General features: G+C 45.1%; 1 protein-coding gene and 1 non-coding gene across 3 annotated transcripts; one reads left to right on the top strand and one right to left on the bottom strand.

The window, feature by feature from the left end:
* Positions 1-27,586: 27,586 nt before the first annotated feature.
* Positions 27,587-186,347, top strand: LOC110495135 (alpha-1,6-mannosylglycoprotein 6-beta-N-acetylglucosaminyltransferase B-like). 2 transcript variants are annotated; one of them, XM_036949664.1, is made up of 18 exons: positions 27,587-28,233; positions 34,517-34,629; positions 81,095-81,245; positions 85,992-86,101; positions 89,919-89,995; positions 91,722-91,907; positions 94,002-94,166; positions 107,592-107,761; positions 143,705-143,836; positions 160,777-160,910; positions 162,596-162,726; positions 169,101-169,106; positions 176,996-177,151; positions 177,614-177,760; positions 177,936-178,052; positions 180,381-180,455; positions 183,608-183,894; positions 185,229-186,347. In XM_036949664.1, exons 1-18 carry the CDS (start codon positions 28,166-28,168, stop codon positions 185,425-185,427), a joined length of 2,424 nt encoding a protein of 807 aa, XP_036805559.1. In that variant the 5' UTR covers positions 27,587-28,165; the 3' UTR covers positions 185,428-186,347. The 2 variants fall into 2 exon arrangements, with proteins under 2 accessions (XP_036805559.1, XP_036805558.1); XM_036949663.1 differs by having other exon boundaries at positions 176,993-177,151.
* On the bottom strand, positions 182,550-182,623 carry trnaa-ugc. The gene has a single exon. It is a non-coding gene; the product is annotated as a tRNA-Ala (tRNA).
* Positions 186,348-252,212: the final 65,865 nt, after the last annotated feature.

Genomic DNA, 252,212 nt, shown 5'->3' with positions numbered 1-252,212 from the left:
GCACATTGGCACAGCGTGAGAGCCTGCCAGCCATGACTGGCACAGCTAGCGGTAAAGCCAGCCATTATGCCCGTGCAGGGCAACTCAACTTCACCACACGTCAGAACCCACCGCTCTCACCAAGGTGAATTCATTAAAGGTAAACTGCCCCTTAAAACCAACTCCTCTGTATTTAAACTGCCCATGGGGCTTAGATATGAGTAGGAAACGCTAATTATAGTGTCAAATTTGACTACCAGTGTAAATAGGATAATTTGGGTCTCAGTCTCTTTCAAAATAGAGTTTAGTCAGACTTCAGACATACTTGAGGGTTTGGTTTGGATTACAATTATGACAACATTCATGGCCATTTTTGACCCGTTAAGACGTTATTGCACCGCGTTTTCTGTGACTGGGCGAGTTCGCTTTGCATGGCTTGGTGCCCCGGGTGGGCGGAGCTCTCTCTTTAGGAGGACCAATGGAATGGTCGAACATGAGCAAACCCTGCCCACCCCGTGGCACCGGGTTCACACAAAACGAATTTGCCCACTGGAACCTCTTCCCCAGACAACATGTGGTTAGAACTTGCCTTTGCTCGGGAAATAGCTACTCTAGTGATAATGGGCTTCCATAAAGTTGTTCAACAAACTTCGGGAGATGGCCAGGATATGGATTACATCCAACTAGTTTCTATTTGGGTTGTCAACTGTCAAACCTGAGACTAGTGTGTTGGTAAGTAGCTAAGTTTTGTTTTTAGCTATCTAGCTGCATTTCATTATTTGATAGCCTTTACCGGCAGGTAGCCTAGTGGTTAGAGCGTTGGGCCAGTAACCAAAAGGTTGCCAGATCAAATCCCAGAGCTGGCAAGGTAAAAATATGTAGTTCTGCCCCTGAACAAGGCAGTTAACCCACTGTTTTATTTATAGCTAGCTAGCTGCATGTCATTATTTGGTAGGTTATACAGGCAGGTATGGCAGGTAGCCTAGTGGTTAGAGCGTTGGACTAGTAACCAAAAGTTGTCAGATCAAAAGGCCCGAGCTGACAAGGTCAAAATCTGTCGTTCTGCCCCTGAACTAGGCCGCTCACCCACTGTTCCTAGGCTGTCGTTGTAAATAAGAATTTGTTCTGAACTGACTTGCTGCTATGATACTCTGCAACTAGCTAAGTACATAGCCTCTCCCTAACCTTCAATGTGAGAGGAAGATTTGCATAGCAAACATTATGAGTGTTACTTATACACTCCCATTAATCTATACCGTTATTTGCATGCTTTGCTTAAGTTTAATAACATTCCCATCCATCCATTTTGTAAATGTTACTACATTTCAGCAAGTGTGTGTTTACTGTATATTCATTTGAAGTCGTCATGTTTGAGTTTGACTTCGAGCTCCAAGCTTGCCAAGGTGACACCCAAAATAAAATGGACTTGGCTTCGATTCGCCACATCTCATCTGCTTGGATACCCCCTCCCACTAGGCTGATCATGACGACCAACCCAAACGCCTGCCAAATGATTGGCGGCCAGCCCGCCAAGCGCTTGGAGACCGAAATGTAAGAAATGCCCTTCCAATGGTGTCACCCTGACAACCTGTTTAAGGCTATTTCCTGACATGTCGATTAAAAGTCACTTATTATTTCTGCTATTTATGCCACTCGCCTTTTAAAGACCCACTCCTCAATGGGTAGGCCTATATACTATTCATTTAAATCAGGGGTGTCAAACTCATTCCACGGTGGGCCGAGTGTTTGCAGGTTTTGGGTTTTTCCTTTCAATTCAGACCTAGACAGCCAGGTGAGGGGAGTTCCTTACTAATTAGTGACCTTAATTCATCAATCAAGTACAAGGGCGGCGCAAAAGCCCACAGAGACTTTACCCTCCATGGAATGAGTTTAACATCATTTAAGTGATCAAAACCATCTGGAAACATCAGAGAGAGTGGGCCTTTAATACAGGCTTTGATTCAGCCAGACTCACAGAGACCCCGCTGCTTTAAAGGATGTTAAATGGGACTGTTGTTGGTCTTCTTCTAGGGTCGTGTGTCTCACTTGTTCTTCTTTCCGATTCACCTACCGCTGTGCTGCTTTGGCATGAGATCACACATTCCCAGTGTGAGCGAGCTCGGGATCAGGGAACACCGCTGACTCATTCCCGCTAACTTTCCCAGATGCAACTCCATGACATTCTGTTATTTCGAGTTTCCCCCTGGTTTTTCCCCGTCTGTGTTGTTACAGACAATTAGGGGGGGACATAAGTATTCAGCTGGCATGGCGGCAACGGTGTGGCAGCCTGTGCATGTCATAGCCAATCACGTTCAAAGTGACAAACTGGTGGTGACACCTCGGCGTGACTAAATAAATGATGGAGTGTGGAGCTGAGGGAGAAGAGGGCTGGGTGTTTCTATCATCTTTATGGGCGCTTTACAGGCTACACTCCCCCCTCTCTCTGACTCTCCCCCTTCTCTCAGACACTCCCCCCCCCTCTCTGACACTCCCCCCTCTCTCTGACTCTCCCCCCTCCCTCTGACTCTCCCCCCTCTCTCTGACTCACCCCCTTCTCTCTGACTCCCCCCCTCTCTGACTCTCCCCCCTCTCTGACTCTCCTCCCTCTCTCTGACTCTCCCCCCTCCCTCTGACTCTCCCCCCTATCTCTGACTCTCCCCTTTCTCTCAGAAACTCTCCCCCTCTCTGACTCTCCCCCCTCTCTCTGACTCTCCCCCTCAGACACTCTCCCCCCTCTCTCTGACTCTCCTCTCTGCCTCTCCCCCCTCTCTCTCTGACTCTCCCCCTCTCTGACTCTCCCCCCTCTCTGACCCTCCCTCAGAATCTCCCCCCTCGCTCTCTCTGACTCTCCCACCTCTTTCTCTGACTCCCCAGTCTCTCTCTGACTCTCGCCTGAGTCTCCCCCCTCTCTCTCTGACTCTCCCCCTCTGACTCTCCCCCTCACTCTCTGACTCTCCCCCTCTCTCTCTGACTCTCCCTCCTCTCTCTGCCCTCGCTCTCTCTAACTCTTCCCCCCTCTCTCTCTCTCTCTCTCTCGCTCTCTGATTCTCCCTCCTCTCTCTGACTCTCCCCCTCTCTCTCTGACTCTCCCTCTCTCTCTCTGACTCTCCCTCCTCTCTCCACCCTCGCTCTCTCTAACTCTTCCCCCCTCTCTCTCTCTCTCTCTCTCTCTCTCGCTCTCTGATTCTCCCTCCTCTCTCTGACTCTCCCCCTCTCTCTTTCTCTGACTCTCCCCCTCTCTCTCTCTGACTCTCCCCCTCTCTCTCTCTGACTCTCCCCCCTCTCTCTCTGACTCTCCCTCTCTCTCTCTGACTCTCTCCACTCTCTCTGACTTCCCCCTCTCTCTTTCTCTCTCTCCCTCTCTGACTTCCCCCTCTCTCTTTCTCTCCCTCTTTCTCTGACTCTCCTCCCTCTCTCTCTCTCCGACTCTCCCCTCTCTATCTCCGACTCTCCCCCCTCTCACTCGCTCTAAAACCCACCCATTACTCTGTCATGGAGTATATCTATATATTTCACCACCCTGCTTGTTTCCGCTTGAATGTGACACATTAAGTAATTTTCCCACCACTACATCATGAATGTGAATTCTAACCGGAGAGAGCTGTTTGTGGCTATAGAGATTCATGAGTGTCCTTCTGACTGTGTGGCTAAGGAGCCAGGATAAAATTGTCCCATTTATGCACTGTAGTATAAACAAACAGAGGTGTGACTCCGAGAGAGAGTGTCCAGGATGAGCCACAACACAATCACACTCACATTTAGTGCACCAGTTGTGATGGGCCCTGGTCAAAAGTAGTGCCCTATATAGGGAACAGGGTGCCATTTGGGACGCAGGCTAGATCTCCCCAATGATGATTCATGGGTTTAATCTAGTCTGCCCCACACCCTCCCACCAACAATGCCGGAGCTTAACACATCACTGCCTCCGCAGGACCCACCACCATTTGTCCTATTTAGGACACCGTCATCCCCGCTGATATTCCGAGACAATTCAGGCGCAGTGTCTCGCTCTGCCGGCAGGCAACCATCCTCACGTTGGGCGCCAAGCCACCATCTAAGAGAGAGAGAGCATAACATTGGACGCTACCAACTCCAATGACTTTTAAAACAGGTTGAATAGTGTAGTTTTAAAGTGTATTGTCATTCAACAACTTATATCATCACAAATTAAAGAGAAGTAGAAAATTACTTTGAAGTAAATCTGACCTGGAAGTAAACAGCATCTCTCTCTACAAGACATTGCAGTGTAAAGAGTAGTATTCCATTGTCCCTCTTTGACCTTAAGTCCATCACCGGCCTCAATAAACCTCAATTGATTTTGATGTGGCTTTTTATTGCTACATAACTTGAAAACCAGATAGCATCAGTCCTCCTATTCCCATTTCCACCTTCGGGCTGGCTATGGGTTGTCCAATCCCAGATCCTTTGTGCTGTATTGCCCATAGAAATATAATCTCTAGAACGGGCCCATTCAAGTAAATTATGCTGTAATGCGGTGGGCTCGCAGCCATTGTGAGTGTACCAGTCAAATTGCCAGGGTTAGTGCTTCCAAGCCCCTTCTATAGATTCTATTTCTATGGTATTGCCAACTCCTATGGTAGCACAAACAGATTACCAGGCTAGAGCTATGCTAAATAAGCTATTTAACATGTCTTAAATATTACTTTAATGTCCCAGCAGGGAACGAAGAAAAATTCAAAGGGGGCATGAGGATACAGTTTTGCAGGAAGAAGAGCAGAGGAAGGCCCCAGAGTTTTCCAAGCTGGAGTTTTGAAGCCGAAAGATAAGGATGTTTGTGCCCAGCGTGAAATAGCAGGAATCCTCTCAATGTGAGGTAAAAGGCTCATTTTCAGCTCAGATTGCTCTGGCTCCAAACGCTGCTACTCCCCGCCTCTCATCTCTCTATTCATATGCCTCTTTCTCGGCTTCTTTCTCTACCTCTCTCTCTCCCTCCTTATCCCTCGCCTCTTCTGCCCTTTGATAATTGCACAGAGCCCCCATGCAACAGCAGGCAAGACTTTTATTAGGTGTGGCACGGTGTCAGGGAATGGCCACAGCCTCCGAACAGGGATGGACAGAGTACTGGCACTCAGTGGAATACTCACCAAAAACCAACATGCACTTCAGACACCAAACAAAAACTCCCTTGCTTTCCTTAAGTAATGAAACTCTTTGGTTGAAACGGGAAATCCCCCTGCTTCCACCCAGCGGGCCTCACTGCAGCGTAGCCCGGCATTAATCTCATTATGACTCTGACTGTGAGTGGGATTGGATTGGAAGGGAGCCGGAGCTCTGAATAAACAGTGGGATGCGAGAGGCTGTCCTCCTGATGATGCCACTCCTCCTTCTCGACTAGAGCCTCAGGCTGCCTGGCTGGCCCACTGTTGGACTGCAATGAATGAGCAGTTTCAGAGGAAGATTGGATTTGAGATCTGTGTGTACGACCACTGTTAGAAAAGGGCTGTCTGCGTATGTATCTGTGGGAGAGTGTGAAGGTCAGTTAGTTCGTTTTTTTCTGTGTATGTCTTTAGATCACATTGTGTATTAGATATATTTGGTCTTTCCAAGGGGACTTTCCCTCTATGTGTTTCCCTTCTGACCCTCTGTTACGCTGTGGGCCTGCGGACCCATCAGTCACAGTCTCATCCTGGGGCCTGAGTGGCACCTCTGGTCCCTTCTCCCCTCAGCCCTCGAGTCAACACACTGACTGCACCATCGCTGTATCTTGTCTAATGCAGCAGTTTGTGTGTGTGTGTGTGTAAGTGTGTGTGTGTGTGTGTGTGTTCATAAAAACAGTGTTGGAAATGTCGAAAAACATACCATTTGAAGATCCATGGTTTTATTAAAGATTCCTTGAAGCAATATTTTTCAACAGATGGAGATTGTGGTATATTATACTGTATATAATTACAGGCCGAGGTGGTGTCAACTTTAACTGTGCTGTGCCACTGTTACAGAGGCCTTCACTGGTAGGATCTTTAGCTTGCTTTCATATGGACGAAATACTGGAACGAGTGGCTCAGTGAAAACTAGTGGCATAGTAAGTAGGTGTGTGTTATTATCAGGGTCAAAGAACGTCAGCTCTCCAGCTGCACTCTGATCATCCGGGGGTCCTGAACCACTGTGAGACCAGGCTTACCGTCATACTCATTTGGGGACATTACTACGTATACACCACAAGTATGCAAAACACCCCAGATGTCATCCCATACATCATGATTACTGACAAAGTCGGGGGCCACACCTAGAAACCAAAAGTGACTGTCCCCAACCTCCACGTCCCAGCTGTTTGTCGCTGAGTTGAAACCCCCAGAACCCCTAACGCATACATAGCCAAACCTCTCTGGGTTGTCAGGAAGCTGCAGTGTTCTATCACCAACTCTCACACGGGTCAGATCCTCAAACAGGATAAGATGGGGGTGGGCAGTGTTGGTGTCCAGAATCACAGGAGTTGAACAGAGACAACACGGTTTTAATATGTCATTTAGCAGACACTTTTATCCAAAGCAACTTAGTCAAGCGCGCATGTACATATGGGTGGTCCAGGGAATCAAACCCCCAATCCTAGCGTTGCAAGCGCCATGCTCTACCAACTGAGCCATACGGGCCCATTTGAAATATTTAACATAAAATCAGACCCACAGTCTTATCAGAGATCATAAATGTATTTTTTCTGTAAGAAATTACTCACTGTATTGAACAATCCCCTGCATCTTCTCCCAGACTTTGCAGGACAGATTGCCCAAGTGTTTGGCCACGTCTATCAGCGCTCCTAAGACTAGCTGTGGAGCCGGCAGTGTGCACTGGGCTCTGTAAGAACATTAGTGCTGCTGTGGGGTCGGGTTCAGAACCCCCAGAGAAGAGAGAGACAGTCACAGGAGGGAGATCACTTACCTTTTCACTGTGGCCTGGTAGGTCTGCAGAGGAATGGAAAAACAGTCTACGTTTTTAACTAAATTAATGTAAGATGATGCATGATCAGATATGATGATATAATGCAATTTTACCATACACCTGTAACGCAAAATGCGTAGTTTTTAAAGTTCAGTGTACAAAAAAAACTTTACCTGTAAGAATGAGATGTCGTCAGCTCTCAGTTTGTTCTCTATGGCTGTGATAGTGTCTGAAAGAGAAGACATATCTTTGACCATCTCCTTAATCCTCTTCTTCACCTTCCAACTCTTTTCCACCTCTTCCTTTTTCAGGGCAGCTATCCTGGCCGCCTCTTCATCTCGTAGGAACTGGTGAAGCTTCTCAAACGCTTTCTTAATCTGCTTCTCTGTGTGCTGGGCCTGGGTCTGGAGACACAATCTAATTACATCTCTGAAAATATGACCTCTGTCATTTTAACTTTCAACATCCTGTAAAATGTCAACATCACCTCAGATAACACTCTGGGGAGGTGGAGGATAACGTTTTTTATTGCCCAGAATGAGAGGAGAATGGAGAGAAAAAGGACTGGAATATGTCTGGAGAAGCAGCACGGAGAAGCCTCACTTGGTATTTAGGCCATGTTGGTGCAACAGTTGAAGATGGATGGACGATGGGTTTTTTTTTGGTCCCATCATCCTCATCATCATTTGCACCATCTGCTACACCATCTTAGTTAAAACCTGCTAAGGCTAAAGAAGAGAGCAAGAGTGTGGAGGCGCGCTACACTGCTCCCTGCCAATGACCTTTTTGATGTTGAATGTTGCTAAGAGACGGAACTGAAAGGGAACGTTGACCGAGATTGAAAAGTGTCTTGTTACTTGAAGTTGACCTTTGCATATTGTCTAAGTTTGGGGGGGGGGTTCTGGTTTGACATGTTAGAACCACAGTCCATTGTTTTAAAATGTGTGATGGATGTTTGGTTGGTGTCATATCCACATTCAATTACTTTAAATTTAGTGGAGACAATGGAGTGTGGTTAGTGTTATATTCACAATCAATCACTTCGAAAATAGTCATGAGTTTGGCTTGCACCGAAGGGTTTTTTCATAAGAGGCGGCCCAATTCGATTAGAAAAGGGGATAAGGGGCCTCCTGGATGGCGCTGTGGTTAAGGGCGCTGTACTGCAGCGCCAGCTGTGCCACCAGAGACTCTGGGTTTGCGCCCAGGCTCTGTCGTAACCGGCCGCGACCGGGAGGTCTGTGGGGTGACGCACAATTGGCCTAGCGTGGTCCGGGTTAGGGAGGGTTTGGCTGGTAGGGATATGCTTGTCTCATCGCGCACCAGCGACTCCTGTGGCGGGCCAGGCGCAGTGCACACTAACCAAGGTTGTCAGGTGCACAGTGTTTCCTCCGACACATTGGTGCGGCTGGCTTCCGGGTTGGATGCGTGCTGTGTTAAGAAGCAGTGCGGCTTGGTTGGGTTGTGTATCGGAGGACGCATGACTTTCAACGTCTCTCCCGAGCCCGACGGGAGTTGTAGCGATGAGACAAGATAATAGCTACTAACAATTGGAGACCACGAAATTGGGGAGAAAAGGGGGTAAAAAAAAAAAGTTTTTAAAAGAGAAGGGGATAGGATAACAGAGAGCATTCTTCTTCTTCTTTTGGATAATGAAGATCTGCTAGACTTGTGAGCAGTAGAGCCTGGTGGGAGGAGCTATAGGAGGACGAGCTCATTGTAATGGCTGGAATGGCATGAAAGGTATGAAGTCAAACGTGGTTTCCACGTTTGATGATACCATTCCATTTATTCCGTTCCAACCATTACAAATTAGCTTGTCCTATTATAGCTCCTCCCACCAGCCTCTACTGCTTGTGAGTATTCTTAGGGAGTTTTACTTAAAAGCTACAGATCTAGTTATGCATGTCTGTCTTTACTAAAGGTGTTTCATGCCAATACTGTGTGTTGGTGAACTGCAGTTAGCACAAGATTAATTGTTATTACAGATTACGAGAAGGAAACACTGTATTTTATATTGTACTAATGATTGACTATTGACTGAAAGGATGTATTTGTATTACTTTGATACTTACAAATAAAGTATTATGTGTTATAAGGAAAATCTTAATGCCTTCTATGCTCGCTTCGAGGCAAACAACACTGAACCATGCATGAGCGCACCAGCTGTTCCAGATGACTGTGTGATCACGCTCTCCGTAGCCGATGTGAGTAAGACCTTTAAACAGGTCAACATTCACAAGGCCACAGGGCCAGGCGGATTACCAGGATCCATACACAGAGCATGTCTTCACTGACATTTTCAACCTCTCCCTGAACAAGTCTGTAATATCTAACATGTTTCAAGCAGACCACCATAGTCGCTGTACCCAAGAATGCCAAGGTAACCTGCCTAAATGACGACAGCCTCATAGCACTCACGTCTGTAGCCATGAAGTGTTTGAATGATTGGACATGGCTCACATCAACACCATAATCCCAGAAACCCTAGACCCACTGCAATTTGCATACAGAACCATAGATGACGCAATCTCTCTTGCACTCCACACTGCCCTTTCCCACCTGGACAAAATAAACACCTGCGTGAGAATGCTGTTTGCTGACTACACCTCAGCGTTCAACACCATAGTTGTGTTTTATTGTGTTACTTTTTTTGTTTTATTTTATTCCGTTTTTAAAATATTTAATTATTTTTATTATATATATATTTTTAAACTGCATTGTTGGGTAAGGGTTTGTAAGTAAGAATTTCATGGTAAGGTCTACAACGGTTGTATTTGGAGCATGTGATAAATACAATTTGATTTGATATGAAAAGCCATCTCCTCTCAGCCCACAAAACAAATAAACAAAAAATCCTCTAGCATTAGCCCTGGCTCGAGGGGAAGTAATGTAGTTGTTAAAGAGTGAGTGGGAAAATTTGGAATGGAAATTCCATAGTTCCCGCCAGGGTAGCACATTTTGGGGAATATTCTGAGGTAGACTTTTCGTGGGAATTAACGGGAATATAGACAGAAGGACTATTCATTCCGTATCGAGGAAGTTTAGCGTTACACCGTGATTGAAATGTAAAGGCATTAGCAGACACTCTTAAATAACCTTTACATTTATTTTGCGCAATCTGTAACGCTTCAGCGACACAGATTGAATAGAGCCCTAAATCCGTAGTTTAAGAAATTCACAGTTCCAAATATCAAAATGTTGGGCAGACTTTTAAAATGACCACATGCTGCTCACCTTACGATCTTCTGCATCTTCATCTATGGGGATGCAGATATGACCTTTGTGATTCCTTGAATCACGACACACCAAACAGATAGCGTGTTCATCCTTCAGACAGAAGAGCTTGAGTTTCTCACCATGCAGACTGCAGAGCACCTCAGACCCTGCTGAAGATCTCTGACTCCTTTCCTTTAAGAAGGCCTCACACAGGTACTTTAGAGACGGGTTATTAGGAGGCTCCAGACCTTGAGGATCTTCTCCTGCAGACTGGACTCTCTTGGGATCCGCTCTTTTCCCAGAATTTCTGCAGACAGGCTTTACAGAAGCTGTGGCTACACGACATGACAACAGGATCTCTGAAGATGTCACAGCACACAGGACAGGATAAATCCTCAATGGGGAGAGAGAATTTGCAAGCCATTTTCACACTTGCCTCGCTCCTCTGGAAGGGTTTAGTGTTTCACTTTGGAAGACCCACCCTGTTTGTTAAAAGAGCTATACAGTTTAGTGGAATGTCCTTATCTTCTTCAGTATCTGCTCTGAGATGTTGACATCAAAGGTCATGTGTTGTGAACCTTGTTCTGTGTTGAACCACAGGTAAATAAAGACTTCTTAGCTGTTGACTTCAGGATTACAGTTGCACTGCTGTCTGTCTGCTACACCTGATGGTGTGTTGGTTTGTTTGTCAAAGCGTTGCAACAATGTTACTAATCAAATCAAATGTATTTATATAGCCCTTCGTACATCAGCTGATATCTCAAAGTGCTGTACAGACACCCAGCCTAAAACCCCAAACAGCAAGCAATGCAGGTGTAGAAGCACGGTGGCTAGGAAAAACTCCCTAGAAAGGCCAAAACCTAGGAAGAAACCTAGAGAGGAACCAGGCTATGAGGGGTGGCCAGTCCTCTTCTGGCTGTGCCGGGTGGAGATTATAACAGAAATGGCCAAGACGTTAAAATGTTCATAAATGACCAGCATGGTCAAATAATAATAATCACAGTAGTTGTCGAGGGTGCAGCAAGTCAGCACCTCAGGAGTAAATGTCAGTTGGCTTTTCATTGCCGATCATTAAGAGTATCTCTACCGCTCCTGCTGTCTCTAGAGAGTTGAAAACAGCAGATCTGGGACAGGTAGCACGTCTGGTGAACAGGTTAGGGTTCCATAGCCGCAGGCAGAACAGTTGAAACTGGAGCAGCAGCATGGCCAGGTGGACTGGGGACAGCAAGGAGTCATCATGCCAGGTAGTCCTGAGGCATAGTCCTAGGGCTCAGGTCCTCTGAGAGAGAGAGAGAGAAAGAAAGAGAGAATTAGGGAGAGCATACTTAAATTCACACAGGACACCGGATAAGACAGGAGAAGTACTCCAGATATAACAGACTTACCCTAGCTCCCCGACACATAAACTACTGCTAATTCATGCAATCAATTACAGGAGTGGTCCTGAAAGATTACAACCACGACCTAGAGTGATAACACCAGCAATCGACACTTTACAAACTAAGCACGCTGAAAATAAACAAGACTTCTGCAAACAGTTGCACACACTGTCAACTGCTGCACCAACCGAGAGCTCCCACACAAAGCCGGAAGAGCAATCTTTATTTTCTCCTTCCTGACTGCTGATGTGCTCTGAGATTCTTGTTATTAATAACAAAATACATTTGTTATTAAGTGTATGAGGGAAGAGTGGAGCAAATGAGCCAGTACCTGAGAAAGATTTAGATTTTATCTGTGTGTGTGTGTGTTTGTTTGAGTGAGGTAAACAAAGAGTTTTGACTTGCAGTGGAGGCTCCTCAGAGGAGGAAGGGGAGGACCATCCTCCTCAGTGAATTTCATAAACATAAAATATTGAAACATTTGAAATGTTTCATTTTTAGAATAAACTGTACTAAATATATTCACATCACCAATTAATTGATTAAGACACATTGTTTTGCAATGAAGGTCTACAGTAGCCTCAACAGCACTCTGTAGGGTAGCAACATGGTGTAGTCAGAGGCCAGCTAGCTTCCGTCCTCCTGTGGGTACATTGACTTCAATAAAAAAAACCTAGGAGGCTCATGGTTCTCACCCCCTTCCATAGACTTAAACACTAATAATGACAACTTCCAGAGGACGTCCTCCAATCTATCAGAGCTCTTGCAGCACGAAATTAATCTAGTACTGAAAGCATAAGCTACAGTGCATACTGCAGTGCATAACATGTGGAGAGTAGTTGACTCAAAGAGAAAGATAACAGTTTTAAACAAATTGCTTTCTTCAAAAATGAAGGAGAAGCAAGAGAGAGAAAGAGAGAAAAGTCATGTTTTTTTCACTTTCACTTACTCATGTTCACTTCTTTAGCCAGCAAATGCAGCTAGCGCAAACAGAGGAATGCTATGTTAGCTAGCTGGCTATGCCTATCCAACACAACACTGGAATTATTCAAGTCAAGGTAGGCTTTTACTAATTTATTGCCACCGGGGCCCATCGGTGTACTGCTGAACTGCTAACTGACTGTACACTATACTGCATGATTATAGCGGGTTTAATAACATGTTAGTTATATTAGCTATGTTTACTAGCACTTTACTTTACCTATATGGTGACTACGATTTAGGCTCTGTGTAGCGGTTATGATATGGTTTGGCTTGGAAAGGTTTTTTCGCCTGGTCACATACAGCTTATGTGTTGTGGATTGCAGTCCACAATCGAAAGGAAAAGGAGAATACAACATGGCTACTATGAAAGTCAACCGTGTTTACATGTGATCAGGGGTGTGTTAATTCCACCAATTCTGTTAATTCGTTTCTTAAACGGAAACAAACGGAGTGAAACAGGTATTAACTTACACTACTGTTCAAAAGTTTGGGGTCACTTAGAAATGTCCTTGTTTTTGAAAGAAAAGCACATTTTATGTCAATTAAAATAACATCAAATTGATCAGAAATACAGTGTAGACATTGTTCATTTTGTAAATGAATATTGTAGCTGGAAACGGCTGATTTGTAAAGGAATATCTACATAGGCGTACAGAGGCCCAATATCAGCAACCATCCCTCCTGCGTTCCAATGGCACGTTATGTTAGCTAATCCAAGTTTATCATTTTTAGAGTAGTACACAGCGTTGTACGAGATCTTCAGTTTCTTGGCAATTTCTCACATGGAATAGCCCTTTTATTTCTCAGAACAAGAATAGACTGACGAGTTTCAGAAGAAAGTTATTTGTCTCTGGCCATTTTGAGCCTGTAATCAAACCCACAAATGCTCATATGTAAGGGGTGCGTAACTGGTGGCAGGGAAGTCAGATGCAGGAGAGCAGAACTGGGTAATAACAGGAGAAGTTTAATTATCAAAACCAACGGCATCCAGAAATACAAAATATGGGTACAAAACCCGTCTTGCACCAGTCAGAAATGTGCACAAGCAACAAACAATTTCACACAAAGACATAGGAGGGGGGGGGGGGGGGGGGCGGGGCAGAGGATTAAATACATGACAAGTAATGAGGGAAATGTAAACCAGGTGTGTGGGAAACCAAGACAAAACAAATGGAAAATGAAAGGTGGATCGGCGATGGCTAGAAGACCGGTGACGTCGACCGCCGAATGCCGCCTGAACAAGGACAGGAACCGACTTCGGCGGAAGTCGTGACATCATGCTCCAGGTACTCAACTAGTCTAAAGAAGGCCCGCTTCATTGCTTCTTTAATCAGAACCATAGTTTTCAGCTGTTCTAACATAATTGCAAAAGGGTTTTCTAATAATCAATTAGCCTTTTAAAATGATAAACTTGGATTAGCTAACACAACGTGCCATTAGAACACAGGAGGGATGTTTGATGATAATGGGTCTCTGTACGCCTATGTAGATATTTCATTAAACAACTTGCCATTTTCATCTACAATAGTCATTTACAAATGTAATAATGTCTACACTGTATTTCTGATCAATTTTATGTTATTTTAAATGGACAAAAAATGTGCTTTTCTTTCAAAAATAAGGACTAAGTGTCTAAGTGACCCCAAACTTTTGAACGGTAGTATACCTGAATTTGTCCAATAGAATCTCTTGTTTGCAACTGTTGGACTAATGATTACACCATAGATCAGCTAGATGCAGGCAAGGGTGCGCAAGGCGGTATTGAATGTGTCACTGTCTGTCACCTAAAAATATTCTCGACCTGTGTGCACCTACGTTGTAAACTTTTATTCATAGTCTAGGTTGTAGCAATCTCATGATGGGTATAGGGAACATTTGAGTATCATGTAGTAGCCTAAGCTTATCAATGTTACATTGAGCTGGGTGAATGGAATATGAATGACAGTCATTCAATATGCTGTAATATAAATAAGGCCATGCTCACAAAAAAAAAGTTGTCCTCCCTAATCTTAAGCAGCACCGACCGCCACTGGTGTCAATGGTGTGTGTGCTGTAGTTAGAGAGGTGGGCAATCATCACACTCATGTTACAATCACAGCAGGAGGTGTTGAAACAGGCCTACCTCAGTGTCATATCCCAGCCTTTGTATTATTCCAACCCTCACCTGCGGAGTGAAATCTGAATTACAGAGGAAATTAGCTTTGGCTGGTTAATTTCAGAGGAGATGTATAGGTGTCATCCTGTCTTTCCCTGCAATCTGTGTCAGACACAGCATGGAGACGACAGGACACCTGAAAGTGTGTGTGTGTGTGTGTGTCACGCCCTGGCCATAGAGAGGCTTTTTATTCTCCCACTAGGGTGGGCGTTCTATGTTCTTTTTTCTATGTATTTGTATTTCTTTGTTTTTGGCCGGGTATGGTTCTCAATCAGGGACAGATGTCTGTCGTTGTCTCTGATTGAGAACCATACTTAGGTAGCTCTTGCCCACACGGGTTTTGTGGGTAGTTATTTTCTGTTTAGTGTGTTTTGCACCTGACGGAGCTGTTTCGGTTGTTTCTTTTGTTCCTTGTTGTATTTAGTGTTCAGTTTATTAAAATAATGATGAACACTTACCACGCTGCATCTTGGTCCTCACCTTCTTCATACGACCACTGTTACTGTGTTTGTGTGTGTGTGTGTGTGTGTGTGTGTGTCATTGTAGCAGTAGGCTACTCCTTTGTATAAAACTGAGATTGAGATGTGTATTTGTATTTATTATGGATCCCCATTAGCTGCTGTCAAGGCAGCAGCTACTCTTCCAGGGGTCTGGCTAAATTAAAGCAGTTATACAACTTTTAAAAACATAACAATACATTCATAACAGATTTCACAACACACTAAGTGGGTGCCCTCAGGCCCCTACTCCACTACAGTACCACATATCTACAACACAAAATCTATATGCATGTGTGTGTATGCATGTGTCTGGGCCTATGTTTGTGTTGCTTCACAGTCCCCGCTGTTCCATAAGGTGTATTTTTATCTGTTTTTTTTATTCTACTGCTTGCATCTGAACCCTTTCCTCTGGATCATGGCAGATAGCTAACCGCAACCCGGGTTGACTACACCTGGCTAAGGTTTCCATCCCGGAGCAAGCACCAACTAGCCTGGGGCTAGCCCATGCTAGACCCATCTCCCGGCTAGAGCTCCAGGGCTACTCCTGAAGCCCACTTCTCGGTTACAATATCCGGACCCCTTCTACTGCCGGTACGGGGCACGGAACCCCGCCGATCCTTCACAACTGGAATACCGACATTATCTGCCCGAGGATCCCAACAGGCCCCTCAGGCGTGATGTCCCCTGAGGCCTGCTAGCTATCTATAGCATATTGGACTGTTAGCTGACCCACCGGCCAGTTTCTTGGACCACTATACCTATTTTGCCAATTGAACTTCGACCCCTCTGCTACTTGGAACCCTACTAATTCCACGACTGGTCTATCGACGTCACCGCACTAGGAGGCAAAAACAGACATATTCCCCCATCGCGACGTCCCTCTAAGGCCCTTATGCTAGCTTTCTAGCCCCGGCCTGCTAACTGCTAGCTTGCTAGCCCCGGCCTGCTAACTGTCTGAATCGCCGTGTCCCCAGCCATCCCAACCACTCACTGGACCCATACGATCACTAGGCTACGCATGCCTCTCCCTAATATCAATATGCCTTGTCCATTACTGTCCTGGTTAGTTATTTCACTGTAGAGCCTGTAGCCCTGCTCAATATGCCTTAACCAACCATGTTGTTCCACCTCCCACATGTGCGATGACATCACCTGGTTTAAACGTCTCTAGAGACTATATCTCTCTCTTCATTACTCAATGCCTAGGTTTACCTCCAATGTACTCTCTTCCTACCATACCTTTGTCTGTACATTCTGCCTTGAATCTATGCTATCGTGCCCAGAAACCTGCTCCCTTTACTCCCTGTTCCAAACGTGCTTGACGGCCAAAAATAGACACACTGGCTTTACTCAAAAAAGTAAGGGGCCTAGACAGCTGCCCTGGGGAATTCCTGATTCTACCCAGATTATGTTGGAGAGGCTTCCATTAAAGAACACCCTCTGTATTCTGTTAGACAGGTAGCTCTTTATCCACAATATAGCAGGGGGTGTGAAGCCATAACACATACGTTTTTCAAAAGCCGCACTGACTTCTAACAAAATAGCCCCCACAATCTTTTTATCATCAATTTCATCATCAATTTCTCTCAGCCAATCATCAGTCATTTGTGTGCTGTTCTTGTTGAATGCCCTTCCCTATTAGCGTGCTGAAAGTCTGTTGTCAATTTGCTTACTGTAAAAAAGTGTTGTATCTGGTCAAGCACAATTTTTTCCAAAACTTTACTAAGGGTTGGTAACAGGCTGAATGGTCGGCTATTTGAGCCAGTAAAAGGGGCTTTACTATACTTAGGTAGCGGAATGACTTTTGCTTCCCTCCAGGCCTGAGGGCACACTTTCTAGTAGGCTTAAATTGAAGATATGGCAAATAGGAGTGGCAATATCGTCCGCTATTGTTGTCAGACCCCGGTGGCTTGTCATTGTTGATAGATAAGAATTTTTTCACCTCTTCCTCACTCACTTTATGGAAATCAAAATTACAATTCTTGTCTTTCAAATATTGGTCAGATATACTTGGATGTGTAGTGTCAGCGTTTGTTGCTGGCATGTCATGCCTAAATTTGCTAATCTTGCCATTTAAAAAATCATTAAAGTAGTTGGAAATATCAGTCGGTGTTGTGATGAATGAGACATCTGATTCAACGAATGATGGAGCTGAGTTTGTCTTTTTTCCCAAAATTCCATTTAAGGTTCTCCAAAGTGTTTTACTATCATTCTTTGTCATTTTTTGTTTCATAGTGTAGTTTCTTCATCTTTTTATTCAGTTTAGACACATGATTTCTCAATTTGCAGTACGTTTTCCAATCGGTTGTGCAGCCAGACTTATTTGCCATTCCTTTCGCCTCATCCCTCTCAACCATACAATTGCTCAATTCCTCATCAAGCCACAGGGATTTAACAGTTTTACAGTCATTTTCTTAATGGGTGCATGCTTATTAGTAACTGGGATAAGCAATTTCATAAATGTGTCAAGTGCAACATCTGTTTGCTACTCATTACACACCATGGACAACCAAATATTCTTTACACCAACAACATAGGAATCACTACAAAACTTATTGTATGACCGCTTATACACTATATAAGGCTCAGCCTTTGGAACTTTGGTTTTCCTATTTATGGCTACTATATTGTGATCACTACATCCGATGGGTCTGGATACTGCTTTCAAGCACATTTCTGCAGCGTTGGTAAAGGTGTGACCAATACATGTTGATGATTTCATTCCTGTGCTGTTTGTAACTACCCTGGTAGTTGATAACCTGAACCAGGTTGCAGGCACTGGTTACAATTTGAAGATTTTTCCTGAGTGTGCAGCTTGATGAAAGCCAGTCAATATTTACATCACAGAGAAAATATACCTCTCTGTTTATATCACATACATTATCAAGCATTTCACACATGTTATCCAGATACTGACTGTTAGCACTTGGTGGTCTATAGCGTCTTCCCACAATAATGGGCTTTAGGTGAAGCAGATGAACCTGTAGCCATATTACTTCGACAGTATTTAACATGAGATCCTTTTAAAAAAGGATGTGGTTCTGAATATAAACAGCAACATCTCCACGAGTGGCATTTCAATATTTTCTGAAAATGTTATAACCTTGTATTGCTGCCACTGTATCATCAAAAGCATTGTCTAAGTGTATTTCAGAGATAGTAAAAATATGAATGTCATTTGTAACTAGCAAATTAATCATTTCATGAACCTTGACTCTTAAGCTACATACAGTTGAAGTCAGAAGTTTACATACACCTTAGCCAAATACATTTCAACTAAGTCCTGTCTTAGGTCAGTTAGGATCACCACTTTATTTTAAGAATGAGAAATGTCAGAATAATAGTAGAGAGAATTATTTATTTAAGCTTCATTTCTTTCATCACATTCCCAGTGGGTCTGAAGATCACATACACTCAATTCGTATTAGGTAGCATTGCCTTTAAATTGTTTGACTTGGGTCAAACGTTTTGAGTAGCCTTCCACAAGCTTCCCACAATCAGTTGGGTGAATTTTGGCCCATTCCTCCTGACAGAGCTGGTGTAACTGAGTCAGGTTCGTTGGCCTCCTTGCTTGCGCACGCTTTTTCAGTTCTGACCACAAATGTTCAATAGGATTGAGGTCAGGGCTTTGTGATGGCCACTCTAATATCTTGACTTTGTTGTCCTTAAGCCATTTTGCCACAACTTTGGAAGTATGCTTGGAGTCATTGTCCATTTGGAAGACCCATTTGTGACCACGCTTTAACTTCCTGACTGATGTCTGGAGATGGTGCTTCAATATATCCACATAATTTTCCTGCCTCATGATGCCATCTATTTTTTGAAGTGCAAAGCACCCCCACAACATGATGCTGCCACCCCCGTGCTACACGGTTGGGATGGTGTTCTTCTGCTTGCAAGCCTCCCCCTTTTTCCTCCAAACATAACGATGGTCATTATGACCAAACAGTTCTATTTTTCTTTCATCGGACCAGAGGACATTTCTCCAAAAAGTATGATCTTTGACCCCATGTGCAGTTAAAAACTGCTTTTTTCTGGCGGTTTTGGAGCAGTGGCTTCTTCCTTGCTGAGTGGCCTTTCAGGTTATGTCAATATAGGACTTGTTTTACTGTGGATATAGATACGTTTGTACATGTTTCCTCCAGCATCTTCACAAGGTCATTTGCTGTTGTTCTGGGATTGATTTGCACTTTTTGCACAAAAGTACTTTCATCTCTAGGAGACAGAAAGAGTCTCCTTCCTGAGCGGTTTGACGGCTGCGTGGTCCCATGGTGTTTATACTTGCGTGCTATTGTTTGTACAGATGAACGTGGTACCTTCAGGCATTTGGAAATTGCTCCCAAGGATGAACCAGACGTGGAGATCTACAAGTTTTTTTCTGAGGTTTTGGCTGATTTCTTTTGTTTTTCCCATGGTGTCAAGCAAAGAGCCACTGAGTTTGAAGGTAGGCCTTGAAATACATCCACAGGTGCACCTCCAATTGACTCAAGTGATGTCAATTAGCCCATCAGAAACTTCTGAAGCCATGACATAATTTTCTGGAATTTTCCAAGCTGTTTAAAGGCACAGTCAACTTAGTGTATGTAAACTTCTGACCCACTGCAATTGTAACACAGTGAATTATAAGTGAAATAATCTGTCTGTAAACAATTGTTGGAAAAATGACTTGTGTCATGCACAAAGTAGATTTGCCAAAACTATAGTTTATTAACAAGAAATTTAAGCACTTTTGCTATTTTGAGCACTTTTCTGTAATGCTTGCTTGTTTTCATTGCTTTACTGGGAAGCTTATCAGAAGTAGATATACTCATGTTATTTATGTTAGTGCAGGGTGAGCTGCACACAGTGGACTTCGTACTAGGGCACACTGCCACAGTGCTAACAGCATGAATCTGGTTCATAGGCACATTTGCTGCATACAATTGTACAACTGTAAGATCAGCCGAGGCATTCCGGGAAGTTAGTTGGACATAAATTAGGTTACTTCCAATGGGGCTACCAATGCCCCTGGTGTAATGTACATTTGCTAAAGCATTATGATGATTCAGAGACACAATTGTAGGGATTAACCGAGCTGGACTTGGGTCATTGATAAGTCATTGTCTCAACGCAGCCTCATAACACTGTTTTATCTTTTTTATCTCACCTTTATTTAACCAGAAGTGAAATACAGTGGGGCAAGAAAGTATTTAGTCAGCCACCAATTGTGCAAGTTCTCCCACTTAAAAAGATGAGAGAGGCCTGTATTTTTCATCATAGGTACACTTCAACTATGACAGACAAAATGAGAAAAAAAAATCCAGAAAATCACATTGTGATTCTAGATCATAAGTTGAAAATAAATTCATTAAAAATCCTACAATGTGATTTTCTGGATTTTTTTTTCTCATTTTGTCTGTCATAGTTGAAGTATACCTATGATGAAAATTACAGGCCTCTTTCATCTTTTTCAGTGGGAGAACTTGCACAATTGGTGGCTGGTGCGGGTGCTACGGGTGGGTGTTGCTATGGTGACCAGTGAGCTGACATAAGGCGGGGCTTTACCTAGCAAAGACTTATTGATGACCTGGAGCCATCACAGAGCCAGATGGCACTGTGATAGACTACATCCAATTTGTTGAGTAGAGTGTTGGAGGCTATTTTGTAAATGACACCGCTGAAGTCAAAGATAGGTAGGATAGTCAGTTTTACGAGGGTACGTTTGGCAGCATGAGTGAAGGAGGCTTTGTTGCGAAATAGGAAGCTGATTCTAGATTTAATTTTGGATTGGAGATGCTTAATGTGAGTCTGGAAGGAGAGTGTAGTCTAACCAGACACCAAGGTATTTGTAGTTTCCAGAGTAGCGATGCAATTCGGGTGGGCGGGTGCGGGCAGCAATCGGTTGAAGAGCATGCATTTAGTTTTACTAGCATTTAAAAGCAGTTGCAGGCCCCGGAAGGAGTGTTGTATGGCATTGAAGCTCGTTTGGAGGCGGGTTGCAGGAAAGTATATTCAGTTTGTAGATGGAAAGTGAGACTAAGTGAGATTAAGATATATACGGGGAAAAAACGAAGAAACTAGTTGAGGTAAGGTCATGGGACAAGACAAACACACTTCCGACTGCTACACCATCTTGGATTGCCAATAAATAAAGTGAAAGGATCCGGGAACCCAAATTATTTGGGTAGAGATGAGAGGGACATGTTAGCAATTTTATTACACCTGTGATTGAGAACACCTCCTGAATGCTCATGTATACACACACAAACACACACACACACACACAAAATCAAACCTCCAAGACACCGGGTTAAATGTGGAAGACACATTTCAGTTGAATGCATTCATTTGATACAACTGACTAGGTATTCCCCTTTCCCACTGATTTCCCTCATTCATTACAAATAGATCAATGTCCGTTATAGTTACGTCTGCTCTCTACACGTCTCTTCTTCACTTCTCCATCGATTCTCTTCATCCCTCCATTTGTCTGTATCGCTCCCCCTCTTTTTATATCCGTTAGTCCAAAGAAAGAGATTGCTAATTGGAACAAAAAGCTGTTGGAATGAGAAACGATAGAATGGTCAGATAGGAGGGAAACAGAGTTTGCATCCCAAATAGCACCCTGTTCACTCTTTAGTGCACTACTTCTGACCAGAGCCCTATCGGTCCTAGTCAAAATAGTGCACTGTATAGGGAATAAGATGTAATTTAAGACGCAGCCAGAATGATTAACGATTATTCATTAGCTACTTTTTTTCAATTACAGTTCAGTCTTAATGAATTGTTTTTGTTTGTTTATCTCGACTCCCAGACACCCAATTAGCCAGTCTTTATTAGGGGAGCAAGGAGAAGAGGGAGGACGAGGGAAATTAAACTGATAATTTAAATAGGCTTCCTTTTGCTATACCTATGTAACCTTTACTCCATCACAAAGTACTGGATAGGTAACAGTGCTCACCTGCTAGACAGGTAGCCTAGTGGTTAGGGCGTTGGGCCACTAACTGAAAGGTTGCTAGATCAAATCTTCTGAGCTGACAAAGTATAAATATATTGTTCTGCCCCTGAACAAGGCAGTTAACCCACTGTTCCTAAGCTGTCATTGTAAATAAGAACTTGTTCTTAACTGACTTACCTAGTTACATTTTAAAAATATATATATATAATAATATTGCTTTCATCCTCTGTTCAAATTAGTGCGGTTAAAAACATAACAGGTCTCACTAATTCACAATAGTGAGGATTCCTAAGCTGGGTTGAGTTTAGGTTTGGCTTGGCATTGAGCCCAGAATCAAAGTTTACTTGAAGTTCTCCATGTGTCAACTAGCTAGATCCCAAGCCGAACATGGACATATAGATCATGTGTGTACTCTGTCTACAAATGCTATACTAGATTACAATCTGCTTCTCATAACTCCACTCTCCTGTATGGTTTATATTTACAGGACTAACATACCACGGAAAAAGACTTTCAGCAGTGAAAGCACATTCCTAGCTGAAGAGTTCCTCAAGGTGCCATTGTGAATTAAATTAGATCTGTAACATTGGCAGTAGAGTATGTGATCATTGTGCATGATTCAAAACAGAGTATCCCCAGCCAACAACATCAACCTTACCTCAACTGTCAACTTCGGCTGGCAAAACAACGGATTTAAAATTACGTTCTGCATGGCCTGTGTTCTTGCTCTTTGTTCAAATCAAACCAAACGAGAAGCGAGGAAGCCTTTGACACAAATCAATTCGCTCTCCCTTTTCACCACACAAACAGCTTCTCCTTTTCAACACAGGGTTATCAGCCCTGTCCAGAAGCCTACAATCTAGCCATCTGCAAGTTAGTGATTTGTTTCCCTTGGTAATAGAACACAGACGACTTGTGTCATCAGAAATCAGGGGCCTCAATTTTGATCTGAAGTATGACTTACGTAGAAAATAAGTAGTTATTTATAAAACCTTACTTTGACGTGAAATGATCTTATCTCTACGCAAAGTCTACACTTGACATGATTGATTTTCCTGCTGGTTATGTAGGGTTATTGCAGTTTGGGACACATATACAGTGGGGAGAACAAGTATTTGATACACTGCCGATTTTGCAGGTTTTCCTACTTACATAGCATGTAGAGGTCTGTACTTTTTTATCATAGGTACACTTCAACTGTGAGAGACGGAATCCAGAAAATCACATTGTATGATTTTTAAGTAATTCATTTGCATTTTATTGCATGACATAAGTATTTGATCACCTACCAACCAGTAAGAATTCCGGCTCTCACAGACCTGTTAGTTTTTCTTTGAGAATCCCTCCTGTTCTCCACTCAATACCTGTATTAACTGCACCTGTTTGAACTCATTACCTGTATAAAAGGCACCTGTCCACACACTCAATCAAACAGACTCCAACCTCTCCACAATGGCCAAGACCAGAGAGCTGTGTAAGGACATCAGGAATACAATTGTAGACCTGCACAAGGTTGGGATGGGCTACAGGACAATAGGCAAGCAGCTTGGTGAAAAGGCAACAACTTTTGGTGCAATTATAAGAAAATGGAAGAAGTTCAAGATGACGGTCAATCACCCTCGGTCTGGGGCTCCATGCAAGATCTCACTTCGTGGGGCATCAATGATCATGAGGAAGGTGAGGGATCAGCCCAGAACTACACAGCAGGACCTGGTCAATGACCTGAAGAGAGCTGGGACCACAGTCTCAAAGAAAACCATTAGTAACACACTACGCCATCATGGATAAAAATCCTGCAACGCACGCAAGGTCCCCCTGCTCAAGCCAGCGCATGTCCAGGCCCGTCTGAAGTTTGCCAATGACCATCTGGATGATCCAGAGGAGGAATGGGAGAAGGTCATGTGGTCTGATGAGACGAAAATAGAGCTTTTTGGTCTAAACTCCACTCGCCGTGTTTGGAGGAAGAAGAAGGATGAGTACAACCCCAAGAACACCATCCCAACTGTGAAGCATGGAGGAGGAAACATCATTCTTTGGGGATGCTTTTCTGCTAAGGGGACAGGACGACTACACCGTATTGAGGGGAGAATGGATGGGGCCATGTATCACGAGATCTTGGCCAACAACCTTCCCTCAGTAAGAGCATTGAAGATGGGTCGTGGCTGGGTCTTCCAGCATGACAGCGACCCGAAACACACAGCCAGGGCAACTAAGGAGTGGCTCCGTAAGAAGCATCTCAAGGTCCTGGAGTTGCCTAGCCAGTCTCCAGACCTGAACCCAATAGAAAATATTTGGAGGGAGCTGAAAGTCCGTATTGCCCAGCGACAGCCCCAAAACCTGAACGATCTGGAGAAGGTCTGTATGCAGGAGTGGGCCAAAATCCCTGCTGCAGTGTGTGCAAACCTGGTCAAGAACTACAGGAAACGTATGATCTCTGTAATTGCAAACAATGGTTTCTGTACCAAATATTAAGTTCTGCTTTTCTGATGTATCAAATACTTATGTCATGCAATAAAATGCTAATTAATTACTTAAAAATCATACAATGTGATTTTCTGGATTTTTGTTTTAGATTCCGTATCTCACAGTTGAAGTGTACCTATGATAAAAATTACAGACCTCTACATGCTTTGTAAGTAGGAAAACCTGCAAAATCGGCAGAGTACCAAATACTTGTTCTCCTCACTGTACGTCCAAGCCTGTAGTGAACTTTGCGGCAGCTTTATGAACAATTTGTTAAGAATGATCCATTAAAGGTGTGAGGAATTAATTGCCAGACGCTAGGTGTTTTGAATTAAAAACAGGGTGGATGTTCTATAAATAGTGTGTCAAATTAGAAAAAAGTAACCATGGCTGTTCTTGCGTTATTGGAAGACATTGAAAACCGTGCTTATGGAAGGGAGAGAGTTTTCAAAGACCGGAATTACTTTTTTGCGCATGATGATCCATGGCTTGTAAATCGCTATTGTCTCCCAAGAAATGTTCTGTTAGATTTGTACGTGGGTATATCACAGCCATCATTCAGCCGCATCCTGCCACATGTGATCGAGGTGATTCCACACGTATTGTCCACGAGATACATTAGTTTCCCATTTTCAGCCGACGAACAGACGCGCGAGAAAGCCGAGTTTGTCAACTCTTTTAATTTCCCAGGGGTCATAAGTGCAGTTAACTGCACACATATTGCCTTACGCGTACCGTCTGTAGATGAACATATAAATGTTAACAGGAATAATTTCCATTCATTGAATGTTCAAATAATTAGTGATGCCTGTATGCGACTACTCAATGTATGCTCCAAGTGGCCAGGGTCTACGCACCACTCGTTCGTTCTGTGCCACCTCAGAGTAGGCCTGCGTCTAGAAGCTGGTGAGAGTGGAGGCGGGTGGCTTCTCGGTGAGTTATTAAAAAAATATGTATAAGAGCCCATTAACCGTGCCAAATAATGTAACACAACGATTAGGTGGTCGCAGAACAACAGAGGAAATACGCTACAATTTGGCGCACGGCAGAACAAGGTCGGTTGTAGAGCGCACCATCGGACTGCTGAAGAGCAGGTGCCGTCAATTTTAAGGTCATTTGAGATTTATAGATCACAGGTGCGTAAATGACAAATGGGCTTCTTAAAACCTGCGTAAGCAAGTGTCTTTTAAGAATCCAACGTAAGCACACTATCGGAAATGATCTTACGACTAAGTTCAAGTATAAATCTAATTTTTTTTTAAATATAAATGAGGCCCCTGGTAATTTCTCTAGCTTTAAAAAAAAGAAGTTAAAAGGCTTCTTTGCTCTGTTACTGATGCTGGCACCATACTCCCTCCTGTCTCTGTCTACTGTTACAGTGTATTGGTATGGAATATGGATGACACCAGTTATGCTGATTTCAATGTTATACATCCCTCAAGCATAACACTCTGACAAGGACCAGGGATTTATACACTCTTGCACAGTCTGCAGCTATAATGATGGTTGCCATTGTGCGTTGAGTACCAGAATGACAGCAGGTACTGAACATTGGGTTGGATCCACTATGGTGCAGAACTGTACACGGAGCAGGTTTAGCCATAACACTACGTGCCTCAGTAAACCGCCAATGGCGTTAAGGGTTATTTGCGCCCACTGTGAGGAGTGGAGCCCCATGCCACTGCAGAGCAAATGAGTATGTCTGTGACAGAATGATCTTTAGACTGCATTGATCTCTTTTCTCGTGTGTGTGTGTGTGTGTGTGTGTGTGTGTGTGTGTGTGTGTGTGTGTGTGTGTGTGTGTGTGTGTGTGTGTGTGTGTGTGTGTGTGTGTGTGTGTGTGTGTGCAAACATCCACAAGTAGTTGCATGGGACATGGAAAGGATATAGTAGAATTATATTTTGTCATCCATTTGTGACAGGCTGGAAGCAACACATGGTCCGCATTTCGGTAGAGAGTGTAAAATCATCATAACAGGTATCCCTAATTCACAATAGTGTTTTTGTCCACAACAGACTGAGGATAGACCAAGACAGAGTCCCTGAACCAGTGATCATGTACCTTAATTTGGAGGGCCAATGTGCTGCCTGTCAGTCAAAATGACACATCAGTGTCTCTCTCTCATGCATGACTGGGCTGGAGATTTCTATTTTCTGTCATCTGCATTTGGGCCCCTACAGATCTGCTCTCACTGACTCGCTCTGTGTTGATTTCTGCTCCACTGCACCAGTGATTCAGAGAGCTGGAAAGTGTGAAGGGACTTGTGATGTGTCTGAATATGATTTTCTCTCCTTTTTGGTGTTGTTTTTTTATACCCCGGCCCATTCCAGGCCCACAGGGAATGTGCCGAGTAGTCTTATAGCTTATTGTGTGTCAGATTCAATTCTGATGATAGTTTCACGTTCAGCTGTATGAGCAGCTCAACGATTTACTGTTTCTTCCCTAGATGAAATGCCACAAATTCAGTGTCCGTTTACAAGTTTATAGTTAATCAAACCACCAACTTCTTACCTTAATAGAGGACAACTCAGTGTATTCTGGATGCATATATAAACACTATACCAATGAAGCAACATTGCAGTATAATTTAAGGGAATGTCGTTATTATGAAGCGAATCTATGTTCGCCGTTCAAGTGACCGCTGGGTGTCACTGTTGCATCCGAATCGACGTAGAGTTTGGTCGCTGTCCATGGTCCTGAAATAGACAGCTATAACGGAGGGTTAACATCTCCGCCGCTGGATGGGCTATCAGCGTGGCATTTATTTGAAGAGACATTGGAATATGAGTAGTTTACACAAATATTTGTTTGAAAGAGCTACCGGACAAATAGTTTTACAATATGCAATATTATAAAATTACCAATGCAAGGCATGGTAACGAAATTTTCTGTTTTTGCACAATAATTATCTAAGTCAGCAAAACTTTAATATAATATTAATATAATGATATAAATGTCACTGGTGGCACAAGGTGTCTTGAACAAAAACCGTAGATGGCGCTATAACGAATCGTGTGCTTAAGGTAGCACCCTAACTATCAAACGCACCTCAATTTCTCAACCCTCCCGAACCAGACACCCAAAAGCACTCGCGTGGAAAGGAGGTTGAGTAAAGCCCTCAAAGGATACGGGAGGACAAACGCTCTAAGGCGCATTAGTTCATTGCTTTCTTCGGAGAGGAAAGGCACCCAATAGACTTCGTTCTCTGAGTGTACATATTGGGAACAGGGATTTTGGAGACCAAGTTGCACTGATTCGGTCTAAATTTTCTTCCACATCTGCTTTGAGGAATGCTGCCCTAATACGCGGCAGACCATATCGTTCCAGTTACCCGGACAATCTGCAGCGACTAAAATCGGGATTTTTTTTTTAAATTTGCAAAGTGACATAATGCAATCTAAAACGTAGGATTAAAAACACAGACTTCGCTCAGATTTCAAGAAGTCAGAACTCTCGTTTAAGATACTGTTCGCGGATTCAATTAAACGAAAACTTATGGATAAAATCTCACATCTGACTATTTTCTGGGAGTTGAACCCCTAAAACGTTGAATCCCTAAAACGCAGGCGGCGTGCAGCAGTTTCAGCACCTAGTTGAGGCCCAGGTTGCGAGGTTAACGATGTCGGGGGTCGCTTGTTTGGTTGCGTGTTTTGGGAAATGATTACTGGCAACATCGACGGTAAAATAATGGTTAGAAGATGGCTTGTGACGTTCAAACCTTTCAGGTAAGAGACAAATAATGTGTAGCCTAATATTTCCACTCTAGGCTTTGGTATTCATTTATTACAAATGAAGATATTGTCATGGAATAGCACATTTCTTTTTAAAAGCCCAACTTATTGTTATTTAACTTAAAGGTTATTTGTCATTTAACCTAATCAATGACGAGAATTAATGTATTGAATCACCAGCATGTCTATAGGCTACACCTAATCCCTGACCATAATTCTATTACAATAAACGGATACATTGGCAGCAGTACGTGTGCCTGCATGGGTGTTTTCATCCACCATCCTGCATGCGCGTGAGTGTGTTTGGTAATCTGTTGACGGAGTCTCCCGACAACACCAGCTGTTTTTTTCCCTCCTCTAACAGAGAAACGAGATTAAATTAGAGATGACATTCCCGTGTTCACAGCTGTATCCGTATGTCAACGGGAAGCACGTAAAGCGCATTATCAACCTAGCGAGCTAACGAGCTTGGTTTGCTTCATTAGCATGGCACCATATTCCCAAATGGCACCATATTCCCAAATGGCACCATATTCCCTATATAGTGGACTACTTTTGACCAGGACCTACACACAATACCCCATAATGTCAAAATTGAGTCATGTTTTTCGATACACCTAGTCCACCACTACAAAGATACAAGGGTCTTTCCTAACTCAGTTGCTGGAGAGAGGGAATACACCATTCAGGGATTTCACCATGAGGCCAATGGTGACTTTAAAACCGTTAGAGTTTATGGCTGTGATAGGAGAAAACTGAGGACAGATCAACAACATTGTAGTTACTCCACAATACTAACCTTTAACTCAGTGAAAATAATGCATCCTGTTTACAACGGGGCTCTGAAGTAATACAGCATAACATTTGTCAATGCAATTGACATTACTGAGTACCACTCTCCATATTTTCAAGCAGAGTGGTGGCTGCATCATGTTATGTGTATGCTTGTAGTGGTTAAGGACTGGGGCGTTTCTCAGAATAAAAAATAAACGGAATGGAGTTAAGCACAGGTCAAATCCTAGAGGAAAACCTGCTTCAGTCTGCTTTCCACCAGACACTGGGAGATTAATACATTTTTCAACAGGACAATAACCTAAAACACAAGGCCAAATCTATACTGAAATGCTTAAAAAGAAGGTTCCTTAGTGACCGAGTTACAGTTTAGACTTAAATCTACTTCAAATCTATGGCAAAACCTGAAAATGGTTGTTTAGAAATGATCAACAACCAATTTGGCAGAGCTTGAAGAATAAAAAAAAAAAATAATGGGCTAATGTTGCACAATCCAGGTGTAGAAAGCTCTTAGAGACTTACCCATAAAGACTCACAGCTGTAATCACTGCCAAAGATGCTTCTACAAAGTATTGACTGGGGGGTGTGAAAATTTATGTAAATGAGCCATTTCTGTATTTAATTTGCACAAATTAGCAAAAATGTCTAAAAATATGTTTTGCACTTTGTCATTATGGAGTATTGTGTGTAGATGGGTGAACAGATGATATTTAATCAATTTTGAATTCACAAGAAAATGTGGAATAAGTCTGAAGGTACTTATAAGGCACTTATACTTTCTGAAGGCACTGTACTGTAGATATGAAGGGGGTATTTTATACACGTTAACCATTGGAATAGCAAGTCAGTCTGTCACGGTCTGCCATCCTTAGTGGCAGACCGTGGTGCATCCGGATTTTTTCCATTGTCTCGGCCTGTCCCCCAAGGGGTTAACATTGATATAAATTCTCCATTCTGTAAAAATGTTTATATTTTTTATAAACCCTTATCATTTTCTCTGGTTCAAAGGCTTTGACCTCAAATCCTAGTGTGCAGATTTGAGGTTCAATCAGGCTGCATTTAGATTACACTACGATCAGAGCCGACTGCAGGCAATCACATTTTCAACATTTTGATGCTATATTTCTAATTATATAAAATATATGCAACACATTTTCCACCAACAGGTTTTTGTGTCAATGCAACACGCAACCAATGAAACAACGTATATTGACTTTGGGCACTTCAATATCACTTCAACACCAGAAATAAGTAGACTGTCAATCTAGACAAACAGAAAGCACATCCCTCCTTACTCAGTATCGAAGGCTTGGCTTGACAATCTCCGAATGTAGTTAAACTTTTTAGTGTTTTTTAACAGATGTCTCTTTCCATTCCTTAATTGGCCACTGCACAGTTTGGATTAATATATATATATATATATATATATATAAAATGTCATTTAAAAAATACATATATAGACAAAGATTTTACATATATATTCTTTGTATAAAGATAAGCATTATATTGTTAGATTCTAGGAGTAACTCTGGTAGGCCTGAAACAGTCTTCCTCACCTCAAGTTCAACCGTCATAGTCAGTTGGAGCGCCGTGGCACACTGCCTTCATATCATAGGCCTGCAGTAGCTAAAGCTTAATAATAGCCACACCATACCTTCACAAGGTTTGCTTTCTAAACTTTATTAGGGTAATAACAAGAGTAAGTAAAGCCATTGCTTATATGGAAAATGCGAGCAGAAGAGGGAATGTAAACTAGGGAAAAAAATAAACTACCCTCAAAAGACCAATTAGTGGTAAAAATGTCAGAATTGGTCTGCCTCTGTGAACTAGCCTACATTCAAAACAAATCATTAAAAAAATCATTATACAGAGGGCAATCCTAATTGTCCCATTAACATCAGTAACAATGAACGTAAGCGGAAGACTGCAGAAAAAAACAGCCTACCAAATTATTAGAAAACTGTCTGCTGAGCACCAAACAACCCAACCGCCGGTTCACTTCAATCAACCTGGGGGCGAGATCTGATAAGCGTAGGTACGTGCTGCAAGCCAATTAGGAGATAGCGGATCTGTGCGTCTGATCCAATTACCCGACCCAAGCATTTACTTTAAGCGTTTTAATTAGAGAGGAGTCCGGCAGGCCCTGTGTCTAATCCTCCTTTATTATCACCTCTCTATCACCCTCAGGTCCTCTATCACTCTCAGGTCCTCTATCACCCTCAGGTCCTCTATCACCCTCAGGTCCTCTATCACCCTCAGGTCCTCTATCACCCTCATGTCCTCTATCACCCTCAGGTCCTCTATCACTCTCAGGTCCTCTATCACCCTCAGGACCTCTATCACCCTCAGGTCCTCTATCACCCTCAGGTCCTCTATCACCCTCAGGTCCTCTATCACCCTCAGGTCCTCTATCACCCTCAGGTCCTCTATCACCCTCAGGTCCTCTATCACCCTCAGGTCCTCTATCACTCTCAGGTCCTCTATCACCCTCAGGTCCTCTATCACCCTCAGGTCCTCTATCACCCTCAGGCCCTCTATCACCCTCAGGCCCTCTATCACCCCAGGCCCTCTATCACCCCAGGCCCTCTATCACCCTCAGGTCCTCTATCACCCTCAGGTCCTCTATCACCCTCAGGTCCTCTATCACCCTCAGGCCCTCTATCACCCTCAGGTCCTCTATCACCCTCATGGAGGGGCTTTGAAATAGGGATAAACAATAAGGGAGGAAAGATGGAATCGATCGCCCTGAGACGGGACTGGGGCGCAGTGCTTTGACAGACATGCACTCCGAAGCACACATCATTGAAAAGAACACTGCATCACCATGCAGAAGCATTAGGGACAACGTACACGTGCCCATGGCAAAGCATACTTATGCATACACACATACACATTACACACACACACACACACATACACATTACACACACACACACACACACACACACACACACACACTCCATATGGCCTTGTTCAGGATTATAGAGCCCAAAGAAGCCCAAAGGTCACAGGGAGAAGTTTGGGAAATGAGGGATTAGAAAGAGAAGTTGACTTGAGCCCTTTGCTTTTTCCATTTAATCAGCTCCTGTTCCCTCTGAGTTTGACTGCGTCCACATAGTATTACATTGCTGTCCTTGTCCCCTTATTTCCCTTAGTTTACTCACTGACCTGAACAAAATGGATTGGTAGAAGCAGCATGGTCGGAGTGATTTGGTACGAAATACATCAAACACATGGTTTCCGTGGTTTCCAGCTGCTTGCTGCCATTCCATTTGTTCCGCTACTCATTATTATGAGCCGTTCTCCCCTCAGCCTCCACTGTTAACTGCTGTACCTGCCTATGGTCAGTGGCCCAAAGGAAAGGGAACAGAAAATTAAGTCATTCAACAGTACTAGGACGCACCCCACAACTCTATGACTTTCTCAAATAGCTTTGTGACCAGATGGTCATAGCCAGGTAAAAAATCCCAATCCCAGTTAGGGCTACTGGACGAGAATCCAAGATACACCCTGCTGTAATCCAACCTTCCTCCACCCCCCCACCCCCCTCGCCAGATAAAAAAATATGTTATAGGATTCAAATCTGTTACAGGATTCGTCTCTCCGCTCCCCCAGACAGCGATTGAATCATCCAGACGTACTCACACAGTATGCTGGAGCAGATGGATGTGATATTTCAATATTCCACAATGTTCCATTTCCCGGGGAAAAATACATATCTACAGTCAATAATGAATGTCTCCATGCTGTTTGTTCTAGGCTGATATTTTTATGGTTTCCCTACCTCAGCTTCTTATTCTGTCATTATGCTCTGTCTAAATCAGGGGTTCCTAAACCTTTTCGCTCAGCCCCCCTCCCACTTCCACCATTGGGGAACATCCCGAGCCCCCCCCCCCCCCCCGTGGGTGCACACCACGTCTATTTGTGTAGGCACAAGCACTGTTCATGACACAAACTGATACCCCTCTTGTTGGCGGAGAGAACATTCTGCAGGTTTTAAAGCTTATTTTCTGCAATTCTACACATTTTGTTCACGGGGCGAAGAGAAAAGATGTCGTTTTTAACGCTCACTTTCTATATGTCTCGCCATGTCTAATGTGTATTCATGTGATATTTGAGTGACTCGAAAAATGACAAACAAATCTATGGGCTAAAAAACATTAGCTGACATGGGCTGGTTGATCTGGACAATTCCGACAAGTTATAAATATCTCTCTAAAGGGATGCAATGACTGATATGACAAGAGGACGACTGATGATGCAATGACTGACATGACAAGAGGACGACTGATGATGCAATGACTGACATGACAAGAGGACGACTGATGATGCAATGACTGACATGCCAAGAGGACGACTGATGATGCAATGACTGACATGCCAAGAGGACGACTGATGATGCAATACTCCATTTCAAAATGGTACCTTTCACGTTCCACAATCACAACTTTCAAGAGTAAGTTGAAAGCCGGACTGAGCCCCCCCCCCCCGTTCTTTATCACTCTCGACAGCATCGTTCTACATTCAATATCTTGCAATTATCCCAGTATGTTAAATCTGAACTCACATGACATTGCTTTTTACTGTTCATGGAGTGTCAAAACTTTCACGGAATCCAGCGTTCTAGCAAACTCCACTCGCTCCGCTTCAGAGTCAAGCTACAGCATGAATTATTCAATCATTTGTCTCGCTATTGTGAGTTCTAGCTTTCCTCTGCTGGCACAGTAACAAAGGCATACAGTATGTGGCTAGCACTGCATCATTTGCTACTGTACGTACTATAACGGTCCAATGCTCTTGCTCCGAGAATGCATAAGTGTAGAGGCATACTGTATCTGACTGTGTAGACATGCACAAGTAGTGGTGGGTAGAGGCGGTTGTTTATCTACTGTAGCGTACTCTGCATACAGGGATGTCTAGGTAGAATGAAGCGTGGGCAACGTATACTCCTCTCCTCCCCTACTCACTGTCATAGTCCGTTACAGAATGTGCCAGCCAGCCGGCATCGTTCGTTTAGCCCCGTGGGGAATGAAGGAGGAAGCCTCCTCTTTATCTCTGGTGTGCGTGACACAATACATCAATTATCGGAATTTTGGAAGGAGCTGCTTGTCCCTAATTGGGGAACCTGAGGATGCCTGGATGGGGGTGCCAGTTAGCAGGGGGAGGGAGACGGGAACTAAAATGTTCCCTGACGTTTTGACTTTCATTTCCTCAGCTGGGTCGGTCTAATTGCCTGTGTTTCCTAATGTATGTTCTTTACTGTGCTGCTGTCCTTGATCTGCTTTCTGACTGTTCCTTTCTTCTCTTCCTCCCTTCGTCCTATCTCTTCATACTTCTCTCTTCTCGTCAACAATCTTTCACTTTCCTCCCTCCCGCACTCTTTCATCACTTCTCTCCCACTCTCTCTCCTTCTCCTCCCTCTTCTCGTCCATGCGTTCTCTCTCCTCTCCCTCTCTCTTGTCTTCCCTCCCACCCCTCCATCCAGGATATTTGTGGTGGGGATCGGCTTCTTCAGCCTGTGTTTTCTAATGACCTCCCTGGGGGGCCAGTTCTCAGCCAAGAGGCTTGGGGACTCCCCCTTCACCATCCGGACAGAAGGTAGAGAAAACACTATTTGTGTGAGTGTGTGTGTGTCGCTGGCCCTATCTAAGTGGAGCTGTGGAGTTTGTCTATTAGTGGTTGTCTAGTCAGAGGGAGCTGTGGGGTTTGTCTATTAGGGGTTGTCTAGTCAGAGGGAGCTGTGGGGTTTGTCTATTAGGGGTTGTCTAGTCAGAGGGAGCTGTGGGGTTTGTATATTAGGGGTTGTCTAGTCAGAGGGAGCTGTGGGGTTTGTCTATTAGGGGTTGTCTAGTCAGAGGGAGCTGTGGGGTTTGTCTATTAGGGGTTGTCTAGTCAGAGGGAGCTGTGGGGTTTGTCTATTAGGGGTTGTCTAGTCAGTGGGAGCTGTGGGGTTTGTCTATTGAGGGTTGTCTAGTCAGTGGGAGCTGTGGGGTTTGTCTATTAGGGGTTGTCTAGTCAGAGGGAGCTGTGGGGTTTGTCTATTAGGGGTTGTCTAGTCAGAGGGAGCTGCAGGGTTTGTCTATTGAGGGTTGTCTAGTCAGAGGGAGCTGTGGGGTTTGTCTATTAGGGGTTGTCTAGTCAGAGGGAGTTGTGGGGTTTGTCTATTAGGGGTTGTCTAGTCAGAGGGAGCTGTGGGGTTTGTCTATTGAGGGTTGTCTAGTCAGAGGGAGCTGTGGGGTTTGTCTATTAGGGGTTGTCTAGTCAGAGGGAGTTGTGGGGTTTGTCTATTAGGGGTTGTCTAGTCAGAGGGAGCTGTGGGCTTTGTCTATTGAGGGTTGTCTAGTCAGAGGGAGCTGTGGGGTTTGTCTATTGAGGGTTGTCTAGTCAGAGGGAGCTGTGGGGTTTGTCTATTGAGGGTTGTCTAGTCAGAGGCAGCTGTGGGGTTTGTCTATTGAGGGTTGTCTAGTCAGAGGGACTTGTGGGGTTTGTATATTAGGGGTTGTCTAGTCAGAGGGAGCTGTGGGGTTTGTATATTAGGGGTTGTCTAGGCAGAGGGAGTTGTGGGGTTTGTATATTAGGGGTTGTCTAGTCAGAGGGAGCTGTGGGGTTTGTCTATTAGGGGTTGTCTAGTCAGTGGGAGCTGTGGGATTTGTCTATTGAGGGTTGTCTAGTCAGAGGGAGCTGTGGGGTTTGTCTATTGAGGGTTGTCTAGTCAGAGGGAGCTGTGGGGTTTGTCTATTGAGGGTTGTCTAGTCAGAGGGAGTTGTGGGGTTTGTATATTAGGGGTTGTCTAGTCAGAGGGAGCTGTGGGGTTTGTATATTAGGGGTTGTCTAGTCAGAGGGAGTTGTGGGGTTTGTATATTAGGGGTTGTCTAGTCAGAGGGAGCTGTGGGGTTTGTCTATTAGGGGTTGTCTAGTCAGTGGGAGCTGTGGGGTTTGTCTATTGAGGGTTGTCTAGTCAGAGGGAGCTGTGGGGTTTGTCTATTGAGGGTTGTCTAGTCAGAGGGAGCTGTGGGGTTTGTCTATTGAGGGTTGTCTAGTCAGTGGGAGCTGTGGGGTTTGTCTATTGAGAGTTGTCTAGTCAGAGGGAGTTGTGAGGTTTGTATATTAGGGGTTGTCTAGTCAGAGGGAGCTGTGGGGTTTGTCTATTGAGGGTTGTCTAGTCAGTGGGAGCTGTGGGGTTTGTCTATTGAGGGTTGTCTAGTCAGAGGGAGCTGTGGGGTTTGTATATTAGGGGTTGTCTAGTCAGAGGGAGCTGTGGGGTTTGTCTATTGAGGGTTGTCTAGTCAGAGGGAGCTGTGGGGTTTGTCTATTAGGGGTTGTCTAGTCAGTGGGAGCTGTGGGGTTTGTCTATTGAGGGTTGTCTAGTCAGAGGGAGCTGTGGGGTTTGTCTATTGAGGGTTGTCTAGTCAGAGGGAGCTGTGGGGTTTGTATATTAGGGGTTGTCTAGTCAGTGGGAGCTGTGGGGTTTGTCTATTAGGGGTTGTCTAGTCAGAGGGAGCTGTGGGGTTTGTCTATTGAGGGTTGTCTAGTCAGAGGGAGCTGTGGGGTTTGTATATTAGGGGTTGTCTAGTCAGTGGGAGCTGTGGGGTTTGTCTATTAGGGGTTGTCTAGTCAGAGGGAGCTGTGGGGTTTGTCTATTGAGGGTTGTCTAGTCAGAGGGAGCTGTGGGGTTTGTATATTAGGGGTTGTCTAGTCAGTGGGAGCTGTGGGGTTTGTCTATTGAGGGTTGTCTAGTCAGTGGGAGCTGTGGGGTTTGTCTATTGAGGGTTGTCTAGTCAGAGGGAGCTGTGGGGTTTGTCTATTAGGGGTTGTCTAGTCAGAGGGAGCTGTGGGGTTTGTCTATTGAGGGTTGTCTAGTCAGAGGGAGCTGTGGGGTTTGTATATTAGGGGTTGTCTAGTCAGTGGGAGCTGTGGGGTTTGTCTATTAGGGGTTGTCTAGTCAGAGGGAGCTGTGGGGTTTGTCTATTGAGGGTTGTCTAGTCAGAGGGAGCTGTGGGGTTTGTCTATTAGGGGTTGTCTAGTCAGAGGGTGCTGTGGGGTTTGTCTATTGAGGGTTGTCTAGTCAGTGGGAGCTGTGGGGTTTGTCTATTGAGGGTTGTCTAGTCAGAGGGAGCTGTGGGGTTTGTCTATTGAGGGTTGTCTAGTCAGAGGGAGCTGTGGGGTTTGTCTATTAGGGGTTGTCTAGTCAGAGGGAGCTGTGGGGTTTGTCTATTGAGGGTTGTCTAGTCAGAGGGAGCTGTGGGGTTTGTCTATTGAGGGTTGTCTAGTCAGAGGGAACTGTGGGGTTTGTCTATTAGGGGTTGTCTAGTCAGAGGGAGCTGTGGGGTTTGTCTATTAGGGGTTGTCTAGTCAGAGGGAGCTGTGGGGTTTGTCTATTGAGGGTTGTCTAGTCAGAGGGAGCTGTGGGGTTTGTCTATTAGGGGTTGTCTAGTCAGAGGGATCTGTGGGGTTTGTCTATTAGGGGTTGTCTAGTCAGAGGGAGTTGTGGGGTTTGTCTATTAGGGGTTGTCTAGTCAGAGGGAGCTGTGGGGTTTGTCTATTAGGGGTTGTCTAGTCAGAGGGAGCTGTGGGGTTTGTCTATTAGGGGTTGTCTAGTCAGAGGGAGCTGTGGGGTTTGTATATTAGGGGTTGTCTAGTCAGAGGGAGCTGTGGGGTTTGTCTATTGAGGGTTATCTAGTCAGAGGGAGCTGTGGGGTTTGTCTATTGAGGGTTGTCTAGTCAGAGGGAGCTGTGGGGTTTGTCTATTGAGGGTTGTCTAGTCAGAGGGAGCTGTGGGGTTTGTCTATTGAGGGTTGTCTAGTCAGAGGGAGCTGTGGGGTTTGTATATTAGGGGTTGTCTAGTCAGTGGGAGCTGTGGGGTTTGTCTATTAGGGGTTGTCTAGTCAGTGGGAGCTGTGGGGTTTGTCTATTGAGGGTTGTCTAGTCAGAGGGAGCTGTGGGGTTTGTCTATTGAGGGTTGTCTAGTCAGAGGGAACTGTGGGGTTTGTCTATTAGGGGTTGTCTAGTCAGAGGGAGCTGTGGGGTTTGTCTATTAGGGGTTGTCTAGTCAGAGGGAGCTGTGGGGTTTGTCTATTGAGGGTTGTCTAGTCAGAGGGAGCTGTGGGGTTTGTCTATTAGGGGTTGTCTAGTCAGAGGGATCTGTGGGGTTTGTCTATTAGGGGTTGTCTAGTCAGAGGGAGTTGTGGGGTTTGTCTATTAGGGGTTGTCTAGTCAGAGGGAGCTGTGGGGTTTGTCTATTAGGGGTTGTCTAGTCAGAGGGAGCTGTGGGGTTTGTCTATTAGGGGTTGTCTAGTCAGTGGGAGCTGTGGGGTTTGTCTATTGAGGGTTGTCTAGTCAGAGGGAGCTGTGGGGTTTGTATATTAGGGGTTGTCTAGTCAGAGGGAGCTGTGGGGTTTGTCTATTGAGGGTTGTCTAGTCAGAGGGAGCTGTGGGGTTTGTCTATTGAGGGTTGTCTAGTCAGAGGGAGCTGTGGGGTTTGTCTATTGAGGGTTGTCTAGTCAGAGGGAGCTATGGGGTTTGTCTATTGAGGGTTGTCTAGTCAGAGGGAGCTGTGGGGTTTGTATATTAGGGGTTGTCTAGTCAGTGGGAGCTGTGGGGTTTGTCTATTAGGGGTTGTCTAGTCAGTGGGAGCTGTGGGGTTTGTCTATTGAGGGTTGTCTAGTCAGAGGGAGCTGTGGGATTTGTCTATTGAGGGTTGTCTAGTCAGAGGGAGCTGTGGGGTTTGTCTATTGAGGGTTGTCTAGTCAGAGGGAGCTGTGGGGTTTGTCTATTATGGGTTGTCTAGTCAGAGGGAGCTGTGGGGTTTGTCTATTAGGGGTTGTCTAGTCAGAGGGAGCTGTGGGGTTTGTCTATTGAGGGTTGTCTAGTCAGAGGGAGCTGTGGGGTTTGTCTATTGAGGGTTGTCTAGTCAGAGGGAGCTGTGGGGTTTGTCTATTGAGGGTTGTCTAGTCAGAGGGAGCTGTGGGATTTGTCTATTGAGGGTTGTCTAGTCAGAGGGAGCTGTGGGGTTTGTCTATTAGGGGTTGTCTAGTCAGAAGGAGCTGTGGGGTTTGTCTATTAGGGGTTGTCTAGTCAGAGGGAGCTGTGGGGTTTGTCTATTAGGGGTTGTCTAGTCAGAAGGAGCTGTGGGTTTTGTCTATTAGGGGTTGTCTAGTCAGAGGGAGCTGTGGGGTTTGTCTATTGAGGGTTGTCTAGTCAGAGGGAGCTGTGGGGTTTGTCTATTAGGGGTTGTCTAGTCAGAAGGAGCTGTGGGGTTTGTCTATTGAGGGTTGTCTAGTCAGAGGGAGCTGTGGGGTTTGTCTATTAGGGGTTGTCTAGTCAGTGGGAGCTGTGGGGTTTGTCTATTAGGGGTTGTCTAGTCAGAAGGAGCTGTGGGGTTTGTCTATTAGGGGTTGTCTAGTCAGAGGGAGCTGTGGGGTTTGTCTATTGAGGGTTGTCTAGTCAGAGGGAGCTGTGGGATTTGTCTATTGAGGGTTGTCTAGTCAGAGGGAGCTGTGGGGTTTGTCTATTAGGGGTTGTCTAGTCAGAGGGAGCTGTGGGGTTTGTCTATTGAGGGTTGTCTAGTCAGAGGGAGCTGTGGGGTTTGTCTATTAGGGGTTGTCTAGTCAGTGGGAGCTGTGGGGTTTGTCTATTAGGGGTTGTCTAGTCAGTGGGAGCTGTGGGGTTTGTATATTAGGGGTTGTCTAGTCAGAGGGACCTGTGGGGTTTGTCTATTAGGGGTTGTCTAGTCAGAGGGAGCTGTGGGGTTTGTCTATTAGGGGTTGTCTAGTCAGAGGGAGCTGTGGGGTTTGTCTATTGAGGGTTGTCTAGTCAGAGGGAGCTGTGGGGTTTGTCTATTAGGGGTTGTCTAGTCAGAGGGAGCTGTGGGGTTTGTCTATTAGGGGTTGTCTAGTCAGTGGGAGCTGTGGGGTTTGTCTATTGAGGGTTGTCTAGTCAGTGGGAGCTGTCGGGTTTGTCTATTGAGGGTTGTCTAGTCAGTGGGAGCTGTGGAGTTTGTCTATTGAGGGTTGTCTAGTCAGAGGGAGCTGTGGGGTTTGTATATTAGGGGTTGTCTAGTCAGAGGGAGCTGTGGGGTTTGTCTATTAGGGGTTGTCTAGTCAGAGGGAGCTGTGGGGTTTGTATATTAGGGGTTGTCTAGTCAGAGGGAGCTGTGGGGTTTGTATATTAGGGGTTGTCTAGTCAGAGGGAGCTGTGGGGTTTGTCTATTGAGGGTTGTCTAGTCAGACGGAGCTGTGTGGTTTGTCTATTGAGGGTTGTCTAGTCAGAGGGAGCTGTGGGGTTTGTCTATTGAGGGTTGTCTAGTCAGAGGGAGCTGTGGGGTTTGTCTATTGAGGGTTGTCTAGTCAGAGGGAGCTGTGGGGTTTGTATATTAGGGGTTGTCTAGTCAGTGGGAGCTGTGGGGTTTGTCTATTAGGGGTTGTCTAGTCAGTGGGAGCTGTGGGGTTTGTCTATTGAGGGTTGTCTAGTCAGAGGGAGCTGTGGGGTTTGTCTATTGAGGGTTGTCTAGTTAGAGGGAACTGTGGGGTTTGTCTATTAGGGGTTGTCTAGTCAGAGGGAGCTGTGGGGTTTGTCTATTAGGGGTTGTCTAGTCAGAGGGAGCTGTGGGGTTTGTCTATTGAGGGTTGTCTAGTCAGAGGGAGCTGTGGGGTTTGTCTATTAGGGGTTGTCTAGTCAGAGGGATCTGTGGGGTTTGTCTATTAGGGGTTGTCTAGTCAGAGGGAGTTGTGGGGTTTGTCTATTAGGGGTTGTCTAGTCAGAGGGAGCTGTGGGGTTTGTCTATTAGGGGTTGTCTAGTCAGAGGGAGCTGTGGGGTTTGTCTATTAGGGGTTGTCTAGTCAGTGGGAGCTGTGGGGTTTGTCTATTGAGGGTTGTCTAGTCAGAGGGAGCTGTGGGGTTTGTATATTAGGGGTTGTCTAGTCAGAGGGAGCTGTGGGGTTTGTCTATTGAGGGTTGTCTAGTCAGAGGGAGCTGTGGGGTTTGTCTATTGAGGGTTGTCTAGTCAGAGGGAGCTGTGGGGTTTGTCTATTGAGGGTTGTCTAGTCAGAGGGAGCTATGGGGTTTGTCTATTGAGGGTTGTCTAGTCAGAGGGAGCTGTGGGGTTTGTATATTAGGGGTTGTCTAGTCAGTGGGAGCTGTGGGGTTTGTCTATTAGGGGTTGTCTAGTCAGTGGGAGCTGTGGGGTTTGTCTATTGAGGGTTGTCTAGTCAGAGGGAGCTGTGGGATTTGTCTATTGAGGGTTGTCTAGTCAGAGGGAGCTGTGGGGTTTGTCTATTGAGGGTTGTCTAGTCAGAGGGAGCTGTGGGGTTTGTCTATTATGGGTTGTCTAGTCAGAGGGAGCTGTGGGGTTTGTCTATTAGGGGTTGTCTAGTCAGAGGGAGCTGTGGGGTTTGTATATTGAGGGTTGTCTAGTCAGAGGGAGCTGTGGGGTTTGTCTATTGAGGGTTGTCTAGTCAGAGGGAGCTGTGGGGTTTGTCTATTGAGGGTTGTCTAGTCAGAGGGAGCTGTGGGATTTGTCTATTGAGGGTTGTCTAGTCAGAGGGAGCTGTGGGGTTTGTCTATTAGGGGTTGTCTAGTCAGAAGGAGCTGTGGGGTTTGTCTATTAGGGGTTGTCTAGTCAGAGGGAGCTGTGGGGTTTGTCTATTAGGGGTTGTCTAGTCAGAAGGAGCTGTGGGTTTTGTCTATTAGGGGTTGTCTAGTCAGAGGGAGCTGTGGGGTTTGTCTATTGAGGGTTGTCTAGTCAGAGGGAGCTGTGGGGTTTGTCTATTAGGGGTTGTCTAGTCAGAAGGAGCTGTGGGGTTTGTCTATTGAGGGTTGTCTAGTCAGAGGGAGCTGTGGGGTTTGTCTATTAGGGGTTGTCTAGTCAGTGGGAGCTGTGGGGTTTGTCTATTAGGGGTTGTCTAGTCAGAAGGAGCTGTGGGGTTTGTCTATTAGGGGTTGTCTAGTCAGAGGGAGCTGTGGGGTTTGTCTATTGAGGGTTGTCTAGTCAGAGGGAGCTGTGGGATTTGTCTATTGAGGGTTGTCTAGTCAGAGGGAGCTGTGGGGTTTGTCTATTAGGGGTTGTCTAGTCAGAGGGAGCTGTGGGGTTTGTCTATTGAGGGTTGTCTAGTCAGAGGGAGCTGTGGGGTTTGTCTATTAGGGGTTGTCTAGTCAGTGGGAGCTGTGGGGTTTGTCTATTAGGGGTTGTCTAGTCAGTGGGAGCTGTGGGGTTTGTATATTAGGGGTTGTCTAGTCAGAGGGACCTGTGGGGTTTGTCTATTAGGGGTTGTCTAGTCAGAGGGAGCTGTGGGGTTTGTCTATTAGGGGTTGTCTAGTCAGAGGGAGCTGTGGGGTTTGTCTATTGAGGGTTGTCTAGTCAGAGGGAGCTGTGGGGTTTGTCTATTAGGGGTTGTCTAGTCAGAGGGAGCTGTGGGGTTTGTCTATTAGGGGTTGTCTAGTCAGTGGGAGCTGTGGGGTTTGTCTATTGAGGGTTGTCTAGTCAGTGGGAGCTGTCGGGTTTGTCTATTGAGGGTTGTCTAGTCAGTGGGAGCTGTGGAGTTTGTCTATTGAGGGTTGTCTAGTCAGAGGGAGCTGTGGGGTTTGTATATTAGGGGTTGTCTAGTCAGAGGGAGCTGTGGGGTTTGTCTATTAGGGGTTGTCTAGTCAGAGGGAGCTGTGGGGTTTGTATATTAGGGGTTGTCTAGTCAGAGGGAGCTGTGGGGTTTGTCTATTGAGGGTTGTCTAGTCAGTGGGAGCTGTGGGGTTTGTCTATTGAGGGTTGTCTAGTCAGTGGGAGCTGTGGGGTTTGTCTATTAGGGGTTGTCTAGTCAGAGGGAGCTGTGGGGTTTGTCTATTGAGGGTTGTCTAGTCAGAGGGAGCTGTGGGATTTGTCTATTGAGGGTTGTCTAGTCAGAGGGAGCTGTGGGATTTGTGTATTGAGGGTTGTCTAGTCAGAGGGAGCTGTGGGGTTTGTCTATTGAGGGTTGTCTAGTCAGAGGGAGCTGTGGGGTTTGTCTATTAGGGGTTGTCTAGTCAGAGGGAGCTGTGGGGTTTGTCTATTAGGGGTTGTCTAGTCAGAGGGAGCTGTGGGGTTTGTCTATTGAGGGTTGTCTAGTCAGAGGGAGCTGTGGGGTTTGTCTATTAGGGGTTGTCTAGTCAGAGGGAGCTGTGGGGTTTGTCTATTGAGGGTTGTCTAGTCAGTGGGAGCTGTGGGGTTTGTCTATTGAGGGTTGTCTAGTCAGTGGGAGCTGTGGGGTTTGTCTATTAGGGGTTGTCTAGTCAGTGGGAGCTGTGGGGTTTGTCTATTAGGGGTTGTCTAGTCAGAGGGAGCTGTGGGGTTTGTCTATTAGGGGTTGTCTAGTCAGAGGGAGCTGTGGGGTTTGTCTATTAGGGGTTGTCTAGTCAGAGGGAGCTGTGGGGTTTGTCTATTGAGGGTTGTCTAGTCAGAGGGAGCTGTGGGGTTTGTCTATTGAGGGTTGTCTAGTCAGAGGGAGCTGTGGGTGTGGTGTTACTGTAGGTCACACAGAAACACCATTACTCCTACCCTGTGGCACTGCACACAAAAGAAACATATCCCTGTATGAGTGCAGTGCGGTGTACTGCATCACTTCTAAGCGAGCATTGGTCTGCATACACTCTGCAGCATCGAAGGAAGACTCACTCACATCAGCACTTGTCGTATGTGCAGTAACCCTGGCGATTCATCAGGGGTCTGGTAAGTGTCTTCTGAAGGCTGTTGTGAGGGGCTGAGGCTCTGAAAGCTGCATACTGCCGCTTAATATCTCACCACAGAAATCTCATTATCACATTGACCGACTGCAGATGTCACATGACCTTGACTGAGGACTGCAGGCCAATGACGGGACGGGAAAGAGCTGTGCCACCGTCTCCTACTCTACGAGGTGTGAACTGTGAAGTCAGGGATGGGTCCTCTCTGGCGAGCAGCTGTCCCGCCACTGCCTGAGTAAAAAACAAGAGGCGATTTAGGTCCTTTAGCCGAGGATGAACAACTCATAAGGGAGGATAATCTGATGTAAAGCCCTTCTAACTCTGAGAGAGGATGTTGTAGTGTTGAGGTGTGTGTGTGTGTGTGTGTGTGTGTGTGTGTGTGTGTGTGTGTGTGTGTGTGTGTGTGTGTGTGTGTGTGTGTGTGTGTGTGTGTGTGTGAGAGTGAGAGCACACTTGATTAATTAACCACTCATGCGCTTTTGCCTGGAGAGACATCTGGACTGAGCTCATTAAGCGCTGCCGAGTGTCCAACCTAGAAGTTTACCACAGGAGTTTGTGTGTGTGGGTGTCAGATGAATTGGCAGAAAATGAATGGGGCGACAGCAGCAATGTGGGACAAGATGGAGAAGAGAGAGATGGGAGAGCTGGTTCCATCTGCTCTCTCTAAGTCAGCCCTGGAAACAAGTGGCCCTTTCATTCTGACGACGAGCACCACTTGCAGAACCACTGGTCTAGCTAAGACACGGACACACACACACACACACACACACACACACACACACACACAAAGACCTCAAAGCTTATTTTGACTGAGCACACTTCCACCCTAACCTCTGGTGTTCTAGAGAATAGCGCCTTCTTACCGCTCTTCCTGAGGGGATTCAAGGCGAAAGAAAAGTGCTAGTCCAATACATCGGAGCTTCCAAATCTTTCTACAAAAATACTATTACAGAGTGTGACTAGCATTAGTCTGTCACCTTGAATCCCCTCAGGAAGAGCGGTAACAAGGCGCTATTCTCTAGAACACCAGAGGTGAGGGTGGAAGTGTGCTCAGTCCAAAATAAGCTTTTGTGTTCACATAGTACATAGTACACATAGTACAGTACCTCGAGTATATCCTCATATATGCTGATAGTCCATTGTTGTACACAGATACTTACCCACTCAAACGACAGGAGAGCTTTGTTACCAGCGCAGCACTGATGTCACATGTTCTCAATGTGGGGGTATATAAGTAGAATTCCTATTCCCTTGTTACACCGACAGAGTCTCCTCTTCTCCTCTCGCTTCCATGGATTATCAGCTTTCACTTGCCTTGCCTCACTGGGCTCTGCTGAAATCCGCTCTCTCTCCAGCCCCGCATGCTAGACGCACTGAGTCAACCAGCCCCGCGTGTTACAGATGCACTGAGTCAACCCGCCCTGCGTGTTAGACGCACTGAGTCAACCCGCCCTGCGTGTTAGACGCACTGAGTCAACAAGCCCTGCGTGTTACAGACAGAGAAAATAATCAAGTGAATGAGGAAACGAGAGAATGGAGGTGGGATAGAGAATGGAGGTGGGATAGAGAATGGAGGTGGGATAGAGAATGGAGGTGGGATAGAGAATGGAGGAGGGATAGAGAATGGAGGAGGGATAGAGAATGGTGGAGGGATAGAAAATGGAGGAGGGATAGAGAACGGAGGAGGGATAGAGAACGGAGGTGGGATAGAGAATGGAGGAGGGATAGAGAATGGAGGTGGGATAGAGAATGGAGGTGGGATAGAGAATGGAGGTGGGATAGAGAATGGAGGTGGGATACAGAACGGATGAGGGATAGAGAACGGAGGAGGGATAGAGAATGGAGGAGGGATAGAGAACGGATGAGGGATAGAGAACGGAGGTGGGATAGAGAATGGATGAGGGATAGAGAATGGAGGTGGGATAGAGAATGGAGGTGGGATAGAGAACGGAGGAGGGATAGAGAACGGAGGAGGGATAGAGAACGGAGGAGGGATAGAGAACGGAGGAGGGATAGAGAATGGAGGAGGGATAGAGAATGGAGGAATTACTGTAGACTGTTAGAGGGATGAATTGAGAGGAAGTAGGAGGTATAACAGAGATCTGCATTTAAAATGAATTTCTGCATAAAGAAAACAAAGTAATTAGACGCAAATGACAGAGGGAGAGGAGGAAGAATAAGAAAGAGGAATATTTCATGAATATAAGTAAGATACTGTTTGGAGACGACTGGATCAAAGGCAGTTCCCCATAAAACCCATTTCAGCCCTGCAGTTTACAGTGATAACAAGGCGACAGTCTCTTATGCCCCAAACCGCCATGTTTCACTTTCAGTACTATATTTGTCTAAGAGCTAGCTCACTCAGTGTTTATTGTCTCCCTAGTGGGACAAAGAGCTACAGCCCTCCTCCCTGAGTTCCTGTTTGCATCCCAAATTGCACCCTATTCCCTATTTAGTGCACTACTTTTGTCCAGGGCATATGCGGCTCTGGTCAAAAGTAGTGGGCTATATAGGGAATAGGGTGCCGTCTGGGAGGCAGACTCTGTCTCGACAGATTAATGTAATAGCTCCCTACGTGGCTAAGGAGATGGAGCGGGTCCCAGTACCAGCCAGAACCAGAGCTGTTTAACTAAAGAGTCTACTGTGTGCTATCATTACAATAACTAAAGAGTCATTGTAATGACGGCACATAGTGTCGTTGTTATGATAGGGCTCACAGCAATTGACTTGTCTTGTGGGACAAGGGGATGACACATTGTGTACCTGACCAATAGATGGGGAGATTGCTGTTAATGGAGAAGTGAAAAGGTGCTGCATTAACATGTGAAGACTGTGGTCCATTAGCAGTAACCATTATCATTGGTCATCCACACTGCACAAAGAGAGAGTCGAAGGCCGAGAAAGTGGTGCTGTACCTTTTGAGAATGCAGTTGTGATGAAGGCAGGTATAGAAGCTCTAGCCTTTCATCAGGAACTACAGTCATCGTTAGTACACTAGAAACGTGAGGCCATTTGAAAGCCACCCTCTTCTCTTGGCGAGGTGGTGATTGGCACGCAACGTTTGCCCCCGATTCCCCCTCGCCCTCCGTGCTCTCTACATTTTTCGTACATGTTGTTTATCAGTGCGAGCGCCTATCCCCCCCCCCCCCTCCCCCCTAAGCGCCTTTCCTCATCAGCGTGTGTCGAGCAAATCTCGCATGACAATCTCGTGCTATAGCCTCCGCAGGAAGTACAATCACACGGGGAGAGCAGCAGCATCGGCAGCACTTCCTGCTTTGCCTCAGGCCAGTTTAGCTGGCATGGAGTGTATGCAGGTGAATTGTAATAAAGTAGATTGGATGGAGACTCTGGAGGCATTTGGTTGAATACTAATTATATTTGTAATGTGCAGATCCACGGGCAACATAGTATGTGTCTGATTGCACCGTGTAATATAGATCATGGAGATAGCCTAGAGTTTTCCAGACTCTGCAGATGTCTGCATCCTGTGAACTGTTACTCACCGGTTCGGTGGACATTTGTGATGTAGCCTCAGGAAAGTCATTGCGCTCTGCCAAGAGCAAAGTGTTCCGCACTTCACTTGAACACTTCTGCCTCGACATGTACACCAAGCCCTCGCCGCATAACTACAGTAAACCTATTGCCTCCCTTTGCAATCACCAGCTTGCCAACATTTGCCCCCCATTTGCCCGGTTTCCCTGAAACCGCAGCCCATCCACAGTGCCAGAAGGTGCATCTTAAGGGGGAAAAATATGTCCTCGCTCAACAGGCCTATACTCCTGTGGCATAAGCACTATTCCCCTCTCGCGCTTAATGAGGAATTTCCATGCAAAACCTTCTCTCATATTCGTTCCGTACCAGCAAGGTGACTGCAACGCCATAGCCGCCTCAATTACCTTGTCAACTGCACAAAGCACATCCAGCTTTGGCCATAGGTTGCTAGCTCATCGCTTCTCCCCCTAAGCCGGTTATTCCCCCCTCCCCCCAGTCCTGACACCCCGTAGTATTCACTACAGGGCTTACCACTGATACATTAGTAGTCTTCAGATTTCTCTGATGGCTGTCGGTGGGAAGCTACCGACACTACACTGTATCGTGTTTTTGAGAAAAGTAGGGAAAAAACATCCATTCTTGGTTGTCGTTACTGGCCCGGGCTGATAAAGTCCAGGAGCTTACCTACCGAGGCATAACTCAGATTAGTTGTTCACCCCTCTCCTCTTCTTCTCTCGTTCCCTCTGAGATGAATACATTAATCAATTGCCTGGAGTGAGACTGAATACTAATTGTGAGACGAACAGCTACAGCTGCTAGCACTGCTGAGGTATTCATTATTACTTTTTCCCCTTTGTTATCTTTCACTGTGCTGTCGGTGTCGAAGATTGTTCACCGCGGGCCCTCGCAGCCGGAAGAATGCTCCCTGCCTTTGTTTGAAAGAGACAGTAATGATCGCTCTGAGGCAAGAGGAATTCATTTATTTGACACAGATATTTTGTACTTTTTAAAATGTAAAATTTATTTATCTAGGCAAGCCAGTTAAGAACACATTCTTATTTACAATGACGGCCTACTGGGGAACAGTAGGGTTAACTACCTTGTTCATGGGCAGAACAAAAGTTTTTTACTTTGTCGGCTTGGGGATTTGATCCTGCAAACTTTCGGATACTGGCCCAACGCTCTAACCAGGCCCCGCTATCTTAAAAGTGGCATAGCCGGCTCCCAAACAAAGGAGGCTCTAAGTTTCAGGGGTTAGAATGCTCCCCCTTAGCGAGAGGCAGTGTCAAACGCAACCCTCTCATTTAGCCTCTGCCACCACTCACTGTTTTGCCGAACTCTCCATTGAAATGGACAATCAGGCTACTCACAACTGATAATCATGATAATCAGTGATTTCAAGTTTGTATTCATACTTTTTTTTAACAAGCCGCATCATAGCCAAAAAGATAATATCCCTGCGTTTCTCACTGTGCCTAACACATGGATGGGCATTCAAAAAATGCCATTGCCGGTGCCGACAGTGTAAACTACACTATTTTAGTTTTGCGGGGGAGGAGAGCGGCAATGTTTGGGGTCTAGGGTGGTAGAACAGCCAGGACCGGGCCTGGGCCTAGTTACTGGGAAACATCTAAGCAGCTCTCATATACAGTAGCAGATAGTAAGATGCTAACTCTAAGATGTAAGTGCCTGATATACAGCACGCACAATGCGTAGACTTAGTATCCAGGAGACAATCCAAGCAGCGCTCATATACAGTAGTAGATAGGAGGATGCTAACGCTGCAATGCTAGGGACTGGCAGACATACTAATTGTTAGTGCCTGCTACACAGTATGCTAAGATGTTAGTGCATGATATACAGTATGCTAAGATGTTAGCGCATGATATACAGTATGCTAAGATGTTAGCACATGATATACAGTATGCTAAGATGTTAGCACATGATATACAGTATGCTAAGATGTTAGCACATGATATACAGTATGCTAAGATGTTAGCGCCTGATATATTCACAGTATGTAGGCTTAGTCTCTGGGAGACTAGCAAGCAGTGCTCATTCATACAGTAGTACACTGCTGGAAGGCTTCGCCCAGTACTCTCCAGTGCTATTTCAGGAAGCTGGCGCTAAGGAGGACAGGATATGACATGGGTGCCCCTCAGGGAAGCACTGGGAGAGAAAGGACATGATCCAGGCAACGACTACTGGAGCTGTGACTCCTCTATCTCTTCTCTCCCTGCCCTCATTTCCCATGTCATATTTAATGCACCATATTCAAGCTGGAAGAAGATTTACACCTCTCTCTCCCTCTCTCTCTCGCCTTCAGCGTCCTTCCACCTCCACATCTCGCACTCAATCACCTCTCTGCTGTCTCTTCCCTTTCCATCCTTCATACCTCTTTCTTAATCTCTTTCACATCTCTCTATCTCGCTCCCCCTCTCATTTCATAGAAACTCATCCCTCAGTATACACACTGTCAGAGTTATGTCACTGGATGGACAGTCAAGGATGTTGAATTTAGTGGAGCGAATGGGAAAAAAACTAGAGAAGAGGGTAGGCTCCAGCGCTCCAGTTCTCTCTCTCTCTCTGTCTGTCTGTCTGTCTGTCTGTCTGTCTGTCTGTCTGTCTGTCTGTCTGTCTGTCTGTCTGTCTCTGTTAATTTGCGTTGAGTCTTTTATCACCCTGGAGGATGTACAGACAACCAAAGCCAGCCCTGACAGCTGATTCCAACGTGAAAAGAAATTCAAAAGAACAACAGAAAAACAGAGCTGTGAATAGAAGGAAAGATGAGTCTCTCTGAGCCTCGCGGAGCAGTTAGACAGGTTGACTTGAGTGTGAGATGTGTTTCAAGGCCCCAGTTGTAGCGTTTGCCAGCAGAGACTGTCACTGAGCTCCTGTGAAGCTTTTCTCTCAATTGTTGGGAATTGAGCGAGCACAAACACACACCCTCCATTTATCTCTCTCTCTGTCTCTCTCTTGCTCTCTCTCTCTCTCTCTCTCTCTCTCTCTCTCTCACACACACACACACACCCCAGCTGCCAACAATCGGCGCTGCCACCTCTCATCGCAGGCACCGCCAATATTAGCTGTCATGTTTTGCATTTCTCACGGCGGCGTGATAACGCCTTAATGCGCCTCGCTGTTGCCTCCAGTGTTTACAACGTCTCACTGTGATGGAGTTGTCACTCACAACCATAACAGCCCCCTAATGCCGAGCTCTTATCATCTCCTAGCCTCCACAACACACCACATCTCCCCTCTGGAACATGATTAACATCAGCAAGACAACAGAGCTGATCATGGATGAACATGGACATGGTCCACCCACACAGTTGTGAAGGGGGCACGACAGCGCCTCTTCCCCCTAGGAGGTTGAAAATATTTGGCATGGGCCCTCAGATCCTCAAAAGATCTACTGGCTGCATCACCGCTTGGTACGGCAACTGCAAGGCACCCGATCACAAGGTACTACCTAGAGGGTGGTGAGTATGGCCCAGCACATCACTGGAGCCGAGCTCCCTGCCATCCAGGACCTGTATACCAGGCGGTGTCAGAGGAAGGCCCTGAAAATGTTCAGACTCCAGCCACCCAAGTCATAGACTCTGTTACCGCACGGCAAGCGGTACCAGTGCACCAAGTCTGGAACTAACAGAACCCTGAACAACTTATACCCTCAAGCTAAAAGACTGATAAACAAGACTGCTAAATATCTAATCAAATGGCTACCCAGACTACCTGCATTGACCCTTTTTTACTCTCTGGCACTGACACTGTGCACACACACTGGATTCTACCCACACACTCACACATACTTATACTGACACCCCAACACACACACACACACACACACACACACACACACACACACACACACACACACACACACACACACACACACACACAACACGCGCACAAATGCATACTGATGCAACACACACACTTTCACACTCCCCACATAGCTGCTGCTACTGTCTATTATCTATCCTGTTGCCTAGTCACTTTAAACCTACCTATATGTACATATCTACCTCAATTACCTCGTACCCCCGGTACTCCCTGTAGTCATGTTATACAGGGAGCCTCGCTATTGCTGTTTTAATGCTGCTCTTTAATTATTTGTTACTTTTTTTAGTTTTTTTCAGGTATTTAAAAAAAACTGTATTGCTGGTTAAGGGCTTGTAAGTAAGCATTTCACTGTAAGGTGTTGTATTCGGCGCATGTGACAAATAAAATTAGATTTGTTATTACCTGGTACTTCCTGTATTTAGCCATTTTTACTCTTCACTGTGTATTTATTTATTCCTCGGGTCACTATTTCCATTTTAAAAAAAAAATCTATATCTTTAATTCTGCATTGTTGGAAAATGACCCATAAGTAAGCATTTCCCTTTTAGTCTACACCTGTTGTTTTACGAATGTAAGGGATTTCCTCCTCTTCTTCCGAAGAGGAGAGGCGAGAAGGATCGGAGGACCAATATGCGGCGTGGTAAGTGTCCATGGTTCTTTTAATAAGAAATACTACACATGAACACCTGAATACAAAAAACAATAAACGTGGAACGAACGAAACCCAAAACAGTACTGTGTGGTGAAAAACACAGACACGGAAACAAACACCCACAAACAAACAGTGAAACCCAGGCTACCTAAGTATGATTCTCAATCAGAGACAACTAATGACACCTGCCTCTGATTGAGAACCATACCAGGCCGAAACCTACAAATCCCCAAATCATAGAAAAAAAAACATAAACTGCCCACCCCAACTCACGCCCTGACCATACTAAATAAATACAAAACAAAGGAAATAAAGGTCAGAACGTGACAGCGAAGCAGATGACAAATAACATTTGATTTGATTTAATGATCAGTAATTGCCAGGTCCACTTTCATTGATGCTTCAAGAGGAGTCCTCTCTTCTTATGGGCAGTGTGAGTTTCGGAATGAGCAATGGGAATGCCTGAAATGAGAGCCATATGGTCTTGTCTTTTGTTGGCCCTTGTGTAATTAATGAGAGAGATCAACATTAAGAATTGATCCCCCCCTTCATTTTGGGTTTAGGACTTTAAGTTTAAGAGTGTTTTGACACAGACATATTTTGACTTCACACTACCAACGTGCTATGCTGTACAAACAATTTTCTGATACGGAACAGCATGAAATAACATAATCATGAACATAATAGCACTGTTGCTGTAGAATACATACACACACACACAGAAACACACACACACACAGTAGAGTAAAAAGTCCTTATTGTGCCATGGTCACATCGCATATCAATCAAAATGGTCTGCAAGGTAAGAATCTGTGATAATGCGAAGTTATTGGAAAAATACATTCTTATTGGTTCATCCAATGCTGTGTCTCTATGTTGACTACATTGTGGGCCTTAGAGCACAAGTCTTGGGTTTGGACGTGGGAGCCTTCACATACTTTAAAGTGGCCCTCTTACTCTAAAAGGTCCCATTAGGACAAAACATGAGGTTTCAAAACATGCCACGGTATAACATCCATCCATAGGATATGGTGTCCATATTAGGACAAAGTGAGGTTGTCCTAACATGGACACCGTACATAACAATCATTTACACTGAGCACACCAAACATTAAGAACCCCTTTCTAATATTGAGTTGCACCTCCCCCCTAGAGGCATCACTACATACCCTGGTTCGATTCCATGCTGTATCACAAGTCCCATAGGGCGGCGCACAATTGGCCCAGTGTCTTCCGGGTTAGAGTTTGGCTGGTGTAGGCCATCAATAAGAATTTGTTCTTAACTGACTTGATTTGTTAAATAAAGGTTAAATCAAATCAAAATGTTGGCTGTATGTCCTTTGGGTGGTGGACCATTCTTAATACACACGGGAAACTGTTGAGCGTGAAAAACACAGCAGCATTGCAGTTCTTGACCTAAACCGGCATGCCTGTGTAGCGGATGTGAAACGGCTAGCTTAGTTAGTGGTGGTGCGCGCTAAATAGCGTTTCAATCGGTGACATCACTTGCTCTGAGACCTTGAAGTAGTAGTTCCCCTTGCTCTGCAAGGGCCGCGGCTTTTGTGGAGTGATGGGTAACGATGCTTCGTGGGTGACTGTTGTTGATGTGTGCAGAGGGTCCCTGGTTCGCGCCCGGGTATGGGCGAGGGGACGGTCTAAAGTTATACTGTTACATCTGGCACCTACAGTACTACCATACCCTGATCAAAAATCATTACATGTTGTGTCTTTCCCAGTCACCCCCTGAATGGCACCCACACACACAATCCATGCCTCAATTATCTCAAGGCTTAAAAATCGTTCTTTAACCTGTCTCCTCCCCTTCATCTACACTGATTGAAGTGGATTTAACAAGAGACATCAATAAGGGATCATAGCTTTCACCTGGTCAGTCTGTCATGGAAAGAGCAGGTGTTCTTTAATGTTTTGTACACTCAGTGTATATGGCTGTGCAATGTAACTATGCAGATTAAAGACACAGAACACATTCGCGTAACTGCTGCTGTAAACCATGTTCCTAATCCCTTATGAAAGAAACATGTTGACTGTATTTAAATGGAAACCATTTGTTTGGACAGCAGCTCAGATTGTTTTTTCACCACTGTCTAAATATCTAAGTGTTTTCTGATGATGATGGTGTAGTACAGATTATAGAGAGATATAGAGTAGCCAGGTTAGCTTACATTTATTTATTTTTTTTACATTTGAGTCATTTAGCAGATGCTCTTATCCAGAGCGACTTACCGTAGTGAGTGCATACTTTTTCATACTTTTTCATACATTTGCATACTTGTTTCATACTCAGGGCAATGTTAGAGCTACAGTACTTAGTGCATGTTTCATATACACATTATTTACTGTGGTGATCTCCAGGGTGTATCCCAAGTGGCACCCTATTCCCTATATAGAGCCCTATGGGCCCCAGTCAAAAGTGGTGCACTATATAGGGAATAGAGTTCCATTTGAGACACGGCCGAGGCCTGGTTCAGTAGAACTCGTTCGTCATCTGATGGATTGTGTTGGGTTGGCTTCTTTATTCTTCCCTCTGACTGATTTGTTTAATGTTCCTAATGGGAGTCAATGGAGTTGTTCACATCAGCAGCAGTCTGTGGCTCAGAGGAGTCAATGGAGTTGTTCACATCAGCAGTAGTCTGTGGCTCAGAGGAGTCAATGGAGTTGTTCACATCAGCAGCAGTCTGTGGCTCAGAGGAGTCAATGAAGTCGTTCACATCAGCAGTAGTCTCAGTGGCTTGGTGGAGTAGGAGTTGGAGGAGACTGAGGTGGTTGGTTGAACTTTCTCATGTTGAATCTGTTCAACTCTAGATACAAACAGTATGTTTTATTTCACCTTTATTTAACCAGGTAGGCTAGTTGAGAACAAGTTCTCATTTGCAACTGCGACCTGGCCAAGATAAAGCAAAGCAGTTCGACATGGAATAAACAAACATACAATCAATAATACAGTAGAAAAATCTATATACAGCATGTGCAAATGAGGTAGGATAAAAGAGGTAAGGCAATAAATAGACTATGGAGGCAAATTAATTACAATATAATTAAACACTGGAATGGAAGGATGTGCAGAAGATGAATGTGCAAGTTGAGATACTGGGGTGGAAAGGAGCAAAATAAATAAATACAGTATGGGGATGAGGTAGATTGGATGGGCTATTTACAGATGAGCTATGTACAGGTGCAGTGATCTGTGAGCTGCTCTGACAGCTGGTGCTTAAAGCTAGTGAGGGAGGTAAGAGTCTCCAGCTTCAGAGATTTTTGCGGTTCGTTCCAGTCATTGGCAGCAGAGAACTGGAAGGAGAGGCGGCCAAAGGAAGAATTGGCTTTGGGGGTGACCAGTGAGATATACCTGCTGGAGCACGTGCAACGGGTGGGTGCTGCTATGGTGACCAGTGAGCTGAGATAATGCGGGGCTTTACCTAGCAGAGACTTGTAGATAACCTGGAGCCAGTGGGTTTGGCGACGAGTATGAAGCGAGGGCCAGCCAATGAGAGCATACAAGTCACAGTGGTGGGTAGTATATGGGGCTTTGGTGTGTGGTGGCATTTTTCTGCTTTACCAAATGAGCAGCGTTACAAACTACACACCAGTCAGAGTTATACTTAAATTACATCTTTAATAATAAGAGCTTTGCAATAGCCTTTTTTGACTTTCAATGATGCGCTCTCTAATGAACCATTGAAAAGTACCAACAGAAAAGTACAAAGATCTTTTATAGCCAAGATACACCCCTCTCAACTTACACTGATGAACCACAGATCTTAGGAACAGTTCACAAAGGTTAAGATTTGTATGAAAGATGTCTATAAAACATAGCAGACAGTTACTGCTGTGTCAACAGTTATCATTGTAAAGACCAGTGTCTGGCCCCCTCACTCCAAAAGGGAACCGTCTCTCCCTAATACGGCATAGAACAGAACCATTAGCTCATGTTATCTGGAATGCTCTTTAGGCTTTATTACCCAAAGACATCTTAAATCTCCTCTGTCAGTGCTATCTCATAGAGGCCCATCCTCAGTGGAACACACACACACTACTATTATTATAGATGTAATATTATTACAATATATGTAATATTGATGTAATATGATTATAATGTAATACAAGCATTATAACATAATCTTGCAATTTTCCACAACAGGTGACAAAACAGATGGCACTGTGATAGACTGCATCCAATTTGTTGAGTAGAGTGTTGGAGGCTATTTTGTAAATGACATCGCCGAAGTCGAGGATCAGTAGGATGGTCAGTTTTACGAGGGTATGTTTGGCAGCATGAGTGAAGGATGCTTTGTTGCAAAATAAGAAGCCGATTCTAGATTTAATTTTGGATTGGAGATGTTTGATGTGAGTCTGGAAGGAGAGTTTACAGTCTAACCAGACACCTAGGTATTTGTAGTTGTCCACATATTCTAAGTCAGAATCGGAGTAGTGATGCTGGATGGGCGGGCAGGTGCGGGCAGCGATCGGTTGAAGAGCATGCATTTACTTTTACTTGCATTTAAGAGCAGTTGGAGGCCACGGAAGGAGAATTGTATGGCATTGAAGCTCATCTGTAGGTTAGTTGTCCAACGAAGGGCCAGAGGTATACAGAATGGTGTTGCCTGCGTAGAGGTGAATCAAAGAATCACCAGCAGCGAGAGCGACATCATTGATGTATACAGAGAAGAGAGTCGGCCCAAGAATTGAACCCTGTGGCACCCCCATAGAGACTTCCAGAGGTCCGGACAACAGGCCCTCCGATTTGACATACTGAACTCCACCTGAGAAGTAGTTGGTGAACCAAGCGAGGCATTCATTTGAGAAACCAAGGCTGTTGAGTCTGCCAATAAGAATGTTGTGATTGACAGAGTCGAAAGCCTTAGCCAGGTCGATGAAGACGGCTGCACAGTAATGTCTCTTATCGATGGCGGTTATGATATCGTTTAGGACCTTGAGCGAGGCTGAGGTGCACCCATGACCAGCTCTGAAACCAGATTGCAAAGCGGAGAAGGTACGGTGAGATTTGAAATGGTCGGTAATCTGTTGACTTTGCTTTCAAAGACCTTAGAAAGACAGGGTAGAATAGATATAGGTCTGTAGCAGTTTGGGTCTAGAGCGTCTCCCCCTTTGAAGAGGGGGATAACCGCGGCAGCTTTCCAATCTATGGGAATATCAGACGATTATGAAAAAGAGGTTGAACCGGGTAGTAATAGGGGTTGCAATAATTTCGGCAGATTATTTTATAAAGAGAGGGTCTAGCCCGGCTGATTTGTAGGGGTCCAGATTTTGCAGCTCTTTCAGAACATCAGCTATCTAGATTTGGGTGAAGGAGAAGTGGGGGAGATTTGGCCGAGTTCCTGTGAGGAGAGCTGGGCTGTTGAACGGGGTAGGGGTAGCCAGGTGTAAAGCATAGCCGGCCGTAGAAAAATGCTACTTGAAATTCTCAATTATTGTGGATTTATCGGTAGTGATAGCATAAATTCAATGCATAATGCACAGACAAAGGTATGGTAGGATGTGAGTACATTGGAGGTAAACCTAGGCATTGAGTAATGATGAGCGAGATATAGTCTCTAGAGACGTTTAAACCAGGTGATGTGATGCACATGTGGGAGGTGGAACAACATGATTGGTTAAGGCATATTGAGCAGGGCTAAAGGCTCTACAGTGAAATATGACAGTAATCACTAACCAGGACAGTTTGGGACAAGGCATATTGACATTATGGAGAGGCATGCGTAGCCAAGTTATCGTATGGTGAGTGGTTGGGCTGGCTGGGGACACGGTGATTCAGACAGTTAGCATGCCGGGGCTAGCAAGCTAGCAGTTTGCAGGCGGGGGCTAGCAAGCTAGTATAAGGGCCTTAGAGGGACGTCATGATGGGGGAAAGTCTGTTTTTGCCTCCTCGTGCGGTGAAGTCAATAGACCAGTCGTTAAATTAGTATGGTTCCAAGAAGCAGAGGGATCTAAGTCCAATTGGCAAAATGGGTATAGTGGTCCAAGAAACTGGCCGATGGATCAGCTAACAGTCCAATATGCTATAGATAGCTAGCAGGCCACGGTTAGCAGAATGGGCCTTCCGGGGATGTCGCGCCTGAGGGGCCTGTTGGTATCCTCGGGCAGATTATGTTGGTATTCCAGTAGTGAAGGATCGGCGGGGTCAGTGCCCCGTACCAGCAGTAGAAGAGGTCTGGATATTGTAGCTGAGGAGTGGGCTTCAGGAGTAGCCCAGGATCTCTAGCCGGGAGATGGGTCTAGCATGGGCTGGCTCCAGGTTGGTTGGTGCTTGCTCCGGGATGTAAACCTTAGCCAGGAGTAGTCAACCTGGGTTGCGGTTAGCTAGCTGCCATGATCCAGATTAAAAGGTTCAGAGTTTGCGGTAGGAATCCTGTGATATGGAGAGAAAAATTGGTCCGGTATGCACTGGTTTGAAATGCGTTGTACGAACTGGCGAGAGCTTTCCGAGCTAAAGGTTAGCTAATGACCGCTAGCAGTGGTTAGCTGACTGATAGCTGATAGCTGGTAGCTAGTTAGCTAGCTTCTGTTGAGGTATTCCAGTTCGGAGGTAAATAGAAATACTTTAGAAAAAATAACAGATCCACGCCACATTGGGTGAGGCAGGTTGCAGGAGAGTATTTTGAAGTTGAGGAAAAATATTTTTTTTAAATGCGAAGAAAAATATATAAAAAATATATATACACACGAGACAAGACAAAGACGTCTGACTGCTACGCCATCTTGATTACCCGTGTAAACACACACACACACACACACACACACACACACACACACACACACACACACACACACACACACACACACACGTACACAAACACACTCTTTCTCTTCACCTCACAGCATTGGGCACTAGGAACAGCTGAACCCCGACACACCACAGCACAGACACATGGGACCTTACAGTTTTTTACAATCACTTTGGCACTATTTTCAGAACCTTGTGGTCATTTTTCAAAACTCTAGACACAAAACTCAGAACGGTCATCACGTGTAACGCAGGCTGTCCAATGTTCAAAACATTGCATTGGGCCTTCATATCTTCAAAGAAACCTTGCACTTGCAGAATCATTGGTTCAAATAACTCATTTATCATGAAATACCATAGGAACATTCATTTAGATCACCCACACAAGATACAGATAGTTTCACTGTATAGTTGTTCGTACAATCATTAAATATTGTAGTACAAAATATGTTATACATGTTTCATTATGGTACTACACGTAAATACATCACTGTAAAGGGACTATTAGAGACAATACTACAGACACAGTGGAATCATTGAACAAAACCTGAAATGTATTGATGAAATGAAATAAAATCACAACATAGGTTTCTTTGAATCAAAGCAAAAATAATTAGCTACAAAAAAAGAAAAAAACTACAGTAAAACGTCAATTGTTCCTCACCTGGTTTACTGTAAAAAGCTACAACAAAGGATTGATTACTGTACTTCTATATTTCCATCAAAACTGTCTTGTGGATTTGGCCACAGGTTCTCATCCACATCACAATGGATTTACATTAGCCAAACATCTTGGGAAGAATCTTCGGGCGAATCCAGGCCTGACACTGGTCTGCCGTGATGTCATTGCATGCATCATCCATGGCCTGGAGAAGGGCGGCTTGTTCGTGAGGGCGCCTATCACATACCGTCCACCTCCATGTGGAGATAAAATCCTCAATCGGGTTAAGGAAAGGAGAGTATGAGGGTAAGTAAAGGGTGGTAAATTGTGGTTGGGCCTGAAACCATGCTTGCACCATTTGAGCATGGTGGAAGCTGACATTATCCCACACAATGACATAGGTCACGCCATAAGCTCTACAGACCTGATTTAGCTCACCAAGGAAGGTTACAAGGAGAGCTTGATAGTTAGATCATTGTAATGAAATGAATAGACAGTCATCTCAGATGTAATGTGTGAATTGCATTTTGAAATGGTAATACTTTGATGTTAAGTTGTGCCGTTTTGAACAGGTGATTTTAGTTCAATGAACAAATGATCTTAGCTTCATGTGTATTGCATCCAAGCAATTGGAAAAAGTGTTAAGAGTTTTGAAACATGTGCATTTTGATCATCGGCTGTGAGTTTTGTGCCTTGAGCTTTGAAAAAATGACATTAAGGTTCTGAAATTGATGCCAAAGTGATTGTAAAAAAAAATGTATGATCCTTGCCTCCAGCTCCCAACACTGTTACATTACATGAGATGATGAATTAATTAGAACTCCGTCAGCTGTCACTCTAAAATACTTAACTACACATCATGAGTAGGCCTACTTATGTTCTATGTAGATAATTGAATTTCTGAGTACTGATGTGTGTTTCAGATCCATATTGAAATGCGTCCTGCTGCGAATCCCTTTTCCCCTTGTCTAGATAAGCAGTTCTGCTCAGGCGACGTATGCATTATGAAATCCTTTGCATTATTCAAAATATAAATATTTGTCATATTTATAAGTATTTGTCAGGCTTAGGCTTTGAACAAATACATTTTCCCATATCCATTTTCAAAGGTTATTTCAGTTGGAATATTCATGATGACTCCAAACAGAAGGAAGCCTGGTAACGCTCGAAAGATCCGCCACAAGTTGAACAGACAGTTGGTGCTGCCAATAACTAGGCCTATGTCAGTGGAGGCTGGTAGCTTGAACAACTGAGGAGGATGGGAGACCCACGGTATAGGCGCGGACCACACGGAGACCACAAAGTGTGTTTCAGAAATCGTCAAAGACAAATTATTTTAACCCAAAGCATTTAATCAAGACATTTATTATACAATATTATGGGGAATGGGAATGAGAGGGCTACTTACACAGTGTTGGAAAAAGATGACAGCAGTGATTGAATGAGGGCATGAGGCATAAGTTGAGATGTTCAGAGGCGTGTCCAATGCAGGACAGGATTTTACTGGGAAGACGAAACAATAACACAAGACACTATACAGTTAGACAAAAGAGCTGAGAATGAGTTAGTCCAAGCAAGGAATATAATCTTTGATCTGTAATAATGTGATTTGTGTATGTGATTGACTCTACATACAGTAATGAGAGAAAATTGATAGGGGTACTCACAGTGCTTGGAGGGGAAACATTCAATGTGCCAGTAGATGAGCGGGCACATGAGACGTCATGGCTTTAGTTCATGTCAGGAGAAAGTTGACAATGGTAGTGGAGTGGACTTAGCTGTAAATACAAATAGCAGATACATTCCATTACAGTTGCTCCATCGTAGTTTCTCTTTGAAGTTTAAACTCAGACATCTCAAAATGCATACAGTCTAAACACAGACTGCGCATCTCGCCCACTTGACACATCAAAGTAGCCCAGAAACGTTCCTGAATAAAGGCCTGATCATCCTCATTCCTGACGATAACTAGACAGGTGGACTGGTGACACCATAGGTCCCAGCGCGGTGGGGCGATTTTTACCTCCTGGGGCCTGGAGTTTTTCCTTATATGTTAACCTAACTGCGAAAACTCTGGATCCTATAAGGTATGACAGTGATTAATCAGTTGTAAAAAGGTTTTATATGGGCTATGATGGGACCATTTATTCCTAATCAAGTCACATGGTTTAAAAATAATAATAATTAAACTCCTGGCACGGGTGAGACGAACCCTTTCAAACTGCAGCTACCTTATATTTGTTCATATACATTATATTTAGACTAGATTAGGAGGGGGATTTCCTCGACCCAGACACAGACAACAACTGATAGACAACAGAACTCACAGGGCTGAGCTTGTTTTACGCAATGTTTGCATCATGCAGGCCTATGCAACTGTAGGCCATATTTAAAAAAATGACTCTCATCTGCCATCACTATGTCGATTGATTCAGTCCAGGTAATCATTTTGGATGAAAAACGTATAGGCAGCCTAGCCAGCCCAATTTTGAATATAATCTCAATTTGATCACGTTCACATTTTCTCCTGACACACAAATGGACTATAAATACATAACGTTACCAATTAGTTCACCCTGACCAGATGGACAGGGATCATAGGCTGTATGCAGCTGCTCTTATTAGTAGCCTGCAGTTGATCAGACGGAAAGGTCGTCTCGTTTTCATCCCATACAGCATGTCATATTTCTAATATTTAGGTGTAGCCTAGGCTGCGGCAACATCTATGTCATGAGTGTGTCTGTCAGGAGTAATTACATGTTATCATCTTTGCTAAATAAATACCGCTAAAGAAAGCCTACTTGCGCACACGGGAAAAAATGTGCTGCGTCAACCTCTCCCTTTAAAATAACATTTATGTTTATGACGCGATGGAAGCTATCAAATCATTCGGAATTGTTTTTAACATCCCAGAAAAGATGTTCAGCTTGTAAAGAATCTTAACATGCCTGTTAACCTGTTAACCATCTACACATTTGATACCAGTTGGTAATGAACGCTCTCACCTTTTCATCCTTCTTCATGAAACTGATGACAGGCCCTAGTTTTTAATTCTCACATTTTCCGTGTACCCAAAAGAATGAAAGGGGTTCTTCAACAAAAAGTCCACAACATGTTCGGCAGCGTTGGCCATTCTACCATTCTGGCGGAGAAAAATGCAGTCTCACGCTGGTAGCTAGCTAGCTACTGAAGTTAGCAAGGCACATTTAAATAAATTGCACTAACTAGACACAAAAATAAAGTTCTAAACCCAAGAAAACAATGTATAATATACAGTTGACGTCGGGAAGTTTACATACACTTTTCAACCACTCCGCAAATTTCTTGTTAACAAACTATAGTTTTGGCAAGTCGGTTAGGACATCTACTTTGTGCATGACACAAGCCACTTTTCCAACAAATGTTTACAGACAGATTATTTCACTTATAATTCACTGTATCACAATTCCAGTAGAACAGAAGTTTACAAACACCAAGTTGACTGTGCCTTAAACAGCTTGGATTCCAGAAAAGGATGTCATGGCTTTAGAAGCTTCTGATAGGCTAATTTACATAATTTGAGTCAATTGGAGGTGCACTTATGGATGTATTTCAAGGCCTACCTTCAAACTCAGTGCCTCTTTGCTTGACATCATGGGAAAATCAAAAGAAATCAGCCAAGACCTTAGAAGAAAATTGTAGATCTCCACAAGTCTGGTTCATCCTTGGGAGCAATTTCCAAACGACTGAAGGTACCACGTTCATCTGTACAAACAATAGTACGCAAGTATAAAACCCATGGGACCACACAGCCGTCAAACTGCTCAGGAAGGAGACGCATTCTGACTCCTAGAGATGAACGTACTTTGGTGCGAAAAGTGCAAATCAATCCCAGAACAACAGCAAAGGACCTTGTGAAGATGCTGGAGGAAACATGTACAAAAGTATCTATATCCACAGTAAAACGAGTCCCATATCAACATAACCTGAAAGGGCACTCAGCAAGGAAGAAGCCACTGCTCCAAAACCACCATAAAAAAGCCAGACTACAGTTTGCAACTGCCCATGTGGACAAAGATCGTACTTTACGGAGAAATGTCCTCTGTTCTGATGAAACAAAAATAAAACTGTTTGGCCATAATGACCATTGTTATCTTTGGAGGAAAAAGATGGATGCTTGCAAGCCGAAGAACACCATCCCAACCGTGAAGCACGGGGGTGGCAGCATCATGTTGTGGGGGTGCTTTGTGCAGGAAGGACTGGTGCACTTCACAAAATAGATGGCATCATGAGGCAGGAAAATTATGTGGATATATTGAAGCAACATCTCAGGACATCAGTTAAAGATTGGTCGCAAATGGGTTTTCCAAATGGACAATGACCATACTTCCAAAGTTGTGGCAAAATGGCTTAAGGACAACAAAGTCAAGGTATTGGAGTGGCCATCACAAAGCCCTGACCTCAATCCTATAGAAAATGTGTGGGCAGAACTGAGAAAGCGTGTGCAAGCAAGGTGGTCTACAAACCTGAATCAGTTACACCAGCTCTGTCAGGAGGAATGGGCCAAAATTCACCCAACTGGTTGTGGGAAGCTTGTGGAAGGCTACCCGAAATGTTTGAAACAAGTTAAACAATTAAGGAAATAAGGAAATGCCCAACATTTAATCGAAGTAGAAACATGGACAAGTTATTCCAGACTTGGCCTCCAGAGTGGCGCAGCAGTCTAAGGCAATGCATCACAGTACTTGAGGCGTCGCTACAGACTTGGCTGCGATCTCAGGCTGTGTCGCAGCCGGGCCGTGACCCATGAGGCGGTGCACATTTGGCCCAGCATCGTCTGGGTTAGGGGAAGGTTTGGCTGGCCGGGATGTCCTTGTCTCATCGCGCTCTAGCGACTCCTGTGGCAGGCTGAGCGCATACATGGTCGCCAGTTGTACGGTGTTTCCTCCGACACATTGGTGCAGCTAGCTTCCGGGTTAAGCGAGCAGTGTGTCAAGAAGCAGTGCAGTGTGCGCTTACTATGTGACTGTGTGTGCACAAGAGATGGTACGAATGCATGTACGTGTAAGTATGTGCATGCATTTGCATGTGTGCAAGCGTGATTGAATAAAATACAAAATCGACTCCTTTATCTGTGATGAAATCTTCTGGTGATGAAATCTTCTGACTCGCTTGTGCTGTCATCACGGGTAAGCTATTTGATCAAAGGGACCGATAGAGTGAATGCACAACCCATCACTACATCCTAAGAACGAATACGACATGTATCATCAGCCAGTCCCATCTCAGGTAATGTGATTAAGCAAGTGCCGCCTGCTACTGCGGTTCCTCTGCCCCGGACGCGAGCTCATTGGAGCCGACATGGCTGTGAGATTAGACTGGGTGAGAGCCGGCCCTGACTGCCCCAAAGGGACCTCATACAGATTACCCTCAGTGTGTTAGAGAGGCGAGGAGACGGGAGTAGATATCAAATGTGTCTTACTCCAGCTAAACACACTATCTAGCACTGTCATGGTAAGGCATGTCTTGTAATGACAATCATATACACTGTTTATCACAGGGGGTTGGTGACACCTTAATTAGGGAGGACGGGCCCATGGTATTTGCTGGAGTGGAATATGTGGAATGGTGGAATGGTATGTGTTTGATTCCATCCCATTAGCTCCATCCCAGACATTATTATGAGGCGTCCTCCCCTCAGCAGCCTCCATTGCTGTGTATAGCTAGCTGTATTTCTGGCCATTGTAAGGCCTGTCCTTGTAGTTACTCAATGGTACGCACGGCTTGCTTTTCTCACATAGTTGATTCTGCCTCTTTTGTTGTATACTGCAGCTAACCAGGCTAACATTTTGTTTTTGAAATGTTTATTCCAAGTTGAACTGATTTTCATGGTTGTACAGTACAGTGACTCCCAGCCATTTGCAGTTGCAACTTGCCATTCTTACACAATGATCTGCACATTCAGTTCACATTGTTACTGTGTACGGAGGAGAATGCTGTGCTGTTGAAGGCAAAGTATCACATGCACTGTGGAAGTATTCTGTTTAGTAGCAACTGCTGTGTTTATTGACATTTTTTAACAATGCCTCCCACTGTGACTTCATGCTAGGAACAAAACATCAACTACTTTAATATTCTGGTGGTTATAGCAAAGGCGGTGAAGTTTGGTGGCTCGGGAATTGTACTTCTCGGTTCGAGCTCAGCAAAGATCTCCACTTCACCCGGTAGCAATCTGGTTGGCAGTCTGCTAGCACACAGTACTGTTGTATATGAATAAGTGTGAATGTCTAACTCCCTGCATTTTCACCAGTTCAGGCGTCCATTTTGGCTCATCACGTTTATTTATCCACCGTGACCCCTTGTGGTTTCACCAATTTGGGTGAACATTTTATAGCCCCCCACGACCACCTGGTGTTTCACCGCGATCTCCTGCGGTTTCACCACACCAGGTGTCCATTTTGGCTCAGCGTAGGTATCTTGCCCCATGTGTCCCCGCTGCTGTTTCACCAGTTGCTCGCTTCAGTACCTGAATGTCAGGAGTAAATAACAGGATGAATGAATGGTGCCAGGCCAATGAAGTGGGCCATCAACCATCATGCACCTGGCTCTGCCTTTTAGTGCAGACTGGGGGCGGGCAGCTGCTAATATATCTGCTGAGGGCTGAGTGAGTGAGAGAATAAGTGAGAGAGAGAGAGAGAGAGAACAAGAGAGGCTATTAGATAAGAAAGGTAGAGAGAACAGAAAGAGAGCGAGAAAGGGTGAGAGATGGAGATGGGGAGAGAGAGGGAAGGCAGAGAGAAAGCAGGAGGGAAAACAGAGGAGAAGGAAAAAGAGAGAGGAGAAAGAAATGGAGAAGGCAGAAAGAGCGAGAGAGCATTGAGAGACGAGAAGTCTGGTTGAGTAGCTATTCTCCACTCTCCAAGCCTCTCTCTACTGGTTTTTCTCTCCAAAGAGAGATGAGATTATGTTTTTGTTTTCTATTTCACAGCCCACAGTGTCATTAGCAGTAAGCTCTACATCTCTCGATTGACAATCCGAGCAATTTTCCTATTCCTGCTTGCTAAAGCCTATTTCAATAAATATGTTTATACAGAATGCAAGAGAGGAATGTAGTCTACAGAGCAGATAATTCCACCAAAGCAAAGCAAAATATCCAGTCAGAAAATATGGTCTTTCTCTCTCTCATAGAAAAATCAAATGACAAGTTTAATAACCTTTAAGCTTATGAAGAAGAAATGATCTGAGCAGGATAGGAAAAACCCTGACCCTCCATGCAAGGTTAAAAAACTAATGAACAACATTATCTTTTGTCATAATTTGTCCAGTTGTACCATGTGATTTCGTATTATAGCCCAACGGTGGTTTTAGCTGGTTTTAGCCGAGGCGGGGATGAGGGGGTTGGCCATGTTACCATTATATGTCACAGTGTTTTATGAGTACTACTTCCCCATCTCTACTTTGTCTCTCTTACTTTCTCCCTTTATCTCTCCATCTATCTCTCCAACTGCTCTCTCAAGGTAGGGTAAACCCCCGGTCACTCTCCATCCCCTCTCTCACTTTCTATCCTCTCTGTCACTCTCCATCCCCTCTCTCACTTTCTATCCTCTCTGTCACTCTCCATCCCCTCTGTCACTTTCTATCCTCTCTGTCACTCTCCATCCCCTCTCTCACTTTCTATCCTCTCTGTCACTCTCCATCCCCTCTCTCACTTTCTATCCTCTCTGTCACTCTCCATCCCCTCTGTCACTTTCTATCCTCTCTGTCACTCTCCATCCCCTCTCTCACTTTCTATCCTCTCTATCACTCTCCATCCCCTCTGTCACTTTCTATCCTCTCTGTCACTCTCCATCCCCTCTCTCACTTTCTATCCTCTCTGTCACTCTCCATCCCCTCTCTCACTTTCTATCCTCTCTGTCACTCTCCATCCCCTCTGTCACTTTCTATCCTCTCTGTCACTCTCCATCCCCTCTCTCACTTTCTATCCTCTCTGTCTCTCTCCATCCCCTCTGTCACTTTCTATCCTCTCTGTCACTCTCCATCCCCTCTCTCACTTTCTATCCTCTCTGTCACTCTCCATCCTCTCGCTCTCACTCTCCATCCCCTCTCTCACTTTCTATCCTCTCTCTCACTCTCCATCCCCTCGCTCTCACTCTCCATCCCCTCTCTCACTTTCTATCCTCTCTGTCACTCTCCATCCTCTCGCTCTCACTCTCCATCCCCTCTCTCACTTTCTATCCTCTCTCGCACTCTCCATCCCCTCGCTCTCACTCTCCATCCCCTCTCTCTTTCTATCCTCTCTCTCACTCTCCATCCCCCCTCTCTCTCTCACTCTCCATCCCCTCTCTCACTTTCTATCCTCTCTCTCACTCTCCATCCCCTCGCTCTCACTCTCCATCCCACCTCTCTCACTCATCATCTTCTCTCTCACTCCCCATCCCTTCTCTCTCACTCTCCATCCCCCCTCTCTCACTCTCCATCTTCTCTCTCTCACTCTCCATCCCCTCTCTCACTTTCTATCCTCTCTCTCACTCTCCATCCCCTCGCTCTCTCTCTCCATCCCCCTCTCTCTCTCACTCTCCATCCCCCCTCTCTCACTCTCCATCCCCCCTCTCTCTCTCACTCTCCATCCCCCCTCTCTCTCTCACTCTCCATCCCCTCTCTCTCACTCTCCATCCCCTCTCTCTCACTCTCCATCCCCCCCTCTCTCTCTCCATCCCCCCTCTCTCTCTCACTCTCCATCCCCTCTCTCTCACTCTCCATCCCCTCTCTCACTTTCTATCCTCTCTCTCACTCTCCATCCCCTCGCTCTCACTCTCCATCCCCCCTCTCTCACTCTCCATCCCCCTCTCTCACTCTCCATCCTCCCTCTCTCTCTCACTCTCCATCCTCCCTCTCTCTCTCACTCTCCATCCTCCCTCTCTCTCTCTCTCCATCCCCTCTCTCTCACTCTCCATCCCCTCTCTCTCTCTCTCTCACTCTCCATCCCCTCTCTCTACTTTCCTCCAATACTCTCCCCGTCTCTCTCCCAGGGCAACGTAGTGCCCTGTCACATTAACACACAGTGACGTCCAGGGTCCTGCCTCGTAGTGGAAAGTGGCCCCCTGAGGCCCTATGTCTCAGTTGTCCACAAAGCCACTAAGCCCAGTGAATAAATGGCAGTCGGCCAAGCTAATGCAGGCTGAGGAACAGACATGTTTACATAAGGGAGTCACCAAGACAAGTGGAGGCGCCGTACTTGACTATGGGCATTAGGGACTTATTGTAAGGATATACATGTGTGTGCTGTTGGTCCTGTTTGGCTCAGCTGGTAGAGCATGGCACTTGCAACCCCAAGGTTGTAGGTTCGATTCTCACGGGGGGGCCAGTACAAGTAAGTGCTAAAATGTACGCACTCACTACTATAAGTTGCTAAATTACTCAAGTGTTAAACCTTTCCCCAGTACATGCACAAGGATATGTTTCAGGGGACAGTACACTGTCAGCCCACCGGGGACACTGACAGTGTGTGTGTCTGAATGTAAAGACATTGACAGAGGTAGCTGCACCTCGTGCCAGGCTCTCATACCTGCAGCCCGAGCTTGACTTACAGCAGCCTTAGTCATTCTGCTCACACAGTGTGTAGCTGGGATTGGCGCTCTAGCTTTAGGTTGTCCTTGTCATTGACAGCATAGAAAGTCATGTTGACATTGAATGTCACTCACAATGCTTCTACTGCTACATTACCCTTCCCAGGGACTGCAGATGCAAATAACAGGTTGCTTTGTGTATTTCACGGTCCTTTAAAATAGATGAAAAGATCAAATATATACTCTTCTTGATCTTGCTGTACCTATTATTCCCCCTTTTCCATTAACATCCATTCAGTGCATGCCAAACCCATTACCCTTTCATATCTTTTTATGCCATTTGGTCCCTATTCACACATTGTTTTTTTTATCTGTGCCCATTTCTGGCCCTAATTGGGCTTTTTCCCAAGCGCTGACTGGCTGTTGTATGAGGAGGAGTGGGCTTCAAGGCTCCACTCAGTTTCAGAGTCTGACATCATGCACAACAGCATACAAGACACGGTGCAGAAATTACCCTACTGCTGGTGAAAGACATAGGATGAAAGAGAGAGAGGGGAAGGGAGTGTGTGTGTGTGTGTGTGTGTGTGTGTGTGTCTGTGTGTGTGTGTGTGTGTGTGTGTGTGTGTGTGTGTGTGTGTGTGTGTGTGTGTGTGAGAAAAACAGAGAGAGAAAAGGAGAGAGAGGGAGAGAGTGCTGATCCAAACTGAGCAGCGCAACTTCAGAGAAGCAGAAATCAAAGAATGGGTTCTGAGAGGATTTGCTAAAGAAATGGGGGAAAGGGGGGGGGGGTGAAGAGAGGAGGAGGGAGGAAGAGGAAGGGTGGAGAAGCTTTAATTACAGCTGTGTAGTGGAGCCAGACAGATACAGCTAGTACCCTACACATACACTCGCTCTCTGTCCTCTTTCTCTCTCGGCCCTTCTTCTCTGGCGTGCACTTTGAAAGAGAGACAGACACAAAGGGGAAGTGACAGAAGTTGTCTGCTCTAATAGACTGAGAGCTCGCTTATCTCCCTCCATCTTTCCCTCTCTATTCCCCCCCCCCCCAGCATTGAGTTTTTAAGACTTTGTTGTCTCGCAAATAGTGAGTATCCCCAAACGAAAACCGTCAGGGCGGTATGGGCGTTTCAGAGAAACTGAAAGAGGGAAACTGAGAAAGCAATTGTCGTTTTTTGTAAACTTGTCTCACACTAACAGTTGCGTGTCTTCAGCCTTTGTATATCTCACAGGTATACTATACGCCTGGCGAACGAGGCTAGGTTTGTTCTTTGAGAACATTTTCATGCATTACTGCTTGTTCTCATGTCGTCGTCACTACACTCTTAGGGGAACCCTTTTGGTTCCAAGTGAAACCTTTTTTGGGTCCAGGTAGCCGAAGAGTCCTTTAAGGTTCTAGTATACTGCTGCTTAGAGTATACTGTATATCCACTTACTCTTTTACCCCACTATGACATTATTTATGGGGCCTCGGTGCTTTACTGTTTTGTGCAACTCTACAATTACTGCTACTTCCTGTTTCAATGCTTATTTACCTTATTCGGATTGGCTCAAAGCCCGATCCAGTGTGGTATGAAAACCTGCAACCCATGAGAAAGATGGCTTCCTGTCCACATTTTTGCAATCAATCCTTTTTTTTCTCACTCCGTCAACTAATGAGTAGAAATCCCCCATGATAGCTATGATAATTAAACTGCATCTAATTACATCTAATTCAATTCCAGTTTGGAAATGGAGATGAGACGGAGAGGAGATTGCAGGCTTTACCCACTCGTCAAACACTGGTTCAATATACATTGTTTCCACATAATATTCACTTTAAAGTATATCTGATGATGTTGACTACACGTCGGAAACTAATGAATTTGCAGAAAGTCATCAACGTGAGGGCATTCAGCCTTTTTTTCAGCCAACTTTTTAAAAAACAATGTTTTGTTAATTTTACTTTGAATTCATCTTAGTTGAAAACTTACCATGTAAATCAACACTAGACGTTGAACTGACGTCTGTTGCCAGCTGGTAGGCACACTTCTAGGATCAGAGCATTCTCAGCAAATCCTGACCTTAATACCTGTTAGTGCTGGAACATCCAAAACTGACCTTAGATCAGTGCTTTGCTGTAAACGGCATGGAGATTATAATATATAACATTGTGTTCACTCTGCTGCACAGACTCTAGCAAACAGACTACCAGGGCTCAACTCTATAGAGAGGAACAGGGAGGGGAGAGGAGAGCTGGCGAGGAGGGGAGAGAGGAGAGGTGGTGAGGAGGGGAGAGAGGAGAGGTGGCGAGGAGGGGAGAGAGGAGAGGTGGAGGGGAGGGAGAGAGGAGAGGTGGCGAGGAGGGGAGGGAGAGAGGAGAGGTGGCGAGGAGGGGAGGGAGAGAGGTGGATCCCATACGTCCAAAATAGATGTACCAGGCTGCGAAGATTTGCTGGAAACACACACACACACACACACACACTGGCAAACCTACCTACTGGGAGTACATGAGTGTATGATGAGTGTGAATGCATTTGTCCATATGCCTGTCTGTGTCTGTGTTAGAACGTATACATGTGGTACATTCAGGGATGTGTGTTGCTCTGCTCCAGTTCATCTCCCTGTAAGTGTCAACTATGTCATCTCTAGTCAAGCCTGACATGTACTTCACCCCATGAATATGCAAACAGCCTGTGGCCAATCTCACTAACACCTCACCCTGTTGCCTGCTCCCTAACTGCACACCTCACACCTCGATCTGAGACACTGCTGGGTGAGTCACATTGGGAGCCTGGCTACGATTGTACACACACACACACACACACACACACACACACACACACACACACACACACACACACACACACAGCAAACTAGTACAGGAGGAACTACAGTACAGTATATTCCACTATATTCTATTTACTGTGTATCTTTTTTTCATGCCAGCGGGGGAGACAGAGAGACTTCACAATGAACAACTCCTGGTGCACAGTATGTGTTATAGGATGACGTGGACACAGAGTCAGGGTTTCTGTTGTGCTTGCTAGTGTATATTAAAGGTCTATGGGTGTTTATAGTCTATCCAAGAAAAAGCAACCTGACCCACTGGCAACCGATCTGCACAACACAACTGAAATTACCAGCATTTACAGCTCATGGTTTACAATCCACCACCACATCAGGCGATGCCTCCATTGTCCTCCCATAGAGGCTTTTCACAGTGTTCACAACACGGCACAAAGATGATGTTGCGTTTAACAGCCCACTGAGTGCTGAAGGGTCCTTTGGCTCTGACACAACATGAAAAGAAACAGAGAGGGAGTGCTTTTTAGCATCCCACTGAAGTGAAGGAGAGGAAAGGGGTAGAGAGGAGAGGGGGGAGGGGTGGAGAGGAGAGGGGTAGAGAGGAGAGGGGTAGAGAGGAGAGGGGTGGAGAGGAGAGGGGTAGAGAGGAGAGGGGTAGAGAGGAGAGGGATGGAGAGGAGAGGGGTGGAGAGGAGAGGGGTAGAGAGGAGAGGGGTGGAGAGGAGAAGGGTGGAGAGGAGAGGGGTGGAGAGGGGATGTTTAGAGAGGAGAGGGGTAGAGAGGAGAGGGGTGGAGAAAAGAGGGGTAGAGAGGAGAGGGGTGGAGAGAAGAGGAGAGGGGTAGAGAGGAGAGGGGTGGAGAGGAGAGGGGTGGAGAGGAGAGGGGTAGAGAGGAGAGGGGTAGAGAGGAGAGGGGTAGAGCGGAGAGGGGTAGAGCGGAGAGGGGTAGAGAGGAGAGGGGTAGAGAGGAGAGGGGTGGAGAGGAGAGGGGTGGAGAGGAGAAGGGTGGAGATGAGAGGGGTAGAGAGGAGAGAAGTGGAGAGGAGAGGGTGGAGAGGAGAGGGGTGGAGAGGAGAGGGGTGGAGAGGAGAGGGGTAGAGAGGGGTGGAGAGGAGAGGGGTGGAGAGGAGAGGGGTGGAGAGGAGAGGGGTAGAGAGGAGAGGGGTAGAGAGGAGAGGGGTAGAGAGGAGGGGGTGGAGAGGAGAGGGGTGGAGAGGGGTGCTAGTGTGAAGTAAACAGTGTGTCTGTCCATCAAGAGAGGAACACACACAGAGAAGTAAGGACAGTTTGTAGCAGGGACCATGTCCTCCCATTAAGGGTGTGTTGTTGAACAGTGGCACTGGGTCGTTGTGCCCTGAGATGTGTGGGTGTTGGTGTGTGTGTGCGTGTGTGTGTGTTCAACTTTCACAGATTGGCCTCCCACTGAAATATGTCCCTTTTAACCCTCTAACATGTGAACAGTCCAACTACACACCCCTCAAGTCACAACGTCACAGTCGTACTGTTATTGACACACACACACACACACACACACACACACACACACACACACACACACACACACACACACACACACACACACACACACACACACACACACACACACACACACACACACACACACACACACTCTGTTCAGTAGCCCTGTTAGAGACACTAACAGGAATATTCCTTTCAAGCCTCACCCACTCTCAGACCTGGGGTGAAATACGATGTGTGGTGACACTATATACTCAAGATGGTGGTTGAAGCTGGGGAGAGTAATGGTGCTACAGGGATGTACGCCATGCCACCCCATGCTAAGTGGAGAACCCCAATACACTGTGACATAGTACCAGCCAAGAGAAGGAACAGACAGACGGTCCTGTTAGCTCACCCGCTACTGAATCTTCAAATCTGATCGATTTGACTGAATCTGACATTTATTTTCAACTCAGGTTTACGTTTAAGAAGAATGTAGGGTTATTCATAAGACGAGGGCAACAATCGATTAAGAAGACGTTTTGAAGAATGTATTCGAGAAAGTATTGATTCACACAGTGCACAGTCAATTAGACTCCTAATATAAACAGAATTGAAATAGTTGCTATTCATACTGTTTCACTTGGTTTTGTTCATCTTCTCCTGGAGAGAAAGGACATACATTTAGTGTGGTAACAGTACTGTTTGCTTTATGGATAAACAACTGTTTCTATCCTATGTTAACTCACATACATAATAATTAGGTGGGTGCTTATGTTTGTCATATTTCACACGTGAATTGGAAATGACATTTTTGCATGTCCCACTCCCCCTGAGACACCCTCAGAGAGTGGGGTCAGAGCCAAGGCTCAGCCATTATTGACAGGAGACCCTGGAGCAATTAGGGTTAATTGCCTTGCTCAAGGACACATCGACAGATTTTTCACCTAGTCGGCTCGGGGATTTGAACCAGTGACCTTTCACTTACTGGCCCAATGCTCTTCTGTTATTTGATCTTCAAGGAGGGCAGACGGGTGTACTTTAATGAACCCCTTTAAGCTCTCAGAGCCTTGTTCATCCTCTTTCTTGTTGTAGCACTAAGGCTAAGACACTGATTTTCTACAGGTACCTTTCAGCGCATGTCAATATCCCTCGCAAACAAGGAAGCTCCGTATGAAACACTAGGGTCCCCCTGGGAGAGCTCATGCTAATACTGTGTTCACTGAGGATCAGCACAGAGACAAAGCTATGGTTGACTGGCTCAATAGAGCTATAGGAAGTAGACTATAACAAGTAGATGGGCCTGTAGCTGGCTCAATAGAAATGTATTTATAAAGCCCTTTTTACATCAGCAGATGTCACAAAATGCTATACAGAAACCCAGCCTAAAACCCTAAACAGCAATCAATGCAGATGTAGAAGCACAGTGGCTAGGAAAAACTCCCTAGAAAGGCAGGAATCTAGGAAGAAACCTAGAGAGGAACCAGGCTCTGAGGGGTGGCCAGTCCTCTTTTGGCTGTGCCGGGTGGAGATTATAAGAGTACATGGCCATTAAGGCCAGGTTTCTTCAAAGGGTTCTCCTATGGGTACAGCCAAAGAACCCTTTAAGGTTCTAGATAGCACTTTTTATTCTAAGATTGTAGAGTTATAACAACTACACCGACATGAGGCTATAACTCTAAGAGCTACAGTACGTGGAGTGGACTGACCTGTAGCTGACTCTGAGGGAATTGCCTGATTGTGGATGTCTCGCCGGGGATGCAGCAAGTACAGTGGATTGACTTGTAACTGACCCTACAGCATGTTGATGACCTATAGTTGACTGTTGAGCTAATGTATTCAGACTCCCTAGTGGAATGCTCATGTTAATGATTTGACCTCTAATATGTGAGGTAATTACCAGCGGGCTGCGTGGTCACATTGTGCCTTTGGGCGATTCCACGCGAGCACATTTTTTTTTTTAGGACTCAGATTGTTCTGGCAATTCTCACATAGAAACTTCATTGGGAGGAATGTTCGAATTTTTTTTTTTTTTACTTTTTGTATCGCAAACCATTTTGGGGAAAATCATGAAGAAAGTGACTTTTTTAGGCCCTTTTTCGACCTGCCTCCTGTAAGACACTATGATATGTGAACCGTACATGATACAGACGACACCATGGTGTAGTTCTGCTCTTTTACAGTGTGCTCTATCATAAGGAGCATGTCTCGATTCTGAAAAAAAACAACAACGTCATATTCAGTTATTCAACGTTAGACATCTTGTTTAAAACGCTACCCTCTACAACAACATACAAGTTCCATAGTGGGCTCTCTGCTAATTCTAAAGGTATGATCAATTTTATGAGCACCACCAACAGCATGAATGGGAAAATGGATTCAAAAGAAAATTGAACTTGCCGACTGACCAATCCTAAAGCTGTGATTGGTTAATTGCCTATGATTGAAATATAAATATGTATAAAATTGGTCATATCATTAAAAGTACCAGAGAGCCCACTCTGGAAATTTGACGTGTTTGAACAATATGTCTAAAACTAAGCTAAATCAAGAAGGGTCGTTTTGAGATATTCGTTTATTTTTATGTTGAATAAATGATTGTGGGAATGTGTATTTCAGAGTCTAGACATACATACTGGAGAGAACACGACAAGGAGTATAATGACACCATGAAGTCGTCTGTATCACAGATCATCGTGTCTTACAGGATGCATGTATAGGTCTAAAAAAAGGGCCTGAAATGACCAATTTCATCATGACTTTCTCGAAAAGAAATGGTGATACAAATGTAAAAACCATATTAAACATCCTTCCTCCCTATGAAGTTTCTACGTGAGAATCGACAGAACAATCTGAGATACAGTACCCCAAAAATATTTTGCGCTGCCGCTGGCCTGTAATCGCCACTCTACTAACTGATCCAGGGCCAGTGTGTGGTTTGCTCTTAAAACTACTGTTAACTGGTAGCCTACCCATTGGCAGTCATCTTCAATTTAACCACCAGACCGTTTAACTAAGCTTCTGGCTGGATCACAAATGCCTTTTGAATTGGCATTTAGTTAATAAAAATAACCTAAATGACCTCCATTACATTGTTATAATGACCCTTTTAACACAGCAGCCAATGAGATCAAATGGAGTGTTTCCATGTACCAATGTGATCGCAGGAAGACGTTTCCGTGTCCAAATGACCATCGCGATCATTACGGCTCGTCAGGAGTCAATGACAGCCAGGACGGTCGTCAAGGTAACACGTCACACGGTGATGGGTTGACACGGCGATGCGTTAGGACCCCAAGGACACTATGTCACTCACTGTCACACAGGGGCCTCATCTGTCACCGTGGAGGGAGATAACTACCGGATTGCGTGGGGGGGAGAGAAGAGAGTAGAGAAAGAGACAGAGGCAATGAGACGGATTCTAGAAGAGAGTAGTGAGAGTTCAAAGAGAGGTGGGGAGAGAGGGAGTGAGAGGGAGTGAGAGAGGGAGAGATAATAGGCAGAAAAGAAAGAGAAAGAAAGAAAGAAAGAAAGAAAGAAAGAAAGAAAGAAAGAAAGAAAGAAAGAAAGAAAGAAAGAAAGAAAGAAAGAAAGAAAGAGAGTAGGGAGAGAGAGAGATAGATGGTGAGGAGAAAAGTGAGAGAGAGAGATAATAGGTTGCCATGGAAAGAAAAAATTGTGACCTTCTCTCGCAGCTCTCCTGTAGAGGACTTAATCTGCTGTAATTACCTGACAAGTCAATAGGACTGGAGTGTGATGGCGGAGAGCCCTCACACCAGGTGACTACCATGACAGTCACACCTCATACCCACTGGCATGATAATAGAGCAGACAAGAATATACAGTGACCTCTCTGTCTTAAAGGGAATGGTCTCAGATACTTTAAGTCATAGGGTTGTATGCCACAGGGCAGTGGTGTGAAGTACTTAAGTAAAACTACTTTAAAGTAGTACTTAAGTAGTTTTTTCTGGTATCTGTACTTTACTTCACTATTTATATTTTTGACAACTTTTACTTTTACTTCACTACATTCCCCCCAAAATATTGTACTCTTCACTCCATACATTTTACGTTTGATACTTTAGTACAGTTTAGCAATTCCATGTACTTTTGATACTTGCGTATATTTATAACCAAATACTTGAAGACTTTTACTCAAGTAGTATTTTACTGGGGGACTTGAGTCATTTTCTATGAAGGTATCTTTACTTTTACTCAAGTATGGCAATTGAGTACTTTTCCCACCACTGCAACATGGCAGTATTTGAGCTATGTGTTCCTTTATTCTTCCAATTGGTTGGTATTGGTTGGGGTAGGCAGCTCACTCCAGATGATTATCACTACCACCAAACCTCATACCCACTGACATTATGATGGAGAAGAATATACTGTGACCTCGCTGCCTTAAAGGGAATGGTCCAGTGCTGTATCTGAGCTATGAGTTTCTCTCACCTTACAGTGACCATCCCTTTATGGTTTTCTAAGCGACGGTCTGGTATCTTGGGAATAGTTCAATGGTCATTTTATTTTATATATATATATATAGATATTTCCATGACAAAAACGGTCCATGTGACTCCAGGTGAAAGCTATAAACCCTTATTGGTGTCACTTGTTAAATCCACTTCAATCAGTGTAGATGAAGGGGGGGATTTTTACGGCGTGAGACAATTGAGAAATGGATTGTGTATGCGTGGGGTATGGTAGTAGATGTCAGGCGCACCGGTTTGAGTGGAACTGCAACACTGCTGGGTTTTTCACGCTCCACGTGAGCCAGCATCCCTGTGTAATGCTTTTGAGACCTTGTAGTGTCCATTCCCCGACAAATTGAGGCTGCTCTGAGGGCAAAACGGGTTGCACACTAAAAATTAGGACGGTGTCCCTAATGTATAGTGCATTCGGACTCCTTCACTTTTTCCACATTTTGTTACGTTACAGCCTTAATATAACATTGATTCAATAGTTTTTTCCCCTCATCAATTTACACACAATACCCCATAATGACAAAGCAAAAACGGAAATATCAAATTAACTTAAGTATTCAGAACCTTTACTCAGTACTTTGTTGAAGCACCTTTAGTAGCGGTCAAAGCCTCAGGTTTTCTTGGGGATGACGCTACAAGCGTGACACACCTGTATTTTGGGAGTTTCTCCCATTCGTCTCTACAGATCTTTTCAAGCTCTGTCAGGTCGGATGGGAAGCGTTGCTGCACAGCTATTTTCAGGTCTCTCTAGAGATGTCCGATCGGGTTCAAATCCAGGCTCTGGCTGGGCCACTCAATGACATTCAGAGGCTTGTCCCGAAGCCACCCCTGCTGTGTGCTTAGGTTCGTTGTCTTGTTGGAAGGTGAACCTTTGCCCCAGTCTGAGGTCCTGAGCACCCTGGAGTAGGTTTTCATCAAGGATCTTTATGTATTTTGCTCTGTTCATCTTTCCTTCGATCCTGACTTCTGTCCCAGTCCCAGCTGCTGAAAAACATCCCCACAGCATGATGCTGCCACCACCATGCTTCACCCTAGGGATGGTGCCAGGTTTCCTCCAGACGTGAGGCTAGGCATTCAGGCCAAAGAGTTCAATCTTGGTTTCCTCAGACCAGAGAATCTTATTTCTCATGGTCTGAGAGTCTTTAGGTGCCTTTTGGCAAACTCCAAGCCGGCTGTCATGTGCCTTTTACTGAAGAGTGACTTGAGTCTGGCCACTCTACCATAGAGGCCTGATTGGTGGAGTGCTCCAGATATGGTTGTCCTTCTAGAAGGTTCTCCCATCTCCACAGAGGAACTCTGACGCTTTGTCAGAGTGACCATCGGGATCTTGGTCACCTCCCTGACCAAGGCCCTTCTCACCCGATTGCTCAGTTTGGCCCGACGGCCAGCTCAAGGAAGAGTCTTGGTGGTTCCAAACTTCTTCCATTTGAGAATGATGGAGGCCACTGTGTTCTTGGGGACCTTCAGTGCTGCAGAAATGTTTTGGTACTCTTCCCCAGATCTGTGCCTCGCCACAATCCTGTCTTGGAGCTCTACGGATAATTCCTTCCTCATGGCTTGGTTTTTGCTCTGACGTGCACTGTCAACTGTGGGACCTTATATAGACAGGTCTGTGCCTTTCCAAATCATGTTGAATCAATTGAATTTATCACAGGTGGACTCCAATCAAGCTCTAGAAAAATCTCAAGGATAATCAATGGAAACAGGATGCACCTGAGCAAAATTTTGAGTCTAATGGCAAAGGGTCTGAATACTTATGTAAATAAGGCAGTTCTGTTTTTTTATACATTTGCTATAATAAAAAATAAAAACTGTTTTCACTTTGTCATTATGGGATATTGTGTGTAGATTGATGAGTATACATTTGTACTTAATCCATTTTACAATAAGGCTTTAACGTAACAAAATGTGGAAAAAGTGAAGGGGTCTGAATTCACTGTACGCTCTGAACAAAAATATAAATGCAACATGTAACAATTTCAAAGGTTTTACTGAGTTAAAATTTCTATAAGGAAATCAGTCAATTGAAATCAATAAATTAGGCCCGAAACGGTCCCCCAGGTGAAGAAGCCAAATGTGGAGGTCCTGGAATGGTGTGGTTCCAAATGGTCTGCGGTTGTGAGGCCGGTTGGACGTACTGCCAAATTCTCTAAAACGACGCTGGAGGCAGCTTATGGTAGAGAAATTAACATTCAGTTAATGGCAACAGCTCTGGTGGTCCTGCAGTCAGCATGCCAATTACATGCTATCTCAAAACGTGTGGCATTGTGTTGTGTGACAAAACTGCACATTTTAGAGTGGCCTTTTATTGTGCCCAGCACAAGGTGCACCTGTGTAATGATCATGCTGTTTAATCAGCTTCTTGTTATGCCACACCTGTCAGGTGGATGGATTATCCCCAACAGGGATGTAAACAAATGTGTGCACAACATTTGAGAGAAATAAGCTTTTTGTGCGCATGGAATTTTTCTAGGATTTTTTATTACAGCTCATGAAACATGGGACCAACACTTTACATGTTGCGTTTATATTTTTGTTCAGTGTATATAGTTCCAATGGTCCAGTTAGTTAGAGCAGGGTGGATGTGTAGCACATGGGTAGCACAGCGAATAGCTAGCTTTTCACGTGGTAAGACAAGGCGCTCTTTTAAATACCTCAAGATGTGTTATTGCACATTCTGTCAATGAAGGTTTGCCGGAAAGGTATCTTATTCATCTTCAGAAAATATTCACTGCATTGTAATCCTTAAATGTTATTTCAGACAGTCTGGCCCAATATGTTGTCTGGCTGTGTTTTATATAGAGCTGTTGTCTAAGTAGATTGATTGTGTATATGACCTTGGGTTGTCTAGCCAGCAACCACCACATAATCCTATAAAGAGAAGCGGAACAGTCAAAGCATCAAGAGGATAAAGAGCCTGGCCTTACACACACACACACACACGCACGCACACACGCACACACGCATACATACACGCACACGCACGCACACACACACACACACACATGAACACACGCATACACGCACACGCACACACGCACACATGCACACACGCATACACACACACGCACTCGCGCGCACACACACACACACATAAATACACACACACACACACACACACACACACACACACACACACACACACACACACACACACACACACACACACACACACACACACACACACACACACACACACACACACACACACACACACAGTGTCTGCACCTACGACCTCTCTGATTCACTAGGGTGAAATAAATACAGCCGTGGCTACACGTAATTGCATCCCCCGGAGTGCGGGGAATGTCAACACGATTAGTTCCACGTCATAGTTTCGTAACTCAGGCCTTTGCGGCAGTGTGTACCATTATAAATTATACTCTAGGTGGTAGGAAGTCTGGGAATACTTAATGTACTTACTGTTTTAGCCTGAGCTAGGCAGGCAAAGTATGCTGCTAGCACAGGAAGCTATAGGGCAGAAAGAGAAGGATGCTTACTTAATGATATGAATTGGAGACTGGGCTTGGCTAAATAGTAAGCGTTCCGCGCTCTCTTGTTATTGGGCTTTTATCGATTGTTTACTACCTCTTACTTACTCTCTCTCTCTCTCTCTCTCTCTCTCTCTATCTCTCTCTCTCTCTCTCTCTCTCTCTCTCTCCCTCTCTCTGTGTAGTGATGGGGGGAGTGGAGTCTCGTGGGGTGCTTAGGAAGATCAGTGACATGCTGGAGGTGATCCTGAAGAGGATGGACAGCCTCTCCAAACTGGACAACAGCACCACCAGCGACACCCGCCGTCTGAATGAACTCAGCTCGGCCATCAACAGGTACGGTCTGGATGGAGTGGTGGGCTTAGGACAGACCTTCCTTGTCTTCCCTTTTTCTCACTCACTCTTTCCTACTCTCTTGTTGCCCGTCCTCCTCTATGCTCTTGTTTGTTTTCCTCGTCAGTTCTTCCTTCTTTTCTTCCTCCTCATCTTTTTCCTCCTCTCTCGTTATTTTCTTCATACCCTTCTCTTTCTCTCCTCTTTTGGCTGCCAGGCAGTCTTGCCTGATCTCAGCAGCTTTACTATTTGATACAGGAAACAGGGTTGTCTGAACTTGTTCCCAGCACCTTCTTCCCAGCACAGATCCTCTTTCAGTCCCTCTGTCTCACCAATGTCCAATTTGACTGTCTGTGCTCTCCTTTCAATCCCTTTAACTGCATTTCACATCCAACTTCTAAGGGACAGGTTCAAATCTGTGGAAGGACAGTGACAGGACAGACAATGAAAGAGGGATGACAGCTAGGAAGTCCAAGGTTGGGAATGGCACATACAATGGGCTGAACCAAAGCTGCCGTGGGGCATACATGCACGTGGTCCAGGAGCCGAGAGCGTTACCACTCGATCAGACTCCGGCTCTAGAATCCCTTGTGTCTATAGCCACCAGAATCAGGCCTGGTTAAATAATGCCAGACGAACACTTCGGTTCAGCACTGCATGTGAAAATGGGAACGGAGGGTGTGATATGTATTGTCTGGAGTAGATGTTAACTTGAATCAATATCTGGTCATGTTCCTCTCTTGCGTAAAGACTGTTTCACTCCACCTACTAATTTGAGCCAGTTTGCTACAACCGGAAAATATTCCTGCAGCAACAACAAATGCCATTTGTTATGTGGATTATAAATAACCCCCTAGAGTCGATTGACACACCAGTGCGTCAATCTAAGTTACATAACAACAACAAAAATCCCCATCAAAATCAGTCAGTTTAAGCGAAAGATATCTGTTTCTTTGCATTGGACGTGTCTCAATCCACCACATCCGCCCGTGTCGCACTTCCGTATCTGCTGTGAAAGGAGGCGGAGCTAGAGCGGTGTTTGTCAGACCATGAGACATCCCGAATGTCTTCTCACGTAAACGTCTGCAGTGTACGAACGGTTTAACCTTACGGCTTAACGAACGGTTTAACCTTTGACCCCCGCAAGTGTCAGGAGACCCGTCTAAAGTTGGTAAAATCGATGTGCCAACTTCTGTTTGGAAGCATCCGAACCGTTTGGGCTACAATTAAAGGGAAACGGGGGATTCTCACAAACACGAGGGTGTTCTCCGTTTTGCTCTACGAACCCTAAAGTGTCACAGGACTCTTCTGAAGGTAACCCGTAATAGTTTTAAAAAACGGATGGAAGTATGAAGGTAGTTTTGTGCCTAACCCCAAAAAGAGGTTAAATATGTGTAAAAATAAATAAATATCTATATACAGTACCAGTCAAAAGTCTGGACACACCTACTAAGGATAGGGTTTTTCTTAATATTTTACTATTTTCTACATTGTAGAATACTAGTGAAGACATCAAAACTATGAAATAACACATAGAAGAATCTAAAATATATTTTGATTTCTTTAACACGTTTTTGGTTACCACATGATTCCATATGTGTTATTTCATTGTTTTGATGTCTTCACTATTATTCTACAACGTAGAAAATAGAGATAAATGAAGAAAAACCTTTGAGTGAGTAGGTGTTTCCAACCTTGTAATATATATATATATATATCATCATGTTTATTTTTGAATGGCCAAATGAATCAGTCAGTTAATCAATAATACATTTCCATCTACTGTATGGTCAATGCATCTTTAATTACTGGAGGTAGTGTGAGTACAATTACTCTGCTTTGTAATATCCCTGTTGAGTTGTCATGGTGACCTAAAGAGCTGAGCTGTCATTGGACCAGATCCCCTGAGTGGCCCCCAGGGAGAGTTTGGCCCCAGGCAAGGTGTCCCTATGGCCCCTAAGGCTTAGAACTCTGTGACTTGGTGATGTGCCCTCTAAAACACATGACCTACACCACTCTATGTATCTGTCACTATGGGACTGTGCTAACCGACATGAGTAAGAAAGTGAGAGAAAAGAGAGCGATAGGGGAGAGGGGAAGGGAGAGAAATAGGCTGAAAGAGAAGAAACAGACCGATGAGGAGATTGAGAGGAGGATAGTGGAGTGGGCAGAGAGCAGAGAGAGCAGAGAGAGCAGAGAGAGCAGAGAGAGCAGAGAGAGGAGAGAGAGAAGAGAGATAGAGAGAGAGAGAGAGAGATAGAGAGAGAGAGAGAGAGAGAGAGAGAGAGAGTAAAAGAAGAAAGAAGAGCAATACTGTTGTGAGGCAAAAGACGGCGGGAGAGATTAATAACCAGAGAGAGTTCTCCGTATTACGTGACATCACGCAATCAAAAAATATCCCATCGTCTTTGGCCCATGCCTTATGAGGAGGGAAAATTGTTACAGAGACACATTAAAGGATAATTATGATGAAAGATTACAGGCGTATACATATTTGATGTACTGGGATGGCACGCTCTTCAGAATAACATATTTCTCTGGATTGAACGGAGGCAGACGCCTCCTTTACTATTAAACAGACAAGCTAGAGAAGAGAGGGAGAAAAAGAGAGAGCAACATGGAGGAGGTTATAGGTTTTGGTGATTCAATCATTCAATTCCGTTTCCCCTGTTTGGATTCGTTTGGTTTGTTTCTTGTGTGTTCCCGGAAAAGGAATAACTTGACGGAGCGAACTCAGAGGGAGGGAGAGAGAAAAAGAGAGAGAGAGGGAGGGAGAGAGAAAAAGAGAGATAGAGGGGGAGAGAGAAAAAGAGAGATAGAGGGGAGAGAGAAAAAGAGAGGGGAATTCGACAGCTAATGATAGAGTGTAGAAAGTAAGTGAAATAGAGAAAAGAGAGGGAGAGGGAGAGGGAGATTAGAAGTAGAGATGAGTGATGTAATAGGAATCACAGTCCACTGGAGCAGAGAGAGACGTGGCTTGATCCTTCCGCGGCAGAGTCGCCGACTGTAAATGTGTGCACGTTCCTCTGCGTACAGTATGTGTGAGCGTGCATGTGTATGTGTGTGTGTGTGTGTGTGTGTGTGTGTGTTCCTCTCTGTGTCCTTTGTGTACCGCCATTAATCCTCATGTGCTCCGTCAGAGGGCTGTGCTCTGTGCTTTGGTCCTGTGCCCAGCCTAGCAGCCTTTAACCACCTCAGGTGAACCATCTAACCCCCTCAATGAGACTGTCCAACAACTCTCCTCTCCCTCCACTCTTTAAGAAAAAGTGATTCCAAATCATGTGTCCTGCTGTTGGACACCAAATCTAACTGGGCTTCTGGCTTTAATTATTAGAGACACCTCAGGAAATCCATTTATTCTAGTCCAAGACAAAGACAGCTGTCCATCCAATAAGGTAGGCCACAAAGCTCCAGGAATTGTCTTTTGCTCATAGATAACAAATCCTGGCTGTTCTATGCCCTCTACTAAGCCCCTGCTTACAGCCCCTGCAGATGTAGGATCTTAATTCGATCCCTCTTTTGTCGCTGAGAATTTTCCTGCAAAGCAGGAGATGCAAACGTGTAGTGTATTTCATTTATAAAAGGTTTCTAAAGTTTGTCATTTCCGCTTTGACATTTCAGACTTGAGATGCCCTAAAAAAAAGAGTTGGGGGAAGGGGTGCTAAGCTGACATATGGAATTGTTTTTAAGATTGCCAAACTATGGATCAGTTAGCTATTTGATTTTTCATTTTAGGACCCCTTTAGGTAGAAAAAAAATGAATAGAATATGTTTTGATTTGTTTAACACTTTTTTTGGTTACTACATGATTCCATATGTGTTATTTCATAGTTTTGACGTCTTCACTATTATTCTACAATGTAGAAAATAGTAAAAAAAAATAATAAATTAGGTCTCAGCTTTTTGTATCCTTTACAGCTGTCTACAGCTTGTACTTTAAGCCAGCCACAGCCTGAGAACACTAGTCTAGAATGAGTTTAATTTCCTCCCCTGAGACCGTTTCTCTTTCTGGAGCTAACTCCCCATCACTGTGGACAGACAGTTAGTCAATTAGGCAGCTCAGCAATCTATCCTCTACCTCATTTACAGAGAGCACACACACACACACTCCCTGATCCTCTCTCTGATCATTATCTGTTAGTGGGGGTTAATGCTGCCTGCTGACTGGGCAAAACAGTTAGTGGGTATTGCGCACCTCTGTACACTAAAACTCCGTCCCAAACCGCCCCTCCCTTCTCCCTTCGCTATCTCATCTGAACTGGGGACTGGTGTTAAATATGCAAGGGAGCCGTCTTATCCTGCAGAGGAAATTGTATTGGCTGTTACAGCAGGCGGTATGGGGCCTTTTCTATTTCACGCTCCAACCAAGTGCCTCACAATTAGCCTCTTCGGCAGCCTGTTAACACTGTCTTACATCTGTAGGAAAGAGAAAGAGGGACAGAGAGAGAGAGAGAGAGAGAGCAACAGAGAGACTGAGAGAGAAAGCAACAGAAAGAATGAGAGAGAGAGAGAGAGAGAGAGAGAGAGAGAGAGAGAGAGAGAGAGATGTATAAGTACAAGCTCTTTATTCTGCTCAACTTTTATTAGCGCTGTTAAGTCATCCAGTCAGATGGTACAGTAAGGAGTTTGAGGTGACACTGATGTTGTTCTCTGTCTGTCGCTACACAGTGTGGGATGAAAGAGCAGCCCAAAGTCTGTTTCTCACTTTGTATGATTGTGTCTTTTCGGTCTGTGTGTGTGTGTGTGCAGGTTCCAGCCAGCAGGCCTGGTAGAGAGGATCCAGGCTATAGCTCAGAACGTGTCCAACATGGCGGTCAGAGTGGAACAGATCCTCCAGAACAGCATGGCCGCCGGCAGAGGTACAATATCATAACACTAATATTACAGACTGTGTTGTTGCTGTGCAATACATATTGCACAGCAACAACTGCCCATGTCTAATTCACATCATTGCGGTGGCCTAAACCTCACTCTCTATGAACATTGTCCTTTCCAGCGCGGTTCCAACAACTAAGGTGACAACTATGGTGGATGGCTAACTAGGACAGCTCCGTGCATCTTGACTTGGCTCTGGTCGGTTTGGCTCAAGCGGTGTGAAAAGGTTCTTACCACTCTATATGAAAACACTCGACACTGTAATCCTTCGGCGGGTGATCAGAACATCAAATCCAAACTTTCAAACGGCAATACAGGTCAGACGTTTGCACCTCAGATCTAAAAAAAAACCAGCAGCCATTCAAAGTGCGACAGAACAAGTGATTCGCGTATGAAAATGAGTTGGTGTGTGGGAAATGAAAGTAAGATCTACTCTAATAAAACAGGTCGACAGTACAGCCAGCCGTAGAGTCTTCCTTTATTCGCGTCTCCATCTTATTGCTTTCCCTCCACTGCTGTTGACTTCTTCTGCCCATCTCCTCCTTTTTTTAATCAAATCAGAAATAATTCCGCTACTGGCACAAATGATGCCGATTGCGCTGGAAACATACACACAGGAAGAGGCACACGCGGGCGTTTAATCAAGGGAACTCGGTCGACAGTCCTTAATCAACTCTTCTTCCCTCCTTCTCCCTCTCCTCAACCAACAGCAAAATCGTTATCAGAGGTAATTAGTTTTTTATCTCCCTTTGCTTTCACGGTGAAGACGTGAGGGCAGAACCACAACCGCTTTTTTATTAATCACAGATTAATACAAACCACACTAGGCGGACGTTATTGTGCGTTTCGACTCGAGCACATCGGGGATTCATCGCGTGGCTGAGAGAGACACACATGACGATGTGCTCGGAAGTTGCAATTTGCCTCAAGTTTTTATGGAATTAGTCCGCCGCACATTTAATGGTGGCCATTGCGATGGTCGTTATTGTTGTAACCAAATAGATGGCGCTGAAATGTGTCGCTGGGAAATATGTGGCGTGTTTAAGAGGAGAGAAGCTTGAGGGATGGAGTGACTGAGATGGAGAGAGACAAAGCCTTCATTAGACATATGGAAGCAGTCAGATAATGTTTTGGTCCAGAGAGAGGAGTGTATATATATATATATATAGAGAGAGAGAGAGAGAGGGATAGACAAAGGGGTAGGGGAGATGGAGAGAGTGGAAGTGAAGTGAGAGGGCGGGTGAGGAAGCAGGAGATGTCTCGCCTTCCTGAGTCCAAGACGGAAACCCCATCAATCTTTCTTCCCGTCTTTCTCCCATCCATACTGCTGGAACTTCGAGTTTCAACTCCAGTCTCTCTTCCTAGCTGTAGGCCCCCAGCTGCAGGGAGGCAGTTAGCCAACACAATGGACCAATTAATGCAGTGAGTGCAGCGTGAGTGAGCGGATACACATTGTACCGTTAGCCCGGGAGGGGGGGTGGCAGCAGTGACGAGGGGTTGTATTTCTGTACCCCACGGTGAACAGTGTGCACCAAAGCTGGCCTGATGTTGCATGGGAACTGATGGTACATATGGTTTGCTGAAAATGTTGTTAAATGTATGTTTTAAGGATGTCTATTGTCTTCACAGAATAAGTATTCTGTTGCTATTCAAGGTGATGTAGGCATAGATATGAGTCTCTGTCAAGGCCGTCAAAGGAAGTGGACCAAAGCGCAGCGTGGAGAGCGTACATAATCATTTTATTTAGGTGACACGAACAAAAACAATAAACAATACAAAACAACCGTGGAGCTTAAGGGCTATGTGCCACAAAACAAAGTTAGCTTTCCACAAAGAAAGGAGGGAAAGGGCTACCTAAGTATGGTTCCCAATCAGAGACAACGATAGACAGCTGTCCCTGATTGAGAACCACACCCGGCCAAAACATAGAAATACAAAATCATAGAAAAACAAAACATAGAATGCCCACACCAAACCAAATAGAAACATAAAAAGGCTCTCTAAGGTCAGGGCATGACAGGCTCAAAGAGTCTGTATGAATATGATGTGTTTTCTACATCTCCACAATATAACTATGATGTGTGTGTTCTATATCTCCACCATGCGTATATCTACACTGCTCAAAAAAATAAAGGGAACACTTAAAGAACACAATGTAACTCCAAGTCAATCACACTTCTGTGAAATTAAACTGTCCACTTAGGAAGCAACACTGATTGACAATACATTTCACATGCTGTTGTGCAAATGGAATAAACAACAGGTGTAAATTATAGGCAATTAGCAAGACACCCCCAATAAAGGATTTGTTCTGTAGGTGGTGACAACAGACCACTTCTCAGTTCCTATGCTTCCTGGCTGATGTTTTGGTCACATTTGAATGCTGGCGGTGCTTTCACTCTAGTGGTAGCATGAGACGGAGTCTACAACCCACACAAGTGGCTCCGGTAGTGCAGCTCATCCAGGATGGCACATCAATGCGAGCTGTGGCAAGAAGGTTTGCTGTGTCTGTCAGCGCAGTGTCCAGAGCATGGAGGCGCTACCAGGAGACAGGCCAGTACATCAGGAGATGTGGAGGAGGCCGTAGGAGGGCAACAACCCAGCAGCAGGACCGCTACCTCCGCCTTTGTGCAAGGAGGAGCAGGAGGAGCACTGCCAGAGCCCTGAAAAATGATCTCCAGCAGGCCACAAATGTGCATGTGTCTGCTCAAACGGTCAGAAACAGACTCCATGAGGGTGGTATGAGGGCCCGACGTCCACAGGTGGGGGTTGTGCTTACAGCCCAACACCGTGCAGGACTTTTGGCATTTGCCAGAGAACACCAAGATTGGCAAATTCGCCACTGGCGCCCTGTGCTTTTCACAGATGAAAGCAGGTTCACACTGAGCACATGTGCTAGACGTGACAGAGTCTGGAGACGCAGTGGAGAACGTTCTGCTGCCTGCAACATCCTCCAGCATGACCGGTTTGGCGGTGGGTCAGTCATGGTGTGGGGTGGCATTTCTTTGGGGGGCCGCACAGCCCTCCATGTGCTCGCCAGAGGTAGCCTGACTGCCATTAGGTACCAAGATGAGATCCTCAGACCCATTGTGAGACCATATGCTGGTGCGGTTGGCTGGAGTGTGTCAGCAGTTCCTGCAAGCGGAAGACATTAATGCTATGGACTGGCCCGGCCGTTCCCCAGACCTGAATCCAATTGAGCACATCTGGAACATCATGTCTCGCTCCATCCACCAACGCCACGTTGCACCACATACTGTCCAGGAGTTCATCAGGAGCATACCCAGGCGTTGTAGGGAGGTCATACAGGCACGTGGAGGCCACACACACTACTGAGCCTCATTTTGACTTGTTTTAAGGACATTACATCAAAGTTGGATCAGCCTGTAGTGTGGTTTTCCACTTTAATTTTGAGTGTGACACCAAATCCAGACCATGGGTTGATACATTTGATTTCCATTGATCATTTTTGTGTGATTTTGTTGTCAGCACATTCAACTATGTAAAGAAAAAAGTATTTAATAAGAATATTTCATTCATTCAGATCTAGGATGTGTTATTTTAGTGTTCCATTTTTTTTTTTGAGCAGTGTATAATGAGTGTGTTCTCTATCTCCACAGTGTGTACCTATGATGTGTGTGTTCTATATCTCCACAGTGTGTACCTATGATGTGTGTGTTCTATATCTCCACAGTGTGTAACTATGATGTGTGTGTTCTATATCTCCACAGTGTAACTATGATGTGTGTGTTCTATATCTCCACAGTGTGTAACTATGATGTGTGTGTCTCGTCTCTTCAGCAGTGAGAGACGGCTCCTCAGGCCAATGTGAGGTACCCAGAGACCCCCACTACCCAGACTGCCCTGGAAAAGTCGATGTGAGTTTCTCTCCGTCTATCTAGCTAGGGTATAAGAGATTCTCCTGATATCTCCAATGTTCCCTCTAAGCTCCCGAGGACTGCAGTGCAGAATAAATATCAGCCCGCGCAGAGAAGCACGGGATTGAACTTCACTCAATTTTATAGAGGTTTCCCCCCTTTGTTAACACTTTCAACGTTTCCCTTTGCCTTGGGAATTGTGATTGAATCAATGCAACATACCGAAACAAAACAAAGAGATTTTGTTGTAGGGAGAACGCATTGGAGTAGGATTCTATTGCATTGAAATGCATGACTCACTCAATCAATCAAATGTATTTATAAAGCCCTTTTTACATCAGCGTATGTTACAAAATGCAGATGTAGAAGCACGGTGGCTTGTAAAAACTCCCTAGAAAGGCAGGAACCTAGGAAAAAACCTAGAGAGGAACCAGGCTCTGAGGGGTGGCCAGTCATTTTCTGGCGGTGCCGGGTGGAGATTATAACAGTACATGGCCAAGATGTTCAAACGTTCATAGATGACCAGCAGGGTCAATTAATAATAATCACAGTGGTTGTAGAGGGTGAAACAGGTCAGCACCTCAGGAGTAAATGTCAGTTGGCTTTTCATAGCCGATCATTCAGAGTTAGAGACAGCAGGTGCGGTAGAGAACTCAGGCCGTACTCTACACAGACTTGTGAGGCATAACCAATCAGAGCTGGAATAGGCTTACATGCAAACAGACCATTGCCATATATGGATCCATGCCAATCATTTTAAACTGGACTATGTTTACAGCATGAGCGGTCGTGAGTAGATGTGCTTGTTTTGAAATTAAAGAAAGAGCTGCATGTAGCCATGTGTGCACACTTGTTCATATCCTTTGCTAGGTAGTGAGTTATTAGCCCAGTTATGGATAATTTGTAGTCAGCAATGGGGGACTGATTGCTTCCTGTAAGAGCACAACACGTGTACATTTCTAGCAATCTTTGAAAAGCAAGTCAGGTAAACAGTATTTTTTTGTCTTAACGGGGCAGATTTGTATTTTGAGACAGGCTTGAATAAGCTAAGTAGCCAATAGGCAGAGGTTAGCATAATTTGTCTGATTCTCTGTAATAATGGTGCATTTTAATAATGCATTTTTTTTGGAAAGAGGTTTCTTGTATCCAACAACACAACAACATTTTCAGTCACCTCCTTGTCTGAAGGACAAGTGGATAAACAGGTTCATGTCAAGTCCTGCATGTTTTTTTCTCTCAAAAGCCTCATGGAATGTAGGGCATCATTGAACACCACACATTGGCAGCTACTGTAGGCTGAATGATAGAACAGCTATTTCCATGTTAAAATGTGATGGGATGCATTTTCTTCATTATTTTTGATGGTAGACCACTCTGGTAGGCCTTCATTATGATCAACTAGCTACAGTAGCCTACTTGGCCACTGTTATAACCGTGAGTTAAAGCGGGTACAGCCTCAGTGTTCACAGTCAACGTGCGCTGGAAGTTGCACAGAACTTTCACAACATTCAAGTTCACGCTCAGCAGACCTGTAATTAGCTCAGTTTTTTAAAAAGCAGAGGGAAAATGACTTATAACCTGCAATTCCATCTAACTGTACATTTGTACTTCAGTACATCTAATCTATGACCAAGGAGTAGGAAACTCCCTTTTGTTTTATTATTTTATTTGTGTTTAACAAAGTCAAAGTAACCTGACCATTGAACTTTGACCTGTGTATCACCAGTGGATGCGTGCCCGCTGGACGTCAGACCCCTGCTATGCCTTCTACGGGGTGGACGGCTCCGACTGCTCCTTCCTTATCTACCTGAGCGAGGTGGAGTGGTTCTGCCCCCCTCTGGCCTGGAGGAACCACAGCAGCCCCCCCACCGTCCACACACACACACACCAGACCACCACCACCAAGAGACAGGTGAGACACACACACACAGAACCCTTCCTACCATCCATACACACACAGAACCCTTCCTACCATCCATACACACACAGAACCCTTCCTACCATCCATACACACACAGAACCCTTCCTACCATCCATACACACACAGAACCCTTCCTACCATCCATACACACACAGAACCCTTCCTACCATCCATACACACACAGAACCCTTCCTACTATCCATACACACACAGAACCCTTTCTACCATCCATACACACACAGAACCCTTCCTACCATCCATACACACACAGAACCCTTCCTACTATCCATACACACACAAAACCCTTCCTACCATCCATACACACACAGAACCCTTGCTACCATCCATACACACACAGAACCCTTCCTACCATCCAAACACACACAGAACCCTTGCTACCATCCATACACACACAGAACCCTTGCTACCATCCATACACACACAGAACCCTTCCTACTATCCATACACACACAGAACCCTTGCTACCATCCATACACACACAGAACCCTTGCTACCATCCATACACACACAGAACCCTTCCTACCATCCAAACACACACAGAACCCTTGCTACCATCCAAACACACACAGGCACCGAACAACCACTGTCAAGTGACTGGTGAGAGGGACACACACACACACACAAACAAAGGAATACTCATGCACTCACAAAAGCAGATGCCCGTATACGCACGAGCCCTGCAAAGAGACGCATGGCTAATGCTTACATGTTTAAGCACTTACACACACTAATTCACACTCAAAAGTGCACAGCCAATAGTCAAATGAATCTTCATACTTACACTGTATAAGCTTGCATGGTAAATATGAAAACACGTTCATATGAGCACATGACCGCGTTCTCTGCTAATTGTTTTACTGTGTTCATCTCTCTCCTCCACCTCCTCCCTCAGCTCCCTCCCTCATTGTACTGCTGTATAGCCAACTCCAGACGCAGCACAGATGAACTCTTTACCCTCAAACATACAGCTCAGTGCCTGATACTATTTGCAGAACGGTGTTCAAGGCTGAGTCAATATGTGCTATTTTTTCTAAACAATCCCTGCACAGCTATTAACCAGGTTCAGAGATACCTACACAGAGAGAGTGCTCCCTGAACACAAGGTGTGTGTGTATGTGTCTGTGTGTGAGTATGATCTGAGTGTGTGAATGCTGAATGTGTGTGTGTGATCTGAGTGTGTGAGTGTGAATGCTGGATGTGTGTGTGTGATCTGAGTGTGTGAGTGTGAATGCTGAATGTGTGTGTGTGATCTGAGTGTGTGAGTGTGAATGCTGAATGTGTGTGTGTGATCTGAGTGTGTGAGTGTGAATGCTGAATGTGTTTGTGTGATCTGAGTGTGTGAGTGTGACGTGAGTGTGAATGCTGAATGTGTTTGTGTGAGTTCTCTGCTGTACTTTAGTATTGAATAGCTTATTAGTGTTTGGCAACATTCCTAATTACAGCAGTGGCTCTGTTAGCCAGATAATCTAGGCTATTTATAGCAGGGTATTTGAGTGAGCGTATGTGTGTGTGTGTGTGTGTGTGTGTGTGTGTGTGTGTGTGTGTGTGTGTGTGTGTGTGTGTGTGTGTGCGTGTGTGCGTGTGTGCGTGTGTGCGTGTGTGCGTGTGTGTGTGTGCGTGTGTGTGTGTGTGTGTGATGGACAGAGAGAGAAAGACTTTTAGACTACATAGTCATATCCGTTTAACTAGCACATGTTCCTCTAGAGACTTAGCTTGTAGTACTATCTCCCCCAGAGAACACAGGCTGCACACACTCCTCTGAACTACTGTGTTCCTATTGCAGAGGGAGTGTGGGAGAGGAGCCTGTGTGGGTAGCTATCATGCAATGCCATATTCAGTATATCTGTAGGCTTGCTCCAGTTGACCTCTCTTCTCATCCTTCTTCCCACACTTTCTCCATCTCTCACCCTCTTCTTGTGTCTTTCTTCACTACTTACACTCTCTCTGCATCTCTGTAAAGTTATAGGCTTTTATTGTTTAGGGTTTTAGATAATATACATTTTTTAAAGAGAAAAATGGGGGGGAAATTGACCTCTGTCTCGCTCTCCCTCCCGCTCCCTATAGGCTGCATTCCGCACAGACCTGTCATCTCTGCTAGACCAGGTTGGCACGGGCAAAGAGTCCCTGAGCTTCATGAAGCGCCGTATGAGGAGGCTGGCATCACAGTGGGGCACGGCTGCCCAGCGCCTCCACTCCAAGCTGCGCCAACGCTGGAGGGAACAGAAGAAGGTAGCGATGAGAGAGAGAGATTGAGAGTTTTGAGTTTTAAATAACCTTTATTGGGTCTGGGAACCCACAACACAATAAACACTCAAACAAAACCATGGTTACACATCAATTAAAAACACAACACCAAATCTTCCTCCACAGTAACTAAACCCATCAGCCTCTGAATAACCAATATGCTCTTAAACAGATCAATGTTGTTAACCATTTTGCAATAGGCAAACTCAACCCTTAGTCTTTCGACCAACTTCCCCTCCAGCATTCCCATCCACAGACCCCTGTCCCCGAATACTGCTCTTTTGGGTCTTCCATATTTCTAATTTAGCTGCCCCTGACACAAAATTAAAGAAAATGACTACCCTCCTTCAACCAAACCTGTACTTTAGCCCAAATTTAAACTGTTGGGAAGTGAGAACCTCTCACAGAGCTGAGAACCAGCTAGTGATCAGATCAATCATCCTGACCAACCTGGGACACCAAGAACAGATGTGCCAGAGTTTCAGACTCAGCACAGAATGGACACCCTTCCTCAACAGTAGGATCCAGGTGGACCAGATGCATGTTGGTGGCTATGTCTCCATTGGAGGTCAGCTGTCCCCCTATCAATAGGCAAACACACCCGCCCACCTTGTCGATTTGACCCCTTCCAGGGAAGAAACACAGGACACTTTTACACATATTCTGTACATGGTCTTCTTTCCCACCACCTTGAACTCCCCTAGCTCCGGGGCATCGAAGGAAAGCAGCATCCCCACGTCCTCCTCTAATGCCCCCGCCGCAGCACTGACATTCAGCGCAGGGAACATATAATCCAGACCCTCCGTCCATCAATCAGAATTGGAAGTGTCAGTAAACATACTGCCGATTGAAGTACTGGCACGGAATCACAGACCTCGGCGACGACCTTCCTCAGTAGGCGAGCTGATCGGATCCCCGCTCTGTCTCCCAGCTCCTCCAACGATCTGCTCCTGCTCCGTGTCAGATGACCCAGCTTGGTACGCCCCACACTTAACAGGCATGAACGTAGGATGGCTGAACCCAGAGCGCGGGACTGGATGGCAGAGTTGTAAAAAAAGGCTCTTCAAAAAGCCACATCTCTGGTGGCGTGCTGGCCTTACGGGACTTGACAAAAAACTCCCCAAGCTTGCATAACAGACTCATAAAGTGTAGTCAAAGCCAGACAAATCCCTCCCCTCTAGCTTTCAGAGGAAAATATGTGCAGGCTGTTGTCGACCCAGCTAGAACCGTCACTGTACAACAGTCTCTGGGCTCCTTGAAGCCGGAAAGCCATGATCCTGGAAGAAATGTCCACCAGGCCTTGCCCACCCTCGTGCAGTAGCAGGTACAGGGCGGCAGCTTTAATCTAGTTTTGTCCCGACCAGAGGAAATTGACAAGGGTCCTCTGAAGCTCTTGCATCAACAGCCTCTGATGGCTGTAAAATCATTAGTCTGTGCCACAGGGTAGAGACAACTAGATTATTGGCTACCAGCGCCTTTCCCCTATAAGACAGCTGAGGCAGCACTTATTTACACCTTGACAATCTGGCACACACTTTCTCCACTACACCCTCCAGTTCCTTTTCTGAAAGACATCGGTGCCTATTCCATCTCTGCCACACTAAATCCCCCCTGATAACCGTGGAGCGGACCCCGTCTGAAGCTGACCTGCCCACAGCAATTCGCTCTTTCCCCAATTGACTCTAGCTGAGGAGGCCCCCTCATACACATTTAAAGCATTTGAGAGAATCTTAACATCCTCAAACCCTATAATATTAACTGTCAGGGCATCTGCATACGCAGACAGTGTTATCGTGGGACCCTTCATTACCCTTGGCACAGAGAAACCAATAAGCCTCGCCCTTAAAAACAAAGCATTGGTTCCATTGCCTGATACCCTTTGGACGGGGATGGGGCAACTCAAACCAGTCAACAGTAAACTTATCCAAGATAAAAAATGTAAAAACATCCCCAAACCCAAAGGCTTTCATTGTTTTGAACAAGGACTGGTGGTCCACATGGTCAAAAACCTTCTCCTGATCCCAAAGAAAGTAAATCCACACATCAGACAGTTTACAAATGTCTAAAACGTCTTTTATTAGAAACGAGTTATCAACAATAGAGTAACTGTCAGGTAAACAGTAAGACTGGGCCCGTTGGACCAACAGCCCCAGATATTCTTTCAACCTGTTTGAGAGACATTTAGATATGTTTTTTTATTCCGCACACAGCAATGCAACAGGTCGCCAATTTTTTAGAAGAGCCAAATCCCCCTTTTTTGGCAATCAAGAGAACCCTCATGAAAATATTCACACACCACTTCATAAAAATACCCCCCAATAGACCCCCAAAAGTCAGATGGTAAACCATCGATGCCAGAGGCTCGGCCTGATGAAAGCTGCATAACTGCAGTGGACAGCTCCTTCAGAGTAATGCCAGAGTCCAAAGCAGCTCTCTGCTCAGGGCCCAATTGAGAAAGTCCATGTAACAACTGTTCAGCTCACAGAGAATCACAATCCTCCGCCTTATAGAGGGCAGAGTAGAAATCTACGGCATGTTGGCGCATTTCACTGTCATCTGTGGTCACCTACCGTTCAGGGGGACGAAGGCAATACGCTCTGTACCCTCATTAGGAACATAAACATAAAAAAAAAAAAAAAAAATCTGTCACGAGCATCATCTTGAAAATGACCGGACCAAGGTGCAGTGTGGTGAGTGTACGTTCTTTTTTTTTAAAAATGTCGCCAACAAAATAATAAAAAACAAAAGCGAACGTGAAGCTCCGTAAGGCTATACATGCATTAAACGAAGACAACAACCCACAAATGAGAAAAGGAAAAAAGGCTGCCTAAGTATAATTCCCAATCAGAGACAACGATAGACAGCTGTCCCTGATTGAGAACCACACCCGGCCAAAAACAAAGAACCAGAAAGCATAGACCCACCCGAGTCACACCCTGACCAAACAAACATAGAGAATAAAAGGATCTCTATGGTCAGGACGTAACAAAAAAAAACATAACATCCACCTTGACCAATAAAACCCGACCCTTGACAATCTTTGTTGTAGATACTACAGTCACCGCTAAGCCTCAGGAAAGCTAAATTGCCACCCCAGCACTGAAATGTGTACCATGACTGAGTAAATGCTGCCCCTCCCACCACATACCCCAGTCAACCACATTAGCCTCATCACTATGTGTCTCCAGTAGAAAAACTACATGAACTACATTTCTGTTTTATTACTTCTAATACCCAAGCCCTCTTAATCCTGTCCCTCCCCCCATTAATATTGAGAGAACCTACCCTTAGTACTTCCATGTTGAAAGGAAAAGCAGAAAACACCACAGAGAAACACGACAAAGAGAGAAAAAAACACACCCTATGAAGCATGAGCATCATCAGTTTTAATTTTCTCTTAGCCTTACCATGTTTCCCACTACCTTTTGCTGCCGTGACAGCAGTAACACATTTCCTCAAGGGACAAAGCTTCTTCACACTCAACTTGTCTAACCCCACTGTTTTCTGTAACACCACAGCTGACCTCACAAACTCATCAACATAAAAAAAAAAAATGGCCAATTTCACAGACTTCCCAAAAGTCTGCTCCAGGAACCCATTTATCTCCTCTAGATGCCACATCCCTCTCAACACTCCCCACTTGCACCCCATCACTCGTACCAGGCATCTCCACTACTACCTGGGAGACTATCTCCACATGAACCCCCTCTTGTACCCCATCACTCGTACTGGGCATCTCCTCACCAGTCTGAGAAAATGGCTCCCCAGATCTGTCTTTACCTCCTACAACAATCTGTTTCTGCTGCGTAACAGATGCATAACATCCGGGTGTTTGAAACAACATAACCTGTTTCAACGCCGGGTGTTTGCAACCCAATGGGACAATCTTTTATTTTATTTTTTTTAATTATTTTTTTGAATTTTACCCCTTTTTCTCCCCAATTTCGTGGTATCCAATTGTTGTAGTAGCTACTATCTTGTCTCATCGCTACAACTCCCGTACGGGCTCGGGAGAGACGAAGGTTGAAAGTTATGCGTCCTCCGATACACAACCCAACCAAGCCGCACTGCTTCTTAACACAGCACGCATCCAACCCGGAAGCCAGCCGCACCAATGCGCCGGAGGAAACACCGTGCACCTGGCCACCTTGGTTAGCGCACACTGCGCCCAGCCCGCTACAGGAGTCGCTGGTGCGCGATGAGACAAGGACACCCCTACCGACCAAGCCCTCCCTAACCTGGGCGACGCTAGGCCAATTGTGCGTCGCCCCACGGACCTCCCGGTCGCGGCCGGTTACGACAGAGCCTGGGCTCTGGGACTCTGATGGCACAGCTGGCGCTGCAGTACAGCGCCCTTAACCACTGCGCCACCCGGGAGACCCACCCAATGGGACAATCTTAATTGAACTTGCAAACTTCCCAAACCTCAATAACTCACGCTCCAATAGCTCATTGGGAATAAATGGTGGTACATTTGAAATCGTTAACCATACGATCAACAAGACCCTCTTCTTTAAGAAAAACCACCACCGCTTTACTCATCTGCGACACATAAGCAGCATTCTCATAGCCTACCGTCTCTCTGGTGACCAGAAACACCTCCACCGTGACAGTAGCTTCAGCAACACACCTAAAGCCTTGCCGAAGTGACTTCTACCACAACAAAGAAATAATCACCTTAATCATGTATAGAAAACAAGAAGGAAAACACAAACAAAAGTGAAAGGGAGAGAGAGGGAGTGGTCGAGAGAAGGGGTAGAGAGAGAGAGCGAGAGAGAGGGAGGGCCGGAGAAATCGAAAGATGGCACGAACAAGAGGAACATCTTGTCTCTGCCCGCTTCTCTCTCTAAAATAAGCCAACAGGCCTCAGATGGGCGTCCATCCACACAGAGCCTCCACAGTATTGATTAATGGAGCCGTCTTGTGCCTCAAATGCATGACTTGGATTTGTTATTTTAGATCGGTCCTCTCCTCCTCTCTCTGACTATGAGATACTGTGCTATCTCTACACCAGATGTTTCAGTGCTTTAACTGCAGTTTTAGTGCGCTGGTCCAACGCTGTTTATCATGGCGTAATTGGTAGACAGAGGCTGCTGTGTGTGCTGATTAATACTGATAGGGGATCAGTGTACAGCCCCGTAATGGAGTGCTTAATATGTGGATAATATCTGATCCCAGATCAGGTGTTGACTGTCATCCTCTGGTATGCTTGTGTGTCTACCCCACCAGTAGACGACATGTCAGGAACTAAAGAAGTAAATAATAAAACACTTGGGAGTCCTCTTAATTGAGGAAAAGCAGCCTGCCACCGTTTAACTCTGACCCCTGTGCTTCCTACCTTTTCCTCGAACCTGCTCTTCCTCCCTCTCTGCCTCTTGTCTCTGGCTCTCTCGACTGATGCAATCCCAATTTAGTATTCCTCTCCGGGTTCACTTTTTAACCTTCCAAAATGTTTTGGGGATTAAATTCTATTTCCCTTGATTGAATTTGTTTGGTTTGTTTATTGTGTATGCTCTGGGAAAAGAAATGACTTCCTGGAGCGGAGAGAGACAGAAAGGGAGTAAGGGAGAGAGATAGAGAGAGCGATAGGGAGAGAGATAGAGAGAGCGATAGGGAGAGAGATAGAGAGAGCGATAGGGAGAGAGATAGAGAGAGCGATAGGGAGAGAGATAGAGATAGAGAGAGCGATAGGGAGAGAGATAGAGAGAGCGATAGGGAGAGAGATAGAGAGAGCGATAGGGAGAGAGACAGAAAGGGAGTAAGGGAGAGAGATAGAGAGAGCGATAGGGAGAGAGATAGAGAGAGATAGAGATAGAGAGAGCGATAGGGAGAGGGGAGGAGAGAGCGATAGGGAGAGGGGAGGAGAGAGCGATAGAGATAGAGAGAGAGATAGAGATAGAGAGAGCGATAGGGAGAGAGACAGAAAGGGAGTAAGGGAGAGAGATAGAGAGAGCGATAGGGAGAGAGATAGAGAGAGCGATAGGGAGAGAGATAGAGAGAGCGATAGAGAGAGGGGAGGAGAGAGCGATAGGGAGAGAGATAGAGATAGAGATAGAGAGAGCGATAGGGAGAGAGATAGAGAGAGCGATAGGGAGAGGGGAGGAGAGAGCGATAGGGAGAGAGATAGAGATAGAGATAGAGAGAGCGATAGGGAGAGAGATAGAGAGAGCGATAGGGAGAGGGGAGGAGAGAGCGACAAAGAGAGAGGGAAGGAGAGAGTCAGAGAGAGAATAACCATTATTTCACCTGTCAGTGGGAGAAACAGGGACAGGGAAGGGATCCCAGGAGAGCATGGAATAGAGGAGTCTTTGTCTGTGTGTGTCTTGTGTGCACCGTTTTACATTTTCTATAATATATGCCACTCAACAGAGGCTGTTATCCAGAGAGACTTACAGTGCAGTGAGTGCATACTGAGTGCATATAGTTCTGGTTCATGTATGTGATCCCTGAGGGAATTGAACCGACTACCTTTAGAAAGAGTGGGGTTTCAAAAAGTTCCATTCCTGCTCTGAACCTCTAGAGAGTGTGTGTGTGTGTGTGGGGGGGGAGGGGGGGGGGGGGGAAGAAGTCCCCACAATAGTTAAACACGTCCACACACTATATGCGCCACTCAACAGAGGCTATTATCCAGATAAACTTACAGTGCAGTAAGTGCATATGTCTCTAGTTCATGTTTATGAATAGTAAACAAACATTTGACCAACTGTGGACATTTTGTTGGTCCCCACAAGGTCAAATGCTGTCTCTGGGGGGTTTAGGGTTAAGGTTAGAATTAGTGTTATGGTTATAATTACGTTAAGGGTTATTGTTAGGAGCTAGGGTTAGTTTTAGGGTTACGGTTAGGAGCTAGAGATAGATTTAGGGTTAGGGTTAAGATTAGGTTCCCCGTTCCGCTAACCCCTCGCCAACAGCCAATGAAATTGGGCGCCAAATTCAATCAACAGAAATCTCATAATTCAAATTTCTCAAACATATAATCCAACCACAGTGTCCGATTTCAAAAAAGCTTTTTGGCGAAAGCAGAACATATCATTATGTTAGATCAGCAACTAGTCACAGAAAGCATACAGTGATTTTCCAACCAAAGAGAGGAGTCACAAACAGCAGAAATAGAGATAAAATTCATCACTAACCTTTGATATTCTTCATCAGATGGCACTCCCGGGAGAACATGTTACACAATACATGTATGTTTTGTTCGATCAAGTTCACATTAATATCCAAAAACCTCAGTTTACATTTGGCTTTGCCTACAAAACATCCCGTGAATTTGCACAGAGCCACATATATTTACAGAAATACTCATAATAAACATTGATAAAAGATAATGCAACCTCCTTGTCAGATTTCAAAAAAACTTTACGGAAAAAGCAAACCATGCAATAATCTGAGAACGGAGCTCAGAAACCAACACAACCCCAAAAGATATCCGCCATGTTGGCGTCAACATAAGTCAGAAATAGCATTATAAATATTCACTTACCTTTGATGATCTTCATCAGAATGCACTCCCAGGAATCCCAGTTCCACAATAAATGTTTGATTTGTTCCATAAAGTCCATAATTTATGTCCAAATAACTACTTTTGGTTTGCGCGTTCAGAACACAATCTAAACTCACGACGCGCGGGCAGGTCCAGGCAAATGTTCAGACGAAAAGTCATATTACAGTTCATAGAAAATGTCAAATGAAGTATAGAATCAATTTTTAGGATGTTTTTAACATAAATCTTCAATAATGTTCCAACCGGAGAATTCCTTTGTCTTCAGAAATGCAATGGAACGCAAGCTACCTCTCATGTGAATGCGCGTGACCAGCTCGTGGCACCCTGCCAGACCTCTGACTCAATCCCCTCTCATTCCCCCCTCCTTTATAGTAGAAGCATCAAACACGTTTCTAAAGACTGTTGACATCTAGTAGGAAGTGCAAAATGACCCAATAGACACTGTGTATTCGATAGGCCAAGAGTTCAAAAAGTACAAACCTCAGATTTCCTACTTCCTGGTTGTATTTCTCTCAGGTTTTTGCCTGCCATATGAGTTATGTTATACTCACAGACATCATTCAAAAAAGTTTTAGAAACTTCAGAGTGTTTCCTGTCCAAATATACTAATGATATGCATATATTAGCAACTGGGACTGAGTAGCAGGCAGTTTACTCTGGGCACGCTTTTCATTCAAACGTGAAAATGCTGCCCCCTAGCCATAAGAAGTTTTAAGGTTAGGGTAAGGTTAAGGGTGAAAGTTGGGATTAGGTTTATGAAAAATAGGATTTTGAATGGGACTGAATTGTATGTCCCTACAAGGTTAGCTGTACAAGAGTGTGTGTGTGTGTGTTAGTTAGTTAGTCACACACTCACACACTCACACACACTTAAAACACAAAGTTTAGAATCACACATTCTCACACTTAAAACACTAAGTTTTGACTCACTCACTCACACATAAAACACAAAGTTTAGACTCATTCACTCACACATAAAACACTATGTTTAAACTCATTCACTCACACATAAAACACTATGTTTAAACTCATTCACTCACACATAAAACACTAAGTTTAAACTCATTCACTCACACATAAAACACTATGTTTAAACTCATTCACTCACACATAAAACACTAAGTTTAGACTCATTCACTCACACATAAAACACTAAGTTTAGACTCATTCACTCACACATAAAACACTATGTTTAGACTCACACACTTAAAACACTAAGTTTATACTCACACACTGACACACTGACACACACGTTCAACACCTCAATTAGTTTAGACACTCACACACTGCGACACACACTTCATTTGACACACACGTACCCAAACACACACCCATCAAGGTCACCGACTTGTCAGTGATACACATAGGCCGCAGAGCAAGACTGGTACACAGTGCTGTTCCCTCATGTCCTCCCTCTGCAGCTTCACAGATTACTTCTCTTCCTCACACTGCGCTCCACTCCACCACTGTGCTCGTGTGCGTGCGTGTTCAATCTCGCTCCAAAGTTCCTATCAGCAATAGACATTCTCTTTGCCAGTCCTACAGTCACTTTATCACTATTAGAGACTATAACAATTATATTGTAGCAGTGACACTGGGAGGAGGAAGTTGAATTTAACACCATAGAAGGTGTAGCAGTATGTGTAGGTGGTAAGATAGTGTGTAAGCGGTACAGGGAAGCAGGTAGGTGAGTTGAAGATAAGGTGTTCTCTGTTCTTTCACCGTCTGTTTCGTAGATGTCTTTGCCTCTGGATCCATTGTGGTTTCCTGTTGCAGAGAGTGTTCTTCCTGCTTCGTTCCTCGGGTTCTTCTGCTGTTAGAGGGAGAAACAGACGCATGGATGCACAAATGTTCACACATACACAGACAGAGACCCTCAGGGAGTGGCAGAAGTCCACTGTATAAACAGATACCTCCGTATGCGTGTTCAGACTCCTTAGGGAGTCACAGGGGGGGGGGGGGGGGGGGGGGGTGAGATAACTGAGTCTCTGTGTGCGTATGCATGCAGGCACGTACAGTATGTGTAAAACGTGTAATCGGATCTTACGCCTTGATCACACCAATAGCGTCATTGTGCAAAATGGTACGCGGCATCATCTGGATATGTGTCGCAACAAAAGTTCAACATTCACCTTCTGCTACCATTTCTATCAAGTCGTCTACGCACACAGTTTGACGCCATACGTTTGATAAATCCAACGTATGCACCACACCGAACGCCCCGCAACTGCCTCCTGCAGTCGACAACCTACTTCAAGGTTAAATGTCAAGGTTACATTTCCAACATCATTCCAGTATGTTTCATAAAGCTGCCTCCTATTTTTACTTCCGTGGAGGGGAAATCACTTTGGAAATTGAGATGAATGCTACCCATTAGCCAAAAGACAAATCCCGTTTTTCTACAGTACCACACCAGCACTACCAGAGCCAACCCAATAGGTTACTCACTCAGCAATAGAGTGCTGTCTCCAGCGTTCCCACCACACTAGTGTTTCTGCATTAGTCCGTGGTTGCCAGATCGGTGTGATATCCCCCTTTTTGGCCAAAGGCATTCTCAGGGCTGAAGTCATCTGCCATCTGCCACCCAAACTGTAATTTAATTGCACTTAACTGTTTTTTATGAAGCACAAGTTTAACATAGAAAGCTTATTAAATCAGTGTGATATTTCATTTCATACCAGTCGCGTATTCGCTGGCCCTCGATTCGCTCGACTATGCATCCCATAGACACTCTCTCGACACACACACACCCACACACACAGACACAACTCATATAGGGGCTTAGAAGCCAGCATAGATGAGACATGGATAACTGGTATGAGCTGGTTTTGAGGTTTGTCTATGGCAGAGATGTTTCTATGGGTCTGTGTATTACTGTGTGTCTATTTCAGAATCTATTTCTATCTCCTGTCCTTGAGGGCCGCTTTGTGTAACTGTTTTCATCCTAATTACTTTCTAATAACAGACTACTTTTTAATTCGACCTGGGCGACCAGGAGTGTGAAATCGTTTGCTTATTAATGAGACAAATCAATCTCATCAGGATCATTAATTCCACTGTTTTGAATTCCGTTCCCTCCATCCTGGCGCTCAGACGATCTGACGGGAGATGGCTAGAGGAGGAGGAGGAGGAGGAGGAGAAGGTGGTGGTGTGTGCCAGTGTTGTTGTTTAGCATCCTGCCAGCCGCTGACTATGACTTTTAGCTCATAATTAGACAGTGACTCAGGCATCACACACAGGACAGAGAGAGAGGGGGAGAGAGAGGGGGGAGAGAGAGGGGGGAGAGAGAGAGGGAGAGAGAGAGAGAGAGAGAGAGAGAGAGGGAGAGAGAGAGAGAGAGAGAGAGAGAGAGAGAGAGAGAGAGAGAGAGAGAGAGAGAGAGAGAGAGAGAGAGAGAGAGAGAGAGAGAGAGAGAGAGAGAGAGAGAGAGAGAGAGAGAGAGAGAGAGAGAGAGAGAGAGAGAGAGAGAGAGAGAGAGAGAGAGACGGGTAAAATAGCCTCCAGGAACTTAATGAGGTATGCCCCGCTGAGTGGAGAAAGGGCTGTTAATCACTTCCACAGCAGTTCAGACTGACACACACATACTCATCGAAACACGCTGCTTACACACACACACACACACACACACACACACACACACACACACTCTCTCTCTCTCTCTCTCTTTCTCATGCACACACACACACACTCTCTCACACCACATACACACTCACACACACACAAACTCACCACTCTCATAAGCTCATTATATAAAAGCCAGTGAAAGTTTGTCTCTGTGTGTCTATCTGGGGCAGAAGGGCTTTTCATGCTGTGTTAGGATTACTCTGCACAGCACCTCTCTGACATGACTGACTCTGGATGCATCCCAAATTGTGCCCTATTGCCTACATAGTGCACTACTTTTCACCAGGGTCCTTAGGGCTCTGGTCAAAAGTAGTGCACTATGCAGGGAATAGGGAGACATTTGAAATGCACCTCTGTCCAATACACAGTAGGGATGTGTTCTGTCTCTGATACCATAGTGTATTATTACAGAAGCATGTTTTATTACAGCGAGAATCGGATGTATGATTAACAGTAATGTACGCAGATGTCCATTGTCTATTGAAAATATTTGATTGATTAAGGATGAACTCTTGTGTGTCTGATGCTGATTACTGTATTATTACAGCTACAGTTGGGTTCTGAACTGGTATGAATGTTTTCTTGATTTCTAATACAATGGGAGGCAGGGTTGGGGTTAATTTAATTCAATTCAACCTGTGAATTTAAATTTAAATTTAAATTTGACACACCCCACCGAAAGCAGAATTTAAATTCTGTTTGAATGAAAGGAAGTCAAATTTAATTCAAGGCTGTTCATAGAAATTCAACTGAAAAGTGAAGCATGAAAAGTATTTCCTTTGACACATGTTTAACCCAAAGAACATGTCAATTATTCCTTAAGAAATATTTGAAATATCAAATAGATTATCACTCATAGATGTATTTTATTATACTTTTATTTGTCATGAGATGTGAGATTGTTCCCTTCCATTCTGGAGTGTTTGGTTTGAAATTGAGTTTTTCTGACTAGTTTTTTTATAACATGTTAGTGAAGTATGAATTATTATAGACAACCTACAAAATGATCTTAGAATATTTCAGTCATATGTTTAACATAGTATTGGTTATCATAGAAGATGTCAAAATTAACATTGTATAGTGTTGTGTTCACATAAATAATATCCATTTGAATAGCTAAAATCCATTTGAATTTCATTGAATAAAAATTATACTTCCTTTAATTCAAATTCCATTCAAATTATGCTTCCTATGGGGTGTGGTTAATTCAAATTCTGCTTCATGTGGGGTGTACTCAATTCAAAGTCTGCTTCCTATGGGGTGTGGTTAATTCAAATTCTGCTTCATGTGGGGTGTAGTCAATTCAAATTCTGCTTCCTGTGGGGCGTAGTCAATTCAAATTCTGCTTCCTGTGGGGTGTGGTCAATTCAAATTCAATTCAAATTCTACAATTGAAATTGTTTCAAAGAACAATATGCAACTCAATGGCGAAGGTGCATAAACATGTTGGAATTCAGATACGACGTCATGGTTTTATCACTATCCATATAGTTTCATGTAACGACGGCGCGCTACATAGTTCAATGTGCCAATACATCAACACTGTTTACTTTTAGCGTTTTTTCAAATTGCCTGCTTCTTGAAGCTTAAATTGGGACCATGTATACTGCGCTAATGATGCTTTAAAAAAAAAGAGTACCAGAGAGCATAGTACAATACGGCGAACTTAGCAAGCAAGGCATTTGTGGTAAGTACACAGGGGCCGCCATCTTTATGCACCTCCGCTATTCAGAATTGCTAGGACGATGAACATGTGTTCATGTCTGATACTTAGAGAGCCATGTCTACTGTATTATTAAGGCCAGTTGGATGGCTGATGATCACTAAAGCCGAGAGTAACCCCAGACAAAGTCACCTGATTTAACTCATTGCGGGCTTGATGACTAGTTGAAAAGTTGAATCAGGTGTGCTTGTCCCGGGCTACAACAACAATGTGTGCTGCTGGGTGTACTCGAGAAGTTGGGGAACACTGGTCTAATGTAGATGTTCAGTGCCTGTTCTGTGTATGCTAGCAATGACTGACTGGCTACGTCTAGTACACTGGGAGATTGAACACGTGTTCATGTCTGATACTTATAAAACCATGCATTACGGCTGGAGTCGGGTGTTTGACGCCTCTGATGAGCACTAAAGCTCTGTTAATGATGACAACGTGATGATACCGTATGCCATGTAACGTATACAGACGTTCAGATGTGTAATTTATCTCAGGTTTCCTTCTTTTCTTTTTTCAGTAATGATATAAAAATAGTATATAAATAAACATTTCTATTTTCCCCCAGATCCTGGTGCACGTGGGCTTCCTGACAGAGGAGTCAGGGGATGTGTTCAGCCCCAAGGTCCTGAAGGGAGGTCCCCTGGGGGAGATGGTCCAGTGGGCCGACATCCTCACAGCCCTCCATGTTCTGGGACACAACCTCAAGATCTCCATGTCTGTTAAGGAACTGCAGGGGTGAGTCAGCATGTTATAATGTTACAATGATGTTAATGGGTTAACTGCATTTTGATTCGATCATCTCTTGATTGATTGAATTTGTTTGGGTGTTTTAGTGTGTGGTGGATTGGAAGCGGCTTCATTGATCTGACCACAGCCATTTCCTTCCATTTTGTTCAGTCAGCTACTGGCCAATACACACAGTAGGGCAATTAGCAGGTGCTTTTATCCAAAGCGACTTATAGATCCTCCAAGGTGATGGTGTTAAAAAGCGCTTTGTGATCAATGGACAGACGGTGCTCGTTTTGTATTTGATTGCTGTCCATTTCATCACTGTGACTTATTCCTCATGTTGATCCATAGAATTACAAGGGGAACACTTACAGTGGCTATAGAAGGTCTACACCCCCTTGAACTTTCCCATTTTGCTGCAAATGGATTTTCCAAGTGAAAGAAAGTTCTAGGAAGTTGTCCAATTAAAACAAAAACTGAAATATCGTAATTGGATAAGTCTCCACCCCCCATGTGTTAATACTTGGTGTAAGGACCTTCGACAGCCATTACAGTTGTGACTCATTTTCATTGAGCATCTACCAACTTTGCACAACTTTTAGGGAAACATGCATGCAGGCTCAGCAAATTTGTTTGGGGATCACTGATGGACAGCGTCTCAGGACTGAGACGAGACCACTCGGGAACACTAAACAGCTCTTGGAAAGCCAATTGGGTGTCTTTTGCATAAACAATTGTGTAATTGTCCCACAGAAAATTACAACCCTATCTCAGGGTTAGGTTTTCAGAAGACTGAGGTGGGTTCTCCTCAAACTTTTTACCTTGGCTTTGCTCCTTTCATATTTATTTTGATCCTAAAAAAAAAACTATCCAGGCCCTGTCAGATAAGTTTTCTATAACTTCCTTTCACTTTGAAAATGTGGAGTAGGTTGTGTAGATCTGTAGGATCAAAAATCTATTTGAATTCCATTTTAATGCAGCAAAATGTTAAAAAAGTTAAAGGGGTTGACTTTCTATAGGCACTGTATTTTAGAACCAATTTTCAGGTAGAAAGCAAGTGATATTATCACTGGGCCCCTATTCACCTTAAACAGTTTTATATTGTTTTAACCACATCAATATACCCGCTCTACCACCCCAGTTAACCCAATACATCAGCCCATCAGAACCTTAGACCTGGGCTGTGTCCCAATTGACAAGGATTCTGCCTTTTTAGGCAGCTTTTCTAGGCAGGATGTCCCAATCCCAATGTACCTTAAAATGCTGATTTCTAAGGTGCCTTCATCAGGCACCTTAGCATCCCGTGTGTCGTTCCCTGAGGAGGCTATCCCATAACCCCTTTCGGCACACCGAAAATTCAAAACAATTCTGAATTAAGGGTGGACACATGTCCTCACTTGGGAGAAGATGTTCCAGAAGAATAAGGAATAAGAAGAAAAATGTAAGTATAACGTTTATTTATTCACAAAATTATGTTACAATTTTCAACAAATTACTTTCATATAACATTTTGAATTCAAATGTTGAGTAACTTGTTTATCAGCCCATTGCCAAGCTAGCTAGCTACCTAACACATCATCGTTAGCTAACATTAGTAGGTGATCTCATCCTGCTTATCAGCTGTTTAGAGATGCACAACTAAACTAACTAGCTCTAATCGTAAATTCAACAATCTGTCAATTGTGAAGACCCAGACAGTTTTTAAATCTATGAATTGATGAACTTGCTGGCCAGATAAAAACATGTACTGTAGCAAATTTGTTTTCGGGGACAAAAGTGGACACCTGATCGCGTATTACTCCATTGCATTGGCTTGACAGGAGAAAACAGTCCTGCCCGACCCGTTTGGAGGTCAGACCTGTTACATTTGTTTTACAACATCTAATGACAAAATGTAGGAAATGCAGCCAGCTGTGTTCTGTTCATTCTAGGCTTGCTAGCCTGCCAAGTTATTTGTGCATTCTGTTAATGGGTCTGTTTAGCAAGCTTGCTTGCTAGCTAGCTAGCTGCATATAGTGTCTTTTTACGTAACATTAACGTTAGCTAACTTTCTCTTGTCGCTTTCCCTTCCCTATTGTGTTGCACGATTTGGTTGGTTGTTACTAGTTAAAATTAGAGGCTAAGTTATTCTACTTTTACTTGATTTAAAAAAATAAAAAAATGATTTCATATTTATAAAGGTAGTTGTGGCTTCAGTGACTTGAACCAGCACTGACATTTGAGCAATGAGGTTCATTTCTCCCCCCATTTCCCTCTGCTTGTTCCAGCTCTCACGTTCAGACCCTGCTGATGTAAAGAACGTGCTGGGAACCTCCAAGCCACCATGATAATCACCATATCCCAGGATGTGATTAAGGACTGTGCATCATCACAATGTTAGATAGAAAAAGATTCACCCATGTTATTGTTAATCACACAGATTTCTCAGGACATTGTAACCTATGAATCTCATTCTAAAATACAGATGTCATTTTCTGTCCCACGGGATTGCACTGTGGGCAAGTCTTCACTTTAGACCACAATTAGTTGAAATGAAGCATTAGTAAAGGGCTGGAACAAAAATGTGTAAACTCCTGTCCTCTGTATAAAATGACAAAATTTGCCCTCATGTAAAGAACAAGTTTTTGAATGTTGGAGGTTAATCTCCTTGAGATTTCCCTCACTTGGGAATGACTTATTTTGTAGAATGGACTGTGTTTTAAGGACTAATGCACAGATACAGGAAAACAAATGCAAATGTTAAACATTTATTCAAAATGACAAGTGTTGATGTCTCCACATGTTTCTGGTTTTGAGGCTTGGGCCTCTGGTACCTGTTGCTCATCTGTCTAATCCCCTGCAAGGAGAGAGGATGTCACGCCCTGACCGTAGAGATCTTTTTATTCTCTATGTTTGGTTGGTGGGGAACTCTATGTTCTGTGTTTCTACGTTTTGGCCTGGTATGGTTCTCAATCAGGGACTGCTGTCTATTGTTGTCTCTGATTGGGAATCATACTTAGGCAGCCTTTTTTCCTTTTGTATTTTGTGGGTAGTTGTCTTTGTTAGTGGCCTGTATAGCCCAGGTAAGCTTCACGGTCATTTTGGTTGTTTATTGTTTTGTTGACGACATTTATAATAAAGAAAAATGTGCGCTCACCACGCTGCACCTTGGTCTGGTCATTTTCAAGACGACGTTCGTGACAGAGGAAGACATCAATCATATTGCAATGCTGTCTTCATTTCATTGAACACATATTCCTGTTTGATATGCATTCATATAATTACATTGGACATGGTATCTTTTATCACGCCAGCATTCGTATCCAATGCATTTAGCTTACATTAGGATGAAGTAGCTTAGGCCCTCTTATCTAGTTAGATTGCATCATATCACCTTAAAATATTAGTTATCAACAAATATAAAACCATGTTATCCTGAACATCAGTGTCTTTTAATAATATGCACAGGTATGATAGTTGTATGAATTAATCACAATGTCAGCCTACTCATAGAAAATCATTAGCGGCTGAAATATAATATTAGTTTAACAGTGAACCATCACTATTCTTGCTATTAATCATTCTTAAACAGTCAGTAAAATATCTTATTTAAGCTATCTCAAAAAAAAACGGTATCCCGTATCATGCGTGCAAGCTTGCTTGCTGTCCACAAAGATGGAGAGGAGAACCCTATACTGCAGGATAATTATTCTGGTCGATGTCAACTTAACCTATGGACAGGTACTGAGGGGATGGATTCTGTTACTTTTTTACTTGTTATTCGTGTCAGCTATTTCCATTTTGGGACAGTTGTTCAATGAATTGCTAGCAAACGCCTTGCGCTAGGTGGAATGCAAATGCATTGTCACATGATGCTGCCTTCCAAATCCCGTCCAGATTGGCAGTTACAGTACCTACTGGGAAAGTGCTACCTACTAAGTTAGTTGCCTTTGGAGGCAGGTAGGCAGCAGGCAGCTGCCTTTTGATTGGGACACAGCCCTGCAGTCTTCTTGAGTTATTTAGTGACCCCATCGATCGTCAGTGACCTCCTCTCCAGTCAATGGTGCAATGTTGTGTCTCTTTCCGCTCCCCTCATCCAGTCAGCACCTCTTCATATATCCCTTTTTTGTGCAGACGGATACAGTAGTCGCCGTCTCCTGGCCGGCTACGGGCGGACCAGTAAGTCTGTCTCATTGGTTAAGACACTCCGGGGCCGGTGGCCAGTGTTTGGCTACTAAAAGCAGGGCTAAAGACTCTGTAAATCACAAGAGATTGTCAAACATCGTCAGCCAGGTTTAGTCATATGGAGATGGATTGGGTAGTGTGGTTGGCTGCCAACCTGTTGGGGATTATGAATTGAGTTGTCTTGGAGTCATTATTTTTTTTAGCTTCTTTGATATAAGGAGATGTTTGGAGCTGAGTCATGGTTTGTTGGCTTAGCCAATTCCACTGTTTTGTGAGATTCTGACTAAGTGAAGTGCCCCACTCAATCCAACTCTCTGTCTCTTTCTCTACTTCTCCTTTCCAAACATGCCCTTTGTTTCTCTCTCTACCTGCTTGTATATCCTCCTCTTCTCTGTCTGTCTCTTTTGTTCTCTCTTTCATATATTGTCTTCTCTCTCTCTGTTAACACCTTTTTCTCTCTCTGTCTCCCTGTCTCTCTGTCTCTCTGTCTCTCTCTCTGTGTCTTTCTCTTTCTCTCTCTCTCTCTCTCTCTCTCTCTCTCTCTCTGTGTCTTTCTCTCTCTCTCTTTGTGTGTCTTTCTCTCTCTCTGTGTGTCTTTCTCTCTCTCTGTGTCTTTGTTTCTCTCTCTCTCTCTCTCTGTGTATTTCTCTCTCTCTCTCTCTCTCTCTCTCTCTCTGTGTCTTTCTCTTTCTCTCTCTCTCTCTGTGTCTTTCTCTCTCTCTCTCTGTCTTTCTCTCTCTCTGTGTCTTTCTCTCTGTGTCTTTATTTTTCTCTCTCTCTCTCTCTCTCTCTCTCTCTCTGTGTCTTTCTCTCTCTCTCTCTCTCTCTGCGTCTTTCTCTCTCTCTGTGTCGTTCTCTCTCTCTCTCTCTCTCTGTGTCTTTCTCTCTCTCTGTGTCTTTGTTTCTCTCTCTCTCTCTCTCTCTCTCTCTCTCTCTCTCTCTCTCTCTCTGCGTCTTTCTCTCTCTCTGTGTTGTTCTCTCTCTCTCTGTGTGTGTCTTTCTCTCTCTCTCTGTCTTTCTCTCTCTCTTTATCTTTTATTACATTCGCCACCTCTCTTGCTTCAAGTGCTATCGAACAAGGTTGTTTGCTATAACCCAACTCGCCATTGTTGACTTGAAACTCTGCACCTCGCCCCTATTTCCCATGACCCCATGCTTTCAACAGGACAAAGAACATTGGCCTTTTGGATTCGACAGATGTGATATTAGTAGCAATTTCGCTGTCACTGGGGGATATGCAATTATTTTTGCTATCGGTCTGTCTTTAGATTTGGCTTTGATAAACAGAAATGGTTCTATTGATATTTTTTGGGTGAACGCTTCACTGGACAAAATAATTGGGACATACAAGAGGTTGATATCACGAAGAATAAGAAGACGACGCTCTCACGATGTCGGCGCAAGAGAGCGTGAAGGGTCGTCATTTATTAATATGGGTTTGTGGAAAGGTGTTGTTTCTTCGTCACATGTTTTCTGTAGCTCTCTCTGCCTAAGTGAGGACACAGAGAAGTGGGCCACTTAAAGATGGCAGATTTGCTGTTTGAAGAGTAAGTGTGGATTTTTGTTGGCAGCCAAGTGCGACACAACGACATAAAAATGTTTTAGTTTCGCCGCCAAGTCGCAAAAAGCCCAAGGCATTGTTTTGAAAAGCTTTTCTTGTTTATTCATTTGTCTTTTATCGCAGAAGGAAACAGAAGCCACTTATCATTGAGGCTTGTCTGAAATGTTGGTTTCGCTCGTATCTCTCCGTTTTTCTGCTGACAAATTGCAATCAGCGTTTTTGTCAGTAATCAAACGTGGCAGAGAAAGCAACGAGGCAGACAGAATACTCAGCTAAATAATTTGCCTTTCAGATACCGCTTTTACAGATTGGATTCCATTACATTTAGCACATCATCTGATTTTGAAATCAGCTCAGTTCAACAATGTACACTATATAGGACAACAGCCCACATAAAGAAGGCTTGAAGGTTTGCCAGATCCTCACGGCCCCTGTCTGTCAATGAGGTAGACGGATGGATAGATGATTCTATTAGGATTGACAGATGAATGAGTGGACAGGGAGAGCCTATAGGGGGGAGGGGGAGGGGTACAATAGCAATGATTCAGCAACAGTGGGTGTGTGGGGGTTTTGATTGTATTTACTGTGAACTAAGAAACCTCATGTAACCCTATCTGTTGTCCATTGCATTGTTACAGCTATGAATGTGGAATCACAGAGGTCTTCCACTAGTAATCCATTATTCTGGTTGTGGTAGCTACTGCACGCACGCACGCACGCACACACACACACACCCACACACACACACGCACACGCACACGCACACATACACACATACATACATACATTGAATGTAGCCCATGCCTGTGTATTCTGCTGAGTCTACATTCTCCTCTATGGGCCTATAACATAATTGCATAATGTAGATGAGGGCTAATTTACAGACAATTAGATAGACTACAGGCCAGATGTATTTCAACAACAATTGTCAAAGACTCCAGCCACCCAAGTCATAGACTCTCTCAGCTATCGCACGGTTTGGAACCAACAGGACCCTGAACAGCTTCTGCCCCCAAGCCATTAGACTGCTAAATAGTTAACCAAATAGCTACCCGGTCTATCTGCATTTGACCCCTTTTTCCACCAACTCTTTTGACTCATCGCATACACATCTGCTACTGCTTATTATCTATCCTGTTATCCCTACCTATATGTACATATCTACCTCAATTACCTCGTACCCCTGCACATCAACTCTGTACTGGTACCCCGTGTATATAGCCATGGCTCATTGTGTATTTCTTCCTCGTCTTGTTATTTAAATATTTTTCTCCCTGCATTGTTGGAAAGTAAGTAAGCGTTTCACTGTTAGCCTGTTAACCTGTTATTTTACTACCAGCACTACGGGAGAGGACTGCTATCCATCTTATACACCTTATTTACATATATACAATCCACTTCAAATGTGTGGATTCGGCTATTTCAGCCACGCCTGTTGCTGATAGGTGTTTAAAATTGAGCGCACAACCATGCGATCTCCATAGACAAACACTGGCAGTAGAATGGCCTTACTGAAGAGCTCAGTGACTTTCAACATGGCACCCTCATATGATGGCACCTTTCCAACAAGTTAATTGGGCAAATTTCTGCCCTGCTAGAACTGCACCGGTCAACTGTAAGTGCTGTTATTGTGAAGTGGAAACATCTAGGAGCAACAACAGCTCAGCCATGAAGTGGTAGTCCAGACAAGCTCACACCAAGGGACCGACGAGTGCAACACTCACTACTGACTTCCAAACTGCCTCTGGAAGCAACGTCAGCACAACATCTGTTCGTCGGGAGCTTCATGAAATGGGTTTCCATGGCCGAGCAGACGCACATAAGCCTAAGATCACCATGCGCAATGCAGTCCGACAGACTAATCTAGGATTGGCGGATGCCAGGAGAACACTACCTGCCCCGATGCCATGTGCCAACAGTAAAGTTTAGTGGAAGAGGAGTAATGGTTTGGGGGTGTATTTAATGGTTCGGGCAAGGCCCCATAGTTCCAGTTAAGGGAAATCTTAACGCTACAGCATACAATGACATTATAGATGATTCTGTACTTCTAACTTTGTGGCAACAGTTTGGGGAAGGCCCTTTCCGGTTTCAGCATTACAATGCCCCTGTGCACAAGCAAGGTCCATACAGAAATGCTTTGTTGAGATTGGTGTGGAAGAAAATGACTGGCCTGCACAGAGCCATGACCTCAACCCAATCTAACACCTTTGGGAATAATTGAAATGCCGACTGCAAGCCAGGGCTAATCGCCCAACATCAGTGCCCGACCTCACGAATGATCTTGTGACGTTCGACAAGCAGGTGTCCACAAACTTTTGATCATGTAGTGTGTAAGTGTCTGGGTGTGGAGGGAAAAGGGTGAGGTCTTTATATTAGATGACAACACTGCATCATAACCTGTCTCAAAACTAAATCTGACGTTAAACAGTTGAGAAATAGTTGTGTCTCCATGGTAGTGCACAGCAATGCTATCTTCATATTACATGGTCGTTGATGCATACATATTTTGTAACTCAGTGTTTTGTAACTCAGTTTTTTGTAACTCAGTGTTTTGTAACTCAGTGTTTTGTAACTCAGTGTTTTGTAACTCAGTTTTTTGTAACTCAGTGTTTTGTAACTCAGTGTTTTGTAACTCAGTGTGTTGTAACTCATACTGCATGTGGTTCAGTCTGTGAAAAGAAGGCTTGATAGGTCTCTTTGGGCAGCTGTTGGTCATGAAAAGAGAGGAAGGACAGAGGAGGGAGAGGCTCTAATTTTCTGCCTCCTTTATTCACAACCCGATTGGAGGAATGACTACTCTCCTCTCATCCACTCGGTCTTTTCATTCACTTTCCACAGTACATTACTCAGAGAAGTCTTTTCCCCTATTCTTCATGTTGCCTCTCTCCCCTCTCCATTTCTACTTTAAATCTCCTTACATCACTTATAAAATCAACTCCTGATATTCAAGACTGATGCGAGTTTGCACTTATCTGAATTGGCAGTACCGGCTGAAGGCTTACTGTAACAAAGACATTAGTTCAGTGGCTCCGTAGAGAGTTGTTAGACAGAGACTGTCCGATGAAGGAAGGCAGTCAGGTGAAAGAGAGAGAAAGCCTATTGAGCCGTAAGGGAGGACACTAGAGAAGCTGGGAGAGTGGAGCGAGAAAGACAGAAAGGAAAATTCAGAGAGAGACAAATCTGTTGTCAGTCAATCTAAGGCATGTCAGGCCCTGTTAGGCCTCTCTCTCTCTCTATCTCTCTCTCTCTCTCTCTCTCTCTCTCTCTCTCTCTCTCTCTCTCTCTCTCTCTCTCTCTCTCTCTCTCTCTCTCTGTGTGTCTTTCTCTCTCTCTCTCTCTCTCTCTTGGTGTGTGGGTCAGCCCAACGATATGCACTTCTGTCACCACCACCTGGTGGTCTACCATCTCCATGGAGAAAGGTCACACAGGTCACCAGATAGGTCACAGGAGACTTACATTCTAGAAATCAGCATTTCAAGCAGAAGGGCAGTTTTGGCATCAGGTGCATTGGGGGTTAGATCATGCTGGTGCGCATATGAAGGTGTTTTGATCCTCATTTTGACACATTTGTATGACCAGACGTTGACAATTCCCACAACCCCATTCTTCTAACGGTGACCAAGATGGCTGTGATGCCCTATGAACAAATACAGTTGAAGTTTACATACACCTTCTCCAAATACATTTAATCTCAGTTTTTCACAATTCCTGACATTTAATCCTAGTAAAGATTCCCTGTCTTAGGTCAGTTAGGATCACCACTTTATTTTAAGAATGTGAAATGTCAGAATAATAGTAGAGAGACTGATTTAGTTCAGCTTTTATTTATTTCGTCACATTCCCAGTGGGTCAGAAGTTCACATACACTCAGTTAGTATTTGGTAGCATTGTCTTTAAATTGTTTATCTTGGGTCAAACCTTTCGGGTAGCCTTCCACAAGCTTCCCACAATAAGTTGGGTGAATTCTGGCCCATTCCTCCTGACAGAACTGGTGTAACTGAGTCAGGTTTGTAGGCCTCCTTGCTCACACACACTTTTTCAGTTCTGCCCACAAATTTTCTATAGGATTGAGGTCAGGGCTTTGTGATGGCCACTCCAATACCTTGACTTTGTTGTCCTTAAGCCATTTTGCCACAACTTTAGAAGTATGCTTAGGGTCATTGTCCATTTGGAAGACCCATTTGCGACCAAGCTTTAACATCCTGGCTCATGTCTTGAGATGTTGCTTTAGTATATCCACAGAATTTTCCCCCCTCATGATGCCATCTATTTTGTGAAGTGCACCACTCCCTCCTCCAGCAAAGCACCCCCACAACATGATGCTGCCACTCCCGTGCTTCACAGTTTGGATGGTGTTCTTCATCTTGCAAGCCTCCCCCTTTTTCCTCCAAAGATAACAGTGGTCATTATGGCCAAAGTTCTGTTTTTGCTTCATCAGACCAGAGGGCATTTCTCCAAAAAGTATGATCTTTGTCCTCCATGTGCAATTGCAAACCGTGGCTTTTTTATGGCGGTTTTGGTGCAGTGGCTTCTTCCTTGCTGAGCGGCCTTTCAGGTCATGTCGATATACAGTGCCTTGCGAAAGTATTCGGCCCCCTTGAACTTTGCGACCTTTTGCCACATTGCAGGCTTCAAACATAAAGATATAAAACTGTATTTTTTTGTGAAGAATCAACAACAAGTGGGACACAATCATGAAGTGGAACGACATTTATTGGATATTTCAAACTTTTTTAACAAATCAAAAACTGAAAAATTGGGCGTGCAAAATTATTCAGCCCCCTTAAGTTAATACTTTGTAGCGCCACCTTTTGCTGCGATTACAGCTGTAAGTCGCTTGGGGTATGTCTCTATCAGTTTTGCACATCGAGAGACTGACATTATTTCCCATTCCTCCTTGCAAAACAGCTCGAGCTCAGTGAGGTTGGATGGAGAGCATTTGTGAACAGCAGTTTTCAGTTATTTCCACAGATTCTCGATTGGATTCAGGTCTGGACTTTGACTTGGCCATTCTAACACCTGGATATGTTTATTTTTGAACCATTCCATTGTAGATTTTGCTTTATGTTTTGGATCATTGTCTTGTTGGAAGACAAATCTCCGTCCCAGTCTCAGGTCTTTTGCAGACTCCATCAGGTTTTCTTCCAGAATGGTCCTGTATTTGGCTCCATCCATCTTCCCATCAATTTTAACCATCTTCCCTGTCCCTGCTGAAGAAAAGCAGGCCCAAACCATGATGCTGCCACCACCATGTTTGACAGTGGGGATGGTGTGTTCAGGGTGATGAGCTGTGTTGCTTTTACGCCAAACATAACGTCTTGCATTGTTGCCAAAAAGTTCAATTTTGGTTTCATCTGACCAGAGCACCTTCTTCCACATGTTTGGTGTGTCTCCCAGGTGGCTTGTGGCAAACTTTAAACAACACTTTTTATGGATTTCTTTAAGAAATGGCTTTCTTCTTGCCACTCTTCCATAAAGGCCAGATTTGTGCAATATACGACTGATTGTTGTCCTATGGACAGAGTCTCCCACCTCAGCTGTAGATCTCTGCAGTTCATCCAGAGTGATCATGGGCCTCTTGGCTGCATCTCTGATCAGTCTTCTCCTTGTATGAGCTGAAAGTTTAGAGGGACGGCCAGGTCTTGGTAGATTTGCAGTGGTCTGATACTCCTTCCATTTCAATATTATCGCTTGCACAGTGCTCCTTGGGATGTTTAAAGCTTGGGAAATCTTTTTGTATCCAAATCCGGCTTTAAACTTCTTCACAACAGTATCTCGGACCTGCCTGGTGTGTTCCTTGTTCTTCATGATGCTCTCTGCGCCTTTAACGGACCTCTGAGACTATCACAGTGCAGGTGCATTTATACGGAGACTTGATTACACACAGGTGGATTGTATTTATCATCATTAGTCATTTAGGTCAACATTGGATCATTCAGAGATCCTCACTGAACTTCTGGAGAGAGTTTGCTGCACTGAAAGTAAAGGGGCTGAATAATTTTGCACGCCCAATTTTTCAGTTTTTGATTTGTTAAAAAAGTTTGAAATATCCAATAAATGTCGTTCCACTTCATGATTGTGTCCCACTTGTTGTTGATTCTTCACAAAAAAATACAGTTTTATATCTTTATGTTTGAAGCCTGAAATGTGGCAAAAGGTTGCAATGTTCAAGGGGGCCGAATACTTTTGCAAGGCACTGTAGGACTCGTTTTACTGTGGATATAGATACTTTTGTGCCTGTTTCCTCCAGCATCTCCACAGGGTCCTTTGCTGTTGTTCTGGGATTGATTTGCACTTTTCTCACCAAAGTACGTTCATCTCTAGGAGACAGAACGCGTCTCCTTCCTGAGCGGTATGACGGCTGCGTGGTCCCATGGTGTTTATACCTGCATGCTATTGTTTTTACAGATGAATGTGGTACCTTCAGGCGTTTGGAAATTGCTCCCAATTATGAACCAGACCTGTGGAGGTCTGCTTTTTTTCTGAGATCTTGGCTGATTTCTTTTGATTTTCCCATGATGTCAAGTAGGGATGCATTGTGTTTGAAGGTAGGCCTTGAAATACATCCACAGGTACACCTCCAATTGACTCAAATTATGTCAATTAGCCTATCAGAAGCTTCTAAAGCCATGACATAAACTTCTGACCCACTGGAATTGTGATACAGTGAATTATAAGTGAAATAATCTGTAAACAATTGTTGGAAAATGACTTGTGTCATGCACAAAGTATATGTCCTAACCGACTTGCCAAAACTATAGTGGGTTAACAAGAAATTTGTGGAGTGGTTGAAAAACAAATTTGAATGACTCCAACCTAAGTGTATGTAAACTTCCAAATTCAACTGTACATGTATATGTTTACATTAATTGGTGCCTTTTAGCTCCGCCTCTTCCTATAGCCTCTAAGCTCAGGGCTTTGTGTGTCTGAGGTGGTGATGACGGTAGCTGGCCCGGAGGCTGGATGATTCCCTGTTGTCTCGATGTCATCTCTCCTCTCCTCTATCCCACCATTCCCCTCTCCGTCTCCTCCCCCGGGCCCGTCTCCATCTAGCAGTGTTGTCTTTCACGGCGTGGGGTACCCGGTGCAACCGGTTAGCCTGCAGACCATTCATCTCTCTCTCTCTCACACAAACACACGCACACAACGCATACACTTGCACTATGTACACGCACAGACACACACGCCATGATTGGAATTGGGCTCCCCACTCTCTCTCTAGTTTACCTTTCTCTGTCTTGTTTTTCCTCTCCAGCGAGGGTGTCCTCCCATCGTCCCAGGCACACACTCATGCATGCGTCACACACTCCAAAAACACGTGTGCCCGAACACAAATGGCACGGATGGGTTAAATGCTTTCAGCGACGGGACCCACACACGGCAACTGTATGTTCACTACCATCCCTATTCCTTCCAGACGTCCATCCCATCTCTAAGTAGGACTGAATAGAACAAGTCTGGTGTGAAAACATCTCCGTTTCTCCCTAAGAATACCTCGGTGTTAGAAAGCATTGCTTTCGGTCCACCATGTTAATATCTAAAGGCAGAGGACAAGTTTAGAGGAAGGCAGGAGGAACACTCAACAGCCATAGGCTGTTTACCCAGTCTCGTTCTACTGTAAATAACGTCCTTTCTAACCCTTTGAAGGACCATGGTCCTTCTGTTATATAAGTATTTGGGGACCTAATGTAAATACAGCCATTTCGTTCTCTCAATGTGTCTTCGTTAGTCTGGCGTCATCTCTCTTTCTTTTGCTCACTCGCTCCATCCCTTTCTGTCTCTCTTTCTCCCCCAGTCTCTCTGCTTTTCTCTAGCCGTTTCACTCACTCAATCCCTTTCTGGCTCTCTTTCTCCCCCAGTCTCTCTGCTTTTCTCTAGCCTTTTCACTTGCTCCATCCCTTTCTGTCTCTCTTTCTCCCAGTCTCTCTGCTTTTCTCTAGCCGTTTCACTCGCTCCATCCCTTTCTGTCTCTCTTTCTCCCCCAGTCTCTCTGCTTTTCTCTAGCCGTTTCACTCGCTCCATCCCTTTCTGTCTCTCTTTCTCCCCCAGTCTCTCTGCTTTTCTCTAGCCGTTTCACTCGCTCCATCCCTTTCTGTCTCTCTTTCTCCCCCAGTCTCTCTGCTTTTCTCTAGCCGTTTCACTCGCTCCATCCCTTTCTGTCTCTCTTTCTCCCCCAGTCTCTCTGCTTTTCTCTAGCCGTTTCACTCGCTCCACACTTTCGTTTGATTGCTCTCTCCATCCTCCATTCATTAACGTGTTCTAAAGCGAGTTGAGACTCCTCAGGCCCTGGTTCACCTCCTCTCAGATTCAACTCCTCACTGTGAACATTGATATCACATACAGTGCATTCGGAAAGTATTCAGACCCCTTGACTTATTCCACATTTTGTTACATTACAGCTTTACTCTAAAATTGATTTAAACACAAAATGTTCTGCATCAGCATATACACAATAACCTGTAATGACAAAGCAAAAACACGTTTTTAGAAATGTTTGCAAATTTATAAAAACAAAAAACTAAAAAACTGATATCACATTTGCATAAGTAAAAGTTTGTTGAAGCATCTTGGGCAGTGATTACAGCTGTGAGTCTTCTTGGGCGTGATGCTACAAGCTTGGCACACCTCTATTTGGGGTGCTTCTCCCATTCTTGTCTACAGACCCTGTCAAGCTCTGTCAGGTTGGGTGGGGAGCGTCGCTGCCACCACCATGCTTCACCGTAGGGATGGTGCCAGGTTTCCTCCAGACGCGATTCAGGCCAAAGAGTTAAATCTTGGTTTCATCAGACCAGAGAATCTTGTTTCTCATGGTCTGAGAGTCCTTTAGGTGCCTTTTGGCAAACTCCAAGCGGGCTGGCATGTGTCTTTTACTTAGGAATGGCTTCCATCTGGCAACTCTACCATAAAGGCCTGATTAGTGGAGTGCTGCAGAGATGGTTGTCCTTCTGGAAGGTTCTCCCATCTCCACAGAGGAAATCTGGAGCTTTGTCAGAGTGACCATCGGGTTCTTGGTCACCACCCTTCTCCCTTGATTGCGCAGTTTTCCCGGGCTGCCAGCTCTAGGAAGAATCTTGGTGGTTCCCAATCTTCTTTCATTTAAGAATGATGGAGGCCACTGTGTTCTTGGGGACCTTCAATGCTGGCGAAATGTTTTGATACTCTTCCCCAGATCTGTGCCTCGACACAATCCTGTCCCGGAGCTCTACGGACAATTCCTTGAACCTCATGGCTTGGTTTTTGTCTCTGACATGCATTGTCAACTGTGGGACCTTATATAGACAGCTGTGTGCCTTTCCAAATCATGTCCAATCTATTAAATTAACCACAGGTGGAGTCCAATCAAGCTCTAGAAACATCTCAAGGATAATCAATGGAAACAGGATGCACCTGAGCTCAATTTCGAGTCTCATAGCAAAGGGACTGAATACTTATGTAAATAAGGTATTTCTGTTTTAATTTACAAAAACAGTTTTTGCTTTGTCATTATAGGGTATTGTGTGTAGATGAATGAGGGGGGGATATATGATACATTTTAGAATAAGGCTGTAACATAACAAAATGTGGAAAAAGTGAAGGGATCTGAATACTTTCCAAATGCACTGTATATACACCTCCCCTACGGGGGTTAACACACACACACACACACACACACGTGCGCGCTGAGTCAGGAAACAAAATGGAGGACTTGGCTAACTTCAATAAATGCACACATGAAAATCAGCTGCTATTGCCTCACTTGCAATGCTATTTCTAGTTTCTAGAACAGCTGTACTTCTTTTGTGATGACGGACTTTTGGGAAAGCAGCTTACTGTAGAATTGATGATTACTTGTTTGTGACTGCGGTAGAAAATATCGTATTAAAATACCCATTTGTGAGATGTGTTTTTTGCTTGGCATATTAAAGATTTGCAAAACTGCATTATTTAGAATATAATTTATGACTGCGGCAACTTTGTTGCAGATTCTGAAATAACATCAGTGTCACATTAATCAGTGTGTGTGTGTGTGTGTGTGTGTGTGTGTGTGTGTGTGTTGTTCGCTCAAGCGCAAAGCAACATTCTGTCTGGTTAAAGTGTGTGAGTTAGCAGAAACAAAATGGCTAAATTATGTTATTTCCCTCCTCTCTCCCCTCTCTCTCTCTGTATCTTCCTCTGTATCTCTCTCTCTCTGTCTCTCTCTCCCCCTCTCTCTCTCCCTCCCCCCCTTCTCTCCATCTCTCTCTCTCTCTCCCTCTGTCTCTCTCTCTCTCTCCCTCTGTATCTCTCTCTCTCTCCCTCTGTATCTATCTTTCTCTGTATCTCTCTTTCTCTCTTTCTCTCTCTCTCTCTCTCTCTCTCTCCCCCCCTCTCTCTCTCTCTCTCTCTCTCTCTCTCTCTCTGTCTCTCTGTCTCTCTCCCTCTGTCTCTCTCTCTCTCTCTCTCCCGCTGTATCTCTCTCTCTCCCTCTGTATCTATCTTTCTCTGTATCTCTCTCCCTCTTTCTCTCTCTCTCTCTGTCTCTCTCTCTCTTTCTCTTTCTCTCCCTCTGTCTCTCTCCCCCTCTCTCTCTCTCCCCCTCCCTCTCTCTCTCTCTCTCTCTATCTCTCTCCCTCTGTCTCTCTCTCTCTCTCCCTCTGTATCTCTCTCTCTATCTCTCTCTCTCCCTCTCTCTCTCTCCCCCTCTGTATCTCTCACTCTCTCCCTCTGTATCTCTCTCCCTCTGTATCTCCCTCCATCTCTTTCTCTCTCCCCCCTCTCTCTCTCTCTCTCTCTCTCACCCCTCTCTCTTTCTCTCTCTCCCTCTGTATCTATCTTTCTCTGTATCTCTCTCCCTCTCTCTCTCTCTCTCTCCCTCTCTCTCTCTCTCTCTCTCTCTCTCTCCCCCTCTCTCTTTCTCTGTCTCTGTGTGTATCGCTCTCTTTCTCTGTCTCTGTGTGTATCTCCCTGTGTGTATCTCTCTGTGTGTATCTCTCTGTGTGTATCTCCCTGTGTGTATCTCTCTCTTTCTCTGTCTCTGTGTGTATCTTTCTATGTGTATCTCTCTGTGTGTATCTCCCTGTGTGTATCTCTCTCTTTCTCTGTCTCTGTGTGTATCTCTCTGTGTGTATCTCTGTGTGTGTATATCCCTGTGTGTATCTCTCTCTTTCTCTGTCTCTGTGTGTATCTCTCTGTATCTGTATCCCCCCCCTCCTTCGGAACTTGAAGCTCAAATTAACAACTCCTCAGCTTTTTACCTTTCACCTACGCTACAGCTGCCTTGACACACACACATATACAGGCACAAACACACCTTCACTCGCCCGATAATGACTTCCCTCCTCCTAGCCACGGATTTGGAGAAAGGTATAAAACCAGAGCCTCTGGATGCCATTGTTCAAAGTGTCAGAGTGCCCAGCGGAGTCCACACACATGGGGCTTAAATGGAAAGAGCAGGCAGGTATGGCACGCTATGACGGAGTGCCCCTACTGCTGGGGAGGGCAGAGCTGGGGCAGCTTAATGGCTGGCTTCAGGCTGGTGGAGTTATAGTGGCTGGCTGGCTGGCTGGCTGGCTGGCTGGCTGGCTGGCTGGCTGGCTGGCTGGCTGGCTGGCTGGCTGGCTGGCTGGCTGCAGTCACGCTAGGGGAATGTAAGGTGGCTTTATTGTGGTTTCAGGGGCTGGTTGTTGGCTCTGGGATCGATTGATATACATTGTTATTTCTTTGTCTTTCTTCATTTCACTCTCTCTCATAATCCTTCCTCTCAGGGTTCTGAAACTATACTGACAAAAATATAAATGCACATGCAACAATTTCAATGATTTTACTGAGTTACTGTTCATACAAGGAAATCAGTAAATTTAAATAAATAAATTAGGCCCTAATCTATGGATTTCACATGACTGGGCATAGGCCCACCCACTGGGGTGCCAGGCCCAGCCAATCAGAATGAGTTTTTCCTTGCAGAATGACTTTATTACAGACATTGTTACTCCTCCGTTTCATCAGCTGTCCGGGTGGCTGGTCTCAGACCATCCCGCAGGTGAAGAAGCCGTATGTGGAGGTCCTGGGCTGGCGTTGTTACACATGTTCTGTGGTTGTGAGGCCAGTTGGACGTACTGCCAAATTCTCTAAAACGACATTGTAGAGAATCAAATCAAATTGTATTTGTCACATGTGCCGAATACAGCCGGTGTAGACCGTGAACACAATAACATAACAATACCGAGGCTCTATACAGGGGGAACCGGTACTGAGTCAACGTGCTGGGATTCAGCCGGTGTAGACCGTGAACACAATAAAATAACAATACCGAGGCTCTATACAGGGGGAACCGGTACCGAGTCAATGTGCAGGTCAGTCAAGGTCATTTGTACATGTAGGTAAGGGTAAAGTTACTTTGCATAGATAATAAACAGTGAATAGCAGCAGTGTAAAAACAAAGGGGGGGGGGGGGGGGGGGGGGGTCAATGTAAATAGTCCGGGTGGCCATTTGATGAATTGTTCAGCAGTCTTACGGTTTGGGGGTAGAAGCTGTTAAGGAGCCTTTTGGACCTAGACTTGGCTCTCCGGTACCACTTGCCGTGGGCTAGCAGAGAGAACAGTCTATGACTTGGGTGACAGGAGTCTCTGACAATTTTGACAATTTTTAAATGAACATTAAATGCTCTGGTGGACATTCCTGCAATCAGCATGCCAACTCCACATACCCTCGAAACTTGGCACATCTGTGGCATTGTGTTGTGTGACAAAACTACACATTTTAGAGTGGCCTTTTATTGCCCCCAGCACAAGGTGCATATGTGTTTTTTTTGTTGAATATTTTATTTTTGCATTTTCCAATTAAGAACATTCAAAACAAAAGTGAAAAGATATTAGACAACGATAGGACAAAGTGACAGTAACAGACGAGCGTAACAAAAATAAATAATAATAATAATTATATAAACAAACATACAATAAGAAAATAAAAAAATAAAAAAATAAAAAAATAACGAGACATTGGATCACCTGCCGTAGGCTACATATTATACATTACGTGTGAAACATTATGTAAGGATTGTATATAGATTCAATCAATGAGATGTGGGGGAGATTCTCCATATAGTCAATAAAAGGTTGCCAAATTCTGTGAAATGTCTCACTTATTCCTCAAGCAGTAAGTGATTTTCTCCAAAGGGATACAACTAATAACTTCTGATAGCCACATTGCAACTGGCAGGGAGGAATCCAATTTCCATTTCAAGGCAATACATTTCTTGGCGATCGCTAGCAATATTTCTGTTAGCTTTATAGTATCGGCTCATGCTGTTTAATCATCTTCTTGATATGTCACACCTGTCAGGTGAATGGATTATCTTTGCAAAGGAGAAATACTCACAAACAGGGATGTAAACAAATGTGTGCACAGCATTTGAGAGAAATATGCTTTTTGTGTGTATGGAACAATTCTGGAATCTTTTATTTCAGCTCATGAAACATGGTACCAATGCTTTACATGTTGAGATGATATTTTTGTTATTGGCCAAGGTAGGATCTTGTACTTTCTTTCTGTCTGTCTGTCTGTCTGTCTGTCTGTCTGTCTGTCTGTCTGTCTGTCTGTCTGTCTGTCTGTCTGTCTGTCTGTCTGTCTGTCTGTCTGTCTGTCTGTCTGTCTGTCTGTCTGTCTGTCTGTCTGTCTGTCTGTCTGTCTGTCTGTCTGTCTGTCTGCCTGTCTGTCTGTCTGTCTGTCTGTCTGTCTGTCTGTCTGTCTGTCTGTCTGTCTGTCTGTGTCTCTCTCTCTCTCTCTCTCATCTCAGTCTCACTTTCTCTCTCTCTGTCTGTCTCGCTTTCTCTCTCGCTCCTTCTTTGTCTCTCGCTCATCTCTCTTTCCCAGACCGGGCAGCGAGGGCCTGGTGGTGGTGAACAGGTTCCAGGCGCCTGCAGACATGGCGAGCGCTGCAGAAACCAGGGAGATCAGTAGTAGTGCCATTCATCAAACACCTGCTTCTCACAGAGCTGTATTCCTCATCTGACAGAAAAGAGAGGGGGTCCGGGGAGAGAGAGAGAGAGAGAGAGAGAGAGAGAGAGAGAAAAAGCCATGCAGACTCTGAACCTAGACAAGAGTGAGGGGGGATCGAAAGAGAAACGGAGGGAAATAGAGGATGGAAAAAGAGAACGCGAGGTATAGTGAGAAGGATATAAAGGGTGAGCTGGTGAGAGAGAAACACAATAACATGGAGCAAGAAAGGATGAGTTTTCAGTCTCACCCAATCGATGGTGAGTTATGTGTGAAGTGCTTCGGTGGAGCCCTGTGGTGCTGTGCTAGAGCTAAAGCTGTGGCTAAAGGGAACACAGATCCCTTCTAAAGGCCAGTTACATCGAACCCCACTTATTTAAAAGCTCAGACAGAGCAACTGCTGCTACAGCTGGCTCTAGACACTAATTGGGTACAGAGAAGTAAAGGCGGCCCTGCTGTCAAAAGCATCACATGAACTCTGATTCTGAACTGGATGAAGTTGCTCCATAGGCACTGATCTGAGATCAGTTAAGAGTTTCTTCCAAATGGCCAAAGTTAGGATAAGGAAGTGTAGCTGATTGTCTGTTAAACGATCACATACCTCAATGTGAGCTAGCATGAGAGCCCCATAACCATCCATTCAGACGACTGCCCTATGGCAGATAATAAGTGAGTAATTGGCACTGAATTTGACATGCTATTACCCCCGGAATGCGGCGTCAGGAATATTGCCTTCCTTCCCGTCGCTCCTGGAGGGTCGTTTCCGTCCTTTCTCCTCACCGCCACGAATATTGAAATATTGTAATCTCATTTTCACACGACTTCTAAAAACTAATTATGGATAATGACGATGTTCCATATTTTCCATTGGCTCGGAGAGAAAAAGGTCCTTCAAAATCAGGTCAAACTAGGGCTGGAGTTTTCTATATCCTCACTAGGGGCAAACTGGCCCATTTTGGTGCAGCCAGGCTTGAAATGAAGTTGAGTGGGATGAGGGGTTGATTTTACTAAGAGGAAATACGTTGCCCTCTCTTTCTTTCCCATTATTTCTCTCTCTCTTTCTCTGAACTCTGCGCCTCTCTCTTTTTCTCTCTCTTGTTCGTGCAGTTAACAGAGGAGGCTGTAATTGAATCATGTGAGATGAAGATGCAGAACATAATGGCAGTTGTGTGTGCTTTTGTATTAGATTGGTGCAGCAATGGCTCTCCTCTATCCACTCTTCAGATAACCTAAGAGGGGAAATTGGCATGTTTACCACGTTGGATGTATCTGTCCGTGTCAGTGTACAGAATGTGCTGTGTGAAATATCTAATGACCCGGAGTTTTTCCTGCTCATGCTTGTGTTCAGGAATAACTCCCACCCCCCTAGTAATAGAACACAACGTGTTGTGTATGTTGTGCCTGTTCTTCACCACCACCTCTATACCTGCTGGCTAAAGTGCATAACCTTTCCACAAATCTTTGTTCCTCCCCCTGTTCCCCAGTTGTGTGTCTACAGGGGATTCTAGAGGGCTTACCTCAGCTCAGTCCCCTGTATAATCACCCTCTCTCTCACCAATCAATATATAGTAATTATTACTCTTGTGTTTGTACACTGCCCTGTCAGCAGCCGAGGTGTGTGTGTGTGTGTGTGTGTGTGTGTGTGTGTGTGTGTACACCAGTGTATGTGTGTCCTCTCCTCTGTGGCCCCTTTCACAACCAAACGAGAGGCTCGTTCGTCATGATTTAAGGGGAATTTTAGTGAAACAATTGGATTTGCTGACGTGTAAAACGGCACTCAGCCAAAGTGGAGACAAAGCAGAAGCAGGATCATTATAAACGGAGGCATATGCAGGAGGAACGCTGATCTCAGTCAGAACAGTTTCCCTCTCTCTCGGTCTCAATGTGTCAGGTCTCTCATTAGTAAGCTGTCAGAGGAGAGAGAGAAGAGGGCTGTGTGTGGAGGAGGAGTGTTGGAGGGGTGAGAGAGCGTGGAAGAGAGAGGGAGAATCACATACCCAGAGGCCCGACTGGAACCCATGGATGTCGGTTAAGGAAGCGCTCCGCACCTCTCTGATTCAGAGGGTTGGGTTACATGCAGAAGACACATTTTAGTTGAATGCAGTCCCCTTTCCCTTTTCCCTTCTCTTTCTCTCTGTCTCCACCATTCTCTTTCTTTCCTCCGTCCCCCTCTTTCTCTCTGTCTCCACCATTCTCTTTCTTTCCTCCCTCCCCCTCTTTCTCTCTGTCTCCACCATTCTCTTTCTTTCCTCCGTCCCCCTCTTTCTCTCGCCCTCTCTGTTACTCTAGGAACCAGGCAGACAGTTTATCCCTTCACTCCCTCTGACAGAGGAGGTGGAGTAGGTTCTCTCTTTCCTCTCCTCTCTGTTACTCTAGGAACCAGGAAGACAGTTTATCCCTTCACTCCCTCTGACAGAGGAGGCGGAGAAGGTATTCCCTCTTTCCTCTTCTCTCTTTGACTCATCTAGCGCTCCTCTCTTCCTCCTCTGGCTGGAGTTAATGGCTTTAGCATCTCCCTTATCTCAGACACACTGTCACACATGTGATACACACACATGCATCCGCGCACACACACACACACACACACACACACATAAATATACACGCATGCACGGCTGCACACACACACACACAGCGTAAACTAGAACCAATTAGCAGCATGTCATTTCACTGATTTGTTCCACAACATCCAGTTTCATCACACCCTCCATCAGCGGAGGGAAGACAGCAGAGCAGCAATCACACACTCAAACCATCCATGTAATTATCTAATCATCTGCTCCAGCATCCGCCTGTTTGTCCGTATAGGGCCTGCGTGTGTGTGTGTGTGAGAGAGGGAACATGCGATACACATGCACAAGTCTGGCTGTGATACATGTACATACATTAATGCCCAATATACCACAGTGCTGTCACAGTCAGACTTTCATGGCCACTCCCCCCCCCCCCCCTCCCTCCCCTCCCACTCTGCCTGACCCTGTCCTCTAGTCAGCCGAGGGGACGATATGACAGCCTGCTGACAGGCCTGATGGGGCGCCCCTCCCCCCGCTGCTGCTCACACACGCACAGACACAGACACGGTCGCTCACACGGTCACACACACACACTCTTTCTCTCTCACACACACACACACACACACACACACACACACACACCACACACACCACACACCACACACCACACACACACACACACACACACACACACACACACACACACACACACACCCATGGCTCATCTCATCACCCTGAGCTGCTCCCACTGCGCAGGAGACCCTTCACCCTGCACAGACGTTTATCCAGCTGACAACCTCACACACACAGTTGGACACACACACACACACACACACACACACACACACACACACACACTCATAGCCCTTTCTTCTTTGAGTAGAGTAGAGAGAGAGAGAGAGAGAGAGAGAGAGAGAGGGAGGAAAAGGGAGGATGAAAGGGGTGGGAGAGAGAGAGAGAGAGAGAGGAAAAGGGAGGATGAAAGGGGTGGGAGAGAGAGAGAGTAAAAGGGAGGATGAAAGGGGTGGGAGAGAGAGAGAGAGAGGAAAAGGGAGGATGAAAGGGGTGGGAGAGAGAGAGAGAGAGGAAAAGGGAGGATGAAAGGGGTGGGATAGAGAGAGAGGAAAAGGGAGGATGAAAGGGGTGGGAGAGAGAGAGAGAGAGGAAAAGGGAGGATGAAAGGGGTGGGAGAGAGCGAAAGAGAGGAAAAGGGAGGATGAAAGGGGTGGGAGAGAGAGAGAGAGAGAGGAAAAGGGAGGATGAAAGGGGTGGGAGTGAGAGCGAGAGAGGAAAAGGGAGGATGAAAGGGGTGGGAGAGAGTGAGAGAGAGAGAGGAAAAGGGAGGATGAAAGGGGTGAGAGAGAGAGAGAGAGGAAAAGGGAGGATGAAAGGGGTGAGAGAGAGAGAGGAAAAGGGAGGATGAAAGGGGTGGGAGAGAGAGAGAGAGGGGAAAAGGGAGGATGAAAGGGGAGAGAGCGAGAGGGGAAAGGGAGGATGAAAGGGGTGGGAGAGAGGGAGAGAGAGAGAGGGAGAGAGAGGAAAAGGGAGGATGAAAGGGGTGGGAGAGAGCGAGAGAGAGAAAAAGGGAGGATGAAAGGGGTGAGAGAGAGAGAGAGGAAAAGGGAGGATGAAAGGGGTGGGAGAGAGAGAGAGAGAGAGAGAGAGAGAGAGAGAGAGAGAGAGAGAGAGAGAGAGAGAGGAAAAGGGAGGATGAAAGGGGTGAGAGAGAGAGAGAGAGGAAAAGGGAGGATGAAAGGGGTGAGAGAGAGAGAGAGGAAAAGGGAGGATGAAAGGGGTGAGAGAGAGAGAGAGAGAGAGGAAAAGGGAGGATGAAATGGGTGAGAGAGAGAGAGAGAGAGAGAGAGAGGAAAAGGGAGGATGAAAGGGGTGAGAGAGAGAGAGAGACCCCATCTTAATTCACATAATGTAGATATTATCCAAGGTTTTACAAGTACTGAGAGATGTTTGACCTCTGTAGACATGGGGGACCTTGGATTCTCACAGAATAATGATCAGCAACAGAGCACTTCTCTATATTACCCCTATCTGTATCCACCAAAGCCTAACTCACTCCCATCTTCACATAGGCCTACTATGTGGTCACAGTGTTCATTCATAGGGGCTTGCTGATTGGATGCCAGCCCAGAGACAAGGAGGACGCTGGGCGATTGGGCGCCTCTGTGCCCCTGAGTGTCATTGGACATGTGTGTCCTGGCCCTCTGCCATTTCATTTTAAACGAGTGTGTTTGTGTCCCTCGCTTGTCGTAACTCAAACCACATGCCCGCTCTACACAAACAACACTGGCAATGCCAGTCGCTCACTGTGCCATCCTGGAATCATAATCGGTATTAGTAAGGGGGGGGATAAATTAATCAAAAGACTCCCTCGTTTTCCTCTCGTTTCCTCTCTTGCATGATTCTGACAACGTTAGTCACGCAACAGTGGCGTTGACGGGCTGAACGGCTGCCAAGAAACAAGGGTATAAAAGCAGAAAAAAAGCTAGCCTTTCTGAATGAAGAACAGGTTTTAAAGACTGTTGCTCTGTTTTGTGCTAACTGGCTGTTACGTACGCCTCTTGGAGGAGGGAACGCAACACCCTGCTACAACTCAACTCCCCATGGAGTGAAAAAAGGAACGTGATTGTAGGTGCGGATGACGGAGGCAGAGAATATTACCGTTTACAGGGAATTTATTCTCCCTTCACACGGTAAGGTGGGGAAAAGGGGCTGGACGGAACCAAAGCAAAGAAAGTTCAAGTTAAAGGTCCCCCTCTCCTACCTTACCTGCCTACACACTGGTTACCTATTCTTAGCACCACCTGGCGCTAACCAAAATACAGGGGGTGGTCCGCCCAGGTCTTACCTAGTGTGTATAGACAGAGTAAATACTACAAGTATATGTATGCCCGCAGGCCTCTTGCCTAAACACTCCCAAGGGGCCTTCCCCTTCCCCCCCGGGAACAAATGAAACAGAATAATTCACCAAACTTAGTGAACAATTTGAATAAACCAAAAACACTAGGTACTATGGTATACACATACCTCTACAGGAGAGGCTACAAAACACTTTCCACATATTTACCAGACCAACAACCAACACAGGACACACAAAGAAGCTCTCTCCCCTGGGGAAGGAACACTGGCTTTTCAAGCTGCAGAAGGAGTTGGTGTTTGAAGATTCAGCTGTTTCCCCTGACAAGAGGGCGGGGTCAGAGCTCCAATCTGCAATGAGGCTGGCCAATCAGCTGCTAGAAATCCAGGAAACCATCCTGAAATACACACACATACAAACCCACAACACAGAAACTGGGGAACATAACACTGGCTCCAAGTGATGGCTAACAACGTTGACTGGATTGCATTGGTTTTGAGGGCAGTTAGTGTGATTAGCGCAACGGCGGCCATTTTGTCTCCGTCACACGTCTCCAGTTTCCTCCCGGGCAGGAGGTTACGGATGGGAAATATCGGAGACAGATAGCCATCTTAGGGCAAACAAAAGCTTGATTGAAGTCCTGCGGAGTGCAATAAGAAAGGATCACAGCTCTGTAGCCGACAGGAGCCTTTTCTCAATGCATCGTGGATGTGTCACATAATGATATTCATATTATGATATATGATATTCGTCATTAACAGTTCAGGTTTGACTGATAATGCAGACAACATGAAATGGAATCAGAATATTATGCAGGATTGATTTGATTCCTAAATAATCTAGTTAGATTGAGGCCTGCCGCCCTCACACGCTGTCTGCTCTGCTTCCTGTAAATATCCCAGTATGTCTCCCAAATGGCACCCTATTCTCTTTTTAGTGCACTACTTTTGACCCGGACCCATAGGCCTCTGGTCAAAAGTAGTGCATAGTATGGTATCATGACACAAGGCGAGACCCAGATGCAGACACAGGAGGCAGATGGTTGGAGTCTTACAGTGTTTATTAATCCAAAAGGAGCAGGCAAGAGAATGGTCGTGGACAGGCAAAAGGTCAAAACCAGATCAGGAGTCCAGGAGGTACAGAGTGGCAGACAGGTCATGGTCAAGGCAGGCAGAATGGTCAGGCAGGCGGGTACAGAGTCCAGAACAGGCAAGGGTCAAAACCGGGAGGACTAGAAAAAGGAGAATAGCAAAGGCAGGAGTATGGGGAAAATGCTGGTTGACTTGGAAACATACAAGATGTACTGGCACAGAGAGACAGGAAACACAGGAATAAATACACTGGGGAAAATCAGCAACACCTGGAGGGGGTGGAGACAATCACAAGGACAGGTGAAACAGATCAGGGCGTGACATATGGGGTACAATTTGGGATGCACACCCTCTATTTCCTATGCCGCTTACTTAGCGTCTGATGTGCTGCAATGTTTTTCACCTATTATTTGAATTCCGAGGCAATAGAACTCAAAGGGGAGGGGCATGCACTTTCAAGGTGTCGTCTGAAGGCAAAGTGAAACGTTTTCCGCAATGTTTTGTTTTTTATTGCCTCAAAAGAACAGGTGCAGATGCTCAGTAACCCAGACCATAGCCATCACATCGTTTGTACATCCTTCCTATTTTTACAATAAACTGACGTAGGCTACAATATTACATGGAGTTATGTATGTTACTAGAACACTAATTTAGAAAGCTTGTTTAGAACGGCCTGTTTCGAATGACGCAACAATCAGCGTTTGAGCTGGCCACACTTTTTTCCAGAAACTATTTACACAAACACAGTCCTTACAAAGTTATGTCCAGAATGTGAGCAGTTTATTTTTGGATGCAATGTTCAGATATTCACAGAAGTATCTATTGCATAACACAATCATCCAAACCAGAAAAATGTAGGCTACATTTGTCCTAGCAACACAAACGGTCATATTTTTATAACTCTCGGCTGACATAAACTACAATAGGAATTAGCTAATGACTGCCTTGCCTGGTTCACCAACTACTTTGCAGACAGAGTTCAGTGTGTCAAATCGGATGGCATGTTGTCCGGTCCTCTGGCAGTCTCTATGGTTGTGCTGTCTGTATATATCAATGATGTTGCTCTTGCTGCGGGCGATTCCCTGATCCACCTCTACGCAGACGACACCATTCTGTATAATTCTGGCCCTTCCTTGGACACTGTGCTATCTAACCTCCAAACGAGCTTCAATGCCATACAACACTCCTTCTGTGGCCTCCAACTGCTCTTAAACGCTAGTAAAACCAATGCATGCTTTTCAACCGTTCGCTGCCTGCACCCGCATGCCGGACTAGCATCACCACCCTGGAATATGTGGACATCTATAAGTACCTAGGTGTCTGGCTAGACTCATCAAACATCTCCAATCTAAAATCAAATCTAGAGTCGGCTTTCTATTCCACAACAAAGCCTCCTTCACTCACACCGCCAAACTTACCCTAGTAAAACTGACTATCCTACCGATCCTCGACTTCGGCGATGTCATCTACAAAATAGCTTCCAATACTCAGCAAACTGGATGCAGTTTATCACAGTGCCATCCGTTTTGGTAATAAAGCACCTTATACCACCCACCACTGCGACCTGTATGCCCTAGTCGGCTGGTCCTCACTGCATATTCGTCGCCAGACCCACTGGCTCCAGGTCATCTACAAGTCCATGATAGGTAAAGCTCCGCCTTATCTCAGTTCACTGGTCACGATGGCAACACCCACCCGTAGCACACGCTCCAGCAGGTGTATCTCACTGATCATCCCTAAAGCCAACACCTCATTTGGCCACCTTTCCTTCCAGTTCTCTGCTGCCTGTGACTGGAACGAATTGAAAAAATCGCTGAAGTTGGAGACTTTTATCTCCCTCACCAACTTTAAACATCTGCTATCTGAGCAGCTAACCGACCGCTGCAGCTGTACATAGTCCATCGGTAAATAGCTCACCCAATTTACCTACCTCATCCCCATACTGTTTTTATTTATTTACTTTTCTGCTCTTTTGCACACCAGTATCTCTACCTGCACATGACCATCTGATCATTTATTACTCCAGTGTTAATCTGTTAAAATGTAATTATTCGCCTACCTCCTCATGCCTTTTGCACACAATGTATATAGACTCTTTTTTTCTACTGTGTTATTGACTTGTTTATTGTTTACTCCATGTGTAACTCTGTGTTGTTGTCTGTTCACACTGCTATGCTTTATTGGCCAGGTCGCAGTTGTAAATGAGAACTTGTTCTCAACTAGCCTACCTGGTTAAATAAAGGTGAAATAAAATACAAAAAAATAAAAATAGCAATTACTATGTATAATTAATCACATCACGAGTGAGCTCACCATTGATCTAAATGATAGAGTAAAACACTTTCTAGAAATCAAAAGTAATCCGACGATTAGTTAGTTTAGTTTCTGTTTATTGGTCTGTTTATAGTATGCATGTTGAAGGGGTGTGTCGTCTACCATCGTTCACATCCCACCATTCACTTCCTGAAGTTCTCAAAAAATGAGTGAACCCTTACTCATCTCGTTTTGTTATAGCATCTTTGGTCCGACAGACGATTACGTGAAACCCAGAATGCATTGTATGTCAACAAACATGGCTCCACACATAGCTGGAATTAGCTTAGCTCATCATAATCAGTACAACCTTCCAAAAAGTATTTTACACACATAACATGTGCCCATTACAATCGATGCAAGAATCGAAATGCATGATTTATCACCGGTACTTGAAAACATGAGAATAAAATAGTAAATATATCAATAATGACCTAAACAAAATATTTTCAGTGATTTATTGATACAAATGGCGCGTGCCAGCAGTCAATTACGTAACCTCTCACTCCCACTCTGACCCATTCAGTGTTGTTGTTTATGTATGTATCTAGTGAGCTAAGCTGTAGCAGTAGCAATGTCTTTCAAAAGGAGACAACTCACAAATGCGGAAATTCTGGAGATTTCTTACAATTCTGACAATGAGTCAGTATGAAAGTCAGGAATCAGAGTCCGGCAGTGACAGTGAGGAGCTGCCCCCCCAGCCATTGAGAACCCTGAATCTGAGGACCACTTGTCCACTGACAAAGTCCCAGTTCCCTTTGAAGATGCTGGTGGTGATGGAGGCAGACCGATAGTGGATGACGTACAGGAGTTCTGTGGTAGCTGGAAGGCTGCCAGCCATTTCACCCCTCCTGGCCCTGCTGTTTGCTTTGATGAGTCCCAGTCTGGAGTGCCCCTTTGCCATTTCCATCTGAGGCAGAGTGCTTCAAGTTGTAACTGACAGAGAGGCTGGTGGGAGACATAGTAGAGACCAATTGCTAAGCCTTGGAGCTACAGAAGAAGAGAGAGCCAGGAGTGGGGTGGACAACCACAATTAGTGAAATGTATACCTTCCAGGTGACAGTCCTTCTCATGGGGATAGTAAATAATAACTCCCTAAGAGAATACTGGAGCGCCGATCCTATGTTTGCATCTCCCTTCTTTGCCACCTTCTTTTCCCCAGACTGCTTCCTAGTTCTGCTGTGATGACTGCATTTCGTCAACAACGCTACTGCCATCCTAAACGACCCGTTATACAAAATAAGAAATGTTCCTACCAGCCTAACAATAGCACTTGGTCGAGTGTGCCATACAAAGACCTATGCATTGATGAGCACGAGGGGCTCGGGGTGTCCTTGTCCGTGGTGATGACCATGCTGGCTCCTCACCTCAGCAAGGGACACACTTTGTACGTGGACAGCAGTCCAACACACTCTTCCAGCATCTGCTCTCCAACAACACAGGGGCTTGTGGCACGGTCAGGTCAAACAGGAAGGGGATGCCAGCATTCAGATGCAAGAAGATGCAGAGAGGGGAGGTGGAGTTCAAGGAGAACGGTCAACAGCTGGCAGTAAAGTGGCATGACAAGCGAGACGTCCATGTCCTCTCCACTGTCCATATAGCAGCCATGTCGGCCTCAGGGAAGGTGGACAACCTGACAGAAGAGAGAAAAATCAAACCAGACTGCGTGCTTGACTATAACCTCAAAATGGGGGCAGTGGATATGGCAGACATGATAAACAGCTTTGTGGAATGCACTCAGAAAACAACCAGGCGGTATAAAATATATTTCTCCATCTGATCAACGCAGCCCTCAATGGCCACATAGTTCAGGTGATGATGATTACTGAGCAAGGGAGTTTTTGTAATTGGACGTACAGTTCACATGCAAGTCACATACAGAAACTATTAACGTAATAAGGCACTTACTTTGATAGAAACGCAGCCTGGATTTGAACCAGGGTGTCTGTAGTGACGCCTATAGCACTGAGATGCTGTGCCTTAGACCGCTGGGGAGTCATAAGGCTTCAGAATACAGCGCTAGCTAATACTTCTCTGACGCAATTAGCTACATCAGCCCGATTGAGTATAACACCATAAAGGTTATGAAATGAGTAACGTTACCTCGCGTGTCCGCGGTTATAAGGAATATACACAAATATATTGTGCTCCATACATACAGTGAGCTACAGTAGAGCTACAGTAGAAACATCCTAAGATGACAGAAACTATTATAAGATAATAAGGCACTTACTTTGGTAGAAACACAGTCTGGATTTGAACATGGGTGTCTGTAGTGACATCTCTAGCACTGACATGCTGTGCCTTAGACCGCTGTGCCACATGGGAGTCATAAGACCAGGGTAGCTTCAAAATACAACACATGCTAATACTTCTCTGAAGCAATTAGCATTGTTTCCCAGAGCTAATAGAAGAATGTAGAAAATATTTTAACTTAATAAGGCACTACCTTTGATAGAAACGCACACATTTCCAAAGTTGTTATTGGTAACGAAAACAACTATGACTGCGATGCAGGCGACAGACGGAGAATGTGAACATGTGTGTGCAGGACGGGAGATGAGCAAATGTCTGCAGACTTGAACTGCACTAACAATTGGGAAGTGTTTGGAGAATTTTGTCCGGGTCAGAAATGTCAGAAAAATGAATCGTAAAAAATGACTACTTTTATGTGAATGAATGAGCCGGAACACACCTCAATTCAAACTGTTCTCAGAAAATAAAAAAACTTGCTCGAAAATCATTTGAAATTGACAAATTGAAAAACAGCCTATAATTAAAAACAGGCTGCGTGCCTTGGTTTGTGGGCAGCGCGGATTAAATGTACTGATGCGTAACAATCACATTCTGGAATGGAGAGAACATTCTAAGAGTTAGAGATATTTGGAATGCAAAGTTTATCTCTTTCTCCTATGCCGAGTATCCTCCTCTATATCTGAACTGCCAATGCATCTCTGTTGCTAGACAGAACCTTAGTGATATATCTTCCTCACTTCATCTGACCTGACCTCTGCCCCCTAGTGCTCGCTCCTCCCCAACTCACAGCGGTCGTGGTGACAGGTACCAGACTGTGTCTTTCCTCCTCTATATCTGAACTGCCAATGCATCTCTGTTACTAGACAGAACCTTAGTGATATATCTTCCTCACTTCCTCACTTCATCTGACCTGACCTCTGCCCCCTAGTGCTCGCTCCTCCCCAACTCACGGCGGTCGTGGTGACTGGTACCAGACTGTGTCTTTCCTCCTCCCATATGATCCCTGATGGCTAACGATAACACATCCTGACAGAATGGAAACGTTTTATACTCCCCTCTCTCCCTCAGTGACACGAACAAGTATATTTTGTGATTTCACAAGTCAAGAAATCAGAACCCAACACTGTCAACACAGGTACAAAACACACAGCCCCCGCCCCCGCCCCCCACACACACCACACAGTGTGTTCAACAAAGTACACTACATACAGACGCTCCTATTGGACTCAGTACCACCAGCCTTATGTAATGTATCATTAAAGCTTAAAGCTTATGCTCTTTCATGTGTTAATACTTTACAGTAAAAGCCTCCACTAGAGATTGTCTTCCATTAGGCTCATACTCTGACAAAATGTAGATTTATTTGTATTCATACAGTACGTGCATGTCTGTCAGTACAGTAAAGAACAGTACTTCCGTTTGTCTTTGCTTGTTATGTGAAATAGGCTACATGGGAGTGTGAGCGATGTGAAGGACAGAGAGAGTTGGGGGATATGTTGGTTGGATGGGGAGGGCGATTCTTGATGGGGGAAGGGCTCAATCCTGCCATTCAGGGCCGGACGGACGAGTGTGGGTGAAGAGGTGGAGGAGGGAGACAGTGGCAGCTCATCTTGTCTGCGGTGAAACCTCTTTCAGAAATCCCATCAAATTGCAGAGGCGCACACACACAAACACACACACACACAGATGTCAGCCACACTTATCTCCTCTCACTCTCAAGGATGAGATTGAGACAGACTTACAGTATTAGACTCACATCCTCTCCTCTTTCTAACAAGAGCTCTCAGAACTATATTTACTGCATAACAGGGCCTGGAGATAGTAGGTTATAGACAACAGCATCCTGTCTCACTCCATACAAATGACCCTCTCATCCCAACACATGCTGTACGGGCTGTGTTTGGCGTGAGAGGCTTGTTAAAGGGTTCTGTGTTTATAGTATATTCAACAGTGGTGTCCTTGAGTCTGTAGGGAAACAGATGAGCTAGCCAGAGGAACATGTTGTGTCTGTATCGTGTGTGTTTCGGTAATAAATGTGTGTGCGTGTGAGTGTGCGTGTGTGTGTGTGTGGTGTTTGCTGTCTGAGCTCCAAAACACACATGCATGGAGACACACTGTCTCTTTCTCTCTCTTTCTCTTTCTCTCTCCCTCTCCCTTTCTCTCCTTCATTATAGCGTTGGGATTGTTACTTCAAATGAGTGTGTTTTATTTGCTCGTATTACAGTTTGCGGTCATTCATATCAACTTCCTTTTCCAAATGCACTTATTGTAAGTCCCTCGGGATAAGAGGGTCTGCTCAATCAAATCTAAAACATAAGCGTGTTCTGTAGAGAGAGGAAATTGACTGTAGCCCACCTCCACCACCATGTCCATTAGCCTTGTCTCCATCTGTCACGATGGGCACACACACACACACACACACACACACACACACACACACACACACACAACCCCTCAGATCTCTCACCCAGACCACTCACAGGTCAGCTGTCCAATAGGGACTTGGTCGGCACGGTAACGCCGAGGTTTTAGCCAATCGATGCGAAAGAAAATGGAGTCAAGTGACGGGAGTGAAAGCAGACACAGCCCTGTGGTCTCAGGGGTGATCTCTACTTCTTCACGTCTAGTAGGAGGAAATGGATACAGTGTAAATTGATGAGGGAAAGACATGAGAAACATAGGAGAATCCTTCTGCCCAGTGGGGTATAGCAGAAATCAGTGAAGGCAAGGGTTTTGGGTTGCGGTAGATTCCTTTTATTTTTAAATGGTAAGGAGTTTGGAATGTTGTGGGGGGAATCAATGGTAGGATCACTGTACCGTGGAGAGAGCAATGTGTGTGAGAGACACACACACTGACACACAGAAGTAGACCGCACACACACACTGACACACAGAAGTAGACCGCACACCCTCACACACTCACACACTGACACACAGAAGTAGACCACACACACACACACACACACACGCACACACGCACGTGCGCACGCGCACACACACACACACACACACACACACAGAAGTAGACCGCACACACACACTGACACACAGACACACACATCCTCTCTCTCACAGGCTCCAACTATCACTCTTCCTTAATAATGCAAAAAACTAAACCACCCACTGGCAGGGAGTCTCTCTGCATCTCTCTCTCTCTGACACACACTCCTCTTTCGTCCTCTCCCTCGCTCCTCTCATCTCTGAAACGGACACATGTCTCCCCGGTCGGTGCCCCTTTGACCGTATGATGTGTAGATCTCCCTCTTTTTCTGATGCTGTTGCCCGCTCACTGTTCTGGCCATCTGCTACTCATACAGTTTGGATCACACTACTGAGCGGTGCTTCACCCTCATCATCAACGCAGTGCTGTCGTTTGATCTAGCTGATTGATTGATGTTTCATTGTGTTTCTCTAATGCTCGGGGGCTTGGAAGCAGGTTCAACGTCTCTCTCGTCATAGTACGATAATGAGTTGGTGGTTTATTCAAAGTGACTTACAGGGAATGCAGTACAGGACCGAAGGTGTTTTGACCTGACCAGGATCGACTTTTGACCCTACATTCCAGGGCACAGTGTTTCCTGGTCAGGGTTGTGGTGACCTGGTCAGGGTCATGTGGTCAGTGACTCCTGGTCTGAAGTATACAACAGGTCCCCATGCAGGCATCAAACAGGGCAGCAGGTAGACTTGTGGTTAAAGCTGGAGCCAATATCTGAGCTGACAAGGTAGAAAATCGGTCGATGTGCCCTTGAGCAAGCCACTTCACCGTAACTTTCTCCAGCGGCACCTTACTACTATGGCTGACCCTGTAAATCAACACTTTTCACTGCACCAATCCCGTGTATGTGACAATAACACATTTAAATCTCATAACCTTCTTCAGCCAACTGTTCCATGGAAACCATAGTTAATGTAACCTCTGCTCTGTCTGTGTGCTGTGTGTTTGAAACACACGGTAGTTAATGTAACCTCTGCTCTGTGTTTGAAACACACAGTAGTTAATGTAACCTCTGCTCTGTGTTTGAGCCATACGGTAGTTAATGTAACCTCTGCTCTGTGTTTGAAACACACGGTAGTTAATGTAACCTCTGCTCTGTGTGTTTGAACCATACAGTAGTTAATGTAACCTCTGCTCTGTGTGTTTGAACCATACAGTAGTTAATGTAACCTCTGCTCTGTGTTTGAACCATACAGTAGTTAATGTAACCTCTGCTCTGTGTTTGAACCATACAGTAGTTAATGTAACCTCTGCTCTGTGTTTGAACCATACAGTAGTTAATGTAACCTCTGCTCTGTGTGTTTGAACCATACAGTAGTTAATGTAACCTCTGCTCTGTGTGTTTGAACCATACGGTAGTTAATGTAACCTCTGCTCTGTGTTTGAACCATACAGTAGTTAATGTAACCTCTGCTCTGTGTGTTTGAACCATACAGTAGTTCATGTAACCTCTGCTCTGTGTGTTTGAACCATACAGTAGTTAATGTAACCTCTGCTCTGTGTGTTTGAACCATACAGTAGTTAATGTAACCTCTGCTCTGTGTTTGAACCATACAGTAGTTAATGTAACCTCTGCTCTGTGTGTTTGAACCATACAGTAGTTAATGTAACCTCTGCTCTGTGTTTGAACCGTACAGTAGTTAATGTAACCTCTGCTCTGTGTGTTTGAACCATACAGTAGTTAATGTAACCTCTGCTCTATGTTTGAAACACACAGTAGTTCATATAACCTCTGCTCTGTGTGTTTGAACCGTACAGTAGTTAATGTAACCTCTGCTCTGTGTTTGAACCATACAGTAGTTAATGTAACCTCTGCTCTGTGTTTGAAACACACGGTAGTTAATGTAACCTCTGCTCTGTGTTTGAGCCATAGAGTAGTTAATGTAACCTCTGCTCTGTGTTTGAACCGTACAGTAGTTAATGTAACCTCTGCTCTGTGTTTGAACCGTACAGTAGTTAATGTAACCTCTGCTCTGTGTTTGAAACACACGGTAGTTAATGTAACCTCTGCTCTGTGTTTGAGCCATAGAGTAGTTAATGTAACCTCTGCTCTGTGTTTGAAACACACAGTAGTTAATGTAACCTCTGCTCTGTGTTTGAGCCATAGAGTAGTTAATGTAACCTCTGCTCTGTGTTTGAAACACACAGTAGTTCATATAACCTCTGCTCTGTGTGTTTGAATCATACAGTAGTTAATGTAACCTCTGCTCTGTCTGTTTCTGTCTCATAGATTTCTCGGGGTGCCCCCAGGCAGAGGGAGCTGCCCCTTGACAGGACCTCTGCCCTTTGACCTCATCTACACAGACTACCACGGCATGCAGCAGATGAAGCAGCACATGGGGCTTTCGCTCAAGAGACACAAGTATGTGCGCGTGTGTGTGTGTGTGTGTGTGTGTGTGTGTGTGTGTGTGTGTGTGTGTGTGTGTGTGTGTGTGTGTGTGTGTGTGTGTGTGTGTGTGTGTGTGTGTGTGTGTGTGTGTGTGTGTGTGTGCGCGCGCGTGCGTGTGTGTGCGTGCGTGTGCACGTACGTGCCAGTGTGTATAATATACATGTGTCAGTGTGTTATCATAGCTCAGGTTTACGGCCTGTGTTTATGAGTCCATAATGGCTGCTTATTAGATGCTACTGAAGTGCCTATCTGCTCGTAACTCACACAGTTAGTTAATCCCCTACAGGTCAGTAAAACATCCCTCAGTCTCCGGCCAGACTGTCAGTCCTGTCTAATACTATGATGGAAGGGGAGGGGGAGGCATCAATACAAAAGGACAGCACCACAGCAGTAACAATACACACTTTCTCCGTCCGCTGAGAATTACATGACAGGTCTTCCTTTTGAAGTCCACACAGGCATAAATGCATTCAGAGAAACACAAACACACACATAGACAACAAAAAGCACATACAGTTGAAGTCGGAAGTTTACACACACTTAAGTTGGAGTCATTAAAACTTGTTTTCAACCACTCCACAAATTACTTGTTAACAAACTATAGTTTTGAAAAGTGCATGACACAAGTCATTTTTTCCAACAATTGTTTACAGACAGATTATTTCACTTATACAGTAAGTCACTGTATCACAATTTCAGTGGGTCAGAAGTTTACATACACTATGTTGACTGTGCTTTTAAACAGCTTGGAAAATTCCAGAAAATTATGCCATGGCTTTAGAAGCTTCTGATAGGCTAATTGACAGGAGGTGGAGGTGCACCTGTGGATGTATTTCAAGGCCTACCTTCAAACACAGTGCATCCCTGCTTGACATGAACCAGATACACACAGACATGTTCAGTGCCGTCTGTCTGACATACACCATTGGCAGATTGTTCTGCTCGGCAACAAACTAGAACGCATACAGCACAACGCTCATACCAGCTCATCTTCTATATACAGTATGCTCCAGCTCAGCTGTCAACAGCTTATTATTGCTGTTGTACTGGTTGGGTTCTGCGTCGAGGTTAACTATCGATTGTAGGGAGGCACTGAGAGAACGAGAGAGCGAGGTAGAGGGGAAGAAAGATAGAAGGGAGAGTGCAAATGGAAGAGTGGCAAGCCTCTTGACTCAAACTGACACCAGATAACAGCCGATGCCCACGCCATGTATTTTTTAAATCCAATTATGAATGAGTTTTGGTAGTCGTGCGTGTGTATGCATTTTTGTGTGTGTGTGTGTGTGCGTGTGCTCGTGCGTGCGTGCGTCTGTGTGTGTGTGAGCGCAAGAGCATGGTAAGTGAACCCTGAAATCCACCCAGCAGCCTCTCTGGCTGTGTATGTGTGTGTGGACGTGTTTAATTATACTTGTGGGGACCAGAAGTCCCCACAGGAATAGTAAACAAACAAAAAGTTAGTCAAATACTATCTCTATGGGATTTAGGGTTAGAATTAGGTTCAGGGTTAGGAGTTAAGTTAAGTTAAGTTGGGGTTAAGTTTAGGGTCAGGCTTAAGGTTAGGGTTAAACTATTTTGAATGGGACTGAATTGTGTGTCCCCACAAGGTTAGTTGTACAAGATTGTGTGTGTGTGCCTGTGTATCACGTTGCAGGGAAGACCCAGATGCAGACAGTGTCGAAGTAACAAAAGTGGGCAGAACAGGGGGCAGGCAAAACGACAGGTCAAGGGCAGGCAGAGGTCAGTAGTCCAGTGTGGTGTGACAAGGTACAGAACGGCAGGCAGGCTCAGAGCAGGTAGAATGGTCAAAACCCGGAAAACTATAAAACAGGAACTAGAAACAGGCAGGAGCAAGGGGAAAACCGCTGGTAGACTTGACGAACAAAAAAAAATGTCAACAGACACAGAGAACACAGGCATAAATACCCTGGGGATAATGGGGAAGATGAGCGAATCCTGGAGGGGGGTGGAGACCAGCACAAAGACAGGTGAAACAGATCATGGTGTGACAGTGTGTGTGTGTGCATGCCTGCCTGCCTGCGTGTGTGTTTGTCCGACTGGTCGGACTGTCCGACTGGTTGTGATAGTTTGCTGAGGTCAGCAGCTCTCCCAGACAGTGAGTGGCTGAATGGTTATGGAGCCGTGTTGATTTCTGCCTGGCCTTCTCGGATGTGACTTATAGTGTTGTGAGGCAAAGCGGCACATGTCAATCTCTCCCGATCAATCAAGGGTTTGCTGTGTATAAATCAACGTCCTTTTTTTTGTACAGCGTGATTTGAGGTTTCAAAATGTAATTAATATCGTAGTCCTAAACAAAGTCAGATGTAGCTATGGTAAACAACCTTTGGTGTTATTCTTTAATAAATCTCTCTTCAACACACAGGGAATAGATTATGAAATGTACGACCCATTCCCTACACGGTACATTACATGTATAAAGCTCAGTATTGATTTGTAAGACGAAACAAACTCCAACGCTTTCTTCCACACGGTACATCATCATATACATCAAGGCTTTTATACTACAAACATGAAGAACTTATCCGTCTAGTCCTCACCTTATTGGAGCCTCATACGCTTTAAAGGATGAAGTAGGCTTTAGACACAGACTTTTCTCCCCTACTTTAACCCCATATGTAGTAATTTACCCACAATCCCTAGAGGTTTTGTCGACAAGAATGAGATGCGAGCCTTTTATCAGCCCTATCAGCTGAAAGGCATATCATTAATCAAGTGCAGAGCTCCTGGGCCCTTCAGTCTCTGTTTAATTACTTTAGTTTGATGTTGCTCCCAACGTCCAGATGCATTAATAATGCCTGGCCAGCCAATACGCTAGTTTCCTGGGGATGGAGGGGGAGGTGTGTGTGTGTGTGTGCGTTCAGGGGAAGAAGAAGAGGAGGGTGGGTCAGTGATAGGAAGAGGGCAGAGGTCTGGTAAAGATGCTGAAAACTGATATTGTGCGGCTTTAAATCACACCTCCCAACTGATCATGGGGGATACACTATTGATCACTATGTACTCCTCAGCCTGAAGTCTCCCCACTTGGGCCAGCTAGCTTTTCGCGTGGTGCCGTCTGGCAAGACGCTTCAGGAGGGCGGTGTGCTAGCAAGGCAGAGTGTGCTAGCAAGGCAGAGATCCTGAGTTTGTGCCAGGTATGGATCGAATCGGGAGGAAGTGGTACTCACTAAGCAAGCAGTGTGACGTCCTTTACATACGCATGGTGAATTTACTGCTCTGATAGAGCAGAGCTAGAAGAGGACTGCGAGGGTATACATACACGGGTGCGCACACACACAGAAAATGTTACGTAAGCAGACACACTTACTCAGAAACCCAGGCCATTTCTCACCATAAAATGGCGCCGGAGGAGATGGCCGCCGTTTTACGGTCTCCTAACCAATTGTGCTATTATGTATTTTTTTCTCTCAATATTTGTAAATGATTTTGTACATGATGTTTCTGCAACCGTATCTTACGAAAGAAAAGACCTTCTTGATATCAGGACAGCGATCACGATATTCTCCAAACACCCCACAGGGAAGACATCCCAATTATTCGCAAAAGGAAGCGACGCAGAGGACGAAGAGCCGGATGCCTCGTCCGGACCCGCAGAAGACAACTAGTAAAGCTGCCATTTACCGTCAATATTACTCGCCAATGTGCAATCATTGGACGAGGTAAGATCACAAATATTCACTGCACCGGCAGGATAGAACAGCACACTCCGGTAAGACGAGGGGGGCGGTCTGTGCATATTTGTAAACAACAGCTGGTGCACGAAATCTAAGGAAGTCTCTAGATTTTGCTCGCCTGAAGTTGTGTATATTGTGATAAACTGCATGCCACATTACTTGCCCAGAGAGTTCTCAGCTATACTTTTCATGGCTGTTTATTTACCACCACAGACAGATGCTGGCGCTAAAACCTCACTCCGTCAGCTGTATAAGGAAATAAGCAAACAGGAAACCACTCACCCAGAGGCGGCGCTCCTAGTGGCTGGAGACTGAAATCAGTTCTACCAAATCTCTATCAACATGTTAAATGTGAAGGGCCTCCCGGGTGACGCAGTGGTCTAGGGCATTGCAGTGCTAGCTATGCCACCAGGCTCTGTCGCACAATTGGCCTAGCGTCGTCCGGGTTAGGGAGGGTTTGGCCGGTAGGGATATCCTTGTCTCATCGCGCACCAGCGACTCCTGTGGCGGGCCAGGCGCAGTGCGCGCTAACCAGGTCGCCAGGTGCACAGTGTTTTGTTTCCTCCAACACATTGGTGCGGCTGTCTTTCGGGTTGGATGCGCGCTGTGTTAAGAAGCCGGGCGGCTTGGTTGGGTTGTGTTTCGGAGGACGCATAGACGCATGGCTTTCGACCTTCGTCTCCCCCGAGCCCGTACGGGACTTGTAGCGATGAGAAAAGATAGTAACTACTAACAATTGGATACCACGAAATTGGGGAGAAAATGGGGTAAAATTTCAAATAAAAAAAAACTTGTTAAATGTTCAACCAGAGGGAAAACAATTCTAGATCACCTGTACTCCACACACAGAGACGCATACAAAGCTCTCCCTCGCCCTCCATTTGGTAAATCCGACCACAACTCTATCCTCCTGATTCCTGCTTACAAGCAAAAATTAAAGCAGGAAGCACCAGTGACTCTGTCTATAAAAAAATGGTCAGATGAAGCAGATGCTAAACTACAGAACATGTTCCGGGATTTTTCCGATGACATTGAGGAATACACCACATCAGTCACTGGCTTTATCAATGAGGGCATTGAGGACGTCGTCCCCACAGTACGTACATACCCCAACCAGAAGCCATGGATTACAGGCAACATTCGCACTGAGCTAAAGGGTAGAGCTGCCGCTTTCAAGGTGCGGGACTCTAACCCTGAAGCTTACAAGAAATCCGGCTATGCCCTGCGACGAAGCATCAAACAGGCAGAGCGTCAATACAGGTTGAATCATACTTGAACAGATTGAATCATACTACACCGGCTCCGACACTCGTCGGATGTGGCAGGGCTTGCAAACTGTTACAGACTACAAAGGGAAGCACAGCCGCGAGCTGCCCAGTGACACAAGCCTACCAGACGAGCTATATCACTTCTATGCTCGCTTCGAGGCAAGCAACACTGAGGCATGCATGATAGCATCAGCTGTTCCGGACGACTGTGATCACGCTCTGCATAGCCAACATGAGTAAGACCATTAAACAGGTCAACATACACAAGGCTGCGGGGCCAGACGGATTACCAGGACGTGTGCTCCGGGCATGTGCTGACCAGCTGGCAGGTGTCTTCACTGACATTTTCAACATGTCCCTGATTGAGTCTGTAATACCAACATGCTTCAAGCAGACCACCATACTCCCTGTGCCCAAGAACACAAAGGCAACCTGCCTAAATGACTACAGACCCGTAGCACTCACGTCCGTAGCCATGAAGTGCTTTGAAAGGCTGGTAATGGCTCACATCAACACCATTATCCCAGAAACCCTAGACCCACTCCAATTTGCATACCGCCCAAACAGATCCACAGATGATGCAATCTCTATTGCACTCCACACTGCCCTTTCCCACCTGGACAAAAGGAACACCTATGTGAAAATGCTGTTCATTGACTACAACTCAGCTTTCAACACCATAGTACCCTCAATGCTCATCACCAAGCTAAGGATCCTGGGACTAAACACCTCCCTCTGCAACTGGATCCTGGACTTCCTGACATGCCGCCCAGGTGGTGAGGGTAGGTAGCAACACATCTGCCACGCTGATCCTCAACACTGAAGCTCCCCAGGGGTGCGTGCTCAGACCCCTCCTGTACTCCCTGTTCACCCACGACTGCATGCCCAGGCACGACTCCAACACCATCATTAAGTTTGCTGATGACACAACAGTGGTAGGCCTGATCACCGACAACGGCAAGACAACCTATAGGGAGGAAGTCAGAGACCTGGCTGGGTGGTGCCAGAATAACAACCTATCCCTCAACATAACCAAGACTAAGGAGATGATTGTGGACTACAGGAAAAGGAGCACCGAGCACGTCCCCATTCTCGTTGACGGGGTTGTAGTGGAGCAGGTTGAGAGCTTCAAATTCCTTGGTGTCCACATCAACAACAAACTAGATTGGTCCAAACACACCAAGACAGTCGTGAAGAGGGCACGACAAAGCCTATTCCCCCTCAGGAATCTAAAAAGATTTGGCATGAGTCCTGAGATCCTCAAAAGGTTCTACAGCTGCAACATCGAGAGCATCCTGACCAGTTGCATCACTGCCTGGTCCGGCAATTGCTCGGCCTCTGACCGCAAGGCACTTCAGAGGGTAGTGCCTACATCCCTGGGGCAAAGCTGCCTGCCATCCACCGCCTCTACACCAGGCGGTGTCAGAGGAAGGCCCTAAAAATTGTCAACGACCCCAGCCACCCCAGTCATAGACTGTTCTCTCTACTACCACATGGCAAGCGGTACAGGAGTGCCAAGTCTAGGACAAAAAGTTTTCACAACAGTTTTTACCCCCAAGCCATAAGACTCCTGAACAGGTAACCAAATGGTTAACCGGACTATTTGCATTGTGTTCCCCCCCCAACCCCTCTTTTACGCTGATGGTACTCTCTGTTTATCTTATATGCATAGTCACTTTAACTATACATTCATGTACACACTATCTCAATTGGGCCGACCAACCAGTGCTCCCGCACATTGGCTAACCGGGCTATCTGCATTGTGTCCCACCACCCGCCAACCCTTCTTTTTACGCTTCTGCTACTCTCTGTTCATCATATATGCATATATATGCAGTCACTTTATCGATACCTACATGTACATACTACCTCAATAAGCCTGACTAACAGGTGTCTGTATATAGCCTTGCTACTCTTTTTTCAAATGTATTTTTACTGTTGTTTTATTTCTTTACATACCTACACACACACACACACACACCTTTTTTCCCCGCACCATTGGTTAGAGCCTGTAAGTAAGCATTTCACTGTAAGGTCTACACCTGTTGTATTCGGCGCACGTGACAGATAAACTTTGTTATGATTTGACCTCACAAACTTACTCACCTCATAAACGGCTCCTGGGAGCACTGATCACAGTATTTGTGCTGTTAAAGCCCCTGCTAATTTTTCCCCCTTTTTGACCCAGATAGCATAATGTACACTGAGTGGGAAAATCATTAGGAACACCTTTCATAATATTGAGTTGCACCCCCTTTTGCCCTCAGAACAGCCTCAATTCATTGGGGCATAGACTCCACAAGGTGTCTAAAGTATTCCGCAGGCATGCTGGACCATGTTGGCTCCAATGCTTCTCAAATTTGTGTCAAGATGTCTGGATGTACTTTGGGTGGTGGACCATTCTTGATAAACACGTTGCAGTTCTTGACACACTCAAACCGGTGCGCCTGGCACCTACTACCATACCCCGTTCAAAGGCATTTAAATAATTGGTCTTGTCCATTCACTTTCTGGATGGCACACATACACAATCCATGTCTCAATTGTCTCAAGGCTTAAAAATTATTCTTTAACCTGTCTCCTCCCCTTTACACTGATTGAAGGGGATTTAACAAGTGACATCAATAAGGGATAATAGCTTTCACCTGGATCCACCTGGTCAGTCTACTGCAGGGGTTCTTACACTTTTTCAGCCTGGGACCCAAGTTAGAAATGTTGTGTTTTCCTGGGACCCAAGCTTAGGAAAATATGCAACTATACGTAAATATTCGGTACATTTCATTGCCTTTATGCTTAAATAAATGTAATATAGACAAACAAATAACAATGAAATCCCCATAAATATATTTTCATGGCCTCCCGGGTGGCGCAGTGGTTAAGGGCGCTGTACTGCAGCGCCAGCTGTGCCATCAGAGTCCCTGGGTTCGCGCCCAGGCTCTGTCGTAACCGGCCGCGACCGGGAGGTCCGTGGGGCGACGCACAATTGGCCTAGCGTCGCCCGGGTTAGGGAGGGCTTGGTCGGTAGGGGTGTCCTTGTCTCATCGCGCACCAGCGACTCCTGTGGCGGGCTGGGCGCAGTGTGCGCTAACCAAGGTGGCCAGGTGCACGGTGTTTCCTCCGGCGCATTGGTGCGGCTGGCTTCCGGGTTGGATGCGTGCTGTGTTAAGAAGCAGTGTGGCTTGGTTGGGTTGTGTATCGGAGGACGCATGACTTTCAACCTTCGTCTCTCCCGAGCCCGTACGGGAGTTGTAGCGATGAGACAAGATAGACAAGATTTGGGGAAAAACATGAAAATATATATATATATATATATATATTTTTTTTTTGTGAATTTTACCCCTTTTTTCTCCCCAATTTCATGGTATCCAATACAATCCAATACAACAATTGGATACCATGAAATTGGGGAGAAAAAAGGGGTAAAATTCACAAAAAAAATATATATATATATATTTTCATGTTTTTCCCCAAATTAAAACCCCATTAAACCTGTCTAGGTTGGAAATGTTGCTGTTCAAATACAATACATAAATTCATTCTGAACTCGAATAAACAGAGTGGTCACATCACACAGATGCTTAAATAACAGAACACAGACACCTACAAACACACACACACGCACACACACACACACACACACACACACACACACACACACACAGGCTTTTTGATCGTGCAACCCTAAGCAACAGTACAGATGAAAAATTATCAGGCCTACACTACATCTTACTGTAGAAATGATTGTTGAAAGAAAGTCAAGGTTGGAACTGTTTCTGTTAAAATACAATACATATTTTTTATTCTGAACTGGAATAAAGTGATTGATCACATCACACAGATGTAGCCCAGAAAACACACACAAACACACAGTCCTAATGAGAGGTTGTTTTCAATAAGCATGTCTATTCTGGATTCAGTTTTTCACAGTGCAACACTGAGGTCATGCTCAGCATTGACACTGTTTCTGTACTTGAGAACCCTGACTCACATAGGTATGTGGTGCCAAACTGGACCAGAACATCTACTGCTTTCTCAGTCAGGCAGGAGACCGCTTCCTGCTGTAGATGAACAACCCAGAACTGTATGAGTGTTTGACTCGAAAAGCATCTTGTTTCAATCAGTTTATTCCAGTTAAGAATAACAATTATTATTGTATTTTAACAGCAACAGTTCCAACCTAGACTAGTTTTCAACGTTCATTTCTACAGTAAGATGTACAGTAGGCCTGCATTCTTCATCTTCGTCTGTACTGTTACTTATATTTGCACTATCAGTAGCTAGCCTGCTTTGGCGAATGTTAGCTATTAGCTGTGTACAAGGCCAGGGGATTGTTTGAAAGAGAAACTCACATCCACTACTATGAGTTAGTTAGTACTCCCTTATTACTGCTTATCTGTTATAAAATGACAACAATGCCTTGCTAGCTGACTTCCACTGTCGAAGCACTGTTTCCTGCAGCATTCTGCCCTGTTCTGAAAGAACTCCCTGGGTTTAAAGTCAGTCATGTTGTGGATGTTTGGTCAGGACGTGTCGTTTTATTAATTTGTTCATTATGCGAGTCTCATTACTGAGCACTTCCCCACACAAAACACATTGTGGGCGCTCCTCGTTATTTCTCAAAGTTTGTGTGAAAGACACAAAGTCATCACTGTATTTGCGTTTCATGACGATTGAGCTCAGTCAGAACTTGTGGCTAGCATGAATCCATTTTATGACAGCTGTGAGTTGATGGTGAGTGGGAATAACAAGCGCTGCAGCTTGTGGGTCACGAAGTTATCTTCAAGACAACTGCAGAAAAAGATCCGGTAAACCGCAAAGCACATGGGCATCTCCCTCTACCTCTCCCACTCGCACAGCTGCCAAGCTGAGAGAGCACTGAACCGAGAGCGCAGTTGCCCAAATAAATTCCAGTAATTAATTAAATAATTATATATTTACGCCGCGACCCACGTCACGACCCATACTTTAAGAAACACTGGTCTACTATATGTCATGGAAAGAACAGGTGTTCCTAATGTTTTGTATACTCAGAGTTTTAGAAACTGAATATTTGTCTATATCAGTGGTTTGTGATGTAGAACACATATTTATCTACATCAGTGGTTTGTGATGTAGAACACATATTTTCTATATCAGTGGTGTCACGATCGTCGTAGTGAGTAGACCAAGGCGCAGCGTGAATAGAGTTCCACATCATTTTAATATACTGAAACTCACCAAAAACAAAACAATAAATCACAAACGAAACGTGAAGCTACTGTTGTGCACTCAGGCAACTAAATGTAGAGAAGATCCCACAAATAACAACTGAGGAAATGGCTACCTAAATATGATCCTCAATCAGAGACAACGATAAACAGCTGCCTCTGATTGGGAACCATATCAGGCGACCACAGACATACATTTCATCTAGATGACCCACCCAAGTCACTATCACGCCCCAACCAACACCGAAAATAAACAGCTTACTATGGTCAGGGTGTGACAAGTGGTTTGTGATGTAGAACACATATTTATCTATGTCAGTGGTTTGTGATGTAGAACACATATTTATCTATGTCAGTGGTTTGTGATGTAGAACACATATTTATCTATGTCAGTGGTTTGTGATGTAGAACACATATTTATCTATGTCAGTGGTTTGTGATGTAGAACACATATTTATCTATGTCAGGGGTTTGTGATGTAGAACACATATTTATCTATGTCAGTGGTTTGTGATGTAGAACACATATTTATCTATGTCAGTGGTTTGTGATGTAGAACACATATTTATCTATGTCAGTGGTTTGTGATGTAGAACACATATTTATCTATGTCAGTGGTTTGTGATGTAGAACACATATTTATCTATGTCAGTGGTTTGCGATGTAGAACACATATTTATCTATGTCAGTGGTTTGTGATGTAGAACACATGTATCTATATCAGTGGTTTGTGATGTAGAACACATGTATCTATATCAGTGGTTTGTGATGTAGAACACATATTTATCTATGTCAGTGGTTTGTGATGTAGAACACATATTTATCTATGTCAGTGGTTTGTGATGTAGAACACATATTTATCTATGTCAGGGGTTTGTGATGTAGAACACATATTTATCTATGTCAGTGGTTTGTGATGTAGAACACATTTATCTGTCAGTGGTTTGTGATGTAGAACACATATGTATCTATGTCAGTGGTTTGTGATGTAGAACACATATTTATCTATGTCAGGGGTTTGTGATGTAGAACACATATTTATCTATGTCAGTGGTTTGTGATGTAGAACACATTTATCTGTCAGTGGTTTGTGATGTAGAACACATATTTACCTATATCAGGGGTTTGTGATGTAGAACACAGATTTATCTATGTCAGTGGTTTGTGATGTAGAACACATATTTATCTATGTCAGTGGTTTAAACCTCAACGGGAACAGTGGTGGGTGACAGCCTCCTACCCTGTCGTTCCTTAGGGACCTTTTCCGCTACAAGCAGCAATTTAACCAAGATTAGTCCCCACTCTGATCCTCTGCTAGATATGCTACCAGATATTCCACCAAGTAACTCCAAAGCCATTTCCCTCTTTCTTTTCATCCCTTCATCCCTCCTTCCCTCCATCCCACCATCGCTTCACACCTCCAGGGTAATCTTATCTGTTGGCAGAAAATGATCCAGTTTTTGAGACGATAAGGGAGGGAGGGAGGGAGGGAGGGAGGGAGGGAAAGAGAGAGAGGGAGGGAAAGAGAGGGAGGGAGGGAGGGAGGGAGGGAAAGAGAGAGAGGGAGGGAAAGAGAGGGAGGGAGGGAGGGAGAACTGAAAGTTACATCTCTCATCAATGTTTCATGACACCGCTCTCTGTGAAAGCGGCCCCCTTGACTTACAGCTGCTCAAAGAAGCGTGGCACTTTTTAAGACGCTCCCGTGCAGATGAGATGTCGTCTTCAGACGCTCCCTTCAAGATATATCGCTGTCGATCTAATGCCCTGTGCTTATTCGCAGTCTTTCGGTGAAAAACGTACCAAAGTGTCACAGAAATACCTGCATCACCTTGTGCAGTATGATAAAGATATTATGCCTAAAGTGAAATGTGTATCAATCATGTTCACAAGCTTGAAAATAGCCAATTAGCATCACAACAATGCCTTGAATACCCACACAGTAAACACACACTAGACACCGCGTCTCCGAATATAGGCCCAGCGATCCTTGCTGTCGTGTTGACACAATAACAAAACAGTAATAACGTCAGAACAACGTTGCAAGACAATACCCAGTGATTACATGGTGTGAGTCACTGCAGTGTTAAACAGGGCCCACGGTGCAGGCTGTTGTCTTAATGCAGTGAATATGATTTACTTTGAAATGGAGCCACCTCTGCTGACAGGGACACTCTGCATACACTCTGTCAAGGCGGCCTTGGTGACCACTGGTCAGGAATACAGACGCGTTATGAGCTATACATGGAAATATAAGATTCTAACTTGCATTTGTTTCTGGAAAATATGTTATCAGTAGAGTGCAGCTCTGCTTTATGTGTTTACTGTCTCAAACTGGGAGAACCCATGGGTATATCCATCCACACACGTACTCTGCTTGGTATTCCACAGTAACGGAATTACACTTTGACTCTGTTTTTCCCCCCACTTTAAGCCAAACAAAAACCATTGATTTCAAAGCTTAATAAACTATACAACTATGCAGAAGGATTACTTTTAACAATTTCCACATAAAATTAAACAAAAACGAATTGAGTGGTCAGAACTTTGTAGATACAACCGTAACGGAATTGCAGTAAAATATCACTCAGGTTTTTATGTGCCCACATATTCCAAAAACAAAATATCTGCTCCGAATTAAGATTCAAAGATGTCAGCAGAAAAAAAAGGGGGTGTCAGCTATGTCATGGTAACTTGAGTCAGCTATGTCATGGTAACTTGAGTCAGCTATGTCATGGTAACTTGAGTCAGCTATGTCATGGTAACTTGAGTCAGCTATGTCATGGTAACTTGAGTCAGCTATGTCATGGTAACTTGAGTCAGCTATGTCATGGTAACTTGAGTCAGCTATGTCATGGTAACTTGAGTCAGCTATGTCATGGTAACTTGAGTCAGCTATGTCATGGTAACTTGAGTCAGCTATGTCATGGTAACTTGAGTCAGCTATGTCATGGTAACTTGAGTCAGCTATGTCATGGTAACTTGAGTTTGAAAAAATCTATTTTTGTTATTGATGTAAGTAATTAAAGTGTATTTACACACGGTAACAGAATTACGGTAACGGAATTACATCATGGGTCCCTGATCTGTACTACACAGAAATGCATAATTATGGATATGAATATCATTCTCTGTTTAGACATCACATCTGTTTAGCAGAGCACAGTAGATTACAGTACAATACAATACAGTACAGTACAGTACAGTACAGTACAGTACAGTACAGCACAGCAACGTAGAGTAGGGTAGAGTTCAGTACAGTGCAGCAGAATACAGTACAGTACAGTAGAGCAGAATATTGTTCAGCAGAGTAGAGTACAGAACAATATACTGTACTCTACTCTACTGTTCTATACTCTACTTTTCTTTACTGTATTGTACTGTACTGTACTACTGTATTGAACAGTACTATAATGTGCTCTACTCACTGTACTGTACTGTGCTAGCCAAACTTGTAAAACATATGTCTATGATAGGCTCAGATTTGGTCCAGTCCGGTCCGTCCGTGGACATCAAATTCAGGGTGGCCTGACCAAATCTCATCTACTTTTCAACGTCCATGGACGCCCAGTGTAGGTTGGTGCTCAGCGGGTGAGGGTGCTGGTTAAAGTAAATGGAGGGAGAGGTGGCTCGTGGGTAGGATGACAGAAAGACCAAGAAAGTTAACAGCTGAACATAACAGTATGCCAGCAGAAGGGAGAATAGTAGAAGGAAGACCCAACTGTGGTTTGTGACTATTAGGATTTCCCATTGTAGCCAATTCAGTTGCAGTAATGCCATTATGTATTTTTTGGTAATTTTGGTAAACAGATTGAGTTTAATCACTTAATAATTAATAAACAAAATTCCTATAATTAAAATCACTATAACTAATTGGTGTGTCTGCCATTATGTGTTACTTCTGTGATCCTGCATTATCCTCCCTCCACATGAAGGAGAGAAATTAGAAAATGATATTAAAGATATGTGGATTGTTGGTAACGGTATTACAAGGCACAAGGCAATATTTCTTAAACGTGCAGAAGGTAAACAATATCTCCAAAACTAAATATACGTCTTGATATCAGTTGGCAGGGGTATTTACGTCAACATGTTTGTTTTGACATACAGTACAAGTCAAACGTTTGGACACACCTACTCATTCAAGGGGTTTTCTTTATTTTTTGCTGTTTTCTACATTGTAGAATAGTAGTGAAGACATCGAAACTATGAAATAACACAAGCTCAAACCAGATGGGATGGCGTATCTCTGCAGAATGTTGTGGTAGCCATGCTGGATAAGTGTGCCTTGAATTCTAAATAACTCACCGACAGTGTCACCAGCAAAGCACCCCCACACCATCACACCTCCTCCATGCTTCACGGTGGGAACCATAAATGCGAAGATCATCCGTTCACCTACTCTGCATATCACAAAGACACGGTGGTTGGAACCAAAAATATCACATTTGGACTCAACAGACCAAAGGACAGATTTCCACCGGTCTAATGTCCATTGCTTGTGTTTCTTGGCCCAAGAAAATCTCTTCTTCTTATTGGTGTCCTTAAGTAGTGGTTTCTTTGCAGCAATTCAACCATGAAGGCCTGATTCACTCAGTCTCCTCTGAACAGTTGATGTTGAGATGTGTCTTTTACTTGAACTCTGTGAAGCATTTATTTGGGCTGCAATCTGAGGTGGTTATTATAATGAACTTATCCTCTGCAGCAGAGGCAACTCTGGGTCTTCCTTTCCTGTGGCAGTCCTCATGAGAGCCAGTTTCATCATGGCACTTGATGGTTTTTGCGACTGACATTGAAGAAACTTTGAAAGTTGTTGAAATTTTCCAGATTGACTGACCTTCATGTCCTAAAATAATGATGGATTGTAATTTCTCTTGGCTTATTTGAGCTGTGCTTACCATAATATGGACTTGGTCTTTTACCAAATAGGTCTATCTTCTGTATACCTCCCTACCTTGTCACAACACAACTGATTGGCTCTAACGCATTAAGAAGGAAAGAAATGCCACACGTTAACTTTTAACATGGCACATCTGTTAATTGAAATGCATTCCAGGTGACTACCTCATGAATCTGGTTGAGAGAATGCCAAGAGTGTGCCTTGATTGTGTGTGAAGTTTTGACTGGATTTCTGATACCTTAAGACTTTTTCTGGTATATTTTCTAAGAAATCTTTTACATCTTTTTTTTTACCTTTATTTAACTAGGCAAGTCAGTTGAGAACAAATTGTTATTTTCAATGATGGCCTAGGAACAGTGAGTGAACTGCCTTGTTCAGGGGCAGAACAACAGATTTGTTCCCTGTCAGCTCAGGGGTTTGAACTTGCAACCTTCCGGTTACTAATCCAACGCTCTAACCACTAGGCTACCCTGCCGCCCCATCTGTTCATCCATAAATAAAAGCCTTTACTTATGCCAAGTTTTTTACATGGAAAATGGTTGAAAAATGTATCTATGCCTTCATTTCCCAAAATATAGACTCTTAGCTTTAATTTGACACCCAATTTGATATGCTCCTACGTACTTCACATGTTGGTGCGCGTGGGTTCTTTTCGATGGAAATGCCCTGGGCTCTCACAGGTCTTCAGCTCTTCTACTAATCGCCCCTGAGCTCAGTCAGTGGCAGCATTTAACACTCACTAGACTGGCAAAGCCCAGGCTAGAACATTTAGGGCTTTAGCGTGTGTGTCGGGAATCAGTGAGTTTACCCTGCTTCTTGATTCCAAGAGATAGTTTGCTGTTCACGACGCAAATAATTAACTTCCAAGTATACACTATTACCCGATTTCTCAGTATTCCCCATAGCCATTACTTTACCATGTTGCTTTTAGTTCAATTACCTGCCCTTACATTTCTGAGAGGGTGAACTGGGTTTTAATTCTGCTTATTTTACTTGGTTTTCCATTTCCACTCCCAAACAACACTTGGTAGCTTTTTCGAACAACAGAAATGATTGATGCTTCTCTCTTATCAACAGAGGCACAGCTATAGCTATTAACTTCTACTTAACAACAGTTCCATAGTGGGCTTTTGTCTCCGTAGTGTTGATAGTCTGTTCAGGATTGTGTGTCTTTAAGACCGGTATTGATGGTATTTAACCTTCGGCGCTTTTTATGTGTTCTCTCCTAACAGACACATAGACAGTGCTTGTCAACCAGACAGAGTTTCTTACACAGGCGTATGCACACAGATGCACACAGATGCACACAGATGTACACAGATGCACACACATGGACAGGGTACACAGCTTGTCAAACAGACACACACACACACACACACACACACACTGCATATCGAACAGACAAATATACACACACTTTTTGAATGAGTGAATGACGTGTGGAACAGTGGATGAAAGGAAAGGCCGATTAACCAGCTCCACGTCCGTCTCCTATCTCAGTCTCTCCACTTGTGATTACGCCCTTTGAGAAAACACAAAGGCTTCGGGGGGAAAAAGAGCGGTGGTGATGCATTGTGGCCATTATTGAAATAATAAATGCGGTCTAAAAATCAATTGTGACATGTCATTTATTTAATTATTTACATTCATACAAAACATTCATGTCAAAAACAAGCATTCAGAAGTCGGGCTTCGTCTGTTCCGACAAGTTCTATCAGTTTTCAGCATATTCAGAAATACACATGATGTTTAAATGAATCTCAAATGTTATACCAGTACCCACTTTTGACAGGAAATGTCATTTGTGTAAATTGCTCTGTGGTGTCGTGTTAAAATGTGCTCCTCATTTCAGGTGCCACATCCGTGTGATTGACACCTTCGGGACAGAGCCGGCCTACAACCACGAGGACTACGCCACCCTGCACGGCTACAGGACCAACTGGGGCTACTGGAACCTCAACTCCAGACAGTACATGACCATGTTCCGTAAGTATACATCAATATGGATTATCACTCATTAGTATTACAACACAATGGATGGTTGCAGAGACTATGATTAAAGACCCAATCTGTAAGAGTTCCTGGTCTCAGATTGTTGATTCAGTCTACCGCAGTATTGGACGTAAACAACGTCATTATATTATAGCGATTCAGGGGGAGGAGTGCCAGGGTCCAAGGCAAAGCACCACCCATGAAACTTTCAGCAGATGTTAGGTGTTTTGGGAAGAAAGCTACAGTTAGGACCTGAATAGAGCCATGTGCTTGTTGGGGGCTCAATTCTTATTTGTTGTTGGAAAATGGCATATTAAAAAGGTTAGTTCCCTATTATTGGATGTCAAGTCCCATACTACTTATGGGAGAGTTAGGAAAGAGGAAGAGTTAGGAGGCCACAGTGATGGGAGAGTTGGGAGGCCACGGTGATGGGAGAGTTGGGAGGCCATGGTGATGGGAGAGTTGGGAGGCCACAGTGATGGGAGAGTTGGGAGGCCACAGTGATGGGACAGTTGGGAGGCCACAGTGATGGGAGAGTTGGGAGGCCACAGTGATGGGAGAGTTGGGAGGCCACGGTGATGGGAGAGATAGGAGGCCACGGTGATGGGAGAGTTGGGAGGCCACAGTGATGGGAGAGTTGGGAGGCCACGGTGATGGGAGAGATGGGTGGCCACGGTGATGGGAGAGTTAGGATGCCACAGTGATGGGAAAGTTGGGAGGCCACGGTGATGGGAGAGATGGGTGGCCATGGTGATGGGAGAGTTAGGATGCCACAGTGATGGGAAAGTTGGGATGCCACAGTGGGACACAGTAGGATTCCACCATCAAAGAGCCCGGGCCTTCACTATCTGACTGGCTCAGCTTTTCATAGCGTGTCATTGAGCTAACTGAGCACTTGACTTTACCCACCCTCTCCCACTCCATCCTCCACAGTACCACTTAGCATCGCTATATATTCTGCACCAGCAGTACAGAGGATCACTCATTTGCTGCTGAGAATTTTCCAGCAGCGATGGAAATGCAAACATGTAGTGTATTCAAGATTTTAAATGGCTTCTAAAGTTTGTAATTTCCATTTAAAATGTCAGACTTGATTTAGCCAAATGAAAAATTTATCAACCCATACAAAAACAATGTCCATTAATTATAATCCACATAATATTTCACATTTCCTGTTGTTGCAGGATTATTTTCCTTCTGTAACAAACTGGCTCAAATTAAGATCTGTACCTATCCACCTGGCTACAATGCACCCACAATACAAGCCAAAACACGCAACATTGTAATGCTATGGATACCTGCAGAATCCACCTAGGTTTAACACACCACTCAACATTGTAATGCTATGGATACCTGCAGAATCCACCTAGGTTTAACACACCACTTAACATTGTAATGCCAGTACTTTAGCATACAGACAGCTTTTAGAATAGCCACACTTACAATACCTTTTTTGAATTAGCATATTAGAATCAGACTGAGGCACAGGCCATATCAATAACAGTAGCACCTCTTCACATTTCACTGAGGATATTGTTAAGCTCAAGTTCAAATGAGATGGTCTATACCTGTCTGTTTACTGTCTCTTCTGTATCTGTCTCACTCTTATCCCCTGTCACTCTCCCTTCCCCTCACTCTGCCCTTTCCCTCCTCCCTCTCTCTCACTCTCCTCTCCTCAGCCCACACTCCGGACAACTCGTTCATGGGCTTTGTGTCTGAGGAGCTGAACGACACAGAGAAGAGGAGCATCATGCAGAACAAGGTCAACAACATGGCTGTGGTTTACGGCAAGGAGGCCAGCATGTGGAAGGTAGGCAAAACACAAACGCACACACACACACACACACACACACACACACACACACACACATACACACACACACACACACACACACACACACACACGCACACACACACACACACACACACACGCACACGCACACGCACACGCACACGCACACACACACACACACACACACACACACACACACACACACACACACACACACACACACACAGTCCACTCACAGTGAAACATGGGTACAAATAATATGAATCATTTCAAATACCTGAGCTGTACTTGATGTAGCTTGCCCAGTCCCAAAAGTGCAAACCCCACCCACCAGGCAGGCTCAAACACTTAACGTACTTGAAAAATGTCCAATACTATTTCAACCCAGGTCTGGGTGCAGAGGGATAATTATCCCACTCACGTAGAAAGTTACACGTAGTCGGGCAAAGTGCTGGGGGATCAAATCTTTTTCGATTTTTGTAGAATCATAAAAATCCCCTTCACGAATAAAGCATACCTGATCTTTAATCTAGAGCTGCTTTATGTTATCCAGCTCGTACTCTAAATTGCACCCTTAATATCCCGGTGCTCTTAGAATGAATACTTAGGCATTTAGATTGATATGGATTTGACGTTTAAAAACATATAGATGAGCTGGTTAAAAAGCTACGATTTAAAGTTGGCTTTTTCAACAGGAACAGATTGTGCCTTTCTCTAAGCAGTAGAAAGTAGATGAATAAATCAACCTTTTAACCTGTTTTTGATTATGGTGATACTGTTTATCAAAGAGCAGCTGCTACTACTCTTAAACCTTTGGATGCCGTCTACCATAGTGCCCTTGGTTTTGTTACAGGTGACAGTTTTGATACTCATCACTGTATCCTGTATCAAAAGGTTGGCTGGACTTCGCTAAAGACCCATAGATCTCCACATTACTCTCTTTTTCTTTCCAATGTCATACTTCATAAACGTTCCTCTTATCTGATCTTGCCTAATTTGGTTAACTCTTTAGGTTCCTAGGGTCTCCACCGAGCTAGCTCAATCTGCTTTTAGTTTTTAAGGCACTGTATTGCTGGAACAACATTCTAAAAAATGTTTCATCTTGATGTTCTGGTGCCGTTCGGGCAATTTAAAGTATTTCACCTTTATTTAACCAGGTAGGCTAGTTAAGTTCTCATTTGCAACTGTGAATCTGTGATTTGTGATGTTTTATTTGTGCTTTGCATGACTGAGTTGTTGTATTTTAATGTGTGCATACAGTATACAGCATATATTCTGAACAAAATATCAACACAACAGTTGAAATAAAATATTCCAGAAATGTTCCATAGGCACAAATGTTCCTAGCCGCATCCTCAGAGCATGCACAGACCAGCTGGCTGGTGTGTTTACGGACATATTCAATCAATCCCTATCCCAGTCTGCTGTTCCCGCATGCTTTATTCGGGGCACAATTGTTCCTGTTCCCAAGAAAGCTAAGGTAACTGAGCTAAACGACCACTTCCGTCATCACGAAGTGCTTTGAGAGACTAGTCAAGTATCATATCACCTCCACCCTACCTGACACCCTAGACTCACTCCAATTTGCTTACCGCCCCAATAGGTCCACAGATGACGCAATCGCAATCACACTGCACACTGCCCTAACCCATCTGGACAAAAGGAATACCTATGTAAGAATGCTGTTCATCGACTACAGCTCAGCATTCAACACCAAACTCCAAACTCGTCATTAAGCTCGAGGCCCTGGGTCTCGACCCCGCCCTGTGCAACTGGGTCCTGGACTTTCTGGCGGGACGCCCCCAGGTGGTGAGGGTAGGAAACAACATCTCCACCCCGCTGATCCTCAACACTGGGGACCCACAAGGGTGCGTTCTCAGCCCTCTACAGTACTATCTGTTCACCCATGACTGCGTGGCCGTGCACGCCTCCAACTCAATCATCAAGTTTGCAGACGACACTACAGTGGTAGGGTTGATTACCAACAACGACGAGATGGCCTACAGGGAGGAGGTGAGGGCAATCGGAGTGTGGTGACAGGAAAATAACCTCACATTCAACATCAACAAAACAAAGGAGATGATTGTGGACTTCAGGAAACAGCAGAGGGAGCACCCCCCCCCCCCCCCCCCCCCCCCCCTCCTATCTACATCGGCAGGACAGTAGTGGAGAAGGTGAAACATTTTAAGTTCCTCGCCATACACATCACGGACAAACTGAAAGGGTCCACCCACACAGACAGCTTGGTGAAGAAGGTGCAACAGCGTTTTTGTTTTTGGTTTGTCACCAAAAACACTCACAAACTTTTACAGATGCACAATCGAGAGCATCCTGTCGTACTGTATCACCGCCTGGTACAGCAACTGCTCTGCCCACAACCGTAAGGCTCTCCAGAGGGTAGTGAGGTCTGCACAACGCATCACTGGGGGGAAACTACCTGCCCTCCAACACACCTACACCACCCGATGTCACAGGAAGGCCAAAAAGATCATCAAGGACAACAACCACCCAAGCAACTGCCTGTTCACTCAGCTATCATCCAGAAGAAGAGGTCAGTACAGGTGCATCAAAGCTGGGACTGAGAAACTGAAAAACAGCTTCTATCTCAAGGCCATCAGACTGCTAAACAGCCATCCCTAATATTGGGTGGCTGCTGCCAATATACTGACTTAAATCTCTAGCCACTTAATAATTAAGAATTGGATGTAATAAATGTATCGCTAGTCACTTTAAACAATGCCACTTTATATATTGTTTAAATACCCCACATTACTCATCTCCTATGTATATACTGTACTCTACACAATCTACAATCTTACCTATCTTACCTATGCCATCTTACCTATGCCGTTCGGCCATCGCTCATCCATATATTTATATGTACATATTCTTATTAATTCCTTTACACTTGTAGTTGTTGGAAAATTAGTTGTAAGGAATTTTTTGGGAAATTGTTAGATTACTTGTTAGATATTACTGCATGGTCGGGAACTAGAAGCACAAGCACTTCGCTACACTCGCATTAATATCTGATAACCATGTGTACGTGACCAATAAATTTGATTTGATTTGAAAAAAAAAGAAGCTTATTCCTCTCACATGTTGTGCACAAATTTGTTTACATCCCCATTAGTGAGCATTTCTCCTTTGCCAAGATAATCCATTCACCTGACAGGTGTGTCACTCTTGGGATTCTCTCAACCAGCTTCACCTGGAATGCTTTTCCAACAGTCTTGAAGGAGTTCCCACATATGTTGAGTACCTGTTGGCTGCTTTTCCTTCACTCTGCGGTCCAACTCATCCCAAACCATCTCAATTTGGTTGAGGTCAGGTGATTGTGGAGGCCAGGTCATCTGATGCAGCACTCCATCACTCTCCATCTTGGTCAAATTGCCCTTACACAGCCTGGAGTTATGTTGGGTCATTGTCCTGTTGAAAACAAATGATAGTCCCACTAAGCGCAAACCAGATGGGATTGCATATCACTGCAGAATGCTGTGATAGCCATGCTGGTTAAGTGTGCCTTGAATTCTAAATGTATCACAGACAGTGTCACCATCAAAGCACCTCCAAACCATCACACCTCCTCCTCCATGCTTCACGGTGGGAACCACACATATGGAGATCATCCGTTTACCTTCTCTGCGTCTCACAAAGACATAACGGTTGAAACCAAAAATCGCAAATTTGGACTCATCAGACCAAAGGACAGACTTCCACAAGTCTAATGTCCATTGCTTGTGTTTCTTGGCCCAAGTATGTCTCTTATTCTTATTGGTGTCCTTAAGTAGTGGTTTCTTTGCAGCAACTCAACCATGAAGGCCTGATTCACGCAGTGTCCTCTGAACAGTTCATGTTGAGATGTGTCCATTACTTGAACTCTGTGAAGAATTTATTTGGGCTGCAATTTCTGAGGTTCTAATGAACTTATCCTCTGCAGCAGAGCTAACTCTGGGTTTTCCTTTCCTGTGGCGGTCCTCGTGAGAGCCAGATTCATCAGATTCATTGTGACTGCACTTGAAGAAACTTTCACATTTTCCATATTGACTGACCTTCATGTCTTAAAGTAATGGACTGTTGTTTCTCTTTGCTTATTTGAGCTGTTCTTGTCATAAAATTGACTTGGTCTTTTACCAAATAGGGCTACCTTCTGTATACCACCAATACCTTGTCACAACACAACTGATAAGCTCAAACGCATTGAGGAAAGAAATTCCACAAGTTAACTTTTAACAAGGCACACCTTTTAATTGAAATGCATTCCAAGTGATTACCTCATGAAGCTGATTGAGAGAATGCCAAGAGTGTGCAAAGCTGTCATCAATGCAAATGGTGGCTACTTTGAAGAATCTCAAATATAAAATATTTTTTGATTTGTTTAACAGTTTTTTAGGTTACTACATGATTCCATATGTGTTATTTCATAGTTTCGATGTCTCCACTATTATTCTACGAAGTAGTTAAAGTAAAGAAAAACCCTTTAATGAGTAGGTGTTCTACAACTTTTGACTGGTAGTGTGTGTGTGTGTCACGGTCGTCATTCATCTGAAGAGGAGAGGCGAGATGGATCGGAAGACCAAAATGCGGCGTGGTTAGTGTCCATGGTAAATCTTTAAGAAAGAAAGACTGAACACTACACAAAAGAGTAACAAAAACAACAACCCAAATTCGACCGTGAAGCTACAAAATGAGACCTGTGCTGACACAAGCCACTAACATAGACAATCACCCACAAACAAACAGTGCAACCCAGGCTACCTAAGTATGATTCTCAATCAGAGACAACTAATGACACCTGCCTCTGATTGAGAACCATACTAGGCCGAAAACATAGAAATGCCCCAAAACATAGAAAAACAAACATAGACTGCACACCCAACTCACGCCCTGACCATACTAAATAAATACAAAACAACGGAAATAGAGGTCAGAACGTGACAGTGTGTGTATGTACAGTGGGGCAAAAAAGTATTTAGTCAGCCACCAATTGTGCAAGTTCTCCCACTTAAAAAGATGAGAGTTGCCTGTAATCTTCATCATAGGTACACTTCAACTATGACAGACAAAATCCAGAAAATCACATTGTAGGATTTTTAATGAATTTATTTGCAAATTATGGTGGAAAATAAGTATTTGGTCAATAACAAAAGTTTATCTCAATACTTTGTTATATACCCTTTGTTGGCAATGACAGAGGTCAAATGTTTTCTGTAAGTCTTCACAAGGTTTTCACACACTGTTGCTGGTATTTTGGCCCATTCCTCCATGCAGATCTCCTCTAGAGCAGTGATGTTTTTGGGCTGTTGCTGGGCAACACGGACTTTCAACTCCCTCCAAAGATTTTCTATGGGGTTGAGATCTGGAGACTGGCTAGGCCACTCCAGGACCTTGGAATGCTTCTTACGAAGCCACTCCTTCGTTGCCCGGGCGGTGTGTTTTGGATCATTGTCATGCTGAAAGACCCAGCCACGTTTCATCTTTCCCCTCATCAATCTACACACAATAACCCATAATGACAATGCAAAAACAGGTTTTTAGACAGACCGGCCAATAGATACATGGAGACTCACAGACAGACTCAATATGGATGAGAAGCAGTACCCTGTTAAATCAGCTCATTTCCATTTGCTACGGTCAAGAACAAGAGGTTAAATCAATATCAACTACTAGAGGGGTTACAATCTCGTCCACATTCACATCCTCATCCACGCTATGTTACCCACAACCCTACAAACACACACACACACACACACTTCTCACTCCCCCGGTGTACACTACAGAGATGTAACCAATTAGAACAGAGCTGTTAACTGCAGAACAGATAAAGCGATCGACATGCCATGTGTCTACTATCTATAGAAGATATTACATTTGGCACACAGAGCCGCATGTGGATACATTTAACGGAATCATACAACTTTCATTTGCAGCCAAATTTCCTTTCAAAAGCAGCCTGGTTGCTCACAGTGGATATTCGATGAGGGACTCGACCTGGATTTTGTTTAAAGACGTGGATTAGCTGTAGCTTTGTTCCCTCTCTGTCTCTGTTGGCGAGCGGCAATTCCCATGGATTTTCATTCAACGGTTTAGTTTTGAGCCGAGACAGAAGATGCTTTAGAAACAGTGTGTGAATATGGAGCAATTGCCACTTTGTAGGAACAGAAGGAGGGAAATGTAATACATGACAGATCGAGTTGAATATTTATTTGTTCTTTTCTCTTGTCTTTCCTCTTCTCGATTCCCTATTCCCTTCCGTATTCTTCTCTCCTCTCTTCCTTGACACTCTGTCAACGCGTCTCTTCTCTCCTATCACCCCCCCCCCCCCCCCCCCTCCTGTCTTCCTCCCGTGCGTCTCTCCATTGCATCTTGGTGGATGATGTCTTCTGTTGCAGCTCCAGGTAAGATTCTTCTCAGTCGAAACACACCGTCCCTGTTCCCTCTCTTTTAAACCTCCTGTCACACATTCCGTTCATCATTTCCCTCCATGATCACACATCTACTAATACACACTCCTGTGAATGTCAGTTTGACCTCGCATAACGCTGCTATCACAATGTCACCGTGCCTTCCTTTGCCTTCTCTTCTATACATGTTTTATTTAGAGACAACAGTAAATTGACAAGACATAAATGGTTTGAAAAGTCCACTGCTAATCTTAGCCTGCAGCTGTCCGTGATGAGAGAGAGAGAGAAACATGAATTATTGGACTGGGAAGCTGTGTGATGCCACAGATGTCTTTCTGAATTTTGAATACTGGGCGAGCGACTAGGACATCTGGTCCAATCAAATATGCTGGAGCAAACGCAGACTTCACATGCCCATTTTATGATGTAGTGGTTTCACCGATCTCAAGGCTCTTCAGAGAGTTTATTTTGGGGGGGGTTGACTTCTGCCCTCTCTCTTTCTGTCGCTTGAGACAATTTGTCAAACAAATCGATAGTTCTTGCTTGCACTATGTGGTATTGGGCTTAGTCGTATCATGGAGACATGAGTAGAGGAGAGGTGTGTGTTGGGTTTTAAGGGATAGTGCTAGTATTGATTTCTGAAATGTTAACCCTGTGAGTCGGGCCTGTAAGGTAGGCTAAAGCCGTAAACAATATTGTGATGACTCCATCTTCTATTCCAAAGGGCATAGGGGACTTCTTGTGCTTTTTGCCTAGGATACCGCTCCTTGTCTTGGCAACCAGCCTCTTCAAAATCCCGAGTGTTGGAGAGGGAGAGATGGGGAGTGAGTTGGAGAGGTATAAAGAGAGATGGTAACGGTTAGAGGGAAATTGTGAGAAGTATGGAGAGAGGACGATAGAGATTTATAGAGGCCTGCAGGTGCAGTGTGTTTTTGGAGCCAGTATGTTCATGCCACTCACCCCTTCCCACACACACACACTTGCCCATGCTGGCCTGTGTCAATTCTTGCTTGCTGTGTGTGTGCATGCGGGCTACCTGCCGGATCTATGTACATACACTGCAGTGTGATGATGATGAGATATAAGGGCTTTTTCCTGTTAAACCCACAGGGGAAGTGCTCATACTTGGAGGACGGGCTCGTGGTAATTGCTGGAGCAGAATTACTGGAATGGTATATGCCATTCCATTCGCTCGGTTGCAGCCATTATTATGAGCTGTCCTCCTCTCAGCAGCCTCCACTGCTGTATGCTCACCCTGAAGAAGGCACAGTGATGCTGAAACATTGGTGATTTACTGAATAAATTACCCGGGAACTTGTATATCGAGTGTGCAACTCTCTGTAAGGGCGTTCGTCTGTAGGAGGAGAAGCGGACCAAAGCGCAGCGTGGTGGTTATTCATATTTTAATAAATCACTACACATGAACAAACTAACGAAAACAAGAAATGTGAGAACGCAAACAGTCCTATCCTGTGACGACAAACACAGTGACAGGAACAAACACCCACAAACACACAGTGAAACCCAGGCTACCTAAGTATGGTTCTCAATCAGAGACAACTAATGACACCTGCCTCTGATTGAGAACCATACTAGGCCGAAAACATAGAAATGCCCCAAAACACAGAAAAACAAACATAGACTGCCCACCCAACTCACGCCCTGACCATACTAAATAAATACAAAACAACAGAAATAGAGGTCAGAACGTGACAGTACCCCCCCCCAAAGGTGCGGACTCCGGCCGCAAAACCTTGACCTATAGGGGAGGGTCTGGGTGGGCGTCTGTCCGCGGTGGCGGCTCTGGCGCGGGACGCGGACCCCACTTCACCATTGTCTTAGTCCGCCTTATTGTCCGCCTCCCTGGCTTACTCACCATGGCCACCCCTCTCAATGACCCCACTGGACAGAGGGGCTGCTCGGGACAGAGGGGCAGCTCGGGACAGAGGTGAAGCAGCTGCTCGGGACAGAGGGACAACTGCTCGGGACAGAGGGGCGATAGCAGCTCGGGACAGAGGGGCGATAGCAGCTCAGGACAGAGGGGCGATAGCAGCTCGGGACAGAGGGGCGATAGCAGCTCGGGACAGAGGGGCGATAGCTGCTCGGGACAGAGGGGCGATAGCTGCTCGGGACAGAGGGGCGGCAGCTGCTCTGGACAGAGGGGCAGCTGCTCGGGCGGCCCCTGGCTTACTGGCGGCCCCTGGCTGACTGGCGACACTGGCGGCCCCTGGCTGACTGGCGGCACTGGCGGCCCCTGGCTGACTGGAGGCACTGGCGGCCCCTGGCTGACGGGCGGCACTGGCGGCCCCTGGCTGACTGGCGGCACTGGCGGCCCCTGGCTGACTGGCGGCACTGGCGGCCCCTGGCTGACTGGCGGCACTGGCGGCCCCTGGCTGACTGGCGGCACTGGCGGCCCCTGGCTGACTGGCGGCCCCTGGCTGACTGGCGGCACTGGCGGCCCCTGGCTGACGGGCGGCACTGGCGGCTCCTGGCTGACGGGCGGCATTGGCGGCTCCTGGCAGACGGGCGGCACTGGCGGCGCTGGGCAGACGGGCGGCGCTGGCGGCGCTGGGCAGACGGGCGGCGCTGGCGGCGCTGGGCAGACGGGCGGCGCTGGCGGCGCTGGGCAGACGGGCGGCGCTGGCGGCGCTGGGCAGACGGGCGGCGCTGGCGGCGCTGGGCAGACGGGCGGCGCTGGCGGCGCTGGGCAGACGGGCGGCGCTGGCGGCGCTGGGCAGACGGGCGGCGCTGGCGGCGCTGGGCAGACGGGCGGCGCTGGCGGCGTTGGGCAGACGGGCGGCGCTGGCGGCGCTGGGCAGACGGGCGGCGCTGGCGGCGCTGGGCAGACGGGCGGCGCTGGCGGCGCTGGGCAGACGGGAAGCTCAGATGGCGCTGGGCAGACGGGAAGCTCAGATGGCGCTGGGCAGACGGGAAGCTCCGATGGCGCCGGACAGGCGGGAGGCTCCGGCAGTGCTGGACAGGCGAGGCGCACTGTAGGCCTGATGCGTGGTGCTGGCACTGGTGGTACTGGGCCGAGGACACGCACAGGAAGCCTTGTGCGGGGAGCTGCTACCGGAGGGCTGGGGTGTGGAGGTGGTGACGGATAGACCGGGCCGTGAAGGCGTACTGGAGATCTTGAGAGCAGGGCTGGCACTAACCGCCCTGGCTGGATCCTCACCCTAGCCCGGCAGATGTGGGGAGCTGGGATGTAGCGCACCGGGCTAAGCACGCGTACTGGGGACACCGTGCGCACAACTGCATAACACGGTGCCTGACCAGCACCACGCCCGCCACAGTTAGCACTGCTAGGAGCACTGTAGTGCTGAGATGGCACAGGACGTGCAAGGCTAGGGAGATGCACAGGAGGCCTGGTGCGTGAGGCTGGCACAGTCTTCACCAGACCCCTCGCACGCACCTCAGGATGAGTATGGAGAGCTGACCCCGGTGCCATTAAATCCCTGACACGCTCCGTCGGGCGAATGTCGTGCCTCATGCACCAAACCAGCAAGTCCCTCATATCACTCTCCTCCAATTTCCCCATTAACTCCTTCACAGTCTCTGCTTCGCTCACCTCCAACACCAGCTCTGGTTCTGAGCTCCTCCTTGGCTCCTCACGATAAACGGGGAGAGTTGGCTCAGGTCTGACTCCTGACTCTGCCACACTCCCCCTGTGCCCCCCCCCAAGAAATTTTTGGGGGTGACTCTCGGGCTTCCGTCCGCGCCGCCGTGCTTGCTTCTCAGAATGCCGCCTCTCTGCTTTTGCTGCCTCCAGCTCGGCCTTGGGGCGGCAATATTCTCCTGGCTTAGCCCAGGGTCCTTTCCCGTCGAGGATTTCCTCCCATGTCCAGAATTCCTTACTACGTATCTCCTGCAGCCGCTGTTGCTTCTCCTGCCTGTTGACACGCTGCTTGGTCCTGTTGTGGTGGGTGATTCTGTAAGGGCGTTCGTCTGTAGGAGGAGGAGAAGCGGACCAAAGCGCAGCGTGGTGGTTATTCATATTTTAATAAATCACTACACATGAACAAACTAACGAAAACAAGAAATGTGAGAACGCAAAACAGTCCTATCCTGTGACGACAAACACAGTGACAGGAACAAACACCCACAAACACACAGTGAAACCCAGGCTACCTAAGTATGGTTCTCAATCAGAGACAACTAATGACACCTGCCTCTGATTGAGAACCATACTAGGCCGAAAACATAGAAATGCCCCAAAACACAGAAAAACAAACATAGACTGCCCACCCAACTCACGCCCTGACCATACTAAATAAATACAAAACAACAGAAATAGAGGTCAGAACGTGACACTCTCTTAATTTATTTTTAAGCCTACTCGCCATTAGTCAGCACCTCTACCAACTTTTTGCCGTGTTTTTTGGGCAGCCTTTAGTTATTATGCCCCCAGCTTCTGGATTTGCCTACCAGAGAACCTGAGGGGGGGACCAAACTGTGGACATATTTAAAAGAGACCTTAAAACGCCTTTTTTAATCTTTGCTTTTCCTTAGGGGGCTTTTTAGTTATTTAGTTGTTGTCATTTTTCTGTTTTGTATCTTATGTTTGTTGTGTAGTAAATATTCCAGCTTTTCTTTTCATACATTTTTACTCGTTTTTTGCTGTGAAGCACATTGCGTTGCGTTCCAATGTCTGAAATGTGCTGTATAAATAAAGCTGATTTTGATCTGAGAACTTTTTGGGTGTACGCCAGCTCCTGCTTTTTATTAGCCTACCTCCAGCGCGGACACACACTCCTCCTCACACACATCAGAGAACTATGTCTCTTCCTCTTCTCTCTCTCTTTCTCTCTTTACAGTCGCTCAATAGGTTATTTCCTAGCATGACATCCAGTTCACTTGAGTTGAAACCCAGTCAAACCAACTTAAACCCACCACACAAAGTTCAGGTTGACTTCTATTGTATAAATCAACCATTTATATTCTCTGGGTCCTGGCCGTTTTTCACGCTCTCGTAACCCAACCTTGCTCTATATGAACTGATTCCTGAGAATAGAGTCCAGGTTAGATAATTAGCATTGCTAATGTGGTCCGGATCTGGCCAGGTCAAGGATTAGCTAGCCTGGGCTAAGCCTGGGTTACATCCGTGGGTGTGCGTCTCTCTGTGTGTGTGTGTGGTTCTCTCTCATGTTTCGTTGGCTCTAATTCATAGTGTCTGGTGCACTCAGAGCGTTGGCTAATCTCCTAATTGGCTGGGAACATCCTCAGAGGAAACCATCGATCGCAGGAGTCAACCAATTACAGTACAGCCTACAGGGCGAGAACACAATAGAACAGGGATACAGTAAGCTTCTTAACATCCAGGAAGCAGGAAGTCAATAAGGAGACCTGGGCTGTGGTTGATTCACATTGAGGGGGGGGGGGGGGGGGGGGGGGGGGGGTTTGTTTTTCAGAAGTGTAGGCTAGCTATGAAAGGGTGCCCATGCTTAAACACACACAGGCGAAGCGCGTGGACACACACACACACACACACACACACACACTCTCACACGTCTCCCACTTCAAAATGCATCCCCTTTTACTGTCAACATCCACATAAGATGCACTATTGGGTTGAAAGGGTATGCCTCTCAGATGAAAGATGTGTCTTGGGCACATGAATGCGCTGTATAGAATCAGACAGAAAGCACATCTGTTATTGTGCGTAGATGTGGTTTGCTTGTATGTATGCCACAATAGATACAGTGGGGAGAACACGTATTTGATACACTGCTGATTTTGCAGGTCTTCCTACTTACAAAGCATGTAGAGGTCTGTAATTTTTATCATAGGTACACTTCAACTGTGAGAGACGGAATCTAAAACAAAAATCCAGAAAATCACATTGTATGATTTTTAAGTAATTAATTTGCATTTTATTGCAATCACAGTTCAACAGTCTATCACAGTTGAAGGGTACCTATGATAAAAATTACAGACCTCTACATGCTTTGTAAGTAGGAAGACCTGCAAAATCAGCAGTGTATCAAATACGTGTTGTCCCCACTGTATGTGTACTCCCTATTTATGATCTATTAATTTCAATGTATGGGCACAATCTATTAATTTCAATGTGTGGGCACAATCTATTAATTTCAATGTGTGGGCACAATCTATTCATTTCAATGTATGGGCACAGTCTATTCATTTCAATGTATGGGCACAATCTATTAATTTCAATGTATGGGCACAATCTATTAATTTCAATGTATGGGCACAATCTATTAATTTCAATGTATGGGCATAATCTATTAATTTCAATGTATGGGCATAATCTATTAATTTCAATGTATGGGCACAATCTATTAATTTCAATTTATGGGCACAATCGATTCATTTCAATGTGTGGGCACAATCTATTCATTTCAATGTATGGGCACAATCTATTCATTTCAATGTATGGGCACAATCTATTCATTTCAATGTATGGGCACAATCTATTCATTTCAATGTATGGGCACAATCTATTCATTTCAATGTATGGGCACAATCTATTCATTTCAATGCATGGGCACAATCTATTAATTTCAATGTATGGGCAGGCACTCCTAAGGCCCCGTTACTGCATGATGGAACGACGGGACCGTGAGGACACACTCTAACACACACATTCATACTATTAGTATTATTTATTTTGTATTACTGTTTGTATATTGTTGTATATGAAATGTGTGTGACTGTCCTTGTCTGTCAGTGTATCAGTGTTCTGTTACTTGTCAGGTTTTGTGTTTTTGTGGACCCCAGGAAGAGTAGCTGATGCTTTGGCAAAAGCTAATGGGCATCCGAATAAAACCCCTGAATTAACCAATCAGATAGGTAGACGTGCGAGAGCTCCATCGATGGATCAGAGAGAGGGATGTCATAGCAGCCAGTAAGGAGAACCGGCTGGCACAGGCTGGCGAATGCTGTGCTCTGCTGCTGCTGCCCTCTGTGTGCCTGGACTGGCACTGGCAGTCTGCCAGTATCTTTCCCTGCGTACTTACATGGACGCCTCGCTCTCTGACGCTAGAGGCCAAATGTGTGCGATGAGATAGAGAGGGATTGAGAGAAAGGGTGTGTGTGTGTGTGTGCGCACGTGTGCAGGAAACCAATCCAGATCCCTAGCACCTCACCTCATTCATATTGACGGCCCACGGCAGTGCGGCACTGTGTGTCACTTTGGGCTTTCTAAGGGGGTCTGTCACATTAAATGCCCTGCACTCACTAACAGGCAATGGCTCTGCTTCTCTCTGTGTGAAGATACTGGCGTTCACACAGCACACACACACACACACACTCACTCAGGGAATTCACAACCACTCATGCACACACACACATAAACACTCATAGTGCATTATCACATGCACACACACTAACACACACACTCATTGCCTCTTATATGTACACTCATAAACAACCACACACACAGCCATTAACACATCACCTCTAATCAAGTCATTCTCTCTGTCCCTCCTTTCCTCTCCATCTCTCTCGACCTCCTTCCCTCTCCATCTCTCTCTACCTTCCGTCCATCTCTCCCTCCCTCCTTCCCTTTCAATCTCTCTCTACCACCTTCCCTCTCCATCTCTCTCTACCTTCCCTCCATCTCTCCCTCTCTCCTTCCCTTTCTATCTCTCTCTACCCCCTTCCCTCTCCATCTCTCCCTCCTTCATTCGCTCTCCGTAGCTCGCTTCCTCCGTCCCTCTCCCTCCGCCTCTCCCATCGCACTTGCTCATCCACTTTCTCCCTCAAACTCAACCCACTCCCTCTCCCACTCTCTGCCTTTCCTTTCTCACACACTGATGACATTTTCCACCGTCCCACTTCCTCTCCTCGCTCACCAACTCTCCATTCACTTTCTTACATTCTCTCTCTCTCTCTCTTCCCTCCTCCTTGTCTATCAGCAGGGTAAGGAGGGTTTCCTCCAGATCCTCCACAGGTACATGGAAGTCCACGGGACGGTGTACTACGAGACCCAGCGCCCCCCCGAGGTGCCTGCCTACGTCAAGAACCACGGCCTGCTGCCCCAGCACGAGCTGCAGACGCTGCTCCGCAAGGCCAAGGTACTGGAACACACACACACTAGATGATACACAACATACACAAGAGGTAACCCACTACAGATGTAGGATCTTAATTTGGTCACCCTGTTGCAGGATAAAATTCCTTCAATGCCAGATTTCCTGTAAGTAAGGGTATTTGAGGTTTAAAAAATCTTCTAATTTCCACTTTGAAATTCAGACTTGATTTTCAGTTACGGAACATTTATCAACCCCTACAAACAATGTCCAATCATTATAATCCACATAATAATTCATATTTTCTGTTGCTGCAGGATTATTTTCCTGCTGTAGCAAACTGGCTCAAATTAAGATCCTACAACTGTTGCACCAGCACTACTACAACAGCATCAACTACAACAGTTACCTTCCAGTTCCTGATATATCTGTAATTTTCAATTTACAAGCATTAATAAAATAACTGGTGGTTATCCTAACTAGTACCATCTTCATCTCCCCCACCAGCTCTTCATCGGGTTTGGTTTCCCCTACGAAGGGCCCGCCCCTCTGGAGGCCATAGCCAATGGGTGCATCTATTTGCAGCCCAAGTTCCACCCACCGCACAGCTCGCTCAATCACGAGTTCTTCAGAGGCAAGCCCACGTCTAGAGAGGTGAGCTCCCATTGGTCAACACAGTGTCTAGTACCACTCTTCAACTGAAAATTAACCAATGCAATTCAGCAAACTGCCAACATTGCCGATTGTACGCCAAATGTGCCATTTATACCTCACAGAATATTGCTTTAAGCGGGAATGTTCTACTAATTCTATACTCCGCCCCTCTCAGGTGTCATCCCAGCACCCGTATGCGGAGCAGTACATCGGGCGGCCCCACGTCATGACAGTAGACTACAACAACTCCCAGGAGTTTGACTCCGCCATCAGAGAGATCATGAGTACCAAGGTACAGTTATTTCATGATGTATTTCTTGACTCATTGTTTTCTTTGGCAGTGACCAAACACACTATGTTGTACCTGGGAAGGATTGTACAACCATATAACATCGCTGGTACTGAACGGGTGACGCTGCTTTTTTTTGTTTGAATGACGTTTCAGCTCGCGCCATCCAGCAAATACACCTCGGAAAGCTCCATGTGGAGACGCGCTAGCTGCAGTGTTTGGACCTAGGACAGGGGTGTATGCTACGCTAGCATTAGGAAGCAGTGTGTCCACAGCCAAGGAGTAATTAGCCTGTAAAGGTGGCTTACTGGGAACCTGCAGTCGGCGTGAGGATCCAGGGAGTGTGAGAGGTTGAGAGAAGTTGAGCAAGGGGTCAAACAGGCCGATTGAGATGCCTCTATAAAGCTGTGTTGTTCGTGTGTGTGTGTGTGTGTGTGTGTGTGTGTTCTCCCCTATCCACTCTCCTGCTTGTCAGACATGCCATAGCTCAGTGCACCGGGGCTTACTCTCTGTCTGCCCTGTCTGTCACTCCACTGAAAGATGGCTGCCCTGTCTGTCTGTCTGCCACTCTACTGAGAGATGTCTGTCTGTCTGTCACTCCAGTGATAGATGGCTGATGGGTCACTTCACCCCTCACTGGAGACTGCACACTCCCCCTGTTTGTGGGCTGGCTCTCTGTCCAGGGCGGCTCCACATGCTCAGCCGTGCAGACCAAAGCAATCTCCACTGGCTGACACCTCTTCATGTTCACATAAATCCCTTTCCCATTTCTCTTTCTATGTCTCTCTCTGTCTCTGTCTCTGTCTCTCTCTCTTTCTTTCACGTTCCCTCTCTCGCTCTCTCTCTGTTCCCCCTTTCTCATTCTGTCCATCCCACTGACCTGTTGTTTTCATATTTATCCCTCTTTAATAAATGGGAGGCAGTGAGGGAGGCAGTGAGGGAGGGAGGGAGGGAGGGAGGGAGGGAGGGAGGGAGGGAGGGAGGGAGGGAGGGAGGGAGGGAGGGAGGGAGGGAGGGAGGGAGGGAGGGCGAGACTGTGCCTCTCTCTGCTTAGACCAAAGCAAATGTTGTGAGGCATATTTCTGTGCTAGTTTACATACATGATTCATAGTGTTATGTTTTGATCAGATTTGAGATGTGTAACTTTTTTCCCTACATCCTCTCTCTACATATTTGCTTTTCTTTATTTGAAATTGGAAAAGTCAGATTTCACATGCAGTTAAACATTTTGTATAAAGAAAATGATTTACTGAGCGATGTATTCGTTTACAAGTGGGATTTGGAACAGATACGTGATCAACTGTTAAAACGGGAGGGAATACCTTACTAATATGTAGTCTGTACTTTCAGGCTCCACGTATTCCTAATGGAAAAGTTGAACAGAACTATTTCTGCTTAATCAACAATGGATTTCCTTGAAATGTTACATTGCGTCATTGTGCACAACATGTTATCAGAGACACTTGGTTCCAAAGGGACCTCCGGTGAAGTCATGCTGTATTCAGTCGAACATGCTAAAAAGAAAACACACAATCCTGGTGTTACAAGCAAAAAAAAACTTCAACCAGCTGACCCGTCGGATCCACATTGTTACAATTACGACAGGGGACAATAATCTAAGACCATCTATTTCCGTATTTAGATCAGGAAGTATATTTCCAGTTAGTTTATTGAATTTAGTTTCCTTTACAGTTTCAAGTTGGTATGTGGGTGTGTTTTGCCTCAGCTAGAGAGAAATAATGAGTATTTTGTTGAAATCACAGCAATATAGCTATTCTCTAATCAGACAAATCAAAGGTGAGCCTTTTGCTGCATATTGAATAGCTATGCAAATGAAAACAAAGCCTGAGTGCGTCCCAAACGACATCCTATTCCCTACATGCCTCCAGAAGGACACATAGGGCTCTGGTCAAAAGCAGTGCACTGTGTAGGGAATAGGCTGCCTTTTGGGACACAGTCACAATTACTAACACACAAGTCACCCACTGCAATTAAGCCACACCCACTTCAAAATGGCCACAGTTACATCCCAAATGGTAGCCTATTCTCTATAATAGTGCACTACTTTTAACAAAAGCCCTATGGGCCCTGGTCAAAAGCAGTGCACTATGTAGGGAATTAAGTTCCATTTGTGACGCTACCCACATTTATTTGTTGTGATTAATGGGTAGAATTGGCTACTTATTGCAATTAGGATGAACGATAGGTAAAACAATATTGAAATTAGGAAAATATGGTAATTTAGTGGTGTTGATTGTCTAGCAATGCATTCTGTGGAAATGTTCTGATTTGTGGGAATATGTGTGTGGGTGGGTGTGTGTGTCTTTGCAGGTCGAGCCATACCTACCATATGAGTACACCTGCGAGGGAATGCTGGAGAGGGTACACGCCTACATACAGCATCAGGTAGGTTCACCGTGCACGCATACATACAGTTGAAGTCGGAAGTTTACATACACTTAGGTTGGAGTCATTAAAACTCGTTTTTCAACCACTCCACACATTTCTTGTTAATCAACAAACTATAGTTTTGGCAAGTTGGTTAAGACATCTACTTTGTGCATAACACAAGTAATTTTTCAACAATTGTTTAGACTTATTATAACAAACGTTTAGATTATTTCAATTATAATTCACTGTATCACAATTCCAGTAGGTCAGAAGTTTACATACACAAAGTTGACTGTGCCTTTAAACAGCTTGGAAAATTCCAGAAAATTATGTCATAGCTTTAGAAGCTTCTGATAGGCTAATTTACATAATTTGAGTCAATTGGAGGTGTACCTGTGGATGTATTTCAAGGCCTACCTTCAAACTCAGTGCCTCTTTGCTTGACATCATGGGAAAATCAAAGAAATCAGCCAAGACCTCAGAAAAAATTGTAGACCTCCACAAGTCTGGTTCATCCTTGGGAGCAATTTCTAAATGCCTGAAGGTACCACGTTCATCTGTACAAACAATAGTACGCAAGTATAAACACCATGGGACGACACTGCCGTCAGACTATGGGTTGCAACTGCACATGGGGACAAAGATTATACTTTTTGGAGAAATGTCCTCTGGTCTGATGAAACCAAAATATAACTGTTTGGCCATAATGACCATTGTTATGTTTGGAGGAAAAAGGGGGAGGCTTGCAAGCCGAAGAACACCATCCCAACCATGAAGCACGGGGGTGGCAGCATCATGTAGGGGCGGCAGGTCACGTAGTCGTTAGAGCATTGGACTTGTAACCCAAAGGTTGCTAGATCGAATCCCCGAGCTGACAAGGTAAAAATCTGTCGGTCTGCCCCTGAACAAGGCAGTTAACCCACTGTTCCTAGGCCGTCATTGAAAATAAGAATTTGTTAACTGACTTCTCTAGTTCAATAAAGGTAAAACAAAACAAATATTGTGGGGGTGCTTTGCTGCAGGAGGGACTGGTGCACTTTACAAAATAGATGGCATCATGAGAAGGAAAATGATGTGGATATATTGAAGCAACATCTCAAGACATCAGTCAGGAAGTTAAAGCTTGGTCGCAAATGGGTCTTCCAAATGGACAATGACCCCAAGCATACTTCCAAAGTTGTGGCAAAAAGGCTTAAGGACAACAAAGTCAAGGTATTGGAGTGGCCATCACAAAGCCCTGACCTCAATCCTATAGAAAGTGTGTGGGCAGAACTGAAAAAGCGTGTGCGAGCAAGGAGGCCTACAAACCTGACTCAGTTACACCAGCTCTGTCAGGAGGAATGGGACAACATTCACCCAACTTATTGTGGGAAGCTTGTGGAAGGCTACCTGAAAAAGTGTGTGTGAGCAAGGAGGCCTACAATTTAAAGGCAGTACTACCAAATACTAACTGTGTATGTAAACTTCTGACCCACCGGGAATGTGATGAAATAAAAGCTGAAATAAATCACTCTACTATTATTCTGACATTTCACATTCTTAAAATAAAGTGGTGATCCTAACTGACAGGGATTTTTTTTTACTAGAATTAAATGTCAGGAATTGTTAAAAACTGAGTTTAAATGTATTTGGCTAAGGTATATGTAAACTTCTGACTTCAACTGTACATGCTGGTACTCAACCGTGTCTGTTTGTTCCAAAACATTCTCATAATGTCTTCCTCCCATGCTACCTTCCTACCACACACACTAACTCACCTCTCTCTGTCTGTAATCAGCCAGGAGAGGTCACTAGTCAACACGGTGTCTGACTATGGACTAAACCAAGGTTTCCCAAGCCCAGTCCTGCACCCCCAGTTTAAAGTTTTGGTTTCACCCTAGCACCACACAGCTGATAATCAAATAATCAAAGCTTGATGATGCGTTGGTTATTCTAATCAGCTGTGAAGTGCTAGGGAAAAACCAAAATGTGCCCTGGGGTGAGGGCTCTTGTGTGTTGCTGTGCAATAGCCTACTATTTATATAATATACATTTATTTTTACTTACGTCATTTAGCAGACACTGTTATCTAGAGCAACTTACAGTACTGAGTGCACACATTATCATACTTGTCCCCCGTGGGAATCAAACCCACGGCCCTGGCGTTGCAAGCATCATGCTCTACCAACTGAGCCAAACGGGACCACTTTGCTATCGCCATGCTAGTCATTAATCTAGTGTTACTATGTAATACATGTTTATTGGGTTATTGTTAGATACAGTTCCATATCCCCTTCTATCATACTCTGAAAATATCTATTTAGCCCTGTGTATTTATCTACTGTATAGTATAGTCATAACCTCTCTGTTTCTGTCCATTACGGAACCATCCCTGTGTTCGTCTTCCTCAGTGTGTTTAAATAAAGTTCCTGTGTCTGTTTACTCGGCTGCGTTATTCCCCTCTAAAGGGGGACGGCGTCAGTGGGTTACAAACCTGTAAAATACATCGAGCCGGGTTGTTCTCTTTCGCTGACTCATCTCCACACGTCTCCTTAGAAGCCACTGCTACCTCCATCTCCTGTTTGGTGGCAGGGCCGACACAGACCGAGACTGAACTGTCACTATCAGACTTCTGATATTTCTGCTCTAATCTGTTTAATGTATCTGGAAAATGCTATCGGAACTGCCATTTGAACGGCTGACTTGGTAGGCTGATATGTCAAATTGGTTATTTTTTCATGTTTTAAAACGAGTTATCTCTCTGGTGTTGTTGGACCCAGATGAGTTTTGTCAGGGAATAGGTGAAGGATTGATGGGAGATTATTTAGAGGGATGTGCAGCATAGAGGAGGTTAGAGAAACGTCTGTTTATTTGTATTTCTGTCACACGATGCCCTGAAGTGTTAGGAAATGTAGCTTTATTCACAGCTAAAGTGTCAGCGGGCTTTGATTTCTGTTGACTATCGTGTTTGTATAGTGTGGGAGTGACAATTCGTGCATGTGGATGTGCGTAGCTAGCTTGGTGTCTGTGCGTGCATTTGCACCGTCTTCAAAAATACCACATTCTGTATAATGGAATCTCGGCACCCAGAAACAAATCGTGAAAAACAATGCGTGATAGCACAAGAGACTACCTATGTGTTGTGTTATTCAACATCCCCTTCCCCTCTCTCTCTCCTCTCCCTCCAGGACTTCTGTACCCCCGAGGCCCCTTTCCCTCCGGCCAACTCCTCCTCCTCCAAGCTGGGGATTAGTAGTCTAGGTAGCCCTGGGCCTCAATTTGTCCTGCTGCCCAACTCCAGTGCCCTAACCTGGGCCCCCGACGCCAGCGCCCCCTCTGCCTGGCCCCCTCTCAGCTCTCTGAGGCTGCTGGCGTCCCAGGAGGGCCAGTCGTGTGTTGAGGCCTGCCAGCGGGCCAACCTGGTGTGTGAGCCCGCGCTGTTCCGCTTCGTCAACAACAAGGAGGCCCTGCGCGGGTGAGTGGCACCTTGGCACACCTGTTTTCACGTTAAGCCATATTCGCGAACACACACATCTGGACATACGTTTCTAACAAACACACACACACACATCTGGACATACGTTTCTAACAGCCACACACACACACACATCTGGACATACGTTTCTAACAGCCACACACACACACACACATCTGGACATACGTTTCTAACAGCCACACACACACACACACATCTGGACATACGTTTCTAACAGCCACACACACACACACACACATCTGGACATACGTTTCTAACAAACACACACACACACACACACATCTGGACATACGTTTCTAACAGCCACACACACACACACATCTGGACATACGTTTCTAACAGCCACACACACACACACACATCTGGACATACGTTTCTAACAGCCACACACACACACACATCTGGACATACGTTTCTAACAGCCACACACACACACACACATCTGGACATACGTTTCTAACAAACACACACACACACACACATCTGGACATACGTTTCTAACAGCCACACACACACACACATCTGGACATACGTTTCTAACAGCCACACACACACACACATCTGGACATACGTTTCTAACAGCCACACACACACACACACACACATCTGGACATACGTTTCTAACAGCCACACACACACACACACATCTGGACATACGTTTCTAACAGCCACACACACACACACATATGCAGAATCACTACACGTCACTAACAACCACACAAACATGCACACTGCTCTCTGACATCTGTGACCGACCTACCACTCAATGGTACCAAACAGTGTTTAGTTCACTAAGGGCTGTCTGTGGGCGTAATACTCAACCAGCTACAGCAAGGACGTCAGGTTCAAAGTCTTCTCAGTGATGTCAGGTGTCTTGTCGGCCCCATCTAGAGATCTGTAGTGACAGTGGAAGACGATAAGAGTGTCATAGCAACGCCAACTCTTCCTCTTCTTTTATCTTTCCCTTTCTCCTTGTCTTTCTCTTCATCACCCATCCTGCTCGACATATTCTTCCTTTCTTTATCATCGGTTCCTTTTTACTTCATGTGTGTCTCTCTCTGTGTCTATGTCTGTCTCTCTCTGTGTCTCTCTCTGTGTCTGTCTCTGTCTGTGTCTCTCTTTTTGTCTCTCTCTGTTTCTCTCTCTGTTTCTCTCTCTCCCTTGGTTTCCCCTCCCATCTCTTCCCCCCCTTTCGTCCTCCCCCTCCCCTCTTGGACTCTCTCTTTCTCTCTGCATCACTCATCAAACACCCTCTGTGCATCACCCCATCCCCCTCCCTCCATCAAACATTCCACCACCCCTCCCCCCACCAGGTTAGAGGTGCAGTGTGAGGTGGTGGAGGCGGAGGTCAACCACGTGTTCCCGGCCTTCTCCGTCCTGCGCCGGGAGTGCAGCCTCCAGAAGGACCCCCTCCTCTACAGCTGTGCCGGCCACAGCCCCAAGTACCACCGCCTCTGCCCCTGCCGGGACTACCGCCGCGGCCAGGTTGCCCTCTGCCGAGACTGCTTATGAGGAGGGGCCAGGAGTTTTTCCAATGAACGCCTGACCCGGCAATGTGGCTAGGAAAAACTCCAGGCGCTCTAGTTATAGCCTATGAATTGTAGACTATAAACTATGGACTATAAGCTCAACCGGCCCTGGTTATAATGCTAGGAGAGGGGCTGGCTAAAACTGGGACCCCCCCCCAACTGGAAGACTTGGTTCAAAGCTTCCCACTGAGCTTGAGTGGGTTGTTGTCCCATAGTCACCCCCCCTCCTTAATTTCTTGGTTTCTAAATTGACTAATATGTTTCTGATATGAGCCTATGGATGGTTTGCCTCAAAGCTCCTCACTGGCCTAAGAGAGATGTGCTGGACTATACTGCAACAAGTATATCCGTTCACCATGTGGCCACAGGAAAACACAGTAATCCACAATAGGGAAAAGGCTATATCACCATCTAGCTAGCTACCTAACTAATACCTAGAGGAGACCACTGACCGGAAGATCATTGATTTGCTGCTACAATATCAATAATTGGACTTTAACCCTCCAAGACCAGGGAGTTAAGAGAGCAATCGACCTGGGGAAGAAAACAGTTAACACAATGTGTGTCAAACTCCTAGAAAAAGTGACCTTTGAGTGGAATTCCACCTTTGGGTCAATAACCCTCTCACCTCCTCTCTTTGGCGTTGTGCTTTGGCAATAGATGATGGACACTCAGACTCTCTCCTTTTAAAGATGAACTCTTTCTTTTGTGCGACTAAGATAACCCTGGCTGCCAACGTAGTCAATGCAATCATCTCTGTTGCGCTAAAATGGACTAAAACAGATGAAAGATTATTTTTTAATAAAGTGAACGTTTTGAGCTCTGCTACTGCGAGAACAGAGGATTTTTAAGAACCTTTCGGTGGTTTTGTGACGGAAATAAAAACGGAAAGTTGAAAAGAGATCAAAGCGTCGAAGTCATTTTGTTGTCGGTCTTTTTGTCATGACTCATAAATATATTTTTTCCTTTCTGGATTAATGGTTTCTTTCATCTCCAGCTGCTCAGTTTCCATTTCCCTCCTGTCCTTCCCTGCCCATCCATCCATAAGAGAGCGAGGGAGATATGAGAGATGTTTGATCTTCCACTCCTCCAGAGCCAGAAGCAGGGGATGAGATTGTCGATATGTTGCGTTGGAGGGGGGGGGGGGGGAGAATCAGATATCTGTTCTGCTCTCTGGTTTTCCAGATGAGACATGCACTTCTGAGGCCAGTGTTCACAACACTTGTGCTTACCTTGGGAAGTGAGTGGGTGATCCAACACAGCATAACCCTTAATGTAACAGTCCAATGCTCATAGGAGAGTAGCTGGCCTCTACTATGAAACAGAGTATGCAACATACTGTACACACTGAACATACCCAGTATACCTTACAAGTCAATGGAGTCTTGGAGTTAACTGTTTTTACGCCAAGTAGGAATCCTTTGGGAGAGAGCACTGGTTTTCCTCTGATACTGTCCGTCTATGGAGGTTGACATCTATGGTAGTGATGATAGTGGTCCGTAACAATGGATGTCTATGGTATTGGATGTACTGTCGGAGGCTCGTGTGTAGTAGGGGGTATAATCTTCATAGTGAATATTGATTGTTGTGTTCAGCACATCTATTGAAGCATTGGCTTGAAGCGTTCGTTGACAGCTCCGTTTCTGCCTCGGGTCAGTATTCCAGTGAATGAAGTAGAATGTAATGAATAATACATAATCAGAGTGAAGGCCATGCAGAATTCCCCATTGGCCTGAAGGAAAAAATGACAGCATTATTTAAATAACTCCTTGTTTTCAATTTCATACAGCCCGTAGGCCAATGAATCATTTTTATCCAGGCGTTCATCTCTTGGAGCTCGATATATACAATAATTATTAAAAACGACTTAGCTGTACTTTGGGGAAAGATAGGAGTTTGAATGAAAGCCTAATCCTACTGTTCCAAGGGGTCATAACGCCATTGCTCAACAGACAGAACTGTTATAATATCATTTTATTAGCATTACTTGTGATTACGTCATTATATAATTAGCACAGTGATTTATTCCCTAGACAATGAAAGGTTAATTAACTATTTTGTCTCAGTGTGTGTGTGTGTGTGTGTGTGTGCGCATAAACAAATGTGTGTGTGCGTAAGGACTGTGTGTGAGGTTGGATTCGTTTGGGAGGTGCACACATACACTTCTAAGCATCACGTGAGTCCCTGAAACAGGATGGGCCATAGAGATTTATCACAATCGTTGTTTATTAATCTGAGAAAATCTTTCTCTCCCTCCATCTCATAGGGTGACTTTCAAAGTTTATACAGTGAGGTCATCTCTTCTAATTGGCCTGAGTTGCTGATATTTGCATAAATGTTGCTTAAGAGAGACACTGAACTATTCTGAAACAAGGATGCCCATTCACCATGTGGTCCTGGTACTCCAGCAGGAAGTCAGAGCAGACATGGTGAAGATGATATCACACTTGAATGTTATCTTTGCTACCTAACTCTTAGCTACTGGAAATAACCCACCGGAAGATCATTCAGTCGCTGCTACTTTTACCCACCAATACCAGGGAGTTAAGAGAGAAATCGACCCGGGGGAGACAAGAAGTGACACATCGTGTGTCAAACTCCTAGAAAACATGACCTTTGAGTGGAATGCCACCTTGGGGTCAATAACCCTCTCATCTCACCTCCTCTCTTTGGCGTTGTGCTTTGACTATGGAGGATGGACACTCAGACATTCTCCCTAGACTCTTTCCCACTTTCAAAGTTTATACGGTGGGTCTGCATCCCAAATGGCACCCTATTCTCTATCCCTATGGGTCCTGGTCAAAAGTAGTACACTAAATTGGGAATAGGATGCCATTTTCGACTTTTCAGCAGTTGCATTTCATATTTTATCAAAAACCTTTTTCTATCAAAAAGTTATGCAGGCAAACAGCACTTCTCAAGGACGTGTGTATGTGTGTGTGTGTGTGTGTGTGTGTGTGTGTGCGTGTGCCCTTGAGCAAAGAAGATATGCCACAGTGTGTGAACATTAAAAGTTCTCTTGCTAAGATGCCCGGTGGCAACTTTAAATACTCCATTTGCAGCTCATCAGAGATTTCAGATTGTAGTCCATTTTCAACAAAGGCAATACCATCCACATAATGCAGAGAGCCAGCACCAATGTCATGCCTACAAGCTAGTAAAGGAAAAAGATTGAGTGGCACACACCATAGAATACTCCAGGCCTCAAATATGAGAGTTGGCTAGTTTGCAGACGACACCACAGTGGTAGGCTTGATTACCAACAACGACGAGACGGCCTACAGGGAGGAGGTGAGGGCCCTCGGAGTGTGGTGTCAGGAAAATAACCTCACATTCAACGTCAACAAAACATAGGAGATGATCGTGGATTTCAGGAAACAGCAGCGGGAGCACCCCCCTATCCACATCGAAGGGACGGTAGTGGAGAAGGTGGAAAGTTAAGTTCCTTGGCGTACACATCACGGACAAACTGAAATGGTCCACCCAAACAGACAGCGTGGTGAAGAAGGCGCAACAGCGGCTCTTCAACCTCAGGAGGCTGAAGAAATTCGGCTTGTCACCGAAAACACTCACAAACTTTTACAGATGCACAATCGAGAGCATCCTGTCGGGCTGCATCACCACCTGGTACGGCAACTGCTCCGCCCACAACCGTAAGGCTCTCCAGAGGGTAGTGAGGTCTGCACAACTACCTGCCCTCAAGGACGCCTACACCACCCGATGTCACAGGAAGGCCAAAAAGATCATCAAGGACAACAACCACCCAAGCCACTGCCTGTTCACTCCGCTATCATCCAGAAGGCGAGGTCTGTACAGGTGCATTAAGGCAGGGACTGAGAGACTGAAAAACTGCTTCAATCTCAAGGCCATCAGACTGTTAAACAGCCATCACTAACATTGAGTGGCTGCTGCCAATATACTGACTCAAATCTCTAGCCACTTAATAATTAAGAATTGGATGTAATAAATGTATCACTAGTCACTTTAAACAATGCCACTTTATATATTGTTTAAATACCCCACATTACTCATCTCCTATGTATATACTGTACTCTACACAATCTACATCTTACCTATCTTACCTATGCCATCTTACCTATGCCGTTCGGCCATCGCTCATCCATATATTTATATGTACATATTCTTATTAATTCCTTTACACTTGTAGTTGTTGGAAAATTAGTGTATCACTAGTCACTTTAAGCAATGCCACTTTATATAAAGTTTACATACCCTACATTACTCATCTCATACTGTATGTATATACTGTATTCTATACCATCTACTGCATCTTGCCTATGCCGTTCGGTCATCGCTCATCCATATATTTATATGTACATATTCTTATTAATTCCTTTTACACGTGTGTGTATAAGGTAGTTGTTGTGAAAGGGTTATATTACTTGTTGGTTATTACTGCACAGTCGGAACTAGAAGCACAAGCATTTCGCTACACTCGCATTAACATTTGCTAACCATGTGTATGTATGACCAATAAAATTTGATTTGATTTGAAATATGAGAGTTGGCTAGCTTGAACGTGATGGAGAGAAACGTTCTAGGGTGACTTCCTCAATGGGGAGTGATACATCTCTAGCAGTGGCGGTCAGTGCCGTTTAAGATGAGGGAGGACCATTTTTTTTCATGAGCATGGCCTTATTTCCATTACGGCATATTGGATGACTGTCATTCATATTCCATTCACCCAGTTCAATGTAACAGTGATATGTTTAGGCTACTACATGACACTCAAATTGTCCCTATACCCATCAAGATGTTGATACAACCTAGCCTGAACCTAGCCTGAATGAAAGTTTACAACGTAGGTGCACACAGGTTGAGAGACACATTTGAGGTGACATTCAATACTGCCTTGCGCACTCTTGCCTGCATTTAGCTGATCTAGGGTGTATTCATTAGTCCAACAGTTGCAAACAAGAGTTTCTATTGGACAAATTCAGGTATGTTTATCCCCGTTTTGTTCCGTTTGCTTCTGTTTAAGAAATGTTTTTCAACAGAATCAGCAGAATGAATACACACCTGATCACACGTAAACACAGTTCACTTTAATAGCAGCCGTGTTGTATTCCTTCTCGCATCTACGTGCTCTCCTCCTCTCACCTCTTCCCTTTGCTTGTGGATTTCAATGCACAACACATCAGCTGTATGTGACCAGGCGGAAAAACCTTTCCAAGCCAAATCGCTACACACAGCCTACATCGTTGTCACCATATTAGCCAAAGTAACATCATAGCCAGCCTAGCTAATAGAACTAACACACTTCTCCTTCATTTTGGAAGAAATTAATTTGTTCAATGCTGTTCAACTAATTGTCATTCTCCCTCTTTGAGTCAACTACTCATCACATGTTATGCACTGCACTGCTAGCTAGCTGTAGCTTATGCTTTCAGTTATAGATTAATTCTCTGATCCTTAGATTGGGTGGACAACATGTCAGTTCATGCTGCAAGAGCTCTGATAGGTTGGAGGACATCCTCCAAAAGTTGTCATAATTACTGTGTAAGTCTATGGAAGGGGGTGAGAACCATGAGCCTCCTAGGTTTTTGTATTGAAGTCAATGTACCCAGAAGAGGACGGAATATAGCTGTCCTCCGGCTACACCATCGTGCTACCCTACATACAGAGTGCTGTTGAGGCTACTGTAGACCTTCTTTGCAAAATAGTGTTTTAATCAATTATTTGTTGATGTGGTTATAATTAGTATAGTTTTATCTAAAAAGGATAACTTTTTAAATGTTTTAACTACATGTTTATGAAATTCACTGAGGAGGATGGTCCTCCCCTTCCTCCTCTAAGGATTCTCCACTGATCTCTAGATGGAGATATTCAACACATCAAAGCTGTAGATGGTGAGATAATTCTTATCTATGGAAGCAGGGCTATGGTCAGTTACAGCAATGCCTTAGCATTCACAATGGATTATATGCTGTTCATCATATCTTCTGGCGACTTTGCCAAGGAACGTTACAGTAGCTTTATCCACAATGGATGGTGTGTGTTCATTTCAGAAGTGACTAGAATAGAATATGAGGAGAAAGAACTAAACCAGACTGAAAAACTCAATTTACAGGCTCACCTAAGCTTGATCACCAATAATCTAGTGAGATAGGGAACCTGAATAACGTTAATAACCTTTGGCTGATGTTGCCTCAATGTTGGATTTCCAACCTCATCCTTTCCAACATTCTCTGATATCGGGCCAACATTTCTGTTTCTCTTCTGCAATATTGTGTTATTAACTATGGAGTCCCCAAACTAAAGACTATTGACTGACGTCACCAGCTGTAGAGTAGAGTATATCTATAGACACCAGTAGTAGAGTATATATAAAGACAACAGCAGTAGAGTATATCTATAGACACCAGCAGTAGAGTATATCTATAGACACCAGCAGTAGAGTATATCTATAGACACCAATAGTAGAGTAAATAAAGGTAAAATAAAGTAAATAAATGGACACCAGCAGTAGAGGATATCTATAGACACCAATAGTAGAGTATATCTATAGACACCAGCAGTAGAGTATATCTATAGACACCAGCAGTAGAGTATATCTATAGACACCAATAGTAGAGTATATCTATAGACACCAATAGTAGAGTATATCTATAGACACCAGCAGTAGAGTATATCTATAGACACCAGTAGGAGAGTGTATATATAAAGACACCAGTAGGAGAGTATATATAAAGATACCAGTAGGAGAGTATATATAAAGACACCAGTAGGAGAGTATATATAAAGACACCAGTAGGAGAGTATATCTATAGACACCAGCAGTAAAGTATATCTATAGACACCAGTAGTAGAGTATATCTATAGACACCAGCAGTAAAGTATATATATAGACTCCAATAGGATAGTATATCTATAGACTCCAATAGGATAGTATATCTATAGACACCAGTAGGAGAGTACAGTGACTTCGGAAAGTATTCAAATCCCTTGCCTTTTTCCCAAAAAATGTACATTACAGCCGTTTTCTAAAATGGATTAAATGTTTTTTCTCCATCAATCTACATACAATATCCCATAATGACAAAGCAAAAAAAAGTTTTTTTGAAATGTTTGCAAATGTATATAAAACAAACTGAAATATCACATTTACATAAGTATTCAGACCCTTTACTCAGTACTTTGTTGAAGCACCTTTTGCTCCAATTACAGCCCTGATTCTTACTGGGTAAGACGCTACAAGCTTGGCACACCTGTATTTGGGTAGTTTCTCTCATTCTTCTCTGCAGAACCTCTCAAGCTCTGTCACATTGAATGGGGAGCGTCGCTGCACAGCTTTTTTCAGGTCTCTCCAGAGATGTTCGATCAGGTTCAAGTCTGAGCTCTGGCTGTGCCACTCAAGGACATGTTGTTCCGAAGCCACTCCTGCGTTGTCTTGGCTGTGTGCTTAAGGTTGTTGTCCTGTTGGAAGGTTGAACTTTCGCCCCAGTCTGAGTACCTGCCCACTCTGGAGGAGGTTTTCATCAAGAATCTCTCTGTACTTTGCTCCGTTCATCTTTCCCTCAATCCTGACTAGTCTCCCAGTTCCTGCTGCTGAAAAACATCCCCACAGCATGATGCTGCCATCACCATACTTCACCGTAGGGATGGTGCCAGGTTTCTTCCAGACGTGACGCTTGGCATTCAGGCCAAAAAGTTCAATCTTGGTTTCATCAGGCCTGATTGGTTGAGTGCTGCCGAGATGGTTGTCCTTCTGGAAGGTTCTCCCATCTCCACAGAGGAACTCTAGAGCTCTGTCAGTGACCGTCGTGTTCTTGGTCACCTCCCTGACCAAGGCCCTTCTCCCCCGATTGCTCAGTTTGGCAGAGCAGGGCCAGCTTTAGGAAGAGTCTTGATGGTTCCAAACTTTTTCCATTTAAGAATGATGGAGGCCACTGTGTTCTTGGGAACCTTCAATGATGCAGACATTGGTACCCTTCCCCAGATCTGTGCCTCTACACAATCCTGTCTCGGAGCTCTAAGGACAATTCCTTCGACCTCAAGGCTTGGTTTTTGCTCTGACATGCACTGTCAACTGTGGGACCTTATGTAGACAGCTGTGTGCCTTTCCAGATTTAATTTACCACAGGTGGACTCCAATCAAGTTGTAGAAACATCTCAAGGATGATCAATGGAAACCGAATGCACCTGAGCTCAATTTCGAGTCTCATAGCAAAGGGTCTGAATACGTATGTATATAAGGTATTTCTGTATTATTTCTGAAATACATTTGCAAACATCTCTAAAAACCTGTTTTAGCTTTGTTATGATGGAGTATTGTGTGTAGATTGATGAGGAGAAAAAAGTACATTTCATCCTTTTTAGAATAAGACTGTCATATAACAAAAATGTAGAAAAAGTCAAGTTTGAGTGAGACCCGGTGCTGCCCTCCCATCCTTAAAATGAAATCAATATCGTGATTAAATGTTGCAGGCTTGCTTTGCTGCAAATACCTCTCCGTAGCCTTAGATACATGTATGAAATTAAAATAACTGCCACCAGGTTCATCGTACTGTGTGACTCGGCCCTTATTAAACATTCATTGAATTTGTAGTGGGTTTTTTCCCCCAGACAGCGCTGCGCTTCAGTACCACATTTCTCATCTCTAATATCCGCTGCGCTTGTTTGTTTACTTTTGCCGGTGCAGTTGTAGGGGTTTTAATTAGGCTTAAGCATGGTGCACATTGGACATTGTGTGTGTGTGTGTGTGTGCCTCACAGTGTGTCAGTCTGCCAGCGTTTGGAGGGACTAGGGGCCTGTGGATTTCTGGAATGAGATGTTCACATCTGTCAGCTTCTCAGCCTGTCCATTGGCAGGCAGAGGCTTGTGGGTGTGGGTTGCCAGAAGTCCCCACAAGAAGAGCAAACAAATATTTGACCAACTGAGGACATTTTGTGTGTCCCCACAAGGTCAAATTCTATTTCTAGGGGGTTTAGGTTAGAATTAGGGTTAGGAGCTAGGGTTAGCTTTAGGGTTAGGAGCTAAGGTTAAGGTTAGGTTTTTGGGTTACGGATAGGGATAACGTTAGGGTTAGGGAAAATAGGATTTTGAATGGGACTGAATTGTGTGGCCCCACAAGGTTGGTTGTACAAGACTGTTTGTGTGTTCATGCAGTCGTGTGTGTGTGCGTTAAAGAGATGGTTTCCTAATGAGGTTGTGATCGCTGTAATTCACTCTGCTGTATGACATGTGAATAAACCCACAGCCAAACATATACCTGATTCTGTTTACACAATAACGAGAGGACTCGGCACATGGGAATAGATAGATGTATATGGGTGATTATAAACTGGGTGGATTGAGCCCTGAATGCTGATTGGCTGACAGCCGTGGTATATCAGACCACGGGTATGACAAAACATTTATTTTTGACTGCTCTAATGACATTGGTAACCAGTTCATAATAGCAATAAGGCACCTTGGGGGTTTGTGATATATGGCCAATATACCACGGCTAAGGGCTGTGTCCAGGCGCTCTGCGTTACTTCGCGCATAAGAACAGCCCTTAGACGTGGTATATTGGCCATATACCACACCTCCTCGGGCCTTATTGCTTAATTAACTAACCGGGCAAATGAAGGAAAAGTCAGAGGACATTTTCTGGAGGAAACTACCTTGCATTCTGCCTGCCAGTCATTTGACCTTTTCCCACTCAAATGTGCACTCTGTCACATACACACATCTGTACAGTTCCAAGTCTTTCTCCAGACCCTCTTGTTCTATCTCTTCATGTCCTAAGCTTATTTCCCAGGAGTCTAATTTTCACCCCTCCTACCCGCCGTTGTTTACCCACAGTGTTGTTACCTGTTGTTAGTTTTTGAATCGATTTGTGGATTGAATTACTTGCTTGAAGTTTTAACTTGCCATGTATTCCCTTACCCTTGTTCACTGCTCTACTTGATGGACTACATCCGATACCCTGGAACAGGACACATTTCCTTCGCTATATTGGCTGTGTCCCAAATGGCACCCTATTCCCTATGTAGTGAAAAGTAGTGTAATGTTTCCTCACATTGCCTGCCAATGTTTTTTTGAAGTGTTGGAGACTGGATAGAAACAACGCCACTGGTCATATGATCTCTTCCTTATGGGTTGCTACCTCTCTTTGTCTGTTTCTCACTCTCTCTTTCTGGTTCTCTCTGGTTCTCTTTTCCGTTCCCTTTCTCTCTCATCTCGTTGAGTTTGCCGTTTCTAACAAGACAACAGATTCTTCTTTTCTTAGTCAATGTACTGTGTGCCTCAGCTGGTAGAACGCGGCGCTTGCAACGCCTGGGTTGTGGGTTTGTTTTCACATGGGGGGGCCACTGTGACAAAGTACAAAACTCCATGCCGTCACTGTGGATAAGTGTCTGCTAAATGAACAAAACCTTTTGGATCCTTTACAGAGCTCTGTCAGAATGCCTGCGGTCCTAACATGATGTTGTTATATTACAAAAGTCCTGTATGTTCTTTAGTTATTTGACAGTGTTTTCCCAGCCAGAGGAAAGACGCCTAACGCCAAGACGAACGTACTGCGTGTATTGTAATCTTCGAATAAATGGTTAAACGTGGCGTTTCCTGTCTGAACCTCTGTTAGGATATGGAGAATATCATGCAACTGAGCAACGAGGAAGAGAAGAGGAGGAAGGTGAGATGAAGAGGGAGAGAATAGGTGGTGGGGAGGGGGGCGGGGGACGGAGAGGAGGAGAAGGGGGCTTTGAATAAAGAGAGGGGGGTGAAGAGAAGGAATGGATGAAAGAAAGGAGGTGGAGAGGAGAACAGCAGCTTTTAAAAACACTGGGAGAGAGGAGGGGGTAGAAGAAGAGGAGGAGGAAATAGGAGGACAGTGGTGTTAATAATGGTAGGAAGAGAATAGGAAGGGTTGAAGGAAGGGAGTTGTGGCCACAAGGCGCAGCATCATCCAGAGTGTCGCTGTTATGCGAGAGGCTTTTTTGCACATTCAAATATTTACAGAGGAGGAAATTAATGACAGATGCATAGGTATGCTAGCTAAAATACCGGTTCTCCTTCCCTCAGCTTTCTCTCCCTTTCTCTCTCTTTTACTCTCTCTTCTCTCTCTCTCTCTCTCCGTCAGTCTTTCCCTCCCTCTCTTCTCAGTAATAAGTAAGGAGGCAGGTGGTGGGGCTCCACTCAGCAGGTAACAAAGAGCTCTGTCAAGGTCTGAATTTCAAGGTCTGAGAGAGAGAGCGAGAGAATGTTTGTGTGTTGTGTGTGTGGTGTTGTGTGTGTGTGTGTGTGTGTGTGTGTGCGCGCACGCATACTCTCCCTTTTTCATCTCCCCCTCCTTTCACTCTCTTCCTCCCTCCCTCTCTCTAGCATTCCTCTCTCCCTTCCCTGTCCCACTCACTTCAAAGCTGGCTTTGGGGAGACAGGATTAAAATAAGATATGGGCCCCCTCTGAGCGCTGGCGTGTTAATCAGAGAGAGAGAGAGGGAGAGAGCGAGAGAGAACGAGAGAGAGCAAGAGGCTGCTTTGTCATAATAGCCTGCAGAGCTCTGCAGTAATACGGCCCAATGAGACAGCAGGCAGTGTGTGATCGGCCCTCACACACACACACACACACACACACACACACACACACACACACACACACACACACACACACACACAAACAGGTAAGCCACTGCATGACAATGTTATTAAAAATCACTTCAGAGCGACTCCTGCTGAAAAGTAACTGTGTGATTGATGAAATTTAGCAATAATACTCACGGTAGGGGAGTTGTGCAGATGCTCCATGCATGTTAATAGGAGCCTTCTGAGGATGGGTAAACTTGAAAACAAAGAGATTAAGCAATGAAGAAGACGGGTCAAAACAGTCACTTCCAGGTAGGGGGTTTCATACGGAAGCTCCTTATTGCCTCCTGCTTTAACGTATGTTTAGAAAGGGATTTCAAGGTGGGAGAGTTTACTTTGAGAGAGGGGGGGGGGGGGGGGGCACGAGAAAGAGCAGAGTGAGGGAGAGAGTGAAGGAGAGAGAGAAAGTAGAAGAGCTTGCTTTGAGAGAGAAAGTGGAGAGAGAGAGAGAAGAGGAAGGGGATCAACAGGGTAGAAGATATGGAGAGTGAGAGGGAGATAAATGGTAAGATGGTGGTTGTGAGGACCTATGTCTCCGCTCACTCTGCCCAGCGAGGGCTCTCGTCAGATGGGGCTCGAGTGAAGAAGACGCCCCTTTGATGGTGATGGATGTGGAACCGTCTCCTCTATACCTCCAGCTCTATGCCTGATGTCTGTATCAACTTTGAACTCGTCTTCTCTTTCGCTTCAAAAAGAAAGGACTTAAAGCGCTGAAAATGGAGAAAAGAGATGATAGGTACAGACGGAAGGAGGGAAAAAGAGAGAACAGGAGCTATTATCGGAGGCAGGATGCAGAACTAATGAACGTCCCTGTGACTTTGGGCCAGACACCTGCGAGTTGAGGTGCTGGGAACTGACAGGGGTAATGGCCCACTGCAGCATAGCACCATTAAGACCTTAGAGTCCTTAGAGTGCTGCAGGACGTTTGTGTGTGTTCTTCCTTACCTACAACTTTTAGAATAGTGATACATCCAACAATTGTGCAAGTTTTCCCACTTAAAAATTTGAGAGAGGCCTGTAATTTTCATCATAGGTACACTTCAACTACGACAGACAAAATTAGAAAAAAAATCTAGAAAATCACATTGTAGGATTTTTAATGAATTTATTTGCAAATGATGGTGGAAAATAAGTATTTGGTCAATAACAAAAGTTTATCTCAATACTTTGTTATATACCCTTTGTTGGCAATGACAAAGGTCAAACGTTTTCTGTAAGTCTTCACAAGGTTTTCACACACTGTTGCTGGTATTTTGGCCCATTCCTCCATGCAGATCTCCTCTAAAGCAGTGATGTTTTGGGGCTGTTGCTGGGCAACACGGACTTTCAACTCCCTCCAAAGATTTTCTATGGGGTTGAGATCTGGAGACTGGCTAGGCCACTCCAGGACCTTGGAATGCTTCTTACGAAGCCACTCCTTCGTTGCCCGGGCAGTGTGTTTGGGGCTATTGTCATGCTGTAAGACCCAGTCACGTTTCATCTTCAATGCCCTTGCTGATGGAAGGAGGTTTTCACTCAAAATCTCACGATACATGGCCCCATTCATTCTTTCCTTTACACTGATCAGTCGTCCTGGTCCCTTTGCAGAAAAACAGCCCCAAAGCATGATGTTTCCACCCCCATGCTTCACAGTAGGTATGGTGTTCTTTGGATGCAACTCAGCATTCTTTGTCCTCCAAACACGACGAGTTGAGTTTTTACCAAAAAGTTATATTTTGGTTTCATCTGACCATATGACATTCTCCCAATCTTCTTCTGGATCATCCAAATGCTCTCTAGCAAACTTCAGACGGGCCTGGACATGTACTGGCTTAAGCAGGGGGACACGTCTGGCACTGCAGGATTTGAGTCCCTAGCGGCGTAGTGTGTTACTGATGGTAGGCTTTGTTACTTTGGTCCCAGCTCTCTGCAGGTCATTCACTAGGTCCCCCCGTGTGGTTCTGTGATTTTTGCTCACCATTCTTGTGATCATTTTGACCCCATGGGGTGAGATCTTGCGTGGAGCCACAGATCGAGGGAAATTATCAGTGGTCTTGTATGTCTTCCATTTCCTAATAATTGTCATAGTTGAAGTGTACCTACGATGAAAATTACTATCATCTTTTTAAGTGGGAGAACTTGCACAATTGTTGGCTGACTAAATACTTTTTTGCCCCACTGTATATCTCCCCCAAATCAACGTTTGTTATGTTTTTATACCTCACAAGGGGTGGGAAGTTGGGCTGAGGTTCTTTTTCACTACACCGTGTGCAGTAGAGATTCAGATATATGCATTACCAGAAATGTACAGACCTCAGGCGCAATTGAGCCTTCAGCACTCATTGCCTCAACTACACAGTTCAACCACATACCCATGCATTATCTCTCACACACCCATAGCTGAATTCCCAGAACAACAGACACACATCTTTTGAAGGATATACCTCCCTCTCTCCAACACAAATAATGTAGTTCCACAGAAATATTACATTACACCTGACGTTTTGTGGGTGGGGAGGAGCTATCATACTGTATGATAAGTAGGCCTACAGTTAAAGTCAGAAGTTTACATGCACTTAGGTTAGGAGTCATTAAAACTCGTTTTTCAACCACTCCACAAATGTCTTGTTAACCAAACCATAGTTTGGCAAGTCAGTTAGGACATCTACTTTGTGCATGACACAAGTCATTTTCCAACAATTGTTTACAGACAGATTATTTCACTTATAATTCACTGTATCACAATTCCAGTGGGTCAGAAGTTTGCATACACTAAGTTGATTGTGCCTTGAAACAGCTTGGAAAATTCCTGAAAATTATATCATGGCTTCTTATAGGCATTTCTTTACATCATTTGAGTCAGTGTACCTGTGGATGTATTTCAAGGCCTACCTACATTTTAGACCTCCACAAGTCTGGTTCATCCTTCTGAGCAATTTCCAAATGCCTGAAGGTACCACGTTCCTCTGTACAAACAATAGAACACAAGTATAAACATCATGGGACCACGCAGCCATCATACCGCTCAGGAAGGAGACGTGTTCTGTCTCCTAGAGATGATTTTACTTTGGTGCGAAAAGTGAAAATCAATCCCAGAACAACAGCAAAGGACCTTGTGAAGATGCTGGAGGAAACGGGTACAAAAGTATCTATATCCACAGTAAAACGAGTCCTATATTGGCATAACCTGAAAGGCCGCTCAGGAAGGAAGAAGCCACTGCTCCAAAACCGCCATCAAAAAGCTAGACTGTGATTTGCAACTGCACATGGGGACAAAGATCATACGTTTTGGAAAAATGTCCTCTGGTCTGATGAAACACAAATAGAACTATTTGGCCATAATGACCATCGTTATGTTTGGAGGAAAAAGGAGGAGGCTTGCAAGCTGAAGAACACCATCCCAACCGTGAGGCATGGGGTGACAGCATCATGTTGTGGGGGTGCTTTGCTGCAGGAGGGACTGGTGTACTTCGCAAAATAGATGGCATCATGAGGGAGGAAAATTATGTGGGTATATTGAAGCAACATCTCAAGACATCAGTCAGGAAGTTAAAGCTTGGTCGTAGATCGGTCTTCTAAATGGACAATGACCATTTGGCAACAAAGTCAAGGTATTGGAGTGGCCATCACAAAGCCCTGACCTCAATCCCATACAAGATTTGCGGGCAGAACTGAAAAAGCGTGTGCGAGCAAGGAGGCCTATAAACCTGACTCAGTTACACCAGCTCTGTTAGGAGGAATGGGCCCAAATTCACCCAACCTATTGTGGGAAGCTTGTGGAAGGCTACCAGAAACGTTTGATTCAAGATAAACAATTTAAAGGCAATGCTACCAAATTCTAACTGAGTTTATGTAAACTTCTGACCCACTGGGAATTTGATGAAAGAAAGAAAAGTTGAAATAAATCATTCTCTCTATTATTATTCTGACATTTTACATTCTTAAAATAAAGTGGTGATCCTAACTGACCTAAGACAGGGAATTTTTAGTAGGATTAAATGTCAGGAATTGTGAAAAACTGAGTTTAAATGTATTTGGCTAAGGTGTATGTACACTTCCGACTTCAACTGTATGTGTGTGATGGTGGGCTGAAACTGTATGTATAGCCTATCTACCACGGTAAATATGCTCACAAGGGAGAATATGGGTGGATATTGATTGTATTCCAAATGCTAATACCTACAACTCTCTGCAAGTCAACATTTTTCATCATGAGCCTTGTCCTTGAGGCAAAACTGAGCGGTTTCCCCCTTAGATAGAACAGCTGTAAAGTAAAAATGTGGGAATGTTGGTCTTAATTTAAGGTTAGGGTTAGCAGTGTGGTTAAAGTTAGGGTTAAGGTTAGGGCTTGGTTGAAAATGATATTCTATGACTTTGTGCCTGTGTAGAGCTGCCTCCAGAACAAGATTCATGATGAAATACACTGACCTGCAAACTCTCTGCTCACTCACTTCCACATATTCAATACACCAGTCAGCTGTATCTTACAGAAACTGCACACAGTTGAGTGAACTATCAAAACTTCATCTTGAAGGGATAGTTAACTTAAAGTATGATTGTTGATATCCTTATTTTGAGTGAACTGTCCCTTTTTTAAGGAAGTGTTTCAAGCTCAGGAATAGACAGGGCTGAAAACATTACTAGTAGTCAAATATCCACCTCCTGAGTCCTTCTTTCCTCAAGAAGAGCTGTTTGAAAAGACTGCCTGAAATATCAGCCTGTTTTGGTGGGATGGAGTTTTGGCCTGTGTGGTGAGATTACCCGGCGGCAAGTTAGTTAATAGACCCGACGGCAAGTTAGTTAATAGACCGATAAGAAAGAGAGTTCCAAACCTCTCTGCCAATACTAGCTTGTTTTCCCCACTCAGATCACTCCCAGACAGTCATTACAAAATTCTTGCTTGAGAAATTGCTGTTTGCTAAGAGGCCATTTTTGTTTATTTTTGACAATTTTCATTGAAAACAATCACACTAAGGTGCTTAATTGTTACCCAGAAATGTATTGATCCTGAGATTTTTTGAAATGGCTGCATTGGACCTAAGGGTCTCATGAGACCCTCACGTTACACGATATAGTGCCTGATCTGCTTACAGATAAGAGACGGAGAGAAATACTGGGATCAGCTGAAGAGGCTCCACACACACCGGAATAACACACACACACTCATGTGCAACCACACACATATACACACACACACACACATAGGCAAACGCACACTCAAAGCTAGCTCTCTCACACACACCACTCCACCCTGACAACAAACACTCAAACACAACACCGGTTGTCCATAGAGAGACAGGAGTCTTTGAAGGTACAAAGATGAGATAGGGAGGAGGCAGCTGTGGCATGACAGTCAGGCTCTTAATTAAGTTAGCAGTGTGTCAACTGTAGAACACCGTTGCGGTCGGTGCAGTTCAAGATGAGGGAGGACGCAAATTACTTTCATGAGCATGGCCTTATTTCTATTACAGCACATTGGATGACTGTCATTTATATTCCATTCACCCAGATCAACGTCACATCAATAGGTTTAGGCTACTACGTGATACTCCAATTTCCCCTATACCCATCATGATGTTTGCTACAACCTAGCCTGTGAATGAAAGTTTATGACGTAGATGCACAGGTTAAGTTTAGTTATCAAGGTGCCAGACAGTGACACATCCAATACCACCTTGCTCAATCTTGCCTGCATTCAGCTGATCTAGAGTGTAATCATTAGTCCAACAGTTGCAAACAAGAGTTTCTATTAGACAAATTCAAGTATGTTTATTTTTTGTGAACAAATATGACATGCACTTTCCAAACTGTGAAAGGCAGCAATACGCAACATAGGGTCTTGTCTGCGGGAAGCCACACAAAGAAGTCTCTAATTGACATTAATGAGACACCTGGGTGGAAAAACATTACTCAACTGCAAGGACTGTGCAAGGTTTGGCTCTCATTAATCAAACTAAGGGCCAAACCAGTGAATTCTTAAGCAAGTAGTCAATGTAAAAGCTACTTTTCTCTTTCCCGTATACCTTGGATATAGCACCAATTGCACGTTGTTTTGCACAAATGAGCAGGAGTGAAACCAGGTCGACTTTTAGTAGCTCCAGATCTGCGTCAGTGGTTGTTGGGAGAATTCAAGGCCTCTGGGTGACAAGACCGAAGGAAAGTCCCGACTCGGTGACACCGATGGTTTCCCAAGAACTGATGACTTCTACGGTTGTGGATGAAGTGACTTGATGTAGCAGGTTAGGGTAATTAGGTCAAAGTTAGGAAAGGCTTAGCTAAAATGCTACAGTTGTCCGCCAAGTAGATGGAGCTGTACTCCATCTTGCCACAACCATAGACTCAATCAGTTCAGAGAAACCATCCGTGTCATAACACCCGGGAAGCTGTTCTAAAACAGTACTCACTACCTACCTCCTGTTGGGAGGCTTTCCATTAGCAAACACATCCAGTTAGGTTTGAAATGCAAGGTGCCCTTTTCCCTGAACCTTGTTTTACTTCACTATGGCTTGTAAAGTCACTGGTACTTGCTTGCTTTCGTATATCAAGACCAGCATACGAATGAAGCAATGTACTGAGCATGCATTCTACTGTGTTTGCTCTAGATTATTACCCAACCCAGCATTTTGAGTTTACTCTGCTAGAAATTCATAGTCTACTGTTGTGGCACAAATCCAAAGAGAAATGTATTTCTCAAAGGTTACCAACATAGGAGGTTGGGGGCACCTTAATTGGGGAGGACGGGCTGGTGGATGGAGCGGAATAAGTGGAATGGTATCAAAACCACGTGAATCAAATCCATTCCATTCGTTCTAGCCATTATGAGCCGTCCTCCCCTCAGCAGCCTCCACTGGTTACCAACATGCCTTATGCTAATTGGTGTATGTAGTTGTATGTGTTTAGCTGAGCCTGGGGATGTGTGTTTGTGTTTTCTGTGTTTTTGTCTCGTTATCAGAAAGAGACAGCTGGTTCCGCAGGCTCTGTGTTTGTGCTGTGTGAACGAGCTTTCTGTAATGTAAACATAAAATGTTTACGATGTGACCATGGCACCCAACACACAGATGGTGGAAAAATAGGGCGCTGCGCAACGATCAAACCAAATCCTACTTTTTCACGCACGATGTTGCTTTGTTAACTATAGTTCGCTTTCACTTTCCAGCCTTAAGCATATTTAATTGTTTGTATTTGATTTGTCATTCAAAGTGTGTGTGTGTGTGTGTGTGTGTGTGTGTGTGTGTGTGTGTTCATTTGAGCAGTCGTGGGTGCGTATCTGAACAATTCATGCATTGCTTTTGGCATCAGCTATATTCCAGGTGAATGCCTGAAGGTAGCTGAGAGGTGTCATTTGGAAAACAAATAACATTTGGAGCCTTGCGCTCCAGCGCTCCTTCGCTGGCAGAACAATTGAAACTCAGGCAGGTGGAATTAGATTTCTGTCAAGTTATCCTCACATTCAGCACAGATCGCTCAAGCATTCTGTGGCCATGGATGTGGAATTACAGACGCTGTGGAGTTTCTCTCTTGAGCAGGTTCCTTCTTTCCTTAAAGCAGCTTCTTATGAAGGGTGCCTTATAGTGCCTTATAAAACACATTCATAGCACCTTTACAGATGAAGACGTAGAGCATTATGAAACTGTATGATTATGCAATAAGGCTTAGTTATGACATGATTACATCCCACCTTGCTGTTATTGTGAAGTGGAAATGTCTAGGAGCAACAACGGCTCAGCCGCGAAGTGGTAGGCCACACAAGAACGGGACCGCCAAGTGTTGAAGCGCAAAGCGCGTAAAAAATAATCTGTCCTTGGTTGCAATACTCACTACCAAGTTCCAAACTGCCTCTGGAAGCAACGTCAGCACAATAACTGTTCGTCGGGAGCTTCATGAAATGGGTTTCCATGGCCGAGCAGCCACAACCAAGCCTAAGATCACTATGCTCAATGCCAAGCGTCGGCTGGAGTTGTGTAAATAAACCTCACCACCATTGGAGTCTGGAGCAGTGGAAACACGTTCTCTGGAGTGAGGAATCACGCTTCACCATCTGGCAGTCCGACGGACGAATCTAGGTTTGGTGGATGCCAGGAGAACGCTACCTGCTCGAATGCAAAATGCCAACGGTAAAGTTTGGTGGAGGAGGAATAATGATCTGGGGATGTTTTTCATGGTTCGGGCAAGGCCCCTTAGTTCAAGCGAAGGGAAATCTTAACGCTACAGCATTCAATGACATTCTAGACGATTCGGTGCGTCCAACTTTGTGGCAACAGTTTGGGGAAGGCCCTTTTCTGTTTCATCATGAAAATGCCCCTGTGCACAAAGCGAGGCCCGTACAAAAATGGTTTGTTGAGATCGGTGTGGAAGAACACAGAGCCCTGACCTCAACCCCATCGAACGTCTTTGGGATGAATTGGAACGATGACTGCAAGCCAAGTCTAATCGCCCAACATCAGTGCCTGATCTTCCTAATGCTCTTGTGGCTGAATGGAAGCAAGTCCCCCGTAGCAATGTTCCAACATCTAGTCGAAATTCTTCCCAGAAGAGTGGAGGCTGTTAGAGCAGCAAAGGGGGGACCAACTCCATATTGATGCCCATGATTTGAAATGAGATGTTCGACGAGCAGGTGTCCACATACTAGTGTATCTGGAAATTACTCTGTAGTGTATGTGTGTACAAACACAAATGGGCTTACGCATTCTTTCATCCGCCAACCCATACACACTCACACTCACACACTTGCTCTGACACACACACACACGCACTCTCTTTCTCACTTACACACACGGAAGCCCAATAACAATCTGAAGGCTGCCAGTAACTTTTAAACTGAAGTGATCCCCGGTGAGCCGCCGTAGACGGACAAGAAGCCTCGATGCGGAGGAAACATTGAGCCAGAAACGGCCCTCTCAAAACCCACTCGCTTCCTCAGTTTAAAGTAATCTGGGCTTTTAACTTAATCGGCTCGAATCTCCAATGCTTTCCCCGAAGAGCATCGTGAACTCTTGAGTCAAGTCACTTAAATCGGGTCACCCGTTAAGCTTCGCTGCAAGAGACTCTAGTCCCTCATAACTCATGCTGATATCATAAGACCCGCCTATCCCAGCCCCAGCTCTGTGCCGTAACACCGGTGTAGAGCAGATTTTCTGTTCCGCGGTGTGATTTGTACAATTCCTTGTTGGGCTTGTCAGGGAGCTGGGTTCTACGTGTGACAGTGTTGACGTTTAACTCATTGTCACACACTGCCGTTTGCTCTCCTCTCCATCTCTCCTTCTCCGATTTGGGTTTTCATTAATGAAGGAATGCTAGAGTAAACGCCGGTTTGCCGGCTGAGGGTCGGCTCTGTGTGTACTCTGGCTTACACTGTACTAATGTTTTTTATTCTCCAACACTGTAGTGGACTGTTTCACTGTAGGGGTGGTGAGGTTGAAACTGGAGTACACGTAGTCCAGTGTCATACAGGCGCAGTATCAGTGATTCTTTGTTCTTTACTACCTTCATTTTTATCTGCCTACACCATAGGACAGTTTTCTCCAACCCAGGTCCTGCCGCAGAGCTGTAAGGTTTAGTTCAGATGTTGAATCTGGTCTGTTGATGCTGAGCTGGAATGATCTGGAGCCAGCGGTGACTTCACACTGTATCCAAGAGTGTCCCCTTTAACCCTTTGCCCCATTTGAAATGCACTGTGACTGGCTAACATGAATCACTGCAGGATGGGGACTTGTAGGGCGCTCCTTTGGGGCCAACGTCTGACCTCCGCTCTCTCCTCCTCTCCTCCCTCTCTACTCCTCTCCTCTCTCACCCTCTCTCATCTCTGAACTGTCCCGCTGCAAAATGGCCCAGTTTGGATGATGACACACATACAGACTTTTATAAACCCCCCCTCCAATTCCACTGTGTCTGAAATCGCTTCCTCTCTGGCATTTGACAGGCTTCAGAAGACTTTAATTTTTAGAACTTCGCTCTAAGTCTTTAGTTCTAATAGGCCCCGTTGGGCCTTGTGGGGAAGAGACTGTTGTTTAGTGGTACAGTGAGAGTGTTTTGGAGCTACTGTGATGCTCTTTGTGGGATAATGAGGAGAAAGCCTCGACAGCTTACTGAGCAGAGATCTATCGTCTAGTTACTCTGGCCATCGGCCCTTAAACTGGGATAAATGTTATTTAAAAAAACGTTAAGAAAAAGTACAAATGTTTTACCCAAGACGCATTTCCTTCGATATATTCTTTACACTGGATATTGAAGGGGGAAGGAAGTTATGTGTATTCCATGCATGGCCGCTGAATTTGGTTACTGTCAACGGAATACAGCTTGATATCAAAACACACCGAGGAAGAAATATGTATGGTGTGAGAGGTGTGACATTTGTGGCACCTGCCCACACACACACCCAAACGCACACAAACACACACACAAGCAAGCATGCATTTCCCTTACATGAATGTGTAATAACAATATGTGTTTGTGTTCCTCCAGGGCTAGCTAGGTAGCGGCGTAGCACCAGCGTGCATATACTGACTGTGTTGTAACACCGCCGTGCAAGAGTGTCACCACAGCTGGTGTGACGCCACTTCCTCTCATCCCCATGGAAACAAGTTTCATTAGAACACCAGAGGGCGAGAGAGAGACAGTGAGATAATGAGGGAGAGGAGACAGAGGCAGGGAGGGCTGGGAAACAAGCCATGGTAATAAAACTCAACCAGACCAGGGAGAGATTAAAGACTGAGAAAGGGGAAGAGGAAGAGAGATGGAGAGAGGTGTCATTACCTACAGGGCTGTGGTCAACGGAAAATACAATCACAATGAAAAGGCAGGACAAACAATGAAAACAGGTGGCGTCTTGTCCAATTCCAAAAGCCAGAGAAATAACATTAGTGGGAGCCTCTACACTAGAGCACTGCTTCTTAGTGCAGCTTTAGCATTTGACCATATTAGAGACCAGATCGTGGTGTAAATCCTCACTGGGCAGGAAAACGGCTCAAGTAGGGAGGGAACCAGCAGGATTAGCACCCTGGTTTGGAAAGGAGAGGGGTGTGTGCGGCATGCACGCGTCTATGGGAGCCAGTTGGTCTAAGTGGGTTTGCATGTGGGTACCTGTGTGTGTGGGCTCGTCGGGCTAATACTAAAGCCAAACATTATCTACGCCTCTCTCTCTCTCTGAGTACAGTCAGATGATGTGAGATGCCCCTGCTGGAAGATGAAAGGAGAGAAAGCGCTGGATGACTCAGGCCTCTTCTCCTCCTCACCTCCCCGGGTTCATCATTATGCATTAACTAAGCCGAAGAAGAAGAAGAAGTGTGTGTGTGTGTGTGTGTGTGTGTGTGTGTGTGTGTGTGTGTGTGTGTGTGTGTGTGTGTGTGTGTGTGTGTGTGTGTGTGTGTGTGTGTGTGTGTGTGTGTGTGTGTGTGTGTGTGTGTGTGTGTGTGTGTGTGCGTGCGTCATGTGTTGCACATGTAACATACACGGACATGTGTATTCTTGCGTGAGTGCATGAACGTGTGTGTGTGTGAGTTCATAGTAGACGGAGAAGCTTGTTCTCCAGACTGTACCAGATTAGCCTTACTCCATCTCACACACACACACACACACACACACCATCAGTCCACCGCCTATTAACCATCACTCACTCTCTCACGCGTACACACACCATCACCCTTTTGCCTTATTAACCATCACTCACACTCTCTCTCTCACACACACACACACACACACACACACACAAAATGGCTGTTCTGGAGAGAGCCTGGAATTTGAGAGGATCCTACATCTTCCTCAACGAGGACTACTCTGAAGATATACGCCAGAAGAATGCCTTTGGGGAAGGTTTCTGTATATGTTCAGAGACATATTTCTCTAAAGCTTAGAAAGGATCTCATGTCAGATGTTGTTGTAGTGTTGTGGTTGCAGGTTCACCTGCCTCATCTAAAGCCTCTTCTTTCATGGTGCCGCTATAGGCCAAGTGCTAACAGCCAGCGTTTGAATAACATGTATACAATGCTTGATAGTGTGTGTGATGTTAACAGAGAGGTCTGTTTTCTGGGTGACCTGAACATTGACTGGCTAGCAACTAGCTGTCCTCTCAAGACAAAGCTTCTATGACTGATGGCTGTAATATGACCCAAGTTGTCACTCAACCAACTGGAGTGTAAACCAGTAGTGTTGGATCGGTGACATCCGATTGTATTGATCGTACATTCACTAATTCTGCAGAGCTTTGGCCGTAGTGACCATGACATTGTGGAAATGACAAGGAAAGCCAAAGTGCCAAAGGTTGAGCCTAAAGCAATTTATAAGAGACCATAGAAAGTATGTTTTTTGTTAAAACATGTATGTTGGTCTGACGTGTATGAGGAAGTGAATACAGACGCATCACTGGAAGTATTTGCCAATTGATGCTAAGTAATGAACTGTGAAAACTGTTAGATTATTTTATTAAGCAAGTCAGTTAAGAACAAATTCTTATTTTCAAAGACTGCCTAGGAACCGTGGGTTAACTGCCTTGTTCAGGGGCAGAATGACAGATTTGTACCTTGTCAGCTCTGGGATTTGAACTTGCAACCTTTCGGTTACAAATCCAACGCTCTAACCACTAGTCTACGCTGCTGCCCATTGATGAGGATTGATGAGGAATTTAAAAATTGTATGGTTCAAAGAAATTATGCATAAGAGTTGGCAAAGTCAGGCTGCTCAGCTGATTGGTTGACATACCGTACATTTACTAAACTTAAAGCTGCAATACGTCATTTTTTTGGGCAACCCAACCAAATTCGCATAGAAATGTGTGTTATACGTCTGTAATTCTCTTTGAAATCAAGTCTAAGAAGCGGTTGATCTGTTCTATGTGAGCTATTTCTATGCTTCCCATCCCCTTTACTTTCAGTTTTGTACACCAGCTTCAAATTGCTGAAAATACAATATTTGTGTTTAATATATTTCATAGCTGTTTAAATGGTACAATGGTTCTCTACACTATACTTGCTTGTTTTGTCGCATAAACATAAATTAGGCTCACTATTAGAATATTAGCAACCAGGAAATGGTGGAGCGATTTCAGCATAGTGCTTCTTTAACTAAAAGAAAAAATGAAATATGCCAAACCAAGATAAATGACAAAAGACAATGGAGTACCTTAAAAAAAAACAAAAAAACAATTCATCTCCAACACTCACTGAAGTTGATGGGTCATTTATAATAAAACCTTTTGATATTGCCAATCATTTCCAATGACTATTTCACTATAAAAGTGAAAAATCTCAGAAGAGAAATTGAACATTTATAAAATGATGGTCAAAGATCCACTAATGAAAGAGAAGGATGGCTGTTTTGAATTTGGTCAAGGTAGTGTGGGAGATGTGGAAAAACTATTATTATCTATAATAATGATAAACCACCAGGAATAGACAACCTTGATGGTAAACTATTATTATCTATAATAATGATAAACCACCAGGAATAGACAACCTTGATGGTAAACTATTATTATCTATAATAATGATAAACCACCAGGAATAGACAACCTTGATGGTAAACTATTATTATCTATAATAATGATAAACCACCAGGTATAGACAACCTTGATGGTAAACTATTGTTATCTATAATACTGATAAACCACCAGGTATAGACAACCTTGATGGTAAACTATTGTTATCTATAATACTGATAAACCACCAGGTATAGACAACCTTGATGGTAAACTATTATTATCTATAATACTGATAAACCACCAGGTATAGACAACCTTGATGGTAAACTATTGTTATCTATAATGCTGATAAACCACCAGGTATAGACAACCTTGATGGTAAACTATTGAGAATAGTAGGACTGTATTGACTCCCCTATTTGCTTTATCTTTAAGCAAAGCCTAAAGGAGTGTGTGTCCACAGATGTAGAAGGAAGCTAAAGTCATTCAACTACCTAAAAATAGTAAAGAACCCTTGCTGCCCCTGTAACGGTTTTCTTCCTCTTCTGACGAGTATGAAGGACCGGACCAATGCGCGGCGCGGTAAGTGTTCATGTTATTTATTGGAACAGAAACACTAAACAAAATAACAAAGAGAGTGAAACCAAAAACGAAACAGTCCTGTAAGGTGCAGCAACACAAAACAGAAAACAACTACCCACAACCCATAGTGGGAAAACAGGCTGCCTAAGTATGGTTGGTTCTCAGTCAGAGACAACGATTGACAGCTGCCTCTGATTGGGAACCATACCAGGCCAAAACCAGAAATAGAAAATATAGAACAAAAACATAAAATGCCCACCCCAACTCACGCCCTGACCAAAATAAAATAGAACATAAAAAAGGAACTAAGGTCAGGACGTGACAGTACCCCTCCCCCCAAAGGTGCGGACTCCGGCCGCAAAACCTAAACCCATAGGGGAGGGTCTGGGTGGGCATCTGTCCATGGTGGCGGCTCTGGCGCGGGATGTGGACCTCACTTCACCATAGTCTTGGCCCATTTAAGTGGCGCCTTTGGAGCGGCGACCCTCGCCGCCGACCCCGGACTGGGGGCCCTTACAGCCGCGACCCTCGCCACTGACCCCGGACTGGGGGCACTTACAGCGGGCCCCGAATAGGCGGGAGACTCTGGCAGCGCCGGACAGGCGGGAGACTCTGGCAGCGCCGGACAGGCGGGAGACTCTGGAGGGAAGAGACCTACAGGAGTGCCTGGTGCGTGGAGGAGGCACCGGATGGACCGGGCTGTGGGGGAGCATTGGAGCTCTGGTGCGCAGCCTTGGCACCACTCCTCCAGGCTGGATGATCACTTTAGCCTGGACCCTCCAGAGTGCAGGCACAGGTTGACCCAGGCTGTGGGTGAGCACTGGAGATCTGGTGCATACCACTCGCACCTCTCCCTTAGGCTCAATGCCCACATTCACCCGGCACGGGCGGAGCGCAGGCATAGGGCGCACTGCACCCTCCCAGCGTCCCGGAGACACAGCACGCAGAGCCGGCGCAGGATACCCTGGGCCAAAACGGCGTACCGGAGACCAAACACGCTGAGCCGGCACAATACGCCCTGGCTGGCTGCCCACTCTCGCATGGCACTTGCGGGGGGCTGGCCTATAGCGCACCGGGCTATGAGCGCGTACTGGCGACACCATGCGCTTGACCGCATAACACGGTGCCTGACCAGTACTACGCTTATTCCGGTAAGTAGTTGCCTCAGGTCTATCGCCTGACTCCGCCAATCTTTTTTGCGGCTGCCTCTCGTGCCTGTTGCGCTGCCTTACCTCATATTGCCGCCGCTCAGCTTTCGCTGCCTCCAGTTCTTCCTTTGGGGCGGTGATATTCCCCAGCCTGTGCCCAGGGTCCCTTGCCGTCCAATATCTCCTCCCAAGTCCAGGAGTCCAGAACCCTCTGCTCCTTGTTACCACACTGCTTGGTCCTTTGGTGGGGGGGTAGTTCTGTAACGGTTTTCTTCCTCTTCTGAGTATTAAGGACCGGACCAATGCGCGGTAAGTGTTCATGTTATTTATTGGAACAGAAACACTAAACAAAATAACAAAGAGAGTGAAACCAAAAACGAAACAGTCCTGTAAGGTGCAGCAACACAAAACAGAAAACAACTACCCACAACCCATAGTGGGAAAACAGGCTGCCTAAGTATGGTTCTCAATCAGAGACAACGATTGACAGCTGCCTCTGATTGGGAACCATACCAGGCCAAAACCAGAAATAGAAAATATAGAACAAAAACATAAAATGCCCACGCCCACTCACGCCTGGTAATCCCCTACAGCAAGTCTTGATTTACTTTTGTAAAAGAGATTGGGAGACGATAAGTGACCAAACTAAAATAGAGACATAAAAAGGGAACTAAGGTCAGGACGTGATAGCCCCATCAGTTTGCTGCCTGTTCTTAGTAAACTGATGGAGTAGACTGTGTTTGATCAAACAATGCTACAGTATTTTTCAGAGAACATGTTAACTACTGACTTTCAGCATGCATATAGAAAAGGGCAATCAAATTGTACTGCACTGACTCAGATGACAGATGACAAGCATTTCTCTACACCCGCAATAACATATGCTGAATATGTTTGTTTGTGACCAAGAACCAAATTTGATTTGATTGGTTAAAAGAAATTGGTACGATTATAGTCGATTCTGTATTGTCAGATTTCAGTACAGCCTTCGATGTTATTGATCATTCATCTTTATTGAAGAAACTCTCTTGCTATGGCTTTACATCACCTGCCATTCACATGGTTGGAGAATTATTTATCCAATTTCAGTTACGGTACGTACTGTCCGGTGTCATTTTGACAAAGTTGTTGTAAAGATGGGGAGTGGTATGTCGGTTATAAAAATATGTTCTGCGCTTTTGACATAAATCAACTGTACTAGTTGTCTAGACTCGGGTCTTGTCCCATCTTGATTACTGTCTGGTAATATGGTCAAGTGCAGCAAAGAAAGACCTAGCAAAGCTGCAGCTGGCTCAAAACAGAGCAGCGCGCCTTGTCCTTAACTGCACACACAGAACTAACATCAACAACATGCAGGCCAGTCTTTCCTGGTTGAGGGTGGATGAAAGGTGAACTGCTTGCCTTCTAGTTTTCATGAGAAATATGACTGCGATGAAATAATCTGCATAATCAAATAACATTCTGCTCAGACATTCATACATACCCCACAAGACATGCCACCAGGGGTCTCGTCACAGTCCCGAAGTCCAAAACGAATTCACGGCAACGCACAGTATTATACAGAGCCATGATTGCATGGAACTCCCTTCCATCTCCTAATACTCAAGCAAACAGCAAAATGACCTTTAAAAAATGAATGAAACAACGTCTCATGGAACGACGGGGACTGTGAGGGTACATACAAACACACGCACACACAGACACTGACGCACACAATTCTTTAGTTGTATTGTTTGTATATTGTTGTATTTCAAATGTGTGTGACTTTCCTTGTTTATCAATAACCTGTCACGTTCTGACCTTTATTTCCTTTGTTTTTGTATTTATTTAGTATGGTCAGGGTGTGAGTTGGGTGAGCAGTCTATGTTTGATTTTCTATGATTTGGGGTTTCTATGTTTTCGGCCTAGTATGGTTCTCAATCAGAGGCAGGTGTCATTAGTTGCCTCTGATTGAGAATCATACTTAGGTAGACTGGGTTTCACTGTGTGTTTGTGGGTGATTGTTCCTGTCTCTGTGTTTTGCACCAGATAGGGCTGTTTTTGGTTTTCCACGTTTATTGTTTTGTAGTGTTCGTGTTTATCTTTTTTTATTAAACATGAATCAATATAACCACGCTGTGTTTTGGTCCGCCTCTCCTTCACCACAAGAAAACCGTTACATAACCAGGTTTCCATCAAACCTTTTTATGCGAGTAAGGCTCATGTGGAATACAAAATGTCATGACAGGCCTTATGGAAACGTTCCAAATGTCGACTAAACAAAATGTGCTAGACAAGGTTAACTTTTTCAGTCTGTAAAATGAACTATGCAAGAAAAATCGGATGGAAAAGCTTTTGAACGCAAATATTTATATAATAACCATCATATCGAAGTAAACTTGGAGTCACGCGATGACATGTTGTGTGGTCCTCGGACTACAACTCGTCAAGCATGCAGTTTATTCACTTCATTGGGATAGGGGGCGGCATTGGGAAGTTTGGATGAAAAGCGTGCCCAGAGTAAATTTCCTGTTACTCAGGCCCAGAATCTAGGATATCCATATAAGATTTGGATTTGGATAGAAAACACTCTAAAGTTTCCAAAACTGTTAAAATAATGTCTGTGAGTATAACCAAACTCAAATGGCAGGCAAAAACCTGAGAGAAATCCAACCAGGAAGTGGGAAATCTGAGGTTTGTAGTTTTTTTAAGTGATTGTCTATCCAATATCCTGTGTCTATTGGGTCAGATTGCACTTCCTAAGGCTTCCAGTAGATGTCAACAGTCTTTGGAAGTTGTTTCAGGCTTGTATTGTGAAAGGGGATCGAATAAGAGCTGTTTCAACAAGGGATCAGGCTGAAAGCCTTCAGTTTAGTCTCGGTTCGTTTCCTTTCCTTTCTAATGAAAACAGTATTGTCCGGTTGAAAAATTATTGAATATTTAGGAAAAAACGCCCTAAGGATTGATTAGAAACATTGTTTAATATGTTTCTACAAACTTTAATGGAACTTTTATGACTTTTCGTCTGGACTTTGTGCCCGCGCTTTGTGCATTTGGATTACTGGACTAAACGTGCAAACAAAAGGAGGTATTTGGACATAAAGATTAACTTTATCGAACAAAACGAAAATGTATTGTCTAACATGGAGACCTGGGAGTGCCATCAGATGAAGATTATCAAAGGTAAGAGATTAATTTTAACGCTATTTCTGACTTTTGTGACAGCTCTCCTTGGTTGGAAAATGGCTGTATGGTTTTCTGTGGCTAGGCGCTGACCTAACATAATCGCATGGTGTGCTTTCGCTGTAAAGCCTTTTTGAAATCGGACACAGCGGCTGGATTAAGCTACAGATGAAATAAGTTATAATGAACTTCAGAGGTGGGTGAAAGTGATGAGCTTAATGCTACATTCCAATAAATATCGAGGGTCTTATTCTGGTGACATGAAGATCAATTCTTGGCTGCCATTTTGAAAAAATAATCAGAATCTCTCTCCATTGTCCAAATAAACTCATTATGTAGGCTATACGTGCGCTCTAGCCAACCGCGTGCAGATAGCGTTGTTGGCTAAAGCGCACTTGCCAAGACCAGAGTGGGCACACTCGCTGGATAATGCCAAAAAATGTGTGAGAAAATCTTATGTAACTGGCATGCTCATCTGTTTAAAATAACCATAAAACACACTTGTACAGGTTGTTTTTGCATCCCATATTTGGCAATGATTTATGATTGACCTTGTGCGCATGAACATTCGGTATTAATGTAAAGCCTTGCCGACTGAGATAAGAAGAGCAGCAGGTTGAGATGTCAGAGCGTTGAACTGGTGTAATTACTTACAAGATCGTAGAAACGCTGACCTTCTTTAATGACTTCTTTTAACATCACATCATGTCTATGCACAACTGAGGTGGCTTGAATAGGAACCCTACTCTACAACCTCCCAGCCTTCAAAATCTCAGCAAACCTCTTTGATGGATCTCATTGGTTAAAACATCTGACACAACTCTCAGTAGTAGCCGGTGAAATGGATGGATGGACATAGTTAGAACAGAAATATGCCAGCCACTCCCTACTCCCTATAGCGGCCATTGGGACTTGTCCCCATAGACGATAGTGACGGCACTGATGCGATTGGTGGCCATTAGTCTTCATCAGACTGTTTTGTGTGTGCGGAGAGGCGTGAGGTAGTGTAGTCAGTCAATCTGTCTCAATGAGCCCTGGGTGCCGGCGGGCCATAGTGGTGCCTGGCACTGCCCATCTGGACTGGCTTTGGCAGTGCCAATCCAATGGAGTTGGGATCTGGGTGTGGTTGGGAGGGTGAGTCAGCGTTTCAGTTGGTGTGTATGTATAGTTTGCATGCATCGGTCTAAGGCACTGCATCTCAGTGCTAGAGGCGTCACTACAGACCCTGGTTCGATTGCAGGCTGTATCACAACCGGCCGTGATTGGGAGACCTGTAGGGCGGCGCACAATTGGCCCAGCATCGTTAGGGTTTGGCCGGGGTAGGCCATCATTGTAAATAAGAATTTGTTCTTAACTGACTTGCCTCGTTAAATAAAAGTTCAATAGAAATTAGACAGCTTCACTCACAATTTCAACACTACAGGGATGTGCCTGTACTCTTACAGCACATGGGAGTTCAGAAAGTAATCACAAGTTTGCTAACAAGATCATTTGCTATATCAGTGGCTTAATCAAAGTGGTTGGGATGCTAATCACGGTCATTATGGTGATTATTGATCGGTCTAAGGCGGTGCTGTGGTCTCTAGATGGCTGATTAGAGCTAAGGTCTATAATAATGGCCTTGATTGGGAGAGCCTTTGAAAGAAACCTTGAGCGGTCTAGATCCTCCTATAAGGATAAGGGCTCCGGAAATACAAATACTATTCACATAAAAGGGGAAAGAACTGGCCTGTCTTTAGAGCGGGAGAGAGGGAGGAGGTGGTGGAAGAGAGAGAGAGCAAGGAACTGTTTGCTGAAAGAAAGAGAGGAGAGGAGGGGTACTTCTTTGGGGTCTTTTATTTCTAGACTTCTCATCCTTAGGCCTATTGCTCCCCTCTGTGGTGTCATGATGCTATCCGGAGGACCCAGAGGGCCTCATTTAGTCAGGCAGGAGAAAAGGCCAGCTCAACAGAAAACAGGGTCCTGATTTCCCTCAGGCACTGGAGAGGCCACCCTGGGAGACGGCAGTGTCGCTCTCAGTCTCGGGCTCTTTCTGTCTCTGTCTCGCTCGTCTCTCTGCCTCTCTTTAACAGGCTCTGCTCTCAGCGCTGGTTGGGCCTCTGTGGTCCTGTCCTTTGTATCTCTTTCATTCCCTCCCTGCCAACTCTGTCTCTCGCTCTCTCGCTCTCTCGCTCTCTCGCTCTCTCTCTCTCTCTCTCTCTCTTTCTAAACAAACCCACCTCTCTTTCTAATACCATTGATCTCTCCCCATCAAAACCATGCAGTATTTTGTTACAAAGTTCATGAATGCAACGTAAAGCTCCGCTCTGAATAAAAATCCTTCAACATGAATACACTAAACTAAATGAAAGCAGAGATGTACTTTTGAAGAGCTTCATGGCCATGAGCTGAGATCAAAGGAAGTTCCTGATATAACAATGTTGTTGAAGGAGCATTTGTGCATCCCAAATGGCACCCTATTCCTGACATTGTGCACTAATTTTGACCTGAGCCCTAAGGGGCCCTGGGCAAAAGTCGTGCACTATAAATGGAATAGGGTGCCATTTGGGATGCACCCATGCTCCTTCTTCAACGACATTGTCAACAACTGTAGATGAATAAATTGTGCAGCATCGAAAGACATTGGCCTCCAAAGAACCGAACGAATGGCTGTTGTTGTGATCAAACCAAGGCTGACCTTCCTTTGCACTCCTCTGTCTGCAATGCAAATATTTTCTGTTAGAAATAAGAAGTGACCTTTTTAAATGGCAATAACAACGATGAATATGCAAATTTACTCTATAATATTCAGTGACTTTGGCTATTGTGCATAATCAACCCATAGAGAGGAAGTGGCTTTGAATGCTTATTATGCTCCCTTTTAATGCTTTAAGGATATGACCTCTGCTGTGATCGGTTAACCCACAGCGTGTGTGTGGGGGTGTTATCGTGTGCGTGTGTAATGGATGCTGATCAGTGCTTTATGGCCACATGGGGAACATGAGAGGATGCTTACTATTCAAGTGTGATGTGTGTATGTACATGTTTATCTTTACTTAAAATGGTAAACAAACAAAGATTTTGACCAACTGGGGACATTTTGTTGGTCTCTCGGGGGTTTAGGGTTAAGGTTTAGTGTTAAATTAGTGTTCAAATTAGGGTTATGGTTAGGAACTAGGTTTAGGGGTTAGGAAAAATAGGATTTTGAATTGGACTGAATTGTGTGTCCCCATGAGGTTAGTTATACAAGACTGTGTGTGTGTGTGTGTGTTCACTTGTCTCTAACTGTGAGGAGCATGAGAGAAAGCATATGTGTGTGGGTCTCCTCGCTGACCTCCCGTCGTCTCCCTCATGTCTCTCGTCCCTTCATCCCTTCACAGTCAAAACTGACAAGGGAACCAGAGTGGCCTTAGTGCCTGCGAGGCTTAATGAAACTGAATCCTATTAGAGTCAAAGCTACACACTGAGACAGATGGGAGCCTGGGTGGGCTTGCCAGTGTAGGGGACCACACACCCACCATGCCATCATTATTAGCTCTCATCACATACGGAGACGGTTGCTCTCCATCTTCTCTCTTCCCTCTCCTCCCTTCATCCCTTCTTCCTCTTTCCTCCTTTCTCTCACCTGGGTGCCTGTCACTGTGTTTGGAGTTGTGCAACTGAAGTGCAACGTAGTTTGGTCTGCTCAGTGGCGCTATTGCTGGTGGTTGCTCTGTATCCTCCCTCCCTCCCTCCTTCTCTTTCTTGCATCTGTAGCCTGTAGTCTTGACTGTTACCATAGCACCAGTGTTGCGCTTCATCCTCCTCACTACCTCAGCTACAGTACGGTGACGTAGAAATCCCCAGGCAGGTATAATCTGCTGCCGCGCCTCACCTTTAGACACACCCATCGTTCCCTTTCATGGAAATGATCTTTTTATGTTTATTTTACGACAAGACACTTTCTAAAAAGCCATTACCCCCTTAAACCGGTGCCGTTCAAAATGTCAGGACGCCATTATTATCGTGAGAGGTGTGCCGGTTTTGTATGGTTCTCGCCTGCTCGGCCTCACCTCTGATATTTTGCTATTTGCCAACTGTGCCGAGAGGGCGTTTGGGCATTCAAGTTCAATATTATGGAAATGTTCATTTTGTTAAGCTGGCTGCTGTTTCCTTTGACTGACAGCCGAGTATAATAGGCTATCTGGCAGGCTGTGCACTCGGCTATGTGGGAGATACACAATGCAGACTTAATGAGAGGAGATAGCATTGTGCGGAGAGCTGCTGTGGATAGGAGGAGGCCAGGGCAGTGTGTGTGTGTGTTTGCGTGTGTGTGTGTGTGTGTGTGTGTGTGTGCGTGTGCGCGCATAGGCAAGCACAGGGATTACACTGGGTCTTAGAGGGTAATTTCAGTGGATGAAAATGTGTGGTTAGTGATGATGATGTGTATGGCTACAGAGTTGTGATTATAGCTAAGGCTGGTGCAAGCATTTGTGTTGATAGATCATAGTTAGGGGTAATGTCTATATGAGCTGTTTAGCTGTGGAGTAGACAGGAAAAAGTGGTAATGTGATTAGGGGTGAGGCTGCATTGTCAGATTGTGTACGGCTGGAGGGTAATCTCGCCCACACACATTGTCCTGCTGACAGGAGCAGAGACGGAGATTCATATGAAGCTCTATAATGGGTGGATCAATAGTCCATTCAGTGGTGATGAGACACCAGCTAGTCAATAATGCCACACACACAGCCTGGCTGGCAGACAGACAAATAGATAACAATCGCTCGTTCACCTTTCATTTTCATCTCACCTAATTTCACTGTTTCACAATCTCCATCTCTCTCTCTCTCACACCACACACACACAGTACCCCCCCTCCCTCTCCCTCACTCTCATTTCTCTATGACTCTGGGTGTCGTATTAAAAAGTGATAACTACTTGATCAAGCTCATTACCTCTACTGGAGACTAGATTGAATCCTACTGTTCCCTATTTCATCACTGCTCCATTTAACCACTAATGTCAGATTGAAAGGGATGAGTAATGCCGGTTAACCCTTTCCTGGCCAACAGTAGGAATGAAGACACGTAAAAGGGAGATGGCGTGTCTGACTCTCGACCTCTCTCAGACGGATTCAACTCCATGCAAATCTGCAAGGACCGCATATTAGCATGCAGCTTAGTGTCCATAGATCTTACGAACCATGGACACCTATCCGATGTAGACCTTTCTCCAAGGCAGTTATGCGTAGGGAACCAGCGTGTGATATTAAGGTGTGTGCTAGGGATTGTGACCACCTTGGCCCTATCTACCTTCCTCTTATTCACCCCAATTGGAAGCATCAGTCCCATAACCTTAACTATCAGGCACAGGAAAGAATAAGATAAGATTAACTTTAGTGTCCCTGAGGGGAGAGTTGTCTTAGACACACAATGCTGCTGTGTATATATGTGTGTATATATATATATATATACACTGCTCAAAAAAATAAAGGGAACACTTAAACAACACAATGTAACTCCAAGTCAATCACACTTCTGTGAAATCAAACTGTCCACTTAGGAAGCAACACTGATTGACAATAAATGCCACTGACACGGCCTGCAACGAAAACATGCGGTCTCTCCTTCACTGCAGCCGAGGTGAGTAAGACATTTAAACGTGTTAACCCTCGCAAGGCTGCAGGGCCAGACGGCATCCCCAGCCGCGCCCTCAGAGCATGCGCAGACCAGCTGGCCGGTGTGTTTACGGACATATTCAATCAATCCCTATACCAGTCTGCTGTTCCCACATGCTTCAAGAGGGCCACCATTGTTCCTGTTCCCAAGAAAGCTAAGGTAACTGAGCTAAACAACTACCGCCCCGTAGCACTCACTTCCGTCATCATGAAGTGCTTTGAGAGACTAGTCAAGGACCATATCACCTCCACCCTACCTGACACCCTAGACCCACTCCAATTTGCTTACCGCCCAAATAGGTCCACAGACGATGCAATCTCAACCACACTGCACACTGCCCTAACCCATCTGGACAAGAGGAATACCTATGTGAGAATGCTGTTCATTGACTACAGCTCGGCATTCAACACCATAGTACCCTCCAAGCTCGTCATCAAGCTCGAGACCCTGGGTCTCGACCCCGCCCTGTGCAACTGGGTACTGGACTTCCTGACGGGCCGCCCCCAGGTGGTGAGGGTAGGCAACAACATCTCCTCCCCGCTGATCCTCAACACTGGGGCCCCACAAGGGTGCGTTCTGAGCCCTCTCCTGTACTCCCTGTTCACCCACGACTGCGTGGCCACGCACGCCTCCAACTCAATCATCAAGTTTGCACAACAGTGGTAGGCTTGATTACCAACAACGACGAGACGGCCTACAGGGAGGAGGTGAGGGCCCTCGGAGTGTGGTGTCAGGAAAATAACCTCACACTCAACGTCAACAAAATTAAGGAGATGATTGTGGACTTCAGGAAACAGCAGAGGGAACACCCCCCTATCCACATTGATGGAACAGTAGTGGAGAGGGTAGTAAGTTTTAAGTTCCTCGGCGTACACATCACAGACAAACTGAACTGGTCCACCCACACAGACAGCATCGTGAAGAAGGCGCAGCAGCGCCTCTTCAACCTCAGGAGGCTGAAGAAATTCGGCTTGTCACCAAAAGCACTCACAAACTTCTTCAGATGCACAATCGAGAGCATCCTGTCGGGCTGTATCACCGCCTGGTACGGCAACTGCTCCGCCCACAACCGTAAGGCTCTCCAGAGGGTAGTGAGGTCTGCACAACGCATCACCGGGGGCAAACTACCTGCCCTCCAGGACACCTACACCACCCGATGTCACAGGAAGGCCATAAAGATCATCACTACCAAGAGACGGGCCAGTACATCAGGAGACGTGGAGGAGGCCGTAGGAGGGCAACAACCCAGCAGCAGGACCGCTACTTCCGCCTTTGTGCAAGGAGGAGCAGGAGGAGCACTGCCAGAGCCCTGCAAAATGACCTCCATCCAGCAGGCCACAAATGTGCTTGTGTCTGCTCAAACGGTCAGAAACAGACTCCATGAGGTTGGTATGAGGGCCCGACGTCCACAGTTGGGGGTTGTGCTTACAGCCCAACACCGTGCAGGACGTTTGGCATTTGCCAGAGAACACCAAGATTGGCAAATTCGCCACTGGCGCCCTGTGCTCTTCACAGATGAAAGCAGGTTCACACTGAGCACGTGACAGACGTGACAGAGTCTGGAGACGCCGTGGAGAACGTTCTGCTGCCTGCAACATCCTCCAGCATGACCGGTTTGGCGGTGGGTCAGTCATGGTGTGAGGTGGCATTCCTTTGGGGGGCCGCACAGCCCTCCATGTGCTCGCCAGAGGTAGCCTGACTGCCATTAGGTACCGAGATGATATCCTCAGACCCCTTGTGAGACCATATGCTGGTGCGGTTGGCCCTGGGTTCCTCCTAATGCAAGACAATGCTAGACCTCATGTGGCTGGAGTGTGTCAGCAGTTCCTGCAAGAGGAAGGCATTGATGCTATGGACTGGCCCGCACGTTCCCCAGACCTGAATCCAATTGAGCACATCTGGGACATCATGTCTCGCTCCATCCACTCAACGTTGCACCACAGACTGTCCAGGAGTTGGCGGATGCTTTAGTCCAGGTCTGGGAGGAGATCCCTCAGGAGACCATCCGCCACCTCATCAGGAGCATGCCCAGGCGTTGTAGGGAGGTCATACAGGCACGTGGAGGCCACACACACTACTGAGCCTCATTTTGACTTGTTTTAAGGACATTACATCAAAGTTGGATCAGCCTGTAGTGTGGTTTTCCACTTTAATTTTGAGTGTGACTCCAAATCCAGACCTCCATGGGTTGATACATTTGATTTCCATTGATAATTTTTGTGTGATTTTGTTGTCAGCACATTCAACTATGTAAAGAAAAAAGTATTTAATAAGAATATTTCATTCATTCAGATCTAGGATGTGTTATTTTAGTGTTCCCTTTATTTTTTTGAGCAGTGTGTATACGTATATAGAGAGAGAAAATGGACACTGTACATTACATTATAGCAGGAACACTAGGGCTGCAACCTATAGCTTACTAATGAAAACTAACCTGATAAAACCTGATAGTGTAGGAGTTGTGCTCTCTTTCTTTGATTAATTAGACAATGACACAGTTGTCGCCTTGGCAACTTGCAGAGTAGTGTAGGACACAAATACACCTCGTGCCTGAGCCAGCAGGCTACAGTATATCCCCTGATACTGTGGTCTTGTCTGCTGTAATATCATTCCGCGTCCAGTGTATATAGAATAGCTTGACTCAGACTGAATAGATGTCTGAAGCGAGATGTGTCACTTTGAATTGATGCGATTACGCCTGTGCCCTCAGTCTCCTTCCATTTGGTGTCAGAAGTCGATGCGTAGCATATTTACTAAGCTGTGTGATTGATCATGTTTTCTGACTCTCACAAATGTTTGGGTTTTATTACATCCAAACACACCGTGAAGACAATCACGATATTGTGCAAGTTGTTTCACAAGCGGCACTCAATTATGTTTCTATTCATTCTCTCAAACGGGTTGTCAGGTCTAACTTACCTCATTGTCTAAACCCACCTCTACAATCTGGTGGATCGTGAGAGGAATGCACTGCTACAGCCAATCGGCAAACTGCCCTGTTAGGTAGAAGCCAATCAAGGAAAGGGGCCGACTTTTTTTTGTCCCCGTCAAAACCCCATTGACCTGTCATTAATCTGTAGCGGAGAGGTCAGGAACAGATGTCGGGTCAACAGATACTGTTAATAGGTTGTATAAACGTTGTGCCACCCACCGTAAAAGGGTCAACCAATTAGGTCGGGGGGAGCTGGCTGACAATGGAGAGATGAGGAGAGTGGGCGGACATTTTCTCCTTAATGAAGCCTCGTTAGATGGCTAATATTGGTTGATTTGTGTAACTAGGCTGTAACCTATATCGTCTTAAACCACATACCACAGTCGTTATTGTGGGTGGCTGGGGGTGGTTGTGCAAACTGCTCATGATCCCAATGGAGACCATGGCAGCTCTCAGGAAAGAAACTGTGAGGTGATTATGTCAAAAGGATAGCAACTCCTGTTGGTATCTACTGTATAGCTACTACTGTGGTCTATGTTGCTTGAGCTTCCAACTGCTGTTTCCTTTTGCATTGAGGAGGTCTGTGGTAGCCTGGTCCAAACTCCAGACACACACACACACACACACACACTCTCACACACACACTCTCACACACACACTCTCACATGGCATATTTATCAGCTCGGCGAAATGTATTCCTTGTTCTTTATTAGTGCCTTGACACCCAATCTGGCCACCGTGTGACAGTGATGAAGCAGCCCATCTCACACAGAGCGACGGGGGGAGACGGGGGTGGAGGGGTGTTGGACTGACCCACATCCAGGTAGCAACTCTTCATTACAGGAGAACTCCAGAGTGTAAACCACGGGCAAAATAACCATAATTTGGTGGGTGTCTATAATGTGTTGGGTGTCTATTTGATATTACGGCACATAAGTTCATATGTTCACAAAAGCATTTAGATGAAAAAACGTTTTTACGTTTATTATATATCGCATTCTCTATGTGGTGTCACGGCCAAGGTCAGCCATTATCAACAGACACCCTGGAGCAATTACAGTTAGAGTAATTGGCACATCGACAGATTGTTCACCTTCTCGGCTCGGGGAATCTATCGACCTTTCCCGTTACTGGCCCAATAATCTAACCACTAGACTACAGTACCTGCCACCTCTGTGATTCCCTCAATCTGCATTCAGAGTGACTGCCAGGCCCAACAAGGCCCTCAGTGACAGATCGCAATGTACTCATAAAACAGGCTCTCACTTATGCAAGCTGCTGATTAGGTGAAATGTATTCAGGGTACACTTCCAATCACAACCCCCCTCTTGGTGGTGAATGGGCAGAAGAGGAGTCTAGGTATGCATCCCGAATGGCACCCTGTTCCATATAGTGCACTACTTTTGGCCAGAGCCCTTTTGGCCCTGGTCAAAAGTAGTGCACTATATAGGGAATATGGTGCCAATTGAATGCATACCAGCACTCAGGGTAGGTAATTGGAACAGACGAGCCCAGGCTACAGGGTGGTAATGCTGCGGCACACAGGACCAGTAACAGCTTCTACATACTGGTTCACGGACCCCCAATTAGGTTCTCTAGATGTGAAGGTTCAGGTTCCTTCAGGGAGGGAGAGCAGGATGGTCCTACTTTATTACATCTGGTTGAGAGGTGGTTTGTTTGTGTCCCTTTTGGCCAAAAGTAGTGCACTATACAGGGAATAGAGTGGCATTTGGGACTCGTACTTTGGATTTATGGGGCCTGGAAGGCAGCACATGGAGAGACAGGGCTCCAGGTTAGCAAGTAGTGGATAAAACATGTTTTTTCTCTCTCTTTTCTTTCTGTCTCCTCAGTGATCGTCGTTTCTCACACACGGGGGAGGGGGGTAAGAGTGAAATATTTATACAGAGCCGGATAAACGCTTCTCCTTTCTCTTGCCCTCCTAATGGGTCACAGGAGACTGTGGTTACATTGGGAGCTGGAGCTGTAGCTGATGAAAGCTGTTCTAGGATCAAATCAGATCAAATGTATTTATATAGCCCTTCGTACATTAGCTGATATCTCAAAGTGCTGTACAGAAACCCAGCCTAAAACCCCAAACAGCAAGCAATGCAGGTGTAGGAAAAACTCCCTAGAAAGGCCAAAACTTAGGAAGAAACCTAGAGAGGAACCAGGCTATGTGGGGTGGCCAGTCCTCTTCTGGCTGTGCCGGGTGGAGATTATAACAGAACATGGCCAAGATGTTCAAATGTTCATAAATGTTCATAAATGGTCCAATAATAATAAGGCAGAACAGTTGAAACTGGAGCAGCAGCATGGCCAGGTGGACTGGGGACAGCAAGGAGTCATCATGTCAGATAGTCCTGAGGCATGGTCCTAGGGCTCAGGTCCTCCGAGAGAGAGAAAGAAAGAGAGAATTAGAGAGAGCACACTTAAATTCACACAGGACACCGAATAGGACAGGAGAAGTACTCCAGATATAACAAACTGACCCTAGCCCCCCGACACATAAACTACTGCAGCATAAATACTGGAGGCTGAGACAGGAGGGGTCAGGAGACACTGTGGCCCCATCCGAGGACACCCCCGGACAGGGCCAAACAGGAAGGATATAACCCCACCCACTTTGCCAAAGCACAGCCCCCACACCACTAGAGGGATATCTTTAACCACCAACTTACCATCCTGAGACAAGGCTGAGTATAGCCCACAAAGATCTCCACCACGGCACAACCCAAGGGGGTTGTGCCCATAGGATCAGTCCATACCTCAGTTATGGGGTTGTTAGAGGGGAGAGCAGCCCCAGAGGACTGATCCTAGTGCTAAACATGTGAAGCCTGCTGAGGAATGGTAAAAAGTGGTAATACTGTTGACAGACTGTGGTTGTGTAATATGTCTGATTAGTCAGAGCCCAGAGTTTTTCCTGACCACGTGACAAAAAAAACTCAGGGCTCTAGTCATGTTCCTAGTTATAGGCTGTTACGGGGGCACAGATCTTTTCCTGGTCACTTTTAAATATGACTTATTGTCTTATTAACGTAGTCTTTAACCATCATGTATGGTAGCATTCAGGTTATTTAAGAGAGAAATGGCACTATTTGTGACTGTCACAGGGGGGGGGGGGGGGGGGGGGGGGGGGGAAGTGTATCAAGTTACTTCAGACCTCTTGAATAACTCTTGCGTAACATAGTTTTAATGTACATTACCAAAAGTTAGAGGCTCTTTACTTCCTCAGACTTAGTTTGACAGCACCCTGGTATTATTAAAATGCTAATTTGTTGAACACGTTATCCATCATAGTACAAGCAAATCCAAACAACACACAGAAGCACAGACCTTGCATAAGTCGTGACCCTTTCTTTTCTCCAGAGCAGAATAATCTCCCTCCGTTTTTTGCCCTCGTTGCTAACCATGGTGCCTGTGTGCTGTGTTTCAACACATAACGCCACAGTGCTTCCCCATTGGCTCCATCGTAGTGGGATTACATTCTAACGTTGAGTACATTGGTGAGTTGATTAAAGGTGCGATCTGGTATCTGTTCAATGGCCAATTAAATGATTGATGTATACAAGTGGTGGGCCTGCCATTATGCTGAAAAACAAAGCCCAGATTGTAGCTTTAAGTTGGAGGGCGAGTTACTTGTTGTCTGGGTCCATTGCGAGTTTCATTACTCCAGGCCTACCCCAGCAACCCCTGGGTTACTCCCATAGAGACGTAGTTTCAGGAGGTGGCAGAGATACTACTGTAAAGCATGTATCATTGTCATCACAGCCGTAGACACCCCAAAAAAGTGTGCACATTTGAGAGATTTTCCCTCTACCTCATCTGATTACCATATAAGTCATTATTGACTTACACACACACACACACACACTGTACCACCGCTTCCTGTGTAAATTATTCCTTGGAGGGAAATGAAGACAGTTGGGCCTGGTTTAGCGGAAGGCCAAGTCTTCCCACTCGGGAGGGTCTTTGATTTGTCGTTTTAATTACCCTCGCCACCAAGATACTTTCAATCACTTTCTGTGTCTCTTCTCGTTTATAAATGCACACATATTAGTATTTTGGCCTTTTTTTAATAGTATTTTTCTCTTAATTGTGAAACAAATGTTGTTTTTGCTGCTTGTTTTTATCAACCACCCGGACAACACAAAAACCCTCTGGTGAGAGGCTGAAGCAGTAGAGCCGTAGAGCAGAGCCCATGGAGCTATAATGGGTTAAGCTCCTTGCCCTAGGGCAGATCGATAAAAGGGGAAAGAGCCAGCTGTCCTCGTCCGTGGATGGTCTGCCAAACAATGGACTGTATAGTTTCTCTAGAGAGGATGTCTGCATCTCACAATGCAAAGTGGGACTTTATCTGTGTGAGGGACATTTAGTCATTCACTGGAGCATTCTCAGTGGGGTATACTCTCCTTTTCTGGGTCAGATATGAGTCGTTGTCCTAATGTCAGTGAGGTTAAAATGGGGTTTTGCCATGGCTTAAACATGGCTCGTGTTCATAAGGGCACAAACATAGCAAAACTGTTTTAACAGCAAAAACAAGCGATTTTTATTGGACAAGTTCAGACATGACGGTTTTGCTCCGTTTCAAAGTGTTTTTCTCAGTTCTGTGTCTACTGAACACTACCTGGCCTGTTCCTTCTGAATCAAATCCGCAGGGCTCTTGGTCCTGATTAACTTGTGTGACCAATGCAGAATCGCTGTTCTTGCTCCTGAACGAACTTGAAGAAGAGAATATGTAATGAAATCCACTGTATTTTTCATTGTCATTTTCTCTTCACATATGACGCATGACGACTACTTATATAATATTGCACTTCATTGAATTTCCTCCACATCAAGTTAATAATTGAGTTTAATAATGTTGATTACTTTGAAGTGCTTATGGGCCTACTGTACTTTATATTAGATATGAGTCGATTCATTTCATGCAGACGTCTTATTTGACCTGACAAATGTAGATTCTTTCTCTGTCATCAATAACTTGTTTGATACTTTTATCCACAGAATGTATTTAATAGAAGTAGTATGTTCTCTATGATTTTCTCCTTAATCTCACCAAGACCAATGAACATACAGTTGAAGTCGGAGGTTTACATACACATACATTCGTTTTTCAACCACTCCGCAAATGTCTTGTTAACAAACTATAGTTTTGGCAAGTCGGTTAGGACATCTACTTTGTGCATGACACAAGTCATTTTTCCAACAATTGTTTACAGGCGGATTATTTCACTTATAATTCACTGTATCACAATTCCAGTGGGTCAGAAGTTTACATACACTAAATTGACTGTGCCTTTAAACAGCTTGGAAAATTCCAGAAAATGATGTCATGGCTTTAGAAGCTTCTGATAGGCCTTGAAATACATCCACAGGTGCACCTCCAATTGACTCAAATGATGTCAATTAGCCTAACTTCAAACTCAGTGCCTCTTTGCTTGACATCATGGAAAAATCAAAAGAAATCAGCCAAGACCTCAGAGATTAAATGCATTTGGCTAAGGTGTATGTAAACTTCCGACTTCAACTGTACATCATGTTAATGGGTATTTCACATGGTACATCTGAAACATAATGTCTGTCCCAACAGTAATGAGGATAACTGAACAGACACAGAGAGATTGGGTTGTGATGTCCTCCTGGCCTACCAATGCTGAACTGTGTGTGTGTGTGTGTGTGTGTGTGTGTGTGTGTGTGTGTGTGTGTGTGTGTGTGTGTGTGTGTGTGTGTGTGTGTGTGTGTGTGTGTGTGTGTGTGTACAGTCGTGGCCAAAAGTTTTGAGAATGACACAAATATACATTTTGTTTGCTGCTTCAGTGTCTTCAGATATTTTTGTCAACTGTTACTATGGAATACTGAAGTATAATTACAAGCATTTCATAAGTGTCAAAGGCTTTTATTGACAATTACATGAAGTTGATGCAAAGAGTCAATATTTGCAGACTCTTCTTATTAAAGACCTCTGCAATCCGCCCTGGCGTGCTGTCAATTAACTTCTGGGCCACATCCTGACTGATGGCAGCCCATTCTTGCATAATCAATGCTTGGAGTTTGACAGAATTTGTGTGTTTTTGTTTGTCCACCCGACTCTTGAGGATTGACCACAAGTTCTCAATGGGATTAATGTCTGGGGAGTTTCCTCCCTTCCGTGGACCCAAAATATCGATGTTTTGTTCCCGAGCCACTTAGTTAACACTTTTGCCTTATGGCAAGGTGCTCCATCATGCTGGAAAAGGCATTGTTCGTCACCAAATTGTTCCTGGATGTTTGGGAGAAGTTGCTCTCGGAGAATGCGTTGGTACCATTCTTTATTCATGGCTGTGTTCTTAGGCAAAATTGTGAGTGAGCCCACTCCCCTGGCTGAGAAGCAACCCCACACATGAATGGTCTCAGGATGCTTTACTGTTGGCATGACACATGACTGATGGTAGCGTTCACCTTGTCTTCTCCGGACAAGCTTTTTTTTGGATGCCCCAAACAATCTGAAAGGGGATTCATCAGAGAAAATGACTTTACCCCAGTCCTCAGCAGTCCAATCCCTGTACCTTTTGCAGAATATCAGTCTGTCCCTGATGTTTTTCCTGGAGAGAAGTGGCTTCTTTGCTGCCCTTCCTGACACCAGGCCATCCTCCAAAAGTCTTCGCCTCACTGTGCGTGCAGATGCACTCACACCTGCCTGCTGCCATTCCTGAGCAAGTTCTGTACTGGTTGTTTCCCAATCCTGCAGCTGAATCAACTTTAGGAGACAGTCCTGGCGCTTGCTGGACTTTCTTGGGCGCCCTGAAGCCTTCCTCACAACAATTGAACCGCTCCCCTTGAAGCTCTTGATGATCCGATAAATGGTTGATTTAGGTGCAATCTTACTGGCAGCAACATCCTTGCCTGTTGAAGCCCTTTTTGTGCAAAACAATGATGACGGCACGTGTTTCCTTGCAGGTAACCATGATTGACAGAGGAAGAACAGTGATTCCAAGCACCACCCTCCTTTTCAAGCTTCCAGTCTGTTATTGAAACTCAATCAGCATGACAGAGTGATCTCTAGCCTTGTCCTCGTCAACACTCACACGTGTTAACGAGAGAATCACTGACATGATGTCAGCTCGTCCTTTTGTGGCAGGGCTGAAATGCAGTGGAAATGTTTTTGGGGGATTCAGTTAATTTGCAATGCAAAGAGGGACTTTGCAATTAATTGCAATTCATCTGATCACTCTTCATAACATTATGGAGTATATGCAAATTGCCATCACATAAACTGAGGCAGCAAACTTTGTGAAAATTAATATTTGTGTCATTCTCAAAACTTTTGGCCCCGACTGTGTGTGTGTATATATAGTAACTGACTACTATCATTCACTAGTTATTTCCCCAATTTATGTGTTTGCACTGTGTCTAGGCAGCTGTGGCGAGGAAGACAAACACACCATCTTGAGGTCACCTCTCTGAGAACAAAGCCATTAAATGAGTCTTTACACCCCATGAAACATGCCCCTATGTTTCAAATGAACATTCCGTGTGACCCCTCCACCACCGTAAATACTCCCAGCGCACCGCTCTGCCTTTCTGCCGCTATTCACTTTAGCTTTAATAACCACTATACTACAGCCATTCTGTACAAGAGCTTGACCGCTCAGACACACACGCTGACGCGCACACAAACACACACACACACACACACTGATCCGGACGCGTGTTGACTCAGACGTGCTCCACACACACAGACACACACACACACATAGTCAGTGCTAGCCACTGCCCATAACAGCACTACTACTTACAGGAAATTAAACTCGCTCCTTTAACAGCCCAATACTCCTTCACAGAGGTAGACGGGGACAAAAAACAACTAACAGTTAAATTGCTAAGCTATATATCTGCTGAGGTACCAATTGGCCCAAAAGATGGCATATACACACTCACAGACACATATACACACACTGGCCCAAGAGGTTTTACCAGTGAAGGTCGCTGAGGTAGTGGAGTGCAGGGTTTGTGTATTCAGAACAGATGTGGTGGAATGCTGGAGTCATCGTTCATAGTCATTTAACTGTTGAACAAACACACACACACACACACACACACACACCAATACTTGGCTAAAGGCATCCACATACTCAGTTTTATTTGTTACTAGCAGAACTCGGTTTGGAGAAGCAAACGTCTATGGCCTTAAAAAGATACTTGGAAAAAGCCTCAATTTTACTGTTTGTCCCTTTTCAGATGCCGTAGCAGCAACATACAGTAACACTTCCTCAAAATTGTCAGAATCAGGCCTCCCAGGTGGCGCAGTGGTCTAAGGCACTGCATCGCAGTGCTAGCTGTGCCACCAGAGACTCTGGGTTTGAGCACAGGCTCTGTCGCAGTCGACCGCGACCGGGAGGTCCATGGGGCGATGCACAATTGGCCTATCGTCGTCCGGGTTAGGGAGGGTTTGGCCGGTAGGGATATCCTTGTCTCATAGCACACTAGTGACTCCTGTGGCGGGCCGGGCTCAGTGCGCACTGACCAGGTCGCTGTTTCCTCCGACACATTGGTGCGGCTGGCTTCCGGGTTGGATGCGCGCTGTGTTAAGAAGCAGTGCGGCTTGGTTGGGTTGTGTTTCGGAGGACGCATGGCTCTCGACCTTCGTCTCTCCCAAGCCCGTACGGGAGTTGTGGCGATGAGACAAGACAGTAACCACTGACAACTGGATACCACGAAGTTGGGGAGAAAAAGGGGGGTTAAAAAAAATATATACATATATATACATATATATATAAAAAATATATATATTTCAGATTTCTTGATTTATCCAGACAATATATATATATATTGTCTGGATAAATCAAGAAATCTGTTATTAATTTTGACGTTTTTGCCGAGGAGGTCTTAGTTGCGCAATTTTACATCTAACTAAGATGTTTGGTGCAGTATTTCTCAAGTGATTTTTTTTGTTGATACATGAAAACCAGATGTCTGTCGTTGAATGACAACAAGTACTTCATTGAAGAATCCTTACTGTTGACCAATCACCGACAAAGGGGCGTAGACTTCGGCTTCCGAACTTTGGCTTGACTTAAGTAAAAATGTTGTGTGATCGAACAGCCGAAAAACCTGCCGAACACCAAAACGAACAAACAAATGTTCCACACTCTGTACCCCACACATTATCTGTAATGTCCCTAAGTCGAGCAGTGAATTTCAAACACAGATTCAACCATAAAAACAAAGGAGGTTTCACAATGCCTCGGAAAGAAGGGCACCTATTGGTAGATGGGTAAAATAAAAAATGAAAACACATTGATTATCTCTTTGAGCATGGTGATGTTATTAATTAAACTTTCGATGATGTATCAATAAACCCAGTCATTACAAAGATACAGGCGTCCTTACTAACTCAGTTGCCAGACAGGAAGGAAACGGCTCTGTAACGGTTGTCTGGAGATAGAGAGGACCAAAGCGCAGCGTGGTTAGTGTTCATCTTTTTAATAAACAACTGAACTCTTCAAAAACACAAAACAACAAAGTGACAACCGTTACAGAACCACCCACCAAAAAAAAGACCAAGCAGCGTGGTAACAGGCAGCAGCAGCAGGAGCAGCGCTATAAGAAGGAACGGACATGGGAGGACATTCTAGATGACAAGGGTTGCTACACATGGGAGGAGATCCTGGCTGGAAGGGATCGCCTCCCATGGGAACGGGTGGAGGCAGCCAGGAGAGCGGAGGCAGCAGCTAAAGGGAGCCAACGCTTTGAGGGAACACGGCTGGCAAGGAAGCCCGAGAGGCAGCCCCAAAAATGTCTTGGGGGGTGGCACACGGGAAGTGTGGCTAAGGCAGGTAGGAGACCTGAGCCATCTCCCCGTCTCCCGTCTGTCCTGAGTCGCCAGAGTCTTCCGTCTGTCCTGAGTCGCCAGAGCCGCCAGTCTGTCCTGAGCCGCCAGAGCCGCCAGTCAGCCATTGCTCTTCAGTCCGGAGCTGCTCTTCAGTCCGGAGCTGCTCTTCAGTCCGGAGCTGCTCTTCAGTCCGGAGCTACCCCTCAGTCCGGAGCTGTCCCTCAGTCCGGAGCTGTCCCTCAGTCCGGAGCTGTCCCTCAGTCCGGAGCTGTCCCTCAGTCCGGAGCTGCCCCTCAGTCCGGAGCTGCCCCTCAGTCCGGAGCTGCCCCTCAGTCCGGAGCTGCCCCTCAGTCCGGAGCTGCCCCTCAGTCTGGAGCTGCCCCTCAGTCCAGTGAGGCCCTTTAGTAGGGTTGCCAGTCCTAGGAACACGGCTGGCAAGGAAGCCCGAGAGGCAGCCCCAAAAATGTCTTGGGGGGTGGCACCCGGGGAGTGTGGCTAATGCAGGTAGGAGACCTGCGCCAACTCCCCGTGCTTATCGTGGAGAGAGAAGGCGTTGTACCGGGCAGGCACCGTGTTATGCGGTGGAGTGCACGGTGTCCCCGGTGCCTCAGTCCTCAGTCCGGAGCTGCCCCTCAGTCCGGAGCTGCCCCTCAGTCCGGAGCTGCCCCTCAGTCCGGAGCTGCCCCTCAGTCCGGAGCTGCCCCTCAGTCCGGAGCTGCCCCTCAGTCAGGAGCTGCCCCTCAGTCCAGTGGGGCCCTTTAGTAGGGTTGCCAGTCCTAGGTTGGCGGCGAGGGTCGCCGTTCCTAGGAGGCCACAGAAGCGGACTAAGACTATGGTGGAGTGGGGTCCACATCCAGCACCAGAGCCACCACCGCGAACAGATGCCCACCCAGACCCTCCCCTATAGGTTCTGGTTTTGCGGCTGGAGTCCGGGGGGGTACTGTCACGTTCTAACCCTAGTTCTTGTGTTATTTCTTTGTTTTAGTTGGTCAGGACGCGAGTTGGGTGGGTATTCTATGTTTTGTGTTTCTAGGTTGGGGTTCTTGTTTGGCCGGATATGGTTCTCAATCAGAGGCAGGTGTTAGTCATTGTCTCTGATTGGGAACCATAATCAGGTAGCCTGTTTTCTGTTGGGGTTTGCGGGTGGTTATTTTCAGTCTTTGTGTGTCTGCACCAGATAGAACTGTTTCGGTTGTCACTTTGTTGTTTTGTGTTTTTGAAGAGTTCAGTTGTTTATTAAAAAGATGAAAACTAACCACGCTGCGCTTTGGTCCTCTCTATCTCCAGACAACCGTTACACGCTCAGGGATTTTACCATGAGGACAATGGTGACTTTAAAACAGTTCAAGTTTAATGTCTGTGATAGGATAAAACTGATACTAACTTCAATGACAGGGAAAGAAGGAAGCCTGTACAGAATTCAACATATTCCAAAACATGCATCCTGTTTGCAATAAGGCACTAAAGTAAAACTGCAAGAAATGTAGCAAAGAAATTCACTTTATATCCTGAATGTTTGGGGCAAATCCAACACAACACATCACTGAGTACCACTCGTCATTTTTTCAAGCAAGGTGGTGGCTGCATCGTGTTATAGGTATGCTTGTCTTTGGAAAGGACTAGGGAGTTTTTTAGGATACAAATAAACAAATAGAGAGAAGCACAGGCAAAATCCTAGAGGAATTCTTGGTTCAGTCTGATTTCCAGAAAATTCACCTTTCAGCAGGACAATTTTCTAAAACACCAGATGACAGTGAATGTTCCTGAGTGGCCTAGTTACAGTTTTGAAAATCTATGGCAAGACTTGAAAATGGTTGTCTAGCAACGATCAACAACCAACTTGACAGAGCTTGAAGAATTATTCTAAAGAATAATGTGCAAATATTGTACAATCCAGGTGTGCAAAGCTCTGAGAGACTAACCCAGAAAGACTCACAGCTGTAATCACTGGGGATTCTAACGTGTATTGACTCGGTGAATACTGTGAATACTTACATCAATTAGATATTTATCTATTTCATTTTCAAAAAATTTGCAAAATTTCTAAAAACATGTTTTAACTTTGTCATTATGGGGTATTGTGTGTGGGTGAGCAACATTTGAATCCACTTTGAATTCAGGCTGTAACACAACAACATGTGGAATAAGTCAAGGAGTGGGAATGCTTTCTGAAGGCACTGTATGCCAACTGTTTTGACTGGGAAGCATACGTTAAGTTTAAGGGGTAACTAAACCAGCTAAAAAAAGTGTTGAGAGAGATGGGTTCAGCAGATTGAGACTCAATCTGGTGAGGCCGGTATTGAGAGAACAAGTTTAAGAGAATGATCATTGGCTGGCATAGGCTGCTTGTTTAATCTCAATTCCAAGGCTGGCAGGACCTGCCTCCTGCTGTAAGGCTCCATGATTAGACAGACATCTCTCTCCCTCTCTCTCTCTCTCTCTGTCTCTGTCTCTGTCTCTCTCTCTGTCTCTCTCTCTGTCTCTCTCTCTCTCTCTGTCTCTGTCTCTCTCTCGGTCTCTCTCTGTCTCTGTCTCTCTCTCTCTCTCTCTCTCTCTCTCTCTCTGTCTCTCTCTCTCTCTCTCTCTCTCTCTGTCTCTGTCTCTCTCTGTCTCTCTCTCTCTCTCTTCGTGTAAGGTACCATGATTGGACAGACATCTCTCTCTCTCTCTCTCTCTCTGTCTCTCTCTCTCTTCGTGTAAGGTACCATGATTAGACAGCCCTCTCTCAATGTACCCTCTCTCTTTCTCTCTAACCTTTTATATTAGCCTCTATCACATCTCTCTCTCCATCTCTCTTCTCTCTCTCCCCTCATCTCCCTCCCTCCTCCACTCTCAGTACCCAGCGAGGTGACCTGTCTGATTTGGCCAAGGTCATGGAGGTGACATGATGGAGAGGGCGGCTGATTATAGCCGGCTTCATTACTTTCCCCCTTGGCCCAATCCTGCCATCCCTCCTTCCATCCCCTCCATCCCTCCATTCCCCCCTCCATCCCTCCTTCCATCCTCTCCATCCCTCCATCCCAAATTCCATGCCCTCCATCCCTCCATTCCTTCCACCCCTCATTCCATCCCCTTCATCCCTCCTTCCACCCCCTCCATCCCTCCTTCCATCCCCTCCATCAATCCATTCCCCCCTCCATCCCTCCTTCCATCCCCTCCATCCCTCCTTCCATCCCCCATCAATCCATTCCCCCCTCCATCCCTCCTTCCATCCCCTCCATCCCTCCATTCCCCCCTCCATCCCTCCTTTCACCCCCTCCATTCGTCCTTCCATCCCCTCCATCCCTCCATTACCCCCTCCATCCCTCCTTCCATCCCCTCCATCCCTCCTTCCACACCCTCCATCCCTCCTTCCGTCCCCTCCATCCCTCCTTCCGTCCCCTCCATCCCTCATTCCATCCCCTCCATCCCTCCATTCCCCCCTCCATCCCTCCTTCCACCCCCTCCCTCCCTCCTTCCATCCCCTCCATCCATCCCTCCCTCCTTCCATCCCCTCCATCCCTCCATTCCCCCTCCATCCCTCCTTCCATCCCCTCCATCCCTCCTTGCACCCCCTCCATCCCTCCTTCCATCCCCTCCATCCCTCCATTCCCCCCTCCATCCCACCTTCCATCCCCTCCATCCCACCTTCCATCCCCTCCATCCCGCCTTCCATCCCCTCCATCCCTCCTTCCATCCCCTCCATCCCTCCTTCTATCCCCTCCATCCCTCCTTCCATCCCCTCCATCCCCCCTTCTATCCCCCATCCCTCCTTCCATTCCCTCCATCCTTCCATCCCTCCTTCTATCCCCTCCATCCCTCCTTTCATCCCCTCCATCCCTCCTTCCATCCCCTCCATCCCTCCATCCCCCCTCCATCCCGCCTTCCATGCCCTCCATCCCTCCTTCTATCCCCTCCATCCCTCCTTCCATCCCCTCCATCCCTCCTTCCATCCCCTCCATCCCTCCTTCCATCCCCTCCATCCCTCCTTTCATCCTCTCCATCCCTCCTTCCATCCCCTCCATCCCTCCATTCCCCCCTCCTTCCATCCCCTCCATCCCGCCCTCCATTCCTCCATTCCCCCCTCCTTCCATCCCCTCCATCCCGCCCTCCATCCCTCCATTCCCACCTCCATCCCGCCTTCCATCCCCTCCATCCCTCCTTTCATCCTCTCCATCCCTCCTTCCATCCCCTCCATCCCTCCATTCCCCCCTCCTTCCATCCCCTCCATCCCCTCCATCCCTCCATTCCTCCCTCCATCCCACCTTCCATCCCCTCCATCCCTCCTTCTATCCCCTCCATCCCTCCTTCCATCCCCTCCATCCCTCCTTCCATCCCCTCCATCCCTCCTTGCATCCCCTCCATCCCTCCATTCCCCCCTCCATCCCGCCATTCCATCCCCTCCATCCCTCCTTCCATCCCCTCCATCCCTCCATTCCCCCCTCCATCCCTCCTTCCACCCCCTCCCTCCCTCCTTCCATCCCCTCCATCCCTCCCTCCTTCCATCCCCTCCATCCCTCCATTCCCCCTCCATCCCTCCTTCCATCCCCTCCATCCCTCCTTGCACCCCCTCCATCCCTCCTTCCATCCCCTCCATCCCTCCATTCCCCCCTCCATCCCACCTTCCATCCCCTCCATCCCGCCTTCCATCCCCTCCATCCCGCCTTCCATCCCCTCCATCCCTCCTTCCATCCCCTCCATCCCTCCTTCTATCCCCTCCATCCCTCCTTCCATCCCCTCCATCCCCCCTTCTATCCCCCCATCCCTCCTTCCATCCCCTCCATCCTTCCATCCCTCCTTCTATCCCCTCCATCCCTCCTTTCATCCCCTCCATCCCTCCTTCCATCCCCTCCATCCCTCCATCCCCCCTCCATCCCGCCTTCCATCCCCTCCATCCCTCCTTCTATCCCCTCCATCCCTCCTTCCATCCCCTCCATCCCTCCTTCCATCCCCTCCATCCCTCCTTCCATCCCTCCATTCCTCCCTCCATCCCACCTTCCATCCCTCCTTCTATCCCCCCCATCCCTCCTTCCATCCCCTCCATCCCTCCTTCCATCCCCTCCATCCCTCCTTGTATCCCCTCCATCCCGCCTTGCATCCCCTCCATCCCTCCTTGCATCCCCTCCATCCCTCCTTCCATCCCCTCCATCCCTCCATTCCCCCCTCCACCCCTCCTTCCATCCCCTCCATCCCTCCTTCCATCCCCTCCATCCCTCCATTCCCCCCTCCATCCCTCCATTCCCCCCTCCATCCCTCCATCCATCCCCTCCATCCCACCTTCCATCCCCTCCATCCCTCCTTTCATCCTCTCCATCCCTCCTTCCATCCCCTCCATCCCTCCAATCCCCCCTCCTTCCATCCCCTCCATCCCTCCATTCCTCCCTCCATCCCACCTTCCATCCCTCCTTCTATCCCCCCCATCCCTCCTTCCATCCCCTCCATCCCTCCTTCCATCCCCTCCATCCCTCCTTGTATCCCCTCCATCCCGCCTTGCATCCCCTCCATCCCTCCTTGCATCCCCTCCATCCCTCCTTCCATCCCCTCCATCCCTCCATTCCCCCCTCCACCCCTCCTTCCATCCCCTCCATCCCTCCTTCCATCCCCTCCATCCCTCCATTCCCCCCTCCATCCCTCCATTCCCCCCTCCATCCCTCCATCCATCCCCTCCATCCCTCCTTCCATCCCCTCCATCCCTCCTTCCATCCCCTCCATCCCTCCTTCCATCCCCTCCATCCCTCATTCCACCCCCTCCATCCCTCCTTCCATCCCCTTCCTCCTTCCTTCCACCCCCTCCATTCCTCCATTCCCCCCTCCATCCCCTCCATCCCTCATTCCATCCCCTCCATCCCTCCATTCCCTCTTGATGCAAGCCCTCTTCATCATGTGATTAACAGGACCTCTGTTCTCTGGCTATCAGAGCTGGACATCAAGGGGAATGGGTGTGTGTGTATATGGAGGGGGAGCTGTGTGTGTGTGTGTGTGGGGGGGGGGGGGGTTGTACAGGCGTGCGTGAGAAACAAAATCTAAGAGACTGTGTGTGTGGGGGGGGGGGGGTGTACAGGCGTGGGTGAGAAACAGAATCTAAGAGACTGTGTGTGGGGGGGTGTACAGGCGTGCGTGAATAACAGAGTCTAAGAGACTGTGTGTGTGGGGGGGGGGGGGGGGGGGGGTGTACAGGCGTGCGTGAAAAACAGAATCTGTGTGTGTCTTAAAGAGAGAGAGAAATGGTGTGTGTGTGTGTGTGTGTGTGTGCGTTCAAAAATTGGACACAAACTCTGCCAAGAAAATAATGACTTGGCCCCAAGGCTCCAGACAGTATCTTGGGCTGTGTAGCAGTGTCCAATGGGGGAATGTGATGTCTTGACTGCTCCCTATAGGAGATGGGGAATTCTGACACACACACACACACACACACACACACACACACACACACACACACACACACACTCCATGGGGCTTCCATCAAAGCAGCTGGTGGCTGAACAACAACCATTTAAGCCTTCTTTAAAAGGAAAATGTAGTGGTCCTTCCTCATGCTTCATGGGTAAAAGTATTAACCCAGGACATTGCCTAGGAAGGTATGCTTCCATTCTATTCTATTTTCAACACAAGAGGCGGTGGTTTCCCTGTTTGGCTAATGGAAAGATCATGTAAGACTTCCCAAATGAGTCACTATGTGTTATGCGGTTAGGAGGCCTTTGGAGATGGGTTGAGTCAATGTTATCTTTTATATGGTGGGAAATAGCATTGTCTTGTCTCTGTTTCTTCACCCCAGACTAGACAATGAGAGCAGCGGGAGAGGATGGATCATTATTTTGAGATAAAAGGGGCAAAGCCGCAGTGGTGTGTACTACTGTGCATGTGCGACGGTGAAAAGGGTACACTACACTCCCGCAATATCCCAGCGAGAATGGTTCCTCTGAGAATTACTCCTACAGTTTAGTTGTTCTCTGAGACACACAAGACGACGGGCGACACTATCTCAGAAATGGTGTGTGTGTGTGTGTGTGTGTGTGTGCGCGTGTGCGTGTGTGTGTGTGTGTGTGTGCACCTCAAAGTTCCTGTCTCATACTGCAACTTGTAGTAGGAGCAGAATACTACGTCATGTACAGTACTTGCTAGCATTCCCATTTCAATAAGATTAGCTGACTGAATACCACCACCACATCCTCCTCGTTCTCCTACAGTGGCGTATTTAGCACATATTGCCTTTTTAATGTTCTAAGTGTATAACGAACCCCATGTGAGTGGAGACTTGCAAATGACTATTTTCAAAGGTGATTACCCACAATCCCTCACGGTTGTAATTAATCACGAGCAGTAAGCGAAGGGCGAAGGGCTTCATGTATTCATGACATGTACTTAAGCACACACCGTATATTTCACTCTGCCGCCAACTAACATGTTCGTTAATAATGAAGTCAATTTATCAAAGCTTCTCCGGGACTGAATATATTAACATTGATTGCATCCCAAATGACACACTATTCCCCACATAGTGCACTACTTTTGACCAGAATCATATGGGCACTTAAAAGGCAATAGGGTGCCATTTGGGACATCCCCGTGAACATTACCTCAGGATGTGGAGAGCGGGAATGAGGGGCCTCTGGTCCAGTGCTTTCCAACATGTTCCGTCTCATTGCAGTGCTACAGTTGGATTTAGTGCTACAATCACCTCCTGTGCTTCTTCATATGAACTGGGTGTATCAAAGTAATGGAGTCATTTGCATGGTATGGTGGAATAGCTTTAGGTCATCCTGAACGTGTTTGTCGGCATGAGGAGTTCATTTTGTCTACTGGAGGATGGAGGAGGATAGAGGATTGTCATACTAGAAGTCTGTGACATCCGTCACTATTATTATAGGGTTCTCACTCTATGGGCCGTTGCCATTGTTCAATGTCAGTGCAGGAAAGGAAACAAGGAGAAGAGGCAACAACAGACTATTGAGATGGACCCAATCTCTTTATAACTTTCTCTCTCCCTCAACTCCTCTCCCTCTCTCCTCCCTCTCTTCTATCTCTCTCTCTCTCTCTCTCTCTTTCTTTTCTCTCTCTCTCTCTCTCTCTCTCTCTCTCTCTTTCTCGCTCTCTCTCTCATGTTCTCTTCTCACTCTCTCTCTCTCTCTTTCTCTCTCTCTCTTATCCCTCTCTCTAACTCGCCCTATTTCTTCTCTCTCTCTTCTCCCTCTAACTCTCCCTCTCTCTTCCCTCTCTCGCTCTCTCTCTCCCTCTTCTCCCTCTCTCTAACTCACCCTCTCTCTATCTCTCTCTCTCACATTCTCTTCTCACTCACTCTCTCTCTATCCCTCTTCTCTCTCTCTCTCTCTCTATCTCTCTCGCTCTCTAACGTTATCTTCTCACTCTCTCCCTCTCTCTCTTGCTATCTCTCTCTCTCTCTCTCTCTCAGACACAGGCTGTAATCTCCTGCTTTGATCAGGCCTAATAATTCTCATCAGTGCTGCTTAAGGAGGCCTGGCCCTGTGCCCAACGCTGCTGTGTGTGTGTGTGTGTGTGTGTGTGTGTGTGTGTGTGTGTGTGTGTGTGTGTGTGTGTGTGTGTGTGTGTGTGTGTGTCATAACCCCGACCACAAACATGCCTCCAGCCAGCCCTTGACATGGCCACAGTAAAGAGACACTGGGCACACACTGAAAGATCCACTGAAGAGGCTGATGTCGTTCTATAAGCATGGATGACAGGTTCAGTACACATCACTGCATTCTGTATCAGAAACTTCAGCTGTACGTTACTTCCTGGTTAACCTACAGACATACGAGCTACCAGACCCAGTCTCATGATTGGCTAACCCTAGAGATCCCTTCCGTCTCCACTGACTTAGATAAATCTGCTTTTAGTTTTTTTGCACCTCGTGTATGGAACAATCTACAGGACTCCCTGCAGCTTGATGTTCTAGAGTCTCTGAGGCAGTTCAACTAGTTGATTATATGTGATTGTTTTACTTGAATAGATCTTGTATGTTTTTATTATGTTGTAAATAGTATACATTGTGTAAATAGTATGACTTGTGCATATGTAGGGCTCCCTTGTGAAACATTCCTTGGTCTCAATGGGACAAAAATAATGACTTCACTGGGCCTTGTGCTGTGTAGAGCCATAGTCTTTTAAGCCTGTTTGTGTTCCCACCTACAAACTTACACTGTTCACCAAACGTTGTTAGTACATTTGCTTTCCTTTACTATACTGTAATATGATCCGGAATCAGTAACTTTTGAACCAAGCTCCTCCCTTTCATCCCCCACTGTGCAGCATCCTCATTGTCATACCAGTCTGTACCACTGTGCTGCATCCTTATTGGCGTACCAGTCTGTACCACTGTGCTGCATCCTCATTGGCATACCAGTCTGTACCACTGTGCTGCATCCTCATTGGCATACCAGTCTGTACCACTGTGCTGCATCCTCATTGGCGTACCAGTCTGTACCACTGTGCTGCATCCTCATTGGCGTACCAGTCTGTACCACTGTGCTGCATCCTCATTGTCGTACCAGTCTGTACCACTGTGCTGCATCCTCATTGGCGTACCAGTCTGTACCACTGTGCTGCATCCTTATTGGCGTACCAGTCTGTACCACTGTGCTGCATCCTCATTGGCGTACCAGTCTGTACCACTGTGCTGCATCCTCATTGGCGTACCAGTCTGTACCACTGTGCTGCATCCTCATTGGCGTACCAGTCTGTACCACTGTGCTGCATCCTCATTGGCGTACCAGTCTGTACCACTGTGCTGCATCCTCATTGGCGTACCAGTCTGTACCACTGTGCTGCATCCTCATTGGCGTACCAGTCTGTACCACTGTGCTGCATCCTTATTGGCGTACCAGTCTGTACCACTGTGCTGCATCCTCATTGGCGTACCAGTCTGTACCACTGTGCTGCATCCTCATTGTCATACCAGTCTGTACCACTGTGCTGCATCCTCATTGTCATACCAGTCTGTACCACTGTGCTGCATCCTCATTGGCGTACCAGTCTGTACCACTGTGCCCTTCTATTGTCTGGCATGAGGCAATCTGGGTCTGACTCTCCTGGGTCCGTTTATGCAATACATTAGCTTTTGTAGTTTTGAAGGTTAAGCTGTATCAGCGTCTTCAGGGAGTGAGGTGTGTGTGTGTGTGTGTGTGTCCCACTATCTCTCTCTTTACTCACACACACACACACACAGCTCCTATTTAGACATACGCACGCACGCACACACACACACGCACACGCACACGCAAACACACACGCACACACACACGCAAACACACACACAAACACACACACACACACACACACACACACACACACACACAAGCAAACACACACAGCTCCTATTTAGACACACATACACACACAAGCAAACACACACACGCGCGCGCGCACACTGACACACAAGCAAACACACACACACACACACACACAGTGACATGTCAACACACACACACAGTGACATGTCAACACACACACACGAACACACACATACAAGCAAACACACTCATCTGCTATTTAGACACACACTAGCAAATATATGCATGTACGAAGTACACATTCCTGCAACTCTCCTGTTTTTACACACACACACGCACCGCCCCACTATTTTGGTTAGCTCTGCTCCGGTGCACCTGGGGAGACGCAAAAGGAAGCAGGGAAATGTATCGTGTTCTGTTTATCTCCTTGATTATTTACCTCAACCTTCGGCAGTGCAGTTCCGTTTTTGTTGTTTGAAGGTCTTTCCCTCCCAGAGAGATGACTCATGTTACAGCAGGCAGTCTCTTTAATTCTAATTAGTGTGTGATTAGCATAACCTGGATTAGCATAGTTAAAGGGTTTGTTTTTCTTTGTGACTGACTGTGTGCGCATGTGTACGTTCTGCGTGACTGACTGACCACCCTGGGAAGAGGACGCCATGAGGCAGATGCGTCCGTCGGCGTTGACCCTCTGGGTTGGCGTGCTTGATATCTGACCCCCACATGACCTCCTGACCTCCCAACTGTTGGATGGGGCTTTACTTTATGTGATTTGTTGTTTTAATTCAGATACAGTTGATTCAGATTAGGCCGAGATGAAAAATCAGTAACTTGTATATAATCCTTAGTAACAATTTAGGCTTGTCTGAATGAGCCTCTATGGTAGTGTCCAATGTGAGTTACTAAGGGGGAGTATTTGCATATGGCGTTTTCCCATTAAATATCCCTCATTGACACCTCTTCTTTTTGCCACAAACCCACATCAGTCAAACAGACTCCTATTGGAGAATTCAATCTCACATTTCATTTGCCATTGTAATGCAATTTGCAACACACATTTATTTTCCCCCTCTGAGGGGAAAAAAAAGGACATTTGTCATCATCGTTTCATCATCGAACAACAGCGCATCAATCTCCTGCCCCTGCCACCTATAACATATCAGTGAATCAACTTCAACAGTAATTCTTCCCAAGGCAACCACACACGTGGATAGTTAGAAAAACAGCCTCAGCACCAAAGGCTGGTTGGTTTAGTTATCTTGTTTATGCCCTGGGAATGGATGTCGTTAAGTAAGTTGTTTTCATTGCACCCAGAAGCTGTCTGCCCTGTTTCTATTGTAGTCTTTGTTAGAAAGAGCTAGTCTGTGTTCATTAGGGCACATCGTTGCAAAACGGAAACCATAAATTAGCATTTCTTATTGGATAGATAGTTCGTCCATTCCTGTTTCAGTCTGTTTTCTTCTGTTTCGTGCCTAATGAACATGACCCAGGAGAGTACCTCCTAGCTAAAGTGAATACATCATTTCTATCACACTGTGCTCTGAAATGTGATTATCCACTTTATTGTGGTGAGAGCTCCCCTACTGTGAATTGAAATGGCTGCCTTTGGGAAATGATCATTACATTTGATCTAGCCCAGTGGTTCACAACTCCTCAATACCCCCAGCAATACATTGTTTTTGGAGACCCAGACAAGCACACCTGATTCAACTTGTCAACTAATCATCAAGCCCTCGAGGAGTTGAATCAGGTGAGTTTGTCTGGGGCTACAACTCAAATGTGTTACTGGAGGATTGGAGTTGGGAAACACTGCTCTAGCCAGTGTATAATCAGAAGGGGAAATGACCTGAGCTTATTGTTTTACTTGTATCTAGCAGGACCTTTAGTGAGGCTGGTTGGTTGTATTTATACCCTTTAGCCTGGGTACCAATTTAATTTCAATTCAATTTAAGGGGCTTTATTGGCATGGGAAACACACGTTAACATTGCCAAAGCAAATTAAATAGATAATTAACAAAAGTGAAATAAACAATTTAAAAAAAATGTACATCCAAAAGATTTAAAGACATTTCAAATGTCATGATGTCTATAAACAGTACAGTGTTGTAACGATGTGCAAATAGTTCAAGTACAAAAGGGAAAATAAATCAACAAAATGATGGGTTCTAGTCATCGGTCCTTCTATGGCCTGCAATCATCTGGGTTGTTTCATTGGGGCACACTGTAGCAAAACGCTTTTCAGCGTGAAATGAAACAAGTGGTTCCATTTTGGACAAATAATTTTTTTTCAATAGAACATGAAAACAAGAGGTTATTATTGGACGAATCCAGGTAGTCCCTCCCTGTTTTAGTCTGTTTGGTGCCTTTTCTAAAATAAGTCATTCATGGCATTGTAGTTGGAGTACCCTCTTTTCAGAGATGAACTTACATATCAGTGGAAATCATAGTGAATCGCTTAAAAAGTTGATTTAAGTCAACATTTTAATAAAGCAATTAGATTAAAAAGTTATAGGCCTATTCACACCTAAAAGTATTATCAATTGATTAAGTGATTCAACCATTTTAAGGACAATATACATAGTAGGACAAGTATTTATACAAGTATTAGCAGAAATCCCATATGCAAAACAATGAATTATGTAGAAATAAAGAGAACGCTAAATCTATCAAGGATATAGGAAGTAAAGGTTATCTTTCCATTTGGAATTGGTCTTCAGTAGCAGATGAAGTTGAGGCTCTCCTGGCAGTCCCGGGCTTCCCATGCTCCCTCTGTTGCTATGGCCCCACAGCGGAGGTTCCAGGCGGGGCATTGATGCAGTCCACCCTGGGGCCAGGCCTCGTACTCCAGTGGGTCCCCGTTCACCCACAACCAGCGGTTGGCCAGGTAGCGCAGGCCCGTCCACAAGTGTGTTGTTGTGGTCTGGGCCTCCCTGCTCTCCCTCTGGGCCAGAAGCAGCTCCGTCTCAGACACCAGGCTGGTGAGGTCTGTGTGCTGCTCCCTACAGTGCTCCAGAGCCTCCTCCCACGTCTTGCTCTCCCTCACCACAATCAGCTTCAAGCAGAAGAAGGGTATCTGAAGGTCTTCAAACTCATTATGCCATGTATTTCCTATAATCATACCATAGTTTTTTCCAAGTTTGTTGTTTGGTTGACCCTTGTCCCAGGTACCAAGGTAGGTTGCGTATCCACCTCCCGACCACCTCCAGCCTGTTAGGTTGTGGGGCTCTCTGTACAGACCAATCCAGGTGGACAAATTAATCCACCTATCTCCCCGCCTTTGTAGCTGCTGCTGTTCCCGCACACTGCTGATAGAGGACAGGTCGGTGTAATGTTTTCTGCAGAACTCCTGAGCTTCTAACCACTTTTTTTGGTCATGAACATAGACGTGCTTCCCAGACACAGAGATGTATGGTTGATTCCCCCCGTATCCCATCTCCCAAAATGCCTCCAACACATTGGACAGGAGGAGTACTGTGCAAACGGTCTTCTCCATGACAGTGTTGTGCTTCCGATTTGAGGTGAAGTGTGTCTCCTCTGCTGATGCTGCTCTGTCTGATGCTCTGATTGATGACGCTGGTCTGTTTTGAGGCATGAGGGACCAATAGAAGTTTTACATTTTACATTTTTGTTTTGCAAATATGCTCACCTGTACAAACATAAGGAAGGCAAATCGAACATACAAATGATGTCTCTTCGGGGGGCTCACTGAAGATGGGTGGAACAAGTTTAACAATAGTCAGCAAGTGACACGTAGAACTTTGAATGAGGGGCCAAAGTTGTTTGCCTGGTCGTTGTGTCTCTACCAGTCAAACAAATTCTCTGACGCATGAAAAGGCTGCCCGTAGAAAATGGATGGAAAAGGTTGAGGTCAGTGCAAATAACGTGAATAACTTTGAATAAGGAGGAACAGTTGTTAGTTTAACGCCACTGCTTTAGGATTGTCTTCTCTTGACACCCCGGCCAGTTCCTCCCTGCCCGGCTGCCTGTGCAGAATAGCCCAGAATCCTAGCAAAATAGGATCTGATTTAGAGGGAAATGTCATTGTATTCATGCTTTTTAATTACTTTCAATCGACAAATTGACTTTTAACTAACTCGGGATGGGACAGATGGGCCTTTTACAGTGGGGAGGATGTGGGCAGAGCCATCCATGCAAGAGCTAGCGAAATCCAATTGGCACATTCTAGCATGTACTGTATTAGCATATTTCCGTTAGGGAACGTCTCTGAAGTACGTGTGTTGAAGAACTTGAATTCGCAATTGGATTCCTTCTAAACAACAACCATTTTGGAAACTCTGGCAAAGGGAAGAGCTGAGCGATTAGTGTTTTTTAAGGTCCATTCGGTTTACTCACGAAGTGACCCTCTGTGACCAAGAGAAAGTGGACGTGTTTCATTTCTTAAAAATTATTTTGTATTTTTTCATGTTGAGAGTGAGACAGAGAGATGAAACCACCATTTCCGTCTCCCAGGCTGGGCTCCGTCGCTCAGAGGCAGACTGATTCTTTGTCAGCTTCGGGACAGAAATTGTGACACATCACTCCCTATGCAAATGTGGGGTGTGAAACCTGACGCTTCAAGTTAGCTCCGCTGACAGCGGAAAGTAGACAGATGGGGCTTTCTGGCACTTCAAGGCACTGGATCCTGCGACGTTCACAGAGCGCTTTGTACACCAAAATGTCAGTCGGAACCGGTCCAGAACAGCTTAAATATCCCCTTGAGCATGGTTAATGAAGTTATTAACTACACTTTGGAGGGTGTATCAATACACCCAGTCACTACAAAGATACAGGCATCCTTTCTATCTCAGTTGCCGGAGAGGAAGGAAACCGCTAAGGGATTTTACCATGAGGCCAACAGTGACTTTAAAACAGTTAACTGAGTTTAATGGCTGTGGTAGGATAAAACTGAGGATGGCTCAAGAACAATGTAGTTACTCCACAATACTAACTTAAATGACAGTGAAAAGAAGGAAGCCTGTACATATTCCAAAACATGCATCCTGTTTGCAATAAGGCACTAAAGTAAAACTGCAAAGAAATGTATTTTATGTCCTGAATACAAAGCGTTATGTTTAGGGCAAATCCAACACAACACTGAGTACCAATCTTCATATTTTCAAGCATGGTGGTGGCTGCATCATGTTATGGGCATGCTTTTCATCATCAAGGACTAGGGAGTTTTTTTAAATAAAAATAAATGTAATGGAGAGGAAAACCCGGTTAAGTCTGCTTTCCACCAGACACTGGGAGATTAATTCACCTTTCAGCAGGACAATAACCTAAAATACAAGGCCAAAGATACATTGGAGTATCTTACAAAGATGACATTGAAAGTTCCTGAGTGGGCTAGTTACAGTTTTGACTTAAAGTAGCTTGAAAATCTATGGCAAGACTTGAAAATGGCTGTCTAGCAATGATCAACAACCAACTTGACAGAGCTTGATAATAATGTGCAAACATTGTACAATCCATGTTTGCAAAGCTTTTAGAGACTTACCCAGAAAGACTCACAGCTGTAATCACTGCCAAAGGTGATTCTAACATGTATTGACTCTGGGGTTTGAATACTTATGTCAATGTGATGTTTCTGAGTTTCATTTTCAATAAATATGTAAAATGTCTAAAAACATATTTTGACTTTGTCAGTATGGGGTATTGTGTGTAGATGGGTAAGAATTATATATATTTTTTAATAATTTTTTTAATTCAGGCTGTAACACAACAAGATATGGAATAAGTCAAGGGGTATGAATACTTTCTGAAAGCACTGTAACATCTAAAGTTAGTCATCTCATCTCTGCTCAGGCAGTAGCAGCCAGACCGACAGCAGGATAGCCAAGACAACCATCAAAACGTTATCTCTGTGCTCCACAACTAGCCAAGCTCCCCTTGGCTAGCGAAAAGTGTAGCCCGTAATCATTGGGTTGCCACAGCTGCCCATGCTGCACAGCTGTCTGACCAAATCCCTATTTAAGTAATTCTTCAAAGTAGTTCTTCAAAGCATACTATCAATATTGCTACAACTATCAATCGGGTAGAGCTACTTCATGAACTGTCTCTATCGCTCTCGTCACTGTGTTTTGTACATTCATCTCGCTCTCATGCGGTCTGTGCAAGGGGCCAAGAAGAATAGGCGCAAGGGATTCTGGGGATTGTAGTTAATTACCACATGTTCTGCACTGACCTAGGTTGAATATTTACCTGTTGAAAACTACAACTCCCTACAGCTTCCCACAGTTCGTTCTTGATTTGATTATTGATCTCGTGTTTGATATGATTTCTCATTAGAGAAACGGCACTTTCAACATGCAACAACTTCAAAGATTTTACTGAGTTACAGCTCATATATAGAAATCAGTCAAAAAATTTGATTAGGCCCTAATCTATGGATTTCACATGACTGGGATTACAGATATGCATCTATTGGTCACAGAACCATTAAAAAAATAAGGTAGGGGCTTGGATCACAAAATCAGTCAGTATCTGGTGTGACCACCATTTGCCTCAATCAGCGTGACATACAGTGCCTTGCGAAAGTATTCGGCCCCCTTGAACTTTGCGACCTTTTGCCACATTTCAGGCTTCAAACATAAGGATATAAAACTGTATTTTTTTGTGAAGAATCAACAACAAGTGGGACACAATCATGAAGTGGAATGACATTTATTGGATATTTAAAACTTTTTTAACAAATCAAAAACTGAAAAATTGGGCGTGCAAAATTATTCAGCCCCTTTACTTTCAGTGCAGCAAACTCTCTCCAGAAGTTCAGTGAGGATCTCTGAATGATCCAATGTTGACCTAAATGACTAATGATGATAAATACAATCCACCTGTGTGTAATCAAGTCTCCGTATAAATGCACCTGCACTGTGATAGTCTCAGAGGTCCGTTAAAATCGCAGAGAGCATCATGAAGAACAAGGAACACACCAGGCAGGTCCGAGATACTGTTGTGAAGAAGTTTAAAGCCGGATTTGGATACAAAAAGATTTCCCAAGCTTTAAACATCCCAAGGAGCACTGTGCAAGCGATAATATTGAAATGGAAGGAGTATCAGACCACTGCAAATCTACCAAGACCTGGCTGTCCCTCTAAACTTTCAGCTCATACAAGGAGAAGACTGATCAGAGATGCAGCCAAGAGGCCCATGATCACTCTGGATGAACTGCAGAGATCTACAGCTGAGGTGGGAGACTCTGTCCATAGGACAACAATCAGTCGTATATTGCACAAATCTGGCCTTTATGGAAGAGTGGCAAGAAGAAAGCCATTTCTTAAAGATATCCATAAAAAGTGTTGTTTAAAGTTTGCCACAAGCCACCTGGGAGACACACCAAACATGTGGAAGAAGGTGCTCTGGTCAGATGAAACTAAAATTGAACTTTTTGGCAACAATGCAAAACGTTATGTTTGGCGTAAAAGCAACACAGCTCATCACCCTGAACACACCATGCCCACTGTCAAACATGGTGGTGGCAGCATCATGGTTTGGGCCTGCTTTTCTTCAGCAGGGACAGGGAAGATGGTTCAAATTGATGGGAAGATGGATGGAGCCAAATGCAGGACCATTCTGGAAGAAAACCTGATGGAGTCTGCAAAAGACCTGAGACTGGGACGGAGATTTGTCTTCCAACAAGACAATGATCCAAAACATAAAGCAAAATCTACAATGGAATGGTTCAAAAATAAACATATCCAGGTGTTAGAATGGCCAAGTCAAAGTCCAGACCTGAATCCAATCGAGAATTTGTGGAAAGAACTGAAAACTGCTGTTCACAAATGCTCTCCATCCAACCTCACTGAGCTCGAGCTGTTTTGCAAGTAGGAATGGGAAAAAATGTCAGTCTCTCGATGTGCAAAACTGATAGAGACATACCCCAAGCGACTTACAGCTGTAATCGCAGCAAAAGGTGGCGCTACAAAGTATTAACTTAAGGGGGCTGAATAATTTTGCACGCCCAATTTTTCAGTTTTTGATTTGTTAAAAAAGTTTGAAATATCCAATAAATGTCGTTCCACTTCATGATTGTGTCCCACTTGTTGTTGATTCCTTACAAAAAATACAGTTTTATATCTTTATGTTTGAAGCCTGAAATGTGGCAAAAGGTCGCAAAGTTCAAGGGGGCCGAATACTTTCGCAAGGCACTGTATCTCCTTCGCATAGAGTTGATCAGGCTGTTGATTGTGGCCTGCGGAATGTTGTCCGACTCCTCTTCAATGGCTGTGTGAAGTTGCTGGATATTGGCAGGAACTGGAACAGACTGTCGTACATGTCGATCCAGATCAT

This window comes from Oncorhynchus mykiss, chromosome 17 (genome assembly GCF_013265735.2).
Source record: "Oncorhynchus mykiss isolate Arlee chromosome 17, USDA_OmykA_1.1, whole genome shotgun sequence".
NCBI lineage: Eukaryota > Metazoa > Chordata > Actinopteri > Salmoniformes > Salmonidae > Oncorhynchus > Oncorhynchus mykiss.
The sequence above is the reverse complement of the archived record's forward strand: the minus strand, read 5'-3'. Positions and strand labels throughout refer to the sequence as shown.

Excerpts from the sequence above, each read along its gene's own strand:
- LOC110495135 (XM_036949663.1), top strand. The coding sequence starts at position 28,166 with ATGATTACTGGCAACATCGACGGTAAAATAATGGTTAGAAGATGGCTT. Across the intron at positions 34,630-81,094 it reads CTTCACCATCCGGACAGAAG|TGATGGGGGGAGTGGAGTCT; the intron begins GTAGAGAAAACA and ends CTCTCTGTGTAG. Across the intron at positions 89,996-91,721 it reads ACTGCCCTGGAAAAGTCGAT|TGGATGCGTGCCCGCTGGAC; the intron begins GTGAGTTTCTCT and ends GTGTATCACCAG.